Raw genomic sequence first — 288,358 nt, 5'->3', positions numbered from 1 at the left:
CCTTAAAAGCATGTCCAAAATCATGTTACCTCCTTCCAGTAGGCCCCACCTCCTACAGGTTCTATCACCTTTCAATATTGCCACAGGTTAGTGAGGAAACAACTACATTATAGGACTTTTGTAGGTATTTAAGATCCAAATCACAATACATACCTCATTCTATAGTTTCTACATAGAGCTGTATATGCCTAATACTGTATGCTTGTATCTTTAGAAACCTGGTACTTAGAATTCATGACCATGACTTAAGGAGGGTAAAACTGGGTCTTACATGTGGACTGGTGTGAATCATACAGAGATATGGAATTTTGACTTTATTCTGGCAGTCAATGAACATTTGGGTTGTATCTCTTGGGGTGGGGTAAGCACATTACATGTATGGGTTGAAGAGAGAGCCAACTAAAAGTGGAAGTAATTCAGTCTATCAGTCAGTTCTCTGCTTCTCAGGCAAACATCATAACTGCCTTCTTAAAATTCTCTGAAAATTATTTTACTATGTGTGTTTGAGTTTCAGCCATACTTAATTTTCTGCTTGTCCACCATAGAACATACTGGATTCTATAAGTTAGATTATTAAATGTTACTGTAATAGCTAATTCTATGTACTGATTAGCCTAGAAACAAGTACCCAGGAGTTTTGGTCAAACATCAGTTCGATGTTACTAGAAAGTTTTTGTTTTAGAAGGGACAGGAATTTATATTTCCAGTCAGTGGACTTTGATCAAAACAGATTACCATACACTGTAGGAGGGCCTCATCCAATCAATCCAAAAGCTTAAGAAAACAGACTGACAGATCATGGGAAAGAATTCTGCCAGAAGATTGCCTTCAAATTTGATCGGCAACATTAATTCTTCCCTGGATCTTTTGCTTCCTGATAGACCTTGCAGAATTTAAATTCACCAGCCCACCTACTACCAGTCATGGGAGTAAAATATTTACAATAAATCCATGTTCTATCTACAACACACACACACACACACACACACACACATACACACTATTATTATTTCTCTGGAAACCTAAATTGTCATGTAGTTCCTCAGATAATGAGTAAAATGGAAATCTTTAAAACCTGTCATAAAAGTGAAATATAGACTAGATCCACTTTCTGAAGTCAGAATAGAAAATAATTTTACAAAAATCAGCTCAAATGAACCAAAGACTTATATGTAAGATAGGACCCTTTGAAAATGCTAGAGGAAAACATAGAAAAAACAATTCAGGACATAGACACAAGAAAAAGAATGGCTATACTTCCCAGTTACTCTTGCAGTTCACAATGGAAGAAACAGGAATACTTTTCATTTTAGTGATTAAGGAATGAGGAAAATCATAATAATCCAATAATGGACATCAGAGACTCTGAGAGAACCAAAAATTTTAGTGTTATGAACAGAGAATAAGAAAGAATGTATCACAGCCAAGCCAGTGTTGGCAGCAAAGTCAGGGCAGCAGGGACACCCAATCACTATAGAGGAAAAGGAAACTCTACTATAGAGAGAAAGGCAGTACATTAATTTTGCCTCCAAACTTAGCTGGTACTGAGGGCACACAGAAGCTGGTGTTTGAAAAGTGCTCCATGTTTCTCCATGTTTGAAAAATGCTCCATGTGTTTTCCATGTTTGAAAAGTGCACCTAAACCTGAGGCAGAGATCCAGCTTGAAGTGAAGATGCTAAATCTGGCTGCAGTGAGAACCTAAGAGAACACAGCAAATATTTCCAAACTATCCTGGCCCCTGCCAACATTGTGCCCTATGGAGCACCATGAAGATTGTGATTAAAACAAGTTCAAATCAAATGGGGGTGGGTGGGGAACTGAGACTGATTAAAAGTCACACCAAAAGTTGGAATTCCTAAGTCACCTCTCAAAGCCTAAAAAATATCAGAAGAGAAGATGATATGTCCCATCTCCTTCCAGCACATGCACTGAGGCTCTGGGTAGGGGTGGTACAACAGAGGTTTTTAGGAATGGAGTGAAACTCTACACACAGGCTTCCCTAATAAGTTTGATCAGCTATGGGCAGAGGTGAGAATAATACATGCAGAGTGCCTAAAATCCCAGAAAATTAGTCTCTAATTCCAAAGCCTCAGGAAGAATGTATGCACATATACCAATACCCAAAAGTTTGCAGGGAGCAACTAGGCAGTAAGTCTTGAATCTGCTGCAGCCTAAAATTAAATCAGTAAGTGAAGAGATGACCAGAGAGCCTATACTTGCTGCAGTCTGGCTGGGCACAATTCAGGAGCCACTTGTCAAAAGAAACGAACTTTATTTTTAGAACACACACACCGCACCACACAGCTCTTCAGGAAAACCTTCAGAGCCCAACTGCCACAACCGGCTTCCCACAAGCCTCTCAATCTCCCCCACTCCTCCTGCTCTTGAGGCAGATTGGCTGGGTGCGTGGGCAGAGCCAAAAAAAAGTTCCCCAATGAGCAGCTCTGTTGTCTGAGAGGGTGGGAAACAACCCAATGAGCATCACTGCAGAGGAGCCAATCAGTTGGCAGCTAGAAGTTTGCTGGAGCCTCTGTGAGCCAATCATCAGCTGGCAGCTGGAAGTTTGCTGACAGCTGGAAGTTTTCTGGGGCCCCTTCGGCTGTGGCTCTCAACATATACCTTTTCATGAAAATTTTTGTTTCTTTAATACCTAGTATCTCAACCTATTCATGAACATCACTCCCATTTTTCACTTTGATCAGGACCTTCCTGCCTACAGTCACATATAGCCAGAGGAACAACTGCACTGCGGCCCTCCATATACTAACACGTGGCTACTGCAGCTTGCCTCATCTTAGGACACTTCAGCCATCACCATAGCCATTCCCACGTGGTAGCCTCCACCTTGAAACAACAGACAGAGCCAGGAGGGAGCTGCCCACCACAGCACCGCACACCACTAGTACTACATCCCCCCAACACCCTGCCCAATGCCAACACAAGGCCCACCCTTTCAAACTCATACCTGAAAGCTTTTGCCTCTATCTTGGGACCTCTGTGCTGCCATCTTGGGTTACCTCTGCTGCTGTCACTACCATCTTTCATTGGGTCAGCTTCCATCTTGTGACACTGGCTGAGGTTTGGAAACCCAACTACAGGCTTGGTTACACCAGAGGTATCCCTGCTAGGTGTGCTAAGAGCCACCATCTTGTTGCAGAAGCAGGAGAGAGACTTGCAGTGCTCTGGATACTGCATAGAATTTCTGCACATTCCCTTCTGCCCACTCTCTGCAAGCCATCCACTGCCACTTACTTCCTTGAGATTAAAGAAATAAACACTATTTTCAACATACTGGAGTCTCAGAAGGGACTTCTGGGAGACTGGTTTCTGTCTCACTTAACAAGCACTCAGTTCAGAAAGGAGGTGTAACATATTTTAGATCTCAGGCATATTAAAGTTTAAAGCCATGTTGGATACAAGGTTCTGATCTGCATGAGGACTGCAGACTTAATGCAACTAGGGTCAAGGAATGTGGGCAGTAAATATAATAGATTATCAAAGGTCCAAGAAAATGGGTGTGGGACTCTCAGAGAAGTAATGACAATTAAAAGGGAACAAATAAAATACACTGGGGAATCGGTGAAAACCACATACAAAGGCCCAGGGAACATTGACCCATAGCTTGGCTGATAACTGAATGGATTCCCCGTGTGGATCTAGTAAAAAAATAATCACAATGAATAAAAAAAGGGAAGCCTTACCTACTCAAAAGAGAAATACGAATCTGCCTAAACCAATCCTGAAAAAAAGACTTAAGACATATTACACAAAAAACAGAAGTCAGACTTAAATATGCAGAATTAAATATGGAAGTAAGGAAGAGTGGAAAGAGATGTAAACAAAAAATATTATTGAGAGATACAAACTGTAAAAGATAATCGAATTCTGAACTGAAAAATATAAATTTTATGTTAAAAAATCCATTGGAATGTTGGGCAGCAACCCAAAAAGGAAGAAGACTGAGTATGTTCCAAGAGAGATCATTTGAATGTATCAAGTCTTAAGAGAATAAGATGAACGAAGAAACATAAACTATGACTAAAGCACACGGCAAATGTCACAAAGTAGACTAAAGAATAAATTATGGCAATATTAAAATGAAAAGTCTAAAGACTAAAATAATGCTTGAAAATTTTATTTTTTAGTGAAAGAAATGAATACACATACAACAGCCATGAACTCCCATATATTAAACCCCAAAATACAATATCAACTCACTTAACTAGAATCTAACTGATAGCTGGGTATACTGGTTCAAACCTGTAATACCAGCAAACTGAGTGCCTCCGGCAAGAGAAACACAAGTTCAGAGCCAGCCCCACCATTACAGCAAGGCCCTAAGACATTTATTAAAACCTTGTCTTAAAATTTAAAAATAAATTTTTAAAGGGACTATCTCAGTGGTTACATGTCCCTGGGTTTAATCCCTAGTACAAAAAAAAAAAAAAAAAGGAAAGGGGGAAAAAAATGACAAATTAGAGGTTAGTGGTGGTCCACATAGCTCTGTAAATCATGACCCAAACAGCAAGGAAACTACTTCTCAGGCAGGTGAGTGAAAGGGAAACACAAATTCCCCCGATATTTAATATTGGAAAGAAAGCCTTGAACACTTGAAAAGTTTGGGGTACGTCAGACAAGGGTAAGAAACTAAATCGGAGCTGTTCTAGGTGGGAGTGGCATGAAAGAAAGCAAGAAGGTGGGAAACAGGCAAGCCAGAAATGAAAGACAAAGACCAGGCAGAGATACACAGGAGAGTTTATTTATCAGAGCAAATAAAGGTCATCTCTCCATAGATTGAGAGAGCTAAAAGAGGCTTGAGGCTCAAGCCTTTTATGGGGGAGCCTCAGGGATTAGAGCCCAACAGATCCCAAAGTGGGCAATTAAAGATGGGGTTGGTAACTCCTTGGGCAGGAAAGAATGTGGGAGGTTAATAGTGGAGTTGGAATGAAGAAGTGTTGAGCCTTTCCCAGAAATTGGGCAGGAAAACCTTAAAATGGCAGCTGCTGGGGCTGGGATTGTGGCTCAGCAGTAGAGCGCTCCCCCAGCAGGGGCAGGCAACCTGATTCCAATCCTTAGCACCATATAAAAAAATAAAGGCATTTTGTTAAAAAAAAAAAAAAAAAAAAGAGAGAGAGAGAGAAAGAAGAGTAGTCTAAAAAAAAATGGCAGCTGTCACTTAAGATGGCCTTCCAGATGCTAAGCAAGGACTTTACACTGAAGGAGGGTGGGGAAATACAAGGTTTGAAAGGATCTATAAGTGCTGGAATATCTTGGCATGGATAAAAACCTCAGAGTTGGAGGGGCAGCTTGCCCTGGGCAGATCGGAGATTATTTGGCCTACTAAACTGATATGCAGAAGCCACAGCCTGCTAGGAATGCACAGGGAGCATAGACTTAAATACCTTCATGTAAAAGTGGTGTGAACTTAGACACGTGGTACTTAAATCTGTGAATTCCAGGCTGAATCCTACACATGAATCAAGCAGACACCAACCAAAAGATCTAAAGTAAGCCTAGAAAATCAGGAGAATCTCTGGCAGAGAGACCATTTTGCCTGGGGGCACAAAAATCAGAGAGGCCAGAGAAAGCCCTCCCCTCACTCCATTTCATCAGCAGTGAGCAAGACCAGCAGCAGAGAGAAAATGACAGATCAGAGAAGCCAGATAAACCTTGACCCCCTCCATTAAATCTGCAGCCAAAAGCACACAGAACTATCAGCAGGGAGAAACTGAATGGGGCAGAGTGTCTGAGCTCAGTGCCCCCTTGAGAAACCCCCAAAAAAACCAAACAAATTCAGTATTCCCAAAAAACAGAGCCAGTGAAGGATGCCCTCTTTCCACAGGTGGTGCCCAGTCACCTACATGATTCTATATTTAGAATACCCAAAAACTCTACTAGAAAGGTTCTAGAACTTATAAACCAATTCAGCAAAGTAGCAGGGTATAAACTCAAGACCAAATGACATAAATCAATAGCATTTCTATACACCAAGGACATATCAGCTGAAAGAGAAATCAGGAAAACTATCCCCTTTCCAACAGCCTCAAGAAAAATAAAATATATGGGAATAAACCTAACAAAAGAAGTGAAAGGGCTTGGATTGTGTCTCAGTGGCAGAGTGCTTGTTCCTCAGCATCACATAAAAATAAATAATAAGATGAAGGTATTGAGTCCATCCACAACTAAAAAAAAAAATTTAAAGGGAGGGGGGATAGTTGGGGAAAGACATCTATAATGAAAACTACAGAACACTAAAGAAAAATATTGAAGAAGATATCAGAAAATGAAAAGATCTCCCTGGATAGGTAGAGTTAATATTATCAAAATGGCCAAAACATCAAAAAGAATTATACAGATTTAATACAATTCTCTATAAATATCCCAATGATATTCTTCACAGAAATAGAAAAGGCAATCATGCTATTCATTTGGAAAAAATAAGAGGCCTCGAATAGCCAAAGCAACACTTATCAAGAAAAGTGATGCAGGAGGCATCACTCTACCAGAACTTAAATTATACTACAGAGCCATAGTAACAAAAACATCATGGTGTTGGCACCAAAACATACATGAAGACCAATGGAACAGCATAAAAGACAAAGAGACACACCCACATAAACACAGATATCTCATCCTAGACAAAGGCACTGTAAACATATATTGAAGAAAACATACCCCCTTCAACAAATTGTTTGGGAAAAACTGGAAATCCACATACAATAGAATGAAATTGAACCCATATCCTTCACCCTACATGAAACTCAACTCTAAGTAGACCAAGGAACTAGGCATTATTGCACTTACTAAAAGAAAAAGTAGGTCCAACTCTCTAACATGTTTGCTTAGGAACCTATTTCCTCAATAAGACTCCTAAAGTACAAAAAGTAAAATCAAGAAATAATAAATGGTATTGTATCAAACTGAAAAGCTTCTTTACAGCAAACAATCAAAACATGAAGAGGGAGCCTACAGAATGGGGGAAAGGTTAACCAACAGTACTTCAGATAAGGCATTAATTTCCAGGATATGCAAAGAACCAAAAAAACTCAACACCAGAAAAATAAATAATCCAATCAATAAATGGGCAAATATGGATAATGGTGATGAAGAATGGGAGAGCAGTGACTGAGACTGGGGGCTTCTGATGACCTCATGGCTGTGGTTGCCTGTTCCCTGGGAATGTTTCTATGCAAAGGTATAGGATGACTAGTTCCTTTGGTAATGCTCTGCTGGAGGAAGCTCTGAGGAAGAGTCTTATCAGCTTTGACTTTGATCTCAGGCACACAGCTCCCAGGGATATAGGAATTCTTTTGATAGACAACCACAATGTATTACCAGCTCTGCTACTCCTGAGCCTGCTCACTTAATAATAACTTTAAACAATGGACCTTCTTGAGCATTACACAAAGCTCCTATCATTGCACATTGCACTGTGGAAACACTGCAAAAACATAGATGTTTCTAGAATAATGCTTGCATAGTCTTTAATGCTTGCATTAAAGAATAATGCTTGCATAGTCTTTAACCTGGTAATGACACATATAAATAAATATTGCTCGTGTAACACTTTAGATCTGCTTCCTCCATCAGAGAGCAGCACTCCACCTGATCCCAGCTATTTAACTTCAAAATCTGAAAAGTATGTTTATATTTTCATTCCCCCAATCACCATAAATTTGTCCATACTGGTTGTGGCAAGCAAAGGGAGTCCTTCCAATTAAAATTAATGAATATTAAATAGGAAAGCAAATTCTTAACATGAAATTTTCTAATGAATATAAATATACATAAAAATATAATAAAAGAATATTTTTTAAATTGGGGTTTATGACTTTTTTATTTTCTTAAAGAATTCAAAAGAAAAAAGCATGCAAATTATACATCCATAATAATAAATACCCATTAAATTAACTGTTTATGGGGCTGCAGTTATAGCTCAGTGGTAGAGCATTTGACTAGCATTTGTGAGGCACTGGGTACCACATAAAAATAAATAAATAAAGGTATAAAAATTACAATAACAATTTAAAAAATAATAAAATAAAATCAATTGCTGTGACAACAACAAGACAAAGGGGAGCGAAGCTACAAAGGAGTACTAGAATGTTACAGAAGATATTGGCTTAAAATACATGTTATAACATTAGAAGGTTATTTGTAATTCCCTTGGAAACTAAAGAAATTTTAAGAAAATACATAAAAGAAAATAGAAAAGGAATTAAAATTTCACTACAAAACATCAGGGAAATAAAAAGGAAAACAGTAAATGAGGAAATCAGCATCAAAATATTACAACATATAAAAATATAGCAAAATGATGATGGTCTTTTAACAGTCAGCAGTCATTTTACATGTAAATGGATTAAGTTCCCCAATCAAAAGCCATATGTTGAGAAAATGGATGTAAAAACCAGATCTGAGAAGTCTTTTCCAATTGCTCCATGGCTTGGTATTCAAGCACTTAGGAGTAACAGTTCTCAGCAATATGGGCAAAAGAGGAAATTCACTGAAATTCATTATCAGACAGGCAGACTCTTAAGAGACCCAGAAATTCAAATGTGCTAAACATAAGAAAATACTTTTTAAACAAGCCAGTGGCATCTGGGGCAGAGGCACTTGTTCAACACAAAGGGGAGGCAAAACAGAAAAGCAATCTAAACTTGGCTGAATGGCAGGCTGGTGTTTGAAAAAGACTGTGCTTCTAGACCAGCAAGCAAAAACTGGAGGAGATTCCCTCTGAAGAAATAAAACCACAGCTTGTTTATGTACAACCCCAAGAGATCACAGGAAATAATACCACACTGTCCTGTCAAGCACTTGCCTAGGATGTACCTGGTAGTACATCCTAGATAATTGAAACAGGCAAATTGTACCCAGAGGGATTCAAGTCAGAGATATGCATGGGAGTGCAACTCACTTTTCCTTTGAATCTGGATGCTCATGTGACCACAGGGGAAACCAGTCAGGTGTGTGTGATTTCACTCAAAGGTTCTGCTCTGGTCCTGAGTCTAGAAGGATCATTTATGGTAGCTAGAGGGTGCATGACATGTGGAAGGTTGACTCCCCCTCAGCACCTGAAGAATCCTCAGAAGACCCCTGAGATCCAGGCACCCAACAGAGATCAGCATCTTCCAGCCCTGGGGATGAGCAGATCAATGTCTCCAGAGTACATACACCCAACAAACTCACAACAGCTAAAAAGAGCTAAACACCAGCCTCTGCAACTTCCCACATAGAACTCTGCATAGATCTGTTGGTCCAGACAAATCTGCAATTGACAGTACTTCCCACTCTATCCTGCCATATACCAGTGAGAAATAAAGATGTAAGCTATTCTAGACAACTGCAGTTCCACATTACTCTAGCTGGGAGCTCAGAGAGGATCTCAAAAACAGGAAGGGCTTAGCAATCCCCAATCCTTGATATCTCCCAAGGATACATAGCCCAAGAAGGACTGTCAAGGGGAACAGCCTTGGACAGGCAGTGAACATCCCATCCTTGTGGACAGTTTTGACCACCCCAGAAAAAATAATTCTTAGACTTTTCTTTAAGATATTGTATTTTTCTTTCTTTTCTTCATTCATGTGTATATGTGTGTGTGGGTTTGTGTGTATGTTCTTACTATAGTAACTGGTTTGTAAATATACATGCACATAATTTTTTCACATTTTTATGTTTTATTTCCTTTGTCTTTGAGTGTTAATTTTATTTAGTTTTTTCTTTTCTTTTGTTTATTTTTCTTGTTGCTTTTCTTCTGCTTCTAATACTAGTTTCCACTGTTCTCTTTTTCTTTCTTTTTTTTTGTATTTTGCTTATATCTTGCAAAATCTCTTCTCTATGGTCACATTTTAAATATTATAAACTTTATTATACATTTCTATCACATTTCCTTTTCTTTCAATGAATTCCATTTGTCTCATCTCTTGGAACTATTGACTTTATACAATTCCTAACCTTCCACCATTATTGGTGTTTCAGTTATTAAGTACTGTGGGTGATGCAGGTGTCACATGCACATTTTTTTAAAGGTGGATCTTGTGCAAAATAATATACTATTTTTGCTTTTGGCCACCCTGACATTTCTGTTCCTGTGCCAATTAGTGCTGCTGATATCATAATAGGCAATGAGTGTTTACTTAATGTTGTATATTGTTAGCTGTTGCTGTTGCTGTTGCTCAATTGTCCCTTTTCTGTGGGGTGCTGGGCAGCTACATGGATACTATAAGTTCACAGGGTTGGGGATACTATTTCTAAGCTACTTCCAAAACACAAACAAGAGAGAGTGCACCTTTTACTATACCCAAGCCACACTTGATACCAATGACATTTTAATACATAGACTAATGGAGACAAAACTTCCAAATCAATGACCAGGTCCCAGGTAGGAACAGCTGGGTGATAACCTTAGGTCCCACCCAGGTATATCCACTTCTACAGAAAATCAAGTAATTAACTTGTATTATACTGTAGATACCCTATCTACAAGGGATCTCAATTTGGACAGCTCCTATGCCGCTTTAATATATAGAGTCTTGTTAGGTAAAAAAAGAGCAATCACTGTGGGTATACACCACAAACCCCACACACCTGTGGGATCTGCAAGGATCCACTCTTCTGAGATGTACAGGGACAGTGGAATTCTCAAGCTCTGACAAAATGCATGTTGCTGTCTAAATACACTGTTCATCACCAAAGGACTAGAGGGGAAATTATACTACAAAACCTGTTGGGAGTCTCCCTGAGAACTCCCCGGGGCCTTTCAAACATGGTGGTGGGCAAATTGCCAGTGGGCAGCTAGAACTCCCTGGGCCTTTCAGATAAGGAGCCCCTAATGCAACATGGCGGCGGGCAAGTTGCCAGTGGGCGGATAATAAGTTGTTTTGAAAACTGCTGCAGTCTTGGCTGGGCACAAAATCACGAGCCACTCACAGCTTTGTAGATTCAAACAGCAACTCTTTATTCCCAAACTCACACCGGCCCTCTACAAACACGTTCTGGGGAAATCCAAGTTCTGCCCGCAAAATTCACCTACACCACCAGGCTTAGAATCCCAAAATACTTTTCTGAATCCCATGAGAACTTAAGGGGAATTCAAGCAGCAGGATACACCCTATTCCCAGCAGGAATAACCTTAAACCTGGAACCGCCTTAAACCCAGATTATCCTAAACCAGGAATGCCCTAAACCCAAATTGTCCTAAACCGGGAACGCCCTAAACCCAAGGAACGGGAAACTTCCTAAAACCTGCAGGATACACCCTAAACCTGGATCCACCCTGGTCCTTGAGTAGGGTCACCTTTCTCAAACATACATGCAATGTCACAGCGAATGTCCGAGGCAAGTCCATTTCCACGAGTCCTTCCTCTAAGCAACATGAGGTACGCTGGCAAGGAAATTTTGATGCGTCATTCCTACTTGGCAATGGCCCTCAGCAGAAAACCTTCTAATTGGCCCTCCAGTCTTCCATACTTGTGGACATTTCGTGTCCCCCATGAATCTTATGCAGGGTGGACGTGCGTGCACCGTAGGTGATGACCTGACCTTTACTATGATTGGCCCCGAAAGCTTCCTGGTTTAAGATAACTGACTCTCACTTTCTATATAAGCTAACACCAGCTTACAATAAGGTGCTTCATCTTTGTCACTGCTATTTGTGTGTGCATTTTAATCTCTGACGACGAATCTTGGCCTTTCAAAACCCACTTGGAATTGTTAAAAATTTCAAAAGGCCTGATATCCAGAGGAGTGAGTCTATGTTCTAAGAAGCATAACACATACTAATGAAGACAAATCTGCCCCAAAGAATGCACAAAAAACAAAAGAAAAAAAACAAAATATGATAAATCAAGGTGACATGATACCTGCTTTAAAAAAAAAAAAGGACACAAAATACCCAACAAAACCAAAAACTAGCAATGAGACAGAAGCAGTAATAAAAAGCATCCCAACAAATAGAAACCCAGGTCCAGATGGTTTCTCAGCTGAATACAGTGAGCTTTAAGGAAGAACTTATGCCAGTGCTCCTCACATAATTCCATAAAATATAAAGGAATGGAACATGCCCAAATTCACACTGTGAAGTCAGTATCACCAACACCAAATAGGAACACATCAAGGAAAGAAAACTACAGACCAATATCCCAGATAAACTTAAAAGTAAAAATTCTTAATAATATATTAGCAAATCATATTCAGCAACATATTAAAGGTATACAACATGACCAAATTTACTTTTTCCAGGGATAAGACAATGGTTTAATGTATGCAAATAAATGAGTATAATCAATCATGTAAACAGAATTAAGGTCAAAATCACTTACCCATCTCAATAGATGCACAGAAAGCATTAATAAAATGTGGCACCCATCTATGGTCAAAACAATGAAGAAACTAGGGACAGAAGGAACCTCACTCAACATATAACCACTGTATATGAAAAAAACAAACCCAAAATTATACTGAATTAGAAAAAATGGAGAATATTTCCCTTAAAACCTAGAACAAGACCAGGATATTCATTCTCACCACTCATATTGAATTATACTACGAGAAATTCTAGTCAGAGTAATTAGGCAAGAGAAGGAAGTAAAGGGGATAAAAACAGGAAAGCAAGAAGTCAAATTTTCACTGCTTTTGGATGATACCAGATCATACTGAAAGATCCAAAAAGCTACCCCAAAAGACTTCTAGAGCAAATACATGAATTTGGTAAAGTTGCAGGTTACAAAATCAACATACATAAATTAATTGCTTTCCTAGATATAAGTAAAGAATTGACTGAGAAAGAAACCTGAAAACTACACCATTTAGAACACCTTAAAAATACCTAAGAACAAATCTAATGAAGGAGGTGAAAGACCTCTACAATGAAAACAATAGAACACTGAAGAAAGGAACTGATGAAGACACAAGAAAATGTAAAGAATGCCATATTCAAGTAAAGGGGGAATTAATATTGTTGAATTTGAAAGTTTATAGCCTTGAGCACCCATGTAGTGCCCAAATAATTTAATTATCAAAAGTAATAACAAATTCAATACAATTTCAATAAAATTACCAAGGACATTTTCATAAAACTAGAAAAGAAAAAAAAAAACTTCTAAAATTCATTTGGAAGAACATAAAAGACCCAGGAATTGAAGGCAATTCTAAGCCCAAAACACTCAGGTACCATCATCTGATAATGGACAAAGGTGCCAACAAAATTTGCTGGAGAAGAGACAGCCTTTTAAAGTAATGGTGCTATAAAATCTGGTTATCCATATGTAAAAGAATGAGACCTGACCCTTATTTCTCACCCTGAAAAAATATCAACTCAAAATGGATCAAAGATCCAGGAATCAGACCAGAAACTGTGTACCATGTATAAGAAAACAGAGGGTCAGCACACCAACAAGGACTTTCTCAATAGGACCCATAAAGTACAGGAAATAATGCCAAGAGTTAATAAATGGTTGAACATTGAATTTTAAAACTTCTGCACAGGAAAGAAAACAAGAGTGTGGAGGACCTACAGAATGGGGGAAAACCTTTGCAAGTTACTCTTCTGACAGAGCATTAACATCCAAAAGAAAACAAGAGTGTGGAAAACCTTCAGAATGGGGGAAAACCCCTTTGCAAGTTACTCTTCTGACAGAGTATTAACATCCAGAAGAACTCAAAAATCTTAACATTAAAAAGCAAACAACTCAATAATAAGTGAGCAAAAAAAATGACACCTGACAAAGGAAAAAATAAAAATGGCCAACAAATACATGAATAATGGCCAACAAATACATGAATAATACATCATTTTCAATTAGGGAAATGCAAATCAAAATTACCCTCAGATTTCATCTCACTTCATTCAAAATGACAGCCTTCAAGAAAACAAACAATAACAAATGCTGGAGAAAATGTAAAAAACAGCAACACTTATACACCACTGATGGGACTGGAAATTAGTAAAAAACCCTATGGAAATAAATATAAATGCTCCTCAAAAGGCTAGAAATTAATCCATCATATGACCCAGGAATACCACTCCTCAGTATTTATCCTGAAGATTTAAAGTCATCATATTTTAGAGATACATTTACACACACCTTTATAGCAGCATGATTCACTGTGGATTAAGTAAATATATATAAAATTCACCATAAAGTAAAATTAAATCATGTCATTTGAAGGAAAATGGATGGAACTGGAAACCATTAAGTTAAACAACATATTCCAAAATCAGACAAACAATGGTTGGATGTTTTCTTTCATATATACAAGCAACAGAAAAAAAATTTAAAAAAGAGAGGTGGTGGCTCATGTAAATCAAAGGGACATAAGTAGAATTGATGAAAGGGACTACCAAGAGGGAGTAGGAGGGAAATGGAAGGGAAGGATACTTTAAATTGTATTTTTATATCTTGTGCATATATGAATATGTAAGAACAATTCCCACCATTAAGTACAACTATAATGCACCAATAGCAAAACAAGAAAAAAGAAATCAACACCTATCAAAACAAGGTAAAAAACATATAAATACATGAAAATTGATCAATATATGAATGGGAGACAGAAAAAATCAGGTAAGTATAAAATTCATAGAATTAAACAAGAACCTCTGGGACATTGTAAAAGCTCTTCCAAGAGGAAAGTTTATAGCCTTGAGTGCCCAAGTAGGAACACGTGAAAGATCCCAAACAATTTAATGGTGCAACTCAAGGTCTTAGAAAAAATACAAACAAAAAATCAATGACAAAAAACAGAAGAAGGGGGAAAATAATGAACATCAGATCTGAAATCAAAGTAATAAACAACAAAATTCAACATAAAGAATGAAAGATTGATTGTATGTCCTCCTCTGAGAAGTGTCTGTTCAGGTTGAAAAAATGCTCACCATCGCTAGCAGTCAGAGAAATGCAAATCAAAACTACCCTAAGATACCATCTCACTCCAGTAAGACTGGCAGCCATTAGGAAGTCAAACAACAATAAGTGCTGGAGAGGATGCGAGGAAAAGGGCACTCTTGTTCATTGCTGGTGGGACTGCAAATTGGTGCAGCCAATTTGGAAAGCAGTATGGAGATTTCTCGGAAAGCTGGGAATGGAACCACCATTTGACCCAGCTATTCCCCTTCTCGGTCTATTCCCTAAAGCCCTAACAAGAGCATGCTACAGGGACACTGCTACATCGATGTTCATAGCAGCTCAATTCACGATAGCAAGACTGTGGAACCAGCCTAGATGCCCTTCAATAGATGAATGGATAAAAAAAATGTGGCATTTATACACTATGGAGTATTACTCTGCATTAAAAAATGACAAAATTATAGAATTTGGAGGGAAATGGATGGCATTAGAGCAGATTATGCTAAGTGAAGCTAGTCAATCTTTAAAAAACAAATACCAAATGACTCCTTTGATATAAGGGGTGTAAACAAGGACAGGGTAGGGACGAAGAGCTTGAGAAGAATATTTACAGTAAACAGGGATGAGAGGTGGGAGGGAAAGGGAGTGAGAAGGGAAATTGCATGGAAATGGAAGGCGATCCTCAGGGTTATACAAAATGTCATATAAGAGGTAAGGAGGGGTAAGTCAAGAGAATACAAATGGAAGACATGATTTACAGTAGAAGGGGTAGAGAGAGAAAAGGGGAGGGGAGGGGAGGGGAGGGGGGATAGTAGACAATAGGACAGACAGCAGAATACATCAGACACTAGAAAGGCAATATGTCAATCAATGGAAGGGTAACTGATGTGATACAGCAATTTGTATACGGGGTAAAAGCGGGAGTTCATAATCCACTTGAATCAAACCGTGTAATATGATGTATTAAGAACTATGTAATGTTATGAACGACCAATAAAAAAAAAAGAATGAAAGAAATGAAGCATTGCTTCTCTGAATAGTTAAACCCTTAGCAAAACTTAGAGAAAACCCACATTAACAAATTTAGAGATTAAAAAGGAGAAATTGCCACAGATTTCACCACATCCAAAGGATCATTAAGAAATGTTTTGAAATGTGAATTGGAAACCTAGAAGAAATAGACAAATTTCTATACAAATATGTAATATACAATATTACATATTCTTAATGAAGACTATAGAAAAAGCCTAAAGAGACCAAGAAAAGCAATGAGATAGAAGCAATAATTAAAATGCCTTACAAAAAGAGTCCAGAGTCAAACAGATTTTCAGTGAAATTCTAATAGACATTTAAACAGGAAATAATGAAGTAAAAAACAGTGGAATCTTTTCAAATGCATTCTATGAAACCAAAGACCATCGTAATTTCAAAACCACATCAAAGAAAGAAAACTATAGACCAATATCCCTGATAAACTTAGATGCAAATAGACTTAGTAAAATATTAGCATATCATATTCAACAACATATTAATAAGACTATGTATCATGACTAAATTGATTTCATTCCAGGGATTCAAGGATGGTTTAACATCCATAAGTCAATAAATATGATTCACCACATAAGTAGAATTCAGGAGAAAAACCATACAGTCATCTCATGTAGAGATGTAGAAAAAGACTTTGACAAAATCCAGCAACCATTTATGATGAAAACACTGAAGAAACTAGGGGTTGAAGGGACTTACCTCGACATCATACAGAATAGAGGAAAAATGGAAAGCATTTCCTTTAAAATCTGGGACAAAATTAGGACAGCCCACTCATACCTGTCCTTTTTAAAATAGTACTAAAAATTTAAGCAGACCAATAGGACAAGAGAATGAGATAAAAAGGATACAAATAGGAAAAAAAACCTCAAATTGTTGCTATTTTTCAGACATGATGCTATACTTCTAAGATCAAAAACACTCTATGAAAAGACTGCTAGTGCTAATAAGCAAGTTCAGCAATGCACTAGGTTACAAAATCAGCCTGTGAAATCAATATATACCCTATACACCAATAATGATCCCAGTGAAAGCAAAATCAGAAAGGGACTCAAAAAAATAAGAACTACCTATGGAAAAAATAACCAGAGAGGTGAAAGACCTCCACAATGAAAACTATAGAACACTGAAGAAAGAAACTGAAGAAGAACTTAGAAGATGAGAAGACCTCCCATGTTCTTGAATAGGCAGAATTCAAATCATCAAGGTAGCCACACTGCCAAAAGTGTTATGTAGATTCAATGTAATCCCCATCCAATGGACAATGACAATCTTCAGAGAACTAGAAAACAATCAACCCTAAAATCCATGTGCAAAGACTAAAGACCCAAAATTGCCAAAGTAATATAGAGCAAGAAAAACGATGCTTGACGCATCAAAATACCTCATCCCAAATTATACTAATAATTTAAAAATTAAAATCATGGTGACTTTTTGGACATAACACAAAAAGCACAGGCACAAAAAGAAGAAATAAACTGAATTACATCAAGCCTGAAAACTTATTCATCAAGGGACACAATCATCAGTGAAAAGGCAACTCCTTAAACGTAAGAAAGCATTTGAAAATCATGTTTCTGATAAGAAGTTAAAGTCTATGTTATAAAGAGCCCTTAAACCTCAACATAAGAAAACAACAACTTAATATTAAAATGGGCAAATGACTTCCATAGATGTTTCTCCAAATATATACAAATGGCCAAGAAGCACATAGGAAGATGTTCAACATAAATAATAAGTGGAGAAATCAAAATCAAAATCACAATGAAATCCAGCTTCACATACATGATGAGGCCTACCATAAAAGAACCAGAAAACTCCAGTGCTCCTGAGAATGTGAAGGAACTAGAACCCTAGTGCACTGTGCATTAGACTGCAAAGTGGTGTAGGCTCTATGTAAAACTGGTGGTTCCTCAAATTATCAAAAGTAGATTTACATGATCCTTCAGTTCTACTTCTAAGCAAACACCTATAAAACATTACAAGAATGGTCTTGAAGAAATATTTATACACATACAATCACTCTGTTTATTATACTGAAGGGTCCATTGAGGGAGAATTTTTATATTTCTTAGCTGTGCATTATATTTATACATAAGCAGGGAATATAGTGTTCCAATTTGGTCTCCAGAACTTGCCCATTCCCTCCCCTCCTACCTGGCTCAGTTTCTTTTCTTCTTCTCTACTGGACTTCCTTCCGTGTACATATAATTTTCTTAACTAGGCTTTACAGACGTACATAAAGATGTCATTCACTATGGTTACTTTATAGAGGTCCATGGGTCAGTTAGGTCAATTTCATTCCACTACTTCAGCCTTTTCCTAGCCCAAGGAAGAATATTTTACATGTAGCAAAAGTTGGAATATTATTTTGTCTGAAAAATGAAGGAAATTCTGGCTGATGCTAGAACAAGGATGAACTTTGACAATGATGAGTAAAGGAATACATTCTGTATGATACTTACTTATATGAGGCACAGTACACAGAGAGATTAAAACAGTACAGAGAGAAAAATGGTGGTTTCTTAGGATGTGAGGGAAATTGACAATTATTATTTCATAAATAAGCTTCAATTTTGCAAGATGAAAAAACTTCTGTGGCAGCATGCTGGTATTAGAAGAATGGCAAAATAAGTGTAAATAATGCCAACAATGTGCCTTCCAAAGTAGTTAACATAGTAAAATTTTGCTGTGTTTTATCACATATTAAAAAAAAAACTCCTTTTATTTATTTCCACATAAAAACCAAGGAAGTTCTCCACTAGTAGAACTGATCAATAAGGAATGTGAAAGGTTCATTCGGGTTGAAAGGATGGATAACTCACTCAGTCCTGACAAGAAATGAAGAATAACAATGAGGGTAGCTCTTCAGGAAAATTTAACACCATTATCATCATACATTGTACATTTTTTCATTTTGTTTTGTTATTCATATTATAAGTTTATTTTATAACCCTCATGACATTATTTATTTATTTATTTTAAGGCTTTTTTTTGGTACATTCAGTTTTTCACTCCTCTCCTAATGTGCTTGAGGAGCAACTATGTAATAATTATAGAGCTCATGGGGTTGCCAGAGCATGAACACCATGAGGCCAGTCATGTGCACACATGGGCCACCAACAGAACCAGGCTGGGAGGGGGTCTGTCTTGCAGAGAGAAAAAACCCAAGGGAGGAGCCAATAGGTGGACAATCATAAACAACTCTCTCAGCAATAGTCCCTGGATCTATGAATCTGCCATAAACTTCCTTCTGGAGTCAGTCCCTTTAACCATTCTTGAGTGGAATGGCCATACCTCACATCTTGGAGGAAAATCTCCCCCACCACTCCTAAGGGGTCATCTTTGATCAGCTTCCATCCACCAACCCAGGATCCTGGAAGTCAGCCCCACTCAAGCACAAGAGGCACATCCACTCACCATCACAACCAATGCAGACAAGATGTCAGATAAGGATGAGAAAGCAGAAATCACTTTTGGAGCTCCAGATCCACAGGAACAAGGGTCAGTGCACAGGAGAAAAGCTTGCTATCACCTATGTGCTCCTGCTACTCCTTACAGCTATAGACACACACATGCCACCCAGCCACAGAGACCTGTGCACATACCACTCAGGCACACACACATGTGAGGATACACACTCAAACCCTCACACTATGGATATCATCAAAACCCCTCACATTTGGAAACAGGCGCATGTCCCACAATTCACTGCCACACCCCAAACTCACAGATGTGTAAATCTACCCCATCCTTGCCTTCCCTGAATACACACACCACACTTTCCCTTCTAAAAAAATATACTCAATGCATATCCCCAAATATACATGCTTGTGACTACTTAGGTACTGATGGATGGGCAGCTATAATGTATACTTTTCCAAATGCAGGCTTATACATTCCTATATACTCTACAGTTCCTGAAGACATGTGCACATGATATCACCAAACAACAAGTATACACACACACACACACACACACACACACAGACACACACACACACACACACACACACATACACAAAAAACCTACTTGTTACCAGAAGTCACATAAACAAAATCCTAAATCCAAAGATTTGATTCTCTCACCAGAAATACACACTCAATAAACATAAGTAATATTGCTTCATCCCCAAATTACACAAAAAGCTCTTAGGACCTTCCCAAGCTTCAATGCAACCGGATCACCCTGGTCATAAAAATGTAGCATCCATAACCCTAAAGGACACAGGCAGAAAGTCTGGTACAAGTGCCCCAGATTGTATTGCTCCCATTATAGCCTGCTACAACTGTGGCCAAGAGGGATATTACAAAAAAGGCATACATTTTTGTCTCCAACTACAGGGGCCCATGGTGATTTTGAGTTTCAAGGAAATGAAAATTAATTTATATGTCTACACTGGAGCCATTTTTTCTGTTCTCCTCTCAAACCCAGTCCTCCTCTCCCAGTATGACCATAAGGGGAGTGTCAGGAAAGCCTGTGACTGAATATTTCTCCCAAATTCTTAGATGTTCTTGGGATGAGCTCTTCTTCTCACATGCCTTTTGATAATGCCTGAAAGTTCCACTCCCCTTATGGGAAAATATATTTTGACTCATAGGGCACCACACTTCTTATGACACCAGAAGAGAGACTTTGTCTGACCCTAGTTGAAACTGAGAATAAACCAGAAGTCTAGATACACAGTGGGGAGGGGGAAGATGCAGCAATAGAACCTGCTCCTGTACGGATCCATCCTAAAGATCCTTCATCTTTTTACTACCACAAAACTATCCCCTGAAACCAGAGACTAAAAAGGGGGGTGACAACCTATAATAACATAACTTGAAATAATAGGGTCTTAAAATGACAGGGCCTATTAAGACCCTGTAATAGAGGGCTGAGGATATAGCTCAATTGGTAGAGTGCCTGCTTCACATGCACGAGGCCCTGGGTTCAATCCCCAGCACCACACACACACACACACATGATCCTATAATAGTCTATGTAATACACCCATTAAAAGCCCAGTGGAGGGGCTGGGGATGTGGCTCAAGCGGTAGCGCGCTCGCCTGGCATGCGTGCGGCCCGAGTTCGATCCTCAGCACCACATACCAACAAAGATGTTGTGTCCGCCGAGAACTAAAAAATAAATATTAAAAATTCTCTCTCTCTCTCTCTCTCTCTCTCTCTCTCTCTTTTTTTTTTAAAAAAAAAGCCCAGTGGAGAATGAAAATGAGTATAGGGCCTCAGGTTGGTAAATGAGGCAGTGGTTCCCATATATACAATGGTCCACAATCTTTATTCCTTGTTATCCCCAAATCCTCAAGATTCTAACTGGCTCAGTTTTAGACTGAGAAGAGGCATTTTTCTGAATCCTGCACTCAGATTCTCAATACCTAGGTTCTTTTGATGTTTCCCCTCTGACAAGTGCACCCAATTAACCTGAAATTTTCAGCCCAAGGGGTTTAACGACAGCCCCCATTTGGTTTACCAGGCATTGGCCTAAGATTTAATTCAATTTAGTCAATTACAAATTAAGGTCATACAATATGCAGATCACATCCTCCTTTGTGCCCCAACTAAGGAAACCTCACAGGAGAGAACCCAAGTTTTACTTGCTTTCTTTGCAAGAAAAAAATTAAGGTTATAAAGTTTCACAATTAAAAACCCAACTTTTCCAAATATCTACAAGACACTTGGGCATAAAGGCCAAGGTAACCCAGATGTCAGGAGAAGACAGAATAAAACCTATTTCTCCCTACCCAGTACCCCCGTCAATGCCCCTATTTAGTTTTAAGTAGCCAGAGTGGTCATGTCCTTTTCCCCTAATGGGTTCCTGAGAAGAATCACTGGCATCAACACCTGTGCAGGAATCCTGGGGCTGCAGCTACTAGCAAGACACCTAGCTGCTACCCATGCTCAGGACTTCTGGCTGCCACTCGTGTGTTGACCCCCATCTACCAATGTGGATGAGGTTCCACAGTCACCTCTATCTTGGGACACTGTGACCACTGTCATAGTCACCTGCACCTGGGGACACTGAACAAGGTCTGGAGACAACCACCAGCCACAATACTGCATACCACAGAGCTGCATCTCACACCTTGAAACACCACCACCTGGCACCACCCAACTTGACACCCCATTGCTGAAACCAGCCACCTCCATCTTAGGAGACTTTTGTTGCCATCTTTAGTTGGTGAAACTCCCAGCTTGGGACACCAGCTAGGGCTTAGGAGCAATATCAAGGTACCTACAGTCCCCAACTACTCCCTTTCCCTGACAGCCACTAACCTTGCACAGTGATTGCAACTATGCAGCTGGTGCATAACTCACAAAACCTTGTCCTACTCTGCCCAATAAAAAAAAAACCTCTCTGTAACACGTGCACAGTACCTAGAGTGCATCCCACAAGACCTCTAGAGAGAAAGGTTCATGATTGGGAAGTAGAAAGGGAGGGGGTTAGTGAGATATAGTTTAGAGACTAAATTAGAGACCAGAAATTGTGAGGTCTACAGTGAATATAAGGATAAAAGATCAGGTGCCCATGTCACACAAGCAGGCCACAAAGGAGATCCTTGGAGTGTAGTATCCCATTGGGGACCAGAAAGTGCTATAGCCCATCTCCAGGAGCTCTGCTCCCAAGACAACCCTCCAAAACTAATAACTTTCACCATCCAAAGGGTGGATATACCAGCAAACAACAGACAACCCAACCTAATGGATGAAAGAGATGCAAGAAAATACTGATCTCCAACTAAAACAATCCTTGTATCTTTCTTCAAGTTTTTTTTTCTCTTTTCTCTTTCTTCTCCAGCCCTCACATACCCAACATTTATGAAACCAAATGCTTTTCATGAATTAGGCTACTGAGGACTGGGATGTCTGAACATATTACAGTTGTGTTGTATATTCTTTAATCTCCTATTTTTACATTTTTCTAATTTTTCTTAATACTTATTTTTTACTCTCTGTATTGTCTTACCATTTAGCTCCCAAAATCACTTTCTCTCTCTTCTTCTGCTACTGACCAGCTTCTTTAGATTCCTTTTTCATGCTTCCTAAGATCTAATAAATCTATATCCTCACCTCCTTCCCCCTTAACAATGCATCCTACACCTCACCGCTAATTCTTTGTCCATGATCAGAAACTGTAGATTCTTTTGCAAACTTACCCTTTGTATTGTAGATAATAATTGAATTTACCATTTCCATATATTGGAACAAAACCATAAATGTCTTAATGGCAGATATTTGGTTGAAGGCTGTATATAGTTTCTATTGGCATCTCTTAATATTGTTCTCCTCCTTAAAGGAGAGGTATTGGAACCCTGCAGGGACACCATAAGCCTATAGGGTAAAACTGTAATGCCTCAGATCTACAGTGCTAGAAGGGAAGACACACGAACAACATGAAAAAACAAGGGAATAAAGTGCCCCAAATAAACCAAAATACTACATTATTAGAATCCATGGATAGCACAACAGAAGAAATGACAAATAAGGAGTTCAGGGCATACATAATTAAAATGTTCTGTGAATTAAAGAATGATATAACACAGCAAATACAAGCAGCAAAAATCATGTTGAAAAGAGCTACATAAGCAAATACAGAAAGCAAAAGATTACTTCAATAAGGAGACAGAGGTTCTAAAAAAATAAAAAACATAAATCCATAAAATGAAACAATAAACCAAATTTAAAAACTGAATACAAAGCACCATCAACAGATTAGATCACCTGAATGGTAGGACCCCAGACAATGAAGACAAAATATATAATCTTGAAAATAATGTTGACCACACAGTGAAGATGGTAAGAAACCATGAGCAGAACATTAAAGAATTATAAGATAACATAAAAACACTAAATTTAAGAATTATTGGGATAGAGAAAGGAATAGAGTTACAAATCAAAGGAGTGAAGAATCCCTTCAATGAAGTAATATCAGAAAAATTTCCAAACATAAAGAATGAATTGTAAAATCAAATACAAGAGGATTACAGGATACCAAATGTACAAAATGACAACAGAGCCACCCCAAGCATATTATAATGAAAATACCTAGCATTAAGAATAAGGAGATAATTCTAAAAGCCACAAGAGAAAGGAATTGTATATATATGGAAACCAATTAGGATATTTGCACTTTTTTTCTGTTCAACATCAGGAACTTCTCAGGCTCTTCTAACCAGAGTCATCTTCCCTGTGCTTTAAATATTCAACTTAATTTCAATTTTTCTGTTTGAAACATCATCTTTCCTATTTAGTGACATATGTTCTCTTCTATATCAGGGCTATAATTTTAAATGATTATAGTTTTTATAAAGTAATTTTATTCATCTTTTATAAAATGTTATTATCTAATTTTGTTTCGGGAAAAAACCTTTCTCTAAGTGAACTTTAAAAGTATTTTTTCAATCTTTACACATTTTATCTCAATAATATACTTACAGATACACTTACATGAATAAACAAAAGTCTATACACATCTAAATATTTTTACTGGAAAGCTATTTATACTAATAAAAGTGGACAAAAATCAACATGAAATAAATTATGATATCTCTATATAAAGGAAATCTGTAGGCCTTTAAAACTATGTAGTAATTCACTACTATGAGAGCATAAATTGCTATGATTATTCCAAAACCCTTTCTGGAAATCTATACTAAAATTAAATATATGGATACTCCACTACCCATAAATTCCATATCTAGGTGTAGACCCAACAGAAATAATGTAAGTATGTTCTCAAAAAGACAAGTCCCAGAATGTTCCCAGAAACCATTTCATGATATTTTCAGTCTGAATACAACTCTAATATCTTCTAAAAGAGACATGTACATTCTGTATGCATTTACAAAATAATGTGATATCAATTTGAATGAGAAAACCAAACTAATAAATGACATGTACACATGTAATGTTGAATATGAGAGCAGACACAAAAATAACATCCTGCAGGATTCCCATTTGTGTAAAGTTTAAAAATGGGAAATACTAATTGAAGCATAAAAAACCAGTGGTGGTTTGGGGATTAAGATTACAAGGTAGGGGGTGATTTCTACACTCTTTCGTTCTCATGATATATTTTTTTAGAAGTTTAAAAATGTTTACAGTAGATCCATGTGTATTGATATAGAAAGATATCCAAGTTATGCTGCTAAGTAATACGGTTGCTGAATGGTATGTAAAGAAAGAGTCCATATGTGTAAAAAAAGCCATATATGAGTTTGTATAAATATATACATGTGTGAATGCACACACATACAAGAAAAGAGATTGTGAAATTATAGGTAAAGAAAATATATTCACTTATATTGATTTATATGAAGAAGCACACATACCTCAGGGTAGTAAAAGTTGAGTTTTCTCCTTGTCTTGTCGGGTGGGTTTCTAGGAAGTGGCAGGCCTCTGCATCCAAGCTGATCTTAATAGGAGACTCTGCCCACCAGAGTTCCAGCGGACTGCAGAAGCTCACCACGATTCTCTTCCACAGGGCTCCTGGCTTCTGAATTCCAAAGAAGAAAACTACCTAAAAACATCCCCCACCACCTCTCTCTCCAGTTGAGAGCGCTCAGCTAGCGGTATATATACCTCTTGGGTCAACGCTATTGGTTCACATTTATGCTGATAAGGGTTTGGGAAAAGCAGCAACCCTATTGGTTCAAATTTATGAGTTGCTCCTGCCACCACGCCCCCTGAGAGGAAAACGGAAGTGAGGATAGAGCACTTGCTCTTTACCCATAGCGTCCTAGGCCCTCGCTGTCGTCAGAGCTCAGGAGCCAACGTGGCATTGTTGCATCCAGAGTGTTGGAGCCAACTTCTTCCTCGCTGCCTCCAGAACTCAGTAGCCTGCACTGCTGTTACCACCACAGCACCCGTAACCGCTGGAGCGCAGGAGCCACTGCAGCCTCCAGAGCACAGGAGATGCAGGATCCGAGGAGCTTCTCCTACCCAACAAGTGTGAGCCAAAGCCACAGGTGCCACGATTTCAGGACCCCAGAGCGCCGCTGCCACCGCCGCCAAGCTCAGGAGCCAGTGCCGCCACAGTCCCCGTGTGTACAACGCAGGACCCACCGCCACCGCCTCCAGACCACAGGAGCAGCAGGAGTGCAGGAGTCAATACTGTTGCAGCTCGAATGCAGGAGCCTGTGCACTAAAGCTCAGAGCCATCCACTAAAGGACCCAAGCCAAAAGAGGTAGGTGCTGGGAGCCTCTCAGAGAGGGTGAAGTCACCTTGGGTTGGGGGACAGTGGCTTCTGGAAAGGACTGTTTGGCAACGGGAATCACCACATAAGAGGCAGGCTCACCCAGGGTGGGCATCTTCCTCTTAAGGGCTGGAGGTGTGGCCTGTGAGTTTTGGGTTTGTGGGGCTGGAGGTAAGGGGATACCTCTTGTGTCTTTACCGTGTGTGCAGGGGCGGATGCAGCATGAGGATCCTCCAGGTGGAGGTTATAACTTGAAGTGTCTGGGTGGGATCCCATTTCTTGGAGGAAGAGGTATGTGGGTCTCAGTGAGGAGATCTTGAAGGAAAGACAAGCTCCTGGGGATGAGGAGACCTGTTGGTGGGGTCGATGTAAAAAAGGATGCCAAAGCGGGCCTAGCTTTCAGCAAAGGGGAGGGGTTCAGTTAGGGGCCATAAAGATTTCCTTCCATGCCCCAATATTCTCTAGGAGCTAGGAGGCCCCCTCACTGAAGGTTCCAGGTTAAAGTGTGTGCATTGCTCATTTGGCAAGTAGGGTCTCCTTGCCCCTAGCTTCCTGTGACAGGAAGATGACAGAATTTGGCTGGCCTTCTGCCTTTTCATTTTCTCTTGGGTAATCCTGGAGCTTAGTCTGGCCTCTGGATTTATAACCAACAACTATCCAGGTTCCTGTAGAGGTTGGGAACGTTTACAGTTGTGGAGACTAAGGTTAGCATTTTCATGTCTGGACTGGGAGAATGTGCGTGCACAAATATGGCTGTGTGTGCTTGAGGACATGTAGCTGGAGTATGCTTATATGAGAATGTGCATCTGCAGCTCCTGTACATTCTGGAGATGTTCGAGTATATATTTAGGTATTGTATGTATGTGTATCTGTGTTCATGAACTGTTTTTGTGACTCTATATGTGATATGTGAATTAGTGGGAATGAATAAGGTTATGATTGTGTGTGTGCTTGTGTGGTGTGTGTGTATTACCCTTCCCTTTTCAGGGACTCTATCACTCACCCTGGCACCACATTGCACTTATCTTGAGAGTTGTCAGCCAAAGAAAAAGTGAATACAAAACAAAGGAGACAAATGGAGAAGTGGAAAAAAAGGAAGAGGGCAGAGTGAGGTGGAAAGGTGTGAAAAGAAAGGACCAGAGCATGCAGGGAAATCAGGGCATGGGAAGAGGCTCTTCCCAGCCCTGAGGGCTTCCATTTGGGCAGGTGCTGCAGCCACTTCCTAGAGGCAGCATATGACACGGGGCCACAGCTGCCTGCTCTCAGAGCCCTCTTGGAGCTGAGAGTGCACACCTAGGGACAAGTGGGTGCCGTCCTGGATCCTGAGTTATTCATTGATTTGCAAAGGTAGCAGCAGTGATTCTGGGAAGACAGGAAATGAACAGAGGGCAGCTCTGGGCAGGGACTCAAGAACCTAAGGACAGTGGCTACCTGAACATGACAAAGAGATGGTGGACCACATGACCACAGTATTTGGGAGAGGCAGGAAGGACCAGCTTGAGAAGGCTACCTGGAGCTCAGCTCTCTGATAAGGACTGCACTCACCCACCTGATGCTCAGTCAAGCAAGTGGCAGTAGTGGATGACATGTTTTCTTGGTTTAGCTCCTTGCTAAAGGAGGAAAATATTTTATGCACTAGTAGGAAATGTTTGGGCTAGAGGAGTTAAAAGAAGGAACCATGGAGGGAACAACAGTGGTTGTTCTGTCAATTTGGAGCTGGGGTGGGGTTGAACCTGAGAAGGCAGTCTGCTGTAGAGTTGCAGCTCCTGGACTGAGGATGGCAAATCCTGAGGTGCCAACCAATGGGATGTGCCTGTAATGGGATGTGAATATGATTAGAGGTGACCAGGAAAAAGCCAGGATAGCCCTACCCAAATTGCTTATTATTGGATTTTTTTCTTTCTTTGATGCTGGATCTAAGGCACCAAGTGTCAGAGCTGGCAGAGTTGCTAGGCTGTGTGTGTGTGTGTGTGTGTGTGTGTGTGTGAGAGAGAGAGATGCCCAATCTTGTGAGCACAGTGTGGGTGGGACCTTCATTTGATTTCATAAGGTCTTTAGGAAAGCATGTGCACCAACGTCCTGGAGGAGCCACTTGCTTGAATGACACTTAAGGGATCCAAGAGGTAAATATTGGTCTTAGAGTAGTGTATGTGAAGGTCCTTAGCCAGGCTGTGCTTTTTTACTCACCCATCCAGTCTATACTCGCTTAGCAGTAGCTGCTGAATTGCTCTGGAACCCTTTGAGGCACAGTCTCCTTATAGGAAGTCTAAGTTATGCTTGTTTTCAAAGGGCAGACTCTTGGAGGAGGAAGACTCACTGGATCAGATTTTGCTTGTCTGCTTGGCAGGGTACATGTTCAAATTGTGATTTTGATCTTGATCTGCATTCTCATGCATGTGTGTGGCTCTTCTTGAATGCAGTTGAAAGTGAAGAGAAAGCAGGAGTTTGGGTATTGCACGCATATGGACAGATATTAAGCATGCAAACCTTCATTTGTGTACAAGTGTTATATGAATCTGTTGGAAATCTGTGAGGATACATGCCTCCTACCCTCCACCTTGGATCTTGTTTGAAGTGTGAATGAACAGATCTCCTTGGGAGGAAAATGTATTAACCAGAGCAATTGTGTTTATAAGGAACCTGATTATTTCACTGTGAGCTTTGCATAGATCTTTTGTTTCTCCCTTGGCTTCTGAGTTTCAGCAAAACTAATAACCTATGCCCTGTTTTTGCATTTTTCAGGCTTATTATTTGAAAAGAAGTAAGCATGGTTCATTATTATGTAGTCCAAATAATTATGTATTGTGAAATCATTATATTCCATGAACCATTCATCACTATTTCCTGTTTATGAACCATTGCCCATGTGTTTGCTTTAGAGGGAGATCATGCATGAGTAGGTACTTCCTAAAAGGGGGCATGAGGAACCCAAAACAGATACATACATTTAGGTAGAATTGTTGTGGTCACCTATAAAAGAAATGATTACTTTCTGTGGCTTCCAGCCCATGATTCCAACACTAAATAGCCTGTCCTTGGATTTTATTTACATGGTTTATCTCAATTATCTGAATATCTAGTTAATTATTGTATTTTTTATAATTAGTGACTATGGAGGTACAAGGCGCACTATTTTTGAAGGAGTTTCCACATGGAGATAGAACTGTAGCTTATATTACTAATTGAAAAATAATTATGTTGTAGGTCTAATTGAGATTGTTTCTGTAGGCTGTATCCTATGAGATTGAATATAACATGAAAATAGTGAAGATGAAATTCTGTTGTTTTTTTTTTTTTCAGTAATGGTGGATATGGGATTCTGGCATGAAAAGTAGATTTAGCCAATCCTTAAAAAACAAATGCCAAATGTCTTCTTTGATATAAAGAGAGCAACTAAGATCAGAACAGGGAAGAAGAGCATGAGGAAAAGATTAACATTAAACAGAGAAGAGTGGGGTGGGAGAAAGGGAGAGAGAAGGGAAACTGTATGGAAATGGAAGGAGACCCTCATTGTTACACAAAATTACATGTAAGAGTTTGTGAGGGGAAAGGGGAAAAAAAACAAGGGAGAGAATTAAACAACAGCAGATGGGGTAGAGAGGGAAAATGAGAGGGAAGGGGAGGGGGGATAGCAGGGGATAGGAAAGGCAGCAGAATACAATAGTCATTAATATGGTATTATGTAAAAATGTGGATGTGTAACCGATGTGATTCTGCAACTTGTATTTGGGGTAAAAAATGGGAGTTCATAACCCACTTGAATCAAATGTATGGAAGATGATATGTCATGAGCTTTGTAATGTTTTGAACAACCAATAAAAAAAAAGTCTTTGGCACAAAAATTTACTGTGACACCAAAGTGTAATTTGGGAAAAGGAATAGGTAGAATTAAGATTTAGAGAAAGCAGAACTATTATAATAATTAGAGTTTTGTGTTAAGTCCACATTAAAGCTTATTTGGAAAATTTTGTTTTAAAGTTTAGAGAAATGTATGAATAGGTATCATCCTCTATCTTCCTGAGGAGGGGGCATAATAAAATATCATTTTATTTCTTAAGGTTACTTAAGGCTACATAAAAATTCTTTAGGGTGTTACCTTCCTATTAGTTTCTTAGGAAGAACAATGATTATTTTCTCTTTTCAATTTTTATTTATTTTAATTGGTTATTTATGACAGCAGAAAGCATTTTGACTTTTTGTATACAAATGGAACACAACTTTTCATTACTCTGGTTGTGCATGATGCAGATTCACACCATTTGTGCAATCATACATGTACACAGGGTAATAATGTCACTCTCATTGCACAATTCTTCCCACCCCCGTACCCTCTCCCCTTCCCTCACTTCCCTCTGCGTAAGCCAAAGTTCCTCCATTCCCCCACCCTCCCTCTTATTTTGGATCAGGACCCACATATCATAGAATACATCTGGCCTTTGTTTTTTTTAGGATTGGCTTGCCTCACATAGCATGATATTCTCCAACTCCATCCATATACCTGCAAATTCCATAATTTCATTCTTCTTGAAGGCTAAGTAATATTCCACCTATAATATTCCATATAAACCATTTATATATATATTCCACATATGTAAATGGAATATATATACATTTTCTTTATTAATTAATCTGATGGAGGGCATCTAGGTTGGTTCCACAGTTTAACTATTGTTAATTGAGCTGCAATGAACATTGATTTGGCTGTTTCTCTTTAGTTTACTGCTTTTAATCCTTTGCATACAAACTGAGAAGTAGGTTAGCTAGGTCAAATGGAGGTTCCATTCCAAGTTTTCTAAAGAATCTCCACACTGATTTCCACAGTGTTTGCACCATTTTGCAGTCCTACTATCTATGTATGAGTGTGTCTTTTACCCTTTATCTTCACCAACACTTATTGTTGTTTATATTCATGATAATTGCCATTTGATTGGAGTGAAATGAAATCTTAGAGTAGTTTTAATGTGCATTTCTCTAATTGCTAGTGATATTGAACATTTTTTTATATATTTGTTAATTTATTGCATATCTTCTATGAATTATCTCTTTAGTTTTTTAGCTTATTTACTGTTTGGGTTATTTCTTGTTTTGGTGTTAACTGTTTTGAGTTTTTTGTTTATCCTGAAAATTAGTGCTCAGGTTCTTAACCTTTGGTATTTCTATTTTGTATTTTTTAAAAAATATCTTTTTGTTCAACCAATAATTGACAGAGTAATTATTTTCCATGTGAACTTTTTGTTTGTTTCACTTTTACTTTTATACTATGCTCTCAAGTGCATATATATTTACAACTGTTTTACCTTCTTAATGAATTAAAATTTTAATCATTACATTACAACTCTCCATTATCCCTGATTTTTTTCCTTTATAATTTTCTCTCAATACTTATGTATGCAAAACATTTTAAAAATTGTTTTCTTACATGTCAGTACCTAATTTTTAATTTCTTGTAAAATGGCTATTTGAAGTATCCAGTCTTCCTTCTGAATGAAATGACAGATTTATTGGGACATTTTGGATTTTGGTAAGCTAACCTCATTTTATTTGTGTAAACATAACCATAATTAAAATAAAAGACAAAGCAAACATAAACCACTTTTTTTAAAAAAATGACTGACTACTCAAAAGCTATGGAAAATATCATTGTGGGTAAAATAATTTTTTCCTGGGCTTTCTCTAAAGATAGTGTGGTGCTACTCAGTATCCATGTCACAAAACAACTATGTTAAAGGGCCTTTGCTTTAATTTTGAAAGAATACAGAAATGATTTTGTTTCATAAAATTTTGTTTCACAAAATAATTTCCAGTGTTCTCACTTTCTGACAATAAAAAAAAGTTTTACTGTTTCTAAATCATGGAACAGTTGATAACTCAATCCTCTCTATGTTCACTGGGAGAAAGAGAGAACTAACAAGCAGTGGGAAAAAATAGAAAAAATGAAATTGAGTTGCAATAGAGTCATTGTATTAAGGACACCTTCATTCTATAGGAATGGATGTTTAGAATTTGAAGATAATTATAGAAGCATTGAGGAATTGGATTTTTAGACAAGGCAAATGAACGGAAATACACATTTATTGCTGTAAAAGAAAGGATAGATGTATTTAAAATATTAAAGAGGAAATTGTACAAATACCAGGTAATAGAAGTTACAAAACTGTTAAGCAGAAATGAATATTCAGGATTTAGAGGATATACCATAAAAGTTTAATAAGCCAGATATCCTTGTAGCAGGACTAGAGTCAGTGCTTAATATAAAATCAGTAGAAGATGACATCCAATTGAACCAAATAACAAAATTTTCTATGTGGTCTTATGAATTTGCTTTGATAAGTTCTTACAGAATGGTGCCTCTTTTTAAAATAATAGGTGTATTTGTTAGTAATGTTTTACCTGTAAAATATTTGTCCCTCCTCCTCTGAAAAGCAGCATAGTACTAAAAGGAATGGAGACAGACAAAAACAAAACCCTACCAATGTAAGAGTATCTGTCAAGTCTACCATTTCTAATACAAACAGGAAAAGAATAGGTGAGAAAGTCTGAAGTATTTCAAGCCCATGAGATTTTTAAACATGCATTAGAATAATTAATAAAGGATAACAGTTCCCTTCAGTTACTGGCCCCTGACTTATATATTCAGGAAATGTGAACCTTTCTAGATACTTAACCATGATTCTCAGCAACAAGATCATTGCTAAGTCCTGCTGCCAGTTAAGGTCTGTACACAATTCAAAGTTCAGGCACAGTGCAACAGGGCTTTCTATGGCTGCTATCCATAGTGACAGATGTTTCTTAAATTTCCTAGTGTAAGGTATCAGGGATTTGTCTGCAATTGCTGGGAAATTTCCCAATAAAGCTGCTATGGTTCCCATAATGTTGATCCAAAATATCTCCAAACAAGTGCTCTGGAAACTATCTGATAAATACCTAGAGTAGCCCAAAGGTGTAACTATTAGCAACTTGTACTGTGACAAAGAAAATACAAGGTGTTGTGCCTAATAACTGAGTAATCTATGTCCTGGAAATCATACTGTAATCATTATTGAAATAAGAATGTATGTAAATTAGAGTTCTGCTAATTTAAGTTGAATCTGTGATTAATTTTGTGAATAATTTTGGAGACAGATAAATTTAAAATAAAAACCATTTTAGACATTTAATCAGAGTAGCTTTAGGGTTAGGCAAGGTAGTTGATTTCTGATTCTCAGTTTCTGCCTTTGTGAAATGGGCACAAGCTATCCCTTATACTCATATTAGTATTAACCACATGAATTACATATGAGAAGTACTAGTTATTATCACTGCCATATTCCATTCTGGTGATGTACAGGAAATGATGTGATGGAATTCCTATGATTTTAAAATAATAGCATTGGCCAAGAGAGCCATGTTTAGAAAAAAAGTTTATAACTAAGTTTTCAAATTTTTCTATAGTTGGGTTAGAGATCTCTATGTTCTCTATGCATTAAATGAGTTAGTTTCTATGTTCAGAAGGAGCAAAAAAGAGAAAAGTCAATTTAGCAGCCACAAGGGAGACCTGAATATTGGCAAATGTCTGGTTAAGAAATTGAAATACAAACTTCTCTAAATAATGTCTTGAGCTGAGAACATATATCAGGATTGACCAAAGGGTCAAGCTGTAGACACAGAGCAAAAATGTTATAATTGGCACATTTTGCATACAAAGGCAATTAACAATTATGGAAGAACACCTCATGAATAAGCCAACTATGTATTATAAAGCAATAGGAAGTTTATGATGAACTTATAAGCTCCCCCTCTTCTCTTCTTCCATCCCCTCCCATATTAGTTTTGGTTCATTTAGGTTTGTCTAACAGAATGTCACAGACTAAGTTGATAATAACAACAGAATTTTTTCTCACTAGCAGCTGGGATGACAAATACTAAAATGCCATGCATTCTGGTTAGCTTGTGCTTTCTGGTACATAGATGGCACCCGCTGGCTGTGGTAGAAAGTCGAGGCAGCTCCAAGGACCTATCTAATGACAACATTAATCCCATTTATGAGGGTGGAGTCCCCATGACATAATCACCTCCCAAAAGTCCCACCTCCTATATCATTTGACTGGACACTTGTTTTCAACATGAATTTTGGGTGGACACAAACATTCAGAACATCTCTCATGACTCCTCCCTTTACTGTCCTTTCCTTCTTTCCATTATGTGGATAATAGTTTTATTTTTATATTTTCTAAATATATATGTGCACATATGTATTTATATTTATTGATTGATAAAAAGAAACTCTGAATATATATTTAATTTTCAAAAACTCAAAACATGTAAATGTATAGAAAAATAAAAACTGTATATATGTATATGTGTATATATATGAATAAAATATACATAATCTATTCCTTGCACTCATACTACTATCAACAACATTAATTATGCATGAAGAGTATTAGTTGTTATTATCATCAACATTTGTTAAAAAATTTTTGATACAATAACAAACATCCTAATATTACATCCTCAATTTCTCAAGTATACACAAGATTTTCTGCATGTTATAATTACACTGTAATACTATGTTTATACTAAGAACACAATTCATAGTGAATATTCACCAGTCTCTTTTTATTCTAACATCTTTCATATGATCTTTATTCTAAAAATCCACAACCCAAAATTAGTGTACACTTTGTTTCTTTGTCTCCTAATTCTATATCTCTTTTTATTCCTTTAGCTTTGTTGTTGAACTGAGGTGTCCAGTTCACCTGGAGTTGCTTAACTCAATACAGCTGAAATACCTGTGGTAATCGTACTTCCCAGGTGGTTCTCTATGTAACATATGATTTCAAATCACAATCCCCTTGACCTCTGGAAATAACACTTACTGAGCTGCCAACACTAAGAATTATGTCAATGCAGGGACCACTAGATCCACCAATTCTCAAATACAATCTATATAACAGTACTTAGCTCACTTATATTTAGTTGTCCATTAATATTTCATCCAAAGATTTCACTATGTATGGATGATATAGCTGCTCATTGGCTAAAAATATTATTTCCAAACCTACCATTCATTATATGCTAGCCTCTGTTGAAAAAAAAAAGGAAAAAGAAAGGAGACTGGCTGGAATTGTAGTTCAGTGATAGAGTGCTTGTGTAGCATGTGTGAGGCACTGGGTTCAATCCTCAGCACTACATAAAAATAAAGGCATTATATCCATATACAACTAAAATTATTTTAGATAAGAGAGCTTTATATTATCAGGTTATTAGATTAAATGGCAATGTAGTTTTTGCTAGAAAAGAAGGATAAATCCTAGTTTAATTATTACCATTTACAAATTTGTAGATTAAGGAAATGAGTAAAATATATAAAAGTAGTTAAGGTAATCTTTAGCTTTCCTTTGTTTTATTTATTTAACTGGCTTTCCATTTCCCTTTAAAATTCTTAAAAAGATAAAAGTTTAGTGTGACAGGGTTCTCAGAGGGGGGCTTAATGATATGAATATATATTTATTTAATGATAGATGAATTCATAACCCTGTCAGTACTTAACATTTCCCAGGAACTATAAAACACTGTTTTCCTAATTTTTCCAAATATAGAAGTGAGAAAAAATTTGGCAATTTGTAGACAAGTAATTATGTTCTATAAGTAGATATAGAACAATTTAGCTGCCATAAAACATCTCATCTGAGCTAAACATGAAAGAAAAACAACATAGGGTTTTCAGTGAATAATTATAGTTTAAATAACATGTGATTTGTTCATTTGAGACACACAAAGACTTTAATGTTAGGATGTAATAAAAAATAGAAGATGTGGAATACTGTAACTATATTTATTGACTCATGATTATAATTTTGGTTTCATATTTTATCTGAATCAAATTCCATAATGAATTATTTGAGAATGGGGCCATGTACTTAAGAATCACCTACAGCACATCTCCTGTTATAAGAACTGGATTTTCCTACACCTCTGTCAACTTCGTTTCAGAAAACTTCCTGCGACACTTAAAACATGCTGACTTGATTTCCCAAGACAGACCAGTGTCTTTCCAGTAACATTTCCATAAGTAAACTTGTCTCTTTCCAACTACAGTGTATTTATAACTGCATTTCTTTTCCCTTTTCAGAATGAGAAATAGCCTCTTTTTCCACTGTCTTCTTCACCCACCTTGGTCTCTCATTTATGAAGGCTCAGGTCAAGATAACTTCCAAGTAGAGAATGCTTTTCTGCTCCCTCTCTTAGTTCAGTCTCCAAACTGGATTAATCCCTTATAGTTCTCCTACAAGGCATTTACCCAAAGCTGCATTTATGAAGCTGCTTTTGCATTTTTATCATGAACTTCTGTCCCTTCTACCTCTCAGTTCTCAGAGGGCAGGGTATGTTGATCTCTTTCCTTCACTGTGGCATAAGAACCTTGGAAGATTCCTGGTGTATTAGAGACTTGTAATAAATGTACATTGAATATATCTGTGAAACCAAACCTGGTCTTTCTTCGAAGAGTTTCTATGTCAACTCCTACTATGCATTTTGCATTTTAGAAGAGTACATGTACTTTACAAGTGCATTTTATATTTTTAAAATGAGAAATCTGTACTCAGCAAAACATGTGGAAAGCAAATCAGGAGAGATGTCAGACTCTGACTCTGCACATTTCTGGTTTAGATTTCTTGAAATCAGAAAATGCATTTCTTCTGAAATTAAAAATGTAAAAAAAAAAATTCTAACAAAAGATGTTGAACTAAACAGTTTCTTAGCTATATTGCAGTATTTTGTAATTTTATTCACTTTGATACATGTGTGACTCCCAGTGATTTGAAAGACAGCATTAAGCCAGAATATTTATCTACTCTTAATTAAAAAATAAGACCCTCTATATCATTCAGCATTGTTCACATTTGTCTTTGCGAGTGACATTTTACTTTGTCATATGTGCATTTCTATCACATGCAGTCCTTTCTGGAACAGGCTAAGACACGAATAAATACATATTCAATACTTTGGAAGCAGCATGCAGAAGATGTTTTGGCAATTGCATGTCTATAGGAAACATTTTAAAACATGTAGGTAAAAGCATTGGTTTATTTACCTATGTATATAAATCAAATTGTGTATCATAATTCATCAAAATCTTGTCAGGGCAGTTGAGAATTTTTATTTTCAGTAGCTACAAAAGCATATGCTGTATGCTTGCTGTATGGTTATGTATAATTAAAATGATGTAAAAATTAAACTCTCATACATTTTTACACCTAAGTTTCAATAAGGATACATTGAAGTTAACATCAATATTTTCATTCAGTACATTTAAGTAGTATTATAATTCACCTCTCTAATGTTTTAAATTGAAACTTAACCAAAACTTACTTTTTTATTGATTTTTTTTTTAAAAAATAAATGAAAGCAGAATGCATTACCCATATACAGCACAGTTTTTCATATCTCTGGTTGTATATAAATTATATTGACACCAATTCGTGTGTTCATACATGTCCTTTGGATAATGATGTCCATCACGTTCCACCATCCTTGCTAACACCCTACTCTCTCCCTTTCCCTCCCACTCCTCTGCCCTGTCTAGAGTTCCTCTATTTCTCCCATGCCCTCCCTACCCCACTATCAATCAGCCTCCTTATATCAGAGAAAACATTTGGAATTTGTTTTTTTTAGGGATTGGCTAACTTCACTTGGCATTATCTACTTTACTGCCATCCATTTACTTGCAAATGCCATGATTTTATTCTCTTTTATTGCTGAGTAAAATTCCATTGTCTATATATGCCACATTTTTTAATCCATTCATCCAATGAAGGGCACCTAGCTTGGCTCCACAGTTTAGCTATTGTGAAGTGGGCTGCCATAAACAATGATGTGGCTGTGTTCCTGTAGTATGCTGATTTTATGTCCTTTGAGTACAGATGGAGGAGAGGGGATAGCTGGGTCAAATGGTGTTTCCACTCTCAGATTTTCAAGGAATCTCCATACTGCTTTCCATATTAGTTACACCAATTTGCAGTCCCACCAGCAATGTATGAGTGTACCTTTTCCCCACATCCTCGCCAACACTTATTGTTGTTTGTCTTCATAATAGCTGCCATTCTGACTGGAGTGAGTTGATGTCTTAGAATAGTTTTGATTTGCATTTCTCTAATTGCTAGAGATGATGAACATTTTTTCATACATTTGTTGATTGATTGTATATCTTCTTCTGAGAAGTGTCTCTTCAGGTCCTTGGCCCATTTATTGATTGGGTTATTTGTTTTTTTTTTGGGGGGGGTACTTAGCTTTTTGAATTCTTTATATCCCCTAGAGATTAGTGCTCTATCTGATGTGTGAGGGGTAAAAATTTGCTCCCAGGATGTAGGCTTACTGTTCACCTCACAGATTGTCTCTTTTGCTGAGAAGAAACTTTTTAGTTTGAATCCATCCTGTTTATTGATTCTTGGTTTTAGTTCTTGTACTATAGGAGTCTTATTAAGGAAGTTGGGGCCTAATCCCATATGATGAAGATCAGGGCCTATTTTTTCTTCTATTAGATGCAGAGTCTCTGGTTTAATTCCTAGTCCTTGAACACTTTGAGTTTTGTGCATGGTGAGAGATAGGGTTTTAATTTCATTAAAACTGGATTTCCAGTTTTCCCAGCATCATTTGTGGAAGAGGCTATCTTTTCACCAATACATGTTTTTGGCACCTTTGTCTAGTGTAAGATAATTGTAATTTTGTGGGTTAGTCTCTGTGTCCTCTATTCTGTACCATTGGTCTACCAGTCTGTTTTGGTGCCAATACCATGCTGTTTTTTTGTTTGATTGTTTGTTTGTTACTATTGCTCTGTAGTATAGTTTAAGGTCTGATATAGAGATGCCACCTGTCACTCTGCCTATTAAGGATTGCTTTAGCTATTCTGGATCTCTTATTGTTTCAGACAAATTTCTTGATTGCTTTTTCTACTTCTATGAGGAATACCATTGGGATTTTGATCAAAATTACATTAAATTTATATAGTGCTTTTGGTAGTATGGTCATTTTGATAATATTAATTCTGCCTATCCAAGAGCAAGGTAGATTGTTCCATAATTGAAGGTCTTCTTTGATTTCTTTCTCTAGGGTTCTGTAGTTTTCATTGTATAGATTTTTCACCTGTTTTGTTGATTCCCAAGTGCTTTCTTTATTTTTGAGGTTATTGTAAATGTGTGGTTTTTCTCATTTCTTTCTCAGAGGATTTGTCACTGACATACAGAAATGCCTTTGATTTATGGGTGTTGATTTTGTATCCTTCTCCTTTGCTGAATTTATTTACTAGTTGTAGAAGTTTTCTGGTGGAGCTTTTTGGGCCTTCTAGGAATAGAATCATATCATCAGCAAATAGTGCTAATTTAAGTTCTTATTTTTCTATACATATGCCTTTAATTTTTTCATCTAATTGCTCTGGTCAGTGTTTCAATAACTATGTTGAATAGAAGTAGTGAAAGAGGGCATCCTATCTTGTTCTAGTTCTAAAACTTACTTTTGTTTGAAGTTGTCATATTTCAGTCTGCCAGGATGTAAAGGGTGACAAATGTTCCTGTATATCCATTTTGTCTTCTATTTACAGAGGTTGATTATTCCAATAAAGGAATAGAGTTTGGATAAAATATAACATGTACATTTTATGGATGTTATCATATTAATATGCTTATCACTTGCTTCTCCTTTTTATCTCATTAACACCTGTGAGACTACAAAGAGTACAGCACAGAAAAGTCTACAAATAAAAAGAAACAATTGTATATTGTTATGCTCCATCTTCATTATGTGTAGAATGTTCAAATTTTAATTCTTCCAAGTTATTATTTTGTCTTATGTTGGCCAATATCTTGGTAATTTAATCCTTTTAATAAAATCTTTAGTGAATACATGAAGTTTGAGGAGGAAATTTTATTCCTTGATTGAGTAGCAAAAAAATCTGTGAATGTTATTGAGTTGCACTAGAAAATCTCACATAGAGGTAGAGAAGAAGGGGGAAAAAGGAGAGATTTCCAGTTAGATGATTCAGTGTAGCTGAGAACATACCAGTCAGAAATTTTGTGTTATAAACTTGATTCAGATTTGATACATCACATTGAATACATACTTACAGTCACAGTACCATATCTTTGTAGTAGAAAATATAAGGGTATGTGTCAATAAATGTGTATTCCTGTGTCCAACTCTGCAATAAAATGATTCCAGGATAAAAGAAAAGGAATGAGGGAGTAAGTGAAAAATTAATGTATAGACTCCTAATGGATAAGTAATATACATAAATAATAACTACAAAGATTTTCTTTTCAAGTGTTTCTGTTCTTTGTTTCATGCATTGTGTGCCAAATGTAAGATACCTGGAAAAGAATGGAATGCTTTAAAGATTTAAAGAGTTAAAAGGGTAGGTTTGGTGGATTCTGTTGTATCTATTAACTTTATAGAAAGACAAGTGTTAATCTATATAGAGATTTGCAGAAATGCAAATTATAAGTATTATTTTTTGTTGAGGTCTAACAAGATAAATAAATTTTGAGTAAGATATTGAAGGAAGTCAGGGAGGTCACAAAGAAACAGCATTGAGACTGAATTTAGAAAACCTTGTATATTTTAAATTATACATCTTTAGATCATAGAGTGAGAGGTATAGAAATAACTAGGGGTAAATTTTTGAGTATTTTTAATACATTACTGAATATTCTGTAGTTATTTCTGAAAATTTCTAAACTCTTCAGAATTTAATGCCATTGAGAGGAAAGATCAAATTTTCTACCTTGAAAGAATACATTGATTAAATTAGAATACTAAATTAAACAATAGAGAAGTTATAAAAACAGATGTTGGGAATCTAAACAAAGGCTTACTTTTTATTTGCCAGTTGAGATTCACTCTTCACCCTTTTGTGTCCTGGTCTTACCCTGGAAGACTGAACTAAATAGATTGCACTCTGCTACCCTCTGATTTTTATTTGGATTATAGGCTCAGTGGACAGGCAGAAGTGGCAGCAGATTGTAGGATAGGCATAAAGTAAGCTGATTTGAACTATTTATATAGCCTATTCCTCCTATGCCATTCTTTTTTCCAAAGACTGTGTATCTTGTCAAGTTGCCTCTCTTAACAAGTAATCTCTCTGGTTCCTCTTTCTTACTTTCCTCCTGAAGGCTGGAATATGGTAATGGTGACTCCACCACTGAAAGTCAAGGGCTATTTCATTGTCTCTGTTGATTTTCTTAAATCCTGACCTTCCTTAAACTTTCTCAAATTTAAAAATTGAGTGAATCATTTGTTTCTTCTGGTATGCTGATTCATACTAAGACCAAGATGAGAGACTAAGGCCAAGAGGGATCTAAGAGCCAGCAGTGACAAAACTTACCTAGTTATTGAATATGGGAAGCAAAATAAATGGATAATTTCTTGGTTATTGTCAAGTTTGTGACCTAACTGACAAAATGAATGATTTTTAATAAATCATAGGTTAATTATACAATGCAAGAAAGTTCAAGTTTGTAAAAATGAGTTCAACTTTAAAGCAAGTCTTTGGTGCTGAAATGGCCTCCATATACCTATATATAGAAGAAAGAGTAGGGCTCTGAAACTTGCAAAGTGTCTAGTGTAAAATGTTTTCACAGAGTTAGAATGAAGAATAAAATTTAGATGAGTAGAAATAGTTCCCATGGCAATATGTAAAACATAGTACTTGAAAATACTGAACTCACTAATAGGTGCTACAGCATAAAGTAAAGACCTTGGTTATTAGGTCTTAGGATTAGGTTTGAATAATCTGTCATGTTAGAAAAATTAGTCATTAATAATCTCAATATAGCCTTATATATCAAATAGTACCCCACAGACAATTATTAATATGGTGTAGTTTGTATGGAAGTACTTTCCACAGTTTAGTAAATTTTTTTTAAATGTTCTTTTTCTTCTCTTCATACTGAACAATTGCAACTGAATTATGTGTGCATATGTGTATGTGTTGACATGTGGTGTTGAGGTTTGAACCCAGAGCTTCATGTATGCAAAGCAAGTACTCTACCACTGAGTTAATCCTCAACTTCTTCATCTGATTTTTAAAAATTATCTATCTATCTATCTATCTATCTATCTATCTATCTATCTATCTATTCTTGGTACCAAGGAATAAACACAGGGGTGCTTAACCACTGAGCAACATCCCCAACAATTTTTATTTTTATTTATTTTTATTTTTAGACAAGGTACCACTAAGTTGCTTATATGCTGAGGCTGGCCTTAAACTTGTGATCATCCTGTCTCAGCCCCTCAAGCCACTGGGATTGTAGGTGTGTGCCACTGCACCTAGCTTTCATCTGGTTTTAAACAAACTTTATTATATAAGGCCACATTGTACCAGTGCAACAAAATATGCATACAAACTTCAATGAAAACTAAAATAAAACACTATAATTAAATATTAAGAATCTAATATTCAATGATTGAGATGTCACAGACTTTAATTTCTAAATGAACACCAGAAAATAGTAGTTGTTATTCTCTTTAAATAAATACATGTCATACTTAGTAAGATTCTACAAAGTATAGATCACCTGAGGATTTTTAAAATAAATGAAAAACAGTAAAAAACCTGCATTCTCTCATATTTGTGGGAACTGATATATTTTTACTAGATTGATTTTATTTTGGCTTTTTGATTGACTGTTTTCCTTTTATACATTAATGCTGAAATATTACAATATGCCAGTCTTCCTAAATATTGTAAATGTACAATGACTCAGATGGAATAAAAATGTATTTCTTACTTACCCAATATCTAAAATGGGTATTCATAAAGTGAGAGGATATGTTTCAAAATATGACATAAGAACCCAGTTACTTTCAATCATAACTGTATCTCTATGTACCTTTCAAGTTTTCTTTGCTGGTATGTATCAAGTAAGCAGCAAAGTCAGAAGCAAATAGGGTCACTGTGAGAATATTGCATTGACCAAAATAGGCATAATTGCCTCTTTAAGAGAACTTAGTAAGTATTCCTGTCATCCCAGCTACTCAGGAGGCCAGGGCAACAGAATTACTTGTTCAAAGATAGCTGTACAGCTTCCCCAAAACCTGCTTCAAAATAAAAATAAATAAATAAATAGCTTGGATATGTAATCTATTAGTGAAGTCTTGACAGACATGTCATAGGTCCTGAGATCAATCTCTAGGGCTGTGTGTGGGAGGGGGGGAACAAAGGTCTCTTTAGAGACTTGTTATTTAGCAATTATTCTGGAAAGGAGAGGAGTGAAATTAGTTCAAGAAATGCCTACTACAGGCTTTGGGGAAGTTCACAGGGTTTCTCATTCACCTGTTTTCTTTCATCTTCTGCTCATGTACTAGTTCAGTGTAAAAATCATGTTATGTTCTAGCATATATCCATATACACAGTTCAGCTATTTTGGTTTCCACAAATTCATAGTAGAACAAACAAAATAAAATAAAAACACCAATACACAGTTTTGAGTGGATGGTTTCTTGCCTGAATACTTCAGGAATTTCCTGCAAATTTCTTTAGTGGAAATCATTAGCCATATTTTTTTCCTAATTCTTTCTTCTTCGCCATCCTCAACATCACATCCATATCCAAAAACATCCAAAGTATTTTAAAAACAAAGGCAATTATCATCTTGAAAGAATTCTTATTTAAGTTGCTTAGAATTTAGCATTCTTCTCCATTGTATACGACTTCATACACAGAGATGCACATATACAATTTTGCAGGCATTTTTGGACATTTAAATTCTGAGCACTGAGAGGCTGGGGTTGTGGCTCAATGGTGGAGTGCTTACCTAGAACACATGAGGCACTGGGTTCAATCCTCAGCACTGCATGAAAATGAAATAAAAAATATCCTGTCCACCTACAACTCAAAAATAATTTTTTAAAAAATTAAATAATAAATAAATAAATAAATTCTGAGCACTGAGCTAAGACTTGGAGATATAAAGATACATAAGACATAACAGCTATGTTCTGCATGTACCAGCAAAAGCAAACACATAGGCTAGAAACTTTAGTATAAATTATGAATGTTTAAAGGTATTCTAAGAATGCCATGGGGAACCATATGTTAATAGAAATTCCCCGAGATATCAAGGAGAAGAAGTTTTCCTCGCTTAAAAAGTGACAGGAGTGAAGCATTAAAATGCATCTTGTACATAACTGTCAACAGGTAGTTGAAAGGGCCTTGATTCACTGAGTAGCTTGGCTGAAATGAGACTTTAAAGTCCATTATAAAATAAATGGTATTGGAGCCTTGGAGAAATTAAGAGCTGGATAGATGCACCTTCAAGCTGACTGATCACCCACCCCTCCTCTTGACATGTGCATGAGTATATGTGATGTGCACAGTCTAAAGACATGTGCATGTATATATGTGATGTGCACAGTCACACATGCAAACACACACACACACACACACACACACACACACAATCTTGGTGCCTCCAGAATTTAGAAAGCCCAACCAGAATCTGTGTCTGTGCTGTGATGCTGCCCTTCCAGGCTCCCTTGTCATTCCTTGCCTTAATACAGTTGTTGTGTCCATAACCCAGAGAGCCTAGTTCTAACCGTGTGTATCAGGAGTTTTGGTACTATACATCTGCTGAGCTTCTGGCCACATCAGAGTATTTCATAGCACATAAGAAGCTGGATCCTGTGGGGGTAGCCTGAAGAAGGCTGACCCTTGTCATTGAATGCTTAGGAAATGGCTCTTCTAGAGAACTGACAAAGGATGTCTTATTCAGCTGCAAGACCTGCAGGAATGGACACAACTACTAACCTGGCTGCTGATGGCCTAGAACTAGTGTTGGGGTCTTTCCTGTACTTCAGGACCACTAAGATACCCTCCCTTCAACTTCTTAACAAACATAGAGAAAAGTGTACAGCTATCAGGTGAGCCGAGAAGGCTCAACCAGATGTACCATGACTTGGCTGCAGCTGCCTACAGCCACCCTGATATGGCTTGCTCCTCAGCCTGCTCATAAAAGGAATGGAAATGATGGAGATAGAGGCTGTTGATTGCACATGTTAATCTGGTGTAGCACCAGGGACAGCCATATATAGACATAGTGAGCAGTGGAGCAAGAATATATCCTTTCTAGCACTTAGATTAGTCCTGAAGGCAGTAGGGGAGTACTTGGCAGCACACACTGACTAGTCCTCAGTCTTCTGAAAATAGGACATGGTGGCAGACAGACTCTATACCAAGCCTTCATTTTCACCACCATGCCTACCCAGCTCTAAGGATTGGCTGACCCTTCAGAGGTTGAAGATAGCAGAGAGGGCAAATAAATCCCAGGGGAGTCCCTATAGATTTGTGCTCATGGAAGGGGCAGGAAATGTGGTTGTTCCACCCTCTGAGAAACCTGTGGTGGAATCCAGACTTGGTTCTTCAATGCCAGTCCAGAAAGAATTGATAGAAGGCCCTCCATCTTACCATGGATAAGTTCACACACTGCCTATGTGTGTCAGTCAAGATTCTCTAGAGGTGCAAAATCCACAGGATACATTTAGGAATAGGAAATGATTCATTACAAATAATTGGTTCACAACAATAGGAGATTGGCAAGTCCAGGTCTGCAGTGTATAGTGCAGGCTCCAATCCCAGGAGAACTCATGTTACAAGTCATAACCACAGGCAGCCTGATAGATAATTCTTGCTCAGGGAAACCACGTGTTTTCCTCTAGGCCATTATCTGATTGAATGAGCCTCACCCCCATTAGGGAGTGCAATCACCTTACTCAGAGTTCACATACTTAAATGCTACTCTCATCAAGAAACATAAGATGATGCATAGTATGACCCATCACAATGTGGTGATCAAGGATCCAGTAGAGAAAGGAGCATCCTGCCCTCCATCAACTCTCAGGGCTGATGTTGGAGAAGAGCAGGAAAGGGTGAGGGGCCATGCTAAGTATGATGGTGATGTTGAAAGGAGAAAGCATTTTGAGGTCACAGGCATGTCTTATGTTAAGTTTACACCTTGCAGCAAAGTGGGTGGACACAGCGGTGCTCTCACCCTTTTGCCACATGTCCCAGTAGCATACTCTTGAACCACATTTGAGAGTACCTTGATATTTTTATCCTTTTAAAAGGTGTTTCTACATTAAATGTTTTAACTTAATCATTCATTTTAAATGTATTATAAAACTTTGGTTTTACTGATGCTGATTTTTCTCAAGATAATTTTTAACAATGTCTTTCATTTTTAAAGTGCACTGATCAATGCCTTGCTCATCTGGGGAAGGTAAGCCTCAGTCACTTATGAAGGGTGGGATGGCTCTGTAGCTACATGTATGGCCTCTGCTAATTTGCTACACATCATTTTTAGGACAAGGATTTAAGAATTATATTTGTGTGATGATGGACAGAATCCTAGCATTTCTTATCCTTATACTCACAAGTGCTAGTCACAGGGGAACCCAATAACCATCATATGCACTCACAAGGAAAAAAATAACTGATATTATGATCTATAAAAACTTACTACTCATCAATAATTTTATAATCATCAACATGGTTGCTTACAGTAACCAGGCTAGATGCTATTGTGTGTCCGATCCATAAAATTTATATCTCCTTGATTTTAGAACATGATTGATACACAATTCTTTCCATCCTATTGCTGTGATCAGTTGCCTGTGCTCCCTAGAGAGTCCATAACCTCCACTGTGAACTAGATTCCACTTAGGAACATCATTTTTGCATCACCTTCTTCTCTCCTGAGTCAATATCACCCTTTGCTAATGGAAATGGGATGATCTGTACTAGAGTAACATTTCTCTGTGAAGCTTTCTCTGTTGTTATTGTTGTTGTTTTTTGGTTTCAACCAGTTTATTCCTTTGATCATATAATTGGAAAACTCCTTAAAAATATTGTCTACACCTAAAATCTATTTGGAATTATTTTATTATTTACACTTAAAATCTAAAATTTGGAATTATTTTAAATGACCATCTCATTCAACTGCTAATATTCATCCACTTTTATCAATTCAACCTGATGAAATTATATTATAATCTGCATGAATTCACCAAATATTTGATTAAAGTCAAAAAGGAAAAACCACAAAGCCAGTTCTGAATTTGCATTATTTGACCCTCATAATATTTTTTAATAATTGTAAATATTTTCCCCTCTTTCATTGAGCATTTCTTCTCTTGAGTTCTGGATTTTATATCACTTTCCATTGTTTCTCTACTTACATACCTCATATATCTGATTTCCCCGACATGCACAGCTGTGCTCTGGTCTCTATGACTGGATTGCTTCAGTTCTCCAGCCCTGTGTGTGTACCTACATATATGTATCTTATTATTTTTGTATGTATGATGCCAAAATCCTTGTCAATATTGAATAGCAGGTGATTTGAAGTTACTTCCAGCAGTCATTTTTACTTGGATAATCTGTTGGTATCACAAACTTGACATTTCTAAGACTGAACTTCTCATTTTTGCCAACATCTTACCAGTGATCATTTAGTGTAGTAAATTGTTTTCTTGTTTGTTTGTGTGTGTGTTTGAAATTAAAAAAAAAACATGGCCATCCAATTCCACTTCTATTTTTTCCTGAGAGGCTGTTGTTAGCTCTATATAATTTCTATACCTGGCTTCTTGTTAAATTGCTTATTTGAAGAAAACTTTCAGCTTCATAAATGGACTACATGATCTAACGTTTTTTGATTCACAGGCAGACACAATACTGGCAAAAGGAAAGCCATAATCTGTAAAAGGAATCTCCATTCTTGTTTTATCATTTGCTCCAGACTCAAGGTCATCCTGTCAGCTACTCACTGTCTTCCTAATGTACTAATCAAGGCTTGAATGGAATGGAGTGAACAGTCATGCAGAATACTCAAGAAAATATTGGAACAAAACAAATACTGTGAACAAAATTCTCAAAGAGAAATTAACCAGAATACTGTATTTTTAAAAAATATACTGTTTCTTATGAGATGACAGGTAGTGCATTCTCATGTCAGCAACTGTGCACTACTATTCATATCATTTTGTTCAGTATCCATTTTATTTATTTATAAGCTAACAGTGCTTTTCCTTAATTGTTCAATTATTCTAACATGATGGGATTACCTTTGAATTCAGTTATTCTCAGTAGAATATCAAAGTGTAACTGAACATAGAGTCTGTCATCTTGGTAGAAATGAGAGATATAAATTCTTTGTTGAATGGAACTGTCTGGCCTTTATTGATCAATATAATTAAAGCAAGTCATAGGTGAGAAAAATTCTGTCTTTTTACATAATAGCACATTTTTTCCTTCCTGACAGCTATTTTGACATACATCAGTAAATTATAAGTAATTTAATCATTCGAGTTAATTTGGAATTATTTTAAATGACCATCTCATTCAACTGCTAAAGTTAAAAGGAAGATAAGTGCTTTTTTATTTAGTAGTTGATTTGCATAGATAGTTTTTTTAATGTGTCTTATATACTGATTTTCCCATTGATGCATGATTACAAAGTGCATATATATGTCTACATATATTTCATTTTATATATATATATATATATATATATATATATATTTATGTACACACTTTATTGTATATATACTCATATATATATACCCATACACAAACACATACAGACTTCTTTTTTTAGAAAACTACTAGTAATAGATTGTTACTCTTTGGTATACTATATCCAATTTTATTGAAGATGTCTTTAAGATGAAAAGATTACTTTGGTATAAATGTAATGTCATCCTGCTTTTAAACCCCATACCTATCTCTTAATAATTATCCTCTTGAGAACAAATCTGGATTCTTTAACCTCATTTGTTTTCTCCCAGCTGTAAAATGATATAACAAGCCACACTGTGGAGATATAAGGACTGAATGTGATTACACATGTTTTAAAAGTGCTCAGTAAATGGATTACAAATCATCAGTTAGCAAAAGATATTATTTTAAAATAGAAGTCTTCCAAACCTAAGCTACCTTTCATAGTTAATGAAACTATATGATGTATGGTTAGGTTAATCATTTGCTATGAAAGAGATGTTCTTCCCTGAACAAATCCAACTTAGAAACAAAATCTAGTTACTGTTGAGAGGAAGTGAGTGGATGGCATGAAGTAATGGGAGGTAGGTGGATGCTGAACAACAACAATACTAAGAGAAGCATTGTGTATCAGACACTGTTTCAAGTGCTTTGAATACATTAGCTCATTTAATGTTTGTAATCATCTTATACAATATGTATTTCTATAATATCACCCCTATCATACTAATGAAGCAAGAAAAATGAGCTGCCTATTACAATTACCCAAGACCCCAGATTTACTCTCAAATGAGAGACAATGTTCTTCAACATCAAGACAAACTGTGAAGTCTACAATGATGTTTTAGTTATTTTTATTATTATCCTAATTATAAAATAATCATTGTAACTCAGGACCAATATTTCAGTATGTTTATGCCTGAAGGCTCCTCAAATCCACAAATGGAATAACAATATACATTGTCTAATGTGTAATGTATAATACATACTTTGAGAAAAGTATATATTATATGTGACATTTGGTGATCTCTGTTTGCCACTTAAGAGAAAAAAGATAATGTGCTTGAAAAATATCCTATTGACAAAGAAGTGATGCACATATTTCAATCTGATATGTAAGTATATATAAAGTTATACTGATGAAGTCATCTTCACCTGGGCCAAAGTTTTTAAATATCTTCTTAGATAGTTTTATCAAATATTTTGCATAATTCCAATATTGTTTAATTCTAAGCTGATGATTTTACAACATTTTAATAATACAGGAATAGTTTCATTTTAGAGAAGTAAAGGAAAATGACTACTAAAGTTAAGGAAATAAAATTTGGATGATGAATACTATAATCACATAGCAAAAGGGAGTATATGTTTTGACTGATTTGCTAAATAGCAATAACTCTTGCAATCACTATGGAGATTTCTTTAAAATCTAGGAGTAGAACAACATATCACCCAGCTGTCTCACTCCTCAGTATATTTCCAAAGGATTTAACATCAGCAAAATACACTGTTGCAGCCACATCAACATTTATAGCAGCACAATTCACAATAGCTAAGCTATAGAGCCAACCTAGGTGACCATCAACAGATGAACGGATAAGAAAATATGTTATATATACACATGGAATATTGCTCAGCCATAAAGAAGAATGACTTTGTGAAATTTGCTGTTAAATACATGGAACTACCATCCTAAGTGAAATAACCCAGTCCCCAAAAGTCAAAGGTAAAATCTTTTCTCTGATATGAGGAAATTAATTAAAAATTGGGGGGTCCAGATTAAAAATATAAAAGAAAGAAATAGGGGAAGAAAACGGAAGAGAGAATTTCACTGAAATAGAAGGATCAGCAGAGTAGATGACTAGGATTGAGAAGGAGGAAGAAGGGACAGGAAAAGGGAAAAAACACTGAATGTGACACTGAATATGTGCATGGATATGGCATGGTAGGTCTTGGCATTGGGGATACCACTGACTAAAAAGAAAATAGTAAACTATAGATTGATTGATGAGGGATCAGTGGAGTGGAGGAGGAAAGCTGTGAGTGGCAGGTATGGTGGGCCGAGTGCTGGGGACTGAATTTGAGTGCACTGTGTTCCATGCTTTTGTGATTATATCAGGGTATATCCTGGTGTTATGTATAACTAAAAATAAGTTAAAAATGCTTTGGTGGAATGTCCAGAAGGATCATTTCTGAGCTATACTTATGCCCAGGGAACTTAAAATAACCCAACCAGGAAACTCAAAAAGGAAAATTATTCATTGGGAGCAGAAAAAAAAATTACTCACCTCTGTTATTTTATTTTTCATCTCTGAAATTAAACACATCTGTAGATTTTAGGGGTTTTTTGTTGTTTGTTTGTTCTGTGGGTTTTTTTTTCTTTTTGTACTAGGGATTGAACCCAGGGGCACTAACCACTGTCATAGTCTCAGCACTTTTTCACATTTTAGAGATGGTCTGAGTTGCTTAGGGCCTTGCTGAATTGTTGAGGCTGGCTTTGAGATTTAAATCCTCCTGCCTCAGCCTCCTGAGCCACTTGGCATTACAGGCATCTGCCACCATGTCTGGCACTTTGGTAGTTTTTACCTCAAGCTTTGCTCATTGCCGAATCTTATCACCATCTCAGCATCATCTTCTCCATGTCTGACTCACTGATGGAAAAAAGGATGGATTTCTCATTTACAGTTTAAGCCACTGGATAATGAATGGTGCAATTTTCTCTCATGGGACATGTTTGGAGAAAGTTTAGGTGTAATATGTTCAGGGAAGTTTAACCATAGACAGCTATAGGAAGTTAACTGGACAATGTCCAGTAGACAGTTAGCTAAGTAAGTGTGCATTTTATGAAAAAAACATCTTGAATATAAGACTGAATTTTGGCTACCAAATCTCAAAATAACTGAATGCCAAGAAGCATTACTGAGCTGGAGACAGATCCAACACAAATGAGAAAATAACATTGGTATTGTTATGGGGCGACCACTCAGAAAACACACTAACTCTGAATTTAAAATGAATAAAAAGAATTTTATTTTATATATTTTGCCAATTGCCAATTGCCAATTTTATATGGCCAGGGACAGAGCCCAATTTGGCTCTCTGAAAGAAAAGCTGCCTTGAGCTATTTATGGTCCAAATAATTAAGGAAGAAGACCACATCCTATGGAATTTTGCAAAACACAACAAAGTGGAATGCAGGGCTGAGAAGGCAGTTAGCAGAGCAAATACAGATAACCATACAGAAAGTTGTGTTAACAAATACTTACTGAGCATATGTTCCATGTCAGAAATTTCTTCTGGAATATTCTCAACATTACCCCCAATGCCAAATATTTACATGCAAGTAGTGTATGACCCCTACTTCCAGAAAATAAAAGAAGAATGGGGAAGTTTGTAGTAGGGACCTTGATATGGTGTTCACCATTGGAATTAGTTCCTACCTGGAGATGAATAAATCTCTTTAGAGGAAGTAAGAAAAATGGAATATGAGCTCTACTTGAAAAGATGAAGGAGGCGCTGCTAGTCAATGGGCAACACAAAGGTTTTTCAAAGAGCAGAGTGAGCCATGCACCTAATCCTGATGTATTTGAAGATCCATGAATCCCATTAAGGCCAGGATTGAGAAACATAGGACATAGTTCTATGTTGGAAACATAGAACTTATGCTGTATGTGAAGAGGCTTGCATGCCATTCTCAAGAGATTAGACTGTAACTATCAAATATCAAGTTTGTGTATTACAGAAATATAATAGGTATCAGCAATTTAGATTGTCACTCATTTTCCTCTGTGGGTATCAGTTCCTCCTGATGCTCAGTTATTTTGAATTGAATAAATCTGAAATATGTAGATGCATGTAGACAAGTTTCTCAGTCCTGGCCACTTCAAGCACTACTTTCTCTGGTCTTGCTATTAAGGTGTATGATAAATCAAGTGTTTATGGATAATCAGCTATTTGGAACTCTCACATAATAGACCTTTCATATCAATCATATTACTAAATTGATAGAATAGAGTTAAGAGAACCACAGTGACAAAATAACAGAGAACCTGAAAATAAGAATCCATGAGGTTAGCAAGAGTGAAGCATGGACAGAAAGAGCTGAGGACATTTCTGCACACTTTGATCCATTCAGGCCCAAAGCTGAAGATCCTTCTGATATTCAGTACTTTGGTCCAATAAATTCTGTAAAGAACCAACAAACATACAAAATGAATGTACTTAGGTTTTTGCCCTTTACAACCAAAATAGGAGTAACTATTTTTAAAAATCTTATGAAAATTAAAATAAGTAGTGTCATAATTTTTTAAATAAATAAATCAAAATCAAAAAGCCCCAAAAATGGGAGGACCTGCAGAAGAAATTAGAGCAGGGTATATAGATATAAAATTACCCCAATGGTTAAGAGACACTGAGAAATAAGAAAGAAGGGTCACTTCTTGGCAACTAATAGGTAAAGTTTCAGTTTTTACACTTCACATATTTTTGTACTGACTAGAAATTAATTTGTATGAGAAATATAAGTGTGGAATTCTGGAGAAAAATTAATCCAAAATGTTTAAATTTAGGATTTGCTAACATTTTTGAGAGTGAGTACTTGGAATGAATCAAATATGTGTGTGTCTTAGAAATCAAAGGTGGAAGATTTCTCAGAGAAAGGGATAAAGTTCACTGTGAAAGTAAGCATAGAATTTAGAAAAGCGAGGGGCAGTGAACAACCCCTTTTTCTTCCATGCTAAACTCCATCAACGGTATTCTCAAGAATGGGAAATTAGGAGAATATTCATTATATATCAGTGGATCCAGAAAATAAGAATGGTTAAAAATATGAAACTAGTTGAGGCTAATCACACTAACTGCATAATTATGGTGAAAAGAGCAATAAATAAATGAAAACTGGTGGTTTAAAAACATGGCACAGTGATTGACAGGGTGGGTACAAGATTCTAGCTGAATATTTTGCAATATCATAATCTAAATAAACTGGGAGAACAGGTTCATTAAAGGACTGAGTTAGCTAGAAAGTAATCTCAGAAATGGAGTAAGTATACTACCAATGTTGACTTTTAAAAAAATTTATTTTAAGTGATGTTGCATGTATGGATAGAAAATCCTGAAAAAAAAACAGGTTAAAGAACAGGTTTAATAGATATTAAAAACACTGATTCTTTTAAATGAAATTATGGAGGAAGTTGAAGGAAGCAAAGGGGTAGGGAATACAACAAAAGAGTAAAGGCACAGGAAAAAATAAATGAACTTTTATATAGTTATAATGGAGGGAGAAAATTTTGGAAATATATGGGAGACAATTTCACCTGGACTGATGACAAAGTAAAGAGGAAAATTTTTTTAGACAAAAGGAGGAAAAAACATAATGCTACTGTTTTTACTTCCATCAAGCAGAAGGCTAGGGGATATACTGAGAATAAGCCCCATGGGAACAAGGAATTGAGACTTAAGGTTTAAAATATATATTATGAATAAGAGAAAAAGTTCCAGGTAAGCTATTCAGATATAAAGGGGCTTTTTGTTGTTGGCCTTGGCATATTTTTATTTTGTTGTATTAATTTCACATATGTAACTAAATTTGCAGAGAAGGTAGAACCCTGATAGTAATCCATCTTTACAGCCTGCCTATGAGCTTCCTGGTGTAGAATCTGAGAAACAAAGTGATAAGTGGTACCCAAGGCTACACTGACTACATAATTATAGTGAAAAGATCATAAATAAATGAAGACTGGTCGTTTAAAACCATGGCACAGTGATTGAAAGGGTGGGTACAAGATTCTAGCTGAATATTTTGCAATATCAAAATCTAACTAAACTGGGAGAATAGGTTCATTAAAGGACTGGGTTAGCTAGAAGGTAATTACAGAAATGGAGCAAGTATACTACCAATGTTTACTTTAAAAAAATTATTTTAAATCATGTTGCATGTATGGATAGAAAATACTGAAAAATGTATACTACTATTCATATTACAGAAGACTCAAATTTAATAGGTCTCAAATTCCTTGACACAAAGGGCAGACAACAGTAGGGAGCCCAGGGCAGGGGCGGTGTTCTGGAAATAGATATTGAATTAGTAACTTGGATATTAGGAGGCAAATTGTAAGTTGGGATATAAAAATTGAAGAAAATGGGCTGAAATGAAATTAGGCCACACTCCTAAGAACATGTATTTAAAAGATTTGTACCACATATTCACAGAAATACATTTACAGTCCACTCATTTATTCTCAATATAAAATGAGGAGTGTGTCATTTTTAAATATTATCTTGGGCAAAACTTCTGTGTTATTAGTTCCCACAATTGTTGTTTCATTAATCACTCCAAACAAATTATTTATAAAGCTAAGTTTAATTTAGTTCAATGTTACTCTTTCTCTGTTGACCATGCTCAAATAGTATATTTTATATTGTAGTACGATGGCATCTTCCAGGAAGCTAAAAGCTGAAAAGATCTGAACATTAAGTGGCTATGATTCCCTTACTTTGGCAACATCCTTCACATCAGGGAAAATATTCAACTCTTGCTTTCTGAGTCTGGATTATTTCTTAGAATGCTCTTTCAGGGTTGGTTCTGGCTTGACTGGAGTGGAAATGGTGGTGGTGGGCCATGCAGCCTAGCCTGTTATGCAGGTGCAGGCCAGGGCCCAGCGGAGTTGGGCACACTGACCTATCTCTGCTGCCATGCCCCCTGTGAGCAAAACTGAAGTGATCTCTGAACCAAATTTTTAGGCTCAAGTGGTAACCAATAGCATGTGTACTTTTCCAAACCATCATTAGCATAAATTTGGACCAGTTGCATTGCTACATTTTCCAAACCCTGATTAGCATGAATGTGGACCAATAGCATTGACCCAAGGATTATAAAATCCTAACAGAGCAAGCTCCAGTGACAAACTGCTGTGAAGTTTTCAAAGTTTCCTGTCATTTGGATTCAGAACACTGGAACCCTGCAAACAGGAATTGGCTTCATGCTTCTGTGGTCTGCTGTAATTAAGAGCTGCTTGGCTGAAGAAGCTTGTCTCTTACATGTAACCTACCCACCCACAAGTACAAGCAAGAATCTCTACTTGGACTAAAGGGTCTTCATAGTGAATTGTGTGTATTTATTCATATATATGAATGCAAATGAGATTTGTTGCTATGGAAGGTTAAATAATGAAGTTTTAAAAGTGATGCCAGAATCCACTTTTCATTGAATACCAAATAATTATTCAGTAGAGGTTAGGACAGGTTGCATGCTTGAGACTAAAACCATGGATTCATTGTTTTGGTGTTCTCTTTCATCTCATTTGAAAGGGCTACATCATTAACATGATGTAACAAATTCATAATTTGTTCTAAGAGCAAAAGGAAATGAACATTTTTTGAACATTGTCACTGCAATTTTATGGGGATTCTTGAAAATATATCTATAAAAATTAGAGTGGCAGTATTCAAAAATATTCTAAAAATTATGTGGAACCACAAAACTTCAAATATTTGAAGCAATCTTGAGGAGAACAACAAAAAAACAATAAGTATTACAACAGTCTCTCACATCTATTGATGAACACTTTTCTTGTTTCCTCTTGCCCACAATCCAGCTCTTTTTAATTTTTTCTTTCTTTATTTTGCCTTCCTGGAATATGTTGGTAGATTTGGTGAGATTGGGCTTCTTTTCTTGTTACTAATCTTAGAGAAAGATGTTTAAGTTTTCCCTATTTGAACATTATGTTAGCTGGATAGTAGCATATACAGTCTTTATTGAGTTTCATTCATTGTATACCTAGTTTTGGGGAGGTTAATTTTTAAACCAAGAAAAGATGTTTAATATTGCTGGATGCTTTTTGTGTATCTATGGATGTGATCATAATGATTTGTATATTTCATTTTTCTTATGTTGTGCATAAAATTTATAGATTGTCATGTGTTTTCGTTCCTGGAATAAGTCCCAAATGAAGAATGACCCTTTTAAATTCTTGTTGAATTCAATAAGCTATTATTTGTTGAAGATTTCTGCTTTTTTGTTCATTGGAGGCATTGATTTTCTTTATCTTGTTTCCTCATCTGGTTGATATTTGTATAATGATGGTCTGGCAAAATCATTTGGGAAAAGTTTCTTCCCTTTAAGTACTCTTAATTAAATTATTTATTTATTTTTTAGTTGCTGATGGACCTTTATTTTATTTATTAATATGCATTGCTGAGGATCAAACACAGTGCCTCACATATGCCAGGCAAGTGCACTAAGGCTGAACCCCCAGGTGGCAGCACCCCCCTCTCTTAAGTACTTTTGAAAATTTTGAGAAAGTGATGATATTCTTTAAACATTTGATAGAGTCTGATTGTGTCATTGCTTTGCCTAAAAAACTTTCAGGGCTTTTGAAATGAAGATTAGAGTTCTTCACATGACCTGAAAGGTTTTTATGATCCTTAACTGACTTCCTTCCCAAAGCATTACTCTCATTTTCATGTTCAAGTAACATAAAGATTCTAGAACCTGCTGTTTGACATTTGCACATATTGTTTGTTTTGCCTGGAAAATTCTTTCTCTGACCCCTACATTTTGCCTAGCTGATTCCAAATTATCTTACATGATGCTGCTTAAATTCATACTTCTCCAGGGGCTTCCCTAATACTCCCCCTTCTCCAGCTTAGATTGTCCCTCTGTTTAGTGTTCTCAAGGCACTCCATGCTTCTTCATAGCCATTAACAAAATTGCAATGATGTAGCTATCTGTGCTATTTTTGGTTTAATGTTGGTCTCCTTTGCTAGTCTGCATGTTTTCTTTTTTAAAATATTTTTTAGTTGTAGACGGACACAATATCTTTATTTTTATTTATTTATTCTTATATGGTACTGAGGATCAAACCCAGGGTCCCAAACATACAAAGCAAGTGCTCTACCTCTGAGCTATAACCCCAGAGATTATTCTACACCATGATGATGATATGAGAGTAATGAACTACTATGTTTAAAGACCACGTTATTCCTGAAATAAGTTCCATATTTTTCCAAAATGAAATATAATAAACAATTTGTAACAATCCCAAAAGTATTCAAACTACTTTATCTTTCTAGTAATAACTGTAATTTATTGACAAGAAGTACTTAATAAAACATTGATGTTGGGTCACATGTTGCTTAGCATACTGTAAGCTAAATTATTAAGCAATTTACTCTGATATGACTGTGTTATCCAATTCTCAAACCAAGACATTTGGAAAAGCTAAGGGGATGCAATAAATTGTTGAGTGGGGACAATAGCAGAAACCAGGACTGTCCTTGGTAAACCAGGGCACATGATCACCCTGGCTCTACAGGTTATATTCATTTGTCTATATCTTACAGTTCTACTAGATTTGGGAGCATAATTTTTTTTTGCATTATTTCTTTCTGTCAAATATTTAACTACAAAGTAATCATTAGATAAACAATATTTTATTTCCCCTTTTTAGGAGCAACAGGGTATACTTGCTGTGTGCATGTGTGAGTGTGTTCATCAACTTTTTGATTTGGTTATTGGCATGAGAATTTTCCCTTTTTATACACACTCAGAATCAACTGCAAAGTTGTATGTGTATATATTATTTACTTGGCACAAATCCAATACCCTTAACCAATGAAATGTGAATCAAAATAGCATAAAGGAGCTAAATTGGAAGTGAAGAAGACTGACACTGGATTGATCATTCAAACTCTTAGGCAGGAATGTGAAGGCAGAGATAAAATTTTTCTTATATCTTTTCCTATGTTTATGAAAGACAAAATGTGAATAAACACTGTCCATTCTGATTTAAATGTACAAGGTACCCTTGGGCATAAATTATAACCTAGTGAAGACAGAAGTAATAGATAAAAGTTGATAAATGTGTATGTAGAAAGTCCCTTAAAATATAATAACTTTCCTGTCAGAGAAGAAGCAAGGACATTATAACCAGGCAATTGGGACTCTATTAATTATATGTCAATTGGGCAATAAAGAAAATAGCTTGATATAGGGATACTGGATCTAGAAATAGCTGCAGAGGTGATTTAATCTTGACTTTAATTTGAACATATCTATTGTATTCTTCATCATCATAAGGTCCCATGTCAGACAACAGTGCTGATGTATAAATGGTGCAATAGTTAACATCAGATTGTATAAAAAAAAATCTGCTCATAATGTAAAAAAATCACTTGTTTTAGTTTTTAATTGAATTTTTAAAAATGGGCTCCAAAATATAGCTACAACATATGAAAAATATTAAAGATATTTGGATTTATTATTTAAATGTCTGCAACTTTATGTTTCCACATATTGTTTATTCTTATGCTACAGTTCTGAGTATCGTACCTGCAGGAGATCTCTGCCAAGTCTCCTCCAATACAATGTTTTTAAATTGAATGTATTGCTTTTCAACATTTTCCCCTTCTTGAACCCCTGTTTGATAATAAAGATTCATTTTAGGAGTTGGGCATCATGGTCTCAGGTTGGAGTCTCTGAAAGCAGATGCTGAGATGGTGTTTGGGTTGTGGGAGCTTTTTTTTTTTTAATTGTCTCATGTCAAAGCAAAATTTCCATGATGACTGGATGAAGACTAAAAGCTCTGAGCCAGCATGGGACATGAAATTTTCCTCAGCTGACTTTTCCCTTTGTGTCTGTCCTGTCTTTGGATGCTGGCTGCCCCAGGAAGGTGTGACCCTGAGGCCAGCTGTGAACCTGAAAGAGCCCATTGTGCACCACATCTGCTGGACCTGCTTGCTCTCCCACAGCTGAGCAGCAAGTTCTCCAGGGAGGCGTCACTGTTTCCATCATATTCTGCACCCCCCTCACATATACACAGACTCACTAAGTGCAATAAATATTGACACTAATTTATTTTCTTCTGTTGGATCCTCCACAACTTTGCTATGCCTTTCTTAATTCCTTTTTATTATCTTCTTTTTCATTTTCTTTTTTATTTCTTTTTATATTTATGTCCACTTCCTTGGCCATTGTAATGCCAGGGAGCCTAGATGGTTTTCTTTCACACAGTGCTAAATTAAACAGTAGCTTGCCTTTGCTTCTAGACAAGGTCCACATCTGCCTTCTTTTTTTTTTCTTTTACCTTTTTAAATTAATCAATTAATTGTACTTAGCTATATATGACAGCAGAATGCATTTTGATTCATTGTACACAATTGCAGCATAACTTTTTATTTCTATAGTTGTACATGATATAGTGTTGCTGCACCCTATGTGCAGTCATACATATACCTTGGTTAATGATGTCCATCACATTTAACCATCTTTCTTGCCCCCATGCCCTCTCCACACACCTGCCTCCCCTTTGCACCATCAAAGTTTCTCCATTTTTCCCATTGCCTCCCCCCCATTATTGATAAGCATCCAGTTATCAGAGTGGCTTTTGGTTTTCTGGGATTGATTTACTTCTCTTAGCATAATATTCTCTAACTCTATCCATTACCTGCAAATGCCATAATTTTATTTGCTTTTAATGCTGAGTAATATTCCATTGAGTATATATACCACAGATTATTTATCCATTCATGGATTTAAGAGTATCTTTTTGTTTCCATGGTTTAGCTATTGTGAATTTAGCTGCTATAAACATTGATGTGGCTGCATTACTATAGTATGCTGATTCTAAGTCCTTTGGGTATAGACTGAGGAGTGGGACAGCAAGGTCAAATGGTGATTCCATTTCAAGTTTTCTAAGGGATCTCCATACTGCTTTCCAGATTGGTTGCACCAGATTGCAGTCCCTCAAGAAATGTATGAGTGTGTCTTTCCCCCACATCCTCACCAACATTTATTGTTGTCTGTATTCTTGATAACTGCCAATTCTGACTGATGTGAGATTTATGATTTAATAAGAGTAGTTTTGATTTTCCACTTCTCTAATTAATTGAAAAATAATTTTCAATATGTCTAATACTAGACATATTGAAAATTATTTTTATATGTTTGTTGATCAAATGTATGTTTTTTCTGAGACATGTGTGTTCAGCTCCTTAGCCCATTTATTCATTGTGTTGTTTTTGTGTTAAGTTTTTTGAGTTCTTTATGTATTCTGTGGATGAGTGCTCTATCTGACGTGCATGTGGCAAAAAAAAAAAAATGCTCACAAAATTTAGGCTCTCTTCACCTCATTGATTGTTTCTTTTGCTGAGAAGAAGGTTTTTAGTTTTTAGTTTGAGTCCATCACATTTGATAATTCTTGATTTTATTTATTGCACTTTAGGTGTCTTGTTAAGGAAGTCAGGGTCTAATCGGATGTGATGAAGATTTGGACCTACATTTTTTTTTCAGTTAGGTGTAGGGTCTCTGGTCTGTTTCCAAGGTTATTGATCTACTTTTAGTTGAGTTTTGATCAAGGTGAGAGATAGGGGTTTATTTTTATTTTGCTGCCTGTGGTTTTCCAGTTACATGGCCTTTAATTATACTAGATATTTATTGCAGTTACTTTTTTGTTTTGTTTTGTTTAGACAGGGTCTCACTCTGTTGCTCAGGCTGGCCTGCCTCAAATGCCTGGACTCAGATGATCCTCCTACCTCAGCCTCCTGAGTAACTTAGATTAGAGGTGTATGTCACTATGACAAGACTGTTGTGAGGATATTGTGCTAAAGAGTATTTGAGTAAAGAATAGAGTCCAGAAAGTGTTATTGATAGTGTAACTAACTCTAAAGAGTGTTACAGAACAATGCAGTCCTAGTTACTAGGTTTGATGTTAAAACAACCAAGAACTATGGAATATATTCCCATGGGAGTAAGTATTTTTCTAATTGTCTTCAAAATTAAGTATTTTGACTGAAAGATAAATTCTGAGAGAGTTGGCTTGATGCCCAGTAGTTCTTGCAGGATAATAAAAATCAGCCAATAGAATAAAATTCTGTGAGATCCCACAAAAGAAGCAACATAGACATTTTCAATAGTACACTCCCTGATATATGCATTAGAGGAATGTCTAAGCTGCTATAAGAGATACTTCTCCCTCATGTCCAGAGTATATAAGTAGTATAAGAAGAGTGAGGATAATTACTCTATAAAGTTTTCCAAGAATCTGGGCTCTTCTATCTGTTTTGCTTTTCCATGCACCAAGTGGAAGCAAGAAGTGAAATATTTTCATTTTTAAATATTTCATTTCACTCTTTAATTGCATCCAACACTCCCAGTACCTCCCAGGGATTAGAGTATATTTGTATAAGCAAAATTAATGGAAAACTGAAAAATCCAGTTAAAAGCTGTAACACAAGTGAAGCTGCTTTATTAGTAATGTTATAGTTAAAGCAACGTCCCAGGGTTTCATAAATTGACTTCCAGACCACTCAGGTATAATCGAATCAAGCCTTTATTGAAGCACACCAGTGGTGACTGACCAGAAACATAAAGTCTTTTCCAGATCAGCCTAAAACAATTGTAAGGGCATTTATTTTAAGCTTGAAAACCACAAAAGGCACATGGGGGTTTAGCCAATGCAAGCAAGCCAAGTTACAGAAGTGGGAGATTGCTGTCAGGTGGTGGGAAGCTTAGCCAATCACAATTAGCCATTCACCCCAGTTACGGAAACAGAGCCCCATTAGATAGTTCCATCTTCTTGAGGGTTTCTACAACAAAAGGGAAGACAACTTACCCCAATCAAATAGCCTTTCTATTTGGCATGGCTTTTTTACAAAATGGAGTTACTAAATAAAATGAAGTTGCTTTGGCTTGACTTATTACTGTAACAGAAGAAGGGCATACGTACCAGAGGCATGGCCACATTATTCACTAAATATTGCCTATTAATTATTTTATGTGACCTAAGAGCCACACATAGAGATTACAGAGTTGTAGGAAAAAATTCTTCTCTTATGGAAATCACAGCTTAGCAGAAGAGATAAACAATTAAAAGCAATAAAATACATATATTATCATAGATAACTACAATATCCTAAGATGGCAGATTGGAGATATACCACAGGAAACATGTCCTGATGGAGAAGATAAGGAAATGAAGAAAGGGGAAGGTTAAGTGGCTATAGAGCCATTGGTGTCCTACAAAATCATTCAGCTTTTATCTTGAAGGTCATTATCCATTATTGAAGAATTTTAAAGTGTAAAGAGATTATAAAATATGCTTTTGGGAGATATCATTTGGTGACCTCTTTGGGAAGAACAATATTGAAGGTATGACATTTAAAACTAAAGGAGGAAGGCCTATAAGATGGGGGGAGGGCTACAGGAAGTTGCTTTCCATGCTACTTTCCTGGCCTAAATTCAGGAAAGCAAATAAACAGGTTCTCAATGTGGTATGTGAAAAGAGGGATTTTTCTGGATTTAATGCTGGACTCTCAGAATAGCTTAGGTACTCAGAAGTTTGGATATAATAAAGTTAAATTAGAAAATGCAAAGACAGTTTAAGCAGTGTCTATAGTGGATACAATGAAGGCAAAAGGGGAGAGGTACTAAGGAAACTTAGGTGGCACTGTGGCATATGTTGATATGCAGAAATCAGAGATCAAGTACACTGTCAGAATGATCTAGTGGGTGAGGCTACATTGTATACTCATGTGGAAAAGATTCTGAGGATCTCGCAGTTGTCCACAGATAGCCAAGACAAGCACCATTTTCCCTACCACTCTAAGATGGCTGGCAGCTTTGTGATCAGGCCCAAGTATGACCTGTTTAATCAAAGCTAGGTTCAAAAACCAGGCAGAGACCTGCCACATGAGTCAGAGTGTGCCTAGGAAACCAAGAGAAATTCAGGTGTAGATGGTGTTATATCCAGGGGAATATGGGACATTCAGACCCTAGAGATCCCAGGTCCCTCTCACCCAATGAGTCTGGCAGGTCACAGGACAAACTGGGGCAGACTGGTTATTTGATCAGGCAGGTGGAAGTGAGTGTGCTCTTGGGAACTGAGCCCAGGAGGCTGGGAAGTATTGGATCCATAGGTGGCAGAGGGGGTGAAGAATTGGCTCTTCCTCATAAGTGGAACCTAGGGGAGACTCCAGGGATGCAGACTCTCAGCACAGATCTGCAGCTGCCAGGCTCTGGAAGTATGCTGCTTTAAAATCTCAGACCAATCATCACTCAACAAAGCATGAGGGGTCTAACTAGACTTAAACTCTACCATCAGGAGATCAACCTCTGGGAACTCTGCTCACAAAACTATAGAGCAACCACCATGAGAATAGAGCAGAAAACACTCTCCAATGCACCCCACCTCATGCTGCCCAGAAGACCAAATAGCAACTTAATGAGCAACACAAAAAGAGAAAGAAGGATTGGACAGCCTCTGGCTACTACTCATGTTTGAAATGCAGACCTCAAGAAAAATGGAAAGAAAGACACTTGGGTACAGATAACCAACATATATTCTCATTGGCAATTTTTGACCACTACAACAGAAATGATTCCTTAATTTTTTCATTAAGAACCTTCTTCCCTCTCTTTTTCTATCTCTCTCTCAATCTCTCTTTATATTGTGTGCTTAATGGTTCATGGACATTGGTACACATACATATTTGTCTCACTTTACTAATATCTAGCATTTTTGAAGGTAGTTATTTTTCTTGATTCTGGTTTTTTGAGGCCTATACTTATTAGAATAATTTGTATTTTTTGTCTTGTCTACTTCTCTTGGTTTTCTTTCTCTCTTTTATTTTTCTAACAGCTAAATTCTGTTGTTCTAGCACTCTTCCATTAATATTTTACTTCTGTTTTCTCTCTTTTTTCCTCAAATTCATTATATCCTACATCTCTCCTGCATTTTCTTTTCACCTTTTGAAATAAAAAATCCTTTTGCAAACTTACTATTTTTAATCTTGGCAATTGTTTTCCATATCATTTCTATTTACTGTGCCAAGTTACATTATAAATGTCATTATAGGAATTAAGTATTTAGTTTAATAGTGTGAGGAGTAAGGGGTAAGGGGTAAGGTGTTTGGGGTAAGGTGAGGAGCTGCAACCCTCGGGGAGGTGAGGTGACGAAGTCATCAAACATGAACAGCCTCCAGGATTCAGGCTTGGTGGCGGTGAGCTCATTTTATTATAGAAGAGCTACAGTTTATATAGGGCATGTCTACCAATAATAATTGTATAAGCCAGCAGTACAATATCTTGAAGCCAATCATCATAAAGATCAAAATTAAACATACTATGGGGAAGTAAGGGAGCCTTCCAAGTGGACAGGGACAGCAGGAAGGGTCACCACTGGATGCTTCCAGTGTCTTGTCCTAGAGCAAACAGGTGTTCTTATTCGCTCACACTGAGATGTTTCTCAGCTATACCCATTCCATGTCTGACATCTACACTGCAGGCTTGTTCTTTCCCACATTTTCCCCTTTTCTTTTTTGTATGCATATACTAACATAGCTTGCTTAGTTTCTATCTTATTAACTTGATTGTGTAGGTACTTTATAAAGACATTCAGTATAACAATACAGATAACATCCATGCCAGCAATAACCTGGTTGGTGGGGTCAATCAATGCAGGAACCTTATCCCACAGCCTCTGAAGGAAGGAAGGCTTGAGGATTAGGTTTGATTTAGTTTCATTTAAATTAAGAATATGGGAATGCAGAGCCATAGTGAAATTACTAAAGGCTAGATTCTAGGGCCCTTTTAACCATTCAGCCAATTCAAGCTGGGCCTGTGTAACATTTTCCACAGGGATCACTGTTTGACAGACATACAGATATTGAGGGCTAAAGGTATCCTAACATTCAATTGAAGTATATCAATCTTTTCATCCATGAGATCATCTTCTGTTGTAGCATTAGGATACTTCCATGTAATTGCAGGTTAAGTTGCTCTAGTACAGTTAGGGCTTTAGTGGAGCATTGAACTACCTGGTTGATTGTGGCAGCATTAGCTGTAGACTGGGCTAAAGCCATGGCAGCTGCTGCTGCAGCTAGGGTGGCAGCAATAATGGCAGCAGTAATATAAAAGTCCCGTTTTGAACATGAGAAAAATATTTCTTTGGTGACGTGTACCTGTTGGACAGAGGATATCCATTTGGGGGGAACCATAGTATGGGGGGTGTCCTCATGAGCACCACTGTCTTAATGGAGTAATTCCAGCAATTGGTCAACACTCAGGAGGAATTAGTACACTCAAGGTGTCAACTGGTGGTGTGGATTGAAGAATGTGCAAAGATAAAAGGTGGTTTAACACATATGTGCCCCCTCAGTAGCATGGGTATCGACAGGGTAATCAAAGGAGCCATCAAACCAGATTGCACCCATGGTGACAGTAGGGCTAAAATCCATGCATTTATAAGATCCACATATTAATTGTTTACTCAGTTGTGCAAGACCAGGGGATTGTCTTTTTTTTTTTTTTTTTAGATTCTGGACATTAGTCACCCAGTTCATGTGTTTCTCAAAGGTATTATCTCTAATGTAGATGCTTCCCATGATGTAGGGCCAAGACCAACTAATGAGCTCATCCAAGAGGAATAATGGTCAGATGATGGAAAGGGAGTTTCTCCATGTTATGGCCTGTAGAGGCATCTAGAGCTCTCTGTATATTTGTGCCATGTGCAGGGCTGCAAGAATGGTTGGGGCCATGAGTGGAGCTCCCTAGCTTGAGGAGACATGGTAACCCCTTTAGGCAGGTCACTACTGGTAATTGTTCTTCATTCCCCTTCTAGAGAGAGGGGCCTATACCCTACAATACCCCATCTCTCTAGTTCCCAGAGGGTGTCTTTATGCAAGCATAATACACGCTGGCATATTCCATGTTGGAAACTTTAGCAAGAAGTGAAAAGGTCCATGTATGATTGACTTTAAGTGATAGGTTCTGAGGATACTGTACTATAGGATCTGAGGTTACAGGACATTGAGAGGGAACATTAGTAGCAAACAAGAAAGGCAAGACTGTATCATCTAGGCCAACAGGTAACAAAATTCCAGGAGTTGGTGCTCCCACCCACTATGCATGAGCTTGTGAGTTAGTGATAATAATGGAACACATTAACAGAAAAAGAGTGCCTGCTCCTGGCTCAGGGCCTGGGCCATATCCTGGGCTTTTTGAGCCAAGCTTTTTATGTCTCTCCATGTTATTTTTTGTGCTCTTCTACCATGAGATCATCTATAATGGTGTGCATTGCTTCTTCTCATTGGCGGTGGGGATGGGGGTGTCAGCAGGCAAAGCATTATCTGGAGTGTCTTTCTCTTAATGAGAAAGCTTCTCAGGTGGTTTGCTGGTGGTTCCACCATTCTGGGTAGGGGATTCATGTTGTTGGACTGGGTGAATGTTCTTTGCCAGGATCCAGATGGGCTGAGAGTCCTTTTCTGGAAAGACACAAGCAAAACTTCACCCTTGTGTTAGCAGTGAATGTGGGCTGCCGCAGTCTGGCTGGGCACAAATCATGAGCGACTGAAGCAGGAACAAACTTTATTTCTGAACTCCACCAGCACACTCCACACACGCTGCGTTCTCCCAGGACACACTACACCAACAGGAAATCCCTCCTCCCAAATTCCCTCCTACCGCACTTCCCCAACCAATGGGAACTCTCCAGGTGTCCCAGAGAGCTCCAAAGTAGCAGGCCAAGGCAGACAGCAGGGGTCTAATCTCCAATTGAATGCAACTTAACATAATCATTATCATCTCAATGGCTTGCTGGCATCACCTTTCAACCAAAAATGCCATGCATCATTCCTACTTGTCTATGGCTCTCAACAGTGGGCCATTTCATTGATTAGCCATTGAGTTCTTCCAGTGGACTAGGGGGAGCTGGGTAGTGTGGGGGAAAGATCCCCAATGCTTATCAGCTGGGGAAATGCCTGATGCATCAAATGTTAAAAAATTTAAAGTTATTAGTGATTGTGTCAAGAGAGTATTGGGTTCCCTTTATTTTCCCCCTTTTATTTTTGTAATTGAGTTTTTAGGGTTTGGTGGGCTCTTTCCACTATACCTTATACTGGGGGTTATAGAGGATACCAGTTGTATGAGTGAAGTTCCAGTTATGTAAGAATTCTTTAAATGTTTGCATATGCCACACCATTATCTGTTTTGATTGCCCAAGGTACACCCATGCAGAGTACTGCTTGCTTTAATGCTTTGAGGACATGGTTAGTTGTTTCTCCTGTCAAGGTAGCAGCATATATGAAGTGGGAGAAAGTGTTAATGATAACATTGATAAACTTCAGTTTTCCAAAAGAGGGAATGTGGGTTACGTCCACTTGCCAGAGTTTATTGGGTGCAAGCCCTCTGGGATTGACTCCTTGTGGTTGTATAGGTCCTAGTGGGACTAAAGGGGCACAGGATTTGCAAGTATGTACAAGATGTTTAAATTGTTGAATTGTAACATCTGGAAACAGTCATTTAATTGCTGCAGGGGAAAGATGAAGTTGTGCATGTAAATGTCTGGCTTGTTCAATACTAGATAGCTTTCCACTGTAGGAACTGTGGTCTTGTTAGGATGGCCTGCATGAGCATGATCCAATCATAGGGAGTCTGGAGATTATCTGCCCACTGGTCCATAAACTGCTCCATATAGGGAGAATCCAGACCATCTTATATGCTGGCCTTATGTTTGGTGGTTAGATCCTTTTGGGTTGGAGCAATCCAAGGCTGATTTGCTGCATTGGGCCCTACAGGGAAAGCCTAGAGGGTATGGGACCTAATCTTAAGTAGCTCTGAGTACTGATTCAAAAAAAGGTTATTAGGGTAGGGGGATGGTGTGACCTGTGGATCTGGAAGAGATTGGCCAGTAGATGGCAATAGATGACAAGGATAAAGGGAGTGTTCTGTGGGTGGCTGCTTGCAAGAGGCTGACCCTGTAGTTGTAGGCTGGGTATGGGGAGGGGCCCCCTTATTTGGGTGGGCAGGTGCTTGTGCCTCAGAAGAATTGTCGGTGGAGGCTCCTAAGGGTGCATTTCCTTCCACGAGGAGGGGGCTGGCAGTGGCATAGGAATCCTCAAGTCTAAGGTAAGGCCTTTCAGCTACAAGGACATTGTGCTGGCTGATATCATTGTCCTCCGTTCCTCCCAAATATTCTATGATGTTGTTATGTACCAGAAAGAAGAGATGGGTGTAGGTCTGGCCTTCTTGAATTTTCCTCTTCCAAGCCAACACAAGGACACCATGCCAGAGCTCTTTGTCTCAGAGTGTATCAGTGGACATCAAGGGTGCCAAGCAAACTACATTGTCCCAGAAGTCAAAGATATCAGGGTCTTTGATTTTGAGATTGCAGCTACAAAGGAGCACCTGAAGGGCTTTAATTTGTGGCTCTCTCTGAGAAGGAGGAATGTTGCCCATAATGGAAATGGTCCTTAAAGTGGAAGGATCCTGAGCTCAAAGAACCAAAGAAGAATGGCCACTATGGCACTCAAAAGGAGGAGAAGTCCTAGAATCGGGGCCACTGATGTTGAGGGAGTAGATGGAAGGAACGGGGAATATGGAAAAGATGCATCAGGTTGAAATGTGCTATTAGGGAGGGAGACTTCCCTGGCTGTCACCCCAGGGCCATATATCCATCACTGTGTCTCAGAAGTGACGTGGCTGTAAGCCAGGACCTTCTTCTTGGTTCAGGCACTGGGAGACCAAACCCTTATGTGTGCCTTCCGGATGAACCAAGGAGCTCCCACTTTGTGGCTAACCAGGGAGCAGGGGTTGGGGGGAGGTTATGTTCCTCTGTAACAAATCCTAACAAGAAGGCGACAAACCAAAACCACCAACTTTTGCCCCACCCCCACCCCTGAAAGCAAAAGTGGGCAAAGAGGTCTAAGCACTCACTGGGCTCAGACATAAGCTGATCAGGGGCACTCACCTAGCCTTTGTTGCCACAAAAGAAGTTGTTCCATGGGTGCCCCACTTTGGGCACAAGATGTTGGGGTAAGGTGTTGGGTTGGGTCCCATGGGGAGGTGAAGCAACAAAGTCATCACACATGAACAGACTCCAGGAGTCAGGCTTGGTGGCACTGAGCTTGTTTATTGAGAGAGAGCTACAGTTTATATAGGGCATGTCTACCAATCATAATTGTATAAGCCAGCAGTACAATGTCTTGAAGCTAATCATCACAAAGATCAAAACTAACCTTAGTATGGGAAAGTAAGGGATCCTGCCAAGCAGTCAGGGACGTCAGGAAGGGTCACCACAAGATGTTTCCAATGGTCTGTTCTAGAGCAAACAGGTGTTCCTATTCGCTCACACGGAGAGGTTTCTCAGCAATTCCATTCCATGGCTGTCATCCACACCACGGGCTGGTTCTTTTCCACAATATTGTATATTGTTTACATTGACAATTGTTATTATTTGTCTCCCTCAACCCATGAGTTGCTACAAAACTTCATGAACACTATAAGTTCATAGTGTAGAAGCTCTGACACCTTGAGGCATACTGATAATTGGGTAGCCACACAAACAATATGAAAAAGCAAGAAAACAAACCATCCCAAACATACCAAAATAATGAATAACAGAATCCATTGACACTACAGTGGATGAAATGTAAGAGAAGGAATTTAGAAAGTTCATAGTTAAACTGATATAAGAGGTAAATGATGTAAGGAATGAAAGCAGAGACAAAAAATATATAATCTTGTAAATAAAGTTGATTATGGAGAAGAGATGTTAAGAGACTATGAACAGAACTTTCAAGAAATATGGGCTAAAGGAAAAAGGCCAAATTTAAGATTTATCAGGCTAGATAAAGCCTTGTAGGTACAAAATAAAGGAATGCACAAACTTTTCAGTGGAATATAAGAAATTTTCCAAACCTTAACAATAAAATGTAAAAATCAAATATAGGCAGTATAGGGAACTCCAAATATGTAAAATTACAACATACGCACACCAAGGCAAATTATTATGAAAATGTCTTAACATACAAAATAAGGAAATAATTTTAAAGGCCATCAGAGAAAAACAAAAGGTAATATTTAGAAGGAAACTAATCTGAATCTGCTAATCTCTCAACCCATCCTCAAAGCTAGGAGGTCTTGCAATAATATATACCAAGCTCTCAAAGAAAATAGATGACAACTAAAAATACTATACACAGCACATTTAAGCTTCAGAATTGATGATGAATGAAAACCTTCCATGATAAACAAAAGTTAAAAGAATTCCCAACTAGAAAGCCTGAAGTACATGCACAATAAAATATTTCATAAAGAAGAAATGAAAAATAAAATTCAAAGCAAAAAAAAAGTGGAACTACATTAGGAAAATAGTCAATAAAAAGGGGAAACTAATACAAATTAAAAGCTAGAGATAAAACAAAATGATAGGGAATAAAAATCATTATTCAAAAATAACATTGATTTTAAAAAGCCTAAATTCATCAATCAAAAGACTTAGGATGGCAAATTGTATTAAAAGAAGACCCCCAAACTGTGCTATCTTCAGGAGACATACCTCAAAGGCAAAGGCATCCACAGACTGAAGGAGAAAGCATGGGAAAAAAACATATTACACAGCTCTCATAAACAAGCAAGAGTTTCTATCGTCATATCAGAAAAAATGGACTTGAAGACAAAGTTAATTAGAAGACGCAAAGATGATCATTTTATACTGCCTAAGGGAACTATATAAAATTCCAAAATAACAACATTAATATTTACACTCTAACCAAAGGAACATCTACTTACATGAAACTTATATCAAGTAAAAAACAGACCACAACAAAATAATACTGGATGATTTTAACACACCACTTGCATCACTGAATAGATCTTCCAAACAAAAATTAAATAAACAAGGTCTATAACTAAAATACAATTAATAATTTAGACAGCACACATATATAGAATATTTTCTCTATCAATGACTAAATATTCATTCTTCTCAGCAGCATAAGTTTTCTAAAATAGACCATATCTTAGGCCACAAAGCAACTTTTAGAATGCATTATATGCATTCTATCAGAACATAATGGAATGAGGTTAGAAATCAATGATCAAAAAAAAATGAAGCTACTCTAATACCTGAAGACTAAATAATATACTATTGAATGATGACTGGATGGTAGAAGAAATAAGGATACATAGAGGTAAATGAGAATAATAATACAACATATCAAAGTCTCTGGGACACTATGAAGGTGGTTCTACAGAAAGTTCATAACATTCAACTCATTCACTAAAAGAATAGAAAGTCAGCAAATAAATAATCTAACATTAAATCTTAAGGACTTAGAGAAGAACAAATCAACAACAAAATAATAGAACATAGGAAATATTTAAAATCAAAGCTGAAATTAATGAATTTGAAACAATAACAAAATTTTTAATGTAACAAAGTTTGTTCTTTGAAAACAAATAAATAAAATATATAAAACCCTTAGCCACACTAACCAAAAGAAAGATGGAAAACACTTAAATTATTAAAATCTATGAGGAAAAGGAAATGTAACCAAGGACATTAATGAAATGTAGAAGAAAATCAGAGAAACTATTTTGAAATTTAATACTGTATTAAACTTGAAAATCTTGAATACACTGACAAATTTCTAGAGAGATATGATTCACCCAGATTGAACCAGGAGGATGTAGAAAATTTAAACAGATCAGCTTCAAGTCATGAAATTGAAGATGCCATCAAAAGCCTACCAACAAATGATTGGAAGAATTTGCAGCAAAGTTCTACAAGACCTTCAAAGAGAACTAACATCATCATCCTCAAAGTATTCCAGAAAATAGATAAGGAGGGAATCCTACCAAGTTCATTCTATGAAGCTAGTATCACCCTGATTATCAAAGACACATCAAGGCTTGAAAACTTCAGACTAATATAATGGATGAACAGAGATGCAAAAATTCTTAATAAAATAATGATATCACATATGAAAATACATTTAAAAGATAGTTCTCAATGACCGACTGGATTTTATTCCAAGGATGTATGTTTGATTCAACCTACAGAAATCAATAAATATAATTCATCACAAAAATAGACTTAAAAACAAGAATCATTTGATTATCTCAATATGTGCAAAAAAGATTGGATAAAATGTAGCATCCATTCATGTTTAAAACACTAGAAAACCTAGGGATAGTAGGAAAAAATGTTGATGACATGATTCTATATTTCAAAATCCAAAAAAGAAAAAAAAACTTCACTGGAAAGCTTCTTAGAACTCATAAAAGAATTAAGCAAAGTGATGGGATATAAAAATTCATGCCCATAAATAAATTGTGTTTCCAAACATCAATGACAAAATAGCTGAAAAAGAAATTAGGTAAACTGTCCTATTTACAATAGCCTCAAAAAAAAATAAAATAAATAAGCTACTTGGGAATCCATCTAACAAATTAGGTGAAAGGTCACTACAATGAAAACTATAGAACACTAATGAAAGAAATTTTGGAAGACTCTAGAAAATTGAAATATCTCCCATGTTCTTGGATAGGCAGACTTAATATTGTCAAAATGGCCATACTATCAAGAGTATTATACAGATTTAATGCAATTCTTATTAATTCTGATGTTCTTCATATAAATACAATAATTAGTCACTAAATAATTAGTAATTTGGAAAAATAAGAGGCTACCCAGAATGGCCAAAGCAATTTTTAGTGAGAAAAGTAAAGCAGAAGGCATCATAATGCCAGGCCTTAAATTATATCACAAAGCTACAATAACAAACAGCATATTATTAACACCAAAACAGACATGAAGATCAATGGAATAGAAGACACAGAGAAAAACCCATATGAATTCAGTTATCTCATGCTACACAAAGGCACCAAAAACATATATTGGAAAAAAAGTATTTTCAACAAATGCTGCTGGGTAAACTGGAAATCCACTTTTAGTAGACGAAATTTAGTTCCTATTTCTCTTCCTCTACAAAATTCAAATCAAAGTGTATCAAAGACATGCATATTAGACCAGAAGCCCTCCACCTACTTGAAGAAAATATAGGCCCAACACTCAAACATGTCAGTGTAGAAACATTCTTCTTTAACAAGACTCCTAAAGCACTAGAAGTAAAATTTTAAAAATCAGTAAGTGGGATGGGGTATTAAATAAACCTCAGATAATGCATTAATTTTCAGAATATTCAAAGAACTCAAAAAGCTTAATATCAAAATATATGTATAGGTGAGTGTGTTTCTCTCTCTCTCTCTCTCTCTTAAAAAGAAATCTAAATCCATAATTAGAAAAATTTACTTCTTTCTAAAGGCAACATTATCTGGAAAGATACCTTGGCTGACAGTTTAAACAGCCTTTTCTGATATTTTTACATAGGGCCCTGGAGTGTACATACTCATATGGAGAAGTTGTAAGAGGCTGCTCTTAGATGAAATAACTAGCTACACTCTTGGATGAAATAACTAGCTACTCTTAGTCTAAATTTTTCAAAAAGTATGTGCTGAGGCCAGTCTTCAAAAGCCCGCAAGTTGCTTCACCATGTGGTCCACGTCGTCTATGGTTCTGGGTTATTGGGATGTTCGCGGGCTGGCGCATGCGATCCGCCTGCTTCTGGAGTTCACGGATACATCCTATGAGGAGAAACGGTACATTCGCGGGGAAGCTCCTGACTATGATGGAAGCCAATGGCTGGATGTGAAGTTCAAGCTAGACCTGGACTTTCCTAATCTTCCCTATCTCATGGATGGGAACAACAAGATCACCCAGAGTAATGCCATCTTCCGCTACATCGCTCGCAAGCACAACATGTGTGGTGACACCGAAGAAGAAAAGATTCGAGTAGACATCATGGAGAACCAAATAATGGATTTCCGCATGCAACTAGTTCACCTCTGCTACAACTCTGATCATGAAAAAATGAAGCCTCAGTACTTGGAACAGCTACCTGGACAACTGAAACTATTCTACTTGTTCCTGGGGAAATACTCATGGTTTGCAGGGGAAAAGCTTACCTTTGTGGATTTTCTCACCTATGATGTCTTAGACCAGAACTCTATGTTCGAGCCTAAGTGCCTGGATGAGTTCCCAAATCTGAAGGCTTTCATGTGCCGCTTTGAGGCCTTGGAGAAAATAGCTGTCTACTTGCAGTCTGACCGCTTCTTCAATATGCCCGTCAATAACAAGATGGCCAAGTGGGGCAACAAGTGTATATGCTGAGCAAGAGAAACAGCTTGTTTTGTTCCATCCTATACCTAGGGGCCTACACTCTTCTCTGCTCTTTCCAACAAATAGCTCTTGGGTTAAAAAAAAAAAAAAAGTATGTGCTGAAACCTTGAAATTTTCTGTTTAAAATAACTTAGATAGTATTCCCTCATTTGGTTTTGGCTACCAGAAAGAGAATTGTCAAAAATGATATGCCTCCTTGTAGCAGTCCAAAGCTAGATTGAGCATCAAGGTTGAATTTTCTGTGAATTGTTTATGTGCTAAAATAATCTAGTTATGTTAATTCCAAAATATAATGGTAGTCTAAAAAACTGTAAAGTATTATATTTCTAAGCAGAAAGAATAAAACCCATTTTTATTAAGTAAATAACCCATATGGTCCATATGCCCCCCCAAAAAAACTAGATATTTCTAAGATGCATGTTTTGTTTTATTATAATTGCAGTAAAAATCACAAAAAAATTATAAGATAAATGCTATTTAAAGTTACAATGAAGGTGCATGAATTACTATTTGCAACATATGGTATTAGAACAACTGATTACCCAAATCCAAAGAATTAAATTAAATCCCTGTGTCTCCCCATACATAAAATTTAACTCAAATGAATCATAAACCAAAATGCAAGAGATAAAACTAGAAAACTCTTATAAAAATATAAGACTAAGTATTCACATACTTGGGTTAGGCAAGTTTGTTAAATAAGACATTAACATTCTAATCATAAAAAAAAATTAAAAATTGGATTTCACCAAAATTAAAAATTTGGAACTTCAAATAATACCCACTAGGTGGGATATTTTTAAAAAGTAGACAATAACAAGTACTAACAATAATGAGGAGCTACTTCAAATTTTCTACTATCATTGCTGGGATGAACATGAAATGATAAAACCACTTTGAAAAATAAGTGCAGTTTCTTAAAATGTGAGGTACAAATCCAGAAATTCACTCCTGGTTATTTACCCAAGAGAAATTAAAACATATTCCTATATACAGTTTTGTTCATGAATGTTCATAGCAGCATTATCAATAACAGTGTAAAATGGAAATAGATGACAACAGATAAATGGAAAATAAAATGTAGTATACTGTTCAATGGTATAATGAAATAAGTAGTGATGAATTCTGTAACGTAAGTGTTCCTCAAGACATATTAAGTAATAAAAGCCATTCATAAAGGATAACATGATTAAATTTATATAAAATTCTAGCATAGGCAAATCTTAGAGATGAAAGCTGAGTAGAGATTAACTTAAGGCCAGTGGAGGGAACATGCCAATGGACATGACATTACTTTTGGGGATGATAAAAATGTTCAAAATTAGATTATTATTTTGTTTTCACAACTCTGAAAGTGTACAATTAAAATAGATAAATTTTATGATATATGATATCTCAAGAATGTGGCTTAAAAATAAAATATTCTATTGCTATTATGAATCATTATAAAAGCTTTCTCCCTCTCTTGTATATTTGTTGCTGACCTCTTGCTTTTTTTAATGCATTTTTGTTCCTACCATTTGACTCAGCACAGCACAAGTATCAATTTAGATTAATGAACTCTAGTTATTGGAATTCTGAAAAGGGGAACTGTATAGAGTATTTCTGTCACAAATAAAATGAAGTATAAGTGATGTTGCAAAGGTTATGGCATGAGATGATCTACTTCTTTGCAAAAGATATTCCTTTGCTCATTTCCTCTGTCTGTGCTAGCTATCCCACCACCATCAGCATGCATGCATTTACTGATGATATCCAAGGAAGAAAGTCCATCATTATTTCATTATTGGGCATTCACTCAAAATATTTTATGAGCATTCTTTTTAAAACATAAAAAAGAATTTGAGGTTGTAAGAAGAAAATGGATTTACCTTCTTAGGAAAGCACAAGAAATTGTGTTGTATCTCTTCTCCTAAGGGAATGAAATTCTCTCAAACATAAAGTCAAGGAGTAACTATAATATAGAAAATTGAATTCTATTTATATGATTTAAACTCCAAATAATGCCCCTTTCTCAGGAAGCTTCTCATGCTACCGTTCATCTGATGAAATATATTTATATTTTATAAAATAAATGATAGAAACTCCATAGGATCTCTTTTTAACACAAAAAATTGTTTTGGCTCATTAATGATATTCTTATTTATACTTTCCTCTGGAAATATTTGCTCAGAGCAAATTTTTGATAAATAAAATAAGATAGACACTGCTTATTTACTTACATAATTTTTAAATGAAATTAAAACTTAATTTTGTATGATTCATGCATTTTTAAAATTCTTAAGAAAAAATAGTATGATTTATTAAATTACCATAGTTATTTAATTTACATCTATGATAGAGATAGAATATTTGATAAATTATAATTGATCTTACATTCCTCCATGAAAATATAGTTCATAGAAATTCTAAGGAGGAGACATTTTCACAATACTTTTATTAGAAAATATCTGCTTAAATAATGAACAACTGAGTTATTTAATTCAGATTGCATAATCTTTTAAATATTTAAGTAGAGAATCATTAGAAATATAGCTGTGAAGTAGGTTCATTTTGTACTGATTATCAACTTATTAGTTACACATAGGCAACAAGAAAAAACTGAAGCCTAGGATTCATTGTGAGTTGGTATGAAGGCTCAAGGGTCACTAAAAAAGTGTAACACTAAAGGTAACTGACAGTATTAGCATGACCAATATCAGGGTTCTTAGTCTTTAGACTTCCAACATTGAGAGGCTGATATGAGAATCCCACATAAGCTACAAGTAGTTAAAGAATTATAAAATCGTTCTAAGATTGTTGACCCCTAGCTTCTGATGAAATCTTACATACAAATCTTGTCTGGAGAAAGCCACAGTTCCTTCAAATATCAATTGAACTAATTTTAAAAATAGAAGTTTACAATGAGAAAATTAATAAATACAAGAGCAAAATCATGAGTCAAAAATCAATAGAAAGGACAAATAACAAATTTAAAAAACCATGGATTTCAATAATGAGATACAGAGTCCATAACTTAGTATAAATATTTTTAAAAAGTAAAATATTGAATAAACATTGATTTTAGAGTGATACTGATAAACCCAGCTAATATTGGGAGCCATCTCACCACAAAGGCATGAAAGGCTTTACTATAAAATACTGCAATTTCTAAACTTGTCTGGAATGCCTGCCCGTGCCTTGAACTCACCTATGCCTGGCTTTCCCTGACCAGATAGCAACCCTCTCTGAAACTTTACTGGCTACTCATAAATTCTGGCTTTCCCTGGCCAGATAATGACCCTCTCTGATGCTCTAATGACACCTCATAAATTCTGATGTTGGGATCTAAATTTACTCCTTAAGTGCTGATCCATTTAGACTATTAACCAGCCTTTGTGTTATGCTTGTCAAAATCCCCATTATCTGTAAGTTCTCAAGACACCCCCCCCTTTTTTGCAACTTTCTGTGCTACAAAGCTGCACTCATAGAGAGCTGTGGGGCTGTCTTCTGTTCCCACAGGTTTCAGGAGAGACAGCCCTGGCTGGTCGGAAATACAAGCTTGTTTTAATTTGATTTTAATTGGCGTCAGTAGTCTTTTCTTTGTATTGTGGTTTAACATTTGGGGGCCCCAGAGAGACCTGACTGAGAAAATTCTGAAGCCAGACCTTCATTCCGGGACTTCAGACTGGAGAGCCACACTACGGGGTGCGTGACTTGGGATGTCCCAAGGCCCCAGGGTGTGCCTTCAGTTTCTCAGATTGCTGGAGGTAACTGCTGCACTAAAACAATAGCTAGCATTTGCTGGAGGAGGCCTCCATAGGTAAGTGGCACTCTTATAACATCTGGTATTCACTTAAAGGAGATCTCCTCTGAAGACAGAGAGGTTTCCTGGTGAGGCACACAAATGATCTGTCCTCTGGTACTTGTTCAGTAAGGAATTCCTCTGGAAGGACAGTGAGGTAGTTGACAGGGTACAATCCACTCCTGTCCTGGAGCATTATCAAGACATTGCCCTGCTCATCGGTTTTGGCGCATGGTTCTTGTTTTCTTGTGTCTTGTTCTGTGTTGTATGTTTTTTTTCTGCCTTTTGTTGTGTGTTTTCTTTAGTAAAAACTTAATACAATTGAACATCAAAATGGGTAAGCAAGCAAGTAAGTCTGACACCCCTTTGAGCTCTGTTTTAAAGAACTTTGATACATATTACTCCCCTTTGTAAAGTGGTATTAGGGAAGAATATTTTTTTCCACTAGTTGGCTGCCTTGAGTACACCCACTCTAGAGAGAAATACCTGCTGGGGATCTAAGAACTGAATATCTCCCAAATTAGCAAGTAAATCCTAACTTGTCATTGGGCACCCTGGAAACCCTTACCAAAATTAACTCTTCAAAAATCCCTTTGAAACCCCTTGTGCCTCCAGATCAAGAGAGTCACAACTTCTCTTTTTTTTTCTCAAAACCATGTTCTCATTATTGGAATTAATTGGCTTTGAGGACAGGGACCAAACTCTCAGTTACAAATTTCAACACCCCAGGGGAGGGGGCTCTAGAGGAGCTCCTCTTGCACTTTCTTGGGGCAGCCTAGCTCTCTAGGCAACTGCATGCTGAGGATGTAAGAACAACTATTTGAGAGCTGACTACTGGAAAGTTAAGAGATATTATTGAAGTGTGCCTAGGGTTGAAGCAAACCAGAAGAGCTAATCCTGTAAGTAAAGGGAGGGACTTAAGGAATCCCAGCAGCTGATGAAGCCCCTTTTGCTTTGGGGTACTCCCGTTTTCCTTCCCTACAATGTAAGGATTGCTCTATCTCTGTCTACTGCATTCAGTTTCCCCCTTTTTAAGTAAAGTCACCACACCAAAACCCTTGATTTTACACATCTGGTTGCCTGTGAGAACATCAGGCCAATTCCTGGGGACATCTATGGTGCCACTGGTGTAGGAATCATGATTAAATGAGAGTTGGAAACTTGGTGAGATTTTTCTTCCTTATCTAGTCTGTCTGTTTTAAAGGTTCTGGTCTGTCAGCCATAGTTTGGAGCTCCTTTCTGTCTGTCTGTCTGTCATTGTGTCTTTGTTTGTATCTGTTTCTGGCCCTTTAAGACATGGGCAACAATGTGTTGATATTATAGATAGTTTCTCGGGAATGATCTTGGATGAATGGGCTACCTATAGATGTAAATGTGTCTAAAATATGATGTTTTACTTTAACAATCTGGCATATGAATGGGTTTTTAAAGCATTGTACAATCTTATAGATAAAAGTTGGTTTGTAACAGATAAAATAAGTAGTCTTAACAATCAAAAACTGAGTTAAATGCAAAGGTGCTGCCTTGAATGTGTGAGCATAGTAGGACTCTCAGGAGGACCCCTCCTTTTCTTCAGCTCCTCTTTATCCTTTCACCACCAGTGCTGCTGTGCTACTTTCTTTTCTTCTGGAGGATGATATGAGCACCAAATGGCTACTTAAATGCAGCTAATGCACCCACAACACTTTAAAATTCAGGTGAAAGTTTTCCCAGCCTAGGTAACTCTCAATCACCATTCAATACAGAGAAGGCATGTTGGGCTCTGTCTGCCGAGGCCATTTCTTACTTTTCTGTCCAGGCCTAGAGAACCATTGACCTGAGTACACAGTGTCCCAAGTTCTGACCTGCCTTAGATTTGTGGAGGTAACCTTTAGCCAAACTTTACCCTCAAATATTCCTAGTATGTTTCTTCTGCTTCCCTATAAGGGACAAAAAGTCAATTTCCCCTTGAATAGAAATGCCAGCTTTTCTGTTCTCACCTCTTAACCTTCAACCTTTAAAAAATATTTAAACAGCCTATTACCAAAAGGTTTACTCCCCCTGAGTTATGAGCAAGCTTTAGAGCAAGATTTATCCTGGTTGTCACTGAAAGAGAAAGACAAAACCTAGGAATGGCCACACAAAGAAGTGAACCTGCTCAACAGCAAATGGCTTATCTTAGTAAGAAACTTAACCTCATAGCTTTGTTCCCAAAGTTAATAGAAAGTAAGTATCATAATTTTAGTCCAACTAAAGACTAAAAAAAAAAAAAAAAAAATGGTTAAAATGCCTTAGGCATGAGGTTTCTGCTCAGAACAGTAATTTTCCCCAGCTCCTTCCAGACCTAAGCCAGGACTTGCATTGAAATGCAAATGAAAACTCAGTAGGAGACTGGTCTTAAACCCTAAAAAGGAAACTAAAAGTTCTCTTTACCTGAACTTATATTAGACTAAGCCAAAAAGTAAATTGTAGAATACTTTACTAATTAGTGGTTGTTCATTTTTTTAGGACCCTTGCTTTTTCTTAGAGACTGTATTTTTTGAGCTAATGATTTTGACCTTATACACCTAGGTTAACGTTTTTCCAATCAGCCCTATTTTTATTTAACTATAGAGTTTTAAAACAGTGCAATGGAAATTTTACCTGCAAAAATCTACAAGGCCTTTACAATTGTGTTATATGTGCACACTTGTGTTATATGTTCTATGTCTGTATCTCCATACGTCCATATATCATGTACATGATATGAAAATTGGCAGATATATAAGGAGCACTCATAAAATTAAAAATTGGATCCAAATTCCTTTAATTCATGTGATTTAAAATGGATCAATTTAAATTGGGTAAACAGATGAAAATAAATATGTCTTTAAACTTAACTATTAAGTCTCTCTAGGTGATAAAAAAAGTTAATAAAATATAAATATCTATAACATGTCTAATATTCCTTGGTTCTAGAAATTTTCTTCAACAAGGAAAATGGCTAATACTGTTCAATTTACTTCTCTGATATTTTGGTAAAATAAGTAAAATAGATTTGACATGGGATTACTCATATTTATTAGTAATTTTGTTTGTTAGACATCTGATTAATTTACAAGGTTAAAATGCTAACGGTTAAATATACTATCAAGTACTCTTAACTCCTTCAATTCCATTGTGTAACATTATTGATGTTTTCATAAATTGGTAAATGAAAGAAAGGGTTTAAAGTTACTATGTCAACACTAATAAGGTTTTACTAAAAATGTAAAGTTCCAGTGGGCATAATTCTATATACTTAAACATATGTTTTCATAAAATGGTAAACAGATATAATTCTATATACAAAGGTTAATTGAAGATTTTTATGTGTGAAGGCCCAAAAGTTTCAACTGTTTCTATTAAGAGTGATGTAAACAACATAAAGTATGTCTTTTTATTAAAATGAAATAATTTGTCTGATCTCAAAATTTTACAAGGATTGTTTCATATTGTGAACAAAAGGAGGATAACAGATAAAAAAGAAAAACTAGAAGTTCTATATGAATTGGTTTGATATATGTAAACAAATAGTCAAGGCTATTTGAGGTTTTTCTTTAAGGTCAAATGTTAATATACTGATATAAACCAAAGTTTAATCTGTGTGTTAAAAATGAGGATTTCTTAAAACATTTATTTACCTATAACATTATGTTTATTAAATCTCATTTTTTGAGCAAGTAATCTTAAATTAAGGATTATATAATTATGGTTAAACAACTTTTATTTTAAAATATTATAATGGTATTTCCTAAGAGCTAAACTTAATTAATATTACAAACATCAATGTAATTATGATGCTATTGCTATTTTTTATATGTTAAATATGTTCATATCTTCCAGGTATACATGTTTTTAAAGTATAAACTTTAAAAGAACATTTTATCAAGCTGGTGTTCTCCAAACTAAAGTTGTATGGTAATTTGGGACTTGTAAGGATGATAAACTTCATATGGAGATTTATTTATACCATTTAATCTTCTATAACTGGACCTTTTATGAATAAGATCTAGAGTTTTATGTTACCTTTTACTGGGATGCAATTTAAATGTATTTTAAGTTAATGAGAACCTAAAGTATGTAAATGTTAATATTGAAGAACACAAACATTTTGTGTTCTTTTCCACAAAGGTTAAAAGTTCTCAGCCTTTTTGTAATTCATGTTTTAAATGTAATATCATAGTGTATTAGCTAATGTTTATGTGACCTTAAACAACAATATATGTAAACTTTATGAAATTATATTTAAGAAATAAAAATCAGCTTCAAACTAGAACAGTTTTCTTAAGATCTATAAAGATTAATAAAGAGCCCTGCTTTAACTGAGATAAGGCTCTGCCTCCCATCTTAATGTATGTCAGAATGACTGCACAGCAGGCCATATTTCAGTTCATTTAAAGTTGTATTGAAAAGATTGATTTTTGTTGCTAAGATTACTAGGATCTCAAGTAGTTATTATAATATAACTTGGTCACAATTGAGCTAAGTATTACACAAACTAAATATGTTTTTACTCTGGTTAATTTTATTTTAATTTTCCTTATAAACTATCTAAATGTTGCTAGTTAATGTTTTACAGAGTTATTGCTTCAAGAACACACAACCTGGGTTAATTTAGGATAATAAGCCATCACTTAAAGGACTGATAGAATAGCACAGATCCCAATTGATATGAGGTTACAGACATTAAAGTTAAAGCATATGAGATTGGTGAAACTGACTTGATAGATGTTTAAGATCAAGTCTTAAAAATTTAAGTTAAATTAAAAGGTACCAAGAACCAATATATGGCTCTTTCCCTCTGAGTCAGTGTAAACCCAGGGAACAGGAAACTTTTCTAAAGAGGTTTACAACTCTGGGCCACATAACTTCCCAATCAGGGAGTTAATGAGACCCCTGGAGAACAGAAAGCCAATCAATGCACTTGCCATGAAAAGGAGGGTTATTGTAGAAGGGAGACATCCTAGTGGTTCCCAGGGAAGCCACATGGTCAGCAAGACCTGGACCCCTTCCTAGAACAAATGGCACTTGCAGAACTAAGAAATTGCTCTCAAGTTCCCCCAAGAGTGACTCCCATGGAAACTCAGCTGACTCTTAATAATAGATAGAAACGAAAGTCAGTTTGACTTGCTTCATCTTAAATACCTAGCCAAACCAGTTAAAACCAAAACATAGCCAATCCTGGGCATTTAAAGATAAATAATAATAGTTAAATATAACTTAAGATATATAATTATGTTAGCCCCTAAAATAAGTAAGACTGGAGGCTACAAAGAGGGACTCTCAGGTAGGAAATGCTTGATAACTGTTAAAAGAAACTATTAAGGGAAACTGCCAAAGTCAGAAGTTCAGTTTTAGTTAATTTAAGGCCTACAGATATTCCTAACTTACACAGGTAGGCCTGATGTTTGCTAGTATGATTATCCAGCCCTAGTGTAAAGGGAAAATTTCTAAGCTGCAAAAGCTTGAGTTAAAGTGTAAGAGACTAGGGCATTGTAAAGCTTCTAGATTACAAGGTCTGGGCTAAAAAGTAAAAGACAATTGTTACAATTGTAAAAGTCTATTGTTACAATTCCTCTGCTATCCCCGGAACCTGTAATCTCTGTAAAGTTGTTAGGACAATGCGGGAACTGCCTAGTAAATATCTCCATTGATTCCCTGGTTGTTTAATAGCTAAGGGCTCTCCGTAGCATGGCACGTAAGCATCTAGGTCCCAGAACCAATCAGTTTAAATGTGTACCCCACTTAGAAGTGACCAATCACCCCTGCCCAAATTGTTCCCGCCAATGAATGTGCTAATCATGTCTCGGAATTGTTGTTCAATTTTCCAGCGCCTCATGATGATTTGTTCTGATGTATGCAAAGCCCACCGCCCTCTCCAAAAAGTGTACTTAAGCTCCGCCTGACCTCTGCTCTGGGCTCTGGGCTGCTCTCCCTTCTTGAGTGAGCACAGAGCCCCAGCACACTGGAACGGATCCCCCAATACATTTCCCCCCTGCGATTGCATGAAGTAAGTCTCTTGTGTGGTCTCTCCCTCCGACGCTCCGCTGCACCCCAACACTAGTAACAGAAATAAAGGGATCTCTACTAGACAAGGAGGTCATACCAGCAAAATCTTACAAGATCAGATGACACTGAGTAGCTTAACTACATCTTATGGAAATGAACATCTGAAACATTAAAAGTTAAATGTTGTGTTTACATTCCTGATAACTCTAAAGATGTTAAAGCTCTACATTCCTATATAAAGGTCTTGTCCACTCTGGCCTTTTTATGGGGACAGCTTCTCAATCTTCACACCTCCTGGTGAAAAAAAATATTAACTTCTGCCATCCTCATGATACTAATTGACATGTTTCAGAGGTGGCAATATTTGTTCAGCACTCATGTTTTTGTTTCTCTTTCATAAAAGCACCCATCTGCACAGGAATTTACAACTTTTTCTTCTCCAACCAGACTTTAATCTGACCTGAACTCCCACATTGCTCCCTTTCGTCTCAGGAAAATAAAATATAAAAATATTAAAATTAAAAGTGAATGTTTGGATCATTCATCTTTTAAACAGTTTTTTTCATTGCTGTGACTAAAATATCTGACAAGAACAGTTTTAGAGGAGAAACATTTATTTGAGTCCCACAGTTTCAGAGGTCTTAGTCCATAGGTGGGATGAATCTGTTGCTCTGGGCCCGAGGTGAGGCAAAACAACATGGCACATGTTTAATTTTTTTCCAGTGGGTGGTAAGAATATATACAATCTACTCTTAGCCATTTTCAATTGTATGATTTATATTCTTAATAATCATTGTCACCATAATGCACAATAGACTTCTTGAACTAATTCCTGCTGTGTAAATGAAAATTTTCATCCTTTGACTAAAATCTCTTCAATCTTTCCAACCCTCAGCTTCTGATAATCACCATTTCACCCTGTTTCTATGGGTCTGACATTGTCAGATTCCACAGGTAAAGTGATATCATGTACTAGTAGTTGTCATTATGTACCAGATTTATTTAACCTAACAAAGTGTCCTCCAGCTCCTCCCTGAAGTCAAAAATGAGAGACTTTACTTTATTGATAGATATATTCCATTGTATCCTATGCCATATTTTCTTTATCCATTCATTAGTTGATGGATGCAAGGTTGATTACATATATTGACTATTGAGAGTAATACTGAAATAAACATGAGAGTGCAGATGTCTTTGTGATGGGCTGCTTTCTTAACTCTTGGATATATATCCAGTAGTGTGACAACTGGAACAAATGATAATTCTATTTTTAATATTTTGAGGAACTTCCGTATCATTTTCCATAATGGCTGTGTTAATAATATCTCACCAGAAATGTGCAAGAATCCTCTTTTCTGTATTTTCTAACATTTGTTTATGTTTATTATGATTTATATGTGATGTGTTCCACAAAAGCTCATGCAAGAAAGTTTAGAAGTGAAATGGTTGTGTTATGAAAGGTTTAACTTAATCAATGTATTCATTCCCTAATAATCCCCTAATAGGGATAAACTGGGTAGTAACTGTAGGTAGGTAGGGTGTGGCTGCAGGAGGTGGGTCATTGGGGCATGCCTTTGGGGAATATGTTTTTTCTTTTGCAGAGGGGAGGGCTCTTTCTCTGCTTTCCGGTTCAATGTCCTAAACTGTTTTTCTCTGCCATATTCTTCTACCAGGATGTTCTGCCTCACTTGTGGCTCAAAGCAATTGAGTCAGCCGTCTATGGATTGAGAACTTTGAAAACATGAGCCTCAAAATAAATTTTTTTCTCCACTAAAATTGTTCTTGTCAGGTCTTTGGTCAAAGCAGTGAAAAAGTTTACTAAATGTTAATTTATTATAGTAACTATTGTAATAGGTATAGACGATATCTTATTATCATTTTAATTGGCATTTCCCTTATTGCTTAGTAGTACTGAGCATCTTTTATATTCACTGTACTTCTTGTCCCTTTTTATGTGCTCTTTTGAGAAATGTCTAGTCAGGTCTTTTTCCCATTTTCTAATCAGGCTGTTTTCTTAATATTGAGTTAAAGCACTTGCTTACCTTTCTGAATATTAACTCCTTATTTGGTGTACCATTTACAAATATAGACTCTCAATCTATCTATTGCATTTGTTCCTGTTGTTACCATTTCTGTGCAGAATTATTTTAGTTTTTGTTGCCTGTGCTTTTGGAGTCCTACCCAAAAATTTATTTTCTGGGCCAGTGTCATGGAGTTTTTCCATGTTTTATCCTATTTCTTATGGGTATGGTGTCTTATGTTGAATTATTTAATGCATTTTGAGTTGATTTTTATATATGGCAGGAGATTAGGGTCTCATTTCATTTTTCTTCACATGGATATCAATTTGCAACAATTATTGAAGTTATTGTTCTTTCCCTATTATGTGTTTTTAGCATCTTTTTAAAAAATAAATTGATCATAAATGAGTGAATATATTTCTGAGATTTCTTTCTGTTCCATTGGTAAGTCTCTTTTATGTCAGTACTAAAACTATTTTGACTACTTTATCTTTTTGTAGTATATTTAGGGATCAGGAAGTTTAATGGCTTTATGAGCTGAATTTTGTATTGTCCAAAGTCATATATTGAAGTCCTTGAACCCAATATCTCAAAACATGCTATACGTGTAGAGTTTCAATGATGTTATTATGGAAAAATTCAGTTATTATGGTCATCTCTAATTCAATATGACTACTTTTCTTATAAGGAAAGGAGATTAGAATGCAAATATGTTCAAAGGGAAAACTACATGAAGACCCAGGGAGAAAATGGTTGCCTGAAGCCAAGAAGAGATTCTAAAGCTTCCTTCATTTAAAAAGAAACCAAACCAGCTTAGATCTTGATCTGTGAGGAAATCAATTTCTGTTGTTTAAGCAGCCTAGTCTATGGTATTTTGTATGGCAACCCTAGAAAACTAATAACATATCCAATCTCCACTACTGTTTGCCACATGAATGAGACATTATTTAAATCTGAAAAATGTAACAGGCTTTAAACTTCAAAGTAAATTACATTTAATTCCATGTTTTATCAAATGCTTGTGAAAATTTGAATCAATTATATCTTGGATTAAATGGCCACAAAACTAGTCAATTGGCAAATATTTTTATTTGGATATTCCTTTGTTATGATAATAACTATTATTGCTTTGATTTTAAATATGACTTTACCATTTATTTTCTTTGAATCCATAGATAAGTTTCTCTCAATCTCTTTGGCTTAACATCCTCAGTGGTAAAATGCCAGATAATTATATCTGCCTTATACAGCTATTATGAGAACAATATTAATGACATAGACAGGCTGATAACTATAGGAAACAGCTGGAAGTTGCAGATAATATCCTCAGGAATAAATTTTCCAAAGCTAATATTCTATCAAATAAAATTACAATTTCCTGATCAATAGATATTTGAATTAGTTTTTTTATATGATTATTGAGTTTAAGGTACTTTCAATATATAAAACAGATTATGTAGTTATGCATTTTAAATAAATTTATTTTATTGCATTTTACAATAAGATACTCAATATGGTAATAAACTTGTGATAATTTAATATACAACAGATGCTGGAATAGCATACCATCCCTGTGGATTAAATTCATTTAAGTTTGAGATACTAGTCAGTAAATATTATTATGTGAAGTTGAAATGGCAGAATTTAATTTAGATGAAGTTTGGAGTCACCTGATTTGACTCACTCATTTTCTAAGATGGTCTCTGAACTACAAATCCTTTTAGCAGCTGAACACAAACATCAGATTTTATTGGTAGAATATTATGCTTAGTGCTAAAGCATACAAAGTATACTTTTTCTAGAGGCATGATTTTTATTTTTTATAAAGCTATTGTGTGGGATGTACTTTCAGTGATATAAAAAATAAAAGCAGCAAATAGGAAAGCACAAAGCCACAATAGCATTATTATTTTGCAAACTCTTCCCTGAGCTATAACTAATCTGGATAGTTTGGCTTACAAGAACCATTTTAGTGTATGCAATATCCTTCTCAAAATATTTAACTATCTTGAATTCAAATGATAACATAAATGAAAAATAATATGAAGAAGGGAAGATGTCTATCACCTGGATATGGCCTGATGTTTAAATCTGTTTTGTGCAAAGCAGAAATATCAAGTTATTTAAACCTATTATGACATTTTAAATTATGAGACAGAAATATATACTTCAAAAATCTTGTCTAAATTATTTTATTTTAAAAAGTATAATTACTTAAATAATATGCTATAAAATATATGTAACAATCTCACCATTACCATCAAGTTCTAAATAAACTTTTTAGAGAGAGAGAGAGAGAGAGAGAGAGAGAGAGAATTTTTAATATTTATTTTTTCAGTTTTTGGTGGACACAACATCTTTATTTTATTTTATGTGGTGCTGCGGATTGAACCCATCACCCTGCACATGCCAGGTGAGTGTATTACCGCTTGAGCCACATCCCCATCGCCTAAGTAAACTTTTAAGACAGGAAAATTTTTTTATGTAAATAATTACTTTAATGCATAATAGTCACATATTGCATTTTTTCCCTAGTGGTTCCCTATGTTAAAACATCCCATACCTTTTTCCTTGTGTTGGGGGGCAGGCACTGGGGACTCAACCCAGGAGTGCTTTACTACTGAGTTACATCTCTGTCCCTTTCTATTTTTTATTTTGAGATTGGTCTTGCTGAGTTGGATCTCATTAAATTGCTGAGCCTAACCTCAAAATTATGACCCTTCTGCCTCAGCCTTCCCAGAAACTGTAATTCTACACATGTGCCATTGCACCTGGCTTGCTTTATTCATTTTGAAAAGTATCAGTATTAAATACTTAAAAAGTGGCATAAAAATCCTTCTCGGACAGTGGTTTTCATGTTAATGAGACCTCATGCTGATTCTTTAAATAGTGAACTATTATACATAATAATTTAAATATTAAACTATAATTAAATAAATATATTTTGTTTATATAGATAGTGCTTCATTATTTCACTTGTTTAACACCACTCTTGTAATATCAACTAGATAACAGGAAAAATATGGGCCTCAGTAGGCATGCACATTATCCAAAATCACAAGTACAAAAAAGACATAAATAAAATGTAAAAGTTAACTTATTTTGTTAAAGAGCAAGGCCCATCCATAGAACCAAAGTGGCCACCTGTGACCACCTGCTCTTTGCAACCAACAGGAAAAAATTCAATCAAGCCACACATGGTAATAGTAACAGCAGTTTATAAGGGAAATGAAAAAGCTAAAAGGGACATTGTTAAGGGAAAACTGTAGAGAGTGGGTCCTCAGAGAGGAGAGGGATGGTGCAACACTCGCTCCTGCCCTTCAGCTTTACTGAGTGTCTCAGAGAAATACCCAGAGGTTCCTGCCAAAGTCCAGCTCTGGACTTTTGACTGAAAATGGGATTGCACCAGATTTCCTAATCTCCACTTCACATGCTATTACCTACAGGCATGCAAGCAAAACCCAGGGAGGTGAAATTTTACTACTATAATGACATGCAAAATTTCCAAAGGCAATTCTGTGTTATAGTGGCCTATGCTGACATGTTCCAATTACAACTTGTTCTTATGGATTTTATGGTTGGTGGTCTTTACTTCTAATAATCCTGTCCTGAGTTCTGGAACTTTGGCCTGCATAAAGATCATAAGAGTCACCCCTTGGAGGGTAACTTGCTGTCTTTGTGTTAGCAAGGAGGTGCCTTTGGGCCTGCATTTTTCCTACAGATAAAAGGTTGCTTGCTAAAGAATGTAACATATCCTTTTGGCATAAGCCAGAGCAGGGCCAGAGAGGCTCTAAGTAAATTACTTTTACAAATAAAGCACTGTCTATAGATTTATCCCTTTAACCTCAGGTTTCCACTGCTCATGTCCACCCACTACCTATCAATTTTATCAAAAATTAATGCATCATCATGTATTACTGTATTGGAGTCATACATTTAGTATCCAGACAGGACAGATGATTCTATTTCCTCAGAAAAGAAGCAGAGATGACATCATCATTACTTTATAATCAGTGGAAAGTTAACATGAGGATAAAACCTGCTGCTTTTCTTAGAATGTTAAAATTATACACTGTAAATAACTGAACACAAATGGATAAATAAAATTAATGTATGAAATTACCTAGAAACATTTAAAATTTCTGTAGGGTATATATTAATCTCCAGAAGTTTTGATTAATAATTAAAGAAACTTAGTTTTTCTCTGAAAATAATCAAGATAAAGTATAGATGATCTTTTTCAGAAATAGCTCTTAACTTTCTAAATATTTTAATGAATTTAAAGTAAAACAAATCAGCTCTAGAGAAAGTTATGGAGTTTTTTAAAAAAATACTGTTTTAATGTGATGTAAGAGTCACAGAATATAAAAATGCAACCTATCATTTTGTCAGTTGTTAAATACAAATCAGAAAACTTGAATCCCAAAGTATTAGATTACCAATAATCACTCTACCACATATCTTGGTAGATATCTCAAGCACAACTATATTTGTGACTTAAAAATAATTTTGTTTTTAAAATATATACCAATCACTAGGAACATATTTGATAATTGGACAACCTTTGTATAAAAGGAATATTGTAACATCTTTTTTAAAAAGTTCACTTGACTTTTTTTTTTAAGTGTACCCAAATTACTGCAGGTGATTGTTCATTGAATTTTCACTGTTGTGTAAGAACATCCCTTTGTATTCATTCTGCTATTGAAATAATTTGAATCATTTCTTTTGTGCTGAGACAGTTACTATGATCTGTGAATATTTTTGCATATATCTCCTGATACACCTATGGAAGAATGTATCTCTATTACGATCCCCAGAGTGACATTGTTCAAGCATAAAGATAATCACAAATAGCTTTGTGTGATTAACACACATAACTTTCAGTTGTTTCCCAAAGCAGCTATACCAATTGCAATCCAACATCAGTGTAAGAGTTTTCTTTGATTTACATTCTCTGAAAATCTTGAGATTTTAATTTTTGCCATTCCAGTTTGTGTCAAAAAAGCTATGCCGCTATGACTTTGATTATCACTGTCATGACGACAAATCAAAGGGAAAATAATTTCTGTTGTTTATTGACCATTCCTTTCTTCTCTTCTATAAAATGTTTATTATTCTGCTGGCTAAGTTTTCTATCAACTATCACAGTTTAACTTTAATAAATGCATAGTTATTATTATGCATTGTTGGTTATTATTTAAATAATGATTCTCTGAGGGTTACACATTATGTATAAAAAATGTCTTCCATGCAGAATGTGGTATGTCTTCATTTCCTTCATTGTGTCTTTAGAAGTATAGTATTTTAACATAATGTAATAGAAGTATTATTTTTAATGGTTGATATGTTTATGGCTCATTTAAAAATATTTCTCATCTTGAATTAAAAATATTTTTAATATTAGTAAATTAGTAATGTTAGTAAAAATATTTCTATATTTTCTTCTAAAATTGTTCTGTTTTACATATACCTCCTTTTCTTTTTATGTGGGTCTTTCACCTTTGACCTAAGATTGAATCAGTCCATAGTTAACATATTAAAACATGTAATTAATTATGGTGACATCTGATTAAAATACAAGGAAAATTTCACAGGAACACAAATATAGTAGTCCACAGATTCACATCTATTGTCTATTAACAAATACCATGCTTTCTTTTAAAGTTCTTAGGCATAATTTGCAAAATCCACTGGTAAATTTGGGGCCAAAAAGAGTGTAAGTAACTACAAAACTCATAGTCTACTTTATAGATGCTGACCAAAATTAACATAAACAGAAATTAATGTGTAGGGTTTAAATATAAGGCAGACTTAGACAGAAAACCACTTAGTAATTTGGTAATACTGTTCTACATGACTCTTGAATAAAATAAACAATTAACATCACAGTTAAACAGATGATAGTTTTTGGAACATTTTATATAAAAGCTAATTTTAATAAAAATGTCACTTAATATTTAAATGAGAAAAAAGGAAGGAAACAAAATTTGACAATCAAGAATTTAGAAAATGAACAATACAAAGCCAAGGAAACATAAGTGTATTAATTAGATAAAATTTAACATATTAAAATTAGAATCGATAAATGAAGAGTTCTTCTGGGAAAGAAAAAACTAGGCAACACACAGAACCAACCACATCAGTACTGGTAGGAAAATTTGAGACACACAAAAAAATCCCTACACTTATATTTCTAATATGTGAATGCATAGTTGTAATAGATATACTCAGCAATGTAGCCAAGCCTCATTTGGACTGCTGATTCACGTATTGAGGGACATTATGACAATAAAGGCCAAATAAATGCTTCTTGACTCTCTCCTCTAAAAAATTGATACATAAAAAAATTTACAGTTTTCTAGTATAGAAGTAGAATCTCATAGCAAAAGCCCAAGATCCCCTATAGCTCTGCAGGGAGAGAGGAAGAGTAACCATCATGAAATACATCATAGACTTCTCCAAAACAGAGGCTGTGATTGTGCAGGGAAAGGACTCTGCCAAAGCTATATCCCATACTTCCCAGACTCTAGTACAATTTAGTCTTCCTGCCTCAACTACAATAAAAACCATGCATTCAATAGCTCTCATTGCCTTGAGGACACAGATTTAGAATGCCGCAGATTTAATAAGAGTCTGGGGGTCAGCTTGACCCCTGGAGAAACACTTGTGAAAGACACAGGACTGAGACAGAGGCTTACTAAAAGCCTGAGATTTAATAAGAAAGCTACAGAAATGTTCCTTTACACTTACTCTTTACTAGAATGCCAATAGGTTCTAGTGTAATGAAAGAGTACAAAAGCTGAGAGAGAACTACAAGACAACTATTCTTCTTGAGAGATAGCACTTAGTGATATCAAAACTTAAGAGATAAGATAAACAAAAGACAAAAAGATATTAGTGAATTGTGAAGTTGCTAGTACCTAAACCTAGGGCAAGCATTGAAAACATTCTTAACTTCTAGTTTGACTAACATGAATTTTTTCATTAAAGACTTCATTATTTCAGGTCAAATTATCAAATACAAGGCATCACAAAAAAGCAAGATGAAAACACAGTTTAAAATGACAAAACAAGTTTCAGAACCAAAAATGACAATATTTTATATAATTATAAGACAGAATATTTAATTATTAATATGCAAGGTGATTTAATACATAAAAGTAGACAAACACAAGATTAGATGAGTAATGAATGTGGAGAGATGGAAAAGAAGAAACCAGAAATTTAAAGTATACACAGAGTATATATATATATATCCTCACAAACATTTATTGTTGTTTGTCTTCATAATAGCTGCCATTCTGACTGGAGTGAGATGATATCTTAGAGTGGTTTTGATTTGTATTTCTCTGCTAGAGATGATGATCATTTTTTTCGTATATTTATTGATTGATTGTATATCCTCTTCTGAGAAGTGTCTGTTCAGGTCCTTAGCCCATGTGTTGATTGGGTTATTTGTTTGTTTTTTTTTTTTTCAGTGTTCAGGTTTTTGAGTTCTTTATATAACCTAGAGATTAGTGCTCTATTTGATGTGTGAGGGGTAAAAATTTGCTCCCAGGTTGTAGGCTCTCTGTTCACCTCACAGGTTGTTTCTTTTGCTGAGAAGAAATTTTTTAGTTTGAATCCATCCCATTTATTGATTCTTGGTTTTAATTCTTGCACTATAGGAGTCTTATTCAGGAAGTTGGGGCCTAATCCCACATGATGAAGATTAGGGCATAGGGCAGAGGGGTGAGAGGGAAAGGGAGCGGGCCAAGGATTAGCAAAGATGGTGGAATGTGATAGACATCATTATACAAAGTACATGCATGAAGACTTTAATTGGGTGTCAACATACTTTATATACAGAGATAAAAAATGTGCTATATATGTGTATTAAGAATTGTAATGCAAAAAACAAAGAATAGTGTTACCTTAGATTAGGTAGAGGGAAGTGAAAGGAAGCAAAGACAGGAGATTTGGGGATAAGAAAGACAGTGGAATAAAACAGACATTATTACTTTATGTATGTATTCGGCTTTATGAGCAATATGATTCTATAATATGTGTACTCAGAAAAATGAGAAATTATATCCCATCTATATATGATATATCAAAGTATATAAGTGTATTCTACTGTCAGGTGTAACTAATTAAAACAAATTAAAAATTAAAAAAGAGAAATAAGTGCATATAGCAAGGTCACAGTATACAAGGTCAATACTTTAAAGTCCATTTTGGCCTTATAAAATATGTTTGTAAGTATGTCCTCTGCTTGAACTGTTTGGAAGAATGGTGATAGAAGGGGAGGTGAACACTGGGAAATGTAGTCAAGAAGATACCAAGAGGAAATGTACAAGATAAGCAAGTTTATAGATCTAGTGTACAATGTGAGGACTGGGGTGATGAAATTGTACTATGTATGGTTCTTATATTAAATGTGAATACTTCATTATTTTTGGTATGGAAACAAAAAGGCTTCTTGAACACTAGTTCTAGGATCCAAGCTCAAACTATTTAGGCCACAGAAACTTGCTTTAGGCTCACACTATTTCTTCCTGTACATGTTGAAAACCTCTTGGAGATGATTCTTACTGATATGTTTGCATTCAAATTAATAAACTTTACACTGGGGGTTGGAAATTCCTAAAGAATAGAGAAATTGTGTGTATGTGTGTGTGTGTGTGTGTGTGAGAGAGAGAGAGAGAGAGAGAGAAAGAGATACTGAAAAACTCAGCAGTCCCAAATCTTAATAGATTTATTCTCTAAAATTTATTATAAAACTTTTCAGACAACATAGCTGAGAAAACATTGTAGTGAACCCTTGTTGACTTACCAACTAGATTCTGTCATTATATATTGTATTATACTTATTTTATAATCTGTGAATATTCTCTTTCTCTCCTATCTATCCATCCCTCTATCCATCTGTGAAACTTTTTTTAATGCATTTCAAAATAAATTAGAGCCATAGATACAGTTCTTCCTAAATCCTTCATAATGCCCATATTTAACAAAAGTTCAATATTCACTTACAGGCCCTTTATTTCAGTGATGATTTACATTCAATGAAAGGCATGTGTTGAGAGCCACAGCTGAGTTCGAATGGCCCCTGGCATTTTGCCAAAAGTAATGGCACATGTGTCCAAAAAATGTACATAAGCCCAAGGTACTTTGGGAGGATATTCTAAAAAGACAATGGAAAGGGCCTGACCCAGTGATTGTCTGAGTAGGGGGTCTGTTTGTGTGTTTCCACAGGGAGAACAGCAGCCAATTTGGATTCCAGAGAGATTAACTAAAGCGATTTCTACAGACCAAAAAGAAGATGATTTGGCTCAAATCCATAACAGCTGATATCCAGAACTCCAGTTCGGCTATCCTTACATCTGCAACAGTGGTTCTCCCACACCTGGAGGCTAACAAATAATGAGCACAATTAAAGCCTATTTCAAATGTAAAAAAAAAAAAAAAAAAAAAAAAAAAACCAAAAAAACCATGGGGCTTGCTTGTGGAAATACCTTCAGACCCATAAGCAAGTGACAGGAAGAAGAATGGGATATCAAATGAAGACTCAAACCCAGGTGGTAACCAGCATGCTTTTTTCAATATTTATTTCATTATTGCCTTTTCCCACATCATGAACTTCTATTTTATTTTTTGACCTCATACAGACTAAGGATAATGTTTTTCTGAACATTTTTATTTTTTGACTGTGGAGTTTTTAAACATTGCAATGGAGATTTCACCTATGAAAAACTACAAGTCCTTTACTATTGTCTTATGTGTTGTATGTTATGTGTGCACACTTGTGTTTTGTGTTGTATGTCTGTATATGCGTATATCCATATATCATATATGAGGAGCGCTCATGAAAAAAATGGATCCAAATATTTTTTTTTTATTATTCACGTGATTTAAATGGTTTAATTTAAGGTTGGGAACTTGATATATATGTTGTTGTCTGCAGTTTTAGCTTGAACCTGTGATATTTATAAGAAGATATAGGTGAAATATAAGTATGAAAACAGAAATCTGGGTAAGATTTGAAGTCCAGAAGGGCATTGGGCCCTTGATTCGGATACTTAGCTTTGAATTACATTCTGCACAATGTCTCAGATAAATCCATATACAATGGCATAGGACATTGTACCTCAGATGATTGAAGGTAGGAGAGAAGATCCACGCAAAAAGGGATAGTTGGTAGGATTAGGAAGATAGTTGGTAGGTTTAGGAAGAAGAGTGAGTATAAAATTTGGACCAAAAGTTCTTTAGCAATAGGGTGTCGGTTAGAGAGTGAATGTAAATGTCAGCACATGTGAAGAGTCAGTCACAATGATGAACTGGGGAAAATATGTAGGAAAGCAGATATCAATAGAGACATTAGGAAATCAGGCAAAGTATAAAGTGAGTGATAGGATTAGACATTTTCAACAGGGTTGATGTTGAATATATAATTTTAGGAAGAAACAAATATGTAGTCACCAATAGGATTGACATTTGAGAGAATTAGGCAACCTGGAAATGGGTGTTTTTAGTAATCCATGCTCACTTTCCATTTAGGCTTTGGTACAATCATAAGTGTGACCTTTGCATTTTGTGTCCAGAATATTACTGTGATAAAATGTATATGTAGATCAGGTGACATGAGTATTTCTTCCACCATTTCTGGGAGCAATATTTTGAAGACTTATAAATTAGTATTGGGGGTATAAATAGGTGTACCCTGTGTCTATGAATATAAAGATGATGCATGAATAGACCACACTGTGAATTAATAATATAACTGGTTCCAACTTTAAATAATGGAATGAATTGATATCTTAAAAAAATATAGGAAATCTTATATTGATACACAATCATTCATTTCAACCAGTTATACATCTAATGGTAATATTAGGGTTAAGGTTTATCATGAAGGGTGTGTGAGTTTTGCTTCAAAGATGATTATGGAAATCAAATATAATGTGTTTGGAAAGAAGTCTCATGAAAAGACCAGTCAAGAAACATGGAGGAATACATGTGTTCTGAAGCAGGAAGTGATTGAAAGTGAACCAAATGCCTATAAATTTGTGAACTTGTGGATGAAATATATATCCTATGATGTGCATAAACTGAAGAAATAATAATGTACCAATGTTGAATAAAAATGAACATCAAAATACACATCATGTCCCATAGGAATTTACTTGCATTGATGTTAAACTGAGTCAGTTACTGTAGAAATATTAGGATTTCTATGCAGCATTCACTGAAGTTAGTTTTCAGTACTAGAAAACAAATATGTATTTCAGGTGGAGGAATATTTCTGAGAGTAATCTTGTGAAAAGTTGATTATAAATCCACATACATGAACATGAATGAATTTAGGGAGTGTATAATAAGACACATATATTTCATATTTTGAAAAATCTGGAGAGTATATATACTCTCCAGATATATATATATATATATATATATATATATATATATATATATACACACACACACACACACACACAAACACACACAGACTTTAAAAATTACCAATGTATATGCCAATCGAAATTCATAATGAAATATATATCATCCACAGATCCAAAAATACTTATTTTACTGAACATGGATTTATGTATCATGTTGTTCAACTAGGAAGCTCACCCATAGGTTGAATTTTCAGTTCCAACAGCGTATAGCAGGAGTGATCTCTTCTCACAATTTGTATCTGCCAAGTCAGCCACCTCACAAGAATGTACGTGGGATACCAGGTAGGATTCTATATGTGCATATAAAAATACAGGTGCTGAATAGGCTACAGAGAAAGGGAGACAGGAATTCACATATTTGTTAACTTTCAAAACACATGGAGAACTATTTCAATTAAAAATTGACTAGATTTATAACACCTACCCTTTATAATGCAAAAGGCAAGTCCAACTATACACCATGCCTCTTCTGAACTGCTTGTATTTCTATTCTGTTTGGGTTCTTTTTCTCCATCATATTAGGATTCATAGTCAGAGTCTAGTAGGGTATGGGTTAGTGTCAGGGATTCAGTATTTCAAATGGAAAATAGGAAAATGAATCCAATGTTTATGCAAATATGTGCTACACAAAAATCTTCCCACTGTCATTGAGAACAATGCCTTGACATTACCTTAGCCCCAAGTAAGACACAATTAGAGGAGAAGAGTTAGAAAAATCTGTGAATACATATCTGGAATGGGTATTGCTCAGGAGTTCACAACCTTGGAGGTGGTAGAGGAGTTCCCAAATGTAAGGGACAGGGTAAACACTCCACAAACATGGAGCTCTGCTGGCCTAATGACTTCGTGAGAAACTGCCTCTGAGCTTGGGAACTTGAAATATGCTCTGTAATTTATTGGTTTGTGATTTTAAGCAAATTAATTAATTTCTGTAAACTCTGATTTCATCTTTTCACATAGGAAAATGAGATAATAATACCTTTCTCAAGATTGTAATGAGAGCTTGTTATAATATTAATCGTTAATGTTTTCAGTATAATAGATGCATATTGATTGCTAATTTCTCATCCCTTCTTGGAAACACTAAGGAAAGTTCACTTTTCTTCTTTATTTGAGATTTCCTACATTGTGTTGCCTTATAGATGTTGTTCTAAGGAAAATATTAAGTTCAGTGATTGTGATATTATAAGTTCTCAGAAACCAATTTTTCCATTGCTAAAGAAAATAAATTATAAATTAGTATGAAAAACTTTCTTTAATCTTTGTTTTTCAAATTCAAAATATAATAATTTTAGAAGAGGGTAAATTTCATGTATATAGTATTAAAATTCTGTTCTTTGATGCAGATTCTACCACTAAAGGCAACAAGGGCTACTATTCTTAATTTTTTTTGATTGTAGAAATAAATAGCTTTACTTAATTTATTTATTTTTAAATTTTATAGATTTATTTATTTTTATGTGATGCTGAAGATTGAACACAGTGCCACACTCATGCTAGGCAAACACTTTACCGCTGAGCGACAAACACAGTTCTTAAAACTTTTATTAACCAATTAGTATTTGACAATTTTCTGCATTCCATATACTTGGTTAAAGATCACAGATTCTAGAGACAAGCAGAAAAGAGTATCCCAATTCAGCTACTCATTGGATGGATTATATTGAACAATTTATGTAATATTGTGCCTTTGTTTCCTCATCTTTAAAACCTGATAATAAAATTCTTATCTCAAAGGGTGGTTTTGTGGTTATTAAATTAATTATTTCATGTTAATAACATATTTAGAACATGTAGGTATTATTTGTTGATACATATTTCCTATTATTAAATGGTAGCATAAATTGTTAAATATTCACAATATTCCTTTGAAACAAGTACTCCTACTACCATTTTTTATGGTGAAGTATTTGAAGTTCAGGAACTTTAGTAGATTTTATGAATGCAGAAAATTAGCAAAGAAGACTTCAGAGCCTGGTTTCTTTATCACCTAAATTACTCCATATTTATTATAACAAAACCTGATCTATGCTCTTATCTATTATATATCTATTATATATTATATATTCCTGAACATCCCTGTATATTCAACTATACAAAATTAAATTATATTTTAAATACACCTCAAACTCCTTATTAGCTAGGGTTATCTTTATCAATACTCTTAATTCAGGCTCATATGTCATGCTACAGTTTGGATAAGTATACCTGAAGGTCTATGTGTTAAAGGTTATTTGCAATACTGTGCTGCTATTGAGAGATGGTGGAACGTTTAAGAAGTGGTGCTTAGTGGAAGAAAGTTAGGTCACTGTGCTTTATGTTGTGAAGGGGAACCCATCTGCTTCCTTTTTCTGCTTCTAGCCACTATGAGGTGAGCAGCTTCCTCAGCCATTCACTCCCCATCATGATATGCTATCTTGACCCGGGTTCCAAACCAATGATCCGATAAACCATAGGCTGAAACCTCCATATCTGTGTACCTTCCTTTTTTTTTTTTTTTTTTTTTTTTTTTTGATTTATCACAAGCATATGCTAAAACAGTGGAAAGCTGATTGACACACCAGGTCAGTTATCTACCATTATGTATAAGAAGGAGAGTGGAGTAAAATTTGAATATGAAGCCTAATGGAAATGCTGGTTTCATAAGAATTAGCTTCAAGACACTCTTATCTTTTTAATCACCAAAAATTCAATTGTATTCATAAATATAGAGAATAGTATAATGGACTCGCCTGGGCAATTATCAACTTATAGCCAATATTATTTAACCATATTTTCCAGTCCTTTCAAATTATTTTTGAGGTACATTTCAAATAACATAGCATTTCATCCATAATAATTTCAGTACAAAATTGTGGCACTTTAACAAAACTTAACTGCAATTCCAATTCCATACATAAAACAATAAAAACTGCAGAATTATAAACAAATTTCAAGTCAGTATCCACATGTCCCTGATGGTCTTACATTATTTTAAAATATTTGTTTTATGCCACATATAGAAAAATCAAGTTTTGAGATTAGTTTCATTAAATCTACCTATATCTTCCTTTTCATTTCTTATGTAAGAAAGTAGAAATTTTTGTTTTGTAAAATGGCCTATATTCTGAATTTTTATCTTACTTTTTTTTTACTGCAACTTGAGTATCACTTAATTAGTTTTATGAGCATTGCATAACTTGCAAACTTAGACATTCAATCTAGATGCTTGATTATATTGATTTTATTATATTTGATTTTTTCATAATAAACATCTTTTTAATAATATAATATTATAATGTTGAATTATAATTTATCTAATGCTGCCCAGAGTAATTTTGAATTGAACTAAAATTAAATTACTTTTATTTAGGAAAATATATTTACATATTTTTAGATTTCTATTTGGAGTAATTCAGGATTCTGCATTTTGGGTTGTTTTCATCAGTATGATATTTAAGTAAAGAAATTTTCATATTCTATGTCAGCTGTGCGTCCCTCATGATCCATTTGTGGATTTTTCTGGGTATATCACATACATATTTCAGCAAGAACAGTATTAATCTCTCTTCTTTTGCAAAGTACCAGCGTTCTTTACTAAACTCACTACCCACTGCTTTCTGTAGTCTCTGTTTATTTGAAGACAAGTAAATACTAAATGTTTAACTATGAAAGGAGATTAACACTCTTAAGGGATTTGGAGCATGGAGTGAATATATTTGGGTGCTTAGTTTTACCTCTCTACTCATTAGACAAGCAAACATATAAAAACTGGAAGAAAATTATATCTAGTTCCTTTTCCTATATTTTCCCTTGGGAATGAGAGTTTCACTGGAGCTTGCAACAGCACTGGCATGCTCTGGAGTCCTGCTTAATGTATGGGAAGGCATATTTTCATGATTTCTCTGAGAAAGGGAGAAAGATGCATACTGCCATCTTTCTAACACCCAAATCACACACATGGAGTCACCTTATCTCAGGGAAATTTCCACCATGACAGAACAAAGGGGACTAAAAATTTAACAGAAAACTAGGGGATAAAATATCCAGCAATTTAGAGCCTGATCTCAATGCCTTGAATTACAATTCAAAGTACACAGAGAGCAGTTCAGAATGCAAGATGTGGACTTAATGTATTCCATTCAGCTCACTGCCAGAAATAAATTGTTGCAGTGTGTGTTAATCAAAGCATCCAGGGTGACTCAAGGATGCACTGGAGCAGAGGGCATCACAGTAGTTTGTTTAGGCATCAGAAAAACAACCCTAGCCATATTTTCAAGGCCAGGTAGTTGAATCACATTTTGTAAAAATACAATGAAAACCTAAACTTTATTGTTGAGTATTTAAAATTATTTTAGGATTGGGAGTTTTCCAACAATAAAGTTTTAAATAATATAACAAATAACTTGTTCCCAATAGGAATACATGTAGCAGAGGTGAATAAAAATATTCACGTTTTTCTCTTTGGTGGAGACACAAATTACTGAGGTTCTGAAATAAACAGAGGTGTGGTTATTGAATAAGAACACACTTATACTAAACATAAACATATAAACAATTATAAAACATTTTATATTATATATTATAAATTATAAAAAATAAACAGTATTATTAATAAGTAATATAAAATAGGTAACATTGATGTTCTTATGCAAATATCTGAGATCATTTACATACACTACAAAATATTTATAAAAATACCATTAAAAGTTGGAAAGCCATCTGAATGATATTTATACAGGATGGTCACCATTGACTATGGTAGGGTAAATTCCTTTGCCATTTTTGGTTATCACATTCAAACCTTTAATAGTAATTGAATCTAAAGTGATTTTCTGTTAATGAAATATGAGACCTTAGATAAATTATAATTTCCTTCAGAATATATGGAAACTTGGAGAATTATTTCTGAAAGGGTGGTGGTGACTTAGGTACAAAGTACCAAGCAGCCCCCACGTGCAAAAAAAAACATCAATAAGGCACCAAGGGAACTGCCTGTCAATCATCAGGGTCTCCTGGCCAATCCTGGATCTCAGCCAGTTCCCCCAACCAACTTCAGTGGGACAAGGAATTCTAAAAACCCCTTTTCCTGTCCGGATCCCTTCCCTTCCTGTTATAAGCCCCATAAAATTCCAGTTCAGTAGAGCCCCTATGCGGTTTCTCCTCAAACCCTCTTCCTTTCCGCTCTGATAGAGTTCCACCTGGGAGTGGAATCTCAATAAAGCCTCATTCAGCAGACTCTTTAGATTTGCCTCCTTTTTGTTGCTGCTGTTGCCTGACCTTAAAACTTCCATGATTAATTTTATATATTTGCCAATTTTACATTTAGGCCGAGATCTAAAGCATTCTATATTTCTAAATTTTACACTTTTATTAGAGATTGCTAGGTTAAACCCTAATTAGAAAAAATGTTTTAGATGAAAGATAATTGTTCATGATCTGACTCTTCTCCTATAAGATTGTGCTAGAAAAGCCCTGGGCAAACTTTCATAATGTATCAATTTAATAATAAAATTTCCAATAATCAACTTTATTTGTTCATTAATCATTACATTCCTTCATTTTATATGTGGAATAATGGATTAAAATTCTACTATTGCTACTGATATTTTGATGTATACAATGTAAACTCCTCTCAATATCATAAAGTCTATATATAACAAACCAAAATCTATCATCATAGTGAGTGGAGAAAAACGGAAAACATTTTCTCTAAAATCAAGAACAAGACAAGTATGTCCACTCTCACCTTTCTTATTCAATATTGTTCTTGAAACTCTAGCAGAGCAATCAGGCAAGAGAAGGAAATTAAAGGAACACCAATAGGAAAAGCAGTAGTCAAGTTATTTCTGTTTGTTTATTACATAATACTATACTTCAAAGATTCAACAAACACCACCAGAATACTGTATCTAGGTGGATTTATCTGTCATCTTATAAATAAACTCAGAAAAGTTTCAGTATACAAGATTAACATAGAAAAATCAATAGCTTTTCTATACTCCAATAATGATTCTGCTGAGAAAGAATTCAGGGAAACAATTCCATTCACAATAGACTCAAAAACCTAAAATCCTTGGAATAAATCTAACAAAGAAGGTGAAAGAACTGTGCAGTGAATATTATCACTGAAGAAAACAAATTGAAAGAGACCTTAGAATATGGCAATACTTCCCATGTTCCTGGATTGGCAGAATTAATATTGTCAAAATGGCATGTTCCCAAAAGCTATATACAGATTTATCATAATCCCCATCAAAATTCCACAGCTATTCTTCACAGAAGCATAAAAACCAATCTTAAATTTCATATGGCAAAATAAAAGAACTAGAATAGCCAAAGCAATTCTAAGCAGTAAGAGTAATGCTTAGGACGTCACAATAACTGATCTGAAATTATGCTTTATTATGCTATATTATACTATACAAAGACAACATGGTATTGGCATGAAAACAGTCATGAAATGGAATAGAAAACAGAGAGATAAATCCACGTAGATACAGTCATCTGATCCTTGACAAAGATGCCAAAAATATTAAGTGGGTGAAAAGAGAGCCTTTTTAACAAATTGTGCTGGGAAAACCCATAGGAGAAGGAAACTAGATCCCAATCTTTCACCTTACACAAAAGTCAATTCAAAGTGAATCAAAGATCTAGGAGTTAACACTCTAATTGCTAGGAACAAAAACAAAAACAAAAAGCTCACACCTTAAGAGTCAATTCTCCAATATATTAGTGCATACAAGTATTGAATTCCTTAACAAGACTTCTAAAGTTCAAGAAATAAAACCAAGAATCAATAAGTGGTATGGCATCTAATTAAAAATCTGTTTCACAGCAAAAGAAACAAGAATGTTCAGAGAATATACAAAATGGGAGAAAATCTTTGGCAACTCCTCCTCTGATGGGATATTTATGTGGAGAATATATAAAGGACTGAAAACCTTAACACCAGAAAAACAAATAACCTAATAAATAAACAGCCAAATTAACTATATGGGTATTTATCAAGAAAGAAAGAAAAAGGAAAAGAGAGAAAGAAATACAAGTGGCTAGAAAATGTATGAAAAAATGTTCAACATTCCTAGCAAACTGGGAAATGCAAATCAAAATTATACTGAGAGTTTACCTCACTCCAATTAGAATGTCAATCCAGAATAGAAATAATAATAAATGCTGTCTAGGATATGTAGGAAAAGGTACACTCTTGGTAGACTGTAAATTAGTAGGACTAATTTGGAAAGCAGGATCAAGATTCCTCAAAAGACCACATATGATACAAACATAAAACCTAGCTATCCCACTCCGTACGTATTTATACAAAAGAACTAAAAGCAACATACTACAGTGATATATACATACCAATGTTTATAGCAAGACAATTCACAATAATTGAGCTATGAAAGCACTTCAGGTGCCCATCAATAGACATGAATAAAGAAAATGTGGTGTCTATTCACAAAGGAGTTTTAATCAGCCAGAAAGAAGAATGAAATTATGTCATTTTCTGGTAAATGGATGAAACTGAAGAACATTATACTAAGGGACTCAGGAAATCAAATATCAAATGTTTTCTCTCTCATATGGAAGCTAAAAAGAGAGGATAAAAAGAGGATCTCATAAAAGCAGTCAGGAGATCAACAGAATAAAACATAGAGTATAAAAAGTTCTTGAGAATATAATTGTGCAAAACACCAAAACATCATGATCAAGTAGGATTCATCCCTGGGATGCAAGGCTGGTTTAATATACGGAAATCAATAAATGTTATTCACCACATCAATAGACTTAAAAATAAGAACCATATGATCATCTCAATAGATGCAGAAAAAGCATTCGACAAAGTACAGCATCCCTTTATGTTCAAAACGCTAGAAAAATTAGGGATAACAGGATCATACCTCAACATTGTAAAAGCAATCTATGATAAGCCACAGGCCAGCATCATTCTGAATGGAGAAAAATTGAAGGCATTCCCTCTAAGATCTGGTACAAGACAGGGATGCCCTCTCTCACCACTTCTGTTCAACATAGTCCTCGAAACACTGGCCAGAGCAATTAGACAGACGAAAGAAATTAAAGGCATAAAAATAGGAAAAGAAGAACTTAAATTATCACTATTTGCAGATGATATGATTCTATACCTAGCAGACCCAAAAGGGTCTACAAAGAAGCTATTAGAACTAATAAATGAATTCAGCAAAGTGGCAGGATATAAGATCAACACGCATAAATCAAAGGCATTCCTGTATATCAGCGACAAATCCTCTGAAACGGAAATGAGGACAACTACTCCATTCACAATATCCCCCCAAAAAATAAAATACTTGGGAATCAACCTAACAAAAGAGGTGAAAGATTTATACAATGAAAATTACAGAACCCTAAAGAAAGATATAGAAGAAGACCTTAGAAGATGGAAAAATATACCCTGCTCATGGATAGGCAGAACCAACATCATCAAGATGGCGATATTACCAAAAGTTCTCTATAAGTTTAATGCAATGCCAATCAAAATCCCAGCAGCATTTCTTGTAGAAATAGATAAAAGAATCATGAAATTCATATGGAATAATAAAAGACCCAGAATAGCAAAAACAATGCTAAGCAGGAAGTGTGAATCAGGCAGTATAGCAATACCAGACTTCAAACTATACTACAGAGCAATAGTAACTAAAACAGCATGGTACTGGTACCAAAACAGGCGGGTGGACCAATGGTACAGAATAGAGGACACAGTAACCAACCCACAAAACTACAACTATCTTATATTTGATAAAGGGGCTAAAAGCATGCAATGGAGGAAGGATAGCATCTTCAACAAATGGTGCTGGGAAAACTGGAAATCCATTTGCATCAAAATGAATCTGAATCCCTATCTCTCGCCATGCACAAAAGTTAACTCAAAATGGATCAAGGAGCTTGATATTAAATCAGAGACACGGCATCTGATAGAAGAAAAAGTAGGTTATGATCTACATACTGTGGGATCGGGCTCCAAATTCCTCAATAGGACACCCATAGCGCAAAAGTTAACAACTAGAATCAACAAATGGGACTTACTCAAACTAAAAAGTTTTTTCTCAGCAAAAGAAACAATAAGAGAGATAAACAGGGAGCCTACATCCTGGGAACAAATCTTTACTCCACACACTTCAGATAGAGCCCTAATAACCAGAATATACAAAGAACTCAAAAAATTAGACAATAAGATAACAAATAACCCAATCAATAAATGGGCCAAGGACCTGAACAGACACTTCTCAGAGGAGGACATACAATCAATCAACACGTACATGAAAAAATGCTCACCATCGCTAGCAGTCAGAGAAATGCAAATCAAAACCACCCTAAGATACCATCTCACCCCAGTAAGATTGGCAGCCATTAGAAAGTCAAAGAATAATAAGTGCTGGAGAGGATGCGGGGAAAAGGGCACTCTTGTTCATTGCTGGTGGGACTGCAAATTGGTGCAGCCAATTTGGAAAGCAGTATGGAGATTTCTCGGAAAGCTGGGAATGGAACCACCATTTGACCCAGCTATTCCCCTTCTCGGTCTATTCCCTAAAGACCTAATAAGAGCATGCTACAGGGACACTGCTACATCGATGTTCATAGCAGCACAATTCACGATAGCAAGATTGTGGAATCAGCCTAGATGCCCTTCAATAGATGAATGGATAAAAAAAAATGTGGCATTTATACACAATGGAGTATTACTCTGCATTAAAAAATGACAAAATCATAGAATTTGGAGGGAAATGGATGGCATTAGAGCAGATTATGCTAAGTGAAGCTAGTCAATCTTTAAAAAATAAATACCAAATGACCCCTTTGATATAAGGGGAGTAAACAAGGACAGGATAGGGATGAAAGTTTGAGAAGAAGATTTACATTAATCAGGGATGAGAGGTGGGAGGGAAAGGGAGTGAGAAGGGAAATTGCATGGAAATGGAAGGCGATCCTCAGGGTTATACAAAATGACATATAAGAGGAAAGGAGGGGTAAGACAAGATGATACAAATCGAAGAAATGATTTACAGTAGAAGGGGTAGAGAGAGAAAAGGGGAGGGGAGGGGAGGGGAGGGGGGATAGTAGAGAATAAGACAGACAGCAGAATACATCAGACACTAGAAAGGCAATTTGTCAATCAATGGAAGGGTAACTGATGTGATACAGCAATCTGTATACGGGGTAAAATTGGGAGTTCATAACCCACTTGAATCAAACTATAAAATATGATGTATTAAGAACTATGTAATGTTTTGAACAACCAACAATAAAAAAAGGAATAAAGAATGATTATTTACAAATTTATTATTATTATTATTTATAAATTATTTTTAAATTTATTTATAAATGATTATTTATAAATCATTTATAAATTTATTGATGGATCATCAGAAATAAATTTTCTAAAATGGGAATTAAATAAATTTAAATTAATTAACCCATCTCAATGTCTGAAAGTCAAATCTTTGTTCTGCATAGAGTATATTAAAGAAGAAAAATTATTGAAAATTACTGTAATTAGCCAACTGTGATTCATAGTGTTTTTACAATTTTTGAAGTTATTCCTCTAGTTACTTGAGGTTAATTAAATTGCAAGAAATTTTCTATTAAAGATAGAATGAAATAGACTTTTTGAAAGAAGGGTCACCATTGTATTTTGTCAAAACTGAAGTTTTCCAACTAACACAGAAAAGAAAATATTTTTTTTAAATGAAAGCATTTTAAATATTAAAACACTGAAAGGAAAATAATAGATGTCCCTCTACATGTTTCAATTTTTGTGCATGATGCATTTTATAAAATAATTGTTTTACTTTTTCTGCTAATAATTGATACTCACAGGCTAAACTGATAATCTGTCCACTACTAAATATTGTACTCATTGTATTAAGCAAATATTGAGAATGCTGTTAAATTTTTTGTAGAGTCTACACAGGAAACCCACTGGTAACTTTTCTTATTAAAACACTTTCATCTTTTACTTACATACCCAGACATCCCTCTACAAAATGTGCTAAAAATATTTCAATAACCTTTGCAAAAAATATTCTTTGATCATGGTTATCTTTACTTACCTACATTATTAATTATTACAATATAATTACATCAAAACCATTTACACTTTCAATTTCAAATTGTATTGCTTCATAATTAACCCATATGAAGGATAAGGTAATTAATTTTTCAGGAAACAATTTCAGTGCATAAAGTTAAGTATCAATTAATATGCATATTAAATTGCCAGTAGATTTTTTAAAAATTAATTTGTTCTCAATCTTTCAGAGCAGTAGAAATTTCATCAGTGTTGTCTCAATGTCAAGTAATTCACAAGTAAAACACAAAGTGAATTTAATTACAATAATCACTAAGAGTATAATTATGATTCTATTTAACATTTCTTATTTGAGTCTTCCTTCTTAATTTTTAAGCTATAATCACTAACATCCTTAAATATACTGATTTTTCTAAATATAAAATAGTGCTTTAAAATCTATTATTTAGGGGATATGTAGGATGAACATCTCATTTTTCAGAAAAAATACAGTCTGTGGTGTCTGAATAGTATAGTCAATTTATAGTATAGCCAGTGATATTAATAAAAACACAGAATAGTATGTCTCCTAAAGGACAGACTGCTAACCAATTTACCCAAATTCCCCCTAAATGTAATATAATATAAAATATGCTTTCTAATGTCAATAGCAATGTAGACAAAACTAACAACTGCAATATCCCCCCTCTTTATAGTTCCTATGAAAACTTATATTAGCATTAGCTATCTTGATAAACATACTTTCCATATATTGTAAAGTCCATTATTTACTTAAATATGGATTAAGAGTAGTGTTTTCTTTCCTTTTAGTCTAAGGTAAAATTGATTACATTTCAAACCATCTTTAGTTTCTATGTAGCTGATAAAGTTATTTTTATATGCTTTAATGTAGCATGACAAATGCAAAACAAAAAAGTGGTTATTCTAATAGTCATTAGAATTGTTGAGAAATATTTATTATGATTTTTAATATGTTTTAATAGAAATCGTTCACTGTGAAAATAACATTTTCTAGATTGGGGAATAGAAATATAACTTTCATTTTTCAAAGATATATAGAGGATAAAAATCATTGTTTGAATACTAACAGAGAAAAATTCAATCCACATTTATTGCTGGATATTTGAAGTTTCCATGTGGTCTATACTAAAAGAATTAATCAAATTTTGGTGTACAGTGGTTTATAACACCTAGAAAAATCTAGTTTTTTCAATTTTCAAAAAAATTGCTCAATATAGACTTTCCAAAACAATTTTTCTATTTCAGATTATTTTCTTTTTCATCTCCTCTATTAACTTTAATCACATTTTCAACATGCAGCCAAGAATGAAGCTTTGACAGAAAGCCATAAGTTTACACAGTCAAGCACTGTCAGTTTTCTGCAGTCACAACACTGAGATAAGATGAGAGAGTTAGATATTTTCTTTCTTGTACCCTTCTTGACTTAAAAGCAATGAAAACTATTACAAAGATTTGGCCATACCTCAAATTCATTTTCCATAAATCTCTTGAAATTATTGCATTTACTTTTGCTTGGTGTATGGCAAACAAAATCAACTTAGTTCTTCAATTCAATTTCTAAATGCAGAATTTTAAGAATCACAGTGATGACAAAATTGGTACATTTCATCATAATACACCTGCTTATGAGATCAGACGTGAACATTAAAAAGAATTCACATTTAACATGGATCATTTGCCACATGGACAAACACTTCTGGTTCATTCAGAGCCAGAATGCTTATATGGTTCCAGAGGAACTCCTTGGCAGAATTTGCTGATTACTCATTAAACAGTTGAACATGTATAGACATTATTTATCTTATAAAGCTTATCCACAGAAAAACAGACACAAAAATGAGGTAAATACTATGGGCAAGATTGTGATTCTTGGAAAAAGGCTAAAAGCCAAAATATATGTTTGGTAAGCTTTTCCTCCTAAGCATGTTTCAAAAGCTGAAAATACTAAGAGCTATAAGGCCACAAAGCTTAACACACATGCGTCTTGTCCTCCAGGGAAATGCAGGACACTCTGGCTGCACTGCAAAATCTGATCTTTCCCAATAGGCAGTGCCAGCAACACTGCAGCTATCTTTGTCATAGTGGAGACAATGCTTTGATCATTCCTTCTTTTAAATGTGATCTTTGTTCCAAGGCCAGCTGTTTGTTTACATTACGCATGGAATGACACTTTATGCATCCTTAAGTCTCTTACTACCTGCCTTTAAGCTACAGTAATTAACATCAACCCTCTATGAGAATGAGTTGAATTATCTTTCTAAGAAGTCTGTAGTTATAGTTCTCTCAGCTAATCAGAATTTGATCAGAAAACAAATCAAATTCTGACAAAGGGTAAATTCATCCCATTTTCCCCCTCTTCTTCCCCATTCAAATGATCATATTTTGGCACTTAAAACAGGAATGGTATAGCACTCTTCTATAGGCCATTCAGTCAGGCTCCAGCTGCAGTTTCTCTGTGTGCCTCTGTAAAATGCCACTGAAAGTATTCTAAGCTTGAAGCAGAGGCTAAATTTTGGTGGGAGTATTTTGTGGAGGAGTCAATATCTTCTCCTTCATTTGTCAATGTTGTGGTTCAAGTTCTTAAAAAGGTGAGAATTTTGCTAGTCCCTTCTCCATCTCAGCATATTGCTCTTTAAGCCTCTCCATGGTTCTTCTGTGTTTTTCATCCACCTCAGCATGACAGTGGGGTTGTTCTTTCATGAAATCCTCCCACTGGAGTTGGTGCTGTTTCTCAGTAGCTATTAAGTGGTCATGATACATCTTTCTTCATTCCTGTTCCCTCTGCTAGAGTCTACAGATGGAGTCATTAGATGCTTGCAATCTCTGGAGAACTTCTTTCAAGTTGTCCTGCATCATTTGTCTGCATTTGGGAAAAGTATGTTCATTTGTTTCATGGATCATAGTCTTCCAATTTTCAAGAACACACATTCTTCAGCAAAGACCAAGTTAATAATTTGAAGAAAAATGTGATCTTAGCAAAGACCACGTTTTTCTTCAAATTATTTTACAAAATAATAACGAGTTTCACCTTCTATAACTGGTCTGTGATCCAAAAGCCTTGAATGAATTTCTCCAAGATCCTTGATAATGATAGTGCTGAGCCCGCAGTCCCCAGCAAGTCCCTTTTCTTGCTGCTGCCGCCACCAGGAGCAACCTCACAACCCACAGGGGTCTCTGTCCCTCCTCCACTCATCCCGACTGGCCACTATTTCAGATTCTTAAGAACAAAATGCTCTTTCATGGTCAGACTGTGGAGTGACATCAATTACTTGGAGCACAGAATTTGTTTTCTGAATATTAGTTAGGAGACCAAAACTTTCCAGAGCAAAGAATATCAGAAAAGTTTAGGGGATTCACAGAGAAAAAGGATTCTGGTCAAGAATCCTAAGGAAACCTCAAACTGACTAAGAAAAAACACCAAATAATTATGTATCAATCCCCAAATAATTAAATTATTTCTTGACTATCAAGGCAAAATTTTTTTGTAAAGAGTAGCAATAGGTGTTCCTTAGCAGAAACAGACAAAGAGAATAAAAGAAATAGTTTTATTTTTCCTAATCTGCTTTTCATTAGCCAAACATCCAGGCCCATTGCAAAATTAATCAATAATGTGGGATTCTGGATAGATGATTATGCAGAAGAGGTGAGGAGGCTGAGTAGCACAGCATGTGATGTACCATGGTTCAGCAACAGTGCCTTCTCTATACAGGAAGGGCTACTTCAAAGAGATGACTAAAGTGCTATTATAAGACAGCTACCTATATTTTAATTTTAAACTTTCTTTCTCATTTGCTGATGACCAATGTCCTCTATTCTTAGTTCCATCCTCATATTTTAGTCTCACAGCCTTGCCTTTTTATAATTTAAAAAATGGAAAAGAATCAAAGCAGTGGCAGTTAGCACAACACATTGCAAAAATAAAACACCATACTTAGAGTGAAATCTCAGAATAGCAATTGAAATTCTAGGGGAGTTTAGGGCAAGAGATATCCTAAAGTTAACCCAACTTAAAAACTGTTCACCAAGATACAGGGATAGATATGGGCATGGCACTAATTTGAGTAAAAAATCTAAAGTGAGTTATGGAGATCGTTTTTGGACATATCAACTTTGGGCTTCATCCAAGTAGAAAACAATCTATATTGTCATAAAACAATGAGAACCATTCAAGGGAGCATGGGTAGCCCAGGGAGGAAATTCAGTGAAGAGAAAAGTGCAATGTCTTCAGCTGATGCTGACCTAGACAATCCCTTAGCTTTTTTCAAATCACTTTCTTCACATGGAAAATGAAATAATTATACTATCAACAAACTAATCTTATTATATATCTAACAATTTATTTTAAATATTAAATGATAAGATAGATACAATTAATTTATGGGTGTCAATTTTGTATCTTGCTATTTTGCTGAATTGATTTGTGAGTTTGTCAGAGAGTGACAAACTGGCTTAACCGATTACCAATTAACTAGTAATAACAGAAAATAGACACAGATGGAGTGGTCTGTAAACAAGGAGCCCAGAAAAGAATCCCAGACACACAAGGTGAACTGGATCATTCAGTGGAAAGGCCACATTTCAGCAGTTCAGGTGTCTATGGGGAGGCTGGCCACACTGCAGATGGCCAGGTGAGTGTTGGATTCTGTCACACGGGTCTCAGCTCACTTGCCAGAGTCTGCCAAGGTTTTGTAAAACTGCATGCACCTCCCTGCCCCATGAACACCTGGCCCAGCTTGGGCAAGAAGACAGAGTGCTTGTCACATGGGGTGAAGGAATTGAATGGCAAGAAAGAATGTACTCCTTTAGTCCCGGTTGTGGGACGGTCCCACACTATGAATGCCCCAGGCCTGTCTTCCAAGTCCACACCATTGTACACAATTAGTAAAACAAGCTTTGTGTGTGATGTTTAGATGAGGCGAGAGATGGGACAGCAGCAATTCCTGAAATAGCCCCCAAAGTATTCATATAAATAGAAACACCCCTTCTTTTGATGTTGTTTTTGTTGTTGTTGTTGTTTTAATGATTTCTAACATTATGTGGTGTCCTCATGAGCCAAGCAGAGCCCAAGGCATGAGGACAACTGACCACAAAACAACCCATGGGTGCCTACCTTGTTTACCATCAGCATGACTTGAAAGCAGTATGTATTTAGATATCTTTTCATGTCAGTGTATTTTAAATTTCCCTGGTAATCTCTTTCCTTCTTTCTGAACTTGTGCATACAGCATGTGACCATTCCTGCAGTTGTACTCTGGATCATGAAGTATTAATAACCTAGCTTTTTGCTTTATCCATTTAGGTGCAAATCATAGCCCAAATCATAATTTCCAGTAAGTATCTGTTTTCCTCAAACCATTTTCTGATGCTCTGAGAGTTTAGATTATGTAAGAATCTAGGTTTTAAATTCAACAGACTCCTGTCTTTCCTGAAATTGCTAGAATTTGGCTGGTCATTACACAAGAATGGCAATGTGCTTGTTTAGGTTTGGGAAACTTTTACAGGAAAAAACTGTCATAATAATAAAAATTGTTAATTGTTTTCAGGGATCTTGACCTTTCAGGACAACTAGATCAGATATAAACATATACCCCAGATTGCCGGGACCTCCAGGAGGAGCCTGGTATACAAAGGTGTCTGCAAGCAGGGAGGCAGTTCTCACTGTGAAATCCCCACCCCAACTGTCTGCAATTTATAATTCTATTTTTTTAAAAAAATTTTTCAGTGGTGGTGATACATCCCAGGGCATTGCACATAGCAGCATCTCTACTACTGAGCTACATGCCCAGCCCCTGCAGATGGGGTTTATAAAGAGTAGGCCACTCTCTACTGCCAGGGTCTCAAGCCCACCTTATAAATGAAGAGGCTAAGGCACACAGCCAGGGTCCTATCCCCTTAGCCAGCTGCTGACTTAATCTGGTTTTGGACTTGGGCCTCTTTCTTCTACCACAATGGCTGACCGACTGCCACTGGATTAGGAGTTCTCCTCTGAACTGCAAATGCTGTCATTGTGTACAGGGATAATTACTTATTTCATTGTCAATTTTTTGAGGAAAAGGAAAGACTCAGTCTCCTTCATTTCCCATGCAGCCACATTGAATAGCTGTGGCTTCACATTCAGCCATTCTGGGCAGTGGCATGAACACTGTGTTGTTGATAATCTGCTCAGTCTGTGCTGGTTTCTGTTTCCCTGGGACCTCCACAGGGTGGTGTACTGTGGGGCAATGTTGAGAGTGCAGGCAGCCTACTTGAGAAGGTCTCTGCTGAAATATAGTGCTGGAACAAATCCTTAATGATCATTCCTACAAAGGATGATTAGGCAGAGAAGTTGCATCAAGCACATACTGATGGGCTTTGGGGAAAGCATAGATCCTTCAGAAGTTATTGCTTTTTCTGTAATTTATGTCTTATATATTTTATAATGAATATATTTTATTTATTATTATATTATAAATATATAGTAGGGACCAGGGATGTAGCTCAGTATACAGTATTTGCCTAGCACATGTGAGGCTGTGGGTTCAATCCCTAGCATTGCAAAAATAAATAAAAATAACAAATACTATTATAAATATATACTCTTACAATTTATATATAATTTATTATATAAGTGTGAAATATTTTCACAGACATGATACATTACACATTTATATAATTAAATATTTATATAAAATACTTCACACCATTTTATGTTATTTCCTTCTCATTTTAAATTCTGAGTTAAATCAGCACATTCATGTAAATAATTTGGGCATTTGTGTTATGGCAAAAGCTTCTTCACTTGTCAGAGTGAACCAGACCAAGGTGGGTTTTTTTTGTGTGTGTTGGGGGGAATATCGTATATAAATGTACCTGGAGAAATAGATCTTCTTATTTCTTTTTGCTATAGTAAATAAATGATATACTTAGTTAGCAGTATGTATTTAGATATATTTTCATGACAGTATATTTTAAATTTCCCTGGTAATCTCTTTCCCTCTTTCTGAACTTGTGCATACAGCATGTGACCATTCCTGTTGTGATTGGCATTTCCAATGTGCCCACCGACAGTGCTATACTGATTTCTCTAGCCATGTGCCTTGGGACCTAAGAATGAATTCCTCTAGGACAGATTCTGAAGAGTAAAACATACTAAGGCACACTGTTTACGTTTTTTATATTTATTCTTTAGTTGTAGTTGGACACAATATCTTTAATTTATTTATTTATTATTATGTGGTGCTGAGGATTGAACCCAGGGCCTTGCCTGTGCTAGACAAGCACTCTACTGCTGAGCCCCAGCCCCAGCCCACACAGTTCACCTTTGTACATGGTAGTCCTTATCCACAGCTTTGCTTTCTAAGGTTTCATTACCCTCAGTCAGCTACAGTCTGAAAATATGAAATGGAAAATCCCAGAAATAATTCATAAGTTTTAAGCTATGTGCCATTCTGAGAAGCATGATGAAATCTCATGCCGTCCTGCTCCATCACCTGGAGGATGAATCATTTCTCTGTCCAGCATATCCATACTATATATGCTACCCACCCATTAGTCACTTTAGTTAGCCGTCTTGATTATTGCATTGAATGTCATGGTGTCACAGTGCTTATGTTCAAGTAACCTGATTTTACTCAGTAAGAGCCCCATGGCATAAGAGAAGTGTTATTGGTGATTCAGATTTGCCAAAGAGAAGTGTGTCTTTTTTAAGTGAGTTTTTAAATATAGACAAAGCAAGAAACCACATTCACATAAATTTTATTATAGTATGTTGTTATGTTCTTTTTTATTATTAGTTATTATTGTTAATCTTTTACTGTGCCCATTTATAAATAAATTTTATCACAGTATGTGTATAAAGGAAAAAACAGAATATATAGTTTGTGGTGCTATCAGTGGTGTATCAAATGAGGATGTGTACACAGTATATGTATGTGCATAATTTTAAAATAAATTCCTAGACCTTTTCCTAAAGCCCTTGCACCATTGTGTACTATACCACCTATAACATCATGGGTCTGGTCACTGCACATATTTGCCAATATTTGTGGTGGTTAGTCTTTATAAGTTTAGCTATTCTCTGGATATATTTCTCACAGATAAAGGGTAACTACTGTAATTAATACAGACAACAACCCACCACAACATAAGAAAACATGGTTCTCTTTATCTTCCATAAGTTGATTTCCAAATTCATTAATTTTTCCACTTTGAAGGATGAAATAATGTTATCTAACCTGCTTTATTCTCCATTTCCCCATTATTGGTGAGGCTGAGCCTGAGAATGAGAAGTTCTTGTCACTGATTGCTGGCATTTATCACTTACCTCATTGTATTCTCTGTCAATTTTCCCTTTATGTTGTTTTTTAATGATTTTATTTTTTTAAACAAAATTCACATTTTATTTAGATTGAAATAAACTATACAAAATTGATTTTCTTCACCAAAAATAACAGCAATATTTTCTGTATTATTTCTAGATAAACCGCGAAATATTTATTTTGTAGGTTTTCCAGGTTTTGCTTATAAATCAAGACGAGGCAGTAGATATAGTCATGGAAAAAGAAAACAGACAAGTTGCCCATATCCACAGCCTCTGATTCTGTCTTGACCGTGAAGCAGAAGTGTTCACCATTTACCTGCTAAAATGAAGGTGTAGGCTTATGAAGACATAGGCTCAACAAAGGAATGTAAACAGCAACAACCAGATGTGGAACAACTACGGCAAGCTCTTCCACTCAAATTTTAACTGTAACTTGTTCTTTAAGTTCTTTTGATAAAGACAAAATCTATACTGAAATCTGTTTGGTGAGCTCACAACTCTGGTTAATTCCCTTAATTGTCCATTACAGATTTTAACACACTTAAAACTCCTAATAGTCAAAGGTCAACAGTAGGCTTCATTGTAACATTTCATAAGATGCATTCTTTTCTTATACCTCCTCAAAATTTATTTCTTCAAAATTGTTAATAATACCTGACAACTGGATCCATGGTAATAATACATTTTATAACCTAAAAGAGTTAACTAAAACAATTTCAGAGTGTTACTAGCAGAGGTCACACAGAGGTGAAATGTGGTACTTCCAATGCAATCTTCTGGAAAAACAGACAATTTTTCAAAGCACGAGAGCTCAAACAGGTGCCATGTACATAGGCAGATTACCAATGGCTAATGTATTCATGAGGCCTGTAGGCAAAGATATTCAGTGATAAGTGACCTACATATACCTTACGGCTTTTCTTCCAAATATCAAATATAAGAGAAAGCCCATTTAAAAAGTCTTTTAGGTATTTTCAACAGTTTCTGAATTATCTGTAGGAAGCTCTGACTTAGTTGTATATTGTTTGATATATGTGTCTACCATTAAATCCAGATCATGTTTTATATCAAAATTTATGTTAAGCAAAGCCAAGTTACTTGACCTTTGGTCTGTCAAAGTGTTCCTCAAGTATTCTTTAAGACGCTTTCGTCCATTTTCATAGCATTCATTCTCAACCTTCATTACAGGAAGAATACACAGGACCTTCAGCAAAGCATATACATTAGGAAAAAACTTGATATCAGGCAAATGAAGGGCTTCATAAATGGTGGATAGAAACTCTATATCTTTCCCTCGATGTTTCCATTTGATTCTCCAACAGTGTAGCTCAGCTGAAAGCGTATTGGGATTAGGCAAGTCACTTCTGTACATGTCAGCATGGTGCTCCTCTGATGTATTAAATTTGAGCTGTCCTATGACTGACGGTACAAGAGATAAGCATTTAAGAGCTTTGAGGTGCTGTTCTGAAAATATATCTTTAAGTTCCTGAATGATGGGTTCCACTGTTGGAACACTTAGGGTTTCTTTATAGTAACTTTCAGAGGTTAGCTGAGATTCCAGGTTACCCTGCTGAGACCTACGAAATTTCCCAGGAAGTTTCATCTGAATATCAAGTTTGGTTGCCAAATTTGTTGCTTCCTCAAACCAAAACTCATGATAAACTTCAATATTTTCCATTACTTCATTGAGTGAATGTAGTACTGCAGTTAAGCTACTGGCAGCAAAGAAGACATCAGAAGTTTGTCCCTGGAGATTTTTCCCAAAGGCTCTTGTAAAAGATAAGACATTTTTAAGAACAACAATGGTAACAATGAAATCAAAATCTGTTACTGCACTACAGAGAACAAATTCTCGACCAGTTATACAATTATTCCATCTAATATTTGTGTCACTATTTATACTATCTAAACATAAAACAAGTGCTTGCAGGAGATCCACCAAAATTTCAAAAGCATCATGCCTGCTTGTCCACTGAGAATGGCAAATTTCCTTCAGTTCTTTACCTCTTTCTTCACTGTTCTGAAAAAGAACAGAAATTACATTGTCAAGTTCTAATAGCAGTTGTGGTGATCGATGGAAAAAAGAACAAACTTCTTCAATTGTTCCTAATGCAACAGACACCCCAATCACAGGCACTGATTTTGCCAACCACATCTATAAGGCACAGGAAGAGCAGAGTGTGTAGACAGCTTGAGGGTATTTCTCTAAAAGTCTAGAAGCAACAACTTTCATTTTGGAAGAGAATCCGCTAGACACAATGTAAGCCTGGCCATGACAATACTCCATATTTAGTCCCCACTTCTCAGTTATGGTAGTGTGAAATTTCACAGCCAAAATTTCATAAGGCAGGAAGCCCACAAATTCCTCTCTCAAGTTATGAGACTCATCTACAAACCTCACCAAAACGGGAAGGTGCTCTTCCCCTGCTATGTCCACCACATCATCAGTGATAATGGAAAAGAAGTGCGAGTCTCTCACTTCCCTGAGGGTTTCTTCCTGGATGCGACTCTCACAGATCTCCAGCATCTGTTTCTGTTGTGTTTTTGAACAGAACAATGTGTTAACTGCTGTGGTCTCAAAGCGTTTTCTCAGGACCTCTTCACCAGAATTTATCCGGCACTCCAACAGGGCCTGAAAATTATCAGAAGTGAAGAGACCTTCTGGGATTTCATCAGCCTCATGCCCGTCCAGAGGTATATTTTGTTTTCCCATAAGAATCAAAATTTCAAATAAAGATTTTAAGTACTCTTTGTTTTCCTTCTCTTCAAGGGTTAAAGGCAAAATATCTTCATCCTGTTCATCACCCCCTTCTTCTGCACTGGGGTTCTGAGCATTGCTATTGTTTGTTTCTTTATGTTTTTGTTCCTGTTCAGAAGTTTCATCAATTTTTTTCTATTTCAGTGTCCTGATTTCATCTTCACTCAATTCTTTTATTCGTTTTCTGTGTCTACTATGTGGATTGTTCAAATGACTAGTAAGATCAAATATTGTTGATATTGCATTATCTCGAAGTACTGTCCTATAAGGACTAGTTCTACAGATCATAGAGGTCTCGAAGTGTTTGGCACATAATCGATAATGTTTATTCAGTTGATCAGGTGTTTTATCTTCCAAGTCAGCTCTCCTACAATTCTCCACCCACTTCTGGCATCTGGCCGGATCCCGCGGGAACCTGAAGAAGGCCAGGTCGGACTGTGTGCTCTTCCGCGTGCAGCTGGGGGCAGCACAGAAGTTCAGCATCCTTGCCCGCCTGCCGGCCGGCCCAGCCCTCCCCTCCCCTCCTCCTCAGGGCAGCCACCTGCCCATCGGGGCTGGGGAGGGGAGCCAGGCCGGCGGGCCGGCTCGGGAGGGCCAGCACGCGGGGAGGGGCGGGCGCGCGAGGAGCCTTAATGATTTTAAATAATTATTCCTATCTTATTTCTTAGTCATATAGAAATTAAACTCTTTTATTATTTATAAATAATTTATGGGTTTTCTTATTATACCTCATTAAAAGAACACCCCAATTTCCTTGAAATATCCTGATGGTGTTTTGGTTACAATTTTAATGAATATTACTTAAATTTGGTGAAAATACGAAATTTAAATTGAATTTTCCTATCAAGAACCACTTCATGTTTTAAGGCATTGTGATTTTCCTAATAATGTATTATGAGATATTTCAAATATATGAAACAGAAGGAATTTTATAGAGAACATCCATTTACCTGCCAGACACATCCTAACATTTACATTTTACTCCGCTAGCTTTCTTGCTTCTCTTTTTCACCTACTCCTCCATCCATACCATCAGTCCATCTTATTTCTCATTCATTTCACAACATGTTGCAATTATTTTACACTTACCCTAAAATAGTTCAGGATAGATATCATTAAGGAGTTTTATATTTGTTTCCTATTCCCATTTCTACTTGTTTAGTTCAAGTTTACATACAATGTAATATACAGTTTTCAATATCACCAATAAGAGCTTACAGGCCTCTACAGTAAACCTCTATCCCAGTACAGAACATTGGCATGCTAGAAAGTTCAGCCATAGAACTTCCCAGGCACTCCCCTTTCCATGCACCCACCATATTGTTTATTTTTTTTTTCTTCATGGATGAGTTTTACCTATTCTCGAACTTACAGAAATGAATGCTTGCAGCCCATAACTGTGTAAGCCTGCTTCCTTCACTTAGCATGATGTTTTTGAGATTCATCTACACTGTAGGTGTGGCAGTGGGTTATTGCTGTTCATTGCCAAGTAGTTTCCATCTTGTAAACTTACCAGTGGGTTTATCCAACCTCCCATGGATGAACACCTAAGCACATTACAGTCTTGGCTATTGAATACAGCTGCTATGGATATTTTCTTACAAGATTTTTTGTGGACATGTGTTTTCATTTCTTCTAATGTTACCTAGGCATAGAATTATTGGGTTATGTGCATGATTTTTAAAGAAATTCTTAGATCTCTACCTAAAGTCCTCATACCACACTAGGTGCTTCTAACAACAGCATTGAAAGCTCTGGTCCCTGCACATATTTGCTAACATTTCGGGTGGTCAGTCTCTTTAAGTTTAGCTACTCTCTTGGATGGTGGTCCAAGTGATCTTTTATATTGTTCTATCATCTTGTAAAATTAATATTTATTAGTAATTTTTTATGTTCAAATTCAGGTCAAACATATCTAATGTGAAAATTCAAAATCTGAAATAAGATCCAAAACTCTTAGAGCCTCATGTCAGTACTCAAAAAGTTTAAGAATTTGGAGCATTTTTTAATTTTCAAATTAGATAGGCTCAACCTATAAAGTCTAGGCAAACATTCCAAAACCCAAAAAATCTTTCAAAGTCTGAAACACTTCAGTGGTAAGCACTTTGAATAAGGGATCTCAACATGTAAATGTATTTAAGACTATAAAGTTTCTTCTGAACACCATTCTGGCTGCATTTCCCTGCCCCCAAACAGTTATTTGGGCTTTTTAAAGGTTTTATATTGCTTCCTTATTTTTGTTGTATTATTTTTTCATTTAAAATTTGTTCTAATTAGTTATATATGATAGTAGAATACATTTTGACACATTATATACAAATGGTGCACAACTTCTCATTCCTCTGGCTGTACATGGTACAATTCTTTTTAATACTTTTTTGTCTTGAATTCAGTTTTGAATAAATAACTATACCTACTTTCTTTTCATTTTCATTTGCCAGGAATTTATTTTACTATCTTGTCCTACTTAAAAAAAAAACTCAAACAAAATCACGTTTTACATCCTGTATATCTAGGTCTCTGATTATAGCATGTAACTAGATTTTTGGCAGGTGTTGGAGAGGAGTATTTTCCAATGTAAAGTTCCACATAGGACGTGGTCATTTTATCTAATACTTAGTGTTCAAATCTGTATACCAGTGCTGCTTTTAATTACAAATTTACTGCCTACAGACACAGGTTACCTCTTGTCACTAATACAGACCATCTCACAGTGGGCCTCTGTCCCACACCCTCCTGTCCCTGACAGTAAGCATCCACCCAGGACATAGTTCCGGGGTAAATTGCAGGTGGCCACCTCCCTTCTCACTAGGAATAGCCAGATTGCTCTCCACAGAGGCTGAGGGACTCAAGAGTCCTGCAGCAATGAGTGAATTATCATTTCCCGTGCCTCTTTCTAGAACATAATATTATCAGAACTGAAAATTTTTGCCAGTGTCTTGGGCCAAACGATAATTTTATATTAGAGTAACCTGGCTAATTATGAGGTTGAACATCATCTTTTTTGTTTAATAGCCACTGAATTGTCTGTTCATACAATGCCTGTCCTTATGATTTACAGATTCCCTGTTTGCAAAGTCACTTACTCACTATGGTTTATTTGGAAACTGAAAATCAACATTTGGGGTGTTTTCCTAGTCATTCATGGATATGTGCAGAGTGGTGAAAATTTGAGTCAGAACATTTATTTTCCCAGCTGAGGTTACACAGCAACACTTCTTGTGTTAGTTCTCAGATTATAAACAAGTATCATTTTTGTGGTCTATTTAGTGTCACATTTTTTTTTATATTTTTATGTTTTTTGTTGGTGATTTCCCTGGCTAAAGTGGCTCACAGTCACAATGGCAAAGTGTTATCTAGCCTTCCAAAGCCTGAGAAGGCTGGGATGTGCCTTAGAAGAAATATGTGTGTTTGACAAGCTTTGTTCAGACATGAATTATAATGCTGTTGGCTGTGACTTCAATGCTAACAAATCAATAATATATATATAGTACCTTTAAACAGAAACACATTAAACAGGCAGTGTATTATTGATAGGTAGAAGAAAAAAAATGTTCTGACTAGAGACTTGTAGAAAACTAACTCTGTATACCCAATATGAATGGTGGTTCCATTTATGCTAATTCAGTGTTTGTAGTGACTTCATAGAAAATTACTACCAGAAATAACCAAAATAGACTGTTTTGTCCATTTTTTCCATTAGATTAGTTGTCTTCTTCTTATTTTTTTGAAAGAGTTTTAAAATGTTATCCAGATATAATCCTTTACATAGGTTTGCTCCATCTATAATTGAGTGTTTTATGCTGATAAAAGCTAGTATCCTTTTGTAATATTTCTCTATATACATGATCTAATACCTTGGCACCATCTAATGATGATCTCATCTGTATCATTAAATTTAACATCACTTTTGTTATAGGTAAAATTTCTACAGTGGGGGTCTGCCTATAGGTTTCTCTTCTGTTTTGTTTTGATCAGCAACCCGCCACCACAGCTGGAGGCAATTTAACCATAGCTTTTGATCCTGGACTGAAGTTTCAACATTCTGATATTTAGTATATGTTGCAACAGATAGGAGAAGATACCTCCACCTACTGCTAAGAGCTACATTGTTCCCCCTGCCTAGTTCATTATGTTGAAGTCCTATCTCAATGTGTCTTCCCTATTAGAAACAGCATTAGAACCCTGATGGTATAGAATCTCCTTATAAAAGAGAAAGGGACATCAAATCTCCCCGGCCCACACCTATCATGTGAGGACTTAGCAAGAAGGCAACCATTGGTAAGGCAGGAAGAGAGCCCCTACCAGAACTAAATTGGACACAACCTTGGACTTTCACCATCCAGAAGTATGAGAAATAAATTTGCATTGTTTCAGTCCTCCCATCTGTGGTATTTGTTATGGCACTGAGATGATAAAAAATACACCTGCCTTATTACTTTACCATTTTTCTAAATTTTCTGGACTGTTACTTGTCTTTCACTTTTCCATGTGAGTTTTATGTTTATATTTTTATAGGAATTGCATAGAAGTATATTGTCCTACTGAGAGAACTGATGTTCTTTGTAGTTTATGGTTTCATGATTATTTTTTTCTGTCTCTTTCAAAAAAAATTGTATGATTTTCTCAAACATCTCCATGTAGCATATCTTTTCTTATATATGTTGTAGGTGGATTATTGTTTCTGCTATTGATAACCTTATCTTTCCTTCCCACATTTTATTTTCAAGTTTTATGTTGACAGTGGTTTAAAAACACATTGAATTTTAGATACTGACCTTGTATTCTGCAACTTTGTTGAATTTTTTCATCTCATTAATTTTATGTAATATCTTTTAGATTCTTTTCCTGTGGGGAGAATAAAGTCTTCTACAAGTAATAGATATATGATTTGCTTTTTCTAAGCCTTAGCATTTATTTCTTCTTATTGCTTGGAGTAAGATCTTGAGCATCTTCTCAAAGTATATATTTTTCTATTCTTCTGTACATAGTTCACATGTTTATTGTCACTAATAATGAGAACCCTTCATTTTTATACTCAGTTTTCCAGATACAAAGGTGAAAGTGTGAATTTTTCTGCTTTTGTGATGTTAACATTCTGTTATATAATATAATTCCAATTTTTTAATAACTAGATTAAAACCTACTCTGTCAGACCAAATTATTCTTTTGATGCCCTGCTGGATTCATTTACTGACTTTGTGCTGGTACATGACTTTCTTAGAGTACCTCATTTATTTTTTAATTGACAGATAAAAACTAGACACATGCAAATACACACATATATGTCTATACATAACATATATGTAAAAGCTGGAGTTGTAACTCAGTAGTAGAGCAAGCACTTAAGTGTTCACAAGGCCCTTAGTTAATCACCAACACCAAAAAACAAAACACTCCCCACAAAACGCATATGCATTATCTCATATACTTTTCATGGTTTTGTGTTTGTGGTGAGAACACTAAAAATCTACTCTTTCAGCCATTTTCAAATATATAATATATATTTATTAACTATAGCTATCATGTTATACAACAGATATTTTGAACTTACTCCTTATTAATTTCCTAACTGAAATTCTGTGTCCACTGACCCACGTCTCCCCAGTCCACCACTCCTATCCCCTGGGACCACCAATTCTGCTCTCTGGCAAATGACTTTATCACACAAGGACCATCTTTGATCAGAAACCCTGTAGTCTGAGACATCAGATCATTGGATGTCATCTTTCTGCAACCATGATTTTCTTTTATGATCACATTTCAGATTTACCTCTCCCTTATAATGGTGTGCTCATGACATGTCTGGAAGTTAACCAAAGTGAAGACAGAAGGAAAATAAGGAAATTAAAACACTGAATAATTCACAAGTTCTCTCTGTTTCATCCAGTCTGTCCTATGCAGTGACTCCTCTCCCTTACCAAATGCACAGCAGTTCTCCCTCCTTTACACTTGATCAAGTGGTGTGTCATCTGGGTAACTGGAGAGTTGAGTCAGAGCCGAGTTTACCCCTGTGCACAGAATGGCAGCATAGGATGCACTGCTGTTGGTTCTCAGAGAGGAAAGTGAATGGATGACACACTGCCCTGTCCCTGCCTGCTGCCACCCTCATAGGTCCACACGCATGAGTACTGGCAGTGAGTCTACCTTAAGCTAGAGTGTGTGGGGAAAGGTGAGGCTGGGTGTCCTGGGAGGTAATGGATATAGTACCATCAAAGTAGCCATTTTCCTTCCATCTGTGTTCAGCTTCAGGTAAGGAGGATGTATATATAAAAAACAAAAGCTTTAAGAAAGGGTGGTTTCTCCACTGATATAGGCTCAATGAAGAGGGTTATTATAACTTATTCAGGTGGTAGTTTGGGCATGTACAGGGAATTAACACTAGGCTACATATCTGGCATTTCATATGTTTGTTCTGGGTTTTTTTCCCTGTTCTTTTAGATTAAAAGTGGCTCATATTCACTATGATGGGCCCATCTACATGTATTGCATGCTGAGGTGGCAGAGGATTGTAGCAGAGTGGGGGTGCTCTCTGAAACCTCAGCATCAGAACCATCACCTTCTCTGTGTTGTCAAGGACCAACCTTGTGACCCAAAAGTATGTGCTTGCATACCATGCTGCTTCTAGAATGCCTGCTCTTTTGAACAATTAAAAGTTATCCTAATTCTTGGCCTCTGGAAAATCACCTTCTTTGAGGCCATATCCTGATCCCTCTTATTTTTGGACTTAATAAATATCAAGCAATCCCAAGACTTCTACTCTTCTCTACCCACATACTCATGACCCTGGAATCTACATTTCCAACTCCAACTTATCTCCCCATCTCCAGGGTTGTGTATTGAACCACATAATGAGCATCTCCATGGGCATGATTCAAGGGCCTTGTGTACTCAGAGCATCTAAATGGAACTTGGATATCTTCTAGTTTCAGCTCCTTCCATTGCTATTTTGGGGAAAGTTGTCATAATAATAATTCAAACTTCATCCTAATTACAGAAAGTAGCACTATTAAAAAGGAATTAAAACGTCCTGATATTCCAGTAATTAAAAATGACTTCAGGAGAAACCAGACTGCCTTATAGCTGATAAATGAACTTGGACAAAAGACTGACATTTCATATTTGACGTTAAAGTCATTAGACCATCAGCCTTATCAAGTTCAATTCAATTTGAACAGAGAGGTTCAAGCAACAGAGAAGCCAGCCTCATTTTCTTTCTCAGTGCCACCTTGTCATGATGTCTGCTTTTTTTGGAAAATATAGCTCCCCTTGAATCCCATAGTGAATAAAAATTGCCCCTTAATACTTGAGTGTGTGTTGCCTAAGATCAAGGGTGTTGCCTTATATACCAACAGCTCAAGTTCAGTATATATTATATTCATATTCTACTTTCTCCAGTTCTCCCCCTAATGTTCTTCAGATTTCCTCCCTAGAATAGGACACTAACCATGCTGGTTTATCTCCTGAAACCCAGAATCATTCCTTGGCCTTTTGTGGCTTTTTCCTTCCAGGATATAACATCAGGGGGTGCATGGTCTCAGTGTGCCCTTTAATAGTGAAGTTAATTTTATTCATTTGGGTACAACCTCTTTTCTCATTACACAGTTTTATTTCCCTGTGACATTAAATATAATTTATGAAAAAACCTTGCTAGCATTTTGTTGGAGTGGTATGGCACTTTGGGGAGAATTGTCACCTTAAAACTATCAAGTGTTACAGTCTCTGAATATGGTACATATTTCCATGTATTCAGTTTTTCTTTTCTTTATGTGATGTTTTGAAGCTTCAAGTGTGGAAGTCTTGTTTATCTTTTGTTAAATCCATTCCTAAGTATTTGAACCATTTTCCAATGTAGAGTTCAGTACCATTAAATATGATCGGGTTCATATTGCTGTCACATCCATCCAACTCCAGTACTTTTAGGTGGTTTTTAATGTTATTGCAAGTTATTTGTGTGTATTATATATATATATATATATATATATATATATATATATATATATATATAAAATGTATATGTATATATACACACAAAATTTGCAATAACATTGCAACCACAAATTGATGTTTTAATGTTGCAATAACAACATTAAAATATCAGTTTTCAAAGTTATTGCAACATTAAAACATCAATTTGCAAATGAAATATATATATATATATATATATATATATATAAATATATATGTACAAAGGTATATAAATTTTATTTGCAAATTCTTGCTGCATATAAATATGCAATTGATTCTTGTAAATTGAACTTATCTTGTGGTCTTGCAAAATCCACATTACAAGTATTCATTTTTAAATATATTCCTTGGAACAGTCTATGTAAATTATAACATTGTCTATGACTAAAGACAGATTTATGTCTTCCTTTCTAAACTATATGCCATTTATCTATCACCTAAGTCTATCTAAATACCTATCATCAACCTACCTACTTATTTACCTGTCACATTTTTCCTATTGTGATGCTCAGTACCAACCTAGAAATGTTGGTAGATAGGGCTGAGGTGGTGGTTCAGTGGTAGAGTGCTTGCCTAGCATGTGTGAGGCACTGGGTTTGATAATCAACACTGCATATAAATAAATAAATAAAGTAAAGGTCCATTGACAAAAAATCTTTCTTAAAAAATGTTGCATAGAAATAGAACAGTCATCATTGTCTTGTTTCCTTTATTAAAGGGAAAATATTTTTTTTTATTTTACCTTAAGTAGTATATTCATTGCATGCTTCTTATAAATACCCTTTATATTAGATTATGTTAGAAAAAGTTCTTTAATTCATTTCCTTGGAGTTTTCACAATGAATTGATGTTGAACTGATCTTTTTTATATTAGCTAAGATAATTATATGGTTTCTGTGTGTTTGTTTTCATTGACTTTGTTTTTCTTTTGATATAGGTGATTTAACCCAGGGCACTTAACCATGGAGCCACATCCTCTGCTCTTTTTTATTTTATTACTTTTTTAAATTATGAGACATGGTCTTGCTAAGTTGCTTAGGTCCTTGCTAAGTTGCTGAGGCCAGGTTTGAACTCATCATCCTCTTTTCCTGAGTCTCTTGAGCCTCTGGAATTATAGGGGTGAGCCACAATGCCCAGCTCATTGATTAACTTTTGAATGTTGAAGTCATTATATTCCTGGAGTTAGCACCAGTTGGTCCATTATGCATTTTTAAAAAATATTTTTTAAAATATTGTCTGTGGGGCTGGGGATGTGGCTCAAGCGGTAGCGCGCTCGCCTGGCATGCGTGCGGCCCGGGTTCGATCCTCAGCACCACATACCAACAAAGATGTTGTGTCTGCCGAGAACTAAAAAATAAATATTAAAAATTCTCTCTCTCTCTCTCTCTCTCTCTCTCTCTCTCTCTCTCCCCCCCCCTTCTCTCACTCTCTCTTTAAAAAAAATAAATAAATAAATAAATAAATAAAAATAATAAAATATTGTCTGTGTTTTGCTAGACTTAGTTAACATTATGAGAAGGGTGTTGCCCTTTTGATCATGATGTATATTGATCTGCATGTTCTTTTGATGTCCCTGTTAAATGTTTGTAGAACAGTTGTGCTAGCCTCAAAAAATGAATTAGAAAGTGTCCTTTACTCCAGTATTTTCTCTTAAGAGTTTGTGTACACTGCTGATATTTCATCTTTAAATGTTTGGAAACAATACCAGTTTCTCTGTTTTAATTGTAGGAAGGGCTTTTTTTTAACAACTTCAAGAAATTAACTACAACTTCAAGTTCTTCAAGAGATTGAGAGTTATTTTGAGTTTTTCTTTTTCTTTGTACTAATTTTTGGTTTTTTTTGTTTTTGAGGACTTTGTCTTGTTTTCTAACTAAATCTGTTTACTTCTTTGTTCATAATGTTTCTTATTGTTAAACATCTGCAGAGTCTTCAGTGATGTTCTCCTGTGCCTTCCTGATATTGGTGAAGTGTGTTTTTCTCCTTCTTAATCAGTTTCTCTAGATGTTAGCAAGTATAACAACTATGTTACTTGGTGGGTTTTTGTTTATTTAGGAGGGTTGTTTTTTTTTTTTTGTAAGTACTGAATACAAGAATCTTTTACAACTGAGCTAAATCCCCCTCCTTTTTTACTTTTTATTTTGAGATAAGAATTCACTAAATTGCTGAGGCTGGCCTCAGACTTATGATCCTCCTGCCTTGGCATTCCCAGTCACTGGGATTACAAGTGTGCAACACCACATGCAGCTACATTAATTTTTTGAAGCATTGGCTAACGTTAGGCTTTACTGATTTTTATATTGTTTATTTTCTCGTTCATAGATTTCTGCTCTTGACTGTAGTGGTTTAATTATTTTATTTATTTTATTTTTTTACAAGTATAAAAGTATTTTATTTATTTATTTTTATTTGTTTTACTTAGTTACACATGACAGTACAATGATCTTGACATATCATACATTTGAATCAGATGGGATATAATTTCTCATTTTTCTGAGTATACAGGTTGCATTGGTCATTCGGTCACATATATACACACAGTAATAATAATGTCTCTTTCTTTCTATTATCCTTCCTATCTCCCCACCTCCTTCCGTCCCCTCCCATCACTTCTCTCTATCTAATCTAGGGTAATGCTGTTCTTTTTTTTCCCTCACATCTTCATACATGTATTTTGTATAAAAGTATTTTAATCAGTTCATTTTGCCTTAAAGAAATGCAGACAGTAAAACAAATAAAATTAATGATCTTTTATGCCATAATTTGTGTCCGGAAGAGTTTAGTCCAGTAGCTTTTTACAATGTTGAATTATGCATCTCCAGGTATTTAAGCAGCTGAAAGACAATTGTAGTGAACATTGATGGTTTACAGAATGCTGGAGACATATCTGCCTTATTCTGAAGGACAGCACTAAAGGAAAGGAAGGTCACTGAAGTATAGAAACCCATCTGTATTTTGAACCATCTTCAGATAGTGATCATGTTTGTACTATATAAAGGCAGCAAGAATCACTGGTGTATCATCTTTTCTCACTCTCAGGCCTTCAGCAGGTGCAGCAATTTGCAGGGCCTGTGGATCTAGGGAGATAACACTCTTTAAAAGAAAATGACTTTGCTTCAGGTTTCCATGTCATAATATCTTTGTAGTAACCATGCTTGTGTCATGATAGTTAAAGCTATGTGTCTTAAAATAAAACAGACAACCTCTGTTGTCTGTCTACATCAACAGAGGGTGTGTTGCTAGAGAAGAGCAAACTGTAACTCATTTTCACCTGTCTTGTTCTTAGAAGAACCAAGAAACTAACTTAAAACTTTAAAAGTTGCCCTCACATATGATTAATTAATAAAGTTTTTAAAAAGTCTTTTAAGGCCTCTCATTGGATTGTTTAGTCTATAATGTGGTTTGCATTGTGTTTGATTTGTTTGGAGAAAGATGCACAACAGGACCAGGTCACATTAGTGAAAGTTTTTGTTTTTGTTTTTGTTTTTTTTGTGGTGCTGGGGTTTGAACCCAGGGTCTTGTGCATGCTAGGCAAGCACTCTACCAACTGAGCTATATCCCCAGCCCTAGTGAAAGTTTTGATCACATTAAAGATAACAGTTTAAAAGGTCAATGTGTTTAAAGACAAAAAATAATCATAAAGTAATTGTTCATTTCAAGGTTAAACTTTGTCATTGGCTTGTTACTAACATTTGAAATTATTATTAAGAATCTTTAGGAAACTAGGAAGATGGCGGGAGGAAACTAGGAAGATGGCGGCTGGGAATGAGTGAGCCGCTCTGTGCTCCGCGCCACCGCCGCCGCAGCGTATGTTGCTGCTTCTTAAAAGAAGAAGTAAAGATCATCAAAGGACATCTGTCGACAAGGATTCAGCACCGTGTCAAGAAAAGGGCCTAGATGGAGTGAATCTGCCACGACTTCAGCTCGAGCAGTAAGGCTGCAGCCCCCGAGCTGCCGGGCTCCCTGGGCCCCTTCTCACTCCCCTCTCCGCCTCTCCGCTTCGCTTCTCCCCCGCCATCTCTCCTCCCACGCTCACTCCCTAAATCTAGATCTCAATCTCTTTCCCCCACCCCACCCGCTCTCTCCCGTGCCCAGTACCCGGCCCTCGCGGGCCCCGAGGCGCTGCCTCCCCTCCCCCAGCCCGCACCCCCTCCACGGGGGTCCCGAAGGCCACAGCTTTGCCGCCACCACCGCCGCCGCTGTAGCCACCGCCGCTGCCGCCACCGCTTTCCGCGGAGCACCTTAGAACAGACTCTTAACCGAGTAAAATGGAACAGCTGATAAGATGAGTGACAATTTAAAATCTAAATGATCCAACATGGCGGCGGACGCGGAGAGATCAAGTCTCTAACCCCTTCAACTGCACGGGCATAGGGAGAAGTAAACTGTCAAAATACTGTTCGCTCAGGACCACTAGGCACGGTTGAGCTGAAGTGGACCCCGGGCGAACGGTCTAGCCTTCTCAGAACACACCGAGCCCGAATTGGCTGCATTCTAGCTCAGGTTCGCCTGCTTCATGGACTCAACACTAATGATCCCACTGAAATAACTAGTCGGCCCGCCTGAACTCAAAGAGGTAAAAGCCAACTAAGCACCACAGCCAGACCCAGGGAATCAGGAGTGACGCAGGACTAGCGGCGCAGGACTCCCAGCTATTGCTATCACCACTGCTGACAACAGGTCCCTTGCACCAGCTATCAGGGGAGTTGCTGCTACCTGAGGGCAAACAAATTCGCTGGGGGCCCTCAGCCCCAAGCCCTACAAACTTAGGGTCTGAGGGAGGCAAACAGAAAGGGTGTGCCCAGGCACCCATGAAAACAGGGCTCCCAGGAGCAGCAGACCTGGCGTGTAGTCAGTATTGTGGTGAGTGTCACAGGTGAGCGGGGCCTGGCTTGAGGAACCACAAGAGAAGGCCCTAGGCACTCAGGATTAGAGACCCACACAGTCTGGGAAGAAGAGCTGAGGCACAGTGATTGGTTCCCACCTATCAAGAAGAGAAGCCTGGCCCAGTGGGCATAGCTCCACCAACTGGATGAGAAGTTAATCGAGCTATATGACTGCATTTATTATTATTATTATTTTTTTTAATGATTATTATTAGTATTTTTTTTATTTTCACTTTTTGTTGTTGATGTAGTTGTTGTTCTTTAACGTTCCTATTAATGGTTTCAATTTTTTTAAATTCTTTTTATTTTATTAGTATTACTATTATTTTTTAAACTTTAATTTCCATTTTTTTACTATCATTATAAAATTTTTTCTTTTTTTCTTTTTTTTTTTGTTGGTTTTAAATTTTTATTTTTTTTCATTTCTTCTTTCTTTCTTTTCACTTTTTTTTTCTTTTGTCTTCTCACTTCTTTCAATTTTCCTATTCCACCTTCCTTGAATTCTACCTGCCTACACTCATTCTCTTTAGTGACTTCTTCCCTCCCCTTCTAATATCTCTCCTCCCCAGTATCACACTAATTGGAGGAGGATCACAGCCACTACCTGCCCTGAAAGGGTGATTTTTCAACTATACAAGAGCAATATAATTAAATAGAGGGGGAAAATATCAAAGACACAACAATTTCACCAAGCAGAAAGAAACGCCAGCAGTATGAAACGACAAGGAAAGAAAGGACCACAGGCAATGCAGGTCAACTCAACTTTAGAAGAGGTAATAGCTGCAACAGATGGAATGTCAGATAGAGAGCACAGGACATACATGCTTCAGATGATCTGGAGTCTCAAGGAAGACATGAGACAGCAAAATCAGACAATGAAAGATCATATTGACAAGCAAATCCAGGAAATAAAAGATCAATTTCACAGGGAGATAGAGGTAATAAAAAACAAACAAATAGAAATACTAGAGATACAGGAATCAATAAACCAACTTAAAAACTCAATTGAGAATACTACCAGCAGAGTTGATCACTTAGAAGATAGAACATCAGACAATGAAGACAGAATATTTCAACTTGAAAAGAACATAGATAGCTCAGCAAGTCTACTAAGAAACCATGAGCAGAACATTCAAGAGCTATGGGATAATATCAAAAGAACAAACTTAAGAGTCATTGGGATACAGGAAGGCACAGAGCTCCAATCCAAAGGATTAAGCAATCTATTCAGTGAAATAATACAAGAAAACTTCCCAGACTTGAAGAATGAGACAGAATCCCAAATCCTAGAAGCCTACAGGACGCCGAATGTGCAAAATCATAAGAGATCCACACCTAGACACATTATAATGAAGATGTCCAACATACAGAATAAGGAGAGAATTTTAAAAGCTACAAGGGAAAGGAAGCAGATTACATTTAGGGGTAAACCAATCAGGATAACAGCTGATCTCTCAACACAGACTCTAAAAGCTAGAAGATCCTGGAATAACATATTTCAAACGCTTAAAGAAAATGGATTCCAACCAAGAATCGTGTATCCGGTGAAATTAAGCTTCAGATTAGAAGATGAAATGAAAACCTTCCACGATAAACAAAAGTTAAAAGAATTCGCAGCTAGAAAACCATCTCTTCAAAAAATCCTTGGCAAAACATTACAGGAAGAGGAAATGGAAAATAACATTGATAACCAACAATGGGAGGTAGGACAGTAAAGGGGGGAAAGTAGTCAAAGAGGATAACAAATCAGGTATAGTAACATCAATAAACAAATATGGATAGAAGAACAAACCATATCTCAATAATAACCCTAAATGTTAATGGCTTAAACTCACCAATTAAGAGACACAGGCTAGTAGAATGGATCACAAAACAAGACCCAACAATATGCTGTCTACAGGAGACGCATTTGATAGGAAAAGATGTACATAGACTGAAGGTGAAAGGTTGGGAAAAATCATATCACTCATATGGACCACGGAAACAAGCAGGAGTGTCCATACTCATATCTAATAAAATAGATTTCAAGCCAAAGCTAATCAAAAGGGATAAAGAAGGACACTTCATACTGCTCAAGGGAACCATACACCAACAAGACATAACAATCATAAATATATATGCCCCAAATAATGGTGCAGCCGTGTTTATCAAGCAAACTCTTCTCAAGTTCAAGAGTCTAATAGACCACCATACAATAATCATGGGAGACTTCAACACACCTCTCTCACCACTGGACAGATCTTCCAAACAAAAGTTAAATAAGGAAACTATAGAACTCAATAACACAATTAACAACCTAGACTTAATTGACATATATAGACTATACCACCCAACATCAAGTTGCTACACTTTTTTCTCAGCAGCACATGGAACCTTCTCAAAAATAGACCATATACTATGTCACAGGGCAACTCTTAGACAATACAAAGAGGTAGAGATAATACCATGCATCTTGTCTGATCATAATGGAATGAAACTGAAAATCAATGATAAAAGAAGAAAGGAAAAATCAAGCATCACCTGGAGAATGAACAATAGGTTGCTGAGTGATCAATGGGTTTTAGAAGACATCAAGGAGGAAATTAAAAAATTCCTAGAGTTAAATGAAAACACAGACACAACATATCGGAATCTATGGGACACATTGAAAGCAGTTCTAAGAGGAAAATTCATTGCTTGGAGTTCATTCCTCAAAAAAAGAAAAAACCAACAAATAAATGATCTCATACTTCATCTCAAAATCCTAGAAAAAGAAGAGCAAAACAACAGCAAAAGAAGTAGAAGGCAAGAAATAATTAAAATCAGAGCTGAAATTAATGAAATTGAAACAAAAGAAACAATTGAAAAAATTGACAAAACTAAAAGCTGGTTCTTTGAAAAAATAAATAAAATTGACAGACCCTTAGCCATGCTAACGAAGAGAAGAAGAGAGAGAACCCAAATTACTAGCATACGGGATGAAAAAGGCAATATCACAACAGACACTTCAGAAATACAGAAGATAATAAGAAAGTACTTTGAATCCTTATACTCCAATAAAATAGAAGATAGTGAAGGCATAGATAAATTCCTTGAGTCTTATGATCTGCCCAGATTGAGCCAGGAGGATATAGACAACCTAAACAGACCAATAACAATAGAGGAAATAGAAGAAACCATCAAAAGACTACCAACTAAGAAAAGCCCAGGACCGGATGGGTATACAGCAGAGTTTTACAAAACCTTTAAAGAGGAACTAACACCAATACTTTTCAAGCTATTTCAGGAAATAGAAAAAGAGGGAGAACTTCCAAATTCATTCTACGAGGCCAACATCACCCTGATTCCGAAACCAGACAAAGACACTTCAAAGAAAGAAAACTACAGACCAATATCTCTAATGAACCTTGATGCAAAAATCCTCAATAAAATTCTGGCGAATCGGATTCAAATACATATCAAAAAAATTATACACCATGATCAAGTAGGATTCATCCCTGGTATGCAAGGTTGGTTCAATATACAGAAATCAATAAATGTTATCCACCACATCAATAGACTTAAAAACAAGAACCATATGATCATCTCGATAGATGCAGAAAAAGCTTTCGACAAAGTACAGCATCCCTTTATGTTCAAAACACTAGAAAAATTAGGGATAACTGGATCATACCTCAACATTGTAAAAGCAATCTATGATAAGCCACAGGCCAGCATCATTCTGAATGGAGAAAAATTGAAGGCATTCCCTCTAAGATCTGGTACAAGACAGGGATGCCCTCTCTGGCCACTTCTGTTCAACATAGTCCTCGAAACACTGGCCAGAGCAATTAGGCAGACGAAAGAAATTAAAGGCATAAAAATAGGAAAAGAAGAACTTAAATTATCACTATTTGCAGATGATATGATTCTATACCTAGCAGACCCAAAAGGGTCCACAAAGAAGCTATTAGAGCTAATAAATGAATTCAGCAAAGTGGCAGGATATAAGATCAACACGCATAAATCAAAGGCATTCCTGTATATGAGCGACAAATCCTCTGAAATGGAAATGAGGACAACTACTCCATTCACAATATCCCCCCAAAAAATAAAATACTTGGGAATCAACCTAACAAAAGAGGTGAAAGATTTATACAATGAAAATTACAGAACCCTAAAGAAAGACATAGAAGAAGACCTTAGAAGATGGAAAAATATACCCTGCTCATGGATAGGCAGAACTAACATCATCAAAATGGCGATATTACCAAAAGTCCTATATAAGTTCAATGCAATGCCAATCAAAATCCCAACAGCATATCTTATAGAAATCGATAAAAGAATCATGAAATTCATATGGAATAATAAAAGACCCAGAATAGCAAAAACAATACTAAGCAGGAAGTGTGAATCAGGCGGTATAGCGATACCAGACTTCAAACTATACTACAGAGCAATAGTAACAAAAACAGCATGGTACTGGTACCAAAACAGGCGGGTGGACCAATGGTACAGAATAGAGGACACAGTAACCAACCCACAAAACTACAACTATCTTATTTTTGATAAAGGGGCTAAAAGCATGCAATGGAGGAAGGATAGCATCTTCAACAAATGGTGCTGGGAAAACTGGAAATCCATTTGCATCAAAATGAATCTGAATCCCTATCTCTCGCCATGCACAAAAGTTAACTCAAAATGGATCAAGGAGCTTGATATTAAATCAGAGACACGGCATCTGATAGAAGAAAAAGTTGGTTATGATCTACACGCTGTGGGATCGGGCTCCAAATTCCTCAATAGGACACCCATAGCGCTAGAGTTAACAACTAGAATCAACAAATGGGACTTACTCAAACTAAAAAGTTTTTTCTCAGCAAAATAAACAATAAGAGAGATAAACAGGGAGCCTACATCCTGGGAACAAATCTTTACTCCACACACTTCAGATAGAGCCCTAATAACCAGAATATACAAAGAACTCAAAAAATTAGACAATAAGATAACAAATAACCCAATCAATAAATGGGCCAAGGACCTGAACAGACACTTCTCAGAGGAGGACATACAATCAATCAACACGTACATGAAAAAATGCTCACCATCGCTAGCAGTCAGAGAAATGCAAATCAAAACTACCCTAAGATACCATCTCACTCCAGTAAGACTGGCAGCCATTAGGAAGTCAAACAACAATAAGTGCTGGAGAGGATGCGGGGAAAAGGGCACTCTTGTTCATTGCTGGTGGGACTGCAAATTGGTGCAGCCAATTTGGAAAGCAGTATGGAGATTTCTCGGAAAGCTGGGAATGGAACCACCATTCGACCCAGCTATTCCCCTTCTCGGTCTATTCCCTAAAGCCCTAACAAGAGCATGCTACAGGGACACTGCTACATCGATGTTCATAGCAGCTCAATTCACGATAGCAAGACTGTGGAACCAGCCTAGATGCCCTTCAATAGATGAATGGATAAAAAAAAATGTGGCATTTATATACTATGGAGTATTATTCTGCATTAAAAAATGACAAAATCATAGAATTTGGAGGGAAATGGATGGCATTAGAGCAGATTATGCTAAGTGAAGCTAGTCAGTCTTTAAAAAACAAATACCAAATGACTCCTTTGATATAAGGGGAGTAAACAAGGACAGGGTAGGGACGAAGAGCTTGAGAAGAAGATTTACATTAAACAGGGATGAGAGGTGGGAGGGAAAGGGAGTGAGAAGGGAAATTGCATGGAAATGGAAGGCGATCCTCAGGGATATACAAAATGTCATACAAGAGGAAAGGAGGGGTAAGACAAGATAATACAAATGGAAGAAATGATTTACAGTAGAAGGGGTAGAGAGAGAAAAGGGGAGGGGAGGGGGGGGAGGGGGGATAGTAGAGAATAGGACAGACATCAGAATACATCAGACACTAGAAAGGCAATATGTCAATCAATGGAAGGGAAACTGATGTGATACAGCAATTTGTATACGGGGTAAAAGGGGGAGTTCATAATCCACGTGAATCAAACCGTGTAATATGATGTATTAAGAACTATGTAATGTTATGAACGACCAATAAAAAAAAAAAAAGAATCTTTATTGCCCTTTTATTTATTAATAAGGAGGGGAAAACTTTTGCACTGTCCCTTTGCAATTGTTTTGTAGATAATATATTACCACTGAAAGCAAGATACTTAACTAAAGAGGGGAGGGGAGGGGAGGGGGGATAGTAGAGGATAGGAAAGGCAGCAGAATACAAGACATTAGTATGGCAATATGTAAATCAATGGAAGTGTAACTGATGTGATTCTGCAATCTGTATACGGGGTAAAAATGGGAGTTCATAACCCACTTGAATCAAAGTGTGAAATATGATATGTCAAGAACTATGTAATGTTTTGAACAACCAACAATAAAAAAAAAGACTTACATTGTGCCAGGAATGGACAATACTGATTCATTTATGTGCATTAACTTTTTAATAATGAAACAGCATAATGAGGCAGAAGTTATTGCTGTCTCCATTTTACAAATGAGGCAATCATGGCTCAGAGAGGTTAATAATAAATGTGGCCCAGATTGCAGAGCCTAGAATTTAGAGACAATGTTGCCTCTTAGAGGGTTGTATGCTGTATGTTCTCATGTCAGGTGTGCTGGTGGAGAGGGACCAGACTGGGTAGCTCATCCAAACAGCTTCTAATGCTGATGCTTAGTTATAATGCTGATTTCTTCCTGTTAGATGTGTCAGTTCATATTAAGATCTCAGAATTCCTGGTTCCCAGCATTTACATAGACAGCAGCTTCCTGTGATCCCTTTTAAGAAGCTATAACCAAAGAGTCCCCTGAGTTGGTTTAATTATTTTAGATATAACTCACCCTTATTTCTTAAAATTCTTAGGGTATAAACTTTATCTAATTTAAACACTTAAAGTTCTAAATTCCTAATTATACCTTCTAGCTGAGCCATAAACTTTTGATATCCAATACTTTCATTTTTCATATTGTGTAGTTCTGCATTTTCTTCTTTGGCCTATCAGTTCTTCAGAAGTTTGCTATTTAATTTGCAAAAATTAGGAGAGTTTCTAAATATCTTCTTGTTATGGATTTCTAATTTAGTTCCCTGTTGTTAGAGAATTATGGTTTTGATTCTTTTACATGTATTGAGGTTTGTTTTATGGCTGCACATGTGATCTCTTGGGGTGCTCATTCCTTGTGGACTGAACAGATATAGGGACTGCTCTGGTTGAGCATATTGTTCTATAGATGTTCATCAGGTCAGGATGGTGCTTAGAGTTTGTGCACTAATATTTGACTAGTTCCATTGATTGGTTCCATTAAGTCCATTGATTGCATTTAATGGGTATTAAAATTCCAGCTATCATTGTGACTTTCTCTATTTCACTGTGGCTTGCACTCTTGATTTTTTTAACTTTCTGTGAAGAGTGCTGAGTTTTGTAATTGCTTACAGAGCTTTTTCTCTCTTTGTTAACATGGCTGGTTTGCTCTTTGTCCTCTTGTCTGTGCCTCCCACTAAATTGGAAATTAAGTTTTAGCACCCTCAGCTGCAATCCAGCAGGCAGCCCATTTGTTATGTAGTTTCTCATAATAGGAACAATTATGAAAATTGTTTACTTTTTAACAAAAAAATATTTTATGGGGAAAAATGTTTCACTTCCTATAAAATATGTGACTACACTTGAATTTTGATGCTTTTGATCTGAAAAGAGCCTTTCTTCCCCTTAAATCTCATTCATTATTTCTGTCCTTGAATTGATTATCTTCTTTTTTTGTGAGGGTGTCACATGTACCAGGGATTGAAATCAGTGGTACTCTACCACTGAGCCACATCCCCAGCCCTATCTTATATTTTATTTAGAGTCAGCATCTCACTGAGTTGTTAGAAAAGTTGTTAGAAACTTTTGTGTAGGCTTACTTTGAACTTGTAATCTTCCTGCCTCAGCCTTTTGAGTCACTGGGATTGCTGGCATGCACCACCATGCCAGGCCCCTGAACTGACCTTCTTCACACTGTTTTATTTATAGCATGTGCCATCTAGGGAAGGTGGTAGATCTGCCCTGCCCTCCTCTCAGCTCCTCTAGAAGAGCACTTTTTATCCCAGCATGTTGGTTCCTTCCTCTGTGTTTCCCTTCCACCCGCTGCTCCTTCTCTCTTGCATCTTCTTACCAACTATTGCAGTTATTTCTCTCTTCCCTCCTTCACAGTGACTTCTTCATATAGAAGTTTCTTCTGCATCCATGTATCATCAGGCCTTGGATCAGTGCCCACATTAGGAAGGCAGAAGGTTTTCAGATTGAATGTCAATAGCACAGATGTTCTACCATTGGGTAAGCATGTCCATTTCACTTGCATTGTCTAAGGAATTTCATAGATACCAGATTCTGTTTCAGCCCTTCCCTGCAAATGACTGATTTTATAGATTTTTCTCCAGCTCTGGTACTCTTCAGCACCCCCAAACTATGCCAGGTAAGCATGAAACATAATTTTGTTTGAAAGTAGGAAGTAACCCCCACTAGAATTCTCAAAAAAATTAAGAATATCATTTTCCAACCACTTCTTTTTGGCTTTTGGGATGTTTTCTAAGATTCAGACTGGAAGCCCACAGAATGCTGAGGAGGGGATGGCACAGTGTGAGCCCCTTACTGTCCACCCTGTACCTCAGTTTCTCATTCCACCCTGTAAGAACCTGGCCTATGGCCACGGAGAAGCCTGCAGCAAGTGACCAGTGTTCTCTTCCTTAAATCTGGCAGGGCAGAAAAGAAACTGCCCACTCTTGCAGATTTGTTTAGAGTCTGAGCAGAATCTCTCTCTCAGGCTTAGATGACATTAATGCAAGCATTCTTGACCCAACCACAAGCACCCTCAACCCAACCACAAGCACCAAGGCAGAGGCAACTCTCATTATGTGGTGTTTTTAACCAGCAATAAATTTCAGCTCAAGAAAGGTGAAGGAATACGGGCTGGGCTCACACAGTCAATATGCTTGCCTATTTAAACTCTTTTTAAGGAAACCAAAGATATATCAGATAGCAAGCTCAAGAGAAAGGCATCTTACACTTGCTGAGACCCAAACCTCCTCATTTGGATTATTTATGGCTTCAGGTTCTTTTCTTTGAAAAAGAACTTTTTCTTAAGTGCTCAAGAAGACACTGCAGTGGGGGAGAGCCTAGAAGAGAGAGAAGGTTGTGCTGGGGCCCCTCATCTGTTGCAAGCATTCTGCCTCAACTTTTAAGTCCATTTGGTTAATCTGAACACAACTCAGGTTTCATTTGAGGACAGTCTACTCCATGCAGGGTTGAGAGGTAAGTGTTCTCGCTCATTAGATCAGTCTCCAATTTGCTAGAAAACAAGCTACTGTGTTACAGGTTTGAGGGGATCAGCAGAGACATGTTCTGGAAGACCAGCTCCTCTGTCCCCAGTAGGCAGCAGCCTGAAGGGCCTGTTGCAGTCCCTGGTCTCTGCTGGAAGATCTCAGACTCACTGTGTGGTGCACCTGGGTATTTACAATGGCGGGTTTCATTGCCTAAAGCTGGATTAATTGGTTTTGCAGAAAAGAATTTAGCACACTTCCCACCAGGGCCTCTAGGCCCTTCACATCAGTGCAGACCCCCCACCCTCCAAGGAGCTGGGAAGGCAGGACTGCAGTTTGGAAGGAGAGCAGGCTGCTGTCACGTGTCCCCTCTCTGGCTTGCTGAACATTTGTGCAGGGTCCTGCTGCCCATGGTGCAGTGTGTATCTCCCCTTGCAGATTCTTTGAGGGTCAGGCTTCCTTTTCTCTGCTTCCATTGCCTTTGGATATACTAGAAGGTGCTTCTGTTCAGCTTTCCTCTTCTTCAAAGATTTCTCTCCTATGATTTAATGATAGAATGCAGTTTTTGCAATATCATTGCTTTTATAAAATACATATCTGCAAACAAGAGAAGTGTGTGTGTGGTGAGGGGATGCCAGACAGCTCTGGTGTGCACCAAGGTCAGGAAGCAACATATTTCATGTCTGACATGGGTGCATTTATGTGTTTATACAGAACCACCTGCTCAGCCATGTGTCATCCTTAAGGAGTCCTTATGCATCCCACACTCCATTAAAGATGCAGGGTGTTTGGGTTTTGGTTTTAATTAATAGATTATTTGGGGAGCAGTTTCAGGTTGATAGAAATTCTGAACAGAAAGAATTCCCTGTACTCTCCTCTCAGTCTCCTTACAGTCTGTTCTATTAATTACAGTTGACAAACCAATGTTGATACATTATCATGAGCTGGCCTCTGTGGTCTACATTCAGGGTAACTCTTTGTGTTTTACCTTCTATGGATTTTGACCAATGTGTAATGACCTCCATGATGACAACGATAGTATCATTGGCAATAGTTTTTCTGCTTTAAAAATCTTCTTCATCACTTTGCCCATCTTCTCCCTTTACCTCTAGCAACTACTGGTCTTTTTACTGTCTCCATACTTCTACATTTCCAGAGAGTCATATAGTTGAGACCACACAATATGTAGCCTTTCCAGATTGGTTCCTTTCACCAGTAATATGCATTTTAATTTCCTCCCTTCATGTGGCTCAATAGCTCAATTTGTGTTAGCACTGAATACTATTCCACTGTCTGGGTGCATCCATTTCTGCTTGTCCATTTACCTCCTGAAGTGAATCTTAGTTTTCTCCAACAGTTTTGAAAAAAGTTGCTGCAAATATTCATGCGAGTTTTTGTGTGGACTTCTAAGTTTTGAACTCATCTGGATAAATAGCAAAATTCTTGGATTATAAGATGCTGGATTTAAAAATCAAATCATTGGGAATGTTTGACATCTCCTGCTGCACTTCCAGACCTTGTGTGCTTTCACCAAGGATGACTACCAGGAGGACGGATTCTGAGAGCCTTACTGGGAAATTGCCTGTGAACATTTTATTGGGAACTGGACCATTTATGTGGACTCCGTCCAGATGCAGAGGGAGATTGAAAACCAAATCACAGGTAAGAGTCACAGATTTTTCTGATGAGACATCAAGCACACTTGAAGGCACTTTCTGTAGGCAGTTGTCACTTGCATGTTTTTTTCTTTCTGTAGGCAGTTGTCACTTGTACATTTTACTGTTCATAGCACAGAGAGTGAATCTCTGTTTTGTCTCTTTTGCTGGGTACTGTTAAAAAAAAAAAAAAGAGGTCTTTTTAGCTCATGGTTTCAGAGGCTGAAAGTCTAAACCACATGATACCAGCTCTGGTGAGTGTTCCCTTGGCTTCATCACACGATGAATGGCAGGCATCATGATGGGAGGATATGCAAGGAGGAGAGATCTTTCAGCATAACAGGAAGCCCGAGCATCCCAGGAGGGCCCAGGCTTGTTCTTCTATGACATCATTCTTGAGAGGACTAAGCAGGGTCCCAAGAGAACTACCTTAATCCCTTCTGAGGGACAGTGTTGCTTACTAAGCCCCACCTCTTAGAGGTTCCACTACCTCTTAACATCTCCACACTGGAAACCAAGCTTCTGACACACAAACCCTTGGAGGATAGACCACATCCAATAATAGTTAGAAAGTGCAAGGCATAGTTCTGCACTCCTAATTTAGACAAACCTTATGAGTACATGGTACCTCACTCATGGTTCTTATGACATCTCTAGGGCCTCCTGTGCTAGACCAGGCAGCTCACTCAATCTGCTTCTCCTTTGTTCCACATTTCCTAACTCTTGCACCCTTTCTGAACCAAGTTTGGTCCAAAGGAACACAGGCTTGATTTCAGCCCTTTTTGGAGAGAGGGCTGCCCATTACCTGGGGAGTGGACACTTCAGTGAACATAGACTATGTCAGGATTTAATTTCCAGAGAACAAAGCAAAATTCCTGGTTCAGGGTCTGAGAAGTGGGCAGGTCATTTAGGAATCAGCTCCTTGGGTTGGCTGTCAACCCTAACACAATAACTTGTGAACATGGATGGGATCTCCCTTAATGGAAAGCCCTTGGGAAGGAAGAACATGACCAAAGTCCTCCACAGCCTCCTCTTCTTCCTTCTGATCCCTCCACATCATACACACACTCCTTCCCAGACCCCATAATGTATCAGGAAAACCTTGTGAAGATGGCAGCATACTAGCACCTGAGTCTGGTTGGATTCTTTTTATGGTGTTCTTGACCTTGGTTGCATGTTAGAAGCTGCAGTGATCTCTAATGCCTGCTTTACTTGAGGGAGTCTGGACAAAGGGGGTATTAAAGAACTACCCTGGTAATGGGATGAGTAGAAAGTTGGAGAAAGGAGGACCCAAGGCAGAGGCAGAACTTTGTAACTCCAGCCTACTCTGAAAGGAGGTTCACTGACAGGTTCCCACTGACCTGTGCTGACCTGTGCTGTGCTGAATGTGTGTTCATTTTAGGAATAAACTCTTAGAATGAAAATATGAGGAGTCTACCCTGGTACAGTTCTTTCCTGCAAAGAAAGACATCAGCTGGGCCCAAAAAGGAAAATATGCACATTGTTTTATCTGGCAATTACTAGAATCTTATGTTGCAGAGGTAGCTGCACTTACAGGGCAAAAATGAAAGAATATTTCTTGCAGAAACATTCCTGAGAGATAAATGCAAAGCAAACTAATTTATCAGTAGGAGGTTGCCTGGGATATTGGAAGTGCATCCATACTGGGGAATAGTACACAAGACCTGTCCAAAATATTTGATTCTGTTCCAAAACCAGAAGCAGGAAAATATAGGTGACACAATTTAATTTAAATTGAAGTCTGATCTTTTGTAAAACACCATATGAAACTACTGTTCATAGATATCATAATAGTTAAATGTCAGTTGTTTCATGTGGTTTAAATTAAACTATGTATAATATATTGAGTATTAACTTATTAACAATATGATAGCTTTTAATAACAACATGAAAGGGCTATTAGGAATATTTACTTTATAATGCCCACATTTCAACAGTACATTTTTTCCCAAAGAGTATGTGTTGTATTGGTAATTTTTAATTAAATCATATTAAGGCAGATGATCATGCAATTGCCTAGACAAAGCTTTTTCTCCTGATTTTGGCATGAGGGACATGGCTCCACCTCTCACCCTAATAATGAAAATAAACTAGAATCTAATGTCCATGGCCCCTGAGTCTTCTGGAACATCTGCCTCCTGGACCCTTTAGGGGAAAGAGAAAGTTGCTGGGTGGGGACAGATGAAAGTTTTTTTGTCTTTTGCTTTATTTGATTTTATCTTATTTGGAGTGCAATGTTATGTTGACCAGAAATTTTTTTGTCAATGTTATGTTGACCAGAAATTTTTTGTTTTCTTCCAATGGGGAACTCATTGCCCCTGGTCACAGAGCTGTTCAAGTGTGGGGTACTTATTTATAAGGCCAAGGGGTAAACATAAGACCACGTAGTTCCCTGGGGTTACAGGGAAGTACCTCTAGAGAGCCCACCTTTCATCACATATAGGGAAGGGATTAGTCTGCTTCAGTCAGGCCACTGGCTCTTAAATACAGTAGCTTTGTAGGGCTAGGGGAGGTACTGGGCTGGAGGGTTGAGCCAGCAGCCCCAGGACAGCCAGCCCTCTGCCTTGCCCAGCCCTCAGGACCCATCCCTGCTTACCATGATCTTGCAGCCTGGCTTCTGTGTGCCCCGCTGCCACTTCCCATAAACCCTGTAGAGGGATACAAAGTGCTGCTTTTCACTGGGAATCTAAAGCAAAAGGAATTTGAAAGCTTGGTACTATTGGTACATCCTATTTTTCAAGAATTCTTTTACTCTTTTGGCATATTGTATTGGGCAAACCCATGGATTACCCTTGCTCTTTTAATTTAAATTAATTTTAAGTAGTATTCTAAAAGACAACATTAACATGATACAAAAATGTTTAAAAAATCAAAATACTGAATAAAGAAAAGGTCATTTTAATCCCAGAGCCAAGTTTGACCCACTAAGATCAAGGACATCAGATGTATTTCCTAAATCTCACCAAAATCTGGAGGGGAGGAGACCTTGGTAAAAATGTAATACCACTCAACACCCCTTCCCTGTGTCCAAAGCATCAAGAAAGAAAAGTGAATGTGGTCATTATTGGCATTAAGGCTTGTTGAGTTTGTTTGCATTCCACCCTGTGTATTTCAGCTTGTTTCCCTGGTGGGTAGTGGTTTGTGGTTATTTCCATAGTAGGATGAGCATTACTTTTTTTTTAAGGTTTGGTGTACAGTTTTGCTCCATTGTGTAATTTATTGGATTGTCCACTTGCACTTACATATTTTGGCTAGGCAGCTAGGAGAGAACTTGAGTTGAAAGGGAAGGGACATCCACAGTCAGCTGCGAGCCTAGGGCAACCTGTCCACTCCAACAGCTCAGCGAAGTCCTTGGGAGCCAGCAATACCACGCAAACCAGCTCCCTGAGCACCAGCCCCATGAGCAATGTGAGCAATGCTGGCTACATAGTGCACAAACAAAAGGACCAGCCCTTCCCACAGCCCCAGATCATCCCCCTGAAGGGCCAGATAAGACCCATGGTGCCCCCACCCCAGCTCTCTACATCCCCATTGGTGGCTGCCAGCCAGTGCCTGCCTATGGGGCATACCTGCCCAACTTCTATTGGTCCGGATCCCTGTGCAAATGACTCCACAGCAGGTGCCCCCTCAGATAGTTCCCAAACTCAGCTCATGTCACAGAAGCAGCGGCTCCACCAGCATGGTCTACATCACTATGGCACCCTCCAACACTTCTGTGGCAGAGAGGGCAACTCAGCTCTTGGAGGACACTGTTCTTCTAGAACATCGCAGAAGATGTGGTCTATAGCACCACACGGGAAGCAGAGAAGGAAGAAGATGGCTCTGTCCCAGAGACCAAGCTCCTGAGGGACAATGACACTCATTGTCACACACAGATGAATGAACCACAAGTCCAGCTGGAACCTGAGGGGTATACAGGGGCCAGGCACCAGGAGATGAGACCCCACTGTGACCCCACAGGGACTTTAACCCCCTTTGAGAGATCACAAGCCACAGTAATCACAAGAATGAAGACATTGGAGGGCTGGTTTGCAGACTCAGTGACCTAAAATCCTGCACCTGTCTTGTCCATTTTCTATACTCAGAGCTGCCTCTGGGTCCCACCCCCAATTTGTTTGGAAGCCACACTGGTGCCTAAGCTGAGTAGAGGGCCAAGCAGCGTTTCCTCTTCAGAAACAGGACACATAGTGACCCCTGTTCCACCTGCCTTTATCCTGGTGCTCAATCAGTAGTGAGATGCATATGCTCTGCAGAAACATAGGCAACATCTTCACTCCATATGGTATATATATCAAGTATTAGAAATGTGGGGAGAACAGGTCTGTGAAGGGGTAGGTAGCAGGTGGTACCTCGGGCTCTGAGATTCTCATCAACCAGCCTGCCGGTTTAAGGATGGAGGGAGCTCCATTTCTCTCTGCCAGTTGTATTGCCTCCCTGCCAGTTGTATTCTCTCAGCCAAAGATTAGCAGGACAGCACACTGCCACCTACCAGGGTCCCAAGAAAAAGGGGCTTCTGAAATGGGACCTCCTTATATTCAAGCAAAATGTGCCTTTATAGAAACTGACACAATCTTGTATTTTTGTGAAATGGTTTTAATTATATTGCATGTGTATTTTGCCCACTTTGCTGAAATTCAAGAAAAATATTTCTTGGGTTTAGAATGTTTAAAAGGAAGCAATATTGTACAGAACACAGTATTGTTATTTTTATTGTTTTTTAAGAATCATGTACAGACCTTCCATGATATATATATATATATATATATATATATATATATATATATATATATACATACACACACATACCATTTTCATGGAAGTATTTTAAGCTTGATAATAACTTAGTAATTTAATTGTTTACATTATCCACTTTGGGATGCTTGTTGTACTGTGTGGAAGCAGGGTCCATTCATTTCAGAGCCCTCCTGACACAAAAGCCAGCAAGCACACTGTCTCTATCTGGTGCACGTTGTTGTTCTGTTTGTAAATCTCACACCTGGTGTATCCAATAAAGTGAAACAGAACCTTTGTCTGGCACTCTTGCAGGCTGTAAGGAGAGGCTGTGGAAGGTGCCTGATGAATGAAGGAGATGTGTGGTGATTCTCTAGGCCCTTTCTGTGGATTTGAAAGATTCACATAGGACCATCAACTCCATGCTAAAATCAATGTAGTTGTAGTACAGAGAAGTGATGGAAATCAATTCCTTTATTTTTATTTAATTTTAATTATCATGTGTTAATTGTGCACATTGGTGAGGTTCAATGTGATATTTGAACACATGCCTACAGCGTGTGCTAATCAAACTCTTTGCCATGCTCACCCAACCCTCTACCCAGCCTCTAGTAACTCTAATTTACATTCAAGTTGATTTTTTCCTACTGATTTTCTCTGTTGAGAGCCCAAGTGTGAATCAGTTTCAGATAATGTGAAGATGATGATGGCCCCTGACATTTTTAGACCTGGAATCTGTCATTTTCTGGGGCCCCAACACAGGGCTGAGATATAGAAAGAAGAGTGGGGGAGGGGGTGAGCCTAGGGCTCTCCGCCCCCTGTTCCATCTGTAGTGCAGCTGGGTGCAGTGAGCTGGACCAGAAGACATTTCTGGAGGCCAGTGGCTCCAAGGGTCCCTGTCAAACAGGGGTTTTGGAAACAAAGGCACAACTTGGAGGTTATTCTGGCAGCCAGCCAGCAACCCTGCTGGGCCCTTTTCCTTGACATTTTGATAGAGCTACTTTTTGTCTATTGGAGTGGTAGAGGGGAAACAGAGCTGTGAGTCTGCTCAGGGTAGACCAGCATTCCTTAGTCTGCAGGTGATGCTCTGCAGATCTTGTGGCAGAATGCTCACTGCCTTCCCTGTGATCATTCTGACCCAGCAGGGCTGGGTGGCCCCAAAATGTGCATTTCTAATGAGGGGGGCCTAGGATGCAATCTCTTCCTGAGAACTATTGAGGCAGAAAATCCTTGAGCCTCAGGACACATTTCAGGGGACAGGAGCCCATCCCAGATGATGAATTCCATCCTAGTTCTCCTTCAGAGTGTACATTCTAATTGAATTTGAAATTGACTCACAGCATAGCAAGGTTCATGTAGTACAGGTATTGTATACCAGTTTGGGTAAGGATGAGAGGTCACTAGGAGGAAAAAAGCCCACTTGAACAACAAACCCCTTCTCTTGAAGTAGATCCCTCATGCCAGGGTGTGCAGCACCTTGAATCATTTTGACTTTAAGGTTTCTCTTATTGTAGTAGAAGAAAAACAGTATCTTCCTCACCCAGAGTAAGGCGTATGCCTGAGACCTCTACAAGAAAACCCAGATTAGCAAGAGAAAAGCATCCCATTTATTTGGTATGAATTTTATGTGACCCAGAAGCCTTCGTAAAAGAAGACCCAAAGCATTAGGGAAAGATGGTGTTTTTGTGCTGAAATTAATGGAGTGGACAGTGGCAGAGAAGCATGATTGGTCAATGCGTATAACCCAATGGAAATTTACTAGGGGGACTTCAAAAGGCCTCTTTGTTAGATTCTTCTCTGTGTCTTCAGAGATAAGGACATTCCTTCTGCCCAGGTATAGGGGGAGAATCTCTGGAGTGAGGATTTTAGGACCTGTTCAGAGGGAAGCCAGAGAATTCTATGACTTGCTTCAGGGGAGAAGGGCAGGATGAGGTCAGAAGGCCTTCTGCTTCTGCAGTTTCCTCGAATGTCACAGAGCTGTGTTTGGGGGTAGAATGTCCTGACCTGTTTTCTTGCTCTACTGGCCCAGCACAATACACCTACAGATTCACCCACACACAAATAAATAAATTCTGTGTCTTCATCTTCATTCTAAGATCAGGATAGAAAGGAATAGATCTGACTGGTTTAAGAATCGTAAGCATCCTCAGAGGCCCTCTCTTGGCCAACATTGTCCAGAATGCATAGGGAAGAAATATTATGTTAAATGAAGTGACTTCTCTGATCTTAAAGAGGAACTATATTCTGTCTCTGACTTGATTCACCTGGAGCGTTGACTATTCAGTGGAGACCTGAGGTTGAAAAATTGGAACTAGCCCTTGCATTGCTTTTCCATAAGCAGAGCCAGAAAACAAGGTTCTGTGCCACTTCGGTCAGCCTTGACTGTTCCTAAGCATTAACAGTGTGGTCCAGGCTACCAACAGCATGGTAGGGCTACAGCAGCAGAAACTGGGAAGGTTTGTTTCCCAGGGAGTGGGGGAATGCCAATAAAACATCTCTGCCTGCTCACTCCAAATGTAACATTGTGGTACATCTTTAGAAAATGTGATTGAACAATGATGGCTTAATGGGGACACTCCAGATCCATTGATTATAGAGCTGAGCTGCATGATTCGAGTATATGTAACAGGTCTGTCCTTATTTGTCCCCACAAAAGAGGAATGTTTTCACAACTGTTGAGTTGCTTACATATAAATTAGTTTTTTGATTTGTTTTATTTGTTTATTTGTTTGTTTGTTTGGAGGGGGTACTGGGGCTTGAACTCAAGGGCACTCATCCACTGAGCCATATCCCCAGCCCTAATTTATATTTTATTTAGAGACAGGGTCTCACTGAGTTGCTTAGTGCCTCACCATTGCTGAGGCTGGCTTTGAACTCTCAATCCTCCTCCCTCAGCCTTCTGAGATTACAGGCATGCAACACTGTGCTTGGCTTGTAATTGAGTTTTAAATCGAGGCACTGGACACCACATATACCTTGTACACCCATTAGATTTTTTGATAACAACAATTGTTAAGACAGCCTGTCATCACACTGCACAGACTTTTCTGTACTGACTTAGGTTGTGTGACTACCCCTGTGTACAAGAGCTTCCCATCAACTCAGGAAAATCCCTTGGTGAGATCTCATGGCATGGAAACACTTTAAATCCATTTACTTCTTTTTTAATTTTTACTCTTTTATACATAAAAACAATGATAATATGTACTAATGGAGTACCATGAGATGTTTCATACATATATATGTTGGGTAATGTTTAAATTAGGTTAAACATTTTTAATTTCTCAAACATTTATCATTTCTCTTTTTGGTAATAACTTCCAAAATCCTTCTAGCTTTTAAAAATATGCAATACATTATTCTTGTCTACAGTTGCCATATTATGAAAAATTTTCTTTCTTTTTTGGGGGGGCTGGTGTACTAGGAATGGAACCCAGAGCCTCATAGCTGCTAGGCAAATGCTTACCCATGAGCAACACCCCCAGCAAGTGAATCTACTCACATGTTCATGGTGGTAGCCATCTTGGGACAGTTCGTGGTTTTGTGATTATGTTTGAAACAAATCCCAGGCATTAGTTCCATGTGCATGCTTGTTCCAGAGACATTCAAAATCTTTTGAAGTGAACTTTTAAAAGGGAGTTGTGTCAAGGATATCATTTCCAAACGACATCTCTCAACTTCTAGCTACAGTTATAGCGGACCGACTTTCTGTGATCAACTTTGTTCCCTATCCCTCCTGCCTTTCTCCTCATCATTCCCCAAAGTAGTAGAGACCTTAAATATTTAAAATTATTTAATGTTCAGTAGTCAGCCTTAGAAATAAAAGAGTAATGCTTTATGCAGGTGGAAAGCCTTGGATTTTTGGCTGACCTGGTGACAGCCAGGACACAAGCCTCATTGCTATATATTTAAAATTAGGACAGTAGTGTTTTTACAGTATTATATTTCTTTTTCATTTTTATTTCATTCACTTAATTAGTAAATAGCAGATACATTTCTGTCATTCAGGAATTTCTATCGCTCATTCCCTCAGCCTTCCCTTCACCTTCCACCTTGAAGTAATTGCTGTTGCTGATTTCTTAGGGATCTTCCCAGAGTTTCTCTAGGCATAAATAAGCCAGTACATTCATATATTATTGTACATACCCCTTTTACTTTTTTACACAAATGGCCACCCTCTACACAGTTTGTTTCTGTCAGTGGAAGGCACTCTGGCCCCGAGTGTTCCATGGCAGGTATGGGCCTTACTTGCTTTAACTCATCCCTGGCAGCCAGGCATTTGTGTGACTTCCCCCTGTTGCTGTCTTAAACAGTCCTAGCGCCAAGCCTGCACATGTTTCTGTTTCAGACATTCCTGTAGGTGGTCTTGCTGGTGAGCAAAGACCTGAGCTGTCATGATCATCCCTCCAGGGGGTTGGCCAGCACACACTGCTACCCTGATAGAGTGTGCCAGTTCCCTCAGCATTGGAGCAAGCCTCACCTGCAGGCCAGGGTGTCCCCACACCTGACCACCTGCTGGCAAAACGGGCCTAGGGCCACAAGGCTCACCTTGAATGTATACTTTTATGAAGTCAGGCCACATTAGAATTTTTAACTCATTGTTTTATTCACTGTCTTCTGTAGTCTGAGGTTTTAGTGAAAACTGTTACCCTGAGGCAGAGAGACAGATACAAAACCATCCCTTGGGCATTGGAAGGCCCTAGATGAATCTTTGAGAACCCAGGGGAGAGACCAAACAGAAATGAACATTTATTTGAAACTCTAGAAGGCAACTTTAACCCTCACCAAAGATTGGAATAGCAGTCACCCACAGAGCGGCAACAGCAACACCCCACTCTAGGATGGCCTGTAGCCTGTCCATCTGCCGCTGTGATCCAAAGTCTACCTCCAGATGAATGACAGTTCATGGGTCTCAGTGAAAATGAGTCATCTGTAAAGGAAAGGATTCCCACTCTGGTGAAAGGAAGAAGTCAACCTGCCTCTCTGGCTCCTGCTGTCCAGACGTGCTAGCCCTGTGCTAGAAGTACAAACCAGTGACAGCCCATACTCTCCATCCTGTGGCCTCATCTATATGGCCATTTCCTTGTATTCTGCTGTCTATAATGTGGCTTTGCTTTCCAAGAGTTTTAAAAATCAATTTTTTGGGTTTTTTTTTTTTTCTTTCAACTGCATTTGGTTGTCGCTTCATCATCCTGGGTTTTTTTTCCTATTATTTCTTTTTTCTTTTATTTGTTCTTATTAGTTATACATAATAATAGAATGTAGTTTGATATATTATACATATGTGGAGTATAACTTCTCACTCTTGTGGTTGTACATAATGTAGAATGACATGGGTCATGTAATTATATATGCACATAGGATAGTAATGTTCGATTCATTCTGCTTTCTTTCCTGTTCCCATTCCCCCTCCCTTCCCTTCATTTTCCTTTGTCTAATCCAAAGTTCTTCTATTCTTCCCTAACCCCCCCCCCCACCCATTGTGAATTATCATCTACATATCAGAGAAAACATTTGGCCTTTGGTTCTTTGGAATTGGCTTATTTCACTTAGCATGATAGTCTCCAGTTCCATCCATTCACTGTCGAAGGCCGTGATTTCATTCTTCTTTATGGCTGAGTAATAGTCCATTGTGTATATTCACCATGTTTTCTTTATCCATTCATCTGTTGAAGGGCATCTAGGTTGGTTCCATAGTTTGGTTATTGTGAGTTGAGCTGCTATAAACATTGATGTGGCTGTGTCACTGTAGTATGCTGATTTTATGTCTTTGGGGTATGTTTTAGTTAGCTTTTTCACTGCTGTGACTAAATGACCCAACCAGGACAACTGTAGAGGAGGAATGGTTTATTTGAGGGCTCATGATTTCAGAGGTTTCAATCCATAGACAACAGGCTCCATTCCTTGGGTTTCCAGGCGAGGCAGGACATCATGGAAGAAGAATGTGGTGAGGGAACCAGCTCACATGATGATCTAGAAGCAGACAGAAAGACTCCACTTTCCAGATACAAAATATATACTCCATAGCCCCACCTCCAATAAATCACTTCCTGCAGTCACACTCCACCTGCCTCCAGTCAACACTGTCTGGGTTAAGGCTATCATAACCCAATCATTTCTCCTCTAAACCTTCTTACATTGTCTTACACATGAGCTTTTGTGGGACACCTCACATCCAAAACATAACAGGGTTTAAACCAAGGAGTGGGATAACTGGGTCAAATGGTGATTCCATTCCAAGTTTTCTGAGAAATCTCCATACTGCTTTCCAGGGTGGTTGCACCAATTTGCAGACCCACCAGCAATGTATGAGTGTGCCTTTCCCCCACATCCTAACCACCATGTGTGATCTTTACTGGAAAACCACAGTAAAGCTACCTCTTTGAGGGAAAGCCTATCTAAACTAATAGGAATATGGAATCACAGAACACTGTTAAGAAAAGCCACCATGACTTTTAGATATGCAAAATAATTCAAATTAGGCTATAGGTTCGAACACACTAACATGCAAATTGTCTGAATATTTATTAGATTTTCCATCCTTTGCTCCCTAATTTCCATTCTCAATTTGCTAGACAATTTCTCCCATAAAAAATACAATGGTTGACTTCAGCCAACTGGCACCTGAGTGACTTAAGGTGGAAATAGCCAGGTGTTTAACCCTGCAAAGAGAAGGCCATGGATCCCTACAGGTATGCATGATTTCAGTTAGGCTTCTCTTTTGTGCAACACCTCACACTTCCTTTGTCTGGACACCCACAGGGTGTTTAAACAGGATTAAGTCCTGGGCCTTGTGGAGGTCCTTCCTGTTCCTTCAGGGGAAACCATGACCTCATGAATTTCAACTGGTTGTGTTAAAAACTGAGTCATCACTAATTTTTTAACAGCTTTACTCTGCCACAATTTACTTTTGTAAAATTCACCCATTCTAAATGCACAATTCATTGACTTTAAGTAAATCTGCCTATTGTGCAGCCTCCTTCCCGATCTAATTTTATAAAATTCTCACCTTTTCCTATCTCTCTCTCTCTCTCTCTCTCTCTCTCTCTCTCTCTCTCTCTCTTAAATGTTCTTCACATTGTAATTATTATTCAATAAGGGGAAACTTCTAGTGACTTAAAATCATTTTCCGTATAAATGCTGTTTCTTTCCTATGCAATACCATCAACCATATTTATTTTGTGAGGGAAAGTAATCTGGTAAGTGCTCAGTTTATTATGTAGTTCCTATAAATATGCATATTCATTACCCATGAGGTAGTCTCTTAATAAATTTCATTAACTTGATTATCCCTTGGGGAAAGTTTTTCTGGTTAAATAACCTCACATATACAAAAACCCAATCTCTTCCTGATATGTACAAGAAAACCAGAGTGCATATTAGAAAAGCTGTTTTTAATCTGCTGCAGCTAATTCAGTTATTGAGAACAGTATTTTGGGGTTTAATTGCGTGAAATGCTCAATTCCTAATGCAAACAGCCCAACAGAACCCTTTTCAAGATGCTCCACTGTGACATTAGATTATTTTGGGAGACAATACTTGCTGAACTTTAATTGATAAAAGTTGAATATTTTTCAAAGAAAGAAAAAAAGACATAAAGTTATCAACACAATTTCTTCATTGCCCTAGTGCTGCTGAGAAAGACTTACTCTCATTATATTCATTTGTCAAATGTGACAATGGCTCACACAGTTGCTGAAAAAAAAATATTCTTCCAGCATTTTGTATAATATTTGATATGGTATGTATAATATTTGATGATAAGTCAGCTAATAAATTAAAAACTATATCTAGTGACAACAACATATCTCTTCAGATTTGTACTATTGCAAACATTTAGAATTAATACCTCTTACTCAGTTACAATCTAGTGTAGATTTTGCAGGCCAGCTGGATGGAAGCACTGATATTAGAAGCTACACAGTGCTTTTAGTTGTTAATGTCACGTTTGCATGGAAGGATGATTTCATGGAGGATTTTTTGTGCTTTTTTAAATTTAACCTCTCATTTAAGTGAATTAGATATTTTTACAGAATTGGAAAAGTGCATTTTTGGTCAATATAAATTAAACTGAAAGAAATGTACAAGAATTACAAGTGATAGGACAGCAAGCTAACTGGAAAACACAGCATAGTAATTAAAAATTGCTGGAAGTTACTAATAATGGTGCTATGTGGAATCATTCATTTTATCATGAAGCTTTAGCATCCAGAGAAATTCCACAGAATCTCATGGAAGTATTGGAAAATGCAGTAAATGTTGTTAATATTATTAAAGAAAGCTCACTGCATAGCTGACTTCTTGATTATGTTCAGAAATTGAAACTAATCACACCAACTTACTGTATCATACAAAAATTCATTGGTTGTCTCAGGGAAAAATCTAACCAGGGTGTAGGAGCTAAGGAATGAGATTCACAGTTTTCTCATTGAAAAAAAAATCTCATTTAGCCAATATTTTTGAAGATGATATTTGGGTAACAAAATTAGCATATTTAACTGATATTTTTGGCATTTTTAATGAACTGAGTTTAAAACTACATGGGAAAAACCATAGTATTTTCCAACATGTTGAATGTACCCAAGCATTCTCAAAGAGATTGTTGTCAAGGCAAGCAAGGCTTAAAAGTAATCATCCTAGCTACTACAGGTTCCCAAAGTTTTTATGACATATTGAAGAGAGCATTTATTAATAAAACAATTTGAAGGACATGAAATTAGAAGTATTGTTGTATCTCACTTCTCTACCTCAAACATTTAACCATTTCTCCCTAGAAGAGAAACTTGAGACATTTCCATTTGCTTTTCAAAACCCTGAATCAATGATCAAGTTAAACTTAGTACCTAAAGAAGAAAATGAATTATTGCAGCTTAGTTCTTCATATATGTTGAAGAATGATTATGAGACACTAAGTTTATAAGCATTTGGATTAAGATAGAGGAAGCCTTTCTTTGCTAAGTAGAAAGAGGATCCTGCTATCACTACCATTCACAACAGCTTGTTTGTGTGAGGTGGGCTTTTCTATCTTAACCCAGTTAAAATCAAAGGGAGGAGACAGACTGCATGGCACAGCAGGTATGTAGGTAGCATCATCTTCCTGTGCTCCAAACTGGAAAGAGCTGTTGAACAGAAAGCACACTTGTCACGTTAAACCAAATCTTCCCTAGCTTTTGCTTTTGTATTATTTTTAATGTTATTTTGTAATATTTTCCATTGTATTTAAATGTTAGTGGAACACAGTATGTGATAACCTCATTATGCTTCCTTTTATGCTTTAATATTAATAAAATCAATGATTTTATGTTTATTGAACAAGAAAAATACAAACAATAAGAAATTCTAGAGAGGATGTGGAAAAAATGGAATACTTTTTCACAATTGTAGAGATTGTAAATTAGTACAACCATTATGAAAATCAGTATGGAGGATCCTCAAAAGACTAGGCATGGAACCACCATATAGACTCTGCTATACCACTCCTCGGTATTTATCCTAAAGAATTGTAAGTCATCATACTACAGTGATACATGCATAGCATGTTTAGAGTATAGCCAAATTATGCAACCAGCCTACCTGTACTTCAACAGATGAATGGATAAAAAATGTGGTATATATACTCAATGTAGTTTTATTCACCCATAAAGAAAACTGAAATTATGTCATTTGAAGGAAAATGAATGGAACCGTTATGTTAAATGAAATAAACCAAGCTCAGAAGGTCAAAGCTCATTCATGTTTTCTCTCATATGTGGAAGCTGGAGAGAAAAATGGAAAAAGAAGTTTGAAGGCTGGTATTTTATGAAAATTAAAAGGGAATCAGTAACAGAAAGGGACCCAGCAGGTGGGAGAAAAGGGGGAAGGGGGGAAAGGTTGGGGAGTAGGGATATTGACCAAATTATATTATTATATTTTGTACATGTATGGATATAAGACAACAAATCCTATCATTTTGTACAATTATAATGCACCAATAAAAATGTGGAAAATGAAAAAATAAATTAATTTAAAAAATTAAAAAGAAAACTCTGTGACCTACTGTAGAGTTACAATTTCTTCAGGTAAAAGAGACTGAGGGATAATCATTAACCAATCAAGCAGCATGTCAATCCAATCCATTCCTATACACATCTCTCTTTGCTCATATAGCTGCTCTGTCTTGTGTTAATCTTTCCCCTCTCCTGATCTTGGGGCTGAGGATGCTGAGGCTTAGGTTTCTACAGAGAACTGTGATAGTACAATTAATTATACACTCATATTGACATTACTTGTGACTCTTGGTAAGCTTTCTACCTATGGGAAAGGTTTTGCTATAAAATTTCCTCATTCTGATTTTACTTTATGAAATACCATTTGCTCTATGGGCAGCTAGTGCTTGTGTAATAAGAAAGATCATTATTAAAAAGTCTGAGGGTAGGGCAGAAAAAGGAAGTCAAAGAAAATGACAATTACTATTTTTAAAAAATAAAGGAATTAACTTTGGATACTTGCTGAATATAATCATCTTAAATACTATCAAATTAATATTAAATATTTTTCTCTTGAGCTGTTTCAAAGCATATTATAATTGAGGTTTTATTACAAAATGTACACAAAATAAAAGCCAACAGTGAGTTCTGTCCCATAGAAAGAATAAAAGGGGGGCAAATAAAGAAAATGAATTTTATTACTGTGTTGTGCCCTAGGAAGGCTTTGGCAGAGGTGGGAGTGAGTATAGGACACGTCTTCATTCCCAGCAGTTCAGGATTCAAATGTGACATTCAGTTTTGAAACACTGTGCTGACTCCCTGCTGTACTGACTAAAGCAACTTGTGTTCCAGCAAAAGCACTGTGATCATTCAAATTGGGGTTCTGGCTCTTCTTCAGTACATGGTACTTGCTTCTTCTTGATGTTCATTAGTAAAACAAAAGCACTGGACTGAGGCAGAGGAAACCCAAAACCCCCACCCCAGTCACCAACTAGCAGACCTCCTAATTGGTTTTTAAGCTGCTCACACCTGTCACCCAAGAACTGCAGCAGCAGCAGCAGCAAAGAACTAGTATCCCAGAATCTTCCCAATAGGACAAGGGTTCCTGGCTGCAGCCCAGACAGGCTGACAAGGGGAAGTCACAAAGTTCAGGTTGTTGAGGGGGGATGTGTGCTTCTTGATCTTAAATGGGCCAACAGTTCCCAGCTGGTATATAGGAAGAGGCTGGCACAGGTCCTACAGGAAGCCAGAGCTGGGAGGGACTGTCCTGTCAGTGACAGGAGAGTTCTGTTCTGGACCAGAAATCATCAGGAGTGAGGGTGGTCAGGGCACTGCCTCTGCCAAGGCCCTTGACATCCAGGCCTCTCACTCTTAAGGATCTGCACCAAGCCATGAGACCTGGAGGGCCTGATGCTAAGTAGCTGGACCAGAGCTGATTGAGAACAAGCCTTGAATCTGCCTTACATCTTGGGTTTTAGAGTCTGGGAGACTGTGGTGGTTGTGAAGGCTCTGGCGAGATAAATGTTGGCAGGGCAGCTTGGGGTTAGTATGGGTTGATGCTTGGTTCTTGGTCCCAGTTTGGCTGTGGGCCTGGGCTGCCCCAAGTGGTCAGCCAGCGCCACCTGGAGGAGACAGCTTGTTCCTCACTTTGGAGGATCATTGCAGCAGAGCAAAGGAGGGGTTGAGAGGACCTTAGTGGAGCCCTGTGGATGGTGGCAGCTGTATCCTACAGGCACTGCCTCCCTTAGTTACACTTCTGCTGGAGGTGATTGAGCCCCATGGCAAGCTGGGGCCAGAATTATACTGTAAAGCTATAACTAGGGCAGGGGCTGGCTTAGGGGTAGGGTGCTCACCTGGCATGGGCGAGGCCCTGGGTTCTATCCCTAGTTCCTCTCCCTGCAAAAAGCTGGAATCATCCTGGGCAGGAAGACTGTGTCTTGCATTATCTTTCCTCAGGCAAGAGGTCAGATGCAGGCCCAGGTCACTCCTTGCATCTCCCTGGCCTTGCTCTTGTCTTCCATCTCCCCTTCCTGCAAGCCTCCTTTTCTCCACACCAGATCTGCAAGGTTCCCTCGTCTCCTCCCACTTGGAGGAGTCATCTGCAGCTTTGGGTGGTGAGTGACCATTCTTTCCTTCTCTGCTCCTTCTGGAAGGGCCCAGCCCAAGGACCTCTTTTCCGCAGCTGGGTACTTTGCCGACATTGGACCCTTTCTCATTCTCCCTGTCACAGTCCACCTGGACTCCTGACTACCCCCAAGTCAGTTGTGATTGCATCTGCAGCATAGTGGGGGTGGGGGCTCATGCCTGCCCCTTAGAGTGGCATCTGAGCTCCCTGCACTGTGCTTAGTACTAGAACATTCCCAGCATATGCAGGTGCTCCGAGCATGGTGGTGCCTAAATTAATTCCCCAAAGTGGAGGCAGGAGGACTGAGGCTTTGCCCTGACAAGTTGGCCTTGGGGCCAAGCCCAGACCCCACAGGCTGTCCTTAGTAGTGGCCAAGCAGAGGGAAGCAGTGCCCAGACAGTGCCAGGTGGGGGTGGAAGACAAAGCAGGGGACCCCCAAGGCACTCAGGCTTTCTGACATATCCTTGATAAAGGAAGCAGGTGGTTTGAGCGCATCTCTCCATGAACCTCAGTGGTCTCACCTCCTCCCCCAGCCCAGGTACCCCAGGAAAATCAGCTGCAGCCTGCAGTCAGAGGTCTCCCCTTTCTCTCCAGAGCTTCTAGGGATTAACAGATCTCTCTGTTGACTTGCTAGACAGCCATTAATACCCAGTTGGGAGTGTGCACCCCAGCAGGGAGGCTGGTGTCTAGTGAGCCCCTCATATTTCCCTGTGTCCCTGAAGTGTGTGGGGGCAGGCAGCCCACAGTTGAAGTGCATGGCTGTGTCTCCCTGGGGCCTTGCAGATGCAGGGTGTCAGAGCTTGTTCCCCACCCTCCCGGGGGAGTCTGTGTGGCCTTCTAGGTGGAACCCTGGCCCCTCCACACAGGTGTGCTGGTGCTGCTGTCACTGGACTACCTGACCTCGCTCTTCTACTGTATCCCCAAGGCTGTGCTGGCCACCATTATCATCATGGCTGTGAACCCACTGTATGACACCAAGATCTTTGGGACACTTTGGTGTGTTAAGAGTATGTATATGGATCAGGCAACAGTGCCCACACCTGTCACCTGGGAGGCTCAGACAGGAGGATGGCTAGTAGGAGAGCAGCTAGGCAACTTTAGCAGGATCCTCTGTTAAAATACAAAGGGCTGGGGTGTGGCTTAGTGTGAGAGCCCTTGCCTAGCCTGTATGAGGTCATGCAGTGCAGTCTCCAGTGCTAAAAATATGTATATTTTTTACAAAAGGAGAGAACATTGTAGCACTGTGTCTGCAAACACTGAGGGCATGCTTAACCACATTCATCCTCACAAATTTGTTCTATTTTGCTTACTGAAGTGTAAGAACTTATGCAGTTTGTGTGGCTTCCTTCCCATGACCCCAGTGAGTCACCAAATGAAATGAGTGGTTATTTTATCCATGGGCTTCCATGCACATTTCATATTTAGAGTAGCTTTGGAATACACTGTCATGCCTGTATGCAATATAAGGCTCTCTTAAGGGAAACTGAGGCTTGTGGGGGTGAAACATTTCTGAGTCACATATGTTGGGGGGACTTTATGGCTGCACTTTGACCTCAGAATACCTCCTCAGCAAAGGAAACCTATGAGTCTGGGGGTTTGTGGTACCCACACACCTCTATCCTGAGCCTTTTGATAGCTCCAATGCTCTCCTCCCTCTGAGGTCCCTTGAGGGAAGGCCCAGGCATTTCCTGCCTGAACCTCAGGCACAAGAAGGTCTTCCTCTCTCCAAGGCAAATGTACCAGGTGTGGCCTGTGGCTGCTACCCGTGAGGCTCCAGAAACGGGAGCCCTTGGGGCTGCTTTGGATCCATGACCACCACTGGTTCATGTGTGAGGCTGTCCTGCTGACTGCAGGGTGCATTAGGCTCAGGTGGTAGTGGGAAGCCAGAGAGAAGAGGCGCCTCTCAGCAGACTTTTCTCCCAGGGCTGGACCTGCTACCTCTCTGCATTAGGTTCCTGCTGTGTTTCTGGTAGGACCAGTACAGCAGGCTGGATGGGATTCTGGTGTCCGTGCTCATCCTCCTGCACTCCATAGCCAGGCCCAAGACCCAGGTGTAGATCAGGGGTGAGCATTCAATGGTGGGACTCCTTGGCCTTGCTGTCCTGGTGTTTGAGTTCATGGGTGATTTCAGTCTCTGCTGAATATGATGTCCTTTGGTCATGCACTATAGCAGTCTCCACAGTGCCTGGCCTCCTGCCAGTGCCCCCTTCTGTTCCTCCAGCACCCTGGGCTCAACATGGGCTTCCTGCTTGGGACAGGCAAGGCCTGACAGAGGCTGTGTCCAACCTGCCTCCAGGACTCAATCTTTTCCCTCTGCCTTCCAAGGTGTCAGATGAGCCGGTCCTTTTCTTGCAGCCAATCAGTGGCCTGCACTTCTTTGTCATTGAGGCCCTGTGGGAGATGATACTGAACCAGGTCTTGGAAGGTATGTGGCTGGGCTGAGGTCACTGTGAGTTCCCACTGCCCTCTGTTCCACTGCTCTCTGTTCTCCTGCCCTAGCTATCAGGACCGAAGGACCAGCCCCAGCCATCAGGGAGACACTTACCTGCTTGCACAATTGTGAGGTTGACACACAGATCTGAAGTGGGCACTGGATCCCAGAACACCCTGCTGTCTGCTTCAGCAAGGACCACAGTGCCCCAAGTGTGGCTCCCCCTGCCATGTGGGTCCTGCCACCCTGACATTCTCACTAGGTGTGACAGAGGGGACTGTCCCCCAGGATCCCCATAGCTCTGAGCGGTCCTGGAGTGCACACATCTACAGCATCGACTACACCATGGTGCTAGGGCTTGGTGAACTCCTGGAGGACTTCCACAGGAAGGGTGCTGCTCTGGTCTTTGTGGGTCTACAGGTAGGCATGGCCTGACTCCTTTCCTCTGACCTGGTTCCTGACAGCCTAAACTTAACCTCTGCCTGCCCTCCAGGGGCCACTCCCCTGCTATCAGTACCAATCCATGTCTGCAGCCAGACTATATTTAGCACTGAGGACATCTGGCTCCAGAGCCATGTTCATGGCTCATGGTTGTCACATTCTTGGTGGTTTATGCACAGCACTCCTCCTAGTGGTCTTTAGAGACCATTCATATAGAGATCTCTCCCCTGGAAGCAGATCCCCAAGCAGGCTGCCCTCCTTCCACTTATCTATGTCCTGGCTGTCTACCCTGCGTGTTGGGCAGGTGGGCTTGTGCCCTGGACTGGAGCACATCTGTTCACGGGTGCTCTACTGGCTGCTGACCTAAAGGGGTTTCAGTACTTCTATATCCTCGAGGAGGCAGGTGGGTGCAGAGGACATTCTCCAGTGAGCTGGACAGTCCAGCATGTCCACACTCTTAGGGATCAAGACAGGACAGGACATGATCGGAACAGCCAGAAACTCTGGGAAAGGGGAGGGCCCTAGGGGCATGGGTGGAACCTTGTATCTTCTTTCTCTGCAGATGTTTTAAATATTTGTGTGTGTTTGTGGTAATCTTTAAATACAAAGAAATATCTTAAATGTGTCTCCTTGATTATGCATCTACCAATCAAGATAACATATCACTCATTCTAGAAAGTCTTCTCAGGCCTTCACCCTTAGAAAGAACCACTGTTATAGCCAGCATGGTGGCACACAGCTATTATCCCAGCAACTCAGAAGGCTAACACAGGAAGAGTGCAAGGTCAAGGCCAGGCTCAGCAACATATAGATCCTTTCTCAAAGTAAAATGTGAAAAAGGGCTGGGAACATGGCTCAGGGGTAGAGCACTTGACTAGTGTGCTTAACACCCTAGATTCCAGCACTGCAAAAAGGAAAAATAAAGATTGTTTTTGTGTCTGACTTTCTGGGCCCAGTGCATTCTCTGTGAGATTCCTCTGGTTTGTAACTAGAAGTCATTCAAATGCAGAGGACCAAAGGGTAAGAGAACCTGGCACAACTGCAGGAAGCCAGCAGTACCCAGCAGAGAGATGGACTACACAAGAGGATGACCTGCTCAGAGACTCAGGCAGAGCCCATCAGAGCTAGTGATGCTAACCCAGATGGCTGACCCCTTCCTGGCACTAGACCCTAAAGGCCAGCCTTTAATTTCATTGAACAACCTGAGGCACCCTTACTTCTTTTTTCATATTTATTTTTTTCTTTTTACTTATACATGACAGTAGAGTTTATTTGACATATTTATACAAATGACATATGTCTTACACTAATTAAGATCTGAGTCTTGAATTTGTACTTTATATGGAGATTTATTGTGGTGTTTTTATATATGTGTATAGAAAAATAATGTCAGATTCATTTCACTCTCTTTCCTATTCCTGTCCCCATTATGTTCCCTTCATTCTCTGTGGTTGCTGTTTATTTTTTAATGGCTGAATATGTTTATTTTGAGTAAACTGTATGATGCTACATATTTGTACCCCTGAGAGGAAAATGTATATTGTAACAGCTAGCAAAATGAAGAAATCTTGATTTTTATAATATTAAGCAACATACTTAATATCTGTAGATTATTGGATAGCACAATCATATTACCATATGTATCATCAAATTTTATACTTAATAGTATATTTCAAGTGCTCAGAATACCTGAAGGACCTGCCTACTTCTAATTTGAACAGTCCATATTCTTGCATGGTATTTTGGGTTATACCCAGCTGTCCCTGAATGTGATATAAAGTAGAATTTTTGATTCAATTGCAAATAACAAATGTATCAAAAAAAAAGAGATTCTAAAGTTGTACATTCTTATGATAATCCATTCTCAATGAATACTATCATGGGTCTCTTGCATCTTTAGAATAATTTTTGCCTAGCATTCAAAAAATATGGTAAAGACAAGACTAGAACAATGTCAAAATTTTCACAAATTTCTCCATTTTACCCACTCTATTCAAGCCTTTCCTTGCCCTGGATATTAAATCCCGAACCCCTCACATGGTAATCAATTATTCTATCACTGAGAAACCTTCTTAGTACTTGGAAGAAGTACTTCTACTTGTGGCCACAGCTCCTGTTGGGCAGGTATTCCTCCATTGCTACAGATCTTGCTCATTTCTGGGTCACCTTCCTTCTTGTCTCTGTAGGGGAAAGCAGACATGGCTTCACATTTGTGGTCTGTTCATTAGTATTTTGCCATTCTCCATTGTTGCCCTTAACCTTTGGCAAACTCTTTAATTATACTTTTGTGAGGATTTTCACTTCTGTGAAACCATAAATTTTTTTCAGCCCATTGTGGTGTTCCCTCTCTCTTTTTCCTAGAATAAGCTGAAAACTAGGGACATTAATTCTCCTTTAAAGGTCTGGTAAACTCAATTGAGAATACAATAGGATCTGGTCTTTACTTTGTTGGAAAGCTTGTTATTACAGCTTCAATATCATTAGTTTTTAATGGTCTGTATAGGTTTGCCATATGCTCTTGGTTCAACTGTAGTAGGTTTTATATGTCTAAAAATTTGACCATTTTTTCTATATTTTTTTAATTTATTAGAATATAAGTTTTCAAAAAAAGTCCATAATGATCCTTTAGATTTCAGAGATGTTTGTTATGTCCTTTTTCATCTCCAATTTTATTAATCTGAGTCATCTCTTTCTTTTGGTTAGTTAGAATGAGGGTTTATCAGTCATGTTTAACATTTTGAAGAGCCAACTCTTTGTTTCCTTAATCCTTTGTATTTTTTATTTTCTATTTCATCGTTAATTATTTACTTCCTTCTACTGATTTAGAAATAATTTTGTTCCTTTTTTTATAGGGCCTTGAAGTGCATTATTAGGTTGTTATTAGAATCTTTCTGAATTTATTTTCTTATTTGTTCTAACTAGGTATACATGACAGCAGAATGCATTTCAATTCATTGTACACAAATGGAGCGCAACTTTTCATTTTTCTGGTTGTATACGATGTAGAGTTACACCATATGTGCAGTCATGTATGTACCTAGGATAATGACATTCATCTCATTCCACCATCTTTTCTGTTCCCATGCCCTCCCTCTTCCCTCCCTTCCCTTTACTCAAAGTTCCTCCATTCTCTTCACACCACCCCCATTATGGACCAGCATCCACTTATCAGGAACAACATTCAGCCTTTGATTTTTTGGGATTGGCTTACTTTGCTTAGCATGATATTCTCCAACTCCATCCATTTACTGGCAAATGCCATGGTCTTATTCTCTTTTAATGCTGAGTAATATTCCATTTTATGTATATTTTACAGTTTCTTTATCCATTCATCTGTTGAAGGGCATCTAGGTTGGTTCCACAGTTTAGCTATAGTGAATTGAGCTGCTGTGAACATTGACCGCGCCTGTGTCACTATAACATGCTGATTTTAAATCTTTTGGGTGTAGACTGTTGAGAGCCACAGAAGGAGTGGTTGAGAGGTGATTCCAGGGAGCCATTAAGATGATGATAATTAAGTTAAGCTGTGTATAATTGCTGTGACTGGATGATGCTGGATTGGGGCAGGCTGTGTATTCAGTTGTATATAGACCCCTGCTGTCAGGCAATAGGGCAGCTCCTGCTGCCTCTGGCGCCCACTATTTTTGAGTTCTCAGGGAGTTTCCCATTGAGTTCCTGTTGAGTTCTCGCGCGGGGTTCCCATGGAGTTTGAGGAGCCCGGTGGAGAGCTGAGAGAGTTCCCCGGGAGTGCGCAGGGAGTGCTGGTGGAGTTCAGGCAATAAAGGAGTTCCTGTTTGAGCCTACAAGTGCCTCATGGAGGCTCGGTTATTTTGTGCCCAGCCAGACTGTGACAGTAGACCAAGAACTGGGATAACTGGGTCAAATGGTGGTTCGATTCCAAGTTTCTGAGGAATCTCCATAGTGGTTGCACCAATTTGCAGTCCTACCAGCAATGTATGAGTATAACTTTTTCACCACATTCTCACCTACACTTATTATTGCTTGTATTCTTGATAATTGCCATTTGGATTGGAGTGAGATGAGATCTTGGAGTAGTTTTGGTTTGCATTTCTCAAACTGCTAGAGATGTTGAACACTTGTTCATATATTTGTTAGCCGATTGATGGGGCAGAGAAAAGGCTGTGAGATGACCCCAGAAGAAGAGGGAGCCCATGGGGAGCCCCAGGTATAACTCTGATGTTCTTTAGGACAACTGGAAAAACTTTCTGCCTGTCCCTTGGGCATAGAGCTTTTTAGGAGAGTGGCTTGGCAAGAGCCCACCAAAATGACAGATCAGGTGACAGAGGAAAGAAGAGGGTTTTGCAGCTTGGTGGGAAAGGCATGCTCTACCCAGAACCTGCCTGGACCTACAATGAGCTCTAGCCAGATAGGAGACTCTGCGACATCAGATCTTGATGCAGCATCCATGCTGTGGCTGGGGAGGACACCAAGGTGAACCAAATGACTTCAACTCTGTTTAAAAGTGATTCTGTTTTTTTTTTTTTTAATTGAAGCAATAGCTTTGGTGTTTTTGTAAAAATCATAAATGCCTATTGTAAAAAATGCAGAAAACCACTTCCCTAGCCTCTTTCCACTCTGATGATCACCCAGAACTTCCTATCCCTGGGATTCATGCATCTGTCAGCATGTGGGCACACTGCTGGCTCCATGTGCTCCATTCATGGTGCTCTGTGACCTACATTCTCATACATCATTTGCTATGAATTACTGTGATAATGAATAGTGTCAGGATAAATGGTTTTTAATGTCTGCATTTATATCATAATATTCATAGTGAGCTCTCTGTTCAACTGGAATATGGATTGTTTTACCCTAAAATTCAGTTGTTTTGTTTTATTTTAGGGGGATTTTTTTTTTTTTGGTGGTACCAGGGTTTGAACCCAGAGGCACTGAGCCACACCCCAGCCCTTTATATTGATTTTTTTGAAATTTTCAGGCAGGGTCAGCCTAAGTTACTGAGACTTGGATCCTATTGTGAATTGAGCTGCTGTGATCATTGATGTGGCTGTGTCACCATAGTATGCTGATTTTAAGTCTTTTGTGTCTGTGTAGCCAAGGAGTGGGATAACTGAGGTCAAATGTTCGATTCCAAGTTTCTGATGAATCTCCATACTGCTTTCTCCCAAGCTGCTGGGATGCCAGACTCAGTGTGAATTTTACAGGGTCAGAGCATCTCAGTTTGGACCAGTTGCTCCTGAGGGAAGTTGGTGGCTGCATATATATAATAATATCCATAGTGAGCTCTCTGTTCAACTGGAACATGGATTATGGACAGATTGTTTTACCCTAAAATTCACTTGTTTTGTTTTATTTTAGGAGGGACAGCACAGTGGTGGAGTATTCAAATCCAGGTGCTGTTCCAAGCAGGTGCGTGTGCATGCCTGCACTCTTGCCTTGGGCTGCAAGAGAGTGAGCCTCTGGACAAAGGGGGTATGGGGCCCACCAGGGCTATGCCCGAGACCAGGGTCCCTAGCTTTTCCCTGGACTGGGTTAACTTATCTCTCCAATCCTTACCTGCCACACCTAGGTGATCTTTCCAAGGGCTACTGCCCAGGTTGGAGCAGGTGTGCATTGTGGCAGAGCTGGTAACCTGACCTCCTTCCCCCCATCTTGCCTGGTTTTCCTCTATCTCTGCACCTCAAGAATCACATGTCCATACCTGTACCCTCCATATCCTGGGGCTACACATCCATGGATTCAACGTGACTCCATTCTTCTTTAAAAGAAAGTCCGAGCTGGCTCAGTGGTCCACACCTGTAATCCCAGTGACTCTCAGGGCTGAGGCAGGAGGATCACAAAAGTCTCCCAATTCCAGGACAGCCTGGGCAGCTTAGCAAGACCTTTTCTCAATATAAAAATAAATAAGTAAAAAGAACAGGAGATGTAGTTCAGTGTTAAAGCACCCTGGGATGTGATCCCCAGTGCCAAATGGAAAAGAAAATTAAATAACAACAACAAAAATAAAATAAAGGCCACCAGGAGTGGAACCACAGAGCAGATTGGAATGAGGAATGTACCTTTTTGAATCATGATTTTTGTAGAAAAATCATCGTTATAAAATGTGTCTTATGTGGCTCTGCCCTTTGTAAACTCAGCCAATTCTGCTTCCCTGTTTTAAAAGAATATTAACCCTCTGCATGGATGAAGTTTATCCCATCATGTGAATTTGTGCAGTGCCAGGCAGATGGGTTTTCCAGAAGACTCCTGGCAAAGGCTCATGGAGCTACTGCTTGCCATGATGAATCTGGCCCCATCTGCAGGTGAGTAGGGTTCCTAACTCCATGTGGCTATGAATATGGCCTTACTTGGAAATGGAGTCTTTGCAGATGCAATTAGTTTTTTTAAAAAATTTTGTTTTAATTGTAGTTGGAGATAATACCTTTATTTTATTTTTATGTGAAGCTGAGGATAGAACCCAATGCCCTTCCCATAATAAGCGAGTGCTCTACTGCTGATCCACAACCCCAACCCCAGATGTAATTAATTTAATTCTGATTATATTGTAGTGGTCCAGGATAGGCCCTAAGTTTAATATGAGCAGTGTCCTTGTAAGAAGAGACAGAAGCTCAGACATACAAGAAGATACCCACTGTTGATGCAGACAGATCAGGGTGTAAAATATAAGCCCAGCACACTCAGGATACAGCTCAGACATCCAGGGCTCTGCCCTGCTTTAAGGTCATTGACCATTGGGGGGATGGCAGGAGGTGTGGAGTAGAGTCTGGCTGCTGTAGCCAAGAAGGAGACAGGAGCCAGGAGGGTCATGGGTCATATCAGGGGCACACACCTTATGTGCATGCAGGCATGTATAATTATTTTTAAAATAATAATAATTATTATTCTTTTTTGGTACCAGGAATTGAACCCAGGGATGCTCTACTACTGAGCCATATCCCCAACCCCCAGTCCTTTTTACTTTTTATTTTCAGAAGGGATCTTACTAAGTTGCTTAGGACCTTGCTAAATTGCTGAGGCTCGCTTTGAACTTGTGATCCTCCTGCCTCAGCCTCCCCAGCTGCTGGGATTACCACTGTGCCTGGCTTCTTTTTCAATAGATGGTCTCTATATTGCCCCAGCTGGCCTTGAACTCCTAGCCTCAAACTGTACCCCGGCCTCAGCTTCCTGTGCCTGACTCAATAGCTGTAGAATTTTGATGGAGGTGAAATCACATTTTATAAAATTGCCTCCCCCCTTTTCTGTGGCGCAGGGGATGGAACCAGGGCCTCCTATGTGCCAGGCAAGTGCTCTACCATTAGCTCATCTAGCCCCCTTAGTAGCTGGGATTATCAGCATGCACCATTGTGTATGGCTTAAAATTAATCCTTTTAAGTGACAGTCCAGGTACCTTCAGCTCACAATGTTGCCCAGCCACCCACTCTGTCTAGTTCTGAGCCATTTTCATTACACCAAAATAGAGCTCTATCACCATTATACAGCTACCTCAGATTCCGGCCTCTCCCAGGCACCCACAGTTCTAGCAAATGCACAGCCCAGATATATCAGCTCAGCTGCACCCCAGCCTTCTACCCTGTTTTCTACATTCAGGCAGCAGTGAGGGTAAATTAGTGCATTTCAAAGTTTTCAACAAATGACCCTGAAGGGGAAATGCTTTTTTAATACTAGATGAATCAAATCAGGTTATGCTGTCGACAGCCCAGCTGGGTCAGGGCAGTGGGACAGGTGGCCAAGACCCCAGGGCAGACACCCAAAGTTGGGCATTGAGACAGGTTTCCTAAGAAGTGCTACAGAAGGTCCCATGGAGAACAGGGGCGGGGTGGGATTTTGTGTTTCTCCAGGGAATAGTGTTCTGTCCCCACAGTGCCTTTCCCTCTCCAGTGTGCTCTGATCTGCACTAGTTTCCCCAGGGAGGGGCTGTGGGGGTTACCAGCAGATCAGCTTAGCTAGCTTTGTCCCACCCAAAGTACCCAGAGAACGTGGTGAGCACACACAAAAGTAGCTTTCTACAGGTAACACTAACTTGTCCTGATTCCCAGCAAGTGTGAGAGAATGCCAGTGTCCATGGGACAATGTGTACTGTGGACATTCTGGCCCAGCTATGCTCTCTAATTAATGCCTTGACATGGCTAGATGCTTGTGAACAGAGAGGGAGACTTAAGGGACATAGTGTTTCATTGTCCTCTTTTTCCAGGGATGACAGGTCAAAGAAATCCAGCCTTGCTAAGGAGGGATGCATTCCAGGAACTCCACAGAGGGAGTACACCTCCCTGTTGTTTCAAGGATGTCACAGAATTGGAGGGGGTAGCAGGGATGAGCCAATTCAAAATGCTACAGAAGTCACTATCCTTACAAAGCCCCACCATTTTTCTTAAATAAATGCTCCCAGATTGCTGTCTCCACTGGTTAATTTCCAGAATTCTTATGAAACTTTCAGTATTATTCTTTGTGGCCCTGAAGGACTGTAGAGATAAGAACAAGCTAAGATTTTAAGAGGGAGCGTTGAAGGGAAACATTTAGCATAATGAGGGAATCTGGAGGAAGGAGCATGGGAAGGAGTGGGAAGATACTAGAGATGAAGTTGGCCAAATTATGTTTCCCTGTAGGTACAGATACACCCCTATGATACTCATCATCCTGTATAATTAACACACACCAATAAAATGTAGTGGTTTTTTTCCTAATTTCCAGAATTCTTAAAAAGCTGATTGGGCCTTTTTTTTTGCAAGTTTTCTCATTGGTTTTGTTGAGGTGAGAATTCTCAGCAGCCCCCACTTGAATTTCTCTGATGTCTCTGAAGTTCACATTTAAGAAATAAATGAATTAGCATCATAAATTCCCTGTGAAGGAGGACAGTGACCCACTAGCTGGCCATGCAATTCTGTTAGGGGATGGCAACCAACACTAAAAGAATATGACTCATCCTGGGCACAGGGGCCACACCTATAATCCCTGCCACTCTGGAGGCTGAGATGGGAGGATCCCAAGGCTCTCCTGGCCCTCGGTGGGTGTGAGGAGGATTCAGGGACCCCGAGCCCTTGGAAATCAGGATCAGAGCTTCCTCCATTACCTGTCAGGCGCAAAGCGGCAGGGGACGCCTCCCAGGGGGAAGGAGCGGTGATCTGGGAGGGTGACAGGTCCTCTGGGGGTATCACGTGGTGGGGAATTCCTGGCCACATCCCTACGTACCCAGCAGTGGCTAGGAGGCTGGCTGAGAGGAGGCGCCTCGGGGCACGTGACCTATGGATGAAAAGAGCGCGGGACCGCGGCTAGGCGCTTTGCGCTGTAGGTGCCAGCGGGTAGGTGACGGGATCTCGCTTGGCAGGATTCAGACATGGGGGGCTGCGGGTCTTGTGGGTGCCAAGGGTCCCTCTGGCAAGGATACACTCCTTGGATACCGGATTCCATTGCGTAGGGTGCGGGGATGCGGAATATAGGTCTCCTGGGCGCCAGAGACCTCTAGAGAAGGTGATGCGGGATGCAGGTGCGGGTTATGAGTCTCGCTGGGCTGGGTGCTGTCCAGTGGGTAGTTAAGGTCCCACGGGTCGGGGTGCAAGGCCGGGTGGTGAGGAGGCCCTGGGGCAGTGTTGCGTCCTTAAGCGCAGGCCGCCTCTTCCTGCTGGTTCAAAGTTTCGGTTTCGAAGGGATGCGGTTCAGCGCTGTCTCCACCCCAGCTCTCCGGCTGCAGGCCTTTCCTGGGTATGGTGCGACATCCCTGGAGGACAGTCCACCTACCTGTGTCCCGCTCCAGCCCGGGGGTCGCGCAGGAGCCCCCAGACAGCACAGCTGGGGTGAAAAGGCTGCAGCTAGAGCGCTTAGCGCTGCGGGACGGGGGATCTGAGACCTGAGGCTCCGCCTCTGTAACCGCTGTAGTAACTTTTAGGAGAAAGGCTCGCTTTCCAAGCAGCTTTGCAGGCTGCCTAGGGGTCTTCTGTGTTAGGCCAAGGTTCTTCCATAGCTGAAGGTCCACCTGAGTTCCCTGCCCACCTCCCCCAAGTTCTCAGTGATTGTCTGGAAAGCTGGCCTGGCCTCAGTCTGAGCTGCAGTCTTAGCCTCCCTGGGTGATGGCCCAGACAGAAGGGGGCTTCTGGATGGAAGGGGATCCAGGGCAGAGTGGGACTTGGGATTGGGCAATGACCATGAGCAGCCACAGGAGTCAGACTGCTGCTGGATTTCCATTGGCCAGGGGAACTTTCTGGCTACAGCAATCTCACTTTCTCACAAAATGAAACTTAAATGGGACTGTGGTCACATGACAGGAGGCACAGTTTATAGCTGCTGCCTTGGGAACTCTTGCTTCTCTTTCAGACCTCCAGGGCTACAGGATCCCCCAGCCAGAGACAGCACATCTCCTGCCAGGAGGCCTCCAAGTTCTGTAGCCAGTGTGAAGAGAGGCTGCCTCCTACAGCCCCAGGACCAGGCAAATCCCAAGAGGCACTGGGGTAAGTGGAGAGTGTGGGCATCTGTGCCTTCCAGGCAGATGGGAGCAGGGCCAGCTTGCAGCCTCAGGGAGGCCTGGCCCCTCCCCCCACAGAACTCTTCCCAGGGGGCACTTTCCTCAAGTAGTTTTGTGAGTTCTTTACTGGAGTCATCATCTGTCCTGCTTAAAGTTTCCCATCTCTTTTCTTTGAGGGAACTGGAGTTTAGTCCCCTTTGGGGATGAAAAGCCTCTGGCTGAGCTGAAGGGCCCTGGATATTCCAGAGGATATCTTGGGAGGTTTCTGAGGCTGCTGGAGGGGGAGGGCTCTGTGGGTTTGCAATACCCTGGGAGGGTCCCCACAGCCTGCCCAGGCTGTCGGTGGAGGGACAGGAGGGCACCAGCTGTCAGATGGGTCTTCCTTGCTGAAGACAGGGATAGAGAAACTACCTCCCCTGCTCTTGTCCCACTGCCCCAGAGCCTAAGTGGCACAGCACTCCCAGAGGGCAGCACAGCACTCCCAGAGGGCAGCACTGCACTCCCAGAGGACAGCACTGCTCTCCCCCAGCCCCAAGGACACCCAGAGCACCCTTTGAATCTGCAACCTGTGCATAGCAGGGAGGGCCTGGGAGAGGACCACACATGTGCTCTGGAGATGTGCCACACACACCTGTGCTTGAGTGGGAACAAAGTCCTTATTTCAACTTGCTGCTTGCCCACAGCTGACCCTTAGTCCGTTGAGCAGGTGTCATGGGTGTGAGTGGGTATGAGTGGGTTCTCCCCCTGCTCTGCCTGGGCACGCTCTCATTTTCAGGTGCTTTCTTTGGGCCACAGGAGGTGTGAGGTGGTAGCTGCTTTCTTTGGTTGATTTTTGCTTCCTTGGTGTTTTGTCTCTGGCTCTTTGGGGAGGGGCTTTGAATTACTGTGAGATTTGGAGTCCATCTTTTCTTCTGGAACCTAGCTGGGCCTTGCACCTTGGGCCTAGGGCAGATGCACCTGGTGATCCTGAGTGGCTGTAGATTCCTTGCCTTGTGAAGATAGAGCTGTGGAATGGTGAAGCCTGCCAGGGTTCCCCACCCCTGGGTATCAGGAAGAACATCCGCCAGCTGGGGCCTTGGGTGGGGGAGGGTTTGCAGTCCCAGAGATTTTTAAAAAGCCAAGCTGCTAACTGTGATGTTCCCAGCATGGTGCTAAACATGACATTATTATAAATCCCTGTCCTACAGATGCTGAGAGTGAAGCACAGAGAGTTTAAGTAACTTGTCACAGCCACACAGCTAGTAACAGGAAGAGATAGGACTTGAACCCTCTGGAGCCCACATGCAGGTTGAACTGTGTTTGAGGTCTTGCTGGTCCTGGATTGAGGGAGAAAAGGGGTGCTGGTCTGAGTGATAAACAGTGCCAGCCTGTCTTCATAGGCTTGCTGTGGGGTTGGCATTAAAATCAATGATGCGACAAGACAGGGGGTTCCCTGACCATGGCCAGAAAAGGGCCAAAGGGGCAGGCACAGCACCCTGAGGGGCTTCATTTAGTCCCCATCCCTTTGGGAAGAGGCAATCCACCTTCATCCTGCTGCAGAGCCTCCCTGAAAGGCCACTGCCCTCTGCCCCTTTTTATTTTTGGCAAGGGCCTGGGATGGGCCCAGAACCACTTGCCAGCAGAACCAGAACAAAGAGGGATCTTCCTGAGAACAGGGACATGGGGCCTTTTTATCAAATGCCCCTGATTCTTCTCATACTGGAATCCTACTGTGGCAGGAATCAGAGAAGAAGCAGCAAAGGGCAAATCTCTAGCCATGTCCCTGAGCCTTCAAAGGGGAGAAGTTATATTCCTAGGGGTAGTTATTTACATTCCAAAAGGCAAAAGATAGGGGTCTATTCTATTAATCAGGTTTCCTGGAGATAACTGACTAGAAAGGGCAGGAACCCTCCCTTTTCTAGGCACTACTTCTCATGGCAGTGTTTTTATAGTTTATTTTATATCCAGGCCTGGGTTTGTCATCCATTACACTACCAGGGGCTGCCTTCCAGGGGGTGCCCATCCCTGCAGGTAGGGAGAGAGGGCGGAGTGGCCTGGCACCTCCCCTAAGCCAGAGCCTGGCAGGGGTGCCAGCCCTGGCTTCATCACACCTGGGATTAACTGTTTACAGGAATTGAAGCTGAAACAGGAACTGGGGACTTGGCTCTGCAGCAGAGGGAGGCCACTCCTCTCAGTCACTCGGAGGTTCTCCAGGTGATTTCACCTGCTGGTAGAAATCCCAGGCCCCGGTGTGTTCTGCCAGGTACCCAGGCCTAGAGGTCCCTTGGATGAAGGCATGGGGGGAAACCTGGGGTCTCTGCACAGGCAGGGGGTGGGGGTGGGGTGAGGGCTTTGAGAGGTGTGGGCCACCCTTTCCTGCCCAGGTACCCAGGGACCCAGTTGGAACTCCTTCCCCAATGCTGGGAGGTTCCTAGAGGAGGCGTGACGGTCCAGGCAGCGTGTTTCTTTTTTATTCTGTGTTTTCCTGGAGGATGTATGTTTCTATGATGGAGGAAGTAAGTTCAGAGTCACCAGAACATCAAGGCTCCTGGGAGGTGGGGAGTGTGCTGCTTAGAGCCAGGATGGTGAACACCACTTGGGAGGGAAGCAGCCTTAACTCTGAGGCCCAGGGTGGGTGCGGTTCAGTCCAGTCCCTGGCATGAGTGGGTAAGACCCCATCTAACAAGAATGAAGTCCAAATAGCAAGGTCCCTTCTGCTTGAGGCCTCCCAGGGGACTCCACTGGAGGCCCAGCCTGGGAGGGAGTGGATGTTCACCAGGTGAGGAAGAGGCCTGGGCTGTGGCATCTGGTGTCTCAGTTTTGCGCCCCTCTGCCCCCAGCACCTGCCACACAATGGGCTGGCAAAGCCTGCTGTGCTATGCTCTGGTGTGTTTGCTTTTGAGTTGTCACAGAATTATCATAACATACATTTGGCATTTGATCTCTTGAAGTGGAGCATTTCAGGGGCCTTTGGAGCTTGCCTAGTGTCAGTGAGCTGGTGTGAGCTTTTACACACTTTCTAGTCTTGGGGATTGAACCAGGGGTGTTTAACCATTGAGCCACATCCCCAGCCCTTTTTATTTTTTTATTTTGAGATGGGTCCTCATTGCTGAGGCTGGCTTTGAACCTGTGATCCTCCTGCTTCAGCCTCCTATGTTACTAGGATTACAAGTTTTTGCCACTGTGTCCAGCTCTTCCTCATATTTCTAAGGAAATTGGTGTGCTGTCAGATGGAATGCTCTGACCTGGCAGGGTCTGAAGCTGTGGGCAGCCTGGCCTGGCTATGCCCAGCCACCTGCAGCTGCTGGGCTGCTTCCCTAGACAGATTCCTGCTCCTGGCCAGTCTGTCTAGAGAACATGTTCCTGCACCCCAGTATTGAATGCTTACCAGGGCAACCTCTGCTAGCCCCCAGCCTCTCTAGCTGCCTTGGCTGCAGTGTGCCTGAGGTTTCATCTCCTCTTCCACCCTCCCCTCCCCAGTGCTGGGGGTGCTTCATTTTGTTCATAGTCCAGTGGGGTGGGCAGAAGTGGCACCTGTGGATCCAATTATAATCTCCATTAACAGGGAAGCCAGATGTGTTTTGGAAATCAGATGGACACTTTTATTTGTTCTTGTTGGACTGCCTGTTGAGATTTATAGTCCCTGGGGCTGTTTGTGTTGCAGAACACAGGAAGCCAGGACCTGGCTTGAAAGTTTGGGTATGCCTAGGGTCTTGCTCCTTTCTCTGGTCCTGGAAACCCAACCCTTTTGCACATTACAGCTATTTCCTCAGGCTGCAGGTGAAACTCATGTTGGTCAAGGTCCAACATCCAGCTCATCATCGTGGCCCCTCCAGGAGAGGGTGGGTGTATCCAACTCCAGTAGGAGCCCTGGAGCTCCTGACTCTGTCCCTGGGGCCAGAGAAAATGCCAGGTTCTGACTGGATGACGTTGCCCATCCAGCTGGTATAATGGGAGAGAGGCCCGTCAGAATCCTGGGTTTATTGTTAAGTGTTAGCTGTGAAAGGAAAGTGGTCTGGGAGTAGGGTATGTGGCAGAAAATTTTCCAACTTTTTGGTGATGTGTTGTGTGGGGAAGTTAGAAGTCTTGGTATAGGGTCTGAGTCCTGCATGTGGGTGGTGTTGAGTTTGAGTTCTCCACAGGGACTCGGCATAGGGTCTGAGTCCTGCAGGAGGACTTGGTATAGGGTCTGAGACCTGCACTTGGGCCTCCTTTAGTGTGTGTAACTGAGGGTCTTCTTCCTCCAGCACTCTGGGCCTAAGGTCTTCATAGAATGTGTAGGGAGGAGATGCAGTGGTAAAAGAGCTGGGAGAGGAAAGAGAGCAGGGGTTAGGGGAGGGAACACCTGGAGCCCAGCAGACCTGGGCCTTGGGCAGTCAGCTCAGAGAAGGTTCCAGGCACAGGCTTGAAATGGCACCATGTCATCAAGACCCAGGTTTGACAAGAGAGAGTCTTCGAAGGATTAAATTTGGGCTCAGATATACAATCTTGAGTGGCTGTGTGTGCACTCAGTGGGTGACATAACTGGTCAGGTGAGGTTCTCCATAGACAAGAGGGTAGATGGATGGGGTAGTGCTAGGCTAAGGGAGGCAGGCCTCCACTGGGAGGTACCTGATCTGAGGCTTCCTGCCCCTGAGGAAGGGGGAGTTTTCTTGTAGGAAGGAAAGGGCAGATTCTGTTTTAGAGCTGCAGAGCTGGAGTATTGTGGACATTGGCCCTGCCCTGACTCTTTCTTTTCTTTTCCTCTCCATTTCTCCTGCACCACCCCTTTCTCTTTCTTCCTTGATAATAGTGATTGAACCCAGAGGTGTTCTATTACTGAGCCACATCCCTAGCCCTTTTTATTTTTATGTTGCGACAGGGCTTTACTAAGTTGCTGAGGTTGGCCTCATACTTGGAATCCTCCTGCCTCAGCCTCCCCAGTTGCTGGGTTACATGCACCTGCCAGCCCAGGCTCTTTCTGTCTGATTCGCTCTTTGCAGCTGGGGCTGAATCCTTGGCCACATCCTGCCTGGCTGGTAGCAGAAACCACACCAGGGCCTTGGGGGAGGATAGGGCTGATCTTGCAGGGGTTGTCCCAGTGTGGCCTTCTGGTGCTCCCTGCCTTTTCCATGATTTGACCTGTCCTTCACCTGCCTGTGTAGATTCTGAGAACAATAACTCCTTGGTGGCCTAATCCCTGAAGGAAGAGATGGAATGCAGGGAAGTGCTGAAGGAAGATGGGGACCTGTGCTTGTCCCCAGGCTCCAGTGATTGGCAGGAAAATGCAGCTGAGCCCAGTTCCGATGAAGGGTCCTGGACCATCCAAAGAGTGAGTGAGCCATGCTGCCTCCACCCATCCCTGCCCCTGCTCTGTTTCCCTGGTGGCTAAGCTGGGCTGTCTGAGCCACCCTCACTGCCTCCATGTGTCCCCTGCTGCCCGACTTTTTCCCTGCAAACTTACTGCACTGCAGTCCAGCTGGCCCTAGAAGTGCTACCACATGGGCAGTGGCCTGGCTGCCCCAGTGTCTGGTCCATCCCCACAGGAGTCTACGGGCTTCAGGCCCTGGGTCTCCACCTCCCTTTCCCAGCCCTGGACCAAATATGTGGGTATCTCAGGAGCTGTGGCTGGGCTATGTGTGGGTCCCACTATCCTCTGGGTCTACGTGTTGAGGTATGGGCTGGGTACACCTCTACTGTGCTGCAGGGCCTGTGTTTGGGTGCTCCCTGGTTGGCAGGTGCTCTTCCTCAGAGTGGGGTCCCATTGGCCTCTGGGAGTTGTCAGGCACTGGGGAATTATTGTTTGGTAAAGGAACCCACTGGAGCCCCAGGAAGCTTCTGAGAGGGATCTCCCTGCAGGTGTTCAGGAGCACTAGGTGTGCTCCATGACTCAGCTCCAGCTCACAGACACCCAGAGTGGGGCACCTGCTCCCAGGCTTCCTCCTGGGCATGGGGGGGATTGGGGCTTTCTGTTCCTGGGCTGGGTCTGGTTTGTGAGGTTCCTTGCAGAGGGTGCTCTGTGGTTCGGAGTGTGGCAGTGACACACTGGGATGCAATATATGTGACGCCTGCAGGGGAAGGTATATGTGTGTAGTGTCTGGTGTATGTAGTGTGTGTGAGGTGAGTGTTGATTTGTGCATGTGTGTCAGGGTGCAAGGTCTGTGTGTGAGGAAAGAGGTGTGTGTGTGTGGTGTATGGTTGTGTCCTTTCCCTGGAGTCACCTCTTCCTCAGCAGGGAAGGCCACCCAAACCTGGATCTTGAGAGATACTGAAGGCTTGGCTGAAACCTCCAGTGGGAGTCACCGCAGAGACACTTAGGGCATGGCAATTAAAAATGTTGCATTGCGCAGCTGGACAAGGTTCTTTTTAAACATTCATAGAGTAAGTGAAGAATCTTTGTGGAAGAAAAAAATGAGTAATAGCCAGAAACCATAGCTGTGCTCAATGGTACATGCCTGTAATCTCAGTGACCAGGAGGCCCAGGCAGGAGGATCCAAAGTTCAAGGCCAGCCTCAGCTGCTTAGTAAGACCCTGTCACAAAAAAAAAAAAAAAAAGAAGATGAAAAAAAGATAACGATTGAGGACAAGAGCCCTGTGTCCAATCTCAACTTCATACCTTAAGAAACTAGGAAAAGGTGAGGAAACTAAACCCAAAGACAAAGAAGGAAGGAAATACTAAATATTAGAGCAGAGATTTTTTGAAAAGGAGAGAATAGAAGAGCAACAGAGAAAAAACAATGAATCAAAAGGTTGAGTCTTTCAAAAGACCAACAAGATCCATAAACTTTTAGATTAATTAAAAAAAAGGAGATAATATGTAAAGAACTCAGAAGGTCAAGGGTCCTGTATTTTATCTCTTATATGGAAGCTATAGAACAAAAAGGGAAAGGAAAGTGGGGGCAGACCTCATGACAATCAAAGGGAGACCAGTGGAAGAAAAGAAGGTGCAGGTGGGAGGTGGGGAGGGAGGGGAACTGCTGGGGAGGAATCCAGGCAAAATGGTATTGTTACATTGTGTATTGCATGCACCAATATGCAACAACAAACACCATCAATGTGTGCAATTGCAAAACACCAATGAGCAAAGATTCCAGACTGGGGTAGAGCCCTTGCCTAGCACATGGGTTCCATCCTCAACACCACATGAAAATAAATAAACAAACAAACAAATAAAGCATATATTTTTAAAAGGTGTGAAAGAAACTAAAGTAGAAATGAAGGTGAAGACATTACTGATGACTTTATAGAAATAAAACTCAATTTGAGGGAATATCATAGAGTTGGCATTTGGTCACCAAATGTTTAACAAAACTTACTTAATTGTGGCATCGAAAGCACTAGAAACAAAAGGAAAAAGTAGAAAAATTGGATTTCATCAAAATTTAAACTTTTTTCATTTAGAGGAGGAGAAGAAAAACTGAAAAGGCAGCCAATGGAATGGAGAGGTATTTGTAAATCATGTATCAGATAAGGGTTTAGTATCCATGATATATAAAGAACTCATGACTCAACAACAAAAAGACAGTCCAACTTAATTCTGGACAAAAGATTTGCCTGAAGCAGCCTGCCTTCCCCTCCCTTCTTTCTTTATACTGGGAATTGAATCCAGGGCCTCCTGCATGCTAGACCAACACTACCTCTGAACAGCATCCCAGTCCTTATTTTATTTGTAGATGGTCTCACTAAATCACCCAGGATGGCCTTGAACTTGAGATCCTCTTGCCTCAGCCTCTGGAGCAGCTGCAATAACAATTATGCACTGCCACAGCTGGGTTGCAAAAGCTTTTCTCCAAAGAAAATATACAAGAGGCCAAGAAGCCTGTGAAAGGCATCAGCACCCATTGGTGGTTAAGTGCAATGCAAAACCTCTTGACACACCACCTAAAACACACTAGGATAGCTGTGATAAAAAGTATCAAATCACAGGTGTTGGTGAGGAGGTGGAGAAGTTGGAGCTGTGGTGTCATGCTGTGGGGAATGTGAAGTCCTACAGCTACTCTGTAAAGCAGTGTGACAGCTTATCAGAAAGTTAAATTCAGAATGCCATATGACCCAGCAGTTGCACTAAGTATTCATCCAAGAGAAAAGAGAACGGGTGTTTGAACAAATGCCTGTCTGCACGTTCAGAGCAGCAGAGCCATGGCAGTCCAGTGGCACAGCAACCCAGGTTGTCCTCAGCGGGTGAACAGCAGGTAAACTACTTAGGCTGTATACACTCAGTGGAATATCAGTCAGCCATAATAAAGAAGGAAGTGTATGTATCCAAACTGTAACGAGGGTGGACCTCAGACACGCAGCGCTACAAGGAGGAACCCGAGGTGCAAGGCACAAACTGTGTGAGGCCTATTATAGGAAACATGCAGAACAAGCTCATTCAGAGAGATGAGTAGCTCAGAATTGGCAGAGGTTGGGGGCACTGTGAGATTGGTTGCTTTTGGGGTGATGAAGTGGGAGCGTAGTACAGTGTTTACTTTCAAATGTTTGGGGCAGGGGTGTGGCTCCGTGTGGAGCACTTGCCAGCATGTGTGAGTCCCTGGGTTCCAGCCCCAGCACTACAAAACAGCAGCAAAACCACTCCAAACTGTCTATTTTTGTATGATTTTCACACTGTGTGTGGTGTTGTCACAGGAGATTTATTTAAAACACATGCCTGAAGATGCAGAAGCTGCAACTGAAAGAAACTGGGAGCTAAGTGCACAGGTGAGCACGGTAAGTGTCTCTGGGCAGTGGCTTCCCAGTCCCATAGTGAGCCTGCATCATGCTTCACCTGAGCTGGTATTGCTGTTGAGAGAAGGTCTCCGAGCTAAGACCCGATGTTCCCAGGAGGTGGGCAGAGGCTGGGAGTGGCCTGGACCTCAGAAGCCAGGATGAAGTCACCAGCCACTTCCCAGCCCTCCCCAGCAGAACTGAGCATGTCCTACCACCTGCCCAAGAGAGTGCTATGGTCCACAGGGCCATGGGGAGGTGGCCAGCCTCATTCTGGCCCTTTCTTCAGTGGCCACTGGATGCTGGCTTGTGGGCTTCTGCTTGCTGGCTCTGCATCCTTCCAGAGGCTTAGAGATTTGTTCTTCCAGCAGCAAGGAAGCGACCTAGCAGGGGCCTGAGTGGGTCAGGTGGGAGGCTCCAAGTGGCCCTAGGCCCTCAGTGGCTTCCCTTCCTCAGCCTTTTGCTGGCATGATTTGACAGAGGCTTCCTGGTGGAGGCACACCTGACCTCCGGAGGCTCTGAATGCTGTGCTTGGCTGAGCGTTGGGTGCCTGGAATGACCTGCCCCCTCTGGTGCCTCTGCAGCTGTATTTGTTGGAAGCAGGGGCCCAGGTGTTCAGGTGGATGTTCCAGGGGACCAGGACCTGATTTGCCCACCTGCATCCCCCTTCCTATTGGCCTCAGCTGCCTTGGGCTCTGTGTTGTGTTTTCCCTGCTCCATGAGGTTTCCCTAATTGGGCCTGGCTGGGGCAGGGCTCCAGGGTATGTGGGTGACCCTGCGCTGTCTAAAGGGGTCATGTCTCAATAGGTAGTGGCCTCTGGACCTTCTGTAGATGCCATAGAGGATGTACCTGGTGAGCAGGAAGCTGCCCAGCACCTTCCCTGCAAGAGGAGAATGAATGAGGCTGCTCTGTGCGAGGTCTTGGACACCTTCACTGCGGACGATGAGCAGGTAGTCTGTGTTTCTGGCTGCAGAGCCTCCCACCAGCCCTGGAACAGCTGGACCCTGTGGCAGGTCATTTTGGGGGTGCCATCTTTCTGTTCTGTGCTGCATATCCTTCCTGCTCACCCTGACTCCCAGCTTCTATTTCTTGTGGAAGTCTCTCCCTTGACATCCACAGGCCACCCAGGGGTCTACTTACCAGCCAGGTGGCATCCAAGTTGGGCACAGGCCCATCAGCAGGCTGTGCTTGAGACACCAGTGGTATGGTGTGTACCCTACTGAGCTTGATGTCTGCTCCTTGGGGTTCCAATCCTGCCCTGTCATTTTCCAGAGCATTGGTTGGGCGTGTTCCAGGTTCACTACAACACAAGAAGCTCACTTGTGTAATGAAGGTGCTATGCACATGAGGAAAGCAGAGCCTCTTCACCCCTGCAGGGGGGATGCGGTCACTCATGGAGGGCTATGGTTTGTCCTGAGTACCATGGTCACACATTGTTTCACACATGAGTTGGGCTGGGCCCTGGTGAGTTTGGAAGCCCGGTATGGACCTTCCTCCAGGGGCACCTGAGCTTCTGCAGTTCTGTCCATCAGGGATTTGGGCTGTGCTTGTATTGGAAATGAGTGGTCTGCTGCTGCCTAGGTATGGCCAAAAGGGTGCGGGTACACAGGGGGCTGTCACTGACCAACTTCCCTGGCATTGTCCTCCAGGAACTGGTTGGGGTCCTTCCAAGGGGCTTCCCTGGGCCACCTCTGCATTTCCTGCAGTCTCCACACCACTTTGTCATGGAGGGTATAGCCAGGCCCTCTTCAGGGCACCTGCAAGCCCCAACCAGGGTTCCTGCCCTCTTAAGGTCCTGCTGCTGAGTGCCTCCTGCTGACCACTCCCCTCCTAGAGGGCAGCTAGCAGCTGTTCTAAGGTTGAAGCAGGGTGTATACTCTGATGGACCTGGAGGGTCCTCTGTGCCACGTGGTGACCTGCAGGTATCTACAAGACCCCAGCATCCATTTCATCCTGGCAGTTAGGACATTAGTTACCTGGACTTAGTTTTCACTTCTGTAAGAAGAAAATAACCTACTCTGAGATTTGATTATTCAAACCATTAGAAATGTTTTGTTTCCAAATTACCAAAAATGCAACTCACATTGGTTATGTTGAATTTATTGCTCATATCACCGATGAATCCTGAGGCTGTAGGCAAGATCAATCTAGGCACCCAGCTGGTAGCCCTGAAGTGCAGGTGTGGCTCTGCCTGTCTGCACTGCTTCCTTACCCTCCTGGCCACTGTCTCTAGTGCTCTGGACCATCCCATTCCTTGGTCACATGGCATCCACAGCTCCCTGCCTCAGTGCTTCATCCAGGGAACAAAGGATGCTCCTTCAGAACAGAGGGAAATGACCCAGTTATCTCACTCCTTGCTCTATACCCAAAGGACTTAAAATCAGCATACTACAGTGACACAGCTACATCAATGTTCATAGCAGCTCAATTCACAATAGCTAAACTGTGGAATCAAACTTGATGCCCTTCAACATATGAATGGATAAAGAAACTGTGGTACTTATACACACTGGAATACTACTCAGCATTAAAAGAGAATAAAATTATGGCATTTTCAGGAAAATGGATGGAATTGGAGAATATCATGGAAAGGTGTGTCAGGTGGATGTCCCTGTGGCTCTGCCAGGAGGCCCTCCCACGCAAAGCTCTGGTAGCCAGGTTGCTGGAAGGATGTATCAAGCAGCTTCCAGGGGCGAGACCTCACTGTCCTCATTGCAGCCTGCCCCTGGCTCCTCACAGCCCTTATCTGCTACAGGGATGAGCCAGCTGGCCCTGGGGGCTTGGAAGCATGTAGCACCCACCTGTCAGCCTCTTTCCCTTGGGCCTCCACAGGGAGCTTCACTGCCCCCCTCCTCTCGGCATTTATATCCCACTGCCCACTTGCATGAGGACTAGCCATCCCTGTCTGTGTTGCTGGCCTGACCCCATCCCTGATGCTGTACCCCCTTAGTGGCATTGAAGTCTCTCCATTTCTTATGTGGACCGCATCCTGGGCCTTAGCCCCTCTGCACTTCTGCCCATTCCATGCTCTATCACCTCAGCCTTGATGCTCCACCTGTCCTAAGGCAGAGGCCTACCGCAGGTGTTGGCTGAGCTGGCGGAGTGCCTTTCCCAAGCCCACCTGTCCTCACTCACCCTGGCTCCCAGCTCTCAGGTACCTGTGTCCCACCTGGAGGTGCCCTGGTTCAGTTGTTCTGCGCTCAGTGCTGCCTCCAGGTGCTGCTGCAGTCACTGCCTGTGTCCAGGCCTCACTCACCTCCAGAGCTGCTGCTTGCACTGGGTGAGGGCAGTGAGCAGCCTGAGCCTCATGGGGTCTTTGTGTGCTGGATTTTGGCTTTCATCCTGGGTGAGCAGGAGCCTTAGGAGGCAGGGCTCATGTTTGTACACAAAGACCTGTGAATCCTTGCCAAGCAGAGCAGGTTGGATTAGAGGTTCTGCATCTTTCAGACTCAGCCTCTTGCCACCTTCTCCAGAAAGCCTATGAGTCAGAGTGGCCTCTGACCTCCCACCATGCCCTCCTGGCTTGATTTGTGCTTGGCATGTCTCATGATGTGTCTTAGCCTGCCTCAGGATGCTGTCAGCATCGTGGGACAGGACCCTGTTTTGCCCTCATGCCCTCATGGTCCTTGTGCCTCACAGAGGCCCATATCACTCAGTGGCTCAGTATGGAGGCAGCACCGCTTGGATTAAGCACTGACATTTCAGGGTCTCTGGGAAGGGCTTAGGGAATATGTCCCTCCCAGAGCCTACACTGCTTTGATGTGGTAGTTTTCAGCAATTTCTTGGAACCATCAGGATGCTGACAGACACCATTAAGGTCAGGAGACCCCAGACCTGTCCAGCAGTCTCAGAGGCTTCCTAGTGACCCTGAGGTGTCATGGAGAAGACCACCAGTGACTGCACTATCTCATGCTCATGACTGGGCCTGAGCGGGCAGCATAGGCCTCCAAGGAGCCTGTGGAAATGAGTACCCTGGGGCCCACCCAGACTGCTGAGTCACTGCACATGTTAACAATGTCTTGGGTGATTTGGTTGCCCTTGGAAGATGGAGAAGTTTCTGTCTTAAATCTTTTTTTCTTGTGCAAAGTCCTGGGTCCCTTCCTCAGCACCATAAATAGAAAAAAGTCTCTTAAGCCCTGTCTTTCTACTGCACGCACTGGGCGCTGACTCTCATGAGCCCAGTCAAGAGCATGAGTCAGGCTAGGAGTGCTCTGGGTACCTGGAGGGATTTCGTGGGCATCTGAGCAGTTCTGCAGGAAGGTCAGCTAGGATTCTTGTGGAAGCTGCATAGTGACTCAGAAGAAGGCCACACATCCTAGGCACAGATGTACCCAAGTTCTTCCTTTTTCTTGATGGCTTAATGCAAGGAGTGAGGGTCTAAGGCAGGTGCAGGTTCACCCCCAGCTGTCTGGGGTGGCAGGGTGTCCCCACATATAGCCAGGACTCAGGATGTACGAACCACTTGCTTTTAGTGGCCCATTGACACCTCCTCTAGAGTATCATAGCCCTTGGGGCCAGGGTCCCAGTGGCCTGCTCCTCACAAGCTGTGTTACTGGTTTTCAAGGCAGGAACCTTGCCTGGGAGCTGCCTGAGCCTTCAAGAGCTCAGGAGCAGTCTTACTGCTCCTCCACACTCTGCAGTCTTCTCACCTTTATTCTGGTTTTCTTGCTTGTGACACATACTACGAAGAGTGTCACGTGAACAGTACATGAATGTTGTAGTGTCCAAGAGCAATCTTGTAGTGACACCCCCAGCCCCTTTATGCAAGGCTCTGCCTGGCCTCTTGCTCCTTGGTTCCCCTACCCCCCACCCAAAATTCAGTTCCACCCATGATAAAGAAGTTGCAGAAATGACCAATGAGAAATTGGGACACAAAAATGGGAGGGAAACGTGGGGCAAGTTGTAGTAAACCTAAGAAGTAAAATTGGTATGTCTCTCCTGTTTAGAACAAAAGAAAGAAAAGGAGGAAGAATCAGGCCACTACTGCTTCCTCAGAACAGGGTTCCTTGTCCCCATCGCCTTCCATTCCCCAGAGTCCAAATTCACCTTCACACCCCTGGTCCCAGGACGCAGCCCTGGCCCAAAGCCAAGCCCCGCATGCTGGTCCATCTGGCCAGTGCAGGGGTGCAGCCACAGGAGATGTGGCTCAGAGCAGGCCAGCACCACAGGACCACACGGAAGAAATGGATCTCCACACTTCCACACCCTCTGGGGCCAGGAGCCTCTCTCAGGAGGTGTCTGGGCCACCCACATCTATCTGCAAAGCCCACCCTAAGCCTGAAGATGCTGCCCAAGGGCTCCCACTGCCTGAGTCCAAAGGGGATTCTGAGCCTCAGAAAGAAGCACAGAGGGCCAGGCAGCACGTGGAGGTCCCAGCCTCTGGGGTGAGTATAGTGAGTGGCAGCCGGGGGCATGGGACTGGCCCTAGCACCTTTGGTATGCCATGTGGGTGAGACGTTACTTCCCTTTCTGGGAGGGCAGCTGTGGAGGCAAGAAGGGACTATTGACCCTACACTCGGCATTAAGGCCAAAGCTGATCTTAAGCCGTTGGGGCAGAGCAGCCTTTCCATTTGTCTCTGTGGCTCAGACCCCAGTAGTCTGGGGTCTTTATTTCCTCCAGGGAGTTCACACTACAGCTGAGCCAGATATTCCAGTTAACAGGACTGGGAAACAAATGAAAGATAAGGTTCAGTCGCAGCAAATGAGCTGCCGGCAAGTCCCCCTGCTTCCAAGGAACAGTGCCAGGTACAAGTTTCTCTCCAGGTTGGGCTGGGGGACACTGCTTGGCCTTCCCGGCCCCTTCTGCTATAGCCAGTCACTAGCCCATCTTCAGTCTGATTGTGTGGCACGTTATGGAGAGCTAGGGACAGTGCAAAGGAGATCAAGCCTTCCTTTAAGGAGCTCTCATTCTTGATGGGGGAAGACTGAGGCCAAGCCAGGCAACAGGAAATGAGCTGGGAAAAAGAGCACGGTGGGTACCAGGAGGGTCCCCAGGAATGTGATGGTTGGTGCCATGAGGGAAGGTGGCCCCTCAGCCAGGGAAGCTGGCTGAGGCTTCCAGGGAGGTGCTGGGGGAGCAGAGGCTAGAGGGAATGAGGGGTGAGCTTTAGGGTCCCTGGGGACACATTCAGATGAAAGGATTGGCGTGCTAAGGCCTGGGGTTATCTTGTGGCAGCCTGTTCTCAAGGGAAGGAACTAGTGTGCCCAGTAGTGAGAGAGGGAGGAGGGCCCAGGCAAGGTTGGGGAAGGGTCCTCAGAGGCCATGGGAGTAGACTGGAAGGACTGGACAGTCCACCTGGGCTGCTGTGAGATGCATGGCTGAGGGGCAGCCTTTCAGACTGGGGCTTGGTTGCTCATTTCAGGAGGGTGAGACCAAGGACGGGTTGGCTGCTCCTGGAGAAAAACCAGGTGAAATCAACTCAGAGCCCAAAGACTTGAGGAAGCCAGAAGGGAGTGACAAAAATTTCACAGCTGCTGTGACAAAGGAGAAGGAGCAGAAGAACCAGAAGGCCAGCACTCAGGCCATCCCCTCAAGGTACCAGGCTGCCCCGCCCAGGCACAGGGATGCTGTCCGCACCTGTTGAGGGCCCCTGTGACAAGTCCAGCTGTGGGGTTTGCAGGGGAGGTGGGCTGGCCAGGTTGGGGTTTCACACTCTCTTTTCCTCTTCTTGGCCGCTCATGGTGGGCAGTGGCCAGGTGTGAAAATGACCAGTAGAGAAAGAGGAGGTGGGCTGGGCCAGGAGCAGTTGGTGACCAACTGCTTCCTTCCCTCTTCCAGCTGGCTGAACCCGGAGGAGGGGATCACCGTGTATTTCCATGCCATCATTCCCAAGCATGTCACTTTCGACCCCATGCTCCACACTGTGTTCATCAGGGGAGGAGAAGAGCTTGGACAGCCCGAGTGGAGTGACGCTTGCGAGATGTACTACACTGAGTGAGTCCTGGGGCCCCCAGTCCCCTTGGTGTTTGTTAGAGGTGATCAGTGAGTCCCCAGGGTCCCCCTGCTCCCTGGGTGAGTGTGTTTGATACTCCCAGCATGCATTCTTTGTCTCACTTCGCCATGGCTCTTTTTTCTGTTCTAACTAGAAAGGAAGCCCTGCCCTGTTCTAGACATGCCATCTTGGTCAGTGTCCATTCTATAATTTTGGGTCTATGTTCCTGGGGTGTTTGAGAACAAAATCTTCTGATGTAAGACTTCCGGATAACTGGCCAGTGTCTGTTGATTTCCAGGGACTTACATGAGTACGGGTCCCTCATCGAGGGCAGCATTGTCATTCCCAGGCAGAGCCTGGATAGAGCCATCCCTTACAAGTACGTCCTTCACTGCGGCCAAGGTTCCAACTGCACCGTGGAGTATGAGTACATCTACGAGCAGCCGCAGAAGGCAGGCGAGCACGTGAACCGCTGCCTGTATGTCAAGTCCTCCCTCCTGCGCTCCAGAGGTAAAGGGCTTTTCCCGTGGCACCTGTGTCCTGGCCTGGGTGGGGCTCTGTGGAGCAGAAGGCCTGGTCTGCATGGGTCCTCTGTTGTGCGCTGCCCCTGCTGTGGTTTAACTTAGGTGAGAGAGGAAATGAGAAGGAGAAAGGACGAAGCCAAAGGAAGGGTTGGGGCTGGGTGCAGGGTGGGCCCGGGTACCGGGCAGACTCTGGAACAAAGCAGGGAACAGGGAGCTGCTGGCTGGCCCTTCCTGGAGGCGTCTAGGTGGTGACCAGAAGCAGGACAATGTGTCGAGAGCTTCCCTATGGGCCTCTGTATTTGTCCTCATCACATTTTGCTGGTGGCATTGGGTGGCTTCCACATTCCATCTGCTGAATCTTTGGAAAGAACCCTCTGCACCTCTTCAGTCCCTCAGCAGCTCTTCCTTGGTGACCCTCTCTGCAGATACTGGCTGTCCTGTCCTGCCTGGGCACCTAGCTCTATCCTGAGCGACCTCCGGGACCCAGAATTTTAAAAATATGTTTTCTGGGCTGGCCTCAAGTGTCTGGGCTCCAACTAGAAAGGAAGCCCTCCTGCCTCATCCTCTTGAGTGGCACGCCTCAGCTTTGAGGCGAAACTGGACTTCATCAGATAATTCCACAAGGAAAGATGGAGCTTCTTCTCTGACAATTCCCACAAAGAGAGGGGCTAGAGTGGGCTTAAGGAGAAGCTCGAGAGGAGGCCATGCCCAAATCAGCATATGAACCCTGGCCAACTGTCACCTGGCAGGGTAGGAAAGGACAGAGTAGAGCTGGGATGGCAGGGCCTACCAATGCGACAGTAGTGTGCAGTAGCTTAGGGCCTCCTAATCTGATCTCCATCTTGTAGTCTTCCTGCTTCAACCCTGGAGTTACTAGGATTACAGGCATGTACTATCATGCCCAGCTCTCTGCCCTCTTATAGGTTTTCTCTCTTTTTTTCATTTTCTTTCTTTTTTTTGACAGTGTTGGAGATGGAACCTAGGGCCTTGTTCATGCTAGACAAGTGTTCTGCCTCTGGTCTACTTCTAAGCCAGATCCCTAGCTCCTTTATTCATTTTTAAATTTTGAGTCACGTTTTCCTAAGTTACCCAGGCTGCCCACAAATTTTGGATCCCCCTGGTTCAGCCTCCTAAATTGCCTGGAGTTCAGCCGTGCAACCATGGTGCTTGGCTAACCACTTTTGTTTTCTAATTATTTTACAGTTAATGTCACTGGATTTTCTTGGTCTATAATTGTGTCGCTTGCAGTTGGTCCTCAGAATAGCCATAAATTCAGCCCTTGCCCTGTACTGGGCACCTGCTAGTGGCTTGTGGCTGTTGGGTGATCTGCGCTGTTCTCTTTGGGGTGGGTGTTGCTGTTCCACTATGCACCCTGTTCATTTACCAGAACAGTACTCAGTTGCTAGTGAGGGATGAAGTTTTGGTATAAAAAATGTTTAACCTGCATATGGTCATGTTTAAAGCTTTTACCAGGCTTGCTGAACTGCATGGCTAAGCAGAGACTTGGTTTTAAGCTCATCACTGTGGATTGTCTAGAATTTCTCTCTGCAGGGGCATGACCTGCCCATGGTAGCTGATGGAGTGAGTTCTGATCACTTCAGTTTACCAGACTTGTTTTCCTTCCTTCCTTTAATCCTCTGACTGTACTCCCCTGTTTCTGTTTATTTTTCAGAAGGGTTCTCTAAGTTGCTAAGGCTGACCTTCAACCTGTGATTCTCCTGCCTCAGCCTCACTGGCATTATAGACATGTGCCACTGTGCCTGGCTGCTCCCCTGTGTTTCTGTCTTCTGGGGTGGTGCCTTGGGTTGGTGGGTTTTGAGATCTTAAGTGTGACATTTGTCTTGCTATCACCCATAGACTGGCATCAATATGATGACATAATTTGCATGAGGCCTCCTGGGACACTGGAGATATTCCAGAACCTCTTCACTAATAAGATAAAGAAGGAGCTGTTGAAAGGGAAGAAGATGGCAGCCGAGATCATGCTGGGCCGCATCTTCAGCATCCTCCAGACCTGGAACCCCATCAACCTGAGGAACTTCTTTACCCAGTTCCGGCAGTTTTACTCTGTTGTCCGAGTGCCTATGATTTATGAAGGGAAAGCACAGCCCTGGCATAGCCTGGGCCTCAGAGAGGAAGAGGTATCAGTCTTCCCCCAATCACCAGTAGCTCTGGTGTGGGTGGTCAGGGTCCCCTGACCTACTAGAGGCATATAGAGACCCTGTGACTAAGTAGGGCAGGTGTAGAGGGGTCAGGAGGACCTTTCCATCCCTTTGTTTCTGCACCACCTCTTGGGAATTCTCTCCTTATCTCTCCTCCTGATTGTATCCATGAGCCTCATTCCCAGCACCAATCTTGCATTCTTTCCGGGCTTAGGCAGAGTTGAAAGAAAAGGTGGAGCCCATCCTTTGCCCTTCAGCCACACTGTGGCTTGGAGACAGAGCTGGCACTCTTTCTCAGTTTGACATTGAGCTCTCATGAGCATCCAGGGGCCTCCCAGACCCCCTCACTACACTGTTTGGGACTGAGCATCGATGTGCTCCTGCTGCTCCAGAAGCCCAAGTGCTGGGGAAGTGGGAAGTGGGGCAGATGGGACCCTCCCCAGAGCTCTCTGTCCTCAGGGCCTTGATACCCTGCCCAAGGGGCCCTCCAGCCTCCAGGGCATGCACTCCATAACCATGCCTCTTCTTTTCTCCCTGCATCAGGTGAAGAAACACCTGTGGAAGTATTTGAAAAAGCAGATGAGACCATTTCTGGAAGGAAAGAGTGGGGATGCCCTGCCTGAAGGGTGCCCTGTGAAGAGCAGACTGAGGATGGGTCTGATCATTCTCTTCCTGGTGGAAGATACCAAACTCTGCTTATCGGAGCGTGACCTGACCTCACTGTGCTCCATTCTCTGCCCCAGTCCCTGCTCACCAGATGCCCTGCATAGCGACCTCCACCACATCCTGTTCACATCTGAGAGGTATCCCATGTTTTTTTGTTTTGTTTTGTTTTGTCAGAGGTTTCGTAGGCATTTATCATGATTTTTATCTGACTATAGAGATAAGTGCTAGTCAGAGAAAGGCTGAGCGCACACTGGGGAAAAATAAAACCACAGTCATGTTATCACTTGCTCCTGTCACTTTCCTGGCATGTATGTCATTGCTAGTGTTGTTAAATTCGGTGTTCTCCTGAATACCCTGACTTCAAAAAGCTTCACAGGGCCAGGTACCACGGCAACACTGTCATCCCAGCTACTTGGGAGGTTGAGCCCAAGAGCTTAAGACTAGCCTGGGTAACTTAGTGGAACCCCATCTGGAAAAATAAATGAATAATATAAAGTACATGACAGAAGTGCTCCTTGGAGGACCTTCCTCTTCACGCTCAGCATTCCTTAGCACTGGGGCCCAGGCCTGCCTGCAGGTATCACCTACCTCAGCTGCAGAATCCACAGGGATGCTGTTCCTGCTGTCCCACCTGTGCTGGTGGAAGGACACTGCCCCTGCTGGGTCAGCCATGGCCTTTTATGTGGTAGGGGAGACCTCTTCTGAGCTGCTGTGATTGGAGGATCAGGGTCTCTTCTGCTTCTGTTTGGTTTGAGCTTGGGTAACATCAGGCAGCCTTTCCTGAGCTCTTAGCACCTGTGGGTTTCCTAAGTTTTAAAGACCCAGGCAGTTTCTGTGCCCTCTGTGAAAGAGAGACAGTGGTAAGGAAATCTACAAACAGCTGTACATGGGTGTGAGAGAAGGAAGAAACATCAATTTTTGTGCCCGTGGAACACACATCATGTGCCATTCCTTTTAAAACATAGCTGGGCATGGTGGCATGTGCCTATAATTCCAGTGACTCATGAGACTGAGGCAGGAGGATTACAAGTTTGAGCTTCAGCAACTTAGGGAGGCCCTGTCTCAAAATAAAAAATGTTGGAGATATAGCTTAGTGGTAGAATGTCTCTGGGTTCAATCCCAGTTTAAAAACAAAAACATTTGCTTTGTGTTTAGGTCCACCATCGCCAGACTGCCTGGTTCAAACCCTAGGTCCTATGTGAATTCTTTGGTTTGAAACCGAGCACCTCAATACTTCAGCTGTATGGTGTGGGTGGCAGTGACCTTAGTGGGTGTCTTTTGGCATTTGTGATATCCTGGTGCATTGGGTTGGGGGCCAGGAACTTGTCCCCCTTGCCACCCTTTGACTCTTGGTCTGGGACTCGGTCCATGTGTGTAATGCTCCTTCTGCTGGGTGCAAGTGGCTGTCCCTTCCCTCCTGGGACATCAGACCACAGGGAAGGTTGGACACAGCCATCCATAGCTCATGGTAGGTCTTGGTTCCCTTCCAGATGGCAAGTGTACTTGGTCAACCTGTGCCAAAGATGCATGGTTGCAAGGGTCGTCGACTGGCTGGGCATCCTCCCTGTCCTGCACTACTGTATGCAGCTGGACCCTCCAAGAAAGGACTCTGTGAACCAGTCTGAGGACATCTGGGCTGCCCTCAAGGGAATCTCCTTCTCTCAGTTTCAGAAAGAATTGCTAAATGAGTAAGTTGTAAAGCTGCATTTATGTAAGCACATCTTGGAATGATTCATCAGCACTTTGCCATGGAACTATATCCCCAGTTCTTCTTTAAATTTTTAATTTTTGAAGTTGGGCATGGTGGCACATGCCTGTAATCCCAGTAACTCAGAGGTTGAAGCCGGAGGATCGTGAGTTCAAAGCCAGCTTCAGCAAAAGCAAGGCACTAAGCAACTCAGTGAGACCCTGTCTCTAAATAAAATACAAAATAGGGCTGAGGAGGTGGCTCAGTGGATAAGTGCCCCTGAGTTCAATCCTCAGTACCACCCCCGACCAAAAAAAAAAAAAAAAAGATTTAATTTTTGAGATGGGTCTTGCTAAGTTGCCTGGTCTGGCCTGAACTCATGATCTTCCTGTCTCTGAAACAACTGGGATCACTGGCATGGCCAGTGTACTATGCAGTCTTTCTCTTATGACTGTACTAATATGTGTTTACTCATTTGTGTGACAGATACTTAGCAACTCTGTGTATCCCAAGACTTAGCCCTGAGTACCACAAATCTTAGTTTGTGACTTCTAACCTTGCCTTTTACCTGAAGTGGTGGGTGATGAGTGCATTTGGTAGAGCTGGAGCAAGCTTCTCCTTTTGCTAGCCATAAAGCTCAGGCCAGAGAACTGGCCAGGAAAAGCAGAGTACTTCCACATTCTCTGCTGTCTGATTGTGAGGGCATTGTGGTGTCCCTTGGGTGGGAAGCTCAGGCCTCCTGGAGTGGAAGTCTTGGGTGGGCAAGGGTACACAGACAATGGCTTGCCCCGATCCCAGGTCTTAAAGGCACAAGTGTATCCAGGCTTTGCCAGGCCCCCCCTGGGTGGGATGGGGGGTGGGCTTGAATACTTCTGTCCCCACTGAGAACTGTGCTTCATCAGGAGAAATGGTACTCACAGATGCAAAACTCCAAACTAAATAAATGATAAACTGGAATACTAAGCAACATGCATTCCACCAATTTAAAAAGCCAGAATAAGGCCAGGGCTGGGGCTGGGGCTTAGTGATAGAGCACTTATCTAGCTTGGCCAAGGCAATGGGTTCCATCCTCAGCACCACCAAAAAGAAAAAAAGTCAGAGCAGGAGTCACAGAGGAATCGAGAGCAAAGGTACCAAGTAGAACTGTGTAGGTGGAGAATCAAATCCAATCCCAAACCAAGAGCCTGAGAGGAGGAGCCAGCAGATCCAGATCCATAGCTCTGTAGAGCTCTGTGCCTCCTCTCCAGCAACTGGTAAAACAAATGGCAGGAGAATGAATATGGTACAGATGTTGGGGACAAAGCTGCAGACCCAGATGGCACCCAGGGACTCCAGCGCCCTGCATGGCAGGTGTGCCCGTGGGCACATGCAACAAAACGGCTGCATTCTGAGCTGAACCACTCTCAGTACCCTGAAGGTGCTGCAGTCCAAGGGTGCAGGTTCCTAACCACAGCTGAGCAGATGGCTCTCTGGAAAATCCTTACATGCCTGGATATGTTAACAGCATACTTCTAAATAAGATCATCTTAGAGTGAGGAAAGGTTCTTCAAAGAAGACATGGAAAGCACAACTACATAAGAAAAATGAAAGGGGGCTGGGCTGTGCTCAGTGGAAGAGGACTGCCTGGCATTGAGCGAGGCCCTGGGTTGCCTCTCCAACACCACAAAAAAAAGTTTTTGAAATCAAATTTAAGTTCAAAACTTAAAGTAAATCTGAATTAAACATGAAATCATCACTGTACTCATTTCCACATACAGATAACTGCCATGTGTGGAATAACCTATCCCCTTGCCCACCCCATCCACTGGGAGCCAGCTGCCATCATTAGGGATAAAGGCAGTGAGCTCAATTGTTCCCATCTCTTATCTAGTTTTGAAACCTTTGGAAATGAAAGCCAAATGGAAATGATTTTTTAAAATTTATTTTTTTTGGTGCCAGGGATTGAAACCAGGGGTACTCAACTATGGAGCCATATCTCTAGTCCCTTTTAAATTTTTTTTTTTGAGACAGGACCTCACTAAATTGCTGAGGGTGGCCTTGAACTTTTGATCCCCCTGTCTCAGCCTCCTAAGTTGCTGGGACCACAAGTGTGCCATACACTTGGCTATTTTATTCAGTTTTCATTTGATTCCCTCTGTATGTCTGGTTCCAAGATGCATTGATATCTACTTTAAAATCTGAGCATTCTGGGCCTTCCCAGCCTTGCTTTTCCTCGTCTTGAGTCTGTTCAGTACTCTCACTGCTGCCCTCGTCTCTGTCCTGGTTTCTTCATTCAGGAGCCAGTTTCTTGACTTCATGGAGAGCAGGAAGCAGTTGCTGTATATGGATGATTATCTCTTTCGATCCTGGTTCAGTTTGCTGCCTCTGAGAAGCCTGGTTTCCTATATGGAAAACTCCACTGAATATTTGAGTCGCATGCCTGCTAGGGTCCTGGACTGTTTTCTAGGGACTCACTACAGGCTGCAACGGCTTCAGAAGATCTCTAAGATCTCAGAAGATCTCTTGGAGGTTTGTGGTTGGAAGTAGATTGTCAGGTCCTTGCTTAGTAAAAGCAGGTCACACACTGAACATTGAATGCTTGTGGGTCTTCTGTCCTAAAGGGCAGGTTGGGGGAAGTGCTCAGAATTGCTGAAATAAGAAGTCATTATTTCTTAGGGTTAAAGTTTGACTTCCCAGAGTTGATTCTGGTTTAGTATATAGAGGACAAGGGAACAGTAGCCGTTTGTTAATTATGACTGTTAGAAGGCTCTGTGAACATCACATGTGTCATAGTTGCTGTCTTTCCTTTTATGCTTTTTGGGGTAAAGAAAATGGTATAAGAGACGGGATGCAGCTCAGTGGCAAAGCCCTGGGATTGATCCCCAGTTCCAAAAAAGAAAAAACAAGAAAAAGAACCCCAACCAAAAAAAAAAAAAAAAAAAAAGAAGAAAATGGTACAAATTTATAGCCTGCATTTTACCAGTGGAAAATGAAGATTGGCCCTTGAGCCCTTGAAGTCTCATGTGCAGGGAGAACAAGACAAGTCCCCATGCCCTTCTCTCTTCTCAGCATAACAGCTATTTTCTGGTTGAAACTTTCATATTTCCTTTTCTCTTCCCTGCCTTAGTATGTCGGGAATGTTTTCAAAATGCTCATGCACCTCGTGAACATCTATCAGGACATGTAAGTAGAACAGCCAATTACTTGGGGCTCCTATGTTGTGTGGGCTGCCTCGTGTCAAAGTGGGAGGGTGGTACACCGGCAAGTGCCCCAGTGTCCTCTGCAGTTGCCAATCCAGCCATCCAGGTTTTTCTTTTTTCTTTTTCTTAAAGAAAATGAATAGGGTTGTGGATGTACCTCAGGGATGGAGCACTTGCCTAGCATGTGCAAGGCCTGGGTTCAGTCTACAGAACTAAAAACAAACAAACAAAAAAGCAAATCACTCTCTTGGGTGCTGAGATTTTGCTTCATTCCCACCCAATCTTTTGGCCTTTGTGTTTTCATTTATTTTTAAATGATCACTTTCATAGTGCAAATGTATGCGTCCTGCATTTTTAAAATATTTGCTTCTATGGTTTTTGTAAGTTGGGCCAGTTTAAAACAAAAATCAAAGGTTGCCTTGCAGAATCATTTACTCCAACCCCTGTGCGTGACCTTTGCCACCTGGAGGAATAGCACATGAAACACAGAACAGGAATGTGCACCAGGGGCCCAGGTGTTCCTGGAGCCTCTCAGCACTGTTGGTCTCCCTCCTCTGAGCCCCTGGAATGTCTGGATGTGGGGCACAGCACAGGGTCTCCCTGCACGACAAGTCCCTGTGACTTTGCAGGGTTCTTTCTCATATCACCAGGCTGTCAATTAGTAAATGTGAAACCTGTTCACACCAAGTGGAAGAAATTTCGTACACAGTGCACACTCTTCTTCTAGTACCCTCCCTCTCTCCCTTCTGTATCTCTCTGATTTTTTTCTTAAGTTATATTTAAATTATTAGAAAGATTCATCCTTTGCTATTTTTTTGAATAAGGGAAGGTATTTGAAAAATATTTTAACTTGGTTTTGATAGAGTTCCAACTGCTGAGCTAAGTCAAAATGACTGTGTTCCTTTCTTATCTCAGTCACAGCTTTAAGGCTTATTGTAATGATAGCCTAGAGGAGATCAAGTAAATGCCTTACTTGTGGTCATTTATTTTATTTTAAGTAATTAATTTATTTGCAGTACTGGGGATTGAACACAGAGGCTTTTTACCACTGAGCCACACTCCAGCCCTTTTTGTTTCTTATTTTGAGATAAGGTCTTGCTAATTTGCTGAGGCTAACTTTGAATTGGGCCATTCTCCTGCCTCAGCCTCCTGAGGAGCTGTGAGTACAGGCATACTTGTACATCTAAAAAAGGAGAAGGGACTGGTAATTGATTGATAATTGGTATTGTTTTCTCATTTCCCAATGACTTCAATGATCTCTCTGGATCCTGGTGGGGGCAGGATTCTTGAGAAGACCTCATTAGAGTCCTACTTGACTGTGTGCCTGAAGCTCCATGAAGCTGTCTGCAGGATCACCAAACGCCTGAGGTTTTACGAGATCCCTGCCTTGTCTGCTGAGATCATTTGCAGAATCATTGGACTTAGACCTCCAGTGGTGAGTGGGATTTATGTACCAAATGCATGCCCAGGAGAGGTCTGAGATTCCATGCAGTCTGATTTGGAAGGGAACTTGGGGTATTTTGGGAATCCTGGATGAGACAGAGTGGTCAAGTCAGCTGTCAGGTATTTATTTGGCACCTCCTAGATGCTGGGTTCTGTTTTGTGCAGACTACACACTTAGCTCTTGGCCTCACAAAAAAGATGACCCATTCTTTGTCCTTGATTCTATTGTTCACAGAAAACTAGGGCCTGTTTCCCCCTAAAAAAGCATATATCTATGCCTCATCTTCCCTGCCAGAACCCTTCTCTTCATGTTGCAACATAACATGGCAGCAGAGCCCATGTCCTGCTGCCCTGCTCAGGCCCCTGTGCCCCTCAGCCTGAAGTCACCCTCCCCCTCATGCCCCAGAGGGAACCTGACTTTGATTTCTGCCACTGGAGATGCTCTGCCCTTGGCCTTCACACTCAGTTCTCTCACCTGTGTCTCAGGGCAGCTTTCCTGCTGCTGTATTGGGAGCTCTGCGTTGCTATGCAGCGTCTCCACTATGGGTCCTGAGCTTCTGCTGTGGGTGATGCAGAGTGGCATCTCAGGCGACTCTCTTTTTAAACTTTTTCCACTTCAGAACTGTGACATCAGGAATGGAGATGGTTAAGTCTATATTTTCACTTTATTCCTTTTAGCCTTTATTCTTTAAAATACCACAGACACACTCCATTTTTTTTTATGCCAGGGTTGAACCCTGGGGTGCTTAACCACTGGCCACATTCCCAGCCTTTTTTTTTTATTTTTGTATTTTATTTAGAGACAAGGTCTTAGTTGCTTAGAGCCTTACTAAGTTTCTGAGGCTGGCTTTGAACTTGGGATCCTCCTGCCTTGGCCTTCTGAGCCACTGGGATTACAGGCACTAAGAATGATTACTGATAAGGTGTCTGCTTTCTCCCAGGTGGTACTATTTTATCCATCCCAGGTTAGTGCTAGTTCCCAATAGATGATGCTTTGGAAGTTTGTCAGTTATTTAGGATTTACTTTTCTGCAGAAGGAAATGTCCTCATTTGTTGTTTGGGGTCCCAGATCTGTGGTCACAAATGTTCTACCTGTGCTGCAAAAAAAAAAAAAAAAAAAAAAAAAATGCAGTATTAAAATTGACCAAAACAGAAACATACCCGGGCAAGTGGGAGCCTCTTGGATGGTCATCTGGGCGGCTGCCATGAGGACCAGAGCACAGTTCAGGGCCCTGCTGCTTGTTCAGCCTCAGGGTTGTTCCTGCAGTTCATTTATTGACCACCTCTGTACAGCCCTGGATGACACTAGGATGGGTCAGTATGGGACTGGGGCCACTTTTGGAGTTGGTGGAATGCTCGAGGCCTAGTACCAGGGAAATGCATGCCCTGCTGAGGCATCCAGATTGTCCTGGAAGGTGCTGTGCTGTTCAAGGACATTGTGCAAGGGCCCCTGTTTCAGTTTCCCTTGAGACCCCTCAGTGCTCTCCTTGCCCTGCTCTCACCTGTGCCCTGTGCTCTGGTTACCCTGCCTGGAGCCCTGTTGTTGGTATGCCTCCCCAGCTCCTTGTGTTTCTCCACCTTGGCGCTTACTGTGGCTGAGGACCATGCTCTTCCCGCTGTCTGAATGGGTCATCTCTTCTACTCTGGTTGGTTCCTTCCTGTAGGAATGGTATCTGCTTGGTCACCTCATCAGTTTGCCCAGATGGAGGCACCAGGGTGGTTCTGTGAGCCTCGAAGGGGGCAGGAGGTGGCAGACCCAGGTTTTGTGGGCTCTGTAAGAGCACAAGCTGTGCAGCCCTCAGGGGCTCAGGAGAGGCCTCTCTAAAGAGGGGCCTGATGCTGGAGTTGCATGTGCTCCCTGGCAGATACCTCTGGAGTGCAAAGAGGGGCTGAGGGAGTGATAGGTCACCAGAGGCCTTGAGCCCCCAAAGGGGGTGGTTCTGTTGGTGTGGTGGTAGAGGAGAGGAGGAGAGAAAGTGGCTGTCCCCACAGAGTTGCCAAGGGAAAGGACTGGCTGGCCTCAGGCCAGAGAGGGTCTACTTCACATCCCTGAGGAGTGGTTGCCAGGAGTTTGCATGGTCCACTGGCCCTGGGTTCTCTGGAAGCTCTCTGCTCATGGGTCCATTCTTCTCATCTGATCTGGAGAAAGCACAGGGCTCTTGTGTGTGCTCCCGCTGCTGGAGGCTCTTGTTGAGGTGGAGTCTGTTCAGGGACCAATAACAGCCATGCCTTCTCCTCTCCTCTCCCATGTGGCCCCTTTTAGGGGAGCCCAGGGTTTTGGAGAAATGACAGTGCTTGTGTCAGTTGGGCTTCCAACAAGGACAGAGCTAGGAGGTGGCTTGGGTGTGGGGAGGAGCAGAGCAGAGCTGGTAAACCTTCTTTTATGTGCCCACAGGACATGGTAGAGGACCTGGGAGCCACAGCCAGGAAAGACTTGCTGACAGTTGTCCTCCAGGGTGTCCTGGCCATCACAAGATCCTGGCTGCACACAGTGTTAGCAAAGAACATGTTCTGGAAGGGTTCAACTGTCCTGTTCACATACCCTGAGGAAATCCAGGTAAGCTTTGCCTGAGGCTGGAGAGTCTCCACAGGCACCAGGGTGGGGAATCACAGAGCTGTGGCCCATCACCAATTATTTGGTCCCAAGGCCTGAAGGCTTGGGCTCATCATGTACCTTGCCTCTGGCCCTGGCCCCTACTCTGAGGACAGGACATTGCCCTTTGCCTGGCAGGAAGTCGGTAGGATGGGGTGCAGTCACGCTGAGGCAGGGGTTGCCAGGAGGACCATCTGCTTCAGGTCTGAGGCTGCAAGCCAGCAGTGTGGCACTGGAAAAAAGAAGGCCAATATGATAGGAAGTGCCTTTAGCTGGCAACTGAGTGGAGCCATTTGACAGGATGAACTCTATCCCCAAAGCCTGGGACATGGGAAGGACTCCACAATAGGCACCCCAGTGATGGTAAGGATGACTAGAGGGCTGCAGTGGAAGGAGGTGGAGGCAGGAGGTCCTGCCCGCCCCAGGCCTGCTCTTCAGCCTGGCTTCCTTATTCCCTGTCCTGGAAGTGAAAGGTTGTTCCCCTTCAGACACGGTCTTCCAGGGAGACTGTGGAACCTGCTCATGGTCTTCACACAGAGTTGGAAGCAGGACTCATTGTGATGTGAGGCAGGGGTACCCCAACTGTATAGATTAGGATGGGCACAGGGCCAGAGAGTTGTTCATTTCAATCAAGGACAAAAAAAAAAAAAAAATCCTCCCCCAACTACTTTGTGAAGTTTGATACCAACAGACTGAAATTCCAGGAAAACACAATTGGATTATTAAATATTATTCCAGGATTCTAAGTGGTATAATCCCTAGGCATTAAACATGAGTGAAGGATAGCTATGGAGCCACTGACAAGAAAGAATGTTTCTAAGTACAGTAGTAATGATAAAAATAAATGAAATTAATTAAACATCTACTCTGAGGTGGTTGCTGCTGTTATTGCTGTTTATAAGTGAATTTACCAAGGTCTGGGGAGATGAACATGCTGTTGGTATTGTTGGAAGTCAAGGCTCTTTCTCACCAGGAGAAGGAAAATACAGAGTAAGGGGGAAAAGAGCTCTGTGGTATGGAAGGAGCTAGAGATAGCAATAGGAACTCATGATTTAGATAGTTGCCAGCTCTGTCCATCAAGAGTCCTGTGGCAAAGGCACCTGGGACCATGAGCACCTACAGAAATAATGATGCCCTGGGACCTGAGCACAACATATCACATCATGGGTTTTCTTTTTTTTTAATTTGTACTGGGGACTGACCCACAAGAACTTTACCACAGAGCTATATCCCCTGCCCTTTTTATTTTTTATTTTGAGGCAGGGTCTCACTAAGTTGCCCAGGATGGCCTGGAACTTGTGACCCTTCTACATCAGCTTCCTGAGTAGCTGAGATTTCAGGCATGTTCCACCCCACATGGCCCAGTCATATCTTCTAACTGCCATTTCCCACCACACAATGCTATTCCTGGAAGAAGAGCCACCTCCATGAGTCAGCAGGAGATGCACAGGTGGACCAAGAGCTCCTTGTGCTAGAGTGTCAGGAAGTGCTGAGGCTGCAGGCCCATCACAGGGATAGAGTTAAACACATGTGGTGATCCAGACATCTCCATCTCGGTTTAGCAAGAGGACTCCATGTGAAGTCTGTGGTTGCCATGGTGGTCTGCTGTTGCCAGGTTTTTACTTTTGATGCCTGAATGGTAGTCATGTTCATGATTGCAAAAATGGGGCCAAAAAAGCATAGAAATTATCTGGGCTATCTTTGCAGTGTTTTGGAAGTCTGAAGTTACTCTGTACTTTTTAAGAAAACTGTTGAAGATGCTTATGTTAGCCTAATGTGGTACAATTTGATTATTAAAAGGCAAAATGATAGGAACAGATTAAAATTCATTGATAAACATACAGAAAAAAAGAACTAAGAAATGTAGAATAAATAATTACAATAGAAGACTATCACTTTGTAACCAAGGTACAGTAGCTGATGCAGGCAGGTATCACCTAGGAATCCTGAGATAAGTGGGGGCTCCAAGAGGAAACAGGATTTCCAGTGCCCCACTGCGGATGCCTTTATGGAGGAGGAAAGACGACTTTCACAGTGAAGAATTCTGGAAGACAAACCTTAATCAAGGGCTAACCTCTCTGTCAGCCCCGATAGCACCAACAGGTCTCATGGGCTGCTTGTTAAGGCTAGAGGTGTTTGATTGGGCAGCTGTGGCAAGTGCAGACATTTGGCCACATCTGACCTATACCAAGTGCATTTTTATGTGGCTTGACTTAGTAGTGTTCCAACCAAGCCTATTGTAATCATGGGAAAACTGTTAGTCAATTGAGTCAAGAAAAAGTCTACAGAATGGCCTGACCTTTTCAAAATTGTCAACATCAGGAAAAGATAATGCCAGAGAACTTCTCTAGAAAAGAGACATGATCAGTAAATGCATTATGTGTCCCAAGGTGGACCCTGGATCCAGATGTCAGGTAGACATATAGAGGCACATGGGTAGGGCAGCTGCTCCAAGGCTCCTGTCCTCCTAATGCTGCCTGTCCTGAGGGCCTCTCTAAGTTGCTGAGGCTGGCTTTGAACTCAAAATCCTCCTGAGCAGCTGGGACCACAGGTGCCCCCCACACCTGGCTATTGCTATCTTTTCTGTAAGATATCCCTGTGATGTTTACTTGTCCCTGTGGCTGTCACTTAATACATGGGTTTTGCAGGTCTGGCGGCGGCTGGTGGGAATAAACTTTCCTGCAGAGCATGGCTGGAAGGAGTCGCTGCTGGGGGACATGGAAGGGAGGCTCAAGCAGGTAACAGACATGAGGGACACCCTCAGAGTGGTGATGAGCCCAGACCATTGGCAGGACCTTGGGCTACGAGCAGTGCAGTGTGTGCAAGCCCTGGGATCCACCCCAGCTTTGCATTTTTCTTTCGGATCAGGCCTCTGCAGTTTGACTTCAGAAACATTTCAGAGTTCTAGTGTGATGTTCTTGAGAAGAGCCAGGGAATGGGATTGTGCTGTCACTGGGCCCCTAGACATGTGTCATAAAGCACTTCATGTGCAGATGCTCCAAGGGACCTGCAGGTGGCAGCAGCCTTATTAAACACAATGACATGGAGAAAACACACACAATCAAAAATGCCCTTCATTTTGAATGAAACCCAGGAAAATTGGTTTCTTCATGACTGTTTTATAAGGACCTGATCAAATGGATCTTTTTAGCAAGACAAAAGCGAGGAACAATGGCTCATTTTTCAAAATTTGCATGTTTTTGCAAGCTGCTGTTCTGGATGCTTTTTTGTAGCATGGGAAGAGACTAACTTGGTTTCATCTTTGCTCCTCTGGTGACAGGCAGGGAGGACATGCTTAGTGTAGGGCAGGGAGGAGGGGAGTCAGAATAACGACTCACACCCCACCCACCTCTGTGTTTGCAGGAGAGGCCTCTCTCCCAGATCTCTGCCTTCTGCAGCCCTCACTGGGATGCCGCTGGCCTCAAGGACAGTGTGGCCAGGAGCTTTGAGAAGTGTGTCATCGAAGCTGTGAGCTCTGCATGCCAGGTGACCAATCTCTTCTTGAGAAACATGCTTGGGTTCACAGATGCTTGTTGACATGGCCAGCTCCAGGACCTAAGTGCTTGCCAGTTCCAAGGCCTGTGCTGATCAGGATTGGGTCCTAGGTGTCCCCTCCCTGGCTTGGGCCTCATGTGATCCAGTGCTCTCTACCCACTCCTTGAGATTAAACTTGGCTTCCTGCTGCAGAGGCAGCCATGCTTGCTATAAAAAAACCACAACCATGCTCACATGCCTTGGTGCAGGTTATCTGGTGGGCTATGCCTCCAACTGCCCATTGTGATTGTTGCTGCTGGTTTATTATGGTTTGTTAACTCCTGCCCAACAGGTATACAGGAAAGGACCCCAAAGGTTGATAAAGCATCTATGGAAGGAAGCTTATGAAGATAAATAGACTCCATCCTTGTTGGTGTAGAGCACTTGCCCAGCATGTGCAAGGCCCTGGATTTTATTCCCAAAACTGCAGAAAAAGGGTGAAAAGATACTATCAGTTCACTTAGCTTTTTTCTGCAAAGTGGTATAGGTTCTGTCTTACCTCGTGACAGGAGCAGTCCCCACACAATACAACTGTGGCTCCCTGATGGCCCCAGCACCCTGCTCTGTTTCCTACAGGACACCTCATGCCCTGCACAGGCCTCACCTTCATTGTTGGCCAGTGGATTCCCAAGAATTAGAAGTCCCTTCTTCCAAGGAAACAGATTCTCATCTTTTTACATGAATAATACTTTCTAAGGCTTTCATTTGCTCTTTGCTCATTGATTTAGTAACATGATAGTCACGTGTCCTGTCGCTCACCCTTGGAAGCCACACTTAGGTGGTGGGATGTGTTTGCAGGTGTGGGTACCACCAGCACAGTCTACCTGGCAACATTCTCATCAGCTCAGAAAGAAAGCACAGCTCTTCAGCTGCCATGTCCACCCTCCACCATGCTGACTCAGACCCCTCCCCAGCAGCACCTAATCCCCCTTCATCCTCCACAGACTGCTCAGGAATGAAATCACATAGGCTGTGGCCTTAAGCACATGGCTTCATTGAGTGTGTGTTTAAGGTCCTCCATGCTGGAGCACCTGTCAGTACTTTGTCCTTTTTCATGGCTACATGTTGCTCATCATATGGACGCAGTGTGCTTTTATGTTCCATTTGTCCCAAGTTCTCCCTGACTGATGCCTGTTATAAATCTGCTGCTGTGAACCACCATGCACAGGTTCTTGTGGACATGCTATTCATGCTGTCTATGCTTATGGTGAAGTGGCTGGATCACTTAGTACCTGTGTGATTTGAAGGACTGTCTGGCCCATTCCCACACTGGCAGGACCATTTCCATGTCAGTTGCCGGCTTCAGAGGGTCCTGACTTCTCCACACCCCACAGCCTTTGCTCTCAGACCTGGGAAGTACAGTCTGGTGGTCTGGAGTGGTTTCTCTAATGACTCTGATATCTATGACCTCGGGTACCTTCTCATATGTTTATTGGCTATTTCTTTTTGCGATGTCTTTGGAAAAATGTCTGTTCAGATCTTTAGCCCATTTTGTTCATTGGGCTGTAGTCTTTCCTTTATTGTGGCTTAAAGAGTTCTTTGGATAATCAGGTGCAGATCTCCTGTCAGATATGTGATCTGCCAGTATTTTCTCCCATTCTCTGGATTGTTTTCACTCTTGGTGGTTTTTTTAGAAGCACACGGATTTTTAAATTTTTTTTCTCTTTCTCTTTGTGATAGTAGAGATTGAAACCAGGGGTGATCTATCACTCAGCTACATCTCTAGCCCTTTTTGTTTCTTATTTTGAGACACAGTCTTACAAAGTTGCCCAGGTTGACCTCAAACTTGGAACCTTCCTGCCTCAGCTTCCTGAGTAGCTGGGATTACAGGTGTGCTCCACCACTCCTAGGAAGGTTTTAACTTTTGGTGAAATTCAATGTGTCTAAATTCTTTTTTCTTTTGTTGCTAGTACTTTTGACATCAAAGAATCTAATGCTAAATTCTAGGTCATCAAGATTTACCTGTGTCTTCCTCTAAAAGGTTTTTGTTTTGTTTTGCTTTTGGCACCAGTGTTAAACCTAGGACCATATACTAAGCATGTGCTCTGTCATGGAGCAACCCCCTCTGAAAGCTCTAGTGTGTTAGTTCTTAACATTAATTCCTTTTTCTATGTGGTATGAGGTAAGGGTCCAGGTACATTCTCTTGCATGTGGAGATCCAGGTGTTTCAGACCATTTGAGGAAGGCACTGTACTTCACCCCTTGAGTGATCTTGGCACTCTTATCAAAAAGTCTGTTGACCGCAGCTGTGAGGGTTCACCTCACATCTGTCCATGTCTCCAGTGCCATTTCGTTCAAGTAGGTCGTAAAATTTAGAAGCATGTATTTTCCTGATTCATTATCCTCTTTGACATTGTTTGCTCTTCTGGATCCCTTGGGATTCCATATGAATTTTGGAATCAGTTTGTCAATTTCTGCAAGGAAAGCAGCTGGGATTCTGACAGGGATGGCTTTGAATCTGTAGGTCAGTTTGGGGAGTGTTGACCTCTTAAAAATGTCACATCTCATGGTCTCTGAACCTAGAATGTCTCCCCATTTATATTGGTCTTTAATTTCTTTCAACAATGGTTTGCGGTTTGCAAATAGTGAGGTCTGCATTTCTTTTGTGAAATTTATTCCTAAGTTCTTTATTCCTTTGCTATTGTGACCAATTATATTCTCAGGGCTGAGGTTGTGATGCAGTGGTAGAGCGCTTGCCTAGCACATACGAGACACTGGGTTTGATCCTCAGCACCACATAAAAAAATAAAAAAAGTAAAGATATTAGGGCTCTATCTGAAGTGTGAGGAGTAAAGATTTGTTCCCATGATGTAGGCTCCCTATTTACCTCTCTTATTGTTTCTTTTGCTGAGAAAAAACTTTTTAGTTTGAGTAAGTCCCATTTGTTGATTGTGTTCATCTACAACTAAAAAAATTTTTTTAAAATTATTTTCTCAATTTTGTTTTCAGATTGTTCATCACTAGCACTTGGAAACAGGGCTACACCTCATCTCTGTGACCTGCAGCTTGGCAGGCTTGTTTCTTGGCTCTAGCAGAGCATACATGGGAGAATAGTTTCTTTGAGGTTTCAATGTAGGTGAACATGTTATCTGCCTTTGAGGATAGTACTTCCTTTCCAATCCCAACACATTTTTTTTCCTTTTTCATGCCTAATTGTCCCGGATAGCAACTCTGGGACTGACAAAGGAGTGAAATTGGTCATCCTGGTCTTGTTCTTGGAGTTTTGTCTGATACGTGTTCTGCATCTATTAAAATGATTGTGTCACTTTTTTTCTATTGGTGTGATGTATTCATGTTTTTAAGTCTGTATATGTGACACTAGAAATTGGACCCAGGGGTGCTTTATCTCTGAGCCACATTGTCAGCACTTTTTGTTTTTCATTTTGAGACAGAGCCTCACTAAGTTGCTGAATCTAGCCTCCAACTTTTGATCCTCCTGCCTCAGCCTAGCCAGCTGCTGGGATTACAGGCATGTGTCACCACACCAGGCTTATTAACTGATTTTTGATGCTAAAACATGGTTTTATTCCTGGGATAAATCTCACTTCCCCATGGTCTATAACTTTTTATTTATTGCTAGTTAATGTTTTCTTTTATCCTTTTAAATGTCAAAAAGTATCTGTTGTTAGTTCACCCAGTGTTTTGTACTGATTACTGAAACTTTTTTTTTTTTTGTAAAAATGTGAACCCAAAGAAGAAAAGTGTTTTGTTTCTTGGTGAAGCATCAGAAGGAGAATTGTAGTGTCAGTGGTGTTTGAGGGCAGCTCAGGATATAAAACATACAACGTAGTAAAGTTTTCCTCATCTTGCTTTTGGTATTTTTCTTTGCAGGCAAGTCTAAGAGAAATATAGAAGCTGGCAGTGAGCTGGGAGGGCATGTGACTTGGGGTTGTTGGGGTATGTTCATTCGTATGTGTGCATCTTCAAATCTCTGGCACCTCACATATGGAACCAGGCCACAGGGGAATGGATATGCTCTAGGAAACATTAAGTATTTTACATTTTCTGTTCTTTTTCTTTTTGCAGTATGAGGATGAAACCTAGGGCCTCTGATAAGCTAAACTCCCCCTTTATCAGGGGGATATCCCAAGCCTCTCTTCGGTGTGTTTTTTTTTTTTTTTTTTGGAGGCACTATAAAGCTAGCTTCAGTAGATTTCTGAAATGCTATTGGGTGCTAACTTATGTCATTAAAAAATAAATCAGTAAAATCTTCTAAATTCTCTCTTTTTAATTCATTTTCTTTTAGTCTCGGATCAGTGTCCTAGAGGGAGTCTCTTGTCATGATTTGCAGAAATTTGGCAGCCTTGTGTCTGCTGTGATCACCAAGTCCTGGCCCAGCAACAACAGAGAAGGCCTGGATGAGATTCTTGAATACCTGCTTACGGGGCCAGATGTGAAGCAGCTCTTCAAATTGTACGGTGCGTGCAGGGCTGGTTGGAGTTGCTGTCCTTCCTTGGGCAATAGAACAGGGCAAGGTACTTGACCTGATCCTCAGCCTGCATGTGCTGAGGTTTGGTAAAGGCAGGATGGGCAGAGATGCCCAGGCAGGTGATAGGCATAAAGAGCATCTAGCACCAGAGCCATTTTCTGCTGAGTGCCTGCTGAATACCTGCTCCTGGGGGGACACACTGTCCTTGAAGCAGCCCCTTGAAAGTCCCCAAGGCCCATGATTTCCAGTTGAGGGAATGGAAGTGCCCAGGGCAGGTTGCTTACCCAGGGTGTTGGAGACTTACTATTTCAAAGATAACAAGTGTTTGGAACTCAAATCCAAGCCCAGCTTGCCTCCCTGTGAAGCCCATCTGTCACAGGTTGAGACTAATATTGATAACTAACAAAACATGAAGTGACTCTTCAGCCATTGCCTTCCCAGGTGTTGTGCATTGATTGCCCTGGAAATGATGGTGCAGGTTTATGCATAAAATTGCTAGATTCAGATCTTGTAGTGGAAAAACTCTGGGTGTGGCAATAAAAACCCAGGGCAGATGATTGTTTGAGCCAAACCAGTTGTGTCCTTCCATGCCAGGAGACAAATAGGAGTAGCATGTGGTCCTGAAGGTGGCTGCTGTGTGCACGGGCCATAGCAGTCTGCTGGGGAAGACTATATCGTGTTACACTCCACATACTCAGCAGTATGCATCTAAGGCTCCTCCTTGTCTTTTCCTGGCTTCATTGTTCTGTTACTTTTATAACTGAGCAAAGCTCCCTTGTCTGGATGTGCCTGGGTTGGTCCATTCTCCCCTGAAGTTCATCTCAGCTGTGTCCATGTTTTTGTAATTATGAATGAAAGTCTGTATGTGTGAAGCTGGGGACTGAACCAGGGCCTCATGCCTACGAGCCTAGCACCCCACCATCAAGCTGCATCCCAGCTCTCTGCTATCTTTGTTTTTAATGGTAAAGATAAACTTGCTCTTCTCATACTACTCTATGGGCCTCATATTACTGTGAGATAAATAGTCTGGCAGTTAAACTAAGCACATTTTAAATTGTTGCCCTCTAAGTTGTTCCAAAAGCTCATGTTCCAGGTTTTGATCCTCAGACAGGCATAGGCAGAGCATGAAGCTTCAGCGTGGATCTGTCTCCTTCCTTGGTGTTATGCAGATGCTTCACTGCACCCATGGAGTGGCCTCTTATGTATGAGCTTGTCCTGTTGCAGTTTATTTTTGTACTACTGCAGGGATTCCCAAGACAGGTGAATTTCAAAGGACATCATGTGCAGTCCAAGAAATATGTTCACTGTAGCATGGACTCAGGCCTTCAACCTTGAGCACTGTGGTTCTCCTGGCTGACTTTGGCCATTGGGAGGGTCTTGTCCTCCCAGTCAGGAGATGCACTAGGGTAAGACCTGAACCTCACAGGTACATGCACAGATGAATGAGGCATCAGCACATCTGGAAACAAAACTCACTGCTGCCGGAGCCACGTGGGCATGGGGCTGGTGTGAGGTTCTAAAAACAAGGAGAGGGGGCTGCCCCCCTCCTTGTTTTTAGAACCTCACACCAGCCGTGGACCATGACTATTCCACGGTTTTGGTACAAGGTTTCTGTAGCTGGTGGAATTGCATTTCTTGTCTTGTCATTAACTTTTCCCCCTTTTCCATTGTGTTTAGTTTGAATTCATCCAGCTCACTGTACTCCTTATCTTCTCAGGGACAGATGAGATGCTCTTAGCCAACATCACAGAGGACGCCAAGAGGTTGATGGCTGCTGCCAGCTCTGTCTTCGCAGAGGTTGCTGGTGATGTCCTGGATGGGTCCATATTGGTTGGACGGTTGGAGCTGATCCTGAAGCACAAAAGTCAGTTTCTGGACCTGTGGCAGTTAGGTGAGCTGAGGCCAGGCTGGTAAGAAGCCCATGTTCACATGTGTGCTGGTTGTCCTTATCCATGCCACTGAGTGGAGGCCTCTCTGTCCTTCTGGTGGTGACTGTGGGGGCACTCCTAGGAAGAGAAAGGGGTGCCATGAAGTTTGTTTCCTTTGGCTGATTTTGTCATTATTTTCCAGAGAGAAAAAATTTTTCATTGCAAGAGAAAAAATGTGACATGGAAGAGACACTGGACTGGAGGATGGATGAAGTCATGTTTCTGAAGAGAGAGAAGAGACAGGTGGACAGCCTCCTGAGGCTGTGTGGGAAGGTGAAGCACCTCGTCCAAGGTACTGCTCCCGCAGTCACGCTGGGCCACCCTCGAGAGCTATGATGGGGACAGAAGCAGGCCACAAATAGTGCGGCCTTATTTGGCAGGGAGAAGCTTTTAAAACATGTTCTTAGCCCAGTTTTCAATGCATTTGCCCAGGGAAGCAGCTTCAGCTTGTACATTCTTGTTGTGTACCTCCACACCCATAGACATCTGCAATTTCCTAGTGTCACTGTCCTGTTCTGGCTACCCATGGAGGAGAGGCGTAGATCTTTCTCCAGTCTGTACCCTGCACATGAGGCTTCTTGCTGCTCTGTCACTCCCAGTGGTGTCCTGAGTTACTGGCTCATTCTTTAGTGTTAGGCCTTCGCCATGGTGTGAACACAGGATTCACAAGCGGACCGTGCCATGGACCATGACTAATCCACGGTTTTGGCACAAGATTTCTGTAGCTGGTGGAATTGCATTTCTTGTCTTGTCATTAACTTTTCCCCCTTTTTCATTGTGTTTAGTTTGAATTCAACCCCGAACTATATCAGCCATATGAGTGGATGTCTCTGAAAAGTCTCCCAGACTAAGGGCTTATTTTCCCTGGTGGGGAGGTGGCCCTCAATCTCCCCTTGCCTCGCAGAGTTGCCTTGTGCCTCCGGGCTGGTAGGACAAGTCCTGCATCCATGGCCTGCACTTGAATCCTGTTTGACAGAGGGTGGCATCTGCTGCTTGCTGGGATGGGGGCACAGGAGGCCAGATACAGAACTGTGCCCCTGCTGTAGGTTGATCATTTGGCTGGGGACAGAGTTTCCTTCAGAGTGCTGCTTGAGTGCTGCATTGGGCCATCAGATGCAGCCTCACTACTGATCCTCTGTGTGAGGTTTACTGTCCTTCCCGGGATGCTCTGGAGAGCTCTCTGGCCCTGGTGTCCTGAAGATGTCATAAAACTGTGCTTGACTGTTGATCTCTTTTCCATCTCCAGGACTGGGCACTGGCAGATCTTTGTCAGCTGGAGATCTAGTCTTAGAACTCTAGGGAGTTCTCATGAATTGGTTTATTGTGGTTTCCTTCTTGCTGGGTTCACATCATCAGCTGCTGGGCCTCCTGGAACAGTTGCCTGATTCTCATAACATCTCTCCTGTTTGGGCTTTGCTTCCTGAGCCTTCTCCTCAACCTTCTTGTGCAGCCTTGGCATTGAACTCTTCATTTCAGCTCTCACATATATTTAATTTGAAGACACTCCCTTTTTTATTTTTATTTTTCTTTCTTTCTTTTTTTTTTTTTTTGGTACCAGGTATTGGTACCAAAAACCCTCTGAACTCTGAATTCAAGTGCACTTAAACACTGAGCCACATCCCCAGCCCTATTTTGTATTTTATTTATTTAGAAATAAAGAAATAAAAAAATAAAAGAAAAAAATTCTTTTTATTGGTTCTTTTTAGTTATACATAGAAATAGAATATACTGGCATAATTTTAAAAGCATGGAATATAATTTGTTCTAATTCATCCCCAGTATTTTTCTTTACCTTAATTTCCTCCCATTCCCTGTTCCCTTCCCTCTACTCTACTGATCATTTTGCTATTTACTTAAGAGTTTTTTAAAATTAGTTTCTTGTGGATATACATGATGGTGAGATTCACTGTGGTATATTCATGGTATATACACACAGGTATATAGGAAATTTAGGTTGCATTCATTCCACTGACTTTTCCTATCCCTTCTCTCCTCCCTTATATTCTTTCATCTTTGTCTACTCTTCTGATCTTACTTTTATTATTTTTAATGACCCCCCCCCTGATTTTGGATTACTTTCCACATATCAGACATAATATTCAACCTTTAACTTTTGGACTGTGGCTTATTTAACTTATGATAGTCTCCATTTTCACTCATTAACCAAAAAAATACCATAAAACCATTTTTCTTTATAACTGAGTAATTGTAACACTCCATTGTGTACATTTACCACATTTTTGAGAGAGAGAGAGAGAGAGAGAGAGAGAGAGAGAGATTTTTTTTTGTAGATGGACACAACACAATGCCTTTATTTTATTTTTTTATATGGTGCTGAGAATCGAACCTGGTCCCACCCGTGCTAGGGGAGTGCTCTACCGCTGAGCTACAATCCCAGCCCCCCACATTTTCTTTATTCATTTGTCCAAGGGCACTGAGGTTGGCTCCATTGCTTATCTATTGTGAATTGAGCTACTATAAACATAGATGTGGTTGAATCACTGTAGTATGCTGATTTTTTTTTTTTGAGATTGCATTTTGTTGGTTCTTTTTAGTTACACATGAGAGTAGAATTCACTTTGATGTAATTGTATAAGCATGGATTATATCTTTTATTGGTGGGCTGAGTAATTTCTTTTTTATTATTATATTCATTTTTTTATTCTACTTAGTTATATATGGTAGCAGAATGCATTTCAATTTATCATACACAACTGGAGTACAACATTTCAATTCTCTGGTTGTATATTTTGTAGAGATGCATCATTTGTGCAATCATACATGTACATAGGGTAATGATGCCCATCTCATTCTACCGTCTTTTCTACCCTCATAACCTCTCCCCAGCCTCCCCTTTGCCCAATCCAAAGATCCTTCATTCTTCCCACGCCCCCCCCCATCATAGATCAGCATCCTCTAAAGGGAGAAAACATTCCACCTTCAGTTTTTTGGGATTGGCTTACTTTGCTTAGCATTATATTCTCCAACTCCATCCATTTACCTACAAATGCTACAATTTTATTCTCTTTTGATGCTGAGTAATATTCCATTGTGTGTGTGTGTGCATGTGTGTGTGTGTGTGTGTGTGTGTATGTGTATACCACAGTTTCTTTATTCATTCATCTTTTGATGGGCCTCTAGGTTGGTTCCACAGTTTAGCTATTGGGAATTCAGCTGCTATAAACATTTTTGTGGCTATGTCACTATACTATGCTGATTCTAAGTCCTTTGGGTGTAGACTGAGGAATAGAATAGCTGGATCAAATGGTGATTCCATTCCAAATTTTCAGAGGAATCTCCTTACTGCTTTCCAAAGTGGATACACCAATTTGCAGTCCCACCAGCAATGTATGAGTGTACCTTTTTCCCCACATCCTTGCCAACACTCATTATTGCTTATATTCTTGATAACTGTCATTTTGATTGGGGTAAGATGAAATCTTAGAGTAGTTTTGATTTGCATTTTTCTAATTACTAAAGATGTTGAACAGTTTTTTTTTATATATTTGTTGATCGATTGTATATCTTCTTCTGAGAAGTGTCTGTTCAGTTCCTTATCCCATTAATTGACTGGGTTGTTTAGGTTTTCTTTCTTTCTTTTTTTCTTTTCTTTCTTTCTTTTTTTTTTTTTGGTATTGAGGTTTTTGAATTATTTCTATATCTTGGAAATTAGTGTTCTATCTGGCATGTGTGTGGTAAAATTCTGCTCCCATACCTCACTGATTGTTTCTTTTGCTGAGAACAAGTTTTTGAGTTTGAATCCATTCCATTTATTGATTCTTGATTTTATTTCTCATGCCTTAAGAGTCTTGTTAAGGAAGTCGGGGCCTAATCTGACATGATGATTTGGGCCTACTTTTTTGTCTGTTAGGTACAGTGTCTCTGGTATAATTCCTAGGTCCTTGATACACTTTGAGTTGAGTTTTATGCATGGTAAGAAATAGAAGTTTAATTTCATTTTGCTACAGAGGATTTCCAGCTTTCCCAGCACCATTTGTTGAAGAGGCTATCCTTTCTGCAGTGTATGTCTTTGGTACCTTTGTCTAGCATGAGAAACCTGTATTTATATGGGTTGGTCTATGTATCTTCTATTCTGTACCATTGGTCTACATGTCTATTTTGGTGCCAATACTAACCTGTTTTTGTTATTATTTTTCTGCAGTATGGTTTAAGGTCTGGTATTGTGATGCCCCCTGCTTCACTTTTCTTGCTAAGGATTGCTTTGGCTATTCTGGGTCTCTTATTTTTTCAAGTGAATTTCATGATTGCTTTTTCTACTTCTATGAAGAATGTCATTGGGATTTTAATAGGAATTGCATTAAAACTATGTAACAGTTTGAGTAGTATGCCCTTTTGACAATATTAACTCTGCCTATCCAAGAGCATGGGAGATCTATCCATCTTCTAAGGTCTTCTCCAATTTCCTTCTTTAGTGTTCTGTAGTTTTCAGGTCTTTCACCTCTTTTGTTAGGTTGATTCACAAGTATTTTGTATTTTTTGAGGCTATTTTGAATGGGGTAGTTTTTCTAATTTCTCTTTAAGTGGATTAATCACTTATGTATAGAAATGCATTTGATTTATGGGTATTGATTTTATATTCTGCTACTTTGCTGAATTAATTTATTAGTTCTCGGAGTTTTCTGGTGGAATTTTTTGGATCTTCTATATATAGAATCATGTTGTTGGGGAAATAGTTTGCGTTTTTCTTTTCTTATGCATATCCCTTTAATTACTTCTGTTTTTTCTGATTGTTCTGCCTAGAATTTCAAGGACTATGTTAAATAGAAGTGGTAAAAGAGGGCATCCCTGTCCTGTTCCAGTTTTTAGAGGGAATGCTTTTATTTATTTATTTATTTTCATTTAGAATGATGCTGGCCTTGGGCTAAACATAGATAGCTTTTACAATGTTGAGGTATGATCCTAATATTCCCAGTTTTTCTAGTGTTTTGAACATGAAAGTGTGCTGTATTTTGTCAAATGCTTTTTCTGCATCTATCGAGATGATCATATGATTCTTGTCCTTAAGTTTATTTATGTGATGTGTTACATTTACTGATTCCATATGTTGAACCAACCTTGCGTCCCTGGGGTGAACCCCATTTGATCATGGTGCACTATATTTTTAATATGTTTTTGTATGAGATTGGGCAGGATTTTATTGAGAATTTTTGTATCTGTTCATCAGGGATATCGGTCTGAAGTTTTCTTTCCTTGATGTGTCTTTGTCTGGTTTTGGTATTAGGGTGATGTTAGCCTCATAGAATGAGTTTGGAAGGGTTTCCTCCCTTTCTGTTTCATGGAATAATTTGAGGAGCACTAATATTATTTCTTCTTAGAAGGTCTTGTAGAACTCGACTGAAAATTCATCTGGTCCTGGGCTTTTCTTGATTGGTAGGCTTTTGATGGTGTTTTCTATTTCCTTGCTTGAAATTGATCTATTTAAATTGTGTATGTCCTCCCGATTCAGATAGAATAGATCATATGTTTCTAGAAATTTTTTGGTGTCATCAAGATCTTCTATTTTATTGGAGTATAAATTTCAAAATAGTTTCTAATAATCTTCTGTATTTCAATAATGTCCATCATGATATTTCCTTTTTCATCAGGAATTTTAGTAAATTGAATTTTCTTTCTCTTTGTTATCCTGGCTAAGGGTTTATTAATTTCATTTATATTTTAGAAGAACCAGCATTTCATTTTGTCAACTTTTTGAATTCTCTCTTCTGTTTTAATTTCATTGTTTTCAGCTCTGATTTTAATTATTTCATGTCTTCTACTACTTTGGGTGTTGAATTGTTCTTCTTTTTCAAGGGCTTTGAGATGTAATGTTAGGTCATTTATTTGTTGACTTTTTATTCTTTTAATGAATGAGCTTACTGCAATCAACTTTCCTCTTAGCACTGCCTTCATAGTGTCCGAAAGATTTTGATATGATGTGTTGATATTCTCATTTACCTCTAAGAATTTTTTTAACTGATCTTTGATGTCTTCTGCTACCCATTTATCTTCTAATATCATATTATTTAGTCTCCAAGTGTTGGAGTAGCTTTTATTTTTTATTTTATTATTGATTTCTGCTTTCATTTCCTTATGATATGATAGAATACAGAGTAGTATCTGTATTTTTTTTTTTTTGCATTTGCTGAGAGTTGCTTTGTGGCCTAATATATGGTCTATATTAGAGATGGGTCTGTGTGCTTCTGAGAAGAAGATGTATTTACTCGATGATTGATGAAATACTCTATATATGTCTGTTATATATAAATCATTTAATTGTATTATTGAGTTCTGTAGTTTCTTTGTTTAGTTTTTGTTTGGAATATCTATCCAGAGGTGAGACAGGTGTGCTAAAGTCACCCAGTATGATTGTGTTGTGATCAATTTCTTCTTGAAATTGAGAAGGGTTTGTTTGATATACATAGAACTTCCATTGTTTGTGGCATAGACATTTATGATTGTTATGTTTTGTTGATATATGGTCCCCTTAAGCTGTGTCAAATGTCCTTCTTCACCTCTTCTGACTACCTTTGGTTTCATGTCCACTTTATCCTTTATTAGAATGGAAACCCCTGCTTGTTTACATGGCCTATGTGAGTGGTATGTTTTTTCCCCATCCTTTCACCTTTCACCTGTGAATGTCTTTTCCTATGAGATGAGTCTCTTGAAATCAGGATGGTTTTGGATTTTTTAATCCAATCTGTAAATCTATGTCTTTTGATTGATGAGTTTAGACCATTCACATTCAGGATTATTATTGAGATATGGTTTGTATTCCTGGTCATTTTGGTTTATTTTTGGTTTTTAAGTTGACTTGGTTTCTCCTTTGATTGGATTTTCCTTTAGTGTGGTTCCTCCTTTTACTGATTTTTATTGTTATTTTTCATTTCTTCCTCATGGAACATTTTGTCAAGAATATTCTGTAGTGTAGGCTTTCTCATTGTAAATTCTTTTAATTTTTATCATGGAAGATTTTTATTCCATCATCAAATCTGAAGCTTAATTTTGCTGGGTAGAAGATTCTTGGTTGGCATCCATTTTCTTTCAGAGCTTGATATACGTTGTTCCAGGATCTCCTAGCTTTGAAGGTCTCAGCTGAGATATCTGCTGAGATCCAAATTGTTTTCCCCCTATATGTAATCTGAAACTTTAATCTTGTGGCTTTTAAAATTCTATCCTTTTTCTATATGCTAGGCATTTTCATTATAATGTGCCTTGGTGTGGATCTGTTGTAATTTTGTATATTTGCTGTCCTGTAAGCCTCTTGTTTTTGATTTTTCCAATTCATTCTTCATGCTTGGGAGATTTCCTGTTATTACTTCATTGAAGAGATTGTGCATTCCTTTGGTTTGTATCTCAGTGCCTTCCCCTATCCCAGTAATTCTTATATTTGGCCTTTTCATGTTTTCCCATAATTCTTGAAGGTTCTCTTTACAGTTTCTCACCATCATCACTATATGGTCAACTTTATTTTCAAGATTATATATTTTGTCTTCATTGCCTAAGGTTCTGTCTTCCAAGTGATTTAGTCTACTGGTGCTTTCTATTAAATTTTTTATTTGGTTTATTGTTTTCCTTCATTTCAAGGATTTCCGTTTTTTTTTTTTCACAGTCTCTATGATTTTCTTGAAGTAACTTTTTGTTACCTGTATTTCCTCTCAATCTCTTTGGTGGAGCAGTCAATTGTTGCTTGTATTTGCTCTTTTAATTCATTCTTTGCTCTGCAGATCATTTTAATTATGTACATTTGGAATGGAATGTCAATGGAATCTATTATTGTATCAGCTTGGTGTGTTTCAAGCACTTTCTTCCCTTGTTTCTTCATGTCGTCCATGTGTCTTCCTCTCTAGCATTGCGGATTCGAGGTATTATAATTTCTAACTTATAATCTTGTAGTGATTACCAATTCCTTGCCTGCAGGAACCTGAAATATGGTCTTGTTGGTCCTGCCTGTTGTCACTAAATGGAAGCCAGGGGAAAAGCCACTGCATGCATCAGCAGATGGAGACATAGCATGGTCGCTCTCCTCCTACCATAGAGTGGGCTGGGGTCGCTGTTGTCTGCTCCACTTCCTTCTGTGTGGCAGAAAGGCTGAGGTCGCTGTCATCTGCTCCTTGTATTTTATTCAGAGACAGAGTCTCACTGAGTTGCTTTGCATCTCGCTTTTGTTGAAGCTGGGTTTGAACTCATGATCCTCCCGCCTCAGCCTCTCAAGCTGCTGGAATTACAGGCATATGCCACCACACCAGCACTTTTTTTTTCTAATTTTTTTTAGTTGTAAACGAACACAGTAAAGGTACTTTATCTTTATGTATTGCTGAGGTTCAAATCAAGTGCCTCACGCACTAGGTGAGCTTTCTACCACTGAGCCACAACTGCAGCCCCTCCCTTTTTTCTTTAAAGATCCATTTATATACTATGCTGTTGTCATGGATCATGGTTGAAGTATCTTATCTTTTGGAGATTATTGGTATTTTTAAAGATTTTTCTTTTCCTTGCATAGTTTTCCACTTCATTCAATTTGCTTCTCTCTGTTGGTTTTTCCCCCTTTCTTTTCTTTATTGCATGCTGAGGATGAAACAAACCTAGCCTTTTCTTTTCTTTTTTTTTATTTGGCACTGAGCATCAAACTCCATGCCTCACACATGCTAGAATACTAGGCAAGCATTCTACCACTGAGCTACATCAGCCCTATTGGGTTTTTGGTATGTTCCCCCTGTTAAAGCTTTTTCTATTCTGGCTGGAGATTTTTGTTTGTCTATGTCTATAAAGACAGTCACCACAAGTGGATTGACAGGCTAAGGGCTTCTGGGCCATGGCCCCTGAGGCTCTGTGGCTGCCCTTGAATTGACTTGGTCCTTGAGGGCTTCTCTTGTGGGCTGGTCACTTTTGCAGCCCCCTGCCTGCTGCCATGTTTCTGGATCCAAGAGGGAGTGTAGGAGGGTGAGCTCCTCTACTCCAGTTCTCCTGCCCTGGTGGCTGTGTGGTCCTCTTGGTTCTTAAATTGAATACTCCCTGTCCTTTGTAACTGCCCAAGACAGGTGTGTGTCTAGAAGTGGCCTCCAGGCCTGAGAGCCCTGCAGGTGGTCCTTCCTGTCCCTTGCCAGGCAGAGGGCAGCCTCCATGGTGGGGATGGACTCTTACCAACTGCTTCTTAAACAGACTTTGAACTCACTTCCTGTTCCCTCTCTGCCTCCTCCAGTCTAGGGTGACCTTAGAAACTAGTGTCCTTGCCTACCAGGAGCTTGTGCTTGGCCTGGCTGAGCTCATGTCTACTGTGGCCTCAGGGTCTGTGTTTTCAGGCCCCAGGAGTATCATTTGGTGTGGTCATCTTTCTACTTCCCAGTGTATGTTGCTATTGGGCTCCTTTTCTACTCTCCTCATTCCTGGTGGTTATGATCTTTGAAAAAGCAATTTCTAATCTGTCACTGGAGACAGATTTGGGAGGAAAGGAGATGGATATGTGTTTCCAATTGTCCTTTCCACACAAGAGCTTACAATCTGTTATTTATCTTGAAAACTGATGAATGAGCCACAGCAGGGTGGAGGGGAGGAGGGATGAATTCTTCCTGTGACAAAAATCCCAGCAATGGTGTTCACTTAGTTTTCTTAAGGCAGTGATTAGAAATACTGGGAAAGTAAAATAAGATGCTACCATGACTAGCAGTTTAACTTCCATGTTTCCTTGTGGTTTCCAAAGTGGATTTTGGAGAGATTGAAGCAAGACACATGGAAGACCTGAATTGCAAAAGACTGAATGAAATCATGAGTTTGAGCCAGCCATTGTCTTCGGCCTGTAAGCAGATGACACACTACAACCTAGGCCCCAAGATCCAGAAAATGGCTGAAAGGATAGACTTACTGACAGACAGCCACATCTTCCAGATCTTCTGGGAAGAAGCAGCAGAGTCATTGAACGATCCCAAAGGGGAATATAAAAGTCAACCCCTTGCACTTACAGAGGCCTATCAGTACTTGTACTCGCCTTGTTACCAAAGGTTCATGAAACTATATGAGGATCTGAAGTCAGGAGATGTCACCTTTGCAGAAATTGATGTCATCTTCAAAGACTTTGTAGATAAATACAATGACCTGACTTTGGACCTCCAGATCATGTGTGAAGTAGACCCCCAGGCCCAGAGGGGCTGGATCTCAGAGCGTGTTGAGCAGATCAAGGAGTACCATAGCCTGCACCAGGCAATCAGCTCAGCCAAAGTCATCTGCAAGGTCAAAAAGGATTTTGGATTGACTGGTGACTTCAGTGTTCTTTACACTTTAATAAACTTTGTAAGTTATTTTCTGGGGACTCCTGTGAGGTGGGGGCCTACCTCAGACTCCTTGGAAGCCCCAGGGATTCTGGGACGGGCAGTGTGGCAGCCCCCCTGAAAGGCTCTGTCTGGGCTGCACTGAGGCTGGAACATTCCATGGCCTGCATTTTTACCTTTGCTTGAGATAGTGTGACTGTTCCTTAGCTAGTGAGTTTTCTTGGGTCGATCTGAGAACCAAAAATTCAGGATAGAGAAACCATACTCTTTCCAGAGGAATCTTATTTCATTAGGTTATAAAAGCACAAAAGGAAATATTTTGTCAATTGTCCAGGTACCTTTCCTAGTTCCAGCAGGAAGTACCAAATGATACATTACTCCTGTCGTAGGTCAGGCCTGAGTTTCTCCTTCCTGTTTTTAGCCTCACATTTTTAAAGTGTGTGTGGCCTATGTTTCAATAGAGACAGGCATGATAGTGCTTAAAATTTAGCTGAGTGTGGAATTGTCTATACCTAATCTTGAAACTTTTAGCACATCTGTTACTCTCACAAACAGAGAAGCCCAGAACTGGCAGGGCTGCTGTGCAGAACAGGTTTCAAAGTCCTTGAAGGCTTCCTCATGGCACTGGGTAACTGTGGACAGTAGCTTCTGCAGTGTAGCAAAGAGGGCCATGGAGGTCATACTATTTTTGGTGCACGAGTGTGTCACACTCTTGCTGTAGCGTCTTCTTGTCCAGGCATGTGGGAAGGCAGGCATGGGTGGTCTCTGGTATAGCCCTCAGCAGAGCTTCATCTTTCAGACTGATGACTTCGAGGCCACCCGTCATGAGAGACTGGACCAGATCAGCCCACAGCTCATCCAGGCCAAGAAGCTGCTACAGGATATCAGTGAGCCCCACTGCCAGTGTCTAGAAGAGCTGGCCCTGCAGAAGGAGCTGGTCAGCTGGCTGCACGAGGCTCTGGGAGGTATGCGGGTAGCTTGGTTTCAAGTGTTTGCCAAGTTTTGTTCCTGAACTTGAGGACATCCTGCCTCAATCACTTGCCTGTGTTAGGTGGGGGGCAGCGTCTGCTTCCAGGAGTTTGCATCAGGGCGGCTTTTCAGAGTTCTGGTTAAAACTGTTTTCTTTTCTGCTCTCTCCATCTTTGGATGCTGGTGTCATTTTCTTCAGTATCTTGACTCCTTTTGTGCCTTCCAACTCATTCTGCTAGAGGACTAGGCAAGCTCTTGCACATAAGGGGATGTTGCTGCAGCAAGCTTGCCGAAGCTGTGCATTTCTCTCCAAGTCTAGGGCTGGGCAGCCTATGTGGTTGTACAGATTAGATAGAGGGTGGGGGAGGGGAGATAAGAAAGGCCAAGTAGATGGAGCAGGAGCAGCACTGGTGCACCACAGAGGCCTGGCAGGACACCTCCTGATAGCATCCAGAACTGTACTGCTTGTACTCCTGAGTCTCCTTTGATGTACAATCTTTGATTGGTAATTAACTCAAGAGAATTATCTCAATTTTTTAAAATAATTAATCATCTACATATTTTTTACCAACTGAACCTGTTTTTGTTTAAGTGATGATGTTTGTGGATTAAAGGAAATAAGGTACACACAAGCCTAGTACAGTGCCTGGGAATTGTTTGGTAAAGGTTAGATGTTGGTCAGCGGTGTCATCATATCCTACAAAAGAAAAGGTATCCTGGAGTCCTAACTGAAGGCAGGAAGTGGAGCAGGCCCTAGATGTTTACTTAGTGTCTATTGATGGCCTCACTAAGGATCATGCCCCAGGTATGAGTTGTGCAGCTTCGTGGAGTTGTTCTGTGCTAGCCCCGTTTCTGTCTCAGGCATCACCGAGCTCCAGGTGTTTGTGGACCTCGCCTCCATCTTGGCTGGAGAAAATGACATTGATGTGGACCGGGTGGCCTGCTTCCATGATGCTGTGCAGGGCTATGCGTCCCTGCTGTATAAGCTGGACAAGAAGGCAGGCTTCAGCGAGTTCATGGAACTGCTGAAAGAACTCTGGAAGGCTCTGCAAAACGACCCTCACCTGCCCAGTAAGCTGGTGAGTCTTGTTCCCGGTTCCAAGGCATGGTGATCTTGCAGCCCCAGGGAACTGCTCTGCTTTGAGGGCACATGGGCAGCCATTTAAACTGATGTTGAAAACCAGGTTTTCTTCATAAATGGAAATGCCTTTTTTGTCTTGGGTTTGAAGAGAGCTATGGAACTGCATGTCAAGAGTACTCTCCACCCTACAAGACAGGAGTGGAAAGGGCACAATAGGAAGTGTAAAAGAGAGTGTACAGTGGTTTTCTCTGAATGGTAGTAATTGTCCTTTATTTTATTACTTTTGGGTATTTTTCGCAATTGATATTGATTAATTTTTTATCAGAAAAAATAAACATTTAAGTAAATTGCCTGTACCAGAGTCTTAGTTAACCAGCACTACACAACTCACCCAATGAGCAGAGATGTCCAGAGGCCTACACCCTACTCAGGACAGCTGGTCCTACATGTGATTGGAGGGTGGGGAGATAGACAGTTTTCCTGCTAGAAGCTCACATTCTCTTAAAATTTTCCTAAGTTGTTCTGGCCATGCTCAGGGTCCATGGCAGGACATTAAGAACTTAGGGCTCCTGTTCAGTCAGGCATCTTTCCTCAGAGGGCCTTTGTTCTGAGAACACAGCAGGATGGTGGCCTCCCACCTGGCTGCATGTCCTGTGGCCATCCACCCAATCACCCATAAGTGCAGGCCACGTGCACTCCATGTGTCAGCTAGGAACCAGGCACCAGTGCATCTACACTGAGTGGCCAGGGTCCTTGGGGACCAAGCAGGGTCCTGAGGGATCAGGCAGAGGCACCTGACAGCCTTAGGCATTGGGTGAGCAGCTACACCCAGAGCCCTGGAGGAGAGTGGCTGGAGTTTGCCCAGCAAGGGCAGAGGCAGGAGGAGGACATCCAGGAAGATAGTCATTCGAACCCTGGCCCATGTTCTCTACTTTTGTCCCAATAGCGAGATTCTGCCAGGAACTTGGAGTGGCTGAAGACAGTGAAGGAAAGCCATGGATCCATTGAGCTCTCGTCCCTGTCCTTGGCCACAGCAATCAACAGCAGAGGCATCTATGAGATCAGGGCACCCACAGGTGACCAGAAGGTGAGCCCTCCCAGATTCCAGGTGCACTGTTGGTGGCACGCACTGGCCTGCTGCAGAGTCAGGGTTTCAGCCACTAGAAAATGACCTCTAAACATGTTGTGCCTCCCAGATCTCCCCAGATGCCATCTTGCACCTGATCCTCCCTGGGGGTCACAGTGGCCTAGAGCCAGATCGCTCCTACACTTTGGAAGAGCTGAGGGATCTTTTAAACAAGCTGATGCTGATGTCTGGCAAGAAAGACCACAAGAGTATGGAAGTGGAGAGGTTTTCTGAGGTGAGCAGGTGCCCTGTTGCCTCAGGCTGGGCATGCAAACGGAAATAGGCAGGGGTTGGCCTCTGGTGGACAGAGTGGTTCCAGAGAGTGGAGCTTGTGGGTCTGCAGGGTGCACCTTGCGTGGAGTCACATCTGAGATGGGACAGGCCCTGGGGCCATCAGCTCCTCCAAAAGAGCTGATGGATTAACCATCTGTCACCAACCAGTGGTGACAGATGGTTAATCCACTGCATTTAACAGGAGGTGACCAGGTAGATAGTTCTTAGGAAGAAGTATGAATGGCTTCATTTACTTTGTAAACTGGCAAAATCAAAAATCTCAAGATTCTAATGGGCACTCTTCATCAAAACTAAAGTAACCAGGGCTGGGATTGTGGCTCAGCGGTAGAGCGTTGGCCTAGCACGGGCGGAACCCCGGTGCGATTCTCAACACCACATAAAAATAAAGGCATTGTGTTGTGTCCATCTACACCTAAAAAATAAATATTAAAAAAAAAGTAATCAAGCCAGGTGTGGTGGCACATGCTTGTAACACCAGTGACTCAGGAGGTTGACACAGGAGGATTGCAAGTTAAAAGCCAGCCTCAGCAGCTTAGTGAGATCTTGTCTCAAAATAAAAAGGGCTGGGGACATAGCTCAGTGGTAGACTACCCTGGATTCAATCCCCAGTACTGAAAAAAATCTGAAGTAATTGTTGACACAGGTTATTGATTTATATAATAGTCTCTCTCATGTAAAGTTTCTTTTCTTACAGTTTATTTGTACTTCACAATTGACATTTTTTTTTTCCCCAGTGCTGGATACAGGGCCAGGGCCTGGCACATACTAGGCAAGTGCTCTACCACTGAGCACAGCCCGGCCCACAGTGGACATTCTTATCTGCCACTTGATCACTTCCCAAAGATGGGAGCCCACTCCTTAGGCTGATCGTGTTTCCCAGTGACCCTAAGGGAGGAGTGAACCCAAGCCCCTTCAATTAGAACCTGTGTGTGTCTAGATCGGCACATCCCCCTCCAGTAGTTCACTGTGACATCTGCCTTATGCCCCTGTTTCCCCCAGTTATTCTGCCACGTGCAGCGGCTTGTGCAAGCCTTCCTGAACCTGTACTCTGCGGGAAACATGCTGTTCCGGACCTGGACTGCCGAGGTCTACTGCTGCCCCAGGAATGGCGTCTCCATCTGCATGGACTTCCACTTGGAGTTGGTAAGCCAGCTGACAGAGAGTGGGGACGTCACCCAGCTCCTGGAAGCCCTCTGCAGGCAGATGGAGCACTTCTTGGATGACTGGAAGGAGTTCGTGAGCAGTAAGCGCAGAGAGCACTTCTACCTCAACTTCTACACAGCCGAGCAGCTGGTCCTCCTGAGCACCGAGCTCAGGAAGCAGAGTCCCAGCGAAGCTGCCCTCATGATGCTGTCCTTCATCAAAGACAATTGCACCCCAGCTGACATCTTAAGGGTCACCGAGGGGTTCAATGAGGCCCCCAGACACCACATGAGGACAGTGATGGAAGAATTACCACCATTGCAATCCGCTGAGATCAGCCTGGTGACCAAGCTGAGGGTCATCATGAAACAGTCCCTGGAGTGCATGAGTGTCTTTCTGCCTGGCTGCCTGGACCTGGAGGCTTTGGGCCATTGTCTGGCTCACCTGGCCAGGATGGGCGGGCCTCCTGTGGAGCGGTCTCTTCCTGTGGGCCTGCAGGCTGGCCAGCCCAACCTGGTCATATGTGGCCACTCTGAGGTGCTGTTGGCTGCCCTGGCTATCTACATGCAGGCCCCAGGCCAGCCCCTGCCCACCTTCGATGAGGTGCTACTCTGTACCCCAGGGACCACGGTTGAGGAGGTGGCCCTGCTCTTGCACCACTGCCTGGCCCCGGTTTCCCAGGGGCACAAGGTCTACAGCCTGCTGTTTGCGGACCAGCTGAGCTATGAGGTGGCCTGCCAGGCAGAGGCCCTCTTCCACAGCCTGTGCACACAGTGTCCCCGGGAGGACTACCAGCTAGTACTGGTCTGTGATGCAGCACGGGAGTGCTGTTACCTGCCCTCAGCCTTCAGCCAACACAAAGTCCACGTCATCCCCCAGGCGCCCCTCCATGCCATCCAGGCCTACTTGGCACATCACTACCGGGTCCCAGCACAGACCTTGTCAGCGGCAGCTGTGTTCAGAGACCGGATGTGTGTGGGGATCGTGGCCTCAGAGAGAGCAGGACTTGGTAATGAGAGTGCTGGGATGGGCAGGCAGTCCCTGAGGGCTTCCTAGTGTCCCCTTTCTCTGTAGCAGAGGGCACCTCAGCTGACAACCCTCTGCAGGTGGGAAAGTGAGTCTCAGGAGGGTCTGACTCCCTGTGGTCAGTGCTTCCCCTAGAAGGAGCCCCCTTTCCATCCAGGTTGCAGTTCCTGGAAGCCCTGATCCTCTCCTTGCATGGACTTCTCTGCAGGTCACTTTTTTCCTGCATAACCTCCTTTGACCTATTCCGGGTTGTGTTGGTGTGAGCAGAAGAGGCACAGCTGCTCTAGCTCCAGGAGAAGAGTGCCTTTGCACCTTCCCTTTAGTCACTGTCATGTTTCCTTGGAAAGAGGTGGTGACTTCAATTCTGTTGACTTCAACCTGTGAGCATCACTGTGCCCTGTCCAGATACAACCTGTTCTCTCCCCCACTGGGGGACATGCCTCTGCTTTTACTTTATTACACTTCCACCATTGTCATCATGGGGAATTTGAGGATGCTGGGTGGGTGACAGCTAGGGACTCTGACTTCATGGTGGAGTTGTGCTCTAATATGATGTTCCGTTGCATCAGTTTTGAATTTTATATAGAGAAGTAACTTTTTAATTTTTTTTAGCTGGGGATTTACCCCAAGGGTGCCCTACCCCAGCATTTTTCATTTTTAATTTTGAGATATGGTCTCACTAAGTTGTTTAGGGCCTTACTAGGTTACTGAGGCTGACCTTGAACTTACAATCATCCTATCTTGGCCTTCCAAGCTCCTGGGATTATAGGCATGTGCCACTGCTCCTGGCTGAGAAGTAATTTCTAATCTCTCTGGAATCTGTTCCTCTTGATCCATAGGCTTAGGATCTAATTTCCTTGTTTTAACGTTCTAGGAAAATCTCTCTATGTGAAGAGATTGCATGAAAAATTGAAAAAGAAGTTAAACAGTGAAGAGGTGCCTTTAAAGATTGTTCGGTTGACTGACGCTCAGGTGGATGAGGGCCAGATCCTGGGCTCCCTCCTGTCTTTCTGGGATGTTCAGTATTGGAAAACGCCCATGATATTCCACTTTGATGTGACTGCTTCGGTAAGTGCCCACATGGCAACTGAATGGCCACATCAGAAGGCTCACATTCCCAGGGCCCCATCTGCTTCTCCTTGAATGAAGAGTCCCTTCCTTCTATACTTGCCTGTAGTCAGTACTCTTCTCCCAAGGAAGAAGTCAGGAGGGTCCTGTGGGTTGGGAGGAATGGTTGGCAATTGTGTATTTTCAAACCCATGCTTCTCTGTCTTTAGGTACAGACTGGAACTTGGGTCTTTCTTTTCAAGATCCTCATTTTACAATACCTAATGGATATAAGTGGGAAAATGTGGCTTCGGAACCCATGCCATTTATATATCATTGAAATTACAGAAGGAAATTCAGTACTGCCAAAGAGGTCTACAAAGCTGGTATGTACCCAGGGCATTTTCAGGTGGTCATGGCACACCTTTGATTCTGTGGCTTGAAGCCTGGTTGACACATCTTGGTTGTTTTGCACTTTCACCTTAGGGTAGCTGTGAGTACATGTTAGGGGAAATACATGCTTGGACTTAGATCTTAATGATGTCTAGAATGAGAATACTCTCATGTTGATTGGTAGCATCTTGGATTCATCTGGATATGTCAGATTGGTTCCTATATCTGGGGTTGAATTCCAGGGGTGCTGAGTGTGGAGCATTTCTCTGTTGATGGCCACTGTCTCCCTTACTGCCAGTGAAGAAGACAGTGAGACGTCATTCATGGAAACCTGTTAGCTGGTGGGGGTTCTATTGTTACAAATGTGTTCATGCTTGGCGAAGAGATCAAGTCACAGGACTGGATATAGCTTTATGGTTCATAATGCAGATGCCATAGTTGAGCTTCTGTAATGCTCTAACATGCAGATGCCAGCCTCTGTGAACAAGAGGCTGCAGAAAGCCACATGCATTCAAGTGATTGTTTTCATAAAGGTCTATCCACAGGAGACCACGTGGAAGGTTAACACATATGGGCATCTTTCAGGAAATCAAATTCTAACTTCTATTTATGTCTCTTCTTTGCAGAATCCACATGCCCCCCAGTTTAGTTTTCTTGACATCTTCCCCAGAGTCACCTGCAGACCTCCAAAAGAAGTGATAGCCATGGAGCTGAGCCCTGAGAGGAGCTTCATAGAGCCTGGAATGGATAAGAGAGAGTTCTGCAGTGCTACTTTCCAAAGACCTTACCAATATTTAAAAAGATTCCATAAAAAACAAAACCTAGACACATTTCAATACCAAGCAGGCTCTGTTGAAGGTACCCCAGGGGAGTGCATCCAACACCTCCTCATATATTGTGGGGTCATCAACCCCTCCTGGTCTGAGCTCCAGAACTTTGCTCGGTTCCTCAACTCTCAGCTCAAGGACTGTGAGGCCTCTGTGTTCTGCAATCCAGACTTTACTGGAGATATACTACAGGGCTTCAAGAACTTCGTGGTCACCTTCATGATTGTCATGGCAAGAGACTTTGCCACACCAACACTTCATACCTCTGACCAAAGAGAAGGGAAGCACATGGTCACCATGGATGGGGTTGATGAGGCAGAGCTCGCCCCCTTCACTCTCCGGAGGAGGTGGGAGTCAGAGCCTCACCCATATGTGTTCTTCAATGGTGACCGTGAGACCATGACATTCATAGGCTTCCATCTCCAGCCCAATGAGAATGGCAGCATTGATGCCATCAACCATCTCAATGGGGAGATAATCAGGAAAGATGTCATGACAGAAGAACTGTACAGGGGGCTATTGCTTCAAGGCGTGCCCTTCAATGTTGACTTTGATAACCTGCCCAGACACGAGAAACTCTTGAGACTCTGCCAGCCACTAGGAATTCCTCAGGCCTTTGACCCTGATGAAACATATGAGCTTACAATGGACAACATGCTCAAGATTCTGGCCATTGAAATGCGGTTCAGGTGTGGGATCCCAGTTATCATCATGGGAGAAACAGGCTGTGGGAAAACCAGGCTCATTAAATTCCTTAGTGATCTGCGGCGTGCTGGTACCCAGGCTGAGACCATGAAGTTGGTCAAGGTTCATGGAGGAACAACCACAGCCATGATTCACTCCAAAGTCTTAGAGACTGAGAAAACTGCCTTATCCAATAAGGACTCACACCAGTTGGACACCATCTTGTTTTTTGATGAAGCCAACACAACAGAAGCCATAAGCTGTATTAAGGAAGTCTTGTGTGACCAGACCGTGGATGGCCAGCCCCTGGAGGAGGACTCAGGCTTGCACATCATAGCTGCCTGCAACCCTTACAGGAAGCACTCCCAGGAGACCATCTGCCATTTGGAGTCAGCTGGTTTGGGGTACAGGGTCAGTGCAGAGGAGACAGCAGACAGGCTGGGCTCCATTCCCCTCAGGCAGCTGGTGTACCGTGTCCATGCCCTGCCCCCGAGCCTGATTCCTCTGGTGTGGGACTTTGGGCAACTGAACGACACTACTGAAAAGCTCTACATCCAGCAGATTGTGCAGAGACTGGTGGACCATGTCAGGATCAGCGAGGACGAGACTCATGTAATCACAGAAGTGCTCTCTGCCTCTCAGAGGTTCATGAGGAACACTGAAAGTGAGTGCAGTTTCGTCAGCCTCCGGGATGTGGAGCGCTGTGTGAAGGTGTTCACATGGTTTCATGGCCGCAGTGAGATGCTCTTGGTGAAGCTGAACACTTTTCTCTGCGAGACCAGTGTCAGCAAAAATAACTTCAGGAGAGACCCCGTCCTCTGGTCCCTGGTACTAGCTGTGGGGGTCTGTTACCATGCCTCCCTAAAAGACAAGGAGTCCTACCGCAGAGCCATTTGCAGGTATTTCCCAGAACCATATGACAACAGCGGGGTCATCCTGGACGAGATCACACACGCACAGGATCTTTTCCTGAGTGGGGTGCCTCTGAGGAAAACCATAGCCAGGAACTTGGCTCTGAAGGAGAATGTCTTCATGATGATCATCTGCATTGAGCTAAAGATACCCCTCTTCCTGGTAGGAAAGCCTGGCAGCTCCAAATCTCTTGCCAAGACCATCGTGGCAGATGCCATGCAAGGCCAGGCTGCACATTCCGCTCTCTTCCGCAGCCTGAAGCAAGTCCACCTGGTGTCATTCCAGTGTAGCCCCCACTGCACCCCACAGGGCATCATAAACACCTTCAAGCAGTGTGCTCGCTTCCAGCAGGGGAAGGACCTGCAGCAGTACGTGTCTGTGGTGGTGTTGGATGAGGTCGGCTTGGCAGAAGATTCCCCCAAAATGCCCCTGAAGGCTCTGCACCCACTGCTAGAAGATGGGTGCATTGAAGGTGATCCTGCCCCCCACCAAAAAGTCGGCTTCATAGGTATTTCCAACTGGGCCCTCGACCCTGCCAAGATGAATAGGGGCATCTTTGTGTCCCGCGGCAGCCCCAGTGAGAAGGAGCTCATAGAGAGTGCCAGAGGGATCTGTTCTTCAGACAGCCTGGTGCAGGACAGGGTCCAAGGGTACTTCGCTCCTTTTGCCAAGGCCTATGAAACAGTGTGCAGCAGGCAGAACAAGGAATTCTTCGGGCTTCGCGACTACTATAGCCTCATCAAGATGGTCTTCGCCACCGCCAGAGCATCTAACAAGAAGCCTTCTCCACAGGATATTGCACAGGCAGTCCTTCGGAACTTCAGTGGCAAAGATGACATCCCCGCTTTGGACATCTTCATGGCCAATTTACCTGAGGCCGGGTGTGTGGAAGAGGTCAGCACCCTGGAGCTCATCAAGCAGAACATTTGTGGGAGTATGCAGAACATACTCCCAGCAGTGGGGGAACTGGAAGAAGCTGAATCCCGCTACTTGCTCATACTGACCAAAAACTACATGGCCCTGCAGATCCTGCAGCAGTCATTCTTCAGTGAGGACCAGCAGCCTGAGATCATCTTTGGTTCCAGTTTTCCCCGGGACCAGGAGTACACCCAGATCTGCAGAAACATCAATCGGGTGAAGATCTGCATGGAGACCGGCAAGATGGTGGTGCTGCTGAACCTGCAGCACCTATATGAGAGCCTGTACGATGCGCTCAACCAGTACTACGTCTACCTCGGGGGCCAGAAGTACGTGGACCTCGGGCTCGGCACCCATCGAGTCAAGTGTCGGGTCCACCCTGACTTCCGCCTGATTGTCATCGAGGAGAAAAATGTGGTATATGAGCAGTTCCCTGTGCCCCTCATTAACCGGCTAGAGAAGCACTACCTGGACATCAGCTCGGTGCTACAGGGGTGGCAGAAGAGCATTGTGCAGGAGCTCATGCAGTGGGCAGAGCAGTTTGCTGACGTGAAGGCCCATCAGTTCCTGGCTGGGCACAAGTACAGCCCTGCTGATGTCTTCATCGGCTACCACTCTGACACCTGTGCCTCTGTGGTGCTGCAGGCTGTGGAGAGGCAGGGCCCCGGGGACCTGACAGAGGAGCTATACCACAGGGTGTCTGAGGAAGCCAAGCTGATCCTGCTGGACTGTGCCACACCAGATGCTGTGGTGCGGCTGAGCAACTCTGCACTGGGCTCATTTGCTGCGCAGGTGCTGTCGCAGGAATACTGGTACAAGCAGCAGCATCAGTCCTTTGCAGATTTCCTCCAGGCCCAACTTCGCAATGGGGACTCGGAGTGCCATGCCATCTTCACAGAGGTGACTGCCCCACAGACTTTCCCTTTCCTCTTTCACCCAAGAGCCCTGGTCCCTGGGGCCCAGAGGTTTTGACTCTCTTCAAGATAGTGTGCAGTCTAGGAAACGGGTGTGTTTCATACAGGCACAAGGAGGACAAGTTCAGTGAGGCCTCTTTTTGACTGTGAGTAGAGCTCTGCTCTGAGAGCAGCATTGGGCACAACATTCAGGTCCCAGAGTGCTGGGTCCACCTGGGATGTAAGTGAATTGGTCTGCTTCCCATCCTTTGACAGAGTAAGAGTAATGGATGAGAATGTCTCCCATGCAGGTGCCCTTAGTGTGTGTCATAGGTGAAAGGTGCACTCCAGGTAGGGACATGGATCTTAGGTGGTTCTCCTTAAGAGAGGCTTTTTGCACTGAAAGAGAGGGCTGGCTGGGACAGTGTCAGAGGCAGAGGCCTCTGTGGGACACAGGTGTTGAGTCTGAATCTGCATCTGTGCAAGAGACCTGGAGGAGATCACTGACAGACGGTAAAGTTCAAGCTTTGAGTGCTGGGTCTCACAGGGATGGAATAGGTGGAGAGACATGTGGAGGGCCTTGTCAGCAGCCTTGAGCTTTGTCTTGCCTGCACAGAGAGGAGCTATGAAGCAATATGTATGTGGACATACCCCACTGCCCCAGTGATGGGAATACAGTGGAGCAAGAGACTGACATTGAGAGGATAGAGCTGTCAGGAGGCTGCTGGCATGGTGCAAACTGCAGAAAGTTAGCAGGCAGTAAGGGGAGGAAGGAGGTGGAAGACACCCTTCCTGAGCTCACTGCAGCTTTGTGCAATCACCATGGAGAATTCAGGAATAGCAGTGGGTTTGGCAGCTAGTGGTGGTGACATCCGTTTGGGATACGTTTGGATGTCTGCTCTATGGTTGGATGTGGGAACCTGAAGCCTATTCATAAGGACAGGCCCAGAGAAGGGGTCTGGAACTGAGTGCAATAGCTACCACTCCGATGCCTGTGCCTCTGTGGTGCTGCAGGCTGTGGAGAGGCCTATAATCCCAGTGGCTTGGGAGGCTGTGGCAGGAGGATGGGAAGTTCAAAGCCAGCCAGCCTCAGCAACTTATGGAGGCCCTAAATTACTTAGTGGGACTCTGTCTCAAAATGAAAATTAAAAGGGCTAAAGGGGTTGGCTTGTAGCACAGTGGTAGAATGCTAGCATGTGTGAGACTCTGGGTTCGACCCTCAGCACCACATAAAAATAAATAAAAAATAAAGGTCCATTAACAACTAAAACATTAATAAATTTTAAAAAAGGGCTGGGGTTGTTGTTCAGTGGTTAAACACCCCTACATCTCATCTCTGGTACTAAAAAAAAAAAAAAATAGAAGGGGTCTGGAGAGCTGAGGTCGTACAGGCCTAGGAACATCTGGGTTTGCAGCATGGGATGTGGTCCATGGCAGAGACTTGGGAACTACTGAGGGAGGAAGAGTTGCCAGTGGCTAACTCCATCTGATAGCAGGAAGCCAGATTACAAGAAGAAATGGCATTGTGCTGAGCCCTAAAGGATCAGGAGGCTCTCAGGTAGGGACCAAAATAGGAAAAGAGACATTGGCTTCTCAGAAGGCATCCAAGGCATCTTCTGGCCGGGGCAAGTCTTCTCTCTGTCATCTGTTGACCCTGGAGGTTCTGCTTGCCTCAGCCATTCCTTGTATGTAAAACCTGCTCGGGGTCGGGCTTCTTTTTGTCCCAGTGCCCCCTGGTCCTGGGTTCTAACCCACCATTCTGTGCCCCCGCTTGAATTCTGGCTGATGGCTTGCGCACCCACATTGCAGGTCACCACCTTCTCCAGACTGCTGACGAGCCGTGATTGCGAGGCCCTAGGGGAGGAAGTGAAGGGCTTGGCCCCGAAGCCCATGATCCTGTCACTGCAGCAGTTCGACACTGAGTACTCATTCCTCAAGGAAGTCCGGTGAGGTGTCCTGCCTGCCCATCACCCTCAGCCCCCATCCTAGGTATATGGTATCCCATACTGGGGCATGGTAGCCACTCGAAAGGAACTCTGAGCACTGGACACTGTGAGAAGGTCATTGCTCAGCCTCATGGTATGCCCTTCCAGCCCCTGTCATAAGTGGCCTTCTCCACAGCTGTGTCATCTGTCTCTTGATATTTGTGTAGCCCTTTCCTTCTCCAGTGGATTGCCTCTTCACCTTGTGGAAGGAGACCCTACTGGATGCTGGATTATTCTGCATGGCCTGTGTTTCCCTTCACTTTGTGGAGTGTTGTGATCCATGTTTATGTTTTGTTTTGTTTCACTTATGCTAGGAACTGAACTCATGGCTGCTCTACCACTGAGCCACATCTCCAGCCCTTTTATTATTATTATTATTAATTTGCAGACAGGGTCTTGATGAGTTGCTGAGGCTAGCCTGGAACTTGTGACCCTTGTGCCTCAGCCTACGGAGCCATGGCTGCCTGTGTTTTAGGACAGAGGATTCACTTGGGTGATTCAATTTTTCTTTCAGAAGCAGCTTAATGAAGACAGCCAGACGTAAAATCCTCATTGTCCAGTTGGATTTTGATGATGGCGCTCACAGTACTCAGCTCATTGCATCAGCTAAGTATGTTCTTAGTATTTTTTCTCAGGAAACACAGGAAGCCAAAATCTACCCAGGACCTCCTGAAGAATTTATTTCCTGAAAGCAGTGTGAAAATAAGAATGACTCTCCCTCCCAGCTCCTGACATGGGCTAGGGAAGCTAGAGAGGAAAGGATGAAGGAAAAGGCCAGTAATGGCACAGAATTGGTGAAATGCAAGAAGTGTCAATAATGGAATATTTGTAGTGTGTAGAAGAATGTGTTAAAGCTATGTTTGCAGTCATTTTTTGGTCATTTTAATTTTTAATCACACAATTAGGATTAAAGTTTAGTCTGGGATGTAGCCTTGTGGTACAGCACTTACCTAGCATGTCTGAGGCCCTGGGTTTAATCCGCAGCACTGCATAAAAAGAAAAAAAAAGTACTTATCATAAGTTTAAGGGCAGTAAAACTATGTAAATAAATTAATATTTATTGGACATTTTTTATGATGACTATAAATCTGTTGCTTTCATAATTGCTGTGTTCTATTACTCATGTAATGTAAGAGTGACTTCTGCCCCTTTAAAGTACTGGGAGCCTAGTACAAAGTTAAGGCTAGCCAGATCCTGCTAGGAGGTGGTCTGACGCCACTGGGGGTGCAAGGGGTGCAAGGGGCACTGTACCTCACTGTACTCTCTCAAAATGGGAAGGCCAACAAGCCCCACCCTCTGGCATGTGAGGGCCCTGAGACATGCCGAGTGGGAGTTCTGATCAGCAGTGAGAGGTAGAAAGTGACCCCACCAAGAAGAAGCCATCCTCCTCTCACAAGAGATGTGGTGGACCCTGGCATTGTGTGGAATGTGGTAAAGCCCCTGACAGCTCCAGGGACACCCAGCAGCCATCTCACACCTTGGCTCTTGCTCAATTGTTTGCTTTGTTTTGATTTTTGTTTTCTAAATAGATACTCTGCTATCAATGAAATCAACAAAATACAAGGAACTCAGGGCTGCATCTTTGTCTATTTCATCACAAAACTGTCCCGGATGGGGAGCAGAGCATCCTATGTGGGATTTCATGGAGGTAGGGCCAAAGATAAGTGACTGTCTTTAAGTATGTCTGGGTTGATTCTCAGGGGTCCCATGCTGCCTGCATGTCTAAGTCAGACACCAACTCCAGCTGTCTCTGGGCTTCTTTGGCTCACTGTTCACAGCCATCGCCCTGGGACTTGCTGCTGCTCTGTCAGCATGGCCTGGGCTATCTCAGGCGTGCACAGGATAAGCTCCTGCTCCAACTTTTCATTGTACAAATGACTCAGAGATCTTCTCCTTGCAACCAGCCCTAGTGCTGACTCCTTGTGCCTGACTCCTTGATTTGCCTTCAAATCAGCCCAACTTTTTTTCTGTGGAATGATCACAAACTGGATTATGTAAGACAACTGGTATTCTGAGAAGAGGGAAATAAGTTTAATAATTTCACAGATGGAAAGACAACCTGTCAGTATCTTGAAGCACTTTCTAACTAAGTGACAGTATGTATGCTAAGATGCATGTAAAGAACCATAGACAGGATCCAGGTAGCCTTTGCACACCAGTTAATCAGTCTCAACACACAGGTTGATGGTGAGCATGCTGATATGATGTAGTGGAACTGATGGGTTTTGGTGTGTTCAGGGACATAGACTTTGAGGTACTGATCATTCCTCTGTCAGTAGTGTGATTAAACATCTGGACACAGGTGTGTCCCTGCTCATGGCTGCAAGAAGAAAGTGAAAAGACTTGAGAAGATGTGGTAGCTTTGTTCTTCACAGGGCTATGGCGGTCTGTGCACATCGATGACCTCCGGAGGTTCCCAGTCATGTCCTCTGATGTGACTAAGCTGCAGAGTGTTACCATCAGCCAGCTGTTCATGCCAGGAGACAGCCCTGAGCGTGAGTTGCAAGGTTTCAGTCTGGGAAAGTGGGTGCAGAGAGGCAGATGGAAGGTGTCAAGTTAGACAGCTTCCTGTGGGGCTGGAGTCAGGGTTGCCACACTTGAGTTACCTTTGAGTCTCGGCACCTGGCCTCAGCCGGAACTCAGGATGTGACACTGAACTGCCTGGCTCATGGTCAAGATCACCAGGGCCATGGGAAGGCCAAGGAGCAACACCCAGTGTATCAACTGGTGTGCTGTGGGTCATGTGCCCCAGGCTCTGGGACACCTGAACAGTAGATTTTGTGCTAAACTGGGTGACAAATGCCCCATGACTGGGGCTACCACTGAAGCTTGGGACAGGAAACCTTGGTGAAGCTCTCAGCCTAGGCACAGACTTGGTGCCACCCCATCCTTTTCCTTCTCCAAGTAGTGACTTGATTGTGTTCCCTTTGCTTGCATCAAAAGGCAACCAGGAGGAGGCGATGGAGGCAGAGACTAGCATGACAGGGGAGGTGGCAGAAATGGAAATGGAAGAGGAAGGTCCTGAGGAGATGGAATGGGAGGCCGTGGACCTGAGGGGCGGTGATGTGAGTTCTCTGTTCCCCTGTTGGCTGCAGGTGGCTGAGCTGGAGGAGCCCAGGCAGCTGTGCCAGGGTCAGGCTGAGCCCTGCCTTCTCTTTATGCTGGAAGTATGAGGGACTTACCAGGACAAGATCTGTCATTCCCTTCTTTATGAAGACTCCTAGTTAGCTCTGCCCTGTCCCCCAACCACTGACCAAATCCCTGATGTCAGCCACAACCTTGCCAGTGGTCCTCAGGGTGGTTGGGCAGCACACAGGGATCAGCTGGGAGAGGTCTGTAGGTCAGCTTCACCATGGAGACTGGCCACTGATGCTTTGGGCACATGGACACGAGGCCACCTTCTTGTGTGGGTAGCGTAGCTTTCACCCACCCTGGACATGACAGCAGCAGATGACGTGCTGTCTCCCTTGGCAGGCACAAGTCCTGGACACCACCAGACTGCTGAGGAGCTGTGTGCAAAGTGCCGTGGGGATGCTCAGGGACCAGGAGAGCAGCACACGCAACATGAGGAGAGTCACCATCCTCCTCAGCCTCTTGAATGGGGACAGTGTGTGCAGTGGTATGAGTCATGTCCTTGCTTCTCATCAGGGAATCAGGTGGCTGAGTGTGGCGAGCTGCCCTTCTGGGTTTCTGTGGCTTGGCAGAGGCAGCTGGCATAGTGGGAATCTAAGGACATCTCTAGAATTCTTCTCTAGAGTTGGCCTGGCCAGAGGACCTGTGGCTTCCCTCTGTGGGGGAACTGGTCAAGCAGCACAGTGGAGTCTCCAACTTGGTGCTCACAGGTGGACCAAATTATGTCCCTTCTGCCTTTTCACAGCCGCGTTCTTGCGGATATCCAAGATGCGCCTCTCAGTCCTTCTAAAGAAGCAAGAAGAGAACCAGCTCTGCAGTCTGAAGGAGTGGGTGGGGCGAGAGGCTGCGAACCAGGATGCGCTCCAGGAGGCCGGCACTTTCAGGTACTGTGAGCAGCAGGCAGCGCAGGGACCTGCTATACTGTCCCAGGGGAAGGAGCACACCAGGTGTTTCTTTCTCTACCTCTGAGGAGGGCAGAACTATGTTTTTGCTCCCTGGATGGTCTTCCTTTCCTAGCACATGTCCAAGCCATGTTCCCATTGCCCCTCTGCCATTGTTGCTCTGTCCTTGCTGGGTTTGCCAGCCTCCCTTTTCACTACCCCATGGTCTCCACAGTACTCGGGACCAGTTTTTTCCCCATGGTCACAAGCAACACCCAGGAACAACTGGACCTGCTTGCACTGCACCCTCAGTGCACATTTCTGGGGCTAGCAGAGCCTTAGGATCCTGCTGGATGTTATGACTCTTCACTAACACTGTGTGTCTGGGACTTAACATCACATATCCTTGGGGCTAGACAGCCAGCCTCCTTGAAGTCCTTTACACCAGAAGTCCTCTGCTTTTTAGTTAACTGTGTTAAGTAGCCTTGTCTTAATATTCTTTTTGATTCTCAAGTTGTTTAAATTTGGTCTCTTGGAACCCCTTTGAGGTGACTGCATTACTCCGAGAGCACTTCCCAGGGCTCTCAGCTCCTCCAGCCCAGAACCTCTTTCACGACCACCCCTTCCCCATCCTCTGTGCATGTTCTAGTTTGGGGTCTTAAGTCAAGTGATGTCCTTGACTAGTGGGATGTTTGTTTTCTCAGTAGATGTTTTTAAGTTCTCTCTAGAATCCTGTGTACTATATAGTCAGGAAAAAAAATTCATACAAAAGGCCTTACTTTATTTTCCAACACAATTACCTAGTAATTCTTGTCCTTTACCATAAGAAATTATAGAATTTTTGTTATTATGTAAAAAACATCTTTGCAACATGAAAGTGAGATGTAGTTAATTCAACCAATTAAGCGCTGTCACTCTAAAGTACTCAGGGTTATTTACAGAAACACTCACAATGAAAGCTGAATTCTAGATGAACATGTTTTCTTACTTAACTTCATCTAGATCAAATTTACGTTCATCTCTTCATCTTTATTATATGGTATCCACAGCTGATTTTTTTTTCTTGCAAAGTTTATTTATTTAGTGAAGTTCATTATTATTTGATTTGTGTATAGAACCTAGTTGGCTTGTTCTAAAAAAACATTATATACAAAAACAGCAAATATTTCTTCATCTTTTCAAGGCACTAGTTGCTGTTACTAGATGTAGAATTAAGTTCCATCCAGTCCTGCTTCTAATCTAAGACAATCACATTTGTGAGTCTCTTACACTTAAAAGTGATGAAAACTTCAATTTGTGGCCCTGGCTTGTAGGCTAGAAGGCTTGTTGACACAGAGGAAGGAGGCATCAAGATCATAGTACTGACTGTGGTGCTGAGCCATTGTCCCCTGTCCTCTGTCCCACCCCTGCTGCAGGCATACCCTTTGGAAGCGGGTCCAAAGCGTAGTCACTCCTCTGCTGGCCAGCATGATCTCCCTCATCGACAGAGATGGCAACCTCGAGCTTCTGATCAGACCAGACTCACCAGCCTGGGCCCGGGACCTGTGGATGTTCATTTTTAGTAACACTAAGTTGCTGAACATTCCGCTTATGATGAATAACATAAGGTGAATGAAAATCCTCACAGCACCCTCAGTAGCTCTCCTGGGCTTGAGAATGTAGGCTCTGCTTTCCAAGGAATGTTTCTCCAGCTTCTTCTATAGCCTAGCGGTCATGGCATCCTGGCAGGTCTTTGTTCCATTTCCTTTTTCCTCATTTTCTTCTCTGAGGGCATCTGTGATAGTTCAGAAAGCCAGGCTGGATTCTGTGTGCAGTGGGGACATTGCCCTTTGGAGAGACTATGTCCTTATTCATGCTTATGTTCCCTTATGCTGTTCCCCTGTTCTGTCAGGGAACCTCCCCAAGTTTTCTGTTCAGATTACAGGGACTTCAGTTCTGGAATGTAGGCCAATAAGATGCAGGAGAGGGGCAGGCACAGGCACTGGAGACTTGGTCCTGCCTGAAGCTTTGGGCCCTTTCTAGGCCCTGCACAGGTGGCCTGCTTTCATTCTGCCTGTAAACAAGGGTTATGAGGTAGCCCTCCAGTTTCTGTGCACTGGGAGCCCTGGCCAGGAAGGCAGACAGCAGCTGTCTATGCAGCCTCAGCACCTTGTCTTGTTTTGATGGTGTGGGGGATGGAACCTGAGGCCTCACACTTGCCAGGGAAGCACTCTACCGCACAGCTACCCCCTCACCCCTGACCCACAGCACCTTCTGAGAATTGTGGCACATGTCCTCTGGTGTTTGGAGCACCATCTCAGGAACTGATTCTCACTAACCTCACCTCACTGCAGATCCAAGAGTGAGATATCCTTTATCGTGGTACAGAACCATATGAGCCTTCCTGAGGGTGCTTTCAACAGTGTCCCCTTCAGCTGGAGAATCAGGGACTATCTGGAAGACCTCTGGGTCCAGGCCCAGTACATCACAGATGCAAAAGGTGAGTCCTACTCAAGATGGGCCCGATGCAGCCCTGGTGAAGCAGCCTTTACCCACAAAGACACTGCCTGACCATCAGCGGGAAGACAGCAGCTAGCACCTGGTAAATTCTGGGACTTGTAGTTCTCAAACTTTGCATGTGGAATAGACTCAAGTTCATGTCTTACTTTCATTTTGAAATGTTTGCTGAAGAAATGAGAGTCTCCAGGAGATCAGAAGCCTTTAAGTCATGCCGTGAAGGGAGCCTGTGAGGTGATTTCTAGTGGCTCACTGGCTGGCAGTCTGGTGAACTAGAGCATGTTCCAGCAGGGATGAAGCTTACTTCCTGCTGCAAGTTGACCATTCCTGTTCTGAGGCTTAGACCCAGGAAACAGCCCCTTTAAGCTTTCTCAGCAAATGCTAGCAATGAAAGGAACATGGCCCTTTTCCCCATGCTGAGCCATTGTTTCCTCCTGAGTCATAGCTGGGGGCTGAGTTTGGCCATAGTCAATTCAGAAAAGCCAGTGGCAGTGCTATGTTTTTTGAAAAGTCACTTTTCAGATACATGTGAAATCATCTTTTCAACATGTACTTAGAGAACCAGTATGCTCAATGTGAACTTGCTTTCCTGGGCTTGCATTCTGCCACTTGTCCTAAACCAAAGTGAAGTAGTTGGTCTCCTGCTGAGAGAGTGTTTCTTCCCCTGGGGGAATGCCCTGCCTGGACCTGCTTGTCCAGCTGAGTGTGAAGTAGGTAGCCAACTCCCCATCTGCTGGAAGGCAAATCTGTCTGATTGGTGTAGTCTCTGACCCCAGCCCTAAAAAGAAGCCCACTCAGTCGTGATTCCCTGGGAACTTACTTGGGCCCATTACACTGAACAGACTTGCAGCACAAAACTCAGGCTACCTCATATGTTTTTTCCTGTTGGAGTTAGTGTGGATTTTGTGACCTAAATTGAATGTTGATCCTGCCTTCCTTTCTATGTCACCTAGGCTACACATCCACCATACTCTATTCCCATAATGGAACTTTGTCTTTGAAATGCCCCAGGGTGCTACACTAGCCTGTGGCTCCTTACTGGGGAGCAAGTTTCTCTCAGCTGTGGCTTCACTTGTCTCAAGCCGCTCTGGCTTCCTCCCTGCAGGACGGTCAGAGAAGTTAGTGGAAATCTTCCAGCAGACTCCCCTGGGCGTGTTTCTTGCCAAGCTCCCTGGAGATCACCAGCAGGAGCTGGTTCAGTGCTACTTGAGAGACTTCCTGCTCTTAACCATGAAAGTGTCCACCTGGGAGGAGATGAAGGTAGGTATCCACTCAAGGTCAAGTGTGAAAATTGCATGGTATAGACTGGGGACAAACACAGGAACTCAACTTCTGAGAGCTGGTGCTGCCATGTGGGGGAACAAAATGAAGCCCCACAGGATGCTAGGCTGAGAATGTCCCCCAAGGTGCTCAGAACACAGGGCCAGTCCTCATCACTCCCCAAGGCCTCCTGGAATGGGATGTTCTAGTACCTTGAGAAGCTCTCCAGGTTCCTTGTAGCACCCTCTTGAAATTGTTGAGTCAAATTTAAGATAAATAGGTAACTGATGTCTTACGGTAAGAATAATAAGTGAAATTCAATGGGAAAGTTGATACTTTTTTGTTTCTGGAGCTGGGGAGAAAATCAAGAGCCTCAGGCATGCTAGGCAAGTGCTGACTGCAGAGTAGAAGCCCAGCCCAAGATGGAAACTTAAAGAACATTGAAGAATATACTCTAGCCAGCATGAGGGAAGGTTAGCGAGATCTTTTGGGGAATGAGCAGAATTATCCTGATTTCAAAAATGGGTATAATTTATAAGCCAGCTACACAGGGCATAATTGTGCAGGAATCTAGAAAGCTTTGCTCACATGCTCAGCCCCACCAGGCAGTCAAAAGAAGATAAACAGTCTCCAGATGCCAGTTGTACCTGCTCATCTGGAAAAACTGAGTTTTCAAAAAGAAGGGCAGGCTCACAGGCTTCCTGGGCAGGTACTGAGCAGTGGTCACATGGCAGGGTGGTTGGACAGTGCTCACAGCAAGGCTTTCCAGCTTTGTTTCTGATCACAAAGAATTAAAAACAATTTAAGTGTTCAAATAAATGAAGGAGGGACAAATTAAAGTAGGACCATTTTAAAATAGTTGTTTGCAACCATTGAAAACAATATTTTCACAGATAATGAGTGGTAGAGGAATTCTTATAACCTAATCTTGAGTGGAAAAAATCAGGAACACAGTGATTCTGATTTGAGGATGATTCTGAGGAAAGGAACAGTTAGGAAAATGGCTAGAGACTCTACTAAAAAGCAGTCAGGAAATAGGAAGTCTGGTTTGTAATTTTATTTTTTTTTTTGTGGTTTTTGAATAATTCTGAATTCCTACAGGAAAACATCTCTTTATGATTCAAAAATACATACTGAAAACCCTTGAAAACCCCAGTTTCTGCAGATGGCCCTGTGGTCCTGTGTCTGTGAGCTGCAAGCAGCCTCAGGGAGTCCTGTGGATGGGCTCTGCCTGCCGTGGGTGCACCTGGCCTATCAGCATTTCAGGACCCGGCTGCACAACTTCTCCAGAATCTTGACCATCCACCCACAGGTTCTGCAGAGCCTCACTGAAGCTGCACAAAAGCACGACATGGCTGGCAGTGAGATGGTACAACCCTTCGGGAGGCTCAGGCCCTTGGCCTGTCCCTGGGAGCAGAAGGAGAAACCCTTTAGGGGTGTGTGAATCAGCATAGCCCAGAGGTTTTGGGAACAGCTGTGCTTCCTGTATCCCGAGACCCAAAGGAGCAGGTTAAGAGCCTGGAATACAAGGATACACTGCCTCTGCTGGGACCTCTGGCCTAAGGAAGCCTCAGCCAAAGAAGAGGGTGGGTGGAAGGGCAGGGGCCCTATGGGGTCATGTGACTGTTCTCCTCTTCCCAGACACTGGATGCATTTGCTGCAATGGCCTGTGCTGAAATGCTGACAAGAGACATCTTGAAGCCAAGTCCCCAGGCCTGGCTGCAGCTGGTGAAGAAGCTGTCCATACCGCTGGAGCTCGTCTGCTCTGATGGGTACTTTCGAGGCAGTGGGAGCACAGCCAGAGCTGTCACTGCAGAGGTCAGGTGAGATCCAGAGTCGGCTCTCCCTGGCATGCTCAGCCTGTGCTCACCAGTGGACTCCAGGTCCTGGAACACCTGGCAGCAGGGAGAGCAGGTGCTCCTGCCATGGGAGGGGCTCTTTGTGCACTCAGTCTGCCCTCGATGAACCCTGTCAAGTGCCAGGCATCTCGTTAGACGCTGGAAAAAGAGGAAAACCACATGCAGTGAGGCCATGGTGCCCCAGAGCCACAGAAAGGCAGGCAGGTTATTAAGCTGCACCTTGAGAACCACTGTGGTGGCAGGGAGCCATCAGAAAGGACAAGGTTGGGCAGGGCAAGCAGAGGGGCAGGCCTTCAGTGTTGGGGAGAGTCCCAATCCATGCTGGGCTGTGAGAGTCAAGAGGGATTTACTGTATGCAGGATTGTCAGAGAGTAGGCACAGTGGCAGTGCATGCTGAGGTAGCAAAGTGAGACTCCAAGTCCTGCCTGCACAGAGCACTGGGGGAGTGCTGAGGGCAGGGCTGGTGGATAACCCCTCCTGTCAGCTCACCTTCCCATGCTGCCTTACATCCGCCCTCTCGTCCCCTCCTCCTGTCTCAGAGTCCTCTGTTAGAGCTGAGTGTGTAACACCCTCTTTTGACAGAACCCAGTGGAATCGTGTTTTCCCCATTGCACTCTTTGTGGAGCACGTGCTCCTGGGGACTGAGAGCCAGATTCCTGAGCTGTGTCAGCTGGTGACCAAGTACGTCTTTTCACTAGACAAGGTGAGCACTGGGCACTTCTCTTGGTCAAATGCAGAGTTTGGGAGCCCACTCTGCCCTCATCTGCAGGTCAATGCTGGGCTCTCACCCAGTCGCACAGGGGAATGTGGCTCCTCAGCCAGCCATTGCATGGATAAGCTCAGTTGTTCAAGAGTTTGCCCTCCCTGATTGCCGAGTTGGGGCATGTCACTTAGGAATGATTGTACAGAATTGGACTTCTTCAGGGAACTTGCTTGTGGATGCTTTGCAAGAGCTGAATGGTTAGGTTCTACCCACCTCTAGGATGACCTAGAGCAGGCCAGCAGCCTAGCCCTTAGGGGCAAATTCACCACCATCCTCAGCAGGATGATAGCAATGCAGGAGAATGCCACTGGAGGTGGGACTTCAAAATACATGATGTCCATGGGACCATGGGAACAGGAAACCATTGAGCCTCTGCCCCCAACACCAGATAAAGCTGATGATGTCGCAACCAGTACCCCTCAGAGAAAGCCACCATCTCTGTGGCTTTCCACCAAAAACAGCCACTCAGCACAACACGGTTCCTACCTGTGTCACCCTGTGACCTTGGGCTATGGTAACTAGCTCATGAGCACATCCTGTGGGTGTACAGCCATTGGCCTCCAGTGTACCCACTGTCAGGGTGTCTGAGAAAGACCACTTAGGTGTGCAGTCTTTGAAATGCAGGTAGGTGCACCAGAAGGAGATTGGCATAGATGCCAGGTGCCAGCGTATTCAGACTTAATCAGAATGTCACAGGACTTGTGCAGGATGGCCTATAAGGGCCAGAGCTTGCTAACACTCCTAAGGTGCCAGGGGCCCACACTGCTTCTCGCTTACTCTTCTGTCCTCCTCAGCAGCTACCTTCCAGCTACTTGTCTTCAAAGTCTATTCCTGCTGTCATAGCCTGGGGAGCAAAAGAAGGGAGTGGCAGTGCCAGGGATGGAACCAGGGCCTCACATATGCTAGGCTGGAATCCTGCCACTGAGCCACACCCCAGCCCCTGCACACAGTGCCTTTAAGAACACAGCCCAGGCTGGGCATGGAAGCACCTGCCTGTAACCCTAGCAGCCCGGGAGGCTGAGGCAGGAGGATTGTGAATACAAAATCAGCCTTAGCAACAGCAAGGCACTGAGCAACTCAGTAAGACTGTCTCTTAATAAAATACAAAATAGGGCTGGGGATGAGGTTTAGTAGTTAAGTGCCCCTGAGTTTAATTCCCAGTACCAAAAATTTTTAAAAAAGAACACAGCCCAGGACACACACACACACACACACACACACACACACACACACACACACAGTACAGCTCATATTTCATTGCCCTAAACTAAGTCCCTTGGCCTCATCTAGGTGAAAGAAGATGGGAAACCTTTCTCAGAGTATGCTTATGTGCCATGTAACTTAGAGGGTTTTTTAAATATTTTTTTTTGGCTTTTTGTTGTTGTTTTGAGAAAAAGGAAAAAGAAATTTTATTGCCTGGCTAGCAAAGGAGAAACACAAGGGACTCCTGTCCCAGAGGCTGTGATTCCTCTATCAGGGGGAACAGAGAGTTTTTAAAGAGGCTATTCAAAGGAATTCTGTTTTCCAGGATTAGGAAGGAGATATTAGGTAGATCAGGGAGGAGAGAAAAACAGGTATACTTTAGAGCAGCAAAGCTATGTTCAAAGTATGAACTGGACCACTATTGTGGAGGTTCTTAAAGGAAAAGTAGAGAAAAAATGGTGAGAAGGAGCATGTATCTGCCCTATGGCCACAGGCATCCTGGACCACCTTCCCACATGGCCTGGACACAGCTCTCTCCAAGTCTTTCCTGTACCATCCAGGACCCTCAAACCCTGGGGATGCACTGGGTACTCAGCCAGGTCCAGTGTGGTCTCTGGTGGTCAGGTAGCCTGCTAGCTGAGAGATGGGTTTTCTGGCCCTGAGAGCTGGCATGCACCTGTTCATGGGAGACTTTTTCCCCAATGTAATGACCTCAAAAACTTCACAGGTTTCTGGTTCATTTCCTTCTAATCAGATCCCTGTGCAACTAACCATAGCCACAGATGCTACCCAGTTAGTTCCCGAGCTTGAAGCCTGTGTTGTACACTGGTCTGTGCTCTGTGTATTTCCTCCAGCTACAGGGAATCCCTACAGCTCCATTCATTGGCTACCTGAGCCTGGAAAGGGTGCTGCCCTGGATTGATGTTTGCTGTTCTCCTCCTATGGTTAGAAGTTTAAGTGAAACTGTGGGGGATGTCTGGGGCCTGAGTCTTACCTCCTGCAGACTGCCACTTCAGAGCTGACTCCTACACCCCTGGATATTGGTAAAAGCTGAAAGTAGCCAGCACATGATGGGTATTCGAGTCTTGTCCATCAGCTCTGACAGGAGGGTTAGACATGGCAGACAGAGTTAGGTCTTAGGTGGGTAGGTAGTCTGCAGAGAAAGATGCAAGGGAGATCAATTCTCATGGCTCATGTCTGTAATGCATATTTTTCCACAAGTTTCAGGAAACTGGGTTTCCCTTCTGCCCTAACATTAGTCTCCCCAACCAGCACCCCACCACTGGGCCACTGCTGCTTTTTTTTAAGTGTGCTAAAATATACACAGAATGCACCATGTAAACACTTTTAAACATATAGTCAGAGACATCAAGCACAGGGTGTTGCGCTGCCACCAGATCATGCTCCAGAGTGTCCTTACCTCCCTCCACACACACATGGACTCCCCAGCCATGTAGATCCCTGATCTACTTTCTATCTGTCACTCTGATTACCACAGGTAACTCACATAAGTGGAGTTGTTCAGCATTTGTCTTTGGTTTCTGGTTTGTGTCACCTAGCATGATGTTTTCAAGGTTCATCTGTATGGTGGCATGTTTCAGCATTCAACCTTCTTAGGGCTGGATAATGAATGCCACTGTATGGGTGGACACTGAATCTGTCCACTCATCTGTTAATGGGCACTCAGGCTGTTTCCACCTTCTGGCTGTTGTGATTGCTGTGAACTTATTTGAGGCCTGCTTTTACTTCTTTTGGATGTGTACCTAGAAGGGGACTTACTGTGTCAATTTATTACATTTCTCTCTAGCTAGGGATGCTCCACCACTAAACTACATCTCAGCCTATTGTTTTACTTTAGGACAGAATCTGGCTTAGTTGCTAAGGCTAACCTTAAATATGTGATCCTTCTGCCTCAGCCTCTGACCTCACTAGGTATATACTACTGTGCCCAGCTCAGAGAGTTTTGATGTGCATTGCCATGATAATTAATGATGCTGAACATTTTTTCATGTTCTTCTCAGGTATGTATGCATCTTTGGAGAAATGTCTAAGTCCTTTGCCCTTTGCTGAGTGGGTTGTTAATTAACGAATCAAATTTATCAGGATATTAAACACACATCATTTCCAAGTATTATCAACCCTGGGAATTCAAGGATGGCTCAAAAAATATCTACAAATGTCATCAGTTATATAAATGAAAAAATAAACTCTAAATGATAATTTCAAAAGGTAGAGAGAACATTTGACAAAAATTTATGATTTAGAAAAAAATGCCCTAGGCAAAGTAGAAATAGGGAACTGTCCTTACTTGTATAATGCAGAGTGGACATTTGTGCTAACATCTGTACTAACATTTATGCCTGACTACAAACTTTCAGAAACAGCATTAAATCACTAAATTCACTATCCTGTTCAGGTCCTTGGCCCATTTATTGATTGGGTTGCTTGTCTTTTTGGTGCTTAGCTTTTTGAGTTCTTTATATACCCTAGAGATTAATGATGTGTGAGTGGTAAAGATTTGTTCCCAAGATGTAGGCTCTCTATTCACCGCACAGATTGTTTCATTTGCTGAGAAGAAACTTTTTAGTTTGACTCCATCCCATTTATTGATTCTTGATTTTAATTCTTGCACCAAAGGAATCTTATTAAGGAAGTTGGGGCCTAATTCCACATGATGCAGATTAGGGCCTACTTTTTCTTCTGTTAGACACAGGGTCTCTGGTTTCATTCCTAGGTCCTTGATCCATTTGGGGTTGAGTTTTGTGCATGGTGAGAAATACGAGTTTAATTTCATTTTGTTGCATATGGATTTCCAGTTTTCCCAGAACCATTTGTTGAAGAGGCTATCTTTTCTCCAACACATGTTTTTGGTGCCTTTGTCTAATATAAGATAATTGTAATTTTGTGGGTTAGTCTCTGTTCCTCTATTCTGTACCATTGGTCTACCAGTCTGTTTTGGTGCTGATACCATTCTTTTTTTTTTTTTTTTTTTTTTTTTTTTTGTTACTGTCGCTCTATAGTATAGTTTAAGTTGTGGTATAATGATGCCACCTGCTTCACTCTTCCTGCTAAAAATTGCTTAGACACTTCTTAGACGATGATATACAATCAATCAAAAAATATATGGAAAATGTTCATCATCATTAGCAATTAGAGAAATGCAAACCAAAACTACTCTAAGATTTCATCTCACTCCAGTCAGAATGGCAGCTATTATAAATACAAACAATAAGTGTTGGCGATGATGTAAGAAAAAAGGTACATTCATACACTGCTGGTGGGGCTGCAAATTGGTGCAGCCATTATGGAAAGCAGTATGGAGATTTATTGGAAAATTGGGAATGGAACTACCATTTGACCCAGCTATCCCTCTCCTCAGTCTATATCCAAACGACTTAAAAACAGCATATTACAGGGACACAGCCATATCAATGTTTATAGCAGCACAATTCACAATAGCTAAACTGTGGAAACAACCTAGATGCCCTTCAGTAGATGAATGGATAAAAAAAAATGTGGCATATATACACAATGGAATATTACTCATCAATAAAAGAGAATAAAATCATGGCATTTGCAGCTAAATGGATGGAGTTAGAGAAGATAATGCTAAGTGAAGTTAGCCAATCCCAAAAAATCAAATGTCAAATGTTTCCTCTGATATAAGAAGGCTGGTTCATAGTGAGGTAGGGATGGGGAATGTGGGAGGAATAGATTAACTCTAGATAGGGCAGAGGGGTGGAAGGGAAAGGGAGAAGGTATGGTATTAGAAATGATTGTGGAATGTGATGGACATTATTGTCCAAAGGACAAAGACAAGAATTGGTGTGAATATACTTTATATACAGTGAGAGATATGAAAACTTGTCCTCTATTTGTGTAATAAGAATTGTAATGCATTCCACTGTCATATATACATAGAAAAATTAATTAAAAATAAAATAATTTGAGAAAAAATAAATTCTCCATGAATTGCTGGAGATGTGCATTTCTATGGTGCTCTGGTGGAACTCAGGGCCTCACGCATGCCAGAAAAGTGTTGTACCACCCAGATGCTTCCCAGCCCAACCTTTTGTTTTTACTGAAGCAGACATATGCTAGATTGTTTGTACAGGACTGTTCAGAATCACAAAAACTCAAGTACACACTAAATACTGGTTACTGGAAACAGGTATCTGGAAGAATATTCATTTGGACTGCTATACAGTGGTTAAAGCAGCTGAGCTGTTTACCTGGAAGTCACTGAAGGGGCCTGCAGTGAGGCCTCCCAGGCCTGAGGGCAGAATGGTGCAGGACAATGGCAGGGTGTTTACACAGGTGCACACAAGTCCTCAGAGAAGCTTAGGAATGTGGGGAGGGGACTTGACCAAAAAGGGTTGCCCATGTTGCCACAACTGGATGTATATATGTTGTTCCTGTAAAATATGATCTAGCCAGCGGTGGTGGTACACCCCTATAGTCCCAGCTCCTTGGGAGGCTGAGGCAAATGGACTGCTTGAGTTCAGGAATTTGAGAGCAGCTTGGACAACATAGTAATACCCTCTCTCTAAGTAAATAAAGAAAACAAGATCTAAAGCAAATATTCAAAAAATGCTCAAGTTTCTTAGAGCTTAATGGTGTGTACACAATGGTCATTACATTATCATCATTTAAAGTTTGAAATACCTCATGATGAGGAAAGGGGGTAGACCTGAAAAGGAGGAGGAAGATGGAAAATGACATTGGGAATTCAGTCCTTCTCTTCAAAAAGCAGTGGGGCCACAAGGATTTGAAAGGATGGGAAACTGCTAAGAATTCCCCAGGCCTTGGGCTGCCCCAGGGCACAGCTGATCCCTGTCCCTCCTGGATGGGTGCCACCCCTCAACAGGCCTTTCCCCTCCAGTGTCTTCAAGAAAACTCTGACCTCAAGACCCACAGGCCTTTTGTGGCTGTGATGACCACTCTCTGTGAATGCAAGGAGCAAGCCAGCAAGAGTCTGGCCAGGTGAGAGGGGTCTGGGAGGAGGGAGCACTGGGAGGAGGGAGTGCTGCCCCTGGGGTGCACTGGCACCTCCAAACCAGTGTCTGCCTTGAACCCCATCACCTGCTTGGATTCCAGGTGTGGAGTGCAGCTGTGCCCCACCTGCCTGGGAGACGCTCATGATCCTGTGTGTCTGCCCTGTGACCATGTGTACTGCCTGATGTGCATCAAGAGCTGGCTTGTCCCTGGGCAGATGATTTGCCCCTCCTGTTTAACTGACCTGCCAGATAATTTCTCTGTGACAGTTTCCCAAGAGCACAGGTAAAACACTCTTTTTCTTTAAAAGTCTTCCTCTTTTCTCTTTTTTTCCAAATATAATATTCAGAAATTTAATTTCTATTAACCTTTGTGTGATTAAAGCCTGGCTTCAGAGAACTGTCTGAAGTAAGACTTGGGCACTTCTTAGATGATGGGTGTCTCTGAATTCCTCTCTCCCCAACACACACACACCTGACAAGATTTTGAGACTGCAAAATTCAGAAATAAATGAAGCCCTTGAAAGAGATCCAAGAAACTTAGATACAGCTTCTCCATCCTCCTTTTCGCATAGGTGGCAGGTGCAGGGGTGAATCCCATGCCTTTTGCATAGGCAAGCAAACCCTCTACCATTGAGCCACACACCAGCTCTCTCCCAGCCTCTGGGAGGTCAGGAAGGGGAGCTGTGGGCTTCAGACAATGGTCATGCTTCATCAGTGGTTGCTTTTTCTTCTGTTTCCTCCCAATGGAGAGGATCTATGACAAGCTTAGGCAGGTAAAATGATTGAGGTGTTCCTGGAAGAGATGTGTGTAGATGCTGCTGCAGTTTTTAAGACCAGCTAATCAACAAAAGTAGATATTTGAATCTCTTGATGTAAAACAACATGCTGTCCAAATCTCAAATCATTCTTCTTGCAGGGATTTGGGAACACGGTCTCTGAGTCTTCTGACTGGGTTTTCGCTGTTTCCTTAGGGTGGCCATTGGGAAACACGCCCAGTTCCGGCAGATGTGCAACAGTTTCTTCATGGACCTGATTTCTACCATGTGCTTCAAAGACAATAACCCTCCTGAGAAGAAGGTGATTGATGGGCTTCTGTCTCTACTCTTCGTGCAGAAGGAGCTCTTGAGAGATGCTCCCCAACGTGAGTTGCTTTTTTCTTTCAAATCTTGATTCAGTTCCTCTCTGTTTTGTGCCATGATATGAGCAATAGCACCTTTCTCTTTCTGGCTAAGGATACCAGGAACACACGAAGTCTCTCTCACCATTTGATGATGCTGTGGATAAGACTCCTGTCGTCCGCTCTGTGGTGCTGAAGCTGCTCCTGAAATACAGGTAGGAGCAGCTCCCTGAAGGCACACTTCTCTGAGGCCTTGGCTTCTCTGGCCTGTGTTGTGCTTAGTCTTTGTGCCAACACATATCCTTATGCATAATTGGGGAAAGTTTCTTCAGTGTGTTTAGACATGTCTCTGTGGGCATATTGTTATGCTCGAATTCGGGACCCCTAAAAGACCACCAGAGACCAAGATCGATGTAAGAAGCAAAGAGGTGTTTATTGCAAGCTAGCTCAGTCCTCTGCGCACACAGCAACTTGTGGCACTGAGAGGCCCCAAGCCCAGGGGTTGCAGCAGTTTTATACACTCTTTGGGGAAGACAGGGACTTCACATACATCATAGCATCTCTTAGCAAATCATCACACACTGCGGGAAAATCAAACAACAACTCTTAACATTGATTAGCACATTCACTGGTGGGAACAAGTGGGGTAAGGGTGATTGGTTAGTACCAGAGGGGAATTCATTTGAATGGATTCATTTAAGCCACAAGGAGTGTACATGCTGAACTACATGGTTTCCCAACATGTTATCAACCACCATAAACTACCAGAAGGGTCATCTGGCATCCCAGGTATTTTTCCTGTCTCATGCTGATTGGTGGTTGCTAGGGGGTTGCTATGGGTCCTCACCTAGCCTGACTGAGTCAGGGACACCTGGCATAGCAGATCTCTCCTGTTATTTGTAGATAAACAACTCAGCAGGGTGGGTATGTGCCTAGGAGTACTCTGTGGGTCTTTCCAAGGCCAAGGGTCACACCCCCTTCCTTGGACAGGCTTTGCTCTGAGGTAGAGGCTGAAGGCATGGGTATGAAGTGAAAATACAGAGTTCTGGGAAAGGACCCTTGGTGTGGTGATGCATGCAGAACCCAGGAATGGTTGTTCTCACCCTAGCTCCATGGCCACCCCAGAGTGTGATTTTTGGTGTGGTAATTCAGAGTCTCCCTCACCCTCAATGTCCTCCAAGTCCAGATTCCACAACATGTGGACTCTGTGTTTTCTCGAATTAGATAGTCAGTGATGTCCAAGCATGGTGTCCTCTGGCTGATCCTTGTATTCATTGAGCTTCAGTTCTCAGAGTGCTGGCAAGGACCCTTTGGTGGGGAGTTGGTTCCTGAACTCTGAATTTTTAAAAATAATACTGAGATAGTAATTTGCCTGTTCAAAGTGTCCATATTGGCAATAATATTGCCAAAGCTTTTCTGCATGAAGGAAATAGCAACCACAGTTATGGTATTCTTCTCCACTGTGCATATGTACTTTTTAAAGTGCCAGTTTCACTATGAGCTTTACTAAATCTCAACCATTGAGTTTGAAATTTAAAAAAAAATGTTTTAGTTATAGTTGGACACAATATCTTTATTTTGTTTATTTATTTTTATGTGGTGCTGAGGATTGAACCCAGTGTCTCACACCTAAGGGGCAAGCGATCCACCATTGAGCTACAACCTCAGCCCGAGGTTGTGATTTTTAACGTTGTATAGAAGCAAGAAATTGACCCAGAACACTGCAAAACATAAGACAGTGCTTATCTCAAAGAATGCTTCTCCTAAAAGTCTCCAGATAACAACTGGCTGCTTGTCTCAGGCCTCGCCATTTTGCCTGAACCAGTGACCACCAGACTACAGATCTGTGGTGATGTTAATGCATGTAAGTAGGTATCTACAACAAGAGATTGCAGACTAAAAGGATGCCAACATCTCAAGATTTGCCTTGCTCAGAAAACCAAGGCTTTTCCAAATGACCAATGCCTAATGTCACAGAATCATGTGTGTCAAAAAATGATCCAGTGGCTGGAGATGCAGCTCAGTGGTAGAGGTTTTGACTATCACACAGTGAGGCCCTGAGTTTGATCCATAGCACTGGGAAAAATCCATAACAGAGTAGACTATGTGATTGTAATATACTTGATGAAAACAACTGACATGGTATCAGGTTCTATAACCAGTCTTCAGAAATGATCACTTTAAAAGTGTTGTTACGGTATTGAAAAAGAATAACCCCCAATATATGCAAGAACTATTAAAGATTTCTCCCTTTTCCAACTATATCATGTGTAAGGCCAGATTTTCTTCAAATGCTTCAAAGTAGTATCAGAAGCAGATGTAGGAAGTCAGCTGACTTCTGTTAAACAGGCTTCCAAGAATTATAGGAAAGCCACTCTTCTAAACATCATTAACACATGTGGGTTTATTCTGTTTATCTTAAATGAACTGATACACTCTTGAAACTTTTCAGTTTCTAATACTATAAGCATTGATAGATTTGACCCACATAAACAAATCAATAAGTTTTAAGACTGTAAAAGGGCCTGAATCCAAAATGTTTGAGAACAACTGGTCTGCAATATGGAACTTAATATTCCTTCAAGCCTCTGCAAACATATTTTTAATAAAAAGCTGTTAAGGAATCTCTATATTGCTTTCTAGATTAGTGGCACCAATTTGCAGTCCCACCAGCAATGTATGAGTAAGTGTGCCTTTCCCCCCGTATCCTCAACAAAACTTGTTGTTTGTATTCTTACAAGCTGCCATTCTGATTGGAATGAGATGAAATATTAGATTAGTTTTGATTTACATTTCTCTAATTGCTAGAGATGTTGAACATTTTTTCATATATTGTTGATTGATTGTATATCATCTTCTGAGAAGTTCTGTTCATTTCCTTGGCCCATTTTTTGATTGGGTTATTTGTTGTTTCTTTTTTTTTTTTTTTGGTGTCAAGTTTTTGAGTTCTTTATATATCCTAGAAATTAGTGCTCTGATGTCCATGTGGTAAAAATTTACTTCCATCCTGTAGGCTCTCTCTGTACCTCACTGATTGTTTCTTTTGCTGAGAAAAAGCTTTTGAGTTTGAATCCATTCCATTTATTTATTCTTTTTTTTTAATTAGTTACACATGACTGTACAATGATCTTGACATGTCATACATTTGAATTAAATGGGACATAATTTCTTATTTTTCTGAGTGTACAGGTTGCAGAATTACATTGGTCATGCAGTCACATATATATCCACAGCAAAATAATAATAATTTTATTCTTAAAAAATAAATTTATTCTTAATTTTATTTCTTGTGCTATAGGAGTCTTGTTAAGAAATTGGGACCTAATCTGATATGATGAAGATTTAGGCCTATATTTTCTTCTATTAAGCACAGGGTCTCTGGTCTAATTCCTAGGTCCTTGATCCATTTTGAGTTGAGTTTTGTGCATGGTGAGACATAGGGGCTTAATTTCATTTTGGTGGATATGGGTTTCCAGTTTTCCCAGCACCATTTGTTGAAGAGGCTATCTTTTCTCCAATATATGTTTTTGACACCTTTGTCTAGTATGAGATAACTGTATTTTGTGGGTTGGTCTCTGTGTCTCTGTACTATTGGTCTACAAGTCTAATTTGGTGCCAATACCATGGTTTTTTTGGTTACTATTGCTCTGTAGTATAGTTTAAAGTCTGGCACACTGATGCCACCTGCTTCACTGTTCTATCCAACTCCTTGGTTTATACCCAAAGGACTTAAAATCAGCAGACTACAGTGACACATCCACATCAATGTGTATAGCAGCACAATTAGCAATAGCTAAATTGTACAACCAATCTAGATGCCCTTCAATAGATAAATGGATAAAGAAACTATGGTGTGTGTGTGTATATATATATATATATATATATATATATATATATATATACACACACACACACACACACACACACACAGACACAAAGTGGAATATTACTCATCATTAAAAGAGAATAAAACCATGACATTTTCAGGTAAATGGATGGAGTTGGAGAATATCATGCTAAATGAAAAAAGCCAAATCCTAAAAAACCAAAGTCTGAATGTTTTCTCTGATATGTGGATGCTGATCCAGAATGGAGGTCGGGGGGAGCATGGAAGGAATGGAGGAATTTTAGATAGGGCAAAGGGGAGGGAGGGAATGGGAGGGTGCATGGGGATAGGAAAGATGGTAGAATGAGATGGACATCATTACACTAAGTACATGTATGAAGACACAAATGGTGTGACACTACTTTGTGTACCACCAGAAACATGAAAAAATTGTACTCTGTATGTGTACTATGAATTGAAATGCACTCTGCTGTCATGTATAACAAATTAGATTGAATGAATTAATTAAAAGAGCTGTCAAATCTATCTATCTATCTATCTATTTATATGTATTATACCTTTATACACACAGAGAAATAGATGGGAAGATGATTGGTTAATAGATGCTCTTTTGTATAAGGTGATTCTGCCATTCTAATGTCATGAGGAATAATATTTATCTTTCCACAGCTTCCATGCAGTGAAAGATTACATCCAGGCCTACTTGTCCCTATTAGAGAAGAAGGCATTCATCATTAAAGATAAGACTGAACCCTACATGCTCTTCATCAACTGCCTGGAAGTAAGCCAGCTGCCACTTTGTTGCTTTTCTTCTACAAACTCTCTGAACCATATGGTTTACACAGTAGCAGAGTTTCTGAAAAGTGAAAAAATGCAGCTTTATTCAGTACAATTAATAGAGGCTTCTTTTCCATGTGAAAAAAGAAAAAAGTTTCAAAGACTTTGCTCTGCTCTTAGATGTCCCACACACAGTCACGAGTCACTTGGTGATGTTTCCATCACTGCGGTTCTGATGTTGGTCTCGTGAGATCCTCACCTAGCATCTGAAAATGTCTGATGTTTGCACAGCAGTGAAATCCCCTTCAGATGCGTTTTTTGAAAGTGTCCCTGTTGTTAAGCAGTGTATAGAGTACAAATGAAATGCTAAATGAAAAAAGCCAATCCTAAAAAACGAAAGTCTGAATGTTTTCTCTGATATGTGGATGCTGATCCAGAATGGAGGTCTCGGGGAGCATGGAAGGAATAGAGGAACTTTACATAGGGCGAAGGGGAGGGAGTCATGTGCATGTGTGTGCAAAGCAGAAGAAACCACAGCCTGGATGAGTTACACAACAGGTTTAGCAATGGTCATCCCCACCTGGCGAGATCCTGAATCCTTTTTATTTTTATTGTCTTCATATTTTTTATACCCAAAACTTGTATAATGCTTATTATAAAAAATAGATTATACACTTTTTTCCTTATCAGTTTGCTTTTTCTGGTTGTTTTCTATAATTTTAGAAGGTTGGGGAGTTGCCTGTTGAAAAGTATAATATTCTTTTCTTTCTTGTTCTTTGCTCCTTAGGATTCAATTCAGGAGAAGACCAGTGCTTACTGTACAAGGAGTGAACTCGACTGCCTGAGGGAGGAAGGCCATTTCCTACAGACCTGCTCCTTAGGGAGACAAGGCCAAGGACCTGCCACTACAGTGTCTGTTGAGTACCTTCAGGAGGTGGCCAGGACCCGCTTGTGTCTCGACAGGGCTTCTGATCTCCTTTTGGAGCTTCAGGAGGGCTCAGGCAGGTCTTCTTTACCTTGGTGAAATTAGCTACAAGTTCAGAAGAACAGGAACTGTCCTTAGGGTCTTGCTGGCCCTTACCATGGTCCCCTCTTCTGGATGTTTTTTTTTACTGAGTTCCCCAGAAACAGGCCCTCAGTCCCCAGTCACTGACCAGCTTTCTCCTTGCACTGTCAGAACTGGCTGTGGAGGAGCAGTACTACCTGCGATGTGTCAAGCAGTTCTGCACCCAGGCAGGGAACGACTGGCACCGCGTGTATCTGGTCCGGAGGCTCGCGAGCCTGCGAGGGATGGAATTTGTGCAGAGCCTCTCCAGGCAGGGCCATCGATGCCAGTGGGTGTTTCCCAAGGGAGTCATTGCACAGCAGGTGAGACGCAGGTCCCTGGCAGAGCAGGAAAGCTGTGGGAACCACTCCTCACTCTCCCTTCCCTCACAATAGGCAGGACACAGGCAGGTATCTGGTCCTTGGTCTCTGCTTCAGGGTGGGTTTAGGCCACCTGCCATAGAGCAAAGGTAGGTATGGGCATGTTTGGTGTGCACATTTGTGTGTGTTTCTGGTTTGAAGTTCACCTGCATTTTATCGAGGCTTAATTTCTAATTGAATTCTACACAGGAAAAGTGAATGAATGTTTCTTTTAATATTTGCTTCCATCAAAGTAAAAGGTTACTCAGCTTGCAAGCTGTGTCTTGTGCTCTCTGCCAGGCAGAGGTGGGTAAGAATTGAGAGACAGTGCAATGAGTTTGGCTTTCAGGCTTCTCCACTCCCAGTGCTCAGAAATTGTTAAATTCTTAGTGTCCTGGGGTTAAAAAATGGCACTGAAACCTTGGCATCTTTAAGATGACTATCTGGGACTCAAAGATGACATGTTTTTGTCACTTTACTTGGTGTGTTGCTGTGTGTAGAAAAAGCAAGAAGCTCCAGGGTCAGCCTCCCTTCTCCCCAGGCTCTCCATCTCTGTGGAGGCCATGCTCCTGAAGACCTCCAGGATTGTCATGGCTGGAACTCACAGGGAGTTCCAGCTGAGTTGCCTCTCACCTCCAACAGTGTCTACTGTCTTTCTTTGCCTATGGAGAAGGGTCTTTGCAGAACACCCTACCCTGCCCCACCATGACTAACCCTCTTCTCCTGGGCTGCAGAAGGACCACACGGGCCAGATGGACCAATACCTGGTGCATGGGGATGAATACAAGGCACTTCGTGATGCAGTGGGCAAAGCTATGCTTGAGGGCATGGCTCGAGACTGCTCCGGCCTCGAGACTGCTCTGATGGTAGGATGGGCTCGCAGCTTCTCCCTGATTCCGGGTGGTATCCCTCACACCTGCATCTTCCCTGTCAAAAGATGCAGATGTAATGGAGAAGGTCTCTGAACAGCCCCAAGAGTGACACTAATGCCAGGAGGCAGATGCCTATTGTCTTCATATTGAGTAAGAGATATTAACAATTAGCAAAATCCATTGCTATGTAGATTCATAGTCCACATACATACTATGTGTCTATTTTGATGTTGATACAGGGTTTTAGGGTTCTAATAATTTAAAAAATATTTTGAGTTGTAGAGGAACACAATGCTTTAATTAATTAATTAATTAATTTTTTATGTGGTTCTGAGGATTGACATCCAGTGCCTCACATATACTAAGCAAGCATTCTACCACTGAGCTACAACCCCAGCCCCAGGATTCTAATCTTTAAATTGTTCTGGTCTTGCATCTTTTTTGAGTCCCTGTTTATCCTTGCCTTACACCAGGAAGAGGAAGTAGAAAATCCTGTCTCTTCCCAGGACACATTTCTAAGACCAGTAAAGTAGTCACAGGAGAACAGGTGCTGACTTCTGTTTCTCCATCATGACTGCCTGTGCACTGAGGTTAACCTGAGCTTGTCTCATGACCTTATAGCCCCAGTAATGTGCATGGAGGCCCATAGTGCATAGCCCAGGGAAAGTTGCTCTGGGGAGTGCTGTATCTTCTGAATACTTGCTCCACACCCCACCCACAGTCCTTCAAGAGCCCCAGAGCTCAACAGGCAGTCTACCTGCTGCTGGCGCTCTTCCGAGAAGTGGCTGCTCTCCACTGTTCCCAAAATGCAGACCTCCGCCCTAAGCCAGAGGTGAGTGACACGCTGGGGCTTTCATTCAGCCTTATGATTGGGAAGGACTTTCTAAGCACAGAACTCACAAATTTTATTTCCTATTTACGGTAATAGGAATTATGACCTTCCATAATTTTCTACATAGGATAGAGGGTGTACCCTTATTATGTGGAAGGATTATTTTGTTTAATCCAAACCTTACAGACTCAGGAACCTTACTTAATGTTTACCAAAACAGAGTACTGAGATCTGTACTGAAGAATGTGGTTGCTGTGTTTCTATATGAAAATTCTCTTTCCTGAAGCATTTCCCCTCCATTGGTGATCATTTAACTATGTTTACCTAGATATTTGATGTGTACTCAGTATCATAATGTGTGACTTTCAAAGAGGTAACCCTAAATTCACAGTATTCCTTTTTGAAATATCCTAACATGAAAAACATCTTTCGTGCCAGCAATGCGAGGCTGTGAGCAGGTTCGTTGAAAACAGCAGGATCCTGTCTCCGACGGGGGTCAGGCCTTTCGCAGCATCCCTCGTGGCCAACACTCTGCCTTTGCTGAGCACGGGCCCTGGTGCCGACAGTCTTGAAAGAACAGTGACAGAAATGGCCATTCACACTGCAGCTGTCCTTCTGTGTGGACAGAGTGAAGTCTTGGTGCCCCTGAGGAACTTAGCTTTCTCTCCCGCCAGCATGTCGGTAAGCTGCATGATGATAACTTTGATTTTACAGTGAAACTTCAGTGTATTTTTTTCATGTTGAGACCTGGCCAGTGGCGTTGGGAACTCTCAAACCTGTCCACCTTTTAGATTCTCTGCCCCGTTGACCCACTTGATCCTTCAGCACAGTGCTGGTGAAAACATGCTCTGCCCTTTGCAGGTTCACACAGAGCTGTTGTACATCCTCTGTAAACAGCTCTGGAGCTGAGAAGAAACTGCCTCACTCTGTGACTCTTGCTGGGCAGCAGCTGCAGCCCAGAGGCCCTCTCAGCAGGGCCATTTCTGCTCCTGGTCTTTCAGAATGCTTTTCTTCCAACAATGCCTGAAGACCTGCTGGCTCAAGCCCAGAAGTGGGAGGGTCTGGAAGGCGTCCAATGGTATAGTGAGTACCAGTGTATGGGGAGGGGTCACACTCTTCTCAGCTTGTAAGGTCAGCCTGCGGCCATGCCATACCTGAGGCTGGACCTGGGCTTCACTAGGTTCTGCTGAAAGCCCATGTTACTTGCCTCCTCCTGCCTTTGGCTTGAGGGCCACAGAGTTAATTCACCAGATGACCAAATAATTTCCCTGTGTAGTCATGGGATAAGAGCCATTGGGCTACACTGGTGCTCTCTAGAAATGTCACTTGGAAGAAGGGGGGCCTGGAGACCACACTGAGGCTCAATCAAAGGCCAGTCACAATCCAGAGGTTTTTGACCCAGAGAGAGCTTCCCGCAGCCTACACCTGGGAGACAGCCACATAACCCATGACTTTTATGAGTTGTGCTGTTGCCTTAAGTAAATAATCTTCTAAAACTAGTTTTTAAAGTTGTACTGAAACATGCTTTTGCCAAAAAAGTAAAAATCCAAGAGAACAGAAAGATATATATACAGTGCTACCACCAAGTTACCCCTGGTTTGTGTCTGGAATCCAACTTCTCTCTGCTGTGTAAACCAGACTATTTTCATGGGTGATATGTGTTCACTGAGCTCCAGGAACACGCAAGTAATTTAGCTGATGGCATGGCTCGAGGCTTCTGGTGAGGTGCTTAGGACATGGGCTCTGTGTCCTGTTGGTCAGGGCCAGAGAGGAGGGCAGCAACTTCCCCTTCCCACATTTGGTAATTTGATGGAGACTTGCTAACATGTGTCCTGTTGTTCTTTGAACAGTTTGTCCCAATGGTCATCCGTGCACTGTAGGAGAGGTGAGTCTTGGTGTTTGGGGGAGGCTCAAAATGTGCATTCCCATCTGGGGTGGTGGGGAAAGACTTGGGAATAAGGGTCTTCACCTTCTGGGAGGCACAGGTGCATTCTGAGGACTACTCAGTGTGTTCCAACTGAGTCTCATTTAGAGATACCAAGGACATGATTCTTTCCTGCAGGTCATCTGTGCATTGTAGGATATTTAGCAGCATACCTAGCCTCAGCTCACTGGGTGCCAGTAGCAGTACCCCCCAGCCCAGTGTGATGTCCAAGAATGTCTGCAGGCATCACCCAAGTCTCCTGGGATGCCATAATGCTGCTGGCTGAGAGCACTGTAGCAGGGCTCAGCCACACAGACCCTCAGCTGGATCACTAGCCAGAGAGAAATGTGGGCTGAATACCAGAGAACAGGAGAGGACAAGAAAGACTCATGGCTAATGAGCCCTGGGGGACAAGCAGATGCTGCTCATCTGGGACTCTGAGGCATCTCCCTGGTTGTTCACAACATCTGCACTTGCTGAGCAACAGGCTGCTGGACTAGACCTATGCATGCTTCTCCATAAAGTGAATAGGAGACAGGGATGGAGCCCTGATGTGACACTTCACCTTCCTGAATCCCACTTGCTTCCTTGTCCATGAAGTGAAATAGGAACAGATTCTAGGGCCCCTCTTAGTGCTGAGTTCTGTGGTCTGAATGCCTGTAGCTGTAGGGGCCTGGTGTGGCTGTGATTCATAGCATGCAGTGGGATGCCATTTGACTTGAAAACCTGGGCCCATCAGTGATGGCAAATCTTATGGTTGGGTTTTTGTTTTTGTCCAGTGGGTGTTAGAAGGTCTATTTGGAAGCTATTAACACCATAATTCCTGGTGTTAGATAATGAAGCTCTAGAGGCTGGCATGCCAGTCACAGGGATGGAGGAGGCAGTGAATATGAGAAAGGAAGATGGGGCTGTACACACTTGTCACTCTACATGAGAGTAAAAAAACCTTACATTGGGAAAATAAAGCCACCTTTGCTCATGGACGGCACACTTGATTAAGTGACTACTCTGTCCCCAGAGCTCCTGCTGCTTACTGATGCACGCATGCACCAGATGCAGTCCGTGGCACATGCCACCTCCTATGCAAGGTGGCTTCTCCACATGTAGAAATGCTGGCTGCAGTGCTGACTGTGGGTCCCCTCTTTGTCCCAGTGTGGCAAGCCGATGGAGCTGAGTTCCTGTGTTGACTCTGGTGCTGTAATTGGAGGTGTCAACCATAGACCTCAAGACGGCTTCCAAAGCATCGGGTATGTGGGCTCAGCTTCTTTCCCTTGTTGCCTGGGGTTCCAGGCTGTCTATTCCCGCAGATGAATCATACCAACTATAGGATCACTAACACCACAGCTGTACATCTGGACCTGTGTCATGTTGGGGACCCACATCAAACACACCTGTAGTCATGTGGCACTGAAACTTTTTGGTTGTTGTTGTTTTGCTTTGTTTTGTTTTTGTGGTGCTGGGGATGGAACCTGGGCCTCACACATGCTAGGCAAGTGCTCTGCCATTGGGCTGCCCCCCAGCCCTCTTTTTTTTTTTTTTTAATATGAGAAAAGTGAAAGATACATATAATCAGTCTTATCAAGTACATCCATCCCTCCATATCTGCAGGGACTGTTCCCAGGACACTGCCCTCCACAGATACTCAGATTCAGATGTTCTGTTCTTTTATATGTCATGAAACAATCTTGTTTGTGACCTACAAATAGGTAGGTCACAAAATTTTAATATTATTATTAAAAAATAATAAAAATTATTTTAAAAAATATCTTTTCCTTTTGGTGAGGATTGAGCATAGGGGTCACATCCCCATCACCAGCCCATTTTTATCTATTTTTTAGAGACAGGGTCTGGATAAGTTGCTTAGGGTCTTGCTAAGTTGCTGAGGCTGAATTTGAAACTGCAATTTTCCTGCCTTAGCCTACCAAGGCACTGGAATTACAGGTGTGCACTACTGTACCCAGCCTTCCATGGACTTTTAAAAAATTATCTCTAGGTTTCTCATGCAATGTAAATGCTACAAAAATATTTATTTATCATATTTTTTAGGAAATAGTGACAAGAAAAAAGCTGCTATTCAATATAGATGCAGTTATTTCTGAATATTTTTATTCCACAGTTGCTTGAATCCACAGGTGCAGAACTGCAGATACAGAAGGCCCAATGTATCAGATTCAGAAACCAGATAAAAATTTGGCCTCCAGCTAGACACAGTACATTCCTATAATCCCAGCTACTTGGGAGGCAGGAGGATGGAAAGTTTGAAGCCAGCCTGGGAAACTTTGTGAGACCATCTCAAAATAAAAATAGAAAGGATAGGGGGCATAGTTCAGAGGTAGGGTGCTTTCTTAGCATATGTGAGGCCCCAGCTCAATTCCCAAAACTGAAAATATAAATAAAAATAAAAATCTGATCTCACAGTCCCATGCTTGATTCTAAGATAAGTGTGGCTGTCAGTGTTCCCTTAAGATGAAAGGCAGGACTTTCTACCATCATCATACATCTGGTTATTCTGTTACAAAATTTAAAATTGTGTAGCCTGTTATCTCCATAAACTATCAATGTCATTAAATCTTAAAAATTTTTTGCCAGACTGTGTATCTCAGTTTTTAATTTGGGAATATTGAGAAAAACATGGACAAACCCCATGAGGATGCAAAAATGCTCCAAACTTACTGTCCTGATGCAGGTGTTGGCCTCCATCCCGACACCCTGCACTAATGGCCACATTAATGATCTGTAATGATCAGATCATAAAGTCTACTTGGCCCACTGCAGCCACTTAACACTGGGAATGTTGCAGGGTTTGGCCAGTCAGCAGGGTGGGTCTAAAGAGAAGGACTTGGAGGCAGGTGGTCTAGGCTCGGAATAACCAGTACTTTTAGAGTTTTCCTCAAAACTGGGTATGGTGGTGCACACCTATAATCCCAGTGACTCAGTAGGCTGAGGCAGGATAATCAAAGCCAGCTTCAGCAACTTAGCAAGACTGTCTCAAAATAAAAACTAAAAAAGTGGGGGTTGAGAATGTAGCTCAGTGGTTGAGCCCCTGGGTTCAATCCCCAATACCAAAACAAAAAGAAAACAAAACAAAACAAAACAAATTAAAAAAAAAAAAAAACTGGGAACATAGTCATTAAGGTGTGAGACCCTGGCTGAGGAGAAACAGACATCTCCAATCTTCACCCTGTTTCCTCTCATCCTTTCCAGAGCCAGCACAGATAGAACCAAGACTGGCCATGTGCTGGGCCACCCGCAACCCAGAGATGTCATAGTGGTGTCTGACCGAGAGCTGTCCCCAGTCGTCTTCATTCTCATCCGGCTACTCACTCATTTGGCTATGCTTTTGGGAGCCACTCAAAATCCTCAGGTATAAGATGCTACCGCTAGACTCTCTTATGTTGCCATAGGAAGAACCTGCTGTGTTTGCATCCAGTCCTTTTGTCTACAAAGTCCTAGACACCTAGGGATTTTACCTAGTCACAGGGTAATACAAAAGTTATAGATCCTGCTTTTTCCACTGTGACATATGATGCAATGGGGTAACTATTCATCAGATTATGGAAAATCCTCTTCATCTTTTAATTTTAAAATCTGTTTTAACTGACACAAAGCAATTACACATACAGTGTGACATCTTAGCATGTGTATACAAGGTGTAATAATCAGCTCATAAAGTCTACTTGGCATGTACAACTCTTGTCCTCAGCCCAAACCTGGGCATGGGGAGGTGGTAGGACCCTGTCACCCTCTCATGGTGGTGGCTATTTGAGGTATAGGGAAGCATTCCCTGCTGCACCAGGATGACATGAGAGCCAGCAGTCTCTGGCTCCAACCACCTGCCTCCCTTCCTCTGCTGCCTGCATCATGAGATGCATGTGATTCCATCTGCTGCCTGAGAGCACCCTGACCTCACCTAGAAACCACCTTCTCCCCAGCGCAGGTGCTTTGCTTCCTTGGCCTCTCATTGTGTCCTCTACACACAGATCCCACTGCACATCTTATTTTCTTGCTCTCTCAGGATTTGATAAACATCATCAAGCCTCCAGTGAGTGACCCAAAAAGATTCCTGCAGCAGCACATCCACAGAGACTTGGAGCAGTTAACAAAGATGCTGGGGAAGAGTGCCGACGAGACCACCCATGTGGTCCACCTCATGCTGCGCTGCCTTCTCAAAGAGCAGCACCTACTCCCTAACCAGAGTAAGGGGGGTGAGGGCTGCACATGACTGCCAAGAGGTCAGGCTCCCTCAGCTCCTGGTGAATGGCATGACAAGAGTGGGAGCAAGCACTCTGCTCTCCTTGCTGGGGCTGCTGCACTCCTCCACATATCACCTGCCTGGCAGGGGCCTGCAGCACTGATACCTGTTGCTTGTTCATGCAGCATTAACCTGTACCCTAAGACCACATGGCACCCCACCAGGTGATATGTGTTCCACTTCTGCTTTCCAGAGATGTCACACTTGTACCCTGACTTAATATGTGCATATCCACATTACCCGAACAAAGGAGGCTGCAGAACACTGTCTGCCAAGCTAACTCTTCTACTCTTTAACATTTAAACCATGCCAAAAGCAAAGGTCTGTGAGGGGACTCTGTAAGTGGTTATCTGAGTGGCCTTAGGAGGGATTTCGGTTTCTTTTTGCTTACCTGCAAAAATCTTTTAAAATGACCATTGCAGAACAATGTTATTTAAAAGCATACAGATAATACAATAGCAATGAAAAGTCTGTTCCCACAACCAAAGAATCCCTTTCCCTTCAGGGATATCTTTGCCAGAAACCAACATTAACATGTGCTTCCCATTTTATCAAGACTGATTTTGCCGAATGCCTCTTGTTCTGGTGTGGTTTCCACAGCACACGGACTCAGGAGCCCAACAGGCAGCAGTGAGGTGGCTCTGGGTAGCTGTCAGCATCTCTGTGTCCCTAGGCTTTTGAGTTCATGTCCTGTCCTTAACCATTTGTTTAGAATGCCTTTAAGACCACAGCTTTGGGTTGGAAGGTTGTCAGAGACTCAAGTATCTTCACAAGGTCTGGAGGCTGGTGTTGGCAGTACCTGGCTAACTTAGGAAGTTATCACCTCAAAAGGAGGACTATCTTTATTAACATTCTTCAGTGTTTTCTGTATGGAGATTGCCGTTTTTTGTTTGTTGGATAACACACAAACGTTTTGGTTTTCTTTGTAGGGCATTTAAATTTTGATGTAAAATTGTCAACCAAAGGACAGAGAAACAATTGGGAAAAACATGTTGAAGCTCTTCTTCTACCTGAACTGGAGGTAAGTGGTGAGTGGTGACTACTCCTTAGCCCTGTGTCTAGGAGGGGGTCCCGTTCATCTGTAGAGCACTGTTGGACCACTGTACTCAGGAAGGTCATTAGAGGCCTCACCTGGAGAAACCGCTCCTTCTGCTATCCCCAGGTGTCCCTCCTATACTGCTCATAAGTTAGGCCAACGATTATCAGGAGTTCTCACAGGGCAGGTGGCCGCTTGTTCGCTATTGCTTTTTACAGCAGAATGTGAAAGTAAGAGGCAGAGACCCTCCAGAAATACATCAATATCTGTATTCATGACTGCTCTGGTGAGAACATCACAGAGCTGACTATCCACAGCAGGTCAGGAAAGTCAGGAAGCAAAAGGGAGGTGAAATAAAGGCCCCTAAAATAGTTTGCTCTGTTTGGGGAGGCAAAAACCCTATAAACAAAGAACCCCCCAATCACCGTGAAAGACAGCAAAATCATGCATCCAGTGTGTGCAGGCAGATTCCTAAAGAGCCACTGGGGGGCCATGAGCTGCCCGATTGTCTGTGACAATGTCTCACTTGCAGAATGCTGTGTCATTTCTTTATCCAGCATCTAGATAAGACCCTGCTGACTGTGAGCACACTCATAAGCCAGGATGAGCGCATCAGCTCTAGCCCTGTGGCCAAAATCATATATGGTGACCCTGCAAGCTTCTTGCCCCAGCTGCCCCAGAAAAGTGTGGTTCATTGCTCAAAGATTTGGAGCTGCAGGAAGAAGATCACAGCCGAGTACCTCCAGCATGTCGTGGAGCAGAAGAACAGCAAGGAGGTGGTGCCCGTGCTCTGGCAGTTCCTGCAGAAGGTATGTCTGCTTCATGGGCTGCCCCCTTTTCCTGGAATACTTCTGCTGAGGACTGGGAGGCTCTGTGCCTGGGTTCAGAGTCATCATTCCTAGAGGCAGAACCCTAACCAACCCCATCAGCACTGTGATTCTGAATGCAAGACCTGTAGCACCAGTCTCAGGGAGAGCACAAAGGTCTTAAGACACATCTGCTGAAGTCAAAGATGAAATATGCACATGAATGGGGTTAGCAGTGATCTCTAAGGAACTTGAAGGCCAGGAGGGACCACCCTGGTCACTCAACTGTGACACCTTGTCTTCATCCCCAGAAGTTGAGCAGGTGGTTACCAGCAAGTACCTGGTGAACAGTCAAGAATGCACACTAAAACCAAACCAGAGCCCTCCCTGTGCCCTGCAGGCAGGAGGCAGTGTGCTGAATGATGGGGCTGTGGGATCTGCCAGGCCCAGAAACCATCCCCAGCTTTTACCCACTTGAGCTCTCCTGGGCCACAGTAGAAGTTCTCACCACCTCCCTCATGGACCAGTACCATGGCAGGGAGCAGAATGATTTGGAAATATCTGGTGCTCACACTAGAAAGAATTTTATGGTAGTGTTGTGATCTCTTTTTAAGACACAGTTTTATTTGACTGAGGATGCTGGATTCTGGTTCTTCAGAACAAAATCCAGGAATCACACCAGCTACCATTGCCCCAGGCCTTGGTCTTTCCTTCCAGCAGCATCACACCCAACAGTGGGCCCAAGAGTCAGGTTTTAAAATTTTTTTCCAAATTATTTACTTTTATAAATTCATTAGTTATACACATTAATGGGAATTGGTATGATATTTCCGTGTATGCCTATAGCATGCACTGATCTTGTCTCTAGGTCTGGCTTCACTTAAAATAACATCCTCCAGTTCTATCCATTTTTCTGAAAATGATAGGAGTTCATTCTTCCTACAGCTAAAATCATATTCTATTATGTATGTAAACCACATCTTTATCCATTCATCTGCTGATGGGCTTCTAGGCTGATTCCATGTCTTAGTTATTGTAAAAGGTGCCACATAAACATGGGTGTGCATTACCTCTTTGATACGCTAATTTTCTTTCAAGTGGGATAGTTGAGTCACATGGTAGGTTTTTTTTTTTTAGTTTGAGGAACCTCCATACTATTCTCCATTATGAGGTACTAATTACATTTCCACTAGAAGTATATTAGATTTCGTTTTTCTCTTCATCTTTGTGAGCATTTGTTATTTTATGTTTGGGTTCATTTATTTTATAGGGTGGGATACTAGTGGCAATTGAAACCAGGGCCTTCTTGGGCTTGCTAGGTAAGAAATGCTCTACTACTGAGCTAAAGTCCCCATCCCCAGCTCCCCCCAATATGACAAGGTCTCACTAACTTGCCCAGACTGGCCTAGAACTTGCTGAGGCTGGCCTTGAACTTGTGATCTTCCTGCCTCAGGCTCCTGAGTAGTTGGTATTACAGATGCCACCATGGCTATCTTATTTTTTTTTTATAACAGCCATTCTAACTGTGGTGGTATAGCGTCTCATTGTAGTTTTGATTTGCATTTCCTTGATGGCTACTGATATTGAGCATTTTTTCCCATATATTTGTTAACCACTTGTATTTCTTCTTTTAAGAAGTGTCTATTCAGATCATTTGCTTATTTTTAAATTGGATTGCTTTGATATTTTTGTTGTTAATTTTTTTGAGTTATATAGTCTGGCCCTGTCACCTGACCCCAGCCCGACCTTCCAGCTGTCTCCAGGCCCTTCCTTTCTTACTGCATCAGACCCTGTGACCTGCCTTCTGACTCCCTGAGCACAATGGCACTTCCACATTGTCCCTTCCAGTGGCTGCCCTCATCCTTCCAGGTCCAGTTAGGTGTTATACTAGGATGTATTTATTCCCTCATTGCCTGCAATTAGGCTGTCAGGTAAAGGTGGTTTTGGTGTCCTATCCAGAAAACCATTGCCTGTGCCAATGTCTTGGAGTGTTTCCTCTATTTTTCTGCTGACAGCTTCAAATGTCAAGTCTTACATCTGGGTCTTTGGTCATCTAGAGTTGATTCTTGTCAAACTGAGAGATGGTGGCCCAGCTTAGCCCTTGAGGAAGCTTTTCATTGGAGGAAGGAGGGGACTTGGTCTTGTTCATCCTACATCTGTCGTGTGCAGGGCATGTCTAACATATTGGTGAGAGGATGGGCTTGCCCCTTTCCGATTTGCAAGTTTCAGGGTATAATCTGTAAAACAACCCACTGACCACACAAACCACACAGAAAGTCCCCGCCTGCCCCCAAATCTATACACCTCATGTTGTTTCTCAGTTAAATAGAGAAAGTGTTACTGAGCTGTTTTCCCTTTTCCAGGAGGCAGAACTAAGACTGGTGAAATTCTTACCTGAGATTTTGGCCCTGCAAAGGGATCTAGTGAAACGATTCCAGAATGTTCCAGAAGATGAATACTGTTCCATCAGGAGTTTTATTAGCAGTCACAGTTCAGGTACGACTGCTGCCTGCTCCAACAAAAGATCAGGACCATCCATGTGTCGTGGTTCAAAAGGATCATTCAGGTTGGGGCATGAGGGTGGGGCTCAGATTCTAAGCTAGAACATGAGGCAAATGATGCCAAATCCCAGAGACATGCCTTGAGCCACTGCTGTGGCTAGAAAGCCCTCACCTTCTCCAGCTCTCACACAACCTCAAACTTGAAATGTGGCATGCTAGTGAACGTGAAGAAGGTGCAGGGTCAGGTTCTTGGGAGCACACCTTGTGGTTTCTTGTCAGGGTAGTGCTAGGGGTTGTTTCCATGGGGATCTTACCAGGTGTTTTGTTCAACAGAGGGGCTGAGGCAGCTATTCCACAACAGGATCACCATCTTCCTGTCCACGTGGAATGCACTGAGGCGGTCACTGGAGACCAATGGTAAGTGTCCTCCTCCATGTGGCTCTGCCAGCACCCTGCTGTGTGTGTGTGGCAATTGCAACCTATTGATGGAGGTGCTGGGATACATGAATCAATCTCCAGAGTAATCCTCAGTCCTCTTGAATCTATAAATATGGAATAAGAATAGAGTTGAGAGCACTTGAAACTTAACAGCCAGGGACCAGCTCTATGGAAATGGCTGCCCCAGGCTGTGACCCAAATGCCTGGAGCAGAATCCCTCTGCTTAGGAATGATCCTGTCTTTTAAAGGTGAAATCAAGTTACCTAAAGACTACTGCAGCTCTGACCTGGATCTGGACACAGATTTTGAGGTCATCCTACCCCGGCGTCGGGGCCTGGGTCTATGCTCAACTGCGTTAGTCAGCTACTTGATTAACCTTCACAATGAAATCATCCACATGGTGGAGAAGTTCTCCAAGGAAAACAACAGGTACTACAGAAGCCCACCATCCCTGCCACCAGGCTTGGCTGCAGACTCTGTCAGCAACAGCTCTTGTCCCCACTCTCTCAGCCTTCCTCAACAAAGCCCCGTGTTTACACATGGTTTTCACTTGCTCACACTATGAAGGCAGAAGCAGGAGCATATGTACCAAAGCCTTAGGCCCCATACACCTGCCCTGGACCCCAAGAATTGTATCTTGTGTCCCTCAGCTATTCCGTGGATGCCTCAGAGGTCACTGACCTGCATGTTATCAGTTACGAAGTGGAACGAGACCTGATTCCACTGATTATCTCCAACTGCCAGTATCAAGTGGAGCAAGGTGGGGAGACATTGCAGGAGTTTGACCTGGAGAAGATCCAGCGGCAGATTAGCAGCCGCTTCCTTCAGGGAAAGCCCCGGCTCACCCTCAAGGTAGGCTGGGCCCTCTGCCAATGATTTGCTTGTGTCAGTCAGCCCTGTGGGTTTCAGGGTAAACAGACTTAAGTGACACCCAGGCTCTCGTCTGCGTTATCTCCTCCCCACTGGTGGTCTGTGGTCCCTATGCCTTCTTTGGGCTGGGAAGTGTCCCCAGCTCTCTTCCATATCACCATCACCATTTGCACCTGTCCCCCAGGGCAGCCTCAAGTCTCAGTGGACTGGGTTTCCACTACAGTTAATGGTACCACCAAGAAAACCCATCACTGCTGCCACCCCTTCAGTTGCATATGTAGTTGGTGCCCAGAAACCACTGTGCAGACCTCCCCATTCCATCATCCTCGAATTGCCATGGCCGAGGCTTCACATCAGAGTGTTTAGCCTTTGGTCCAGCTACCCAGTGCCAGCAGCACCACTTCATCTTAGTTTCCTACCAGAATGCCACCATGTAGGAAGTATCAGTGCAGGCACCCCTGGAAAGGGGCAGTCAGGAACCCCCACCCCCAGCCAGTCCACAGCATGTAGACAGCATTACATGGCCTCCACCACACTCCCCCATCTGTCACAGAGGCCCTGTCACCTGACCCCAGCCCGACCTTCCAGCTGTCTCCAGGCCCTTCCTTTCTTACTGCATCAAACCCTGTGACCTGCCTTCTGACTCCCTGAGCACAATGGCACTTCCACACTGTCCCTTCCAGTGGCTGCCCTCATCCTTCCAGGTCCAGTTAGGTGTTATACTAGGATGTATTTATTCCCTCATTGCCTGCAATTAGGCTGTCAGTTGCTTAAGCCCAAAGCCATTTTTAATTCATCCTGAGAGTGGCTGCCTTGTGCACAGTCTCTGCTCAGTGTCACAAGATAGATCACAAATGTGCACATTCCCATTCCTGTTCCTCTAGTGCTCTTCCTCTCTTGTGGTCCTCAGACACATTATTCTGCAGGGCAATATCTGCAAGGCCACTGTAGCCAGGCTGGATTTCTTGTGTTACTGTGTCCAAAGAGTGGGGGTGGAACAGAGTCATCAGGAGACAACAAAGCTACATTCCTTGCCCAGGAATATACTGTCCAGTTTGGTACTTAGTCACTGAGTCACTGCTGAAGAATATATCTGTCATCAGATGGAAACCTCCACTATAGATTTAATTTCCAAAAACTTTTTTTTTCCTTTCTCACCTTAGGGAATACCCATGCTGGTATACAGACATGACTGGAACTTTGAACATCTCTTTATGGACATCAAGAACAAAATGGCACAGGTGGTCATAATAAACCCTCACTTGCAAGGTGGTTTCATTCACATATACAAGGACAGTCCAGTCCCATCTGGTGTGTGCTGTGAGCACCAGGCTCTCTGGCTCTCTAAGAACCCCAGGAGCTCCTTAAGAGCCCAGTGCTTTCTGGAGAAGCAAGCGGGATGGCCGATCACCAAACTTTCTTTTGAGTACAGACCAACCACTTGGGGGTTATTTTCTTAATGATGATATCATGACCATGGTGCTACAAGTTGAGAACTCAATTCTTCCTGCTCCTTAGGTTCTGCTACTGACAGATGGAGAAGCTGTTGTGCCTTTCCATGTACTCATGGGTCATGTGGAGGATTCAGTTAGCTCGGGCCCATTTCTGTGCAAAGTCTGAAACGCTGCTACACTCAGCATCAGCTCAAGCACAAGCATCAGTTCTTACCACAAGTGTTGGATAGCTGGTCCTGCTGGCAGCTCACAGTTAGGCTCTTAACAAGTAGGAGAAGTAATAGCCTGACCCAAGCCTCTGCTTTTGGTTTCAGTGCCTTCTCCCCAATTCGGCCATGGGTGCCATCAGTGGAGAGCTTCAGTCCTACAGCGATGTCTGTGAAGCCCTGTCTGTTATAGAGGTTACTCTGGGCTTTCTAGGCACAGCTGGTGGGGATCCAAATATGCATCTGAATGTGTATGTCCAAGACATCCTGCGAATGGGTGACCAAATGACTCCAATTTTAAAGGTGGGTCCCATATGCCTTTCAAGGAGAATCAGTATCACCTCATCTTAATTTCCTGACAGAATGCCACCAAACAGGGAGAATCAATGCAGGCACCCCTGGAAAGGGGCAGTCACGAACCCCACCCCTAGCCAGTCCACAGAATAGCAGCACACACTGGGGACAGGAGAGGAAGGGACACTCAGTGCTGACCACCTAGTAGAGTGGGATGCACAAGTGACTGAGGACATTGGCTACCTGTATGTTTGTTGCATGATGCTCACAGACACTGAGCTGCTGCAGGAGAAGTAATAGAAGTAATAGACTTGTGTGTTTGCAAGATGAGACAGGTAGACTCTTAGATGGAACAGAGGTGGCCTCAAGACAGGAAATGGAGGAAACAGGGAGGAGTGCCCTGGGGTAGCACCCAGAGTCATTGGTGTGCACTAAGGGAGGGTGTGAGCCTTTGCATTCTACTTGGGACTCTCTTCCTCTTCCAGGCCTTAAACAGATGTCAGTTAAAACACGCCATTGCTCTCTGGCAATTCCTCTCTGCTCTTAAGTCGGAACAGCTACTGGGACTGAAGAAAGTGAGTCTGCCCTGCCTCTGCCCAGACTAAGGGAGATGCACCCTCTTCCCAGGCTTTGATGTTGCATTTGTTTATCTTTTTTAGGATCCCTTTAGGGAAATCAGTTCTAAGTACAAAGCAGACCTCAGCCCAGAAAGTGCTAAGCTACTCAGCGCCTTCCTGAATTACACAGACCTGGATGCTTTCCTCCTAGAGCTTCATGAAATGATGGTGTTGAAACTAAGAAACACTCAGACCCAGGACAGCTTCAACCCTGAATGGAGGTATGGTGTGCATACCTGCTGGCAGGCAGGTGTGCAGAATATTTGCTTTTTTCCCCTTGACGTGAAGGTAGTTCCACTTGTTAGACTGACCCTCTGTCTAACAAGTAGACATAACTATGTCAAAGAGATAAACATTTTAGATTAGGTACAAAAAGCCACACTAATGTGTGAAATCTAAGATATTCAAAACTATCTTAATTTTACATTTGTGTCAATTTAATGGCCAAAAAATGGTATCTTATTTTCACTTGTTTCCCCACCTACTTTTGTGGTTGGGCACATTTTTAAATTTATCACCACTTTTATCATCCTCTGAATTATCTCTTGGTAGCTTTCGGTTATTGGACAGGGCAGTTGATCTCTTTTTTCCTTTTGGTACCAGGAACTGAACCCATGGGTGCTTAACTACTGAGCTGTATCCTCAGCTCTTTATTTTTTGAGATAAGACCTCATTATTGTTGAGGCTAGCCTCAACTCTGCAATCCTCCTGCTTCAGCTTCCTTAGATGCTGGGATTATAGGCATATGCCACCACACCCAACCAGTTTCTCTTTCTTAATGATTTTTAAAAGATCTTTATATAGAACAGATTAATCTGATGTACACATTACAAATGCACTAGAAGTCAATTGATGGGATTTTTTCATAAAGTCGTTGTGGGGCCAGATGCAGTGGTACATGCCTGCAATCCCAGGAGCTCTAGAGGCTGAATCAGGAGGATCATGAGTTCAAAGCCACCCTCAGCAACTTAGTGAGGCTCTAAGCAACTCAGCAAGGTCCTATCTCTAAATAGAATATTAAAAAGGACTAAGGATGTGGCTCAATGGCTAAGCACCCCTGGGTTCAATCCTCAGTACCACCCCCCCCCAAAAAAAAAGCCACCATGGGGACATACACTAAAGGCCTTCCTTATCACATCGCAGGGTGCCAAAATATCCTCATGTTTTCTCCTGCTGCTTTTATAGTTCTATATTGCACATTTCTTTCATTAGTTCACTTTTATATGTGGTAAGAGGGAGACATTTCACTTGACTTGGTTTTCTGGATGGTCAGACTACACTTGCTATTTCTGATCTCAGGCCATATGGCACATGCCTGTGAGCAATTAAATTCCCCTTCCTAGAGAATTTACAACCTTCGGTAAGATAAACCCTGAAAGGGAATACCTGCCTGTTCTGAATGGCAAAGCTTTGCTTCTGATGCAGCCAGGCAGGCCCGTCAGTGGAGTGCCTGAAGTGGCCTAGCTGAGCATCATCGAGGAAGCTCCATCCTCTAGATGCCTTGAGCCTGGGACTCCAGGTCTAGCTCAGGAACTGGGCAGCTGGCTGACCTTTTAAGCTGGCGCTCAGTGTTTCCCATCTTATTTAGCACCTCAGTCCTGTCAATGCCTGGAAAGAGTGAGAGCTGATAGGCTCCTGATGCTCTAAACACTATCTCTTGCGCTTGATTTTACAGCCTGAGGGACACTCTAATGAGTTACATGGAAACCAAAGAGAATGAAGTTCTTCTGGAAGTGGAATCCCAGTTCCCAGAAGAGATACTGCTGTCCAACTGTGTCTCTGTGTGGAAAGTGGCAGCTATACGGAAACAGGACAGGCAAGCAAAATAGGATTCTCCACTCCATCTCTTGATGTGCTGCAGACACAGCTCCCCTCCCCTCCACTGTGCCTCTGGGAGCACCTGGAAGGAAAGTGTTGGCACAGCACTGAATTCAAGGCCAGCAGTTACTGTGCCAGCTGACAGCTTTTTTGAAAGTTAAGCTGTTTCTGGAATACATGCAGATGCCAGAACTTCCATGTTACATTATGAATAGCAAGTGGTGAGAATGGCAGTTACTTGAAACTGGAAATCAACCACCATCCTGTGCATTCAAGGAGCAACAGGAAGAGTCATAATTGGGGTCACACCCAGCAATGACCTGTGTCGGGCCTGCAGCCTGTTCCTCATGCTTCCTAATGTTGCCACACAGAGGCAGAATGTAGGGTTACTGGTCTTTTTTTTTTCCCCCTATGCTATTCTGCATACGCAGAAGATAATCTGGTTTTCTTCTCTTTCCCAGTCCCTTAAATTCTGAGTATTATACTCATATTTCTTGGGTTCCAAGATGTGAAAAAAGTACCACACTCTTTTTGTCTTCTCACTAATGGAAAGCCAGGGTGTCTGCACATGCCTTAATGCCACGAGAACAAAGCCAACCCAGACCCCACTCTAAGTCACTGCCAGATGCCAAAGAGAGCCAACAACTCTGTGAAGAGCATGGGACTTGGGACACTGCTAGGGTTTTGGTTTCCTGTGAATAAAATGGAGTGGATTGATAGCCAAAGTGCCTTCCAGTTCTCATATCTTGAGATTCTAAAGAAAATTCGACAGCATCAGCATGGATCAGAGCAGGCTCTTGGCAATGCCATGGGGAGTTTTTGGTTGCCAGGTATTATTATACTACATAAGCATGCAATCTTGGTGTGATCTCAGCTTCCCTGAGTATGTGCATTCCTTTCTTTCAGTCTCAACCATACCATAAAAACTGAGTCTCAGAGAGAGTACAAAACCAGTTCCATTTCTGAAAAAGGGAAATTAACTTGCCTCGATCTTGTGCTGTGTTTGTCATTGTAAGTTTTGTCTCTTTTTGAAACCTAGTTTGATGTCCTGGACCTCCGGATAAATTCCTTTTCTTCACAGCTCAGAACCTGTTTGCCATAAGAGCCATCCACACATTGGAGACCTATTTTTCATGTACATTAAAGATCAACTTGAAATCAGGCCTGTGAACTTTTCAGCTACATAAATGCAAAATGGGGGCAAAGGGCACACAGCTCAGTAGTAAAGTGCTTGCCATAGGTTCAACAAGGCCATAGGTTCAACCCACAGCACTGCAAAAACGAAACCAAAAAAAAAGGTAAGCTGGCACAGGCCCTGTGCACACCTGCAAAGGTAGGTACAGAAGGAACACTGCACTCCATTTCCATGTATCATTCTCACAGCTTCTGATGAAGGAAGTGCAGTGACAGACCTCAGGTAGTAGCTCCTTTCACAACATGCACTTGCATTTAGTGAGCTGTGATGAACCTTCCAGACTATGTAGAGCCACCTCCTCCTCCCACCAGATGCCTGCCACCTGAGAGAAGAAGCACCTTGGCCTTAGATGCCTGGGAGTCAGGGTGCAGCTTGCCAGGGCCAGCAGGTGGCACTCAGACTCAACCTGTTCCTCACTGCCACACCTTCACAGGTAGAATCAGGTATCAAGTCCTTGATATGAAGACCCTTATTTTCCCTTTGGCCTGGGTATTTTTTTCACTATTATGAATTGTTTCTAATTAAGATATTTTATTTTGTATGCTATGCTTTCAAAGCCTTAACTGTCTTATCTAGCACAATTTACACAAAAATACACCAAGCTAGTACAAGTAAATGTCATTATACTTGTAATGCTGTTTTGATAAATGTGAGTTCTGCTGCTAAAGGATCCCTCTCTTTGGGAGCATGCTACTGTATATGCCATGTAGACCTCAGCTAGACTGTGGGAATGGTTATGGGTTTTTGTGGAAATGTCCTTGAAAGTATTCATGAAGTAGATGGTTCAGAAGTGAAGAGCACACTCTAGAATGTGAGATGGTAAACTTCCACTGGACAGAACAACAACAGAACAGCTTGTCCACAGTAGATAAAGCTTAAGTCTCAGTGGGGAAGGGGGGTGTCTTCTTCTTAAAGGGACATCACTGAAACAGCAAAGCCCCAGCTACTAAGGAGTAAGAATGAAAACTACCTAACTCAGTGAGGCAGGCTATGCATGGAGAAGACATCCTGGTAACAGAAAATAAAGGCAGTGAAAGAAATAGAACTTCAAGTCTTTGCCCTCAAACCTTTTCCATACCATCCCTAATGCTTATGAAATTTTGCCACTTGTTAAGGGAGACATACAGGGATTATTTCAGCTTTCCTAGATGTTAAGCTAATTTCAACTCAAAAACAACCTTCCACTGATAATCACTGTGAGCAAAATATCAGTTCAAAGGGACCAGCCAAACTTACCCATGTTCTGGCATGCCCACGAGCACCAGTGTGCCAATGGAAAGCATCTCTGATGTGATGCCAGAAGCACCAAGTGAGGTTGCATGTCACAGTGCCAGCAGAGTGCTCCATGGGACAGCAGCTCTGAGGCCTGGAGCTGGGTACCAGCAATTGGCAGCAATTGGCACTCACATTGTGTTCTGCAATGTTCTGACCCCTTCAAGTTCACTAAGCCTATGCTTAGAATCCCAGGTCCAGTTGGAAAAACAAGCACAAGTGCTTTCTCCAGAGAGAAAATGCTAGCAAAACTCATACCTTCCCTATAGGGACATGAAGCCTGCTTCCTTCTCAGCTGGTGGAGTGCTTCAGAGAACCAACTGGGGAGGGCCCTGCACATGCAGCAGCCCCCTCTGCTGTGGAGGCTGCTTCTGCTTGGGGGCTCCACAGTCTGCAATGTGCTGCCTTTCCCTTCCCATGGCCCCACCAAGGTCAGTATTCCTTCCTCTTTAAGTCAGTAGCTGCAAAAGCATTTTCTCACTTCATTTTGAAGATCATATTTCTTTCATTTAAAAAAACTACTCCTGAAGACTTAAAGTCTTTTAAGAAAGACTTAAATCATTTACTCAAAGAAGGGGCAAAAAGTCAGGAGATGAAACCTGAGATATTCCTATTAGTTTTACATAACTTACTTTAAATTGGAATTGATTCAGTAGTTCAAATAAAATCTTAGGTTTAGGCCCAAAGATGAACTCTTTGGTATACACCCTCCCCATACAAGATAAAAGAGTCTTTAAAAAGTGAAAGACTCTTACTCTTCTGATTTCTCAAATTAAAAGCACACACATACATCAATTAAGTGCCAACATAAAAATGCCATAATGGTTACACTTAAAATGAAAAACCCTGAACTCATCCTATGATATTTAAGTAAAGCTATAATTGATAGCATTGGATATAATTTCAGAAAATAAATTAATTTCCTAACACTAATGTTTTAATATCACCCTGTAAGTAAGCATTATGTATTTAACAAGAGCTGCAAGGAATATCAAAAAGTGATTTTCAAAAGTAATAAGTATATGTTTTTATCCAACTTGTAAACATAAGTCTGAAAACAAAAAGTTATAATTGTCCACACTAATTAGGTTGCTTTGATTATTGGAAATTATTCCTTCAAAAGTAAATATGTATCAGACTTTTGAAAAACATAAAGTTTACACAAGTGATTATCCTTACTATAAATAAGGCCCTTATTAAACTCAACTAAAAAGCTGTGTTAACTACATTTTACCATAGGGACACTTGAGCCCAGGTATAGTGTGGGCCAAATTTCTCGAATTGCTTTGGGAACTGCTGCTTGCTTAATCAAACACTGAAGTGCAGATTCACCTTTCTAAAAAGACTGAAAGCAAAACGCCAAATTTCACTATCCTGTTTTCCAAAACGAATTATAGTTTGGGATTTCATGTTATCAAGGTGCCATCGCCCTCCTGAGGTATTTAATTACAATACCTTCTCTGTTTTCATTCAGCCACCTCAATTAGATTTCGATTAGAATCGGGCATATAAAAAGTTGGTTCCATGGCCTTGCTGACAATGTCCTCTGGATGTAAACCTTAGGATCCTGCATACATTATGGCTCTCAGAGCAAAGGGAAACAGAAAAAATGTTAGACAATGTGGTGAAATTACCTTGCCTGTCTTGTGATCCAACCAGAGGAAAGCATGGTTCCTTGTCAGTACTTTGCAATCAAAGACGGCATTATTCTGTGCTGGTTGACAACATGCCATTGAGTGGTGAATTTTGATGGGCTCATCCAGGTAGACATGATGCTCCTGAAACAGGTGCAAATTCACAAAGCAAGTGAAGATGACCAAGGTAGATGGCATGGAGGATAGACTAGGGGTGTCTCTCCTACCAGGGACAGCAAAGAGTTCCTCCAGATTCAGAATGCTCTTCATAAGCCTATACCCCTATCCCCTACAACAACAAAAATAAATAAATTTAAATTAAAACAAATTGCATACTGTCTAAGCATAAGCAGTGAACATCAAGAACTCTTCACTTGGGTGGGAAGACAAACAAGCGTGACTCCCTTCACCTCCTTCAAAACACAGCAGTGCCCAGATCACAAACAATCAACAACCGGCATCTTTCAATCCATCTACCCTGGAAAGAAAAGGCTCAAACATCCGGCAGCTTTGGCCAAGAAAACCCCTGGAAGGCAGTTTGGGGACTGAAGGTACCCAAGCAGATGAGTCACACACCAATTCCTGGGTTTTGTTTGAGATATTGTCACTTCTCCCCTTGGTGGAGGAAATGTTGCAGCACTGCAGCAAAGGAAGGGGTGGTTTGGTGTGGCCAGAAAGGTCCTTCAAGAAAGGTAGCCAAGCACCTCTGGGCGGCCACCACTGGTGCTCAAGGGCCTCTGTGGTGGAGAGGTAAAGGCAACAGGGAGGGGATCTAGAGGGCCAGCGGGACAGTCTGCATTGCTACTGTTGTGTGGAGGCCAGTAGTGGGCAGGGGTCCCCAGCCAGGCACTAGCCAAAGTAGCGGTAATCAGTACGAAGAAGGGGCTTGGGCAGCAGCCAAGTCAGGACTCTTGAGCACCTGGAAGATGTCTCCACAGCCAGTGTGACCAATGCAAGGATTCAGCTCCACAGGTAGGTGCAAACCCAGCAATGCCCTACCCCAGGGAGGCTTGGGCGACCTGAAGGGTGTGAAGTCATTTCTTGGACACCTGGGATCCTAGCACTAATCTCTAGGGTATATAAAGAACTCAAAAAGCTAAACACCAAATAAATAAATAAATAAATAACCCTATCAATTAATGGGCCAAGAATATGAACAGACACTTCTCAGAAGAGGATATTCAATCAATCAACAAATACATGAAAAAATGTCCATCATCTCTAGCAATTAGAGAAATACAAATCAAAACTACTTAAGATATCATCTCACTCCAGTCAGAATGGCAGCTATTATGAAGACAAACAATAATAAGTGTTGGCTAAGATGTGGGAAAAAAGGCACACTCATACATTGCTGGTGGGACTGCAAATTGGTGCAGCCAATATGGAAAGCAGTGTGCAGATTCCTTGGAAAACTTGGAACGGAACCCCCATTTGACCCAGCTATCCCTCTCCTCAGTCTATACCCAAAGGACTTAAAAATAGCATACTACAGGGACACAGCCATATCAATGTTTATAGCAGCACAATTCACAATAGCTAAACTGTGGAACCAACCTAGATGCCCTTCAGTAGACAAATGGATTTAAAAAAATGTGGCATATATACACAATAGGATATTACTCAGCAATAAAAGACAATAAAATCATGGCATTTGCAGGTAAGTGGATGGCTTTGGAGAAGATAATGGTAAATGAAGTTAGCCAATCCCCCAAAAAACAAATGGTGAATGTTTTCTCTGATATAAGGTGACTGACTCATAGTAGGGTAGGGAGAGGGGAGCATTGGAGGAATAGATGAACTCTAGATAGGGCAAAGGAGTGGGAGGGGAAGGGAAGGGTCAGGGATTAGCAATGATGGTAAAATGTGATGGACATCATTATCCAAAGTACATGTATGAAAACATGAATTGGTGTGAACATACTTTACATAAAAACAGATATATGAAACATTGTGTTCTATATGTGTAATAAGAATCGTGATGCATTCTGTGTCATGTATTTAAAAAATAAAAGCAATTAAAAAAATACATCTTAGTAATCAAAGACTTTAAATAAAGAAAACTAATTTAAACTTTTGGCAATAAAATCCATGAGACTATGTAGATTCTGTGGTTTTGGAGGCATTCAAAAGTAGGACTAAACACTTCAAAGTTATGAAGAAATATATAGGTATATGTCTATATATTCATAAATAAATAAATAATCATAAATACTCAATATATCCTAAAATATTAAATGTAAAATTGATAAATCTGAAAAAGTAAGCTTATCAATGAAATATAATGCTCTATTATAAATTGAGAAGAAAATACAAAAACAAATGTAAAAATAAAAATGAACAATGATCAAAAGTGCTAATCCAAATTGACAATAAACGTAGAGGAAGATTAATTTGCCAATAGTTAAATAACCGTGAACAAGAAAGAGACAATCCTTCAGTCCATTAAGCTGGAAAAGTCTACATGGTGCTTAACACATGTGCCTGGCTGGGACATGATAGACAGGCATTGCCACACTCTGCAGGTAAATTATATTCTTCCTGGGAAAAGCAATGGGACATTTATTCAATGTAAACTATGAAAAACCTATTGGCTAAGAAATTCTACTCTGGAAACTTTATCTCATCAAAATAAAAGCCTCAATATCAGGAAACACATGTAAAAATGTTTGCAGTGGGAAAAAGTAGAGATAAGGTAAATACCCTCTGTAAGAAAAAGAAGAAAACAATGGTGTGCTACCATAATAGAATGTTACATAGCCATTATAAAATAAAACTATATCAGGAAACTCAAAACAATTCCCACAAGGTGTTACTGAGTCCGAAGATAAAGAAAAACTTATTTGTAAATACTGCCAAATTCAGACAGGTGTGTGTGAATGTGAGCCTGTGACAGATCTACATGGGATCTGATTATGCTGAATGCAACAAGGTAGACAAATTAGCCCAGTAACATGACAGTGTTGGGAGGAAATGCAGCTCCACAGGGAGAAAGCAGAAGGAAAGCAAAAGAAGCCAAGAAGAAAGAAAAACTAGGAGGTGAACTCAGAGAAATGGTATGGGAAGATCTGGCCTTTCCCTCCTAAAAGGACACACAGATTCAAAGACACAAATCCCTTGTGAACAATCAAAAACTAGATTTTGTGAGAAGCACAAAACTTCACATTGAAGCTGGTAGCAAAATCTATAAAACCCTCACAACATAAGCCTTTTCCCAGCACAGCACCAGAGGAGCACTAAGAAAGTGCAGCACCAGCTTCTTCCTGGGGAGAAAAGGAAAGGTCTGAACTATATATCCAATGTCCTGACTTTCCTTAGGGCTACCCAAGGGACTGGTTTAATTCTTGCTTTAATCTGAGCCATGACAGGAGGGGTCCCTGGGTGGGAGTCCCTGTGAACAAAAAGAGCAATATGAAGGATATCAAGGAATATTCCTGATAGCCCTTCTCCATGGCTCAGCAAAGAGTGCCTTGCTGAAACCCCCAAATCCCAGGTTCTTCATGGGGAGAGAATGAGATGGACTGTGTGTCCAAAATTCCAAATTCTCTAGGTACTGGCTTCTTCCCAAGGGATTGGTTCCTTCTCACCAATTTTGAAGCAAGTTAGAATCTGGCATGTTATAGGCATCTGGGAGAAACTGAGAACAAAGATGGCTGCTTGGACTAGCAAGTAAGCACCTGCCACAGCCCCTCAACTTCAGTAGAGAAGAAAAGCAAAAACTTCCCAACTTCCAATTTCTGGGAAGGAAAATGACTGAAGTATATGTACAAGTTTCCAACCTTTTCTGGGGTTGCCAGAGAGACTGGCTTCTGTCTTTTTTGTCTTTGAGCAAGGATGGGACCTGGCACATTTTAGATACTTGTGAGCCACTGGAGGAAAGGGTAGCATTTTGGACTATAATGTAAGAACTTATTATAGCCTGTCTTTATTGTTGTAAAGTGGGTAAAGGAATCACAAAATCTCAGCTTTTCTCTGGAAGGAGAGAGCTGGGTCAAGTGTGCAATGTTCCAACATTTTCAGAGGCTCATCTGTCTTAGAACACTGATGGGACCCAGCATATTCTAAATGCACGAAGGGCCACTGAGAATAAAGGCAAAGGTTGGACTACCACACAGTCACCTGCCAGAGCCCCTCTTCTGGCATAGCAAATCAATGAGAATCCCAGAGCCTGGCTCATCTCTGGGAAGAAGAAAGAAGAAAGAAATATATGCCAAACATTCAGAACTGGCTTTGGCCTCAACATTTTCAGAGCATGGATGAGACCTGGTATAATCTAGAGGTCTGTGTGCCTCTGAGAACTCATGGTGTGCTGCTGCCTCAGAAAACCATTGGTACTGACACAGGTACCAGAAGCTACAGGAGAGAGAGAGAGAGAGAGAGAGAGAGAGAGAGAGAGAGAGAGAGAGAGAGAGAGGAAAGAAAGAAAGAAAGAAAGAATGAAAAAAAAAGAAAGAAAGAAAGAGAAAGAAAAGAAAGCAAGAAAGCCAAGCAACAATAAAATGAAACAGGAAAATCCTCTAACTGGAAATTTACACAAGTAAATCCAGCAAAAACACACAAACAGAATTTGAAAGCTCCCCGACAATGCTTCCTATTGAGGATCTTGTTCTATACAAATTTTGCTCACAAAGAGTGGAAAAGGTAGTCATTTTTTTCTAATGTGCAGGTACTAACACTAAGAGACAAGGAAAAGGAACAAATAGGAAAACATGCCTCTCCGAAAGGAACAAGATGAAACTTCAAAACCCCAATTTTACTGACATGTAATATACGAATTAGCTGGTAAAGTACTCAAAATGAACTTGGGAGAAAAATGCATGAATAAAATTAAAATTTTAGCAAAGATACATATGAGCTAAGAGAAGTCTTGTCTCTAAAGAAAAAATAACTAAAATGAAAAATTCAACGGAGAAATCAGTCTACATCAAAACATCATACTAGATCAAGCAGAAGAATCACTGAACTTGAAGACAGGTCATTTGATTTATCTTAGCCAGTCAATGGCATAAAAAGAAAACAAAAAGTGAAAAAAAAAAAATGAAGAAAGCTTGGTGACTTATAGGACACTATTGAGAAGACCAATGTATACAATTATGAATGTCCAAGAAAAGACAGAGCCAAAATACTTACTCAAAGAAATAATGGGGAAAAACTTCTGAAATCTGAGGGAAAAAAAAGGAAGATCTAGGAAATTTAGGAAATCCAAAAAATTCCAAATAAGATGAACCCAAAGATTTCCACAGTGAGAGACATTATAATTGAATTGTAAAATATCAGACACAAAGAGAACTGTGAGAGCAGCCAGGAAAAAGTGACAAATCACATTTAAGGGAACTTGTCCAAGATAGTCAATGGATTTTTTCAGAGAAATGTTGCAAGCAAAAAGGCAATGGGATATTTTCAAAATGCAGAAAGGTAAAACTGCCAATCAAGAATATAATACCTGGCCAGAGAAGTCTTGTCCTTTAAATTGAAGAAGACATAAAGATATTCCCAGACAAAGCTGAAGTAGTCTATCATTACAAGACTAGTCTTACAAGAAATGTTAAAGAGAAACAAACCAAAGCTAAATAATCAATGCATATATAAGTATAAAACTTGCTGTTAAATGTAAATGCATAGAAAAATACAGAATAATATAACACCGCAACAGAACTGTGGAAATTGGTTTTCAATTCTAGTACAAAAGACAAAATTTTTAAAACAATTATATAAAATACGTGCATTTTTATATAATGTAAAATGATGTAAATTGTGACGTTAATAATATAAAGTCCATGGAGAGGATTAATAACATAGTTTTTATATGCAATTGAGGTTGTTGATGTAAACTGTAATAACTATACAATATCTTATGTAAGTCTGATTGTAATCACAATGAAGATATATAAAGAAATAAAGCATGTCACTATAAATATCAATAAAATATAAAGAAAGAAAGTATAAAAGGAAAACAGGAACAAAAGATGTATAAGATAGGCAGCAAACCTTTAACAAAATGCTAGTAATGTATTTCTGTCATACAATTAACAATAAACATTTGGTATTTCTACTGAATTTCTGACACATAGCTCCCATAACTCTTAAAATCTCCAGAGGTCTAAGTGCCTTCTGTATGCTCAAGAGAAGACTGGAGACTGAGTGCCACCTCTATGTACTTATTAAATGGGAGCTGTTGCCAGAAAAAACAAAGAATCATTAGAGGCATGGAAATTTCCACTGCATTCTTAAAATCCAGGAAGGCAAGAAAGGATGAAGGTTGAACTTAATCCAAGGGCTAATGGCTTACTCTATTTACCTATATCCAAAACATTCATAAAAATCACTAAACAAAAAGAGCATGCAAGCATCCATGTGTTAGGAGTGTGGTATGTTCCAAACCATGATGTCAAAGGCTTTTGTGTTTAGGACTCTTATCCTATATACCTCATGTGGTTGCTTATTAGTAGTTTTTAAAATAAATTGGTGATAGCAAGTAAAGTGTCTTCCAGAGTTTGTGAGCTTTTGTAGCAAATTAGTGAACCCAACCTGGGGGTGCTGTGATGACTCTGTAGGCAACTCTGACAAAAGTATGCGTAACACAGAGACCTGATGCTAGCAAATGCCATCTTAAGAAAGGACAATCTTATAAGACTATTCCTTACGAGTGTGGAATATGGCATTAATTCAGGGTACTGAGTACCAGAATTGCTCTGAATTGTAGGACATACAACTGGTGTTCAAGAGTTGGAGAAAATGGTGTTAGAAAAGGCAACATAAATTTGGCATCAGAAGGAAAAATACCACACAAGTTTGGTGGTAAAAATGTTGTAAGCATAAATATTCACCTTCCTCATTAATTATTACTTTACTATGAATAAACTAAATTCCTCAACCAAAAGATACAGAGTGATTGAACAGATTAAAAATCAAGATCCACCTATGTGTTGTCTACAGGAGATTCAGGTTTACATATAAGGACAGATATGGACTGAGTTAAGTAATGCAACAAAATAGCCCATGCAAATTATAACCAAAATACAGCAGGGGTGGCTAAACATGTCAGACAAAATGAATTTTGAGTCAAAAACTGTCACAAGACACAAAATTTGAACAATGTCAAAGGATAATAAAAGGATTAATTCACCAGGAAAATATTATAATTATAAAAATAAATGTACTAATATCAGAGACCTTAAATATATAAAACAAACACTGACAAAACTGAAGCAATTCAACAATAGTAGGATACTTCAATACCCAACTTCCAATAAAGGATAGAACATCTGCACAAAAAATCAATAAACAAACAGCATAACTGAACAACAATGTAGACCAAATAGATAAATTCAAATGATTCTACTCAACAACAGAAGA

General features: G+C 40.9%; 1 protein-coding gene, 1 long non-coding RNA gene and 4 pseudogenes across 2 annotated transcripts; 4 read left to right on the top strand and 2 right to left on the bottom strand.

Moving 5' to 3' along the window:
• The first annotated feature begins 73,943 nt into the window (after positions 1–73,943).
• LOC144251298 (glutathione S-transferase Mu 5 pseudogene) lies at positions 73,944–74,622 on the top strand (annotated as a pseudogene).
• Positions 74,623–111,695: 37,073 nt separating this feature from the next.
• Positions 111,696–112,147, bottom strand: LOC144251283 (biogenesis of lysosome-related organelles complex 1 subunit 5-like; annotated as a pseudogene).
• Positions 112,148–118,217: 6,070 nt separating this feature from the next.
• On the bottom strand, positions 118,218–120,494 carry LOC144251303 (52 kDa repressor of the inhibitor of the protein kinase pseudogene; annotated as a pseudogene).
• Positions 120,495–157,612: 37,118 nt separating this feature from the next.
• Positions 157,613–173,335, top strand: LOC144251288 (sodium-independent sulfate anion transporter-like; annotated as a pseudogene).
• A 443-nt stretch (positions 173,336–173,778) lies between these two features.
• On the top strand, positions 173,779–187,643 carry LOC144251296 (uncharacterized). Its single transcript, XR_013342669.1, has 5 exons — positions 173,779–173,929; positions 179,067–179,233; positions 182,530–182,601; positions 183,415–183,558; positions 187,555–187,643. It is a non-coding gene; the product is annotated as an uncharacterized LOC144251296 (long non-coding RNA).
• Positions 187,644–188,020: 377 nt separating this feature from the next.
• LOC144251287 (E3 ubiquitin-protein ligase RNF213-like) lies at positions 188,021–277,985 on the top strand. Its single transcript, XM_077794324.1, has 62 exons — positions 188,021–188,044; positions 188,971–189,143; positions 189,387–189,542; positions 189,839–190,050; positions 191,922–192,205; positions 192,770–193,029; positions 194,383–194,580; positions 199,109–199,193; positions 201,597–201,758; positions 204,443–204,532; positions 205,158–205,280; positions 209,575–209,746; positions 211,475–211,648; positions 211,828–211,977; positions 221,383–221,969; positions 222,747–222,912; positions 223,778–223,995; positions 224,944–225,084; positions 225,194–225,358; positions 226,417–227,569; positions 228,461–228,654; positions 228,864–229,019; positions 229,653–233,267; positions 235,070–235,206; positions 235,760–235,855; positions 236,775–236,893; positions 237,621–237,740; positions 238,189–238,329; positions 238,727–238,864; positions 239,123–239,261; positions 240,674–240,865; positions 241,592–241,737; positions 242,860–243,014; positions 244,171–244,383; positions 244,656–244,837; positions 245,456–245,576; positions 251,722–251,822; positions 251,937–252,119; positions 252,808–252,977; positions 253,069–253,168; positions 257,470–257,581; positions 258,365–258,578; positions 258,755–258,945; positions 259,716–259,847; positions 260,575–260,685; positions 261,124–261,366; positions 261,687–261,768; positions 262,536–262,570; positions 263,762–263,856; positions 265,814–265,973; positions 266,625–266,805; positions 267,791–267,882; positions 268,455–268,706; positions 271,067–271,199; positions 271,538–271,621; positions 271,891–272,071; positions 272,293–272,494; positions 273,676–273,753; positions 274,281–274,475; positions 274,952–275,041; positions 275,126–275,304; positions 276,759–277,985. The coding sequence occupies exons 1-62, from the start codon at positions 188,021–188,023 to the stop codon at positions 276,910–276,912; spliced, it is 14,307 nt and encodes a 4,768-aa protein (XP_077650450.1). The 3' UTR covers positions 276,913–277,985.
• Positions 277,986–288,358: the final 10,373 nt, after the last annotated feature.

Source organism: Urocitellus parryii, assembly GCF_045843805.1.
Source record: "Urocitellus parryii isolate mUroPar1 chromosome 13 unlocalized genomic scaffold, mUroPar1.hap1 SUPER_13_unloc_1, whole genome shotgun sequence".
Taxonomy (NCBI): domain Eukaryota; kingdom Metazoa; phylum Chordata; class Mammalia; order Rodentia; family Sciuridae; genus Urocitellus; species Urocitellus parryii.
The sequence above is the reverse complement of the archived record's forward strand: the minus strand, read 5'-3'. Positions and strand labels throughout refer to the sequence as shown.

Excerpts from the sequence above, each read along its gene's own strand:
- LOC144251287 (XM_077794324.1), top strand. The coding sequence starts at position 188,021 with ATGGGACTGGCCCTAGCACCTTTG. Across the intron at positions 189,543-189,838 it reads TGCGAGATGTACTACACTGA|GGACTTACATGAGTACGGGT; the intron begins GTGAGTCCTGGG and ends GTTGATTTCCAG. Across the intron at positions 241,738-242,859 it reads GTACATCACAGATGCAAAAG|GACGGTCAGAGAAGTTAGTG; the intron begins GTGAGTCCTACT and ends TCCTCCCTGCAG.